General features: G+C 46.7%; 2 protein-coding genes and 1 long non-coding RNA gene across 8 annotated transcripts in view; 1 reads left to right on the top strand and 2 right to left on the bottom strand.

Moving 5' to 3' along the window:
- The window catches only part of KCNJ5 (potassium inwardly rectifying channel subfamily J member 5), a 22,022-nt gene extending 15,636 nt beyond the window's left edge, over nucleotides 1–6,386 (top strand). The window contains exon 3 of the mRNA XM_014891145.2: nucleotides 4,925–6,386. Coding sequence (XP_014746631.1) covers nucleotides 4,925–5,274 — 350 coding nt within the window. The 3' untranslated portion in view covers nucleotides 5,275–6,386. The remainder of the gene's footprint in view (nucleotides 1–4,924) is intronic.
- A 42,930-nt stretch (nucleotides 6,387–49,316) lies between these two features.
- ARHGAP32 (Rho GTPase activating protein 32) lies at nucleotides 49,317–228,267 on the bottom strand. 6 transcript variants are annotated; one of them, XM_088177983.1, is made up of 25 exons: nucleotides 228,191–228,267; nucleotides 198,938–199,046; nucleotides 183,125–183,216; nucleotides 182,013–182,054; nucleotides 181,512–181,596; nucleotides 146,844–146,930; nucleotides 129,146–129,283; nucleotides 127,247–127,339; nucleotides 125,675–125,797; nucleotides 123,568–123,645; nucleotides 116,248–116,329; nucleotides 109,174–109,224; nucleotides 106,538–106,612; nucleotides 86,746–86,895; nucleotides 72,540–72,642; nucleotides 69,582–69,726; nucleotides 68,240–68,322; nucleotides 65,919–66,026; nucleotides 64,501–64,646; nucleotides 61,604–61,805; nucleotides 60,700–60,845; nucleotides 59,712–59,786; nucleotides 58,291–59,142; nucleotides 56,780–57,651; nucleotides 49,317–55,696 (listed from the first exon to the last, which is right to left on the bottom strand). In XM_088177983.1, exons 2-25 carry the CDS (start codon nucleotides 199,043–199,045, stop codon nucleotides 53,456–53,458), a joined length of 6,177 nt encoding a protein of 2,058 aa, XP_088034109.1. In that variant the 5' UTR covers nucleotide 199,046; nucleotides 228,191–228,267; the 3' UTR covers nucleotides 49,317–53,455. The 6 variants fall into 6 exon arrangements, with proteins under 6 accessions (XP_088034109.1, XP_088034111.1, XP_014746603.1 ...); XM_088177985.1 differs by lacking the exon at nucleotides 109,174–109,224; XM_014891117.2 differs by lacking the exons at nucleotides 106,538–106,612; nucleotides 109,174–109,224.
- On the bottom strand, nucleotides 61,814–64,114 carry LOC148221335 (uncharacterized). Its single transcript, XR_015808210.1, has 3 exons — nucleotides 64,087–64,114; nucleotides 63,907–64,054; nucleotides 61,814–63,874 (listed from the first exon to the last, which is right to left on the bottom strand). It is a non-coding gene; the product is annotated as an uncharacterized LOC148221335 (long non-coding RNA).
- Nucleotides 228,268–288,358: the final 60,091 nt, after the last annotated feature.

The raw sequence follows: 288,358 nt of genomic DNA, 5'->3' as shown, positions 1-288,358 counted from the left end.
GCATTTCAATGAGCACAGTTAATTTTAGCCTGATGAAAAATGTTGTCTTGACAGCCCACTGAGGCAGTTCAGGCCATGGAGCAGCACTGGAGGATTCACCTCTGCTCAGGATGGGATCCCATCGAAGCCTGGGGCGATTCTGGGGTTGGCAGAGCACCCTCTGTGACCCCCTGTGCTCTCCCGTTAACCCTCCAGTGAGGTCACCTGCCCGGGATGGGATGTGTGCCAAAAATCAGCATCCTCCAGCAGCTGGAGAGAGCCTTCGGTAACAACCAAAGAGCTGCAGAAGCAGATGTGGGGCAGTGAGGTCTGGTTTTATCTGGCACCAGGAGCACTGTCCCTCTGCTCCAGGGCAGGATCAGCCCCTGCAGCCCCCGAGCCGCCCCAGCCCCTCCTGCTCCTTGTCAGCACGCTCAGACATCCCAGCTCTTTGATACCTGATCTGATGACAGCAGAGAGCCTTACTGGAGAGTTCCTGGCACTTGTTTTACACTCGGGCGTTTCCTCGGCTCTCAGATGTGATGAGACACCTGCTTTCATACACATCACAATCTAGTCTGGATTTTCATCTGCTGGGAAGTGAACAGAGCTGTTCAGGGAGGATCCCTGGCTGCCTTAAGCAGGAACAGGCACAGCTCAGTGATTGATCTGTGGCTCCAACCCACAGACAAAAAATCCACTTCTTAGGATTCTGCTGTAATGAAATTATCATCAAAACTCTGTGAAATGTTTATTGCACAACTTGAAACCAGGACACAGTGCCTTGCTCTCCAGCATCTATAAGTCCTGGAACTGGTTCCAGCTTTATTGAAAATTTGATACATCTGATTCTAACTTTGAACAAGTTTTATCTCTGGTTTCTATTATAGTTGAGTTTTGCTTGCAACATGAAGCTGAGCTGCTGCAATAAGAGATGAGAAAGCTGCAACTAATAGTTGACTTCTGAAGATTTCTCATATCGTTCCATGTTTTCCACAACAGACAGATTGCACACATTTATATTAAACATACTTTTTCGTTTTTCAGCCAGATTGTTTAGAAGAAAATGAAACTTCTAATGGTCTTACAACCCAGAAAATATGATAGAGTTGAAAAATATGACTTCAAGTATATCTACTTGGACTGAAAGAAGGAAAATGAGGATACAGGGTCATGAAGATGATGGGATGGAGCAGCTCTCCTATGAGGCAAGGCTGAGACAACTGGCATTGTTCAGAAGAGAAGGCTCCAGGGAGAGCTCAGAGCCCCTTCCAGGGCCTAAAGAGGCTCCAGGAGAGCTGGAGAGGGACTGGGGACAAGGGATGGAGGGACAGGACACAGGGAATGGCTTCCACTGCCAGAGGGCAGGGCTGGATGGGATATTGGGCAGGAATTGTTCCCTGGGAGGGTGGGCAGGCCCTGGCACAGGGTGCCCAGAGCAGCTGTGGCTGCCCCTGGATCCCTGGCAGTGCCCAAGGCCAGGCTGGACAGGGCTTGGAGCAGCCTAGGACAGTGGGAGGTGTCAATGTTTAATGTCTCTTCCAACCCAAACCATTCTGGGATTCTGTATTCTTTTGGCATGAAATTTATTTAAATTGAACTCCCAAATATCACTTCTCTATACCTGCACTGTTTAAACCTAAAATGTGTGGTCATATATTCTTCAAGGAAAGGATTAACAGCCTTTATTTGGGCCATACATATTGTGGTTAATTCTGCAAGAAATTCAGAGAGTCTGGAATCTCTCTTGAGTTCTTGTGCTCCCTGAAGTGTCAGTGTTTCAGGGCTGCATGAGTGATGCAGAAGAGCAGTAATGTCACAGCTGGTGTGGAACCCAGGTCTGGGTCTGTTTGCAGCCAGGAGTTGCACTCGGTGATCCTTGTGGCTTCCTTCCAATTCAGGATATCCTGAATTCTGATACCAGTTGATGGATGGGAGCATATGGCAAATGATTCCCTATCCCCAAGACATCCCACACACTCAGATAAACCAGAAACCTGCTATTAAACAGGTGATTTTTTGAGGGTCTGGGGATTGCTGTGCCCCACTGCAAGGTGGCACTGGGATATTCTGAGCACGGAGGGCACACGCTGTGTTCCAGTGGCAAGTGGCTGCATCCATGTGCTCTTAATAAAAACAAGGTTTATTGTTTCCACACCTTTTCTGTCATCCTTTCACAGTCACAGAGGCAATAATTAGCTAGGGACATTACAGATGCATTAATTAACCAGGCTGGAGAGCACAGGGCAGCCTGCAAAGCAGGCACTTAATGGAATTTGAAGCAGAGACAATGGTGTTGTTTACTGGGTGATGTGGGAGTTGCCAAGCAGTGTGTCCCCACGCAATTAAACACCACTGCACATGTGCTAAAAAGGAATATTTGAATGGGATTATGGAGCAATTACAAGTTGTCTTATTGTGCTGGCTCAGTGTCCCCCTGGGGTTACAGAAAGCAGCTCCTGCAGGAAGCTGGCAGCAGCAGTGTTTGGTTGCTGAAAGCTTTCCATTGTTCCTGTCCTAATTGAATGCTTGGAATGGGACTGAGACAGTGTCCCAGCAGCTCAGGTTCACTCAGGTGCTCCCTCAGGGAGGGAACTATTCCAGGCCCACATTATAAAGCAGGAGTTCCCTTAGAGAGCCCCTGGCCCCCACATTTCACAAGGACACCCCATCTTTGCCCTGGGGACTCCTTCATGTACCTGCAGCACTTGGAGAACTGAGATAAGAATGAGCTGGTTCATCCACAGGACTGATCCTGGAGCCTGCAGGGTCTCCTCTCCTGCTCTCCTTGCTGGCTCTGGAGGAGGCACCTGGAGGTCTTTGGGATTCCTGGTGCCAAACCAGCCCTGTGCAAAGGGAAGAGGACTGGTTTATTTTAGCCAGCTGCTCGTTTCCAACCTCCTGCCATGAGGCAGCATCAGGAAATGGGATTAGCCCTGCAGCCCTGACCCCCCAAACAACAGGAATAAAAGCCTCTGCCCAGGGAAGTCGGTGAAGGATCAGTGACAAAGCTCCCCTGGGAAAACCTGCACCAGGACTGGGAAATCAGCAGGATTCCTCGGGATACCAGGGAGTGTGGAGCTGGCCCAGGGCAGGAGGGCTGACCCCCTTCACCCTGAGGGCTGGGGATGCTGCACATTGTAGAGCCACCAAAGCCAGGACTGGCCTCACCCTGTTCTTCAGCACTAAAGCAAAAGCTGAGAGTTTCCTGGAAAGATGCTGAACATCCACAAAAACTTCTCCTTCAGGCAGCAACACTTGGGGTGGTTTTTAATTCCCTGGCTGTTTTTCATGGCAGCCTCTGCACTTCCAGCCCAGGAAGCAGGCACGTTGAACACTGTGACTAAGGCTGTACTTGTTGTTCCTGCCCAGAAGCAAACACTCCTGCAGATCTTAAGAGGAAAGACTGGGTTTTCAGTCTGAGCTACAGAACTGCAGATGTCTCAGCATTGCATGTGTCACCTTCTCTTCCCCCTTTCAAGGAACAAAATACTCCTGGCCTGGTAGCTTTAAACCATGGAAAGCAGTAAGAGACTTTCAGCTTTGCAGAGCACTTGCCTGTGTGGGTGTCTTTTAATGGTCTGTAGCAATTATAAGAACAAAACATTCCTCTTTTCACAAAGGTGGGGGGTTTCTTAAAGGAAAGGGGTTATCTGATTGCTCTGAGATTTGAGTCACTTATGAGCTCAGAGAGTGAGAATATGTGATCTGCTCTTCCCTGAAGCATCTGACACTGAGATTTTTCCCCCTATGCATTACTTTAGATTTCTGTCCCTGTGCTCTGGGCTGCAGGAGTTTGACTTGAAAGCATTGGCCAGAAACTGGATCAAGTGCATGTTTTGAATGTATTCCAGTCAGGCCAGCCCTTCACCCTCCGTGAGAGAACAGTGGGAGAACTTTGTGAGGTTACCTATTCTCTGCAAATTAATTCCAAAATGAAAACATAATTAGGACAAAGAGAAGACAAATGTTTGAAAGAGAAGACAACCTTGACACTGCAAGGTGATTCCAAGAGGATTTGCTCACAGGTGTGCTTATCCCTGCTCAGCAAAGATTCTTTTGAAACTTTTTTCAAGTAAATAAACTCTGATCCATGGTGCTGAGAAGCAGCTTGACAAGTATCAGTTCCCAGAGAGCCACGGTTCATTCAATCCACAATGCCTCAGAACAAAGAAGTGGAAACCTCCAGGAAATTTAACAGGCAGCAAGATTGGGAGCATCTCGTGTTTTGGGTGGAGCATCCAGATGTGTGCAGCTGTTTGCAGTGGGAACAGTGGCACTGCTATACAGGAATTGTGGCACTGCTGCACAGGAATTGTGGCACTGCTGTACAGGGATTGTGCCATGCTGCAGGGGATTGTGGCACTAATGCAGAGGAGCAGGGATGGGACCAGCCCCGGAGGAGGCAGGGCAGTGGCTCCCTGTGCTCTGGGGGTGACACACCAGTGGCTCCCTGTGCTCTGGGGGTGACACACCAGTGGCTCCCTGTGCTCTGGGAGTGACACACCAGTGGCTCCCTGTGCTCTGGGGGTGACACACCAGTGGCTCCCTGTGCTCTGGGCTGTGTGGGTCGTGGCTGGGGCAGCAGTTGCAGGGCTGGGTGTTATTCCTGCAGGATCCATGGGGAGCTGTTGGTGTCAGCCACACAAAGAGCAGCTCAGCAGAGCAGGGGCAAGCAGACAGAAGCTGCTTAGAGCTCCCAGCCTGCAAAGCCCTAAGCGCGAGGTTCAGGAGGTAGAAGATGTGGAGTTGAATGCATCCTTTTCCCTTTGGGTGCTCAGCTTGGTCATGGTAGAGGCTTTTGTGAGGCTTATTAAGCCAGGACTTTGCTGTGTCCCAGAGCAATCAGGTAGAGAAATGACACGAAAGTGCTTTTAAGTGCCAGGCGTGGTTGGGTGAGCACATAAGGAAGCTTTGCCTCTAACATCCCTCTCTTTCCACCCAGGGATGACTTGCCAGGCTCGCAGCTCCTACATGGACACCGAGGTGCTGTGGGGACACCGCTTCACCCCCGTGCTCACCCTGGAGAAGGATTTTTACGAGGTGGACTATAACAGCTTCCACAGCACCTATGAGACCCACACGCCCGTGTGCTGTGCCAAGGAGCTGGCCCAGTCCCGCCGGGAAGGGCAGCTCCTGGGCCACCTGCCCAGCCTGGGCCAGGACACAGGGACAGCCAGGGAGGACGAGGACGAGGAGGATGAGGAGGAGGAGGAGGAGGAAGGCAGGGATCCGGCGGGACTGAGCGGAGCCAACGGGACAGCGGGAGAGGGGAAGGAAGAGGTGCCTGTATAACCCTGGAGCCCTGGAGCAGAGCCCACACACCCTGCTGGGACCCTGCACTGGCCAGCCAGGACCTGACTGGGACCAGAGCTGGGATTCAGGTCCAGCTCTGCTCATCCTGGCAGTCACTGCACTGCACCGTGCCTCAGTTTCCCTCCCTCTTCCTGAGGCTCTGAGCTTTGCCCTGCTCTGCAAAGCATCTCCATGGACAAGGCCCACTCTCCTCATCACTGTTAGAACCCAAATTCCCACCACTGGCTGTTTCATTGGACGTGCAGAACTCTGCCCCTCTTGGGAGGGTGTTGAACCACTCCAGGATGTCCCATCTCAGTATGAAGAATGTGATTTCATACCTTCACTTAATTTGTGAGTCCATGTATTGTAGACATTGTTCCAGCTAAATTAAAACAAAAGGAAAAAAACCTCTCTGCTATGTAGTGAAGTGTTTTGCCTTCATGAATTTTGCAAACAAATTTTAGTGTTTTCTTCCAGGATCACCAAAGCCATTGGGATTTATTTCCTGCCAAATGTTTTGATAGGGGCAGGGCACATTTCACTGCAGACCTTTAAAATATTTAACCAGTGTTTTGTCTTCTCCAGCTGAAGTGTTTCGTGTGCTATTTTCATGGAATCTGATGCATTTCATAGGCTACCCATGGTCAGAGAAAGTTTAGATTTTGCCCCAGTGAAGGTTTTTTTCTGGCCTGAACTGCAGTTCCAATTGATGATTTAAAGCAAAAGAGATAGTCCCCTGGGGGGTGGAATGTTCTAGAATTTCAGAGGCTCTGGAGTAGGAAGACTGGGTAAGTGGCAGTTTGCAAAATTCGCTGCTCTTCTGCAAAGCACATATTTAAAATAAAAGGTTGAGGTGCTGATGTTCCTGCAGCTAATGGGAACACACTGACATAACCGAAGACAACAATTTTGATCTTTAGAAAGAGGCAGAAAACCAGATTTCCCAAAAAGGATTGTCTCATCCAGAAAAGAAATGAAGAAAATCAGTCTGTGAGATAAAAGATTTCCAAAAATTTCAACAGCACAGGGGAAAAAAAATGGCCTTGTTGGGGAAAACCTCTTCCTTTGCTCCTCAAACTTTGGTGGAAAAAACAGGCTACCTGCTGAACTACTTCTTTAATAAAATAAAATGAAGAATACATAATATGCAAGAGTTATTTTCCATAGAGAAAGGACTGTATCTTTATCTGGGGAATAAATGTGCATTGTCTGCACTCAGCTGCACGCTCGGGATCTGAAATACAGTTTTGCCTCTTGATTTTAATACAAAGACAAGATAAACTGGAAATAGAAAGCAGTGGTCTTATTGACATGGAAACAAGGAAGAGAATACAATCTGTAGGGATCAGAGATACCATTTACTTAGAGATGTAATCTTATAATGCAGGTAGAAGAGAAATTTGTGGGGGTTTTTCTGAGGGGCTGGAAAAATGACCACGACATGGCTGTGTTGTGCTTAAACCGTGTTAGGAGCCAGCAGGCAGCTCAGCCTCCAGGGCAGAGGAATCAGTGCAGTTACACAGCACACTTCAAGGAAAGGAACTTCACTGGAAATGCTCATCAATTCTAGAAAGCATCTTGCAGCCTCAGAGTGGGCAGAGCTTTTCCAGAGGTTTTTGTTTTTCTGCTCAGGTTCTTCTTTTTCTATCCTGAGTCTCAGAGGAACAGAGAGAAGAAAACAAAGAGAAAAATGAGATCCTTAGAATGACTTGTCCATTTTCTGAGACCTTCTCACCCAACCTCTGAGAGATAATTACGTGTAAAAAATCAAAACTGGGTTTCAGATTTTCTCCCCTTGTAGCAGAAGTGATCTCCTAATGCAGGAGATGGAAATGGAAAGTAAAACTGCAATGGGCCTGTGAAGTCAGAGGCAGTTTGACCCTCAGGGATGTTGTGTAAGCTCTGCCCAAGAGCTGCCTTGTCCAGCTCAGCTGAACATTACAGAGGTTTGATAGGCCCCTGTGAGGCCAGAGACAGAGCTGGGACTTGGCACTGGATTCTCTCTGCACCTTTCTGCTTCCTGGCTCTTGCCTTCCAGACAGAAGGTGGCCACCTGCAAATATCCCAAAAGTTCTTTAGGCTGCTCATTGCCCTCCAGATTTGATCCCACAAATCTGCTCCTTCCTGGGCCAGTCGAGTCTGGGGACTCACATGTCCTCGTGTAGGGAATCTGGGCTGCTGCTGGCTGGGTATCTGCTGAAGGGTGGCTTGCACAAACCCATCCCAGGGCTTGTTCTGTGCTTGGAATGTGCAAATATGCCCCAGTGACTGCCTGAACTGAGGCTTCAAACTGTGTGTGCATGAGCTGAGCCCAGGAACTTCCCTGTTTCTGGAGGATGGGAGAAGCCCCCTCCTGCACTGGCCACTGAGCTGAGCAGATCCAGGGCAGAGGATCCCCCAGGGCTGGGGACATCTGTGTTTCCTGTATTTTCAAACCATATTTTCAAGCTGTGCAGCCTGGCCACCATGTCTGGAGGTTCAGGGACCCTTTCCAAAGCCTGTGAGGCAGAGCCCAGGGTTGTCCTTTTCCTGAAAGAGCTTTAATTTCGTGAGTGTATTGAACTTTCCTGGAAGTGAGGGAGAGCACCTCTTCCCCAGTTGTCATCTCTGACAATTGGATCTGGTTCCCTGCTGTTCACCAGTACGTGCAGGACAATAAACCGTGGTAATAAAAGCATAAAAGATCCACTCTGCTGTAATGAACATTTAAATACAAAGCTGCATCTCTTATGGGAGTTGAAATAACTCACACAGATATATCCACCCACGTAAATATCCCATATAAACTCTACACTCATCAGTGTAGTTTAAAAAATGTTAACTAATACTCCACAAGAAACATTTATAACCTGTAAGCATGCTATTCACCCATGAATAACCATTTCTATAATGGACCCAGTAAACAAGCTAAAAATACATATTCAAAACATGGAAAACATCTGCTTTATGAATGTATCACTGATAAGCCACATTCACAGCAGAATCCATCCACAGCTCATGCAGGAGCCACTTATGCATAACAGGGGCTCTCAGAAGCTGCCAGTGTAATGTGTGCAAACATTTCCACCTGAATCCTGCATTTTAACACAGCACCTGAGGGCTGGCTTATTAAACATGAGCCCAGGTGCTTCTCTGCACACACAAATGTGCACATTGTGTCCCCAGCAGGCAAAGCTGCACCTTCAGAGGATTTCCCAACAGCACAGAGCCAGACCCCACATGGCACAGCACAAACAGCCTCAGTGCAGAGCAGGGCAGGAGGTGGATTCCAGAGAGTGCTCCTGCCCTGCAATCTTCCATGAGAACTTTGGAGCAGCCAAAAGTTTCATTTCCTGGGCTTTATTTTCCTCCCTGTGCAGGGAGGCTGGGGAGCTGAGGGCAGATGGTGCAGGCAGGGGTAGCACAGCAGGTGCTCAGCTGGATTTTATGGGAAGGTTTGGAGCCCTGCACACCCCACAGTTTTATTTATTTTATTTTATTTTATTTTATTTTATTTTATTTTATTTTATTTTATTTTATTTTATTTTATTTTATTTTATTTTATTTTATTTTATTTTATCTGTTCTTTCCCAGACCCAGACTTTGAGCTGTTCTGTCCTTGGGCAGTGCCACTGGTGCTCATGGAGGGCCAAGCTGGCCTGTGTGCCTTGGGTGCTTCTTTCTCCTGTATGAATTCCCATATTTATGCATATTAAGACTTTTCATTTTGACTGGAGTTAATTTCTTAGACTGATCTGAAGATATAGTGGAAAAACCCAGCCCTTGCCTTGGCAGATGGTTCTGGGCCGGGGTTAATCAATATCCCTCTTAGAAATGTACCTTTATTTTTCATTCAAATTATCCCGGCTTTAATTTTCACTCATTGCAAGACTCATCACTCATTTTAGGCTTAAATTTACTGCCTCATTGTTTTCCCTCTCTTGTTACTATGAATGTATTTCCATCAGAAAGGGTGGATCATGGACCCGAGAGAAGAGGGAATGTTATTTATGCTCAAATAATTAATACCCAGTGATAAGCTGTGTTTGCTGCCAGCCATATCTCCTGCAATAAATGAGGGGCAGGTTGCCAGGACGTGTTAAGCAGCAGGGTGGTGGATGATGGAGAAGATGCTTAATTAAGGTACAGGGAAAGCAGGCAAGCTTTCAGTAAAGAGGTTCCATTCAAAGGCCAGGGAAGCAGTGAAGAACTCCTGAGTCTGTTGGAGTGACAGCATCCAGGGTCCATTGCCGGAGGTGCCTGTGAGGAGCAGCAGAATCCAGATGCTGGCAGTTTATTCCATGAGGAAGTCGGGGCTGAGTTCTGATTTCATTTTGGGTGATCATTCTCTCTCAGGGAAATGGAGAAAGGTTCCAGGGGAGCCCAGTGAGTTCCCTCAGCTTTGCCAACAACTACCAGACCAGAACTTAGTTCTTAAGTCCTGCTTTAGGGATGGAGGTGAAAGTTGCACTTTCAGACACTGTTGTGCATAAGAAAACACATCCAGGGGTGTCTGTGCTGAGCAGCTGCTGCTGCTGGGTAATTTCTGCTGAAAAGTAAAACCTAATGCTGCAGCTTTGCTGAAGGAAGTTTGTTATTCTCCTTGCAGGACTAAGCTTAGTTCCTGCTCAGCTGGAACAGGCAGCACAAACATGCAAACTGCTTTCCCAAGAATGTGAAATCCAAAGCTGCACTAAAATCTGTGCTTCACGTGTTGGGGTGAATGCAGCCCTAGAGCTGCTCCAGTTTAGCAAGAGCTGAGGGGGTGGACAAATACATTGGGTTCAGTGGGGTGATGTGAAAGAATGAATGGAGAAAAAACAAAAAAAATCCTGGTTTCATTAACTCCAGTAAACCGGGAGCAGCTCCTCAAAATCAGAGCTGTGTTTTGGTTGGATTAGTGATATCAGAAGCAGGACATGAGGTGGTTGTAAAGCTGTGCTTTAACTCACAAGTATTTGCATCATGGTCCATCTCTGAGTAGGACAGAGGAGGAAATCAGGGACCTTTCTGTACGTGGGAAATAAAACAAGCTGCTCAGTGCAGCACAGTGGGATTTGCTGCTCTCTGCGTGTGTCACAAATCCCAAAAGGACAGGATTTCCTCCTGATGCAGAGAGGGGCAGGTGCAGCACTGCACAGCAAAGAGCTGAGCTTTAATTTACAAATACTGGAAAAAAGAATGGGCCAGGAGGAGGGCAGGCCTCGGGCCATCAGACAGGGTTTGTTTGCCCCGGGGGTGACAAGAGCCCGGGGGCTGCTCGGTGAAGCCAGGGTTGCTCTGTTCCAAACAGCACAGGGGGTTCCAGCTCAGGGAGCTCCATCCTCACCCAGCTTGTGTCAGATTGAACAGACTCTCGTTTCCTACCAAATAGGGCAAGTTATTTAAGGAAGGGTGATTCAAAATTGAAACAACTCTATCCTTTCAAGCCTCATCTTGTAATTGAAATATTCATAAAGCTCGTCATTCAGCACAAGACCATTGCAGGAATATTTTGAGGATTTCATGCCTTTTGCAGTTACAATGTGCAAATTCAGCAAGACTAGCCTGCATTTTAGGAGTGCAAATGCATCATATTTTTGACCCATCTTTCTTTCACTATATTTTCCTTCATGGGATTTTCATCAGATTGAAAGAAATTGTGTTTTATTGTGTGTACAAACAGCTGCTATGGGTTAGGCTGAGAACCACTGAATTCACTGTCCTGGTTGATGAATGTTTTGGGGATGGATGTCAAAAAATACTAATCTTAAAATCTGTTCTTTCTTAATTTTACTCAGGTCCTCATATCCTGTGTGATTTAGAGATGAAAACTAAATGCTGATAAAGCCCAGGGTTAATAAAAAACATATTTCCATGCCAAAGAGGAGCAAGTGCTTTCACAATTCCACTTTTGTCACCCCAGTATTCACAAGTGCCTCCTGTTCTGGTGTGCAGCTCACTGAGCAGGGACACAGCAGCTCCCACCACCCCAAAGTGCAAGAAATGCACTGTAGGAAATTGTAGCCGTGAGGTTTAGGGTATTAACCCTTTAGATGCAGTGGAAATAAGACACAGCTACATGGTCTTCTTTCATGATAAGAAAGAGACAAGTTTTATTCAGAAATACACTTGTTTAACAACTCCAAGGGCAGAATAAAGATGATTGGTGCAGAGAGAAGACACCTCTTTCCCAGGCCTGGTCACACACCACCACAGGTGTTCTATCTTTGTTATTAATTCCTCTCTATTTTAACCAGATTCCATTCTGTTTTGACCAGATTATCATCCTGGGAGAATTTCTCCCTGGCTGCAGCTGAACCAGCTTATCAACCTGAGAACAGAGCCGAGAAGCTCCTGCCTGGAAGATCTTGCAGGCTGTAATTTTCCTAGCTCTCTTAAGTGAGTGTCCACAGGAAATCAGAGCAGCAGACCTCAAAGCACCTGAGGAGAACCAGGCTGACAACTCCAACTCTGCATTGCTGCAGATTTATCACTGAATGAGGAGAAAAAGAGGCAGTAATAGGAAAATTAATGATGCTGAAAGCTGCTGGGTGCTCACCCCTGCGTGTTCTGGGCTGTTCCATCGCGTGTCCGTCGTTTTTGTGCCAAACAAATGAGCAGCACAACCACACTGAATGTGTGCCCCATCTGCCTCCCGTTCAGAGCAGGGCTCAGCTGCTTCTCTGCTCCCAGAATAGAAGAATGGGAGGCAGTGCCAGGTGCAGGCAGAGACAGCCTTGGCCTGTTGGAGCCTTGCAGGGAGCCCAGGAGGGGTTTGTCCTTCCTTGGCAAAGCCTCTCCTGCTGCCAAGGTGGATGAAGGGACAGGAACAGCATTTGGGAACAGGGAGGGCACAGGGCTGCGAACTCCATCCCAGGGGGCTGCTGGGACAGGGCAATAGTGGAGAGGAGAGTGAATTTTGGGATGTCAGGTCTCATTGCATCAGGGCAGTTCAGTGCCCTGTGCTTCACCCACCCAGCTCCTCTCCCCATCTGCTGCCAGGAGAGCTCAGCTCCCAGGGTTGTGTCTGCAGAGCCTGAGCTGGGCAGCTCCTCCTGCATCCCACACCCCAAATTCAGCACCTCTGCAGCTCCTCCTGCATCACACCCCCCAAATTCAGAACTTCTGCAGCTCCTCCTGCATCACACACCCCAAATTCAGCACCCCTGCAGCTCCTCCTGCATCACACACCCAAGTTCATCCCCGTGAGCCCAGTGAGGAGCTGGTCCTGGCTGGTGGCCCTGATCAGTCCCTTGTTCCACACAGTGTGGGGTTTAGGTGCCCTAACCAGGGCTGGCTCCAAGCCCTGGGTTTGTCCCTGGCTCCCCCTGACCCCACACAATTCACTGCTCACACATGGCTTTGTGGGATCTGTTTAGGCTCCAGCTCAAGAAGGGCCATGAGCATGTCCTGAATTTTAAATGGGTTGGTTTCTAGAGCTGGGGCTTTATGGCTGCAATTTAATTGAGGCTGGGTCTGTGTCTTAATGCAGGTTTGTACAGCAGTGGAGGGGGGCACTGGCACAGGACATGGTGCAGCCCCTGAGTGCAGGCTGGGACATCTCTGCCTGTGCTTCACCAGCGTGGGCATGGATGCTGGGTGTAAGAACCAGGACAAACTCTGTCCATCTAGAGGGGATTGAACTGGAGACTCAGACAGGGAGGAGGAAAGCCCTGGGAATATCAGATCATGGAAGCATGCAAAATTGGGACATTTCCTGCCTGTGCAATCTGCAGGCTCTCAGGATTTTCCATTCAGAAGGTGGGGTCTGCAAACAAAATCCTCAGTGGGATTTGGGACATCCCTGCACAAGGTAGCCTGGCAAAGGTGGGAATGGCTCCTGATCCCCAGGGCTGAGCTGTCCCTGCACAGTGCAGTCCCTACAGGGACTGTGTTCAGCCCTTGCTGTGTTTTGGTGGTGGGCAGGGGGGGTCTGCAGCGTCCTGAGAAAGAGCAGGTTCCATACCTGGAGCAGTAATTGCTCCATTTACATTAAACATATCCATTAATTACCTGTGTTTCTGTACACTCTGACGAGCCCCCTGCCTCCCCAGGCCTCACATGCCTCAGGCTTTATTTATAGGCTCCCCTGACCTTTTCATTACTCAGAGTCTCTCATGGATCCTGTCCTCTGTGTGTTACCACATCACTTTTTCTTGTCCCGTCTGACATTTAATTTTTATTAACTGTGGTGTGAGGTAAAGCTGGTTTTCTTTGTTTTCCACACTGTGTTCTTCTCCTGCTCTCCAGGCCATAGAAAGTCATTCTAGAATCACTTGGGAGAATTTTTTCCTTGACATTCTGAGATTTTCCAGCAGGACATGGAAGATTAAACCTGGCTTTAAGGTTAATAATGTCTCCCTGAGCCCATGAGAACTGTGAAGTGAACACAAGCCTCACTGCTGACCTGCAAGGGTCCAAGTGTGGGTCAGTCTCTAGTACACACCAGAAGGGGAGCAGTGGTCACTGGAAAGCCCCTCTGCACCTCCTGGATTTTGAGTGATTGGCTCTCATTCCAGTTTGTGCAAAAAGCATCTGGTGGGAATTGGGGTGGTGGAGATGTGTTGTAGTTTTCCAGCCGTGCTTAACATGTTTGCCACACCCTTTGCTGAGGAAGCTCTTGTTACTCGTTTAACTGAACAATCACATTAACTGGAACAGTTTAAGCAGAAAACATCCAAACCAGGAGTGTTTGTGAGAGACAGATAAAAAAAATACTTCCATTAGCTGCTCTTCATTTGGGAGGTTCCTACCAATTAACAGCAGCCTTCCTTCACTCTTGGATGATGTGTTGCCTCCTGAACTTTGCTGGCTAATTAAAAAATCCTTCCCTCAAAAAAGATGAAATCCTCCCTATCTTTTTGGTGAGTCATGGTGTGTGTTTCAGTGAGAAGTGCCTCAAACTGAATTTATAGCCTTCATGAATCTGTATACAAAAATGTTTATACAAACATTTATTGGAATGGATCCATAGCTCAGTTCTGACACTAATGGACAGTAGAGAAGCACAAACTAATGCCAAATCTCACTAAATTAAATCCTTTAATTCTGTTCAATAGAGCAGCTAAATTCCCAGATGCCGAGAGGGAGAATCTCAGATGCAGGCACTGGGATGAGTGGCTCTAAAGCAGAGTTCTCCAGGGGTACAAGGGGGGCTCCAGCCCAGGGACCCTCAGGGGAGCAGAGGGAGCTGCCAGGAGTCCCCAGCTGGTGCCAGAGGCAGGAGCAGTGGTGGCCAAGCCCCCATAGCCATGGAGAAGCCCTAAGGAGACCCAGCACACACTGCTGGGTGAGGGACAGGCCAGGTCCTCACAGCTGGGCTTTGGTAAAACTTCTGTGTCTTGGTTTGAAAGACAGGTGTCTGCTAAGAAAGCAGGAGGCTCTCCTTGAAATGGAGAATGTCCCTACAAATTATTATAATTTTGAAATTAAGGGGTTCTCAGGCAAAGATATGGGAATAGGAATAACAGTTCTTTACTAGGAAAAAATAAAATAGAAATCCATTATTGCAGAGAACAAACCCAGAACATTGACAGAGTGAGAATCCAAGGTGCCCCCATCAGTCAGTCAGGGTTGGTGCAGTCCCATTCCATGGTGGCTGCATCCTCCTGCAGTGACAGATGTGGTTCTGCTGGAGCAGGGCTCCTGCACAAGGTGCAGTTTTCCTCCAAAGCTCCAGGGATGATGTGGAAGGCTCTGGTTTTCCTCTGGGATCCAGTGGGAAAAGGCTGCTCTGCTGTTCCAAATCTCACCTTTGATCTGGGTAGGAAATGCTCGGCTCCTGCCCTGGCTGGAGCATCTCCCAATGGGATGATGGAATTTGATCAGCCCTGCCCTGGGACTGCATGGCCATGAACAGGAGAGATCTCCTGGAGGGAGGATGGGCTGTGGGCAAGATAAAGAACACTGCAACAGCTGGGTTAACAGATGGGGATAGAATACACAGCCCTGGGCACATCCTGTATTGCAACCTAAGACACTCTGCCAGCACTTCCCAGAGGATTCTCCTGAGAAACCCTCTGCTCGTGGCTTGGCCGTGTGTGCTCAGGTAAAACCCAGCAGAGGGGGGGAATGGGTTAAACTCAGCTGGCAGCTGGCAGTGGTGCTGTTCCCCAGGGCTCAGTCCTGGCACCAGGCCTGCTCAGTGTCCTCTAGGGGGTGGTGAGGGGACGGAGGCACCCCCTGTCAGTACAGGGTGACACCTGGGTGGGTGTGGGCTCTGCACAGGGACCAGCACGGGCTGCACCCATGGCATCCACAGGTTGAGCACAGGCTGGATCCATGGCATCTGTCACTGCTGAGGCATCTGTCACTGTGACATTCCATGGACACACCACATTTCAGAAGGCTAATGTCTCCTGTATTACAACAGCCAGCTGTCTTTTATACCCTCTACAAAGTTTACACTTTGTTCATTGGTTACAATAGCTCAACATAACGTTCATTGGTGTAAAAGCATCTCCACCTCTGTTTTTCACAAAACTTTTCTAAAAAGACTTTTCCCAGCTGCAGGTTTTCTTTCCCGCTTATCTCCTTCTTCTCTTCTCAGTCTCCAGGCCAACAGCTTTGATAGAATACCTTTCAGTACTTTATTCATTAACCCTCTCTGGCCCACAGACCAGCTGTTAGCCTCTCCACAGGCCGAGGCCACAGGGTCAGCAGGGCCAGGTGCCGGGTCCTGCACTGGGGTCACAAGAACCCCATGGAGCTCCAGGCTGGGGCCCAGGGGCTGCAAAGCTGGGGAAGCCCTGGGGGTGCTGTGCCAGCAGCTGGACATGAACCCAGGTGGGCAAGAGGCCGAGGGCACCTGGGCTGTGCCAGCCGTGGGGTGGCCACAACCCAGAGCGGGGATTGCCCCCCGTGCTGGGGCACCTCCAGTGCTGGGTCCAGCTCTGACAAGGAGGGTGTGCAGGGGCTGGAGCGTGTCCAGGGCAGGGAACGGAGCTGGGGAAGGGGCTGGAGCCCCAGGAGAGGCTGAGGGAGCTGGAAAGGGTCTCAGCCTGGAGAAAAGGAGGCTCAGGGGGGACCTTGTGGCTCTGCACAACTCCCTGACAGGAGGGGACAACCGGGGGGGTCGGGCTCTGCTCCAGGGAACAGGGACAGGAGGAGAGGGAACGGCCCCAGGCTGGGCCAGGGGAAGTTTCATTGGATATTGGGGACAATTTCTTCAATGAAAGGATTGTCCAGCCCTTCCACAGCTGCCCAGGGCAGGGCTGGAGGGTGGAGTTTCCATTCTGTGGCACCTGGGCACATTATTTAGTGGTGACCTTGGCAGTGCTGTGCTGTTGCTGCTGTTGGACTTGATGGTCTTTTCCAGCTCTGTGGCTCTAAATACAAAGTTTTCTATGTGAAAAACTATTGATATAGTCTATATTCCAAAATGATAGAACATTTCACATTGCTTTTAGATTGAAAGTTGAAACTAGGTCTCCGAATTTCTCATGGGACTCTGGTATTATTTACTGAGCAATAGTATTGTGCTACTGTGTGTACAGGGGAATATCAGATGTCTGGAAGAATTAATGAATATTCAAGGAGTTCTGCTTTGCAATGAGCTTCAGCTGAGAGCTGTGTTCATTCATATACATTTAAGTAAAGCGTAGATTTGCTCATTTTTCATAGATCTTCTTTTGAAGGGAAGAAAACAATCGGGCCGTGCTTTTATAGAGTGAATTTAAAATTAAAATTAGACATTTAGGTGTCATTTCAGTTGTAAAGTAGCCCTTAGTCTGATGGCTGGAACAGGGTTTCCAATTATGTTTAATTTGTATGCGCAGGGCTTGGTTAGACAAAGTATTAAGGATTTTTACTTGTTCATAATATTTCAATCGTGTGCAGGGCTTCTCAACACCGTCACTAAATTAGTTCTTGGAAGCCCTTGTTCACTTTATTAACGTAATCTATCCCACACGTAGTAAAACAAACTGTTTGGCCTTTCAAATGAGAGGACCCCAATCTTAATAAATATTGAATTATAAAACCCCTGCGTGGGGAATACAAGCTAATTCTTTTCTCTTTGCACCAGCTGTGAGCTGCTCCGTGTGATGTATGGCACAAACTCTCCAGGAAAGAGGAGCAAATTGAAAACACCACCCCTGTGGGTTCCCTTATTAGACTGGAAGTGACTGTGAAATTTGCAGGACACAGCTCATTAAAACAAGGCTGGCAATCTGTGACCCCTAGAGTGGGAAGAGGAGATCCATGCTGGAAAAATAGGCTGCTGCTTTGATTGGGGGGAACTCAGCCAGGGAGGAGGAAAATGTGTGTGCTGCTTGTTAACCCCTTCCTCACCAGAGCTTCTTACAAGGTGCATCCTCAGGAGGCCCAGGTAGAAATGAAGGGATTTGTTCCTGGAGAGCTGCTGCTGTTCCCCATCCCAGCTCCAGGGCTGTTTGTGCTGCTCAGGCACTGGATGGGGCAAAGGAAATATCCCTGCTTAGGTGCTTCATCAGAGGGAAACTCAGCACAGCACAGGACCAAGGGCTACAGAGCTGCTTGTTCATTACTGAGGTATTTAATTGCTCTTAATTCAGTGGTAATTGCAGTGGGCCCCCTGACCCAGGTGAGTGTATCAAGAGGAGCAGATTTTCACAGAATCCCAGGCTAGTCAGGCTGGAAGGGAGCTCAGAGAGTCACCAGGTCCTGGCTCCCTGATCCAGCAGGGCCATCCCAGAGCACAGGCACAGGATTGTGTCGCAATGGTTTTGGAATGTCCCCAGTGAGGAGACTCCACACCTTCCCTGGACAACCTGTACTGGGCTGGGCACTGCCCAGGGCAGAAGCTGTGCCCCCTGTGCAGGGGAATTGCTGGGCTCTGTCCCTGCCCATTCCTCTGGTGCCATTGCTGGGCCTGGAGCAGAGCCTGGGACTGCTCTGAGCCTCCCTGCACACAGGGACACCCAGGGACACAGGGGACACACGGGGGCAGATAGGGACATAGAGAGACACCCAGGGACAGAGAGGGACACATGGGGACAGACAGGGACACCCAGGGACAGACAGGGCCAGACTGGGACACCCGTGGACACCCAGAGACACCCAGGGACAGACAGGGACAGACAGGGACACCCAGGGACAGACAGGGCCAGACTGGGACACCCAGGGACACACAAGGACACCCAGGGCTAAGGCCCCTCTCAGCTGGGGCTCCTCTCCAGGCTGAGCAGCCCCAGCTCCCTCAGCCTTTCCTGGGCACAGGGATGCTCCAGCCCTTGCTCAGCTCCAGGAGCTCCTGTCCCTGCTGCTCTGAGGATCCAGAGCTGGGCACAGCACTGCAGAGGTGCCCCCAGGGCTGGGCACAGGGGCAGGATCACCCCTGACCTGCTGACAATGCTCTTCCTAAAGCATCCCTGGATATACCATTGGCCTCCTTGGGCCCCAGGACAAAGTGCTGGCTCATGGACAACTCCATTCCATCCTGGGCTGTCCCATGAAATGATCTCTTGGAGCCCCTGATGCTGAATTCCACCCTTCTGGCAGCTCAGAGTGGTGTGCTCGGTGTTTGGAAAGCCTCAGCTGCAGAGGAGCTGTCCTGGCTCTGTAAATCAGCTCCCAGCACTGTCAGAAGCCAGACCAGACCCAGGCTGCACAGCCAGTCTCACTTGTCCTCAGGCACAAATCCTTAAAATTCCTCTGTGTGAGTGTGCACTACCCAGGGTGCTCCCAGACCCAGCACAGCATGGTTTAGTGCTGAATATTCAGCTAGTGGTTGTTTGCATTGAAGAAAAGATCAGGATAATTTATCCCAAACTTACTCCAGGTTCTAATAAATCCCATTTTCATGCTGCTAGAACCAAGGGAAAAAACAAGGCAAGAATATGAACATTTTCTGCTTGAAAAAGCAGCTCTCATAGTAGTTAAATTCAATCCCTTAAGTGATCATCTAATTCTAGTCTGACATTTTCTGTAAGTGAATAAACCTGTATCTTAATTCTCCCCCTGTCAAAGATTAAATAATGCTACATCAGCTTTTAACGTGATTGATCCAAATGAAAACCATGAAAAATGTAGCCTGGCTGGAAACATTCAATGAAATAATACATTTGGGGAGGGCTCCCCCAATCCCTGCTGATGAGGAAGAGCTGGATTGTGGGAAGAGAAAAGCTGGGATGACAACACTTAAACTGATGTTGCTCTGCATGAGGGAGAGGAGAGGCTGAGTACAAAATGAGCTCAATAATTGTGAGATCCATGCTCTGATGGCTTGGGAAAAGCAGCTTCTCTTGAGGCAGATCCAGCTGGATTTCCAAAATGACCACTCAGTCACAGATGAAGATTTTGGCCCTGCTCACCATGACAGAGGAAAGAACCAAACCCCCTTATTTGTGACACCTGGGGGATTGGTGGCTTTCCCTTGGACTTGGAACTTCCCTTTAGGAAGAGTGGGACTTGGACGTGCAAAAAACGAAAGTCTTACAAATTTCTCATTTCTTTTGTGCCAATATTGCTGTTTTTTTAGGGGGACCTGTTTTTTTAGGGAGAGCTGACTTGAAGTGACAAGGAAAAGGCTTTGTGATGTTGAACTTCGTGCTACTGTGGTAGTTGTCCATCTCCTGCCTGTGAGTATCCTGTAGTCTCTGAACCATTTCATTTGTTTTTCAGTTGAAAATAAGTTCTAAATTCTTCCTGCTGTAATTCTGACATGGCAAAGCTGCCTTTTCCTCATCCAAATCAATTCAGTGACTCACTCCTTACACAATCTGCTGATGGTTATGAGGATGGAATTACAGGCTTTGTAAATGATTGTAAAACACAGGCCTGGCTGCAAAGTGGTTTATTTTCATATTGGTGACTTTAGAAAGTGAACTTAAAAGTGCTGTAGTTTTCCTTGTGCGCTGGGAGGCTGGAGAGAGGATTTTTGGAATATTTGATCCACACAAAGTACAGATGAGAAGATTGCTGGATAGGTGGGCAGGAGGAAAGAGAGAAAGAAAACAAACAGAGAAAGAAAACAAAGGAAAAAAGAAAGCCAGGAGAGCACAGATTTATTTTTAGAAAGTGTTTATTCTTAGACTGGGAACTCACAGCCAGGCTGCATTCAGCAGGGCATCTGCACACAATGTTCTGACCTGCAGGTGCCCAGATACCCTTCCAGAGCCCCACACAACCCCAGCAGCTTTGGATCATCCCAAGAGAAGTTGCTGATTGCTTTTGTACCTATGCTATTAATAACTGAGGTAGAGGGCAACACTGATAGTTTTTAAATACTGTGATCATTCCTTAAAGTCAAATAATGTTGGGCTTATGCACTTGTTCCCATCCCAATTAAATTTGTGGTCCTCTCTCTTTGAACAGTGCACGTTCCAAAGATTAAGTAGAAAGTTACTGGAAAACCTGTGAACTGATAACAAGGGATTCGTATTTCTTACCTAATTGTCACTGAGATGGATGTTTTGGGAATATTTCCAAGACTACACTTGGTTTAGTAGTCACACTTGGAGCACATCTTGCTGAAGCCTTAGGAAGTGGTGGAGGGCAGGGTTGTGTTTCCTGCATGGCAACCCTAGAGACTCTGGGATGAGCTGACTCAGCCTGGATGGCAGGGATTACACTGGGAATCTTTAGCACATCTGGAAGGTTTGTTCAATAATTAAATTACTCGTCTGGTAGTCTGAGTCTTAAACTTCCTCAGTTGCTGGCCATTTGTCAGTGGATATGTTGGACCCCTTGCTGGAAGGTTGTGCTCCCACATGGAGAACTGCAGGAAAGTTCTAGCTTGGATGCAGTAATTCAGGTCCTGGCTGAGAGGATGCTCTTCTTGATGGCTCCCACTCCAAATTGGCTGCAAGGAGAGAAGGGATTGTCACCACAGCAGCTGAAGGAGTAGAGATACCCTCCCTTGCCCTTTTCCCTGCTGTCCCCCCAGAACCACAGGTGATGACAGCAACCCTGGTTCCCATTTGTTTTCCCGTTCCTGCTGGAGCACAGGGCTGTCCAGAGAAGGGATTCTTTCACGCCAGGTCCTTGAGGGGTGTGAAGAGTAAACGAGGTGTGAACAACACATCAAGTGGGCAGCACTGGGGAGCCGTGAGAGCATTGCTCCGTAAAAATAGAACGGGGCTGTTGGCAGCAAGAGGTGTCTGGGACAGATAAAGGCGGCAGTGAGTGATGGGAGCTGGGTTTGTTCTGTGGACGCAGCACTCTGAGCCTCCTGAGCTCATGGGAGAGGAGGGAGCTGGGCAGGAATATTGTCATTTATTCCTTAGCGCTGCAAGGATTGCACCTCCCTTGGCTGTGTACGGAGCAGCCAAGGGCAGTTTATAAACCCCGAGCATCACCTCACCTCTCAGCCAGAACGAGGAGCACAGGGTACATTAACACCCAGCACTGATCCCATGGAACAGCGTGAGCTGCACTCCCGTTTGTTTTAATGGGCTTTATTGCAGAGGAGCTGCAGCTCTGGAGTCCCTCTGGAGCCCCCAGCATCCATCCAGCTCCTCTTTGATCACCCCCGGGCACTGGGAAGCTTGTCTGTATGCTTGGATTTAGCGTGGATGCTCTTCTCAGGTGACATATTTATAAATCAAGGGGAAATTTTCTGACTAAACAATAAATTGCAGCGTGGGTTTGCTATGAACATCCCTCATGTATAACTGTCATAGCACAGCACTGCCTCCAATGCAGGGATCTCATCCATCCCCATCCCACAGAGATCAGCATATTACAAGCAGAAAGTGATTTACCAGACAAGTCCCAGTTCCTGCCTGTATTATTCCATGATTTATGGCCCATCTGATGTGGCTGTAGCTGGAGTGCAAGACAGCACCTGTTTTGCAACACAAACAAAGGGTATTAGACTAACAGATCTGATATTGAAAGATGCCTATCTCTTTGCATGGCAGCTCTTTGGCCTGCTGTTTATTTGCTGTCTCACTCAGCTCCAGCTCTAGCCTTGCTGCTCTGCTGCCAGAAAGGCTAAAGCATAAAATGGAATTACAGGTATTAACAACTGTGGGTTGTGTCACTTAGGAACACACAGCAACTGCTGGAAGGGCCACCAAGGATGGGCAGGGACAGCAAGAGGGAGCTCAGCACTCAAATCCATCTGGTTTTCCCCACTGGCTCCAGGATTTCAGGTTTGGCCTGATGGGAGCAACGACTTTGAGTGAGATTTCAGCCACCCCGTGGCTTTTAAAGGCATGAATAGAACATCTAAATTTAGAGCACTGCACTTTTGTTTCATTAAGAATTCCACTTTAGATGCAGACAGAGTCCATGAATCTGCCCCCGGAGCAGCCCTACACACCACTCTGCTGCTGCAGGGATTAACAGCAGCTCTCCCTCCTCAAAGTGCTCCTCTCACCCTCAGCTGCTCACAACTTGGGGTCTTCTTCACATTCCTCCTCGTTCTTGTACCTTGAGCCTCACTGGCCCCTGTTCTTTGGATGTCATGGGGCAAATGCTGCTCAGCTGAAGCCAAGAGTGATTTTAGCCTAGAGCTGAATGAAGGGACCTGGGGTGATGGTGGTGCCTGCAGAGAAAAGGAATATATGGTGGTTTGCCAACATCACTGGTGTTTGAAATGCCCTTCTGTGTCGCCTTATAGATAAATTCAGGGGTTTCTTATAGCTCTCATGGCAGCTGAGACTCAAAGGTGCTGAAATCAGGCTTCAAACAGCTCTGCAAAGAGCTGAAATCAGGCACCCCTCTCCTAGACACCTCACCCCAGCTTTGGGCACTGAGCCTCCCACTTAGAGGGCTCTGGATGCTGCCAGGTGTCCTGTTGGTAGATCACGTTATCCAGGAGCCAGCAGAAGCCCTGGAGCAATGAGCTGGAACTTCAGGAAAGACAGCTACTGGTGTGACAGATGGAACCTTGGCCCAAAGCTTAGAAATAATGAGAATTAGAAGTGTGTCACCGGGGAAAATCAAGATCAAATGCTTTAAATCACAATATATTACACTTCCCCCCAGCACTTCAGCATTATACAGGCTTAATGCCTCTTTTTTGCCCTTTTTAGGGGAAGGAATGCCTCAGTGAGGACTTACCTAAACAACTTGGGAATTTTTTAGCACTTGATTATTCTAAAATTCTTAGGGTTTGTGGCACTTGAGCAGATGGACTTGAAATCCTTAGTTTGCATCTTGATGGTTTTTCTCTTTGTCCTCATTTGTTAAAGGCGGAGGGATTGTTAGGCCAGAGGCATTTCTGTCATCTCTTGGGAGATGGTGCATGTGACTTTCTGTTTTCCATGGAAACAGGAGCAGGAAATAGTTAACAAAAGGCTCCCAGCTCTGCAGTGTGAGAGAGTAGGTTAAGAGGTTTGGGGGGAAAAAAGCAGAAAACAAGAGCATCACTCTCAGCAGCTGCCAAGGGCAGAGCTCTCCAAGTCTCCCATCAGAGCCTGTTCCTGGGGCAGTCAGGCTCACTCTGTTCTGCAGAGCCTCGTGTGGTTTGAAGGCTCCACAGACCTTTCTCACCCTCCCCTTCAGCCTGAAAATCTTCACCAAGGAGCTCTGACAGGCTTGGAGAGAGAATTTGGTCTAAAGCTTGCAAAAGCACCTGTCTGGCCTCCTCAAAGCAAGAAACCTCCCTGGTTTAGGAGTGATGGTTCCAGGGCTGTTTGGAGCCCTGGCCACCCCCATTTCACTGGGAAAAAAAGCTTTCCTTGCTCTGGGCATCACCTTTGGAGCCTGACCCAGCAGGCAGCTGGGCCATGGGGCTGGAGAGCAGCAGAGGGGCCACAGGGCAGTGCTGCAGCCAGGAAAATGCCACTCACAAACTAACCCAGCTTGGCTTCCTGGCAGGAAAGTGTCCATGGGGATGTTTGTGGGGACCTTCCCCCCCGGTACCTCTGGTGCCTGGTGTGGAATGGGAAATCTCCCTCAGCTCTTCTGTGACTTCACTGATGCTGATGAAATGTTAATGCTCAGGAAGGGTCATTGCTGGAGGTCTGTTCTTGGTTAATTTTCTTTCATTTTCTCCTCGTGCTGTGGAGGAACATTTCCCTGCTGCTCTCCTGTGGTATTTTGTCATAGCTCCTCACGTCCCCTCTGCTCAGCAGCTTTTCCCTGGGGAACTCCCAGCCTCTGCTTTTCCCTGGCAGGCCAGGCAGGAAAGAAGTGCTGGGATTTAAGACCAAAGAGCAAAGCACACAGAGCCACAAAAGCGCCCGGAGATTCAAAGCCTCCCCCACCTGTGCTCCCAGGGAACTTGCTGAGTCTCAGCAGTCTGTTCCTGAACACAATTGTGCCTGCAAAGAGCATTGTACAGCACAGGGCAGACTTTTAAGTCCTTTTCTCTTCCTTTTGTTCCTGTATCCAAGGTCTTTCTCTCTTTGATTTATGGATTTAGAGCCCATCTTTAATTATTTGCCTTGAAAAGCTGCCTGAAGCAGGGCTCAGCAGGAGTCAGGCAGAGGCAGCCCAGCCCTCCTGGCTTTGCACAGCAGTGTTCCATGGGAATGACCATTCCCACATGGGGGGCACAGCTGCCTGGCTCCTGCCCTTTGGGCTGTGCAGGCACTTGGATGTGCTGGGCAAGCTCACAGGCTCCAGCACCTCACATGCTTGTCCACCCTATCCCCTTGCTCCACAGGGCACACAGGGACTGTCACAAAGCCCACAATTGACACAGAACATTCCAGCAAGGCAAATCACCCTGGATGTGATGCCTGAAGGCATTTTCAGTGCTGGGAAATAAGGGTTCATTTATTCCCTTTAAGATTTCTGCTCCAGGATGAATAGCAGTGATGAAAATCTGCCACAGAGCAGGAAGGTCTGCACGGTCACCCTTGTACTGCTCAGCCAGACCTGTTTGAGTCTGGGAGCTCAGCTTTCCCTGTCTCAAGATGCTTTGAAAAGCTCTGCCTTGATTGCACTTCCATCCACTCGAGATAAATAATTGTGTTATCAGTCCACAGCAGAGCCTGAGCCTCTGTGGCTTCACAGCAGCAGCACTGGGGCTGCCAGTGCTCACACAGGATGAGGGACCCAGAGCAGCTGTGGCTGCCCCTGGATCCCTGGGAGTGTCCAAGGCCAGGCTGGATGGGGCTTGGAGCAGCCTGGGACAGTGTAAGGTGTCTCTTCCACATGGGACTGGATGGGCTTTAAGGGCCCTTCCAACCCCAACAGCTCTGGGATTCTGAGATTCTCTTCCCCAGTGGCTCTAGGGGTCATCCTGCACTGTGCATGCAAAACTGGAGCTTCTTCCTCTATGGGTAAATCCTATTTCAGCTGCCTTAAATAATTTCTTCCCCAAAAAAGCTTACAGAAGCTTTCTGCTGGAAGCAGGGGGATGCTTGTGAAAGCCTCAGGAAACCCCTTTGATGTGGTACAGGCAACTGGGAGACGTGGTAATGAGGTGCTGGGAGAACTTCAATCACCAGGGAGGGAGACCAGCACAGGAAGGGCCATGTGCTGACACACCAGGGTAAGGGGATGGCTCATTAAAGCTTACAGGCCTCCAATGCTTTAGGGACACACTAATTCTGTGCCTCTGAACAGAATTTCTGGACTTGCAAATTTATGGAAACACTTTTTTGGTCAGCAATGGAGGGAGCAAACAGATAGTTATCAGACCATATGTGTGTGTCCAACTCACTCCAAAGTGAGGTCCCTGCCTGCAGGCTGCTTAAACTGAGAATTCTCTGGGGCAGGACCTCTGCCCTTCTCCTCGTGCAGGGCTCAGAATAGAAAGGGATTTCAGCCAGGGTGGAGTGCCCTGATACCATGGTTATAAATACAGTGCTGGTGGCAGCTCTCATGCTGGGGAGCTCTGTGCCAGCCATGGCAGGTGAGGGCCTGACTGCAGCTCCAGAGCAGAGCTGTGACTGCAGACAGTCCTGCTGGCTGCCATCAATCTCCCCTCCCTCCTGCTGCCATCACAGCACCTCTGGGGCCATCACTGCAGGGACACGGTGGCACTGCTGGGTTAGGGACCTGCTCCAAGCTGTTTGCCAGCTGGGGATGTGCAGGGACAGCCAGCACTGTCCCCAGGATGTGTCACCAGTGCAGCTCCACAGCTGAGGCAGCAGCACCTCCTGACATTCACCCTGACCCTTCCCACCTTTGCTTTCCCCAGAAATGCTCCTGCTGCTCTTTGTTCCCAGGGCTGTGGGGCTGGGCTGGATTGTGTGTCCTGCTGCTGCCAGCCCTGTGCTCCAGGGACACTGACAACTGCCTGTGACAGCTAAGCCTTCCTGGGAACCCTGTGAGTTATGGGATGGTGAGTGCTGTACCCACAACATCCATCTGGGCACAAGCCCTGCCTCCTGAGAGCTCTGTGAGACACAAACACTCTGAATGCATTCCCCACCCAGATTCCTCCCTCCACAGCCCTGCTGCAACCACAGGGCAGGAGCACAGCTCATGTCCTCTGCTGAATAAGGCAGAGCTGGGTTTGGCCTGGTGTACTGGTTTGAGAGACTCCAAGTCAGAAATACAATTTAATAGGAAAAAAGAGAAAAAATAAAATACATGCAATAGTACAAAAGAAAACCACTGATAGAGTGAGAATCCAAGGTGCCCCCATCAGTCAATCAGGGCTTGGTGCAGTCCCATTCCATGGTGGCTGCATCCTCCTGCAGTGACAGATGTGGTTCTGCTGGAGCAGGGCTCCTGCACAAGGTGCAGTTTTCCTCCAAAGCTCCAGGGATGATGTGCAAGGCTCTGGTTTTCCTCTGGGATCCAGTGGGAAAAGGCTGCTCTGCTGTTCCAAATCTCACCTTTGATCTGGGTAGGAAATGCTCGGCTCCTGCCCTGGGTGGAGCATCTCCCAATGGGATGATGGAATTTGATCAGTCCTGCCCTGGGACTGCATGGCCATGAACAGGAGAGATCTCCTGGAGGGAGGATGGGCTGTGGGCAAGATAAAGAACACTGCCCCAGCTGGGTTAACACATGGGGATAGAATCCAGACTTTTGGGCACATCTTTACATTGTAACCTAGAACACCTGGGAGAAGCCTCCAAAGCCTGACTGTAAATCACAAATACAGATTGTGTGCCAGACAGATTTTTATCTTTTCCTGACTAAAGTACTGCTGGTAACTCCAAGGTACTGGCAGGAAATTTCCCTGCTGCAAGCATGTACACTGGGGAGGATAACAAAGTGTGTTTGTGTGGCTTGGGCTGCTACTTAACTCGAGAAGAGACTCCAGCTTCTCATTAGAAAATACCATTTTACCTTTTTATTGTTTTTTAATGAAACCATTTCTTCCCGAAAGAGAATAGAATTGCCTTTTTTCCTAAGTGGACATTTTCATGAAAAAATAATCCCAGAGCTTTTGTTACAGTCTTGAACAAGGACTTGAAAATAAAATCTGCTTGTTTCTTCTCCTGGCACTCTGCAAAAGGGAAAAATAGAAGAAAAAGAGAGCAAATGTGAATTCTCAACACATACTTTTGTGGACAGAGTGGAAACATGTAAAAGCTTGCTTGGTTTTGAGATGCTATGAATTGAGTTGACATTTTCCAAAGTCCTCATAAACCCCTCTGGATTATTTTGGGTGGATTTCAGCTGTAAGCCCCAAACACCAGAGTTACCAAGTGGGAGCAGTGTGGTTTTGCTCCCAGGTACCTCCCCAGGCCTCAGGAGAACTCCCTGCAGGTGCTGAGAGGTTACTGGGGTCCCTCTTCTGTGTTTTGCTGGGATGAAAAGTGTGAACTTGGTTTTGTTCTGGGAGGAAAATAGCTTTTGTTAGGCTGGAGGGGCTGAAATCTCCTGATGGACACTGGGGGCTCTTCCTTGACTTCTCTGCTGCTTTGGGCTTGGGAGGGACAAGCTCAGGTGTGGTCACTGCGTTGAGAAGAGAGAGAAAGGACAGCAACACACACGGAGCTCTTTGGGGAAAAAAGGCCAATTTATTGTACAGACAGCCCGGATTTAAAGTGTGTTAGTGCAGCCAGGACAGGACAGGAGCTCATTGGACAATTGGGAAAAACATCCTTGGGACAGCACCTCAGGATGTGTCCCACGGGAAAGACACCAGGGGTTAATGTTGGTGATGAATTCCACTCTGTTTGTCACCGTGTTCTCACCCTGGGAGACTCCTCCCTAACTGAAGCTGCAGTCAGCTTGTCAGCCTGGGAATGGAGCTGAGAGTCAGGAGAAATCCAGGCCTGAAAAGAATTTCCAAGCTGTGATTCCCCAGCTCTCTAAATGTGTGTGTCCACACTCAGGCTCCGTGCTGCCTCCTGGCCCTGCTTCCCTGAGGAAGAGGAGCAGCCACAGAGGGGCAGGGGAGGAAGCTGGAAGGAGTTTGCATGCTGCCCTCATTGTGTATGTGGAAAAAACCAAGCTGGCTTCTTTCTGATTACTTTCCTTAGGGTGCCCAGTGCTGGTGCCCTTCTTGAGCTGCTATTTGTGCACTTGGAGTGGCTGTTTGGGTGGTTTTGTTTCAGGGTCTGGCTGTGCTGCCTGGTGTGAAGGACGAGTGCACCAGGCAATGACCAAGCTGTGTCTGTCAGGAAGTGCTTTTTGCTTTGCTGAGCACTGAAATGTGGACAGGGTAACTCAGTTCCATCCTGCCCTGTCCCTGGGGCTCTGGCCAAAGCCCCTTTGCCCCTGCCCCCTTAAAGGCTGAATTCCTTGGTCACAGCAGTAGCACAACCTGTAGCTGGTGTTACAAACCAGGGGTTTGTGTTCCAAAGTATTCCATGGGTGCCTGCTGCCACTTTCCACTCGTACAGAGGGAGAAACTGAAGCCCAGAGTGGGCAGGTAATGGGATAAGTGTTAAAAACCGGGTTTGTATGGAAACTTTTTGAGTCTGAGAACTTTTTATGAGCCCTCTGTTGAGCTCTCTGACCTCTTCAGCTGCTGACAGGGCTGTGGTAGCATAAAAAGCAGGAATTCCTCATTGGCCACGAGAAGAGTCCAGCCCAAAGGGTCAGTGGGGTATTGCCCACCCTGCCCTTAGACCTGCTTAGGGCCCACTGACCCTCCCTGACCCATCTGTGAGGGGGAAATTGAGGCACAGAGCTCCCAGGCCTTGCAAATCCCCTGTTTGTGCAGGCAGGAAAACTTGGCTGGAAACTGCAGCACTTGTGCAGAAAGATGCTGGTGGCAGAGTGGATTCTTGTCCTGTTTGCCATAACTGGCACTGAAGTGGCTTGTGGGGCATCTCCTCCCCTTTGGCACCACAAGGGCATCACCTTTCCATGACTTTGCCTCCTGCTTGTCTCACTGCATTCTCTGGAACATGGAAACATTGTCTCTTCTCTCCTCCTCCAAATTCAATAGAAAGCTGCTTTTTATGCAGCTTTTTATGAAACATTTATTTATTTATTTATTTTGAAATCCCTGACACAGGAGAATTTCCACCCTGCTGGGATCATTAACTTTCCTGCCTTTCCAGTATTTGTATCTAACAGATAATTTCTTTGCTGTTTTGGTGATTTTCTTTTTTCAACTATTATTTATTTAGGGAGTGCCACCTGTCTTGGTCTATGGGCAGAGCCTTCCCTGGACCTCAGCAGGGCTCTGAGTGCATCAGGTCAGGCCAGCACAGGCATCACAGCAGTGGCACTGGGTGCTCCTTGTTAGGGACTTGCAGCTGTTAAACCTCAGCTCACCCCAGCTTGGGGCAGGGAGCAAAGAGGTATGGAAGGACTCACCTGGTCTGTGGGCCAGAGAGGGTTAATGAATAAGGGTTATTTCTGAAAGATATTCTATCAAGGCCTGGAGACTGAGAAGAGAAGAAGGAGAAGGAGATAAGCAGGAAAGAAAACCTGCAGCTGGGAAAAGTCTTTTTAGAAAAGTTTTGTGAAAAATAGAAGTGGAGATGCTTTTACACCAATGAACGTCATGTTGAGCTATTGTAACCAATGAACAAAGTGTAAACTTTGTAGAGGGTATAAAAGACAGCTGGCTGTTGTAATACAGGAGACATTAGCCTTCTGAAATGTGGTGTGCCCATGGAATGTCACACCCACCTCTGCAGTGACACAAAGGATCCCCCGTCCCTTCCAGGGAGGGGCACGGGGAGCTGGCCCTGTGCTGGCACAGCACCAGGATTCTCCTGCCCAGGGAGCTCGGGGGTTTGGGACTGAGCTGGGCACAGTGATCCCTACGAAGGTCAAGCACAGGTGTTGGGACAGATGGGGGCTTGACAGGAAGGGCTCACAGATGTGTGTGCTTGGCAGAGGGATCTTTGAATGTGGAATCTGAAAAAGGAATAGAAATGAAAGCAAGTTTTGATACAGAAGAAAATAATTGCTGAGCCAGTCTTACTGGATAACTAAGAAGGCAAAGAGCAAGTGAGTTGGAAGGGGCTTTTATGGCTCAGAGCAAAGGAAAAATCCACCTCAAACAAAAGATGTTTTCACCAAGCAAAAAGATTCTACAGGCAAACAAGAATGCCAATTTTGCAAGTGGAAAAAAGGTCTCAGAATTTTCCACTGCAAGAAAACTGAAAAATAACTTCTAACTTAAACTGTAACAAACTAACTTTTTGTGACTGGAGAATAGTAACACGAATATGGTAATGTTAGTAGTTAGGATAGGCTATAGTAAAGGTATTGATTGGTTGTTATGTATTAAAAGAAAATTATCTAATGCATTGTAACCAGAACTAGAGCTGGCTTCAGACGAACCCACAGCTGATGCTGAAAGCTGTGGGCTGGGCTCTTGTCACCCACAACCCCTGAATTGCTGTGTCCTCTGGATACAATAAACAGCATTTTAAGAGCCACCTGGAGCCCCCATCCCTCATTTCAGCTCTGACACACAGGCGTCCTGGAAGTGCCAGGAATTCACCCGTGCAAGGCAAGGAGCGAGCTGCTGAGCTGGGCTGAGCTCCCTCCCCACCTCTCAGCAGGGCTCAGGTGCCTCTGGGGGCTTATTCCAGCTCCAAAGGGAGATCACTGTGTGTTCAGGAGGCACCAAACTCCTCTCCTGACCACAGGAACACTCAGAGGCACCAGGAACAGGCAATCCACCCTGCCCTGGCATCTGGGGCAGAGGTAGTAGCAGGGCTGCTGTGCCACGAGGTTGTGCTGTGGGAAATCCTTTCAGAGTGCCCACAGTGCAGCAGGGAGGTTTCCAGCCATGAGGGGGAACTGAATTCCTGCTGTGTGGAGATTAATTTGCTGCTTCAGCCACCAACTGGATGAAAAAGCAGCTGAGGATGCAGCAGTCCAACTGTTAATGTGTTTATTGGGATGAATAGTGTGCTGGGAGCATTCTTGGAGTGGGGGCTTCTATTTCTTTGCAGAAGGCACAAAACACAGCAGCAGGATTTAGGAATATGGAGCCCCTGGTTAAACCGAGGCCAAGGCTGTGTTTCTGTAAAGCTGTGTTTAATTGCAGGACACAGAGGAGATGTCTGTCACATAAACACCCAGCGTTAAAGGCTTGCTTAAAGCTGCCCCATGATGCTCCTCGTGTTCTTCCATGCTCAGCCTTCCCACTTCCTTATCCATTCCCATTCTGCAACCTTCTCATTGCTGACCAGGTTTCTCCTTACAGATTTATTTTCTGCATTTCTTGTTCCATAAAACTGGGCCACTCTGTTCCCTGGCTTCCCTTACCTGAAGTCCCCAATCCCTGCTCTGACTCTGCTGTAGTTGTGCTCTGTGTCCCATTTCCTTCTCCTGGACTCTCCTCCCAGGTGTTTCCAGTTCCATCCCTTTCTCTTCCTCATGTTCTGCATCTTCTCATCCAATCCTGTCCCACCCCCAAAGGCCTGTCCTGCTCTCCCTTTGGGGTGTCCCCTTTCCCCCTGTTCCCATCAGGTGAGGGGGGCCCAGAGGGAACATTGCAGGAGTGGGGGATGCTCTTTGCTACCTCTCCAAGGGTTTTGCTCCCTAGGGAAGGGGGGTATTGGCACTGCAGTAGGAAAGGGAGAAATTTGGTGCTATTTTAAACCTTAAAGGCAAATCCTGCTTCAGGTGCATTGCTTGGATGGCAAGGCAGACAAGGATGTGCCTGGATGCAAACTGGAATGTAGTGGATGTTTTCCATCTCCCAAGAGATGTGATGGATTTTCAGCTGAGGCTTTGCTGGAGAACCCTGTTGTACTGCTGTGTTGATGTGCTGGGCAATATTTCCTGTGGCTCCAGAGTTAAGTTTTGATGGAATCCTCATTCTGCTTAATGTAGCTGTAGTTGGGTTATAAATTAATAATCTCTGCTGCTGGGACTGCTGTGTAGCAAGATGGCTTTGCCGAATGTGTGTGTAAATAATTCATGCCATTAAAATCATTGTGTTCCCTGTCCACAGCTCATTTACCTGCTGTGACTACAAATATTCCTCTGCACGTTGGAGAAGGTGCTGGGAGATGCCAGGTGTGAGAGGTCTGTCAGAAAGAGGCTCTTCCCCTGCTTAAATGGATCAGAAACTGCTGGGACAGGGAGTGCCAGGAAAGTCTGGCTTGTAACCATGTCAGGGTGAAGATTTCACCTTGGCTTTGGGGTCCAGGCTGTGGGAGATGGGCTTCCCTGGCACACCCAGCCTGGCTACCAGGAGGAATTTCTTCATGGCAGGGGCTGCCCAGGGAGGTGTGGAGTGCCCATCCCTGGAGGTGGCACTCAGGGCTCTGGGCTGGGGACAAGGTGAGCACTGGGCACAGGTTGGACTCGATGATCCTGGAGGGCTTTTTCAACCTCAGTGATCACAGCTCTGCCTCCTTTCCAAGCTCTCATCTTTGTTTATAACTAGCATTATTTCAGTGGTTGTCCCTACCAGTAAACCAGAATTCCACAACTGGAATTCTTCCTTGCTTCACATGCAAATTCCATGGAGTCTCCAATGTATTTTTTTAATTGAAATTCCCCCATGTTTCCTTGGAAAGCAGCTCCCACAGAAGCAGTAAAGAGTCCTTTCCAGCCTCAGGCATCACCCTTCTGTGCTGCACTGAGCAGAGTAAGGTAATGACATAAATCTTGCACAGGTAAAAAGAGTACAAAATAAAATTATATAAATATAATATAATATAATATATAAAAATAAATATTAATATTATATATTATATAATGTTAATATTATAAAAATATAAAAATATAAAAATATAATATATAATATATAATATATAATATATAATATATAATATATAATATATAATATATAATATATAATATATAATATTAATATATTACTGAGTTGAAAAGCTGTTTTCCAGAGTACTAATGCACACTCACTAAAATGTTTGCTTATTTGTAGAAATTTGTGAACACCTGATGTTTCCAAGAGCTTTGATGCTATTTCATTACTCCTGTATTAGCAGATTATTTCAGACCACACTGGTAATGCTTTTGCTGTTGTGATGTGCTCAGTTCTGGTTTGTTTTCCCTCAGCCTTGCTGCTGCTGCTCTCATCTGCATGTGATGATCCAGGGCAAGACTTGAGGGAATCCAGGGAATAACTGTGCTGGAATAACTTCCATCTTCTCACACACCAGAAACATGATCCTCTGACAGTAAGTTATATTTATGTGCTTTTATGCATCATACATAACCTGTAAAATTGTGTTGTTGTCAAGTTACCATCATATATTATCTAGAAGCAACTTTAAAAGGTTGGTTTAGCTTTATGTATAAATATTAATGAGAAATCTGAAGCGTGTTTTTCTGCAGAAAATACTTATATCAGACTCAAATTTATCTGGAAAAGATGTTATCCCTCATGTTCCTGCTGAAGTCTACTTAGAAGGTAGCCTGAGCAAGGCTGTGTCTGTATAAATAACAAGGACTATTAATTTGAGTCCAATTTGTTCACTGAAAAGGCTTCTGAAGAAATGCATCAGTATATTGCAAATTACTGCAAAGGGTTTGGGTGATGTTTACTGGGGCTGAAGACAAATGTTTGGGATGGAAGGAAACAAGAAAGAAGTCCTGTAGTTACAGGAGCTGAACAAAATGAGGCAGGTACTTGTTAACTTTGAAACAACTGCGAGTTCCTGAAGTTTCTTATGAGGGAAGTTTCACTGCTGCTTGTTTTGGTTTAAAAAACAGGTTTGTGTTTGTCTGGGAAAAAGCTTTTTAAATAGTGAAGGAAGGAGTGACATTGTGAATCAAAGTTTGGCACTTGGCAATTAATCTGTTAGTTGTTGTTAAGCTTTGTGCTGGCATTGACACATGTCCAGCACAGCTGGCCAGTGCTCCCAGGCAAACTGGGAAAGTGGCCACTGCAAGTGGCACCTCTTGTCCCACTGGCTCAGGCTGGAGCTGAGCTGGGAGGAGGTAAAGGAGCTACTCCTGATCAGGAAAATGGGCTTAAATATCTCCTTTTAAAGCTGCTGCCAACAGGCTGGGAATGTTTTATTGCAGCCCTGCAGCCAGACTGGGGTGGCCTCACAGCCAGCCCTGCTCTGAGGAGCTTTGCTGCCCTGGCTGGGTTTGCTGTGGGGTTTGGAGGCTCCCCCAGCCCAGCCCAGCACTCTGGGTGATGCTATTTGCACAGCCAGGGGCCATAATGGAACATGAAGTATTGTGCTCTTCCCTAACCTATTTACATTACTTCATTACCATTGAATTTTACTGAGCATGTCAGGCAGGATTGGAGAGGGAAATATAATCTAATAGGAAGGAATGTACCTCTCTGGAGCAGTGAAGCTGTGAGATAAAAAATGGGGTTTAGGCAGGCAAATTAACTGATGCACTGGGGAGAGAAATGATCACACTCTTATTCTTCCCCCAAAAACAAGTTAAAATTCTTCCCACAACTTAATGTTGTGGCAATATTCAAATGGCCCAACCAGTACCTGCTGTAAGGTTTGGAAGGAATAACAAAGCCAAAGGTGATGGAAATAACTGGATGATGCAGTGGATGGGGGGCAGCTGGGACTGGGATGTCCATAACCCTAAAATGCATTGATCAAATGCATGAATGTGTCTCACTATCCCAGATTGTTTGCCTTGAAATGGAAGCAATTTAATCTTAAAAAAAAATAAAAATGAAAGAGCAAACTGTAAATGAGACCTTCTGGCAGCAGGACAGGCTGTGGTCCCAGAGGCAGCAGCACAGGCCAGGATGACAAATGAGGTCATTAAAGTAAATAGTGTAAATTGAGTTTTGGCAGTGGGAAGAAATCCTTATTATGATGAAGGGCATTAATATGGGAAGAAGAAAAGGGGGAGGAGGAACTCACTGGTGACAGGCTTATCTGGGACAGGGAGCAGGGTAATCCTTTGGCTGCTCCAGCTGCCTCCCTCAATGCAAGGCAAGGAGTCCATTTAATTTCACAGGGATTCCAGCAGGGCATGGTTTTGAAGTGCATTAAAGATTATAAAGTGTCACCTCTTCAAACAGCATCCAGGAGGCTGCTGAACCAAAGCCTGGGATTTTTTACTCTTTTGGTCTTGTCTTTGACATCACATTTACAGCAGTTATGCTTTGCCTGCTGATTTTTCATTTTTAAAGAGTTTCTTAATGTGAGTGTTCAAAACCTGAACACTTTGTTTCCTCTGGATAGGCTTTGATTATGGGAAGTGCAAAACATGGTGTTAAAGGGCTGTGGGAGGCTGTTCCCACTGACTGACCTGACAGGGAATTCTGGCCTTGAAATCTGGGCTTCCTTAGGTGCTGGTGACAGCCAAGTCGATTATCCTGCTCAGATTAACAGGGAGTTGTGACAGTCCCTAAGGTCATAGGGACTTTTAAAAGTTGCTGGGGTTTCTGAAAGCTGCTGTGAGAATCAGTGGGTAACTCAGAATCCTCTGTGCAAAGCCTTGGGATTGTTTTTTCCTGTTCAGTGATACTGAAATAAATCATTGTTCTTGTAAGAGCAGATGTAACTGGCAAATTTGGGCATTGCCCTGGGAATCTTGAGCCCTGGGTGTTACTGTCCTCTGGCCTTTTTGTGGCCATTCTAATGGCACTAGTGACACTTACACTGTGTAAAGGCACCTCACAGGATGTTACTAATTAGATAAGAGTTCATATGGTCCCATAAGTACACTAAAGTTCTGTGGTTTTCATTCTCTGAGGTTCAGTTCCTGTGCTCATCCTATTGTGAAGATAAATCACTTGTGAAAAGCAGTTTGAATTAATGAAAAACAGATTTTGGCTTCAGCGAGATTGTCTTTGAGGTCTCTTCCAACCCAAAGTCTGTGCCTAGGGCCAGGTTTACCTGCACCCTTCTGAGCTATCAAAAAAGGCTCTGAGGCATGCAAAGGCATGGAAATGCACTTTTCTTGTTTAGCTTGCAAAGGCAGATTTATCTCTAACAGTAGCTCTTATTCTTTCACAACATGCCTTAAAAAAATGAAAGCCCGACCAAGACCAAACAGAAATTTCTTCCCTTTGCCTTGAAAATGCTGGTTTTTGTTGAGCCCATCAAGGTGTGGAAATAGAGATTTGCATGGGCTGTTGAAAGGAATGAGCTCCAAAGCTCTGGGAATGGCTGTGGAAGGAGGGAAGGAGAAAGCTCAGGGACAGTTCAGGGTATTTGCCTTAAACACAGCTGAGGCTGGAACTGAGAATTTGCAAAGTACATTTCACAGCAGCATCTCTGTGAGTGCAGGACGGAGGAACACTTCCACAGGGTGCTGTGTCACACAATTGGAAGAATTGCTGCAGAATGGATGGGGGATGAGCAGGGAAATGGGATGTGAAGAAGCTCAAGAAGCACTTGAAATCATGACAGTCCAGACAGAGAGGAGAGAGCTGCACCAGGGAGTTCTGCAAGACCTCTAAAATCAGTGTTCACATAAAGGCATGGAAGGACTGTTGTGTTAGGCTGGAGATGAGGGAAAGGTTCTGCTTCCCCCAGAGGGTGCTGGGCACTGCAAGGAGAGTTTGGACACCAGGGCTGCTCAGGGTGGGATTTGGGGGTGTCTGTGCAGGGCCAGGAGCTGCACTGGATGATCCTTGGGGTCAAACTCTCCTGTGTGATGGGATCTTTCCAGACCCCTCTGGCATTTGGGGTCATGTCAGTCCCAGCTGCTTTCCTTGGCTTCTGCCTTGCAGCCACAGCCTGGGTGAGCACTGGGGGACTCAAGGTGTCACTCAGATTTGGGGAACACTCCACCAAGCTGCTTCATCCCCCTGCTCTTGGGTGTTCCCTGAAAAACTCTAATATCAGGCACAGGCAGCCTGTTCTGCCAGAGCCCAGGGAAGCATGGAACAGGGAGTTGAAGGCTGAGGGTTAATTTGCTCGGGTTTTGCCTCTAATTGCTGCGGGGTGAAAATCTGCTCTGCTTTTTCTGGGGGTGGTTGAATCCCACCAGAACTCAGACCAGAGAGCAATAAATGCTTCTTGAAGATGGGAGTAGGAGAATAGTGCTGATTCCCCCAGCTCTGGAAAAGGGACCTTAAAAAGTTCATGGTGAGGGCTCAGCACTTCCTGAGTGAAACCCCTGCCCTTGAGAAGATCAGACGGGTTTTTGTTACACTGGCTGGAGGAATCCCAGCCACTGCCAGGTCCTGACACTGGGAAAAGATTGTGTGGCATGTTTTGTGTGAAATGTGTGTTGTTCTGTAACAAAAAGTGTGTTTGGTGGTGTTTTGATGATCAGAGCTTTTCTGTCATGAGGAGAAGCAGGAAGCTGAGCAGAAATGAAAACTCTGTCCTCAGTTGTGTGCCCTGCAGGGTGAGGAGAAATTCAAGGACTCACTTAATGATGTTTTTATGAGTTAGAGCATTTATATCCTGGGAAAATGCTCCTAAAGTATTAACAAAATAACTATAATTTTTTGCCAGGAAATATTCAAAACCTTTTAAGCAAATACTGGAGAAAAGCATTTATTGGAAGAAGAAGGGGGAAAAAAAGGATTAACTCTGAAAAATGGGATTGCAAACACCTCCCTCACTCATGGAGAAACCTGGAGTTGTGCTTCATCAGTAGGAAACCAAAAATGTGGCTCCAGTGCCACGAATCCCTAAACAAATGTGGCTTGAATAATAGATTGACTTGCTTAGGAGAGCTTTTCCCTAAGCAAACTTAGGGATCAATAACTAATTATTTGCAGGAATAGCCTTGTGAATTTCCCATCATAAATAGATCCAGGAAAACTCTCAGTTGCTCCAATCCATTTGTGAACAGAAAGAGGTAAAAGTAATTATTCTCTTAGCTCACATACTGATTTATCCTTGTTTTTTTCTCTGCTTGTTTTTGATGGAACAGTTGCACTTAACCCATGGCCTTGTTTATGCTGGGAAAAAAGGATCTTTTAACTGCAAACACATCACTTCAAAAGCTGAGCCACTTCCTCAGCTGCAGGTTTCCAGGGTAGGTTCAAACTTCATTGCTCTTTAGAACCTGAGTGGCCCTGGGTGAGGATTTGGAGGAATGAGCACCTGTCAGGTGGGGTCTCGGGGTCTCTGCTCTGAGCAGCTTTGCCTCCTGTGAAAGCCTTTCCTGCTGCTGTGGCTTCTGCCTGGCTGCTATTCCCATAAAACCTGTCAGAGCTTCGTTATCCTTGGGGCTCCTCTCCCCCACAATGATGCCCTGCCATGAACTCCTGGGTCTGCTCAAGGTGTGGCCTTGGTACAGGGCAATGCACTGAAGCTAAAAGCTTGTGACCACCAGTGTTTGTAGGTGTGTTTTTCCTTGCACACGACAGAATCTGTCTCAGAAATTTATGTGTGTTTGTATTTGTTCTTCCCCCAAATATAAATCAGCTCAAAGGGGCCAAGCAGATCCCATATCCTGATGGGTCTCTGTCTCTGCAGCTGAGCTGCTGCTTATATTATCTTGATAAAACCCCTCCAGAAGTCACTCTCCGGCTCAATGAGTTGCTGTGCAATATCCTCAGTATTTGCTGTTGCTGCTGCACTGGGAGCAGGCCTGTGGGAATCAGCTTGTCTGTGGAAAATGGGGATGTAGGAGCATGAGTGGGACAAACCATCCCCCTCCTTGTCTGGAGCTGCTGTTCCTGCCTCGTGTCCAGAGCCTTTCCTGGGCACTCTGCTCTTCATTCACTGCTGTGCAGGGTCTGTTCAGCCTTTTCATTGCTCTAGCACCAGCCCCTGACTCCATCCCAGTAACAATTCCTGGGGCTCAGTCCCACCAGACACTTTCTCTCCCTGTATTTTATTTTGCTCATTGACAGAAGCAGTTTTCTGTGGAGAAATGAAATCCTTCCTTCCCCCTCCCCTTCTCCCCTGGGCTCCTGTTAAAAAACCTTGTGCACAGCCAAGCCAGGAATGGCTCTGGGAGAAAAACAGGCTGAGAGCCCCAGTGTTGGCTGGGCACTAAACCCAGGAGCAAATCCAGCAGGAATGCAGAGCTGTGAGGATGATGAGGGGACTGGAGCCTGTGTGGTGTGAGGACAGCCTTGGAGGGTGGCAGAGCTGCCCACAGCTGTGGGGTCTCTCCTCTGCAGATGTCCAAGCCCCACCTGGGCTCCTCCCTGTGCCCTGGGGTGATGCTGCAGCACAGGGCTGGGGGTGATCTCCAGAGATCTCTGGGGGATCTCCAGAGGCTCCAGCCTGTGCTCCTGGGATTGTTCCACCAGCTGGGCTCAGTTCAGCCCAAAGGATTGAGGCAGTTCAGTGTCATTGCAGAAGGAGCTGAAATTGTTCCCAACTTGCCTGAACCCATTGCTGGTTGGTGTTGGATCTGTTTTGGCTGCTCCAAAGCACTGCTTGGAGTCAGCTCAGGAGGAGTCTCTGTCTTGCTCCAGGTTTGTTTGATCAGGGATACTTGGGTGAAAATTACTCCAGATTAATTAGTGGCAAGGTGGATCACTTAACCTACACTGGCATGGCTGCTCTTGGTCAGAACAAAAGTGGCCTTTAATTATTTACTTCAGAGCTAAAATAAATGAAATCTGCTTCTATCTGGGGTTTAATCCAGTTTATCTATGCAAATCTCACTCAGATGAACTGCCTTGATCATCTACCTGAAAGAAGGGCATTCCAAAGAACGGGAGAACTTGGTCTGTGGATCCTCAGTGTGTGTCATACTGTGCTCATGCCCCCATTTCCCTGGGGGAGCCTCTGGGGTGTGACAGCTTTGCCATCCACGGCAGGAGTCAAAGTGGACTTTTTAAAACATCCCTGTATCCCCTTAAGTCCTGGATCCCCCATCCCTGTCTCCTGTCTTGGTTTCTTTGTCCAAGACCTGCCAGTGGTGGATAAGCACCAATTTCCTTGTCTAGAAAAGCTGGAGAAGGGAAAAAACCAACCCCAATTTGTATAAGTATAGGGAAAAGCGAACACTGCTAATATTAGTGTTGCTTTTGTATTAATAATTCTCTGATAAATGCCTGGGTTTTTTTCTTTCCCAGTCTAAAAATACTCCCCCAGCTTGGCAGGGTGTTGTGACAGTGATAATGAAAGTGCAGCAGCATGTGCCTGCCACAGCTCCTGCCCTTTCCTCCTGGGCTGGCACAGCTCTGGGGTTGTCTGAGGGAAGAGAGGGCACACATACTGAGATGAAGGAAAGCTGGTCCTGACTCCTGCCTTCCAAAAGGCCACAGCCCAGGAATTATCTCAATTTCAGTGGAACCCAGTGTATTATGGAAATGTCACGTCCCTGAGCCAGGGAGAGAGGTAGAGTACAAAACCAAAACAAGAATGCCCCAAAATTTAAACAGAAATAGCTCATTTTGAACTGATTGAAGTTAAATATCGATTTTTTAATTTTTTTTTTTTATCTCCAAGACTGTAGAACTCCCTGCTAGAAGTACTTGTGGAGCCAAAGGGTGTTTGTGTGGTTTGAAGTGCCTTTGGATGGGAGAGGACCCAGTTGTTATTGTCACAGTTTAACTGTAGATATTGGTGCTGTACCTGTACCATGACAACTTTCACTCTGAAATGACATGAAAAGCAGAAGCTGCAGCACAAGGCTGACTGAGTGCCCCAGAGGCTGGAGATCATCCTGTGCTCATGGCAAGTCCTGTGCCTGCACAGCATTTTTGGGGTGTAGCTCTGCCAGCTGAGCCCTGGTGCCTGGGTGGGTTTGGGGTGAGCTCCTTGCTGGGAACAGGACTCTGCTCTGCACTTGGGTGTCGTTCCCTCCCTCACGCTCGATGCTTTGAGTTCCCCATGGTGACAGAACCTTTATACTCCTGTGCCAGGCTGGACCAGAGTCATGTCCTGTGCTGCCAAAAGGGAATCTGGGCTGTAAGTATTGAGCCATCCTCAGGTGTGGGAGTTTTAGGAAGCCCCTCTGTCATTTTTGTGCAAAGGGACAAAGGAGGGGACGAGGGAGGTGCTCTGTGGGATGCAGGGAGCTGCAGAGGGGTCAGTGCTGGTCCCCACCCTGTCCCCTCAGCTCTGAGCTCAGCTCTGAGCTTCTCCTTCCCCAGCTGAGCTGCAGTTGCCCCTGCCTGCACCCTGCTGCATTCCCAGTCCAGGCTGAGCCAGCTCTGGTTCCTGGGGCAGCCCCTGGCACTGGAACAGGAGCCGGGGAAGGGGAAGGGTGGATCTCAGTGGTGTCAGCTCCAGGCCCTGCAGATGTGGCTGTGAGGAACTGTGTCCTGTCCCTGGAGGTGCCTGAGCTCCTCTCCCTTAGCTGGGGCTGTTGTGGTGCTGAGCTGGACTGGGGTGGGGATTGGGGTGCATTGGGGTGCATCCAGCAGCTCCCCTGCTCTCCCTCTCCTGTTTCCAGAAATGAGGCTGTTCTGTTTTTATAGAGCCACTGTCTGATGGCAGCCAGGTGCTGATGATCCTGTTGGCACCAGAAAGCCCAGCCTGGGGTATTTGTGTCCCCAGCAGCCTCCTGGTGGGAAACAGGAGTGGAAATGCCCAGCCAGAAACGAGCCACAGCTCTTGAACCCACTCTGTGGCCTCAGAGGCTGTGGAGAATCAGTTTGGGAGGCAGCTGCAGGATTTATTGCTGCTTGCAGAGGCCTTGGGAGAAATGTCCTTATCTTGGATGTTTTCCTTGAGCTTTCAGTCTTGGATTGATCACTGAAAGGAAGGGATTGCATTTATTTCCCCAGGACTCAGCCTCAGGAGGCTGCTCAGGACAGGAGGAGCCCAGAGAGGAGCTGAGGGACTGGGAGGGTTTGCTGTGACCACAGCAGCCTTGAAAGGAAGCTTGAAAGGCCACAGGGAGATGAGGTTGGCTGTTCTCTGTCTGGCTCCTGCCTCTCTCCACAAGGATACAGAGCTGCCTTCCAGGGTTTGGATCCTGGCAATGTCCACAGAGGGTTTTGCCCTGCAGGAATCATCAGCACTGACCTTGTCCTTACAGAGCAGGGCAGCAGGAGGAGTGGGACCAGCCAGGCACTCACAGCTTTTTCTCACAGGTAGAGCAGAAACACTCAGGAATTGGACCCTGGGGGTGGTCCCAGCATGGTCAGGGCTGCTTGGTGACTCTTTGGTGGCCTTGGGCCTCTGAGCTCCTGTTCAGAGCTTTGGGGCTCAGTAATCCAGCTTTTCCCTGCTGTTTGAGGGATGTCCAGTGGCACTGGGTGCTTTCCAGGCACATCCCAGGAGTTCCTCTGCAGAAAGGGGAATGTTGCCTCATCCCCTGACTGTGGTTCAGGGAAAACCCTTGGATGAGTGTTAAAATGGGAGATGTTTTGTGAACACTGGAGGGAATTCACAGAATTAAAATGGATGGAGAGAAAAAGAATCTCTTCAGACTTAATTGCTTTGACATTTCAATTCCTCAAGTGCAGAATGCCCTCCCGAGCTCAGGATGCTTCAGTGGGAGTCCTGAGAGTGTCCAAAAGCAAACCTGCAGGGTGGGAAAGGCTGAGCAGGGGTCTGTCCCAGCTCCATCCTACTCTTCTTCCTGCTGAAATAAAGGGGATAAATCTGATTTGTATGTTCTGCTAGTGAGTAGAGGCCCAAAATTGATTAGGTGCTTAATTACCTCTGAAGGCACTGACTCGGTTGCTGGTGTCATCTGAACCTGGGAATTGGGCTTTGAGAGATGAGGAGCCTGGGAAGGCTCTGCAGTGTGACCTGTTCCTCATCACTGTGCAAAGATAAACCAGGAGAGAATAAATCTGGAGTCTGAAGGCAGGAAAATGAGCTCAGTCACTTGTGGCAGGGTCTCCTGGAGACACTGATGTCTGTGGAGTCCCATTGTCACATCCCAGGTGCTGTTTGACTCCCTAAATTCACTGAACTCAGCCTCCGGTTTTCCTTCAGTAAAATGGGGATGAAATCTGCTTCCCAAGGCCTGGGAATTAGAAACCGGACTTTGAAATCTATTTTCATGGAGTCCCGGAGTGGTTTGGATTGGAAAGGGACCTTAAAGCTCATCCAGTTCCACCCCCTGCCATGGGCAGGGACATCTTCCACCGTCCCACATTGCTCCAAGCCCTGTCCAGCCTGCAATCATCCATTCCCTAATCCTTTACAGAATTGTGTGTTCCACAGACAAATTTGTGTCCCTGTCATGAGCTGGGAATTTCTATGAAAGTGCTGCTGGCCCAGGTTCACATTGCAGGACCCCTTCTCCTCATAAACAATTGATTCAGTGAGCAGGGTTTTACTGTTAGTGATTAATTATCATGTGCTAATGAGGTCCTGATGGGGGAAAGGCCTCCCAGAGGTGAGGCTGGACCATGTCTAAGGCACTGCCCAGCTCAGGGATGCTCCAGCCCATGGCACCTGGATGATCTGGCTCTGAGTTTCTGTGTTACACCCAGGAAGCTCCAGTATCTGTACGGGAGAAAAGGAATGTAAACCAAATTCCTTGTTCTATTTCTTCCCTTTCATGATGAGGGGCTTTGCCAGAGCCTCCTTTCCACTGGTGCTTTTGTAATGAGACCCAAACCTTCAGGGCCTCCTGCTAATTCAGGTGTTGAGCTCCTCCCTGCTTGTTCTGCCTGCACACAGGCATTTCTGCTCCTCCCTGTCCTCACTGCTCCATCGTGGGGCTGAAAGGGAGCAAGAACAGGGAACCTCAGCTGCTGGAGCTGAGCTGGGGCAGGATGTGATGGGACTGTGCAGGAGCAGGGAGCAGAGGTGACATCTACAACACAAACCCACGAAAGGACAATTCCCAAGGTGCAAAGTGAGGGACTCAAAGCAAGGAATTGCCAGCAGAGGGGTGGCTTGGGAGTCCCAATCTGCACCTTTGTGTCTAAGCATTGATGGCTTTTATCTGTGCAGCTCCACTGTCCTTTCCCAAGGCTCCCAACCCACCTCTTGTGGGGTGCAGGATGGATCATGTTTACCTGCTCAGCCCCCATTAAATATTCTTTATTTTCTGTGGTCTCATGTCTGTCCCTTTTTTTACTCAAATCCTGCTCTGGAAGAGAGATTTGTTAACTTAGAGCCTTGTGGGTTTCTATCCCATCAATTGCTGCTTCACCAACAGCAAACAACCCCTCTGGCTCTTGGGAAGGAGCTTCTCCTTATTTTCCTGATGGCCCACCTGTGCCTCAAACCTAATGTGAAAATCACTCAGTTAAGTTGGACTGGAGGAGCTTGAAGGGTTCCTTCCCACCTAAACCATTCCATGATTTCCTCTTGTCCTGCAGATTCCAGATTCTAAAAGCCCTGAGGGAAACCTCCACTCCCTTCCATGAGAAGAGGACACTGAGCCTCCCTCATCCTTCACCTTAAAATCATCCCTGAGGTACAAGGGAAAAGGTTGTGGACTGGGGGTGTTGTTACAGTGGGTTTGTTTGTCTTTTAAACTTATTTTGTTGATTGAGGAGAGTATTTTATAAAGTGGTGGCACTTTAACATCGGCTCCTTTTGCAAGAGTCTTTCACATAAGGAAGAAGTGAGGACGTTTAAGGCAGCCTCTCTTGCTCCCCTGCAGCAGCTGGTGGCTGCTCTGTGGTGTGCAATGTGCCTTTTGTATTTGACATGAGTTGGGATGTTGCTGCATTAGCAGTGAAATTCCACTTTCTCCACATCAGTGGGGTTTCTGGCCAGCACAGTGTGGGGCACGGGTGGGATCCATCCCCCTGCTTTTTGTGCAGCCATCCCTCCCCAGCTGGCTTTGGCCACAGAAGATGAGGCAGATCCAGCTCCAGTTCCCACCCTTGTGGAGCTGGATCAAGGGACAAAGGCTGGCAAAGCTTGAGCTGGATTCAGAGAAAAGAAACTAAAGGCTTGAAACAAAAACCCCGTGGGTGAAGTGATGCAGGTCCCCCTCAGAAAGCAACCAGAGGAAATGTGAAGAAAAAAGAAAAGATGGGAATAAACAAAAAGCAGGGATGGGAAGGAGGAAGGGGCAAGGCAGATGTCTGCCCGTGCTCAGTGTGTTTGTGCTGCTGGCTGCCTGCCTGCCTGTCTGAAAACCTGGCCCCGTCTGCCACCTCTTTTTTTATTCTGATGTTTGAATTTATGGCTTGAAGTGCAGCAGAATGAGGTTCTCTGGAATATTGCTGTGGGTGGGATTGGCTGCCTGGGAGGGCAAGGGAGGATTTGGAGGAGGGGGGACTTGGTTTTCCCTTGCAAATTTAATGTGGGTTGCTGTGTTCTCCTTCATCCCCCTGCTTCTGCCTTGCTGCTGCATTTCCGTGTGTGTTTGCATCACTTATGTTTGACCCTGCTGGGTCAGGAGCAGCTTCTCCCTGGGTGTATCCCGAGTGCATCCCTCTGGGGTTTTGGGTGTAGTCTGGGGGTGGGGTGGAGGGGAAGCAGAGCTGCTGTGAAGTGCTGAGGTGCAGAGCAGAGCCAGAATCCATGGAAAGCCCTGCAGCCGCCTGCTCTGCCGGGATGACACGGATCAGCCACACTTCCTCCCTGGGAACGTGCCAGGAGACTTGTTCTCACTCAAGGTTTCCAGGTCTCCAGGCTTCAAACGTTCACACCGTTTGAATAATGCATAAAGTTCCAGCACTTGCTGGAGTCAAATACTCTTCTCCAGCATCTTTAAAAAAAGGATGAACGCATTTTTACTTGGAAACCTCCTCCTTGGTGTAACCTGTTTCTTTTTTCTCACCTGTCACACCTACAATCATTGCATCCTTTTAAATGCACAACCCCACCAGGGTCAGATCTGTACGGGGATCTCATTCTTCCCTGCTGCCTTTGGTATTTAGAAGGGCAACTTTCCTTGTTCAGAAAGGTAGGAGTCTCCTGACTGCATCTGCCTGTCATTAATGAATTCAGACACTCTGTACAGAATGTTTCTGGGGGGATCCATCTTCCTCTTCCCCTTGTGAGGGAATCAGAGCAGTGAAGCTCCCCTGTGATGCTGGGCAGGCCCTGAGTGGCACGCCAGGGTCTGTGTCACGACAGGTTGGCCAGCAGCTCCGGGCAGGGCCTGGAGGAGGTTTTGTGGGGCAGGGAGACCTTTCCAGGCAGATCCTGGAGGAGCCTGTCCTGCAGTTTGACCATAGAACACAGACACAGTCTGCACTCAAGGTGTCTGTCTGAGGCTGCTGACTTTCCTCGGTCCCTTGGGAAGGATCTGGAGCTGGAAGGATTAAGATGCCTGGGATGGAGTTGAGGCAGCTTTCATTTCCCTGTGAAATGCACCAAGCCCCCCCTTTTCCCAGGACAGCCCATTCCCTATTCCAGAGATGCTTTCTTCAGGTCACACCTTTGGTTTGGGCTCTGCTGCCACTTGAATTAATGACTTTAGGTGTGGGGGTGTGGTTTGGTCACCCACAGGACACTGCAGTGACTCTGCTGGAGCCTGCTGCCCCCAGGTTCAATCAAGCAGTGAATGATCCCTTTGTCAGGACCCCCAGCCCTTCCCAACACCCCTCACTTCTCCCACTGCCTCCAAGCTCCCCAATGACACAGGATGAACAAGAATCCTTCAGGAAAGGTTGATGAAGTGATGGCAGAGGGGCAGGGGAGTGGTGCTGTGACAGTTCCTGATGCAGAGCTGCCACAAAGCTTTTGCAGAGGCAAAGCAAAGGGCAGGACCCTGCGCTCTCAGCTCTTCCCGAGGGAGGAGTGGGAGGAGGCTGCAGAGCCCTGGAGCAGGGAGCTTGCTCCTGCTGTCCTCGGGAAGGATGAGAGGAGCAGGAAGGATTTCTTTTCCATCCATTTTGGCTGCTGCTGCTGGCCCCACATCACGAATTCTCTCTCAGAAGTGGCCGGTCTGGCTCTCCTGGGCTGTGCCTGGGCAGGATCCTTGCCCTCCGTGCCTCTCTGGAGGGGTGGGCAGGCAGTTCCTGCACCAGGAATGTCAATCCAGGGGATTTGTGTGACCTTCTGCATCCCTCCCTGCTCCTGTGACGCTGCCAAACTTCTGTCAAACCCTGCCGGAGAGGGGCACCAGCAGCTCCCAGTTTGGAGGGATCTGGGGCAGTCACTTCTGTCCCCCCCTGCCCTGCCTGGCCCCTCAACCCCTGGGGATGGGAAGGTGAGAATACAAATGCAGGGTTTGGGAAAGGACGAAGGGTTTGTGGTTTGAAGGAGGGTTTGAGAAGGAAGGCTCAGCCGTGCCATGGCTGGGGATGTATTTGCCCAAGCCTTGCTCTGGCAGGTGCTGGGCTCAGAGCTTGTGCTGGGGGCTCTTCTGGCTCTGTGAACTCATAATGAATCTTAGCAGGGCATGTGTGCACCAGCTGGAGGGAGGAAGGATGCACTGAGCATCTTCCTGGCTTTTCCAGCATCAGTTGCTGGTTTTGGATGACTTTTAGTGTAGAAGTGAACATATTGTTGTGTCTCTTAGGGATGGGGCCCTGGAACAGCCAGAGGCTGTCCTGGAGAGCAGCAGTGCCCCGTGAGGTCTGCAGGTCACATCCCAGCAGGGATGCTCAGGATTTGGGGTGAGGCTGCTCATGGGGGCTGCTCCTCAGGATGCTGCCGGCATTGGCCACTCTGCAGATCTCTTCTAATATGAAAAAAATCAAAGGAAACCCAGCCTTAGAGGCAAGGAGTTGAAAAGCCGAGCAGAAACTGCTAGAAAGGAATATTATCATCCTTTTCAGTGGCCGGCCAGGTCGGGTTTGAGAGGCAAAGGCGGTCTAACAGCGCTGCCTGCTGGAAACTCCTCGGGAGGAAAAGCGATTCTGCGCCCCGGCTTCAACCAGTCCTGTGGCACAATTTAAACTCGTCCATCTCCCTTTCCCTCAACCTGCTCTGCTGACAAACCTCAGCTGCTCGGGACAGGCTGTCAGCGAGGATGGAATTCCCATCTTGTTTATCCTCATAGCAATTCTTGGAGAACAGGGTGGCACCCCAAGCTCTCTCTTGATGTGCAGAACCCCGAGCCCGCAGCTCTTGGCTCACTGGGATCTCGGTGGCATTAAAGGAAATGCCCGTGGTGCTGCTTTTGGAGCACTTGGGGCCAAGCCCAGCTGGGGTGGTGGGATGTCACTTCTGGGGCTGCTCCCTGGGGTTCACCCTCCTTTACCCACCCAGCCCGAGTGTCCTGTGATAGATTTACCCACCCTTCTTGGCAGTGTGCTGTGCAGAAAATGGGCTGACCAGCTACCAACACTTTAGTTAAGATATGAATTTGCCAACTGAAAAAGTCAGGACTTTTATTTGCCAAGTCAGCCTGGTCATGTCCTGCCCCCCGAGGCCAGCCCTGGTGCCCTCCCAGGACAGGGTGGCACTGGGCACTGAAGGTCCCCATGGTGAAACCTCTGCTCCAGGCTCTGGAAGAGCAGGAATTCCTGCCTCAGGCAGGAGGGGTGGGTGCCTGGGTTTCCTGGTGGGACCTTACAAGGATGGCAGCACAGTTTGGATATGCATTAATAAACAGATCTGGACTGAAAAGTGAGGATTTGGGAGCAGATGAGACACAAAGGCTCTGGGCAGAGCTGGACTGCACTGGAGTCACCCCTGCCCCACAGGCCCATGAGCAGTGGGGTCACCTGTCCTGCAAGGACAAAAGGATTAGGCTTTTATTCCTAGCAGCAGTTCTAAACTCCGTAACATTAACTAGATGAGAAGACTCTGAGAGCTCCTTCTTAGAGTGTTAAAAATGTTTGAAATTCGCTTCCTTTAATCATCTTTTTGCTATTAATTAACTATGAGCAGTATTACTGCAGTGCCCAGAATCCCTCCTGGCCAACTCGGAGGTGGCCTGTGCCATCTGTTTGTCCTCACTTCATCTGCCCTGTGCCTTCCCTGCCAGGGCCAGGCTGTTTCTGCTCGTGCTGTCGTGCTAGGTGAGAGGAAAGGGACACTCAAACAGCCCAGGCAGGTTTATTTATTGCTAGGAAGCAGCGATGGGCACAGGTGGAATGGCACAGATAAGCCCAAGCCTTGGCATGGGAATTCAAAGTCACCTCTCTCATCCTTAGCTCCTGCCAGTATCCCTCCCTCCAAGGCATGGCCCCAAGCTGGCTCTTCCCGTTCTGTTTTTTAAGTACATTGTTAATTAACGAGACAGAGGAAAAAATACACACAGGCACACCTGAGTAGTTTTTAACCTGGCTTGATTAATGCTGTCAAGTTGCACATCTGAGTGTGAGCTCAGTGGGACTGTTGCTTTTGTTTAATACCACAAGACACCTCAGTCTGGATTGTTGCATTACAGTACAAATAAAAAACAGAAACAAAACCACATCTGCATCATACAAGGTGAGAAGAATATGAGAATTCTAAATATTTACAGAGAAGGGCAAGTGGGGAAATCACAAAAAATATTTACATAAAAATACATGAGCTTGTCGGCATATACATTTTACACCAGTTCACAAAAAAAGACACTATAAATTAAAGTGAAGGGAACTCCAAAGGTAACCCAAGACTTTCTGGGAAGTTTCTCTCATGCGGCTCAGGGAAAGAAAAATCAAGTCTTCTACAGCAGGAAAATGAACGGCAAAACAACCCTTTTCTCCTCCCCTCCCTCCCCCCAGCTGGACAGGCAGGACTCTGCACACGAGGAACTGTGGTGTCTGCTCACACCACACCATGCCCTTCACATGGCACTGGGGCTCTGGGAAACAGGAACATGCCTAAGCCGCTGCAACGAAAGGAAGGAAAACAACTTCTCACCCAGATTTCCTGACATTTAACACACCACTGGAGTCAATGCCCTGTCACCAGCCCGGGGGATGGCAGAGCACACTTGAGGTTCTGTCCCTTATGGGCTCAAAGAGGAACAGGACGTCTTCAAGTCGGTTTTGGTTTTGTGTAGCAACTTACTACCACTGTGCAATCCTTACTGATCCCCCCAGTGGTGAGCAGGGGAGGGGATCGCTGCAAAGACATAGGCACAAAGTTGGGGGGTGTTCTCAGAGATGCATATAGATATCACCTGATAAGACTCTGCAAAAATCAGAAATTAATGCTTTACCTAAGACTTCATAGGGGCCAAGTCCTCATTACTCACCTAGGACTGCGCTCCCCTTCCCAGGGAAGGTCTCCTCATGTCCTGCTCCAAAGCAGAGGTGAAAATCCAGAGCTGGAGCACACTCCTGGAGCCCCATTGCTGCATGCAGTGGGACACTCGTCTGGAAGCAGAGGGGGTGGCAGCTGAAGATGCAGACAGTGCCCGTGTGAGGGAACTGCAGGGGAACAGAGCTGCTGTCACCTCGTGGGGATGTGGTTAGGCAAGGAATGACTGAGCCCGAGCACAACTGCTCTTGGATTAGAGGATTATTTGCGTTGCTGTGCCCCTGCTCACTCCACTCTGCGACACAGGACTGGGCTGTCACCGTCCTCAGCTCACCCACCTGAGACTCCTGGTGTCACTCCCTGCCTCACTCTGATGTATGACACCCTTTCCAATCTCACCTATGAATGCTGGGGTTCATGAGGATGTAGAACTCTCTGTAGGAGCAGCAGACTGAGCCCAGAGCAGGAGCAGGACTGCATAGTTCACTGTATGGCTTGGTGGGACGGGATCATGCAGGATGCTGCTGAAGCCGTGGGCAGGAACAACGATCAAAGAAAGGTGTTGGTCTGCGTTACCTGGGAAAAGCTGGTGCCTTCACCTTTTTTAATTCTGTACTGTGGCTCAGCAGTGCTGGACATGAGTTTGGGTTCTTCGAGAGCTTAGAGAGGGAGATGGCTGGGAGCCACTGCTCTGCTCTCTTCTTCCTCTCATGCCACAAAGGCTGTTTGCAGCAGCCTCTGGGTCAGGGGCCAGGTGGGCACTTCCAGGAGCTCTTTGGGAGAGGTGCTGAAGGGTGAGTTTCCATTGGGATGAGCGGGTGCTTCACCACCTGGCACTTCACACAATGCAGGGAGAGCCCGGCTCAGCTCAGCGGGAGCAGCACAGCACTCAGGAGCAGAGGCTGTCCAGGGATGGCACTTGGGCTCTACGGGGACAAAGTGGCTTCGAGCAGGAAAATCCAGAGGCGTTTACAATTCGTAGGAGCTGGGAGCAGCCCCTCGTAGTGGCAGGATAGTCCTGGCTGGCATAAGGCCCAGGCAGAGGGAGGGGGAGGCTGCGGGGCAGGGGGGGAGTTAAGGCTTTCACGGAGAGAGAGGTTGGACCTGCAGCTCTCATTACCTGAATCCCAAATAGCCTGAACCAAACACTTGTCCCTGCTTCAACTGGAGAGCTGGCAGATAACCAGGGGCTGAGGCTGGTCCTAGCCCTGGCACAACACAGCTCTGCTGGGAGCACAGATAATCCAGCCTGGCTCCCGAGGAACCGTGGCAGCTCAGCCTTTCCTGGGAGTTGCTGCTAGTGCAGACAGGGTGGCTCACCAGTGGCCTCTTTCTGTGCAGTTCTGTCAGTTTTCCTTAAAAGAAAATATTAGGAAAAGCATTCCCTCACCAAAAACCCCAACCCCTCTACCTGGGAATTCCTCACAAGGAGATTGTGGTAACCTGGATCACAGTGCTGCTTTTTTCTCTTTTTTTTTTTCTTTCTTTTTTTTCTTACTGCCAGATTTCATTCTGTAACATGTGAGAACTCTTCTAAACAAAATGCTTAAAACACCAGCATTGCACAATAAAATAGAACCAGAAGGTAGTTACTGAAACAGCCCCAGACAAGGCTCCAAGGTTAAAAGAAGCAAACAGCTACAGAGTAGTCAGCAACTAGAAGCAGGTTTTCCTTAGGATTTAGAAGTCCCAAAAATAGCCATGAAACCTTTTGTTCAAAAAAACCCCACCTAAGCAGCTGTGTGCTAACTGCAGGACTTCCAGGTTTTTCATAAAACATTAGAGATTCGAAACAGGTAGAGAAGTTCTTCAACCACACGGAACAGAAATGGCCTTAGAATTTATCAGTGAACATTTAAAAACTGCTAAATCTCAAGTATTGCTTGCAAGCCCTACCTAATGGAATGGATGTGCTTTATTTGTACAGGGGGTGTGAGTCCTGGGGAGTCCGAGAGGCAGCTGTTGTAAATACTGAAGCTTTTCAACAGCTTGGACACCATTTTTGGTGTATTTTAGAGGGCACTGGCCTTCTGTCCCTACTCACTGGATACTAGAGAAGCAGCACCTGGGCACAGCACTGCTCCCTGTGTGCCACAGCTCCTCAGGGATCTCTGCCCAGCATGGAACTCAGAGGCTGCAGAGAGTCTGGAGACCTCCAGCTTAAGCTCAGCAGGAGCTTTCCCTGATGGAATTGCTGCAGGGCCTGGCCCAGGGCAGCTGCTCATGCAGACAACTTGTCACACACAGCTGGCAAGGTGGACTCTGATTTACATAATGCTATAGACTTTTCTTTTAAGCTATTTTTCTAGTATTTTTTGCAGTGAGATGACACAGTCTTGCCAGCCATAGGATGGAATGAGCTCATCTGGGCCATGGATAGCCTTGCAGCAAAGAGGAAGGACTAGCATAGAATTGGTGTGCTGTTCCCAGCTCTGGGGGTAGGGTTTGGTGTAGTTTTGTGTTTTATTTCTTTTGGTGTGAGAAATGCAAACCTGCCCTACATGGCTCCCGCAGCTGGCCTCTGCTTACAACAGAGAAATGTGAAGGAAATGAACTTCTTGTAGGCAGAAGCAGCTTGTTAATAAGCAAGAAATGTAATGAGCATGTCATGTTCTGAGCTGGCTTCGGAGCCTATTCCACAGGCTCAAAGTCAAACCAGGCCCCCACCCAGCTCAGAGCAGCTGCAGTGGGAGCACCACGCCCACGGCAGAGGCAGGGCCTCAGCAAGGAGAGGATCCCTGGGGAGCCTTGCCCCAGCCCCATTCTTGCTGGGGCTGAATTCCGAGGTTCCTCCACGGCCCTTTCCTGAGAGCCAGCCTGGGATGGGCAGTTTGCAGCAGGATGGAGCTGCAGGCACAGTCCATCGTGCACAGCCCATCATACATGGGACCGTGGGCGTGGGGAGGAGCAGCCAGTGTCATGTCTGGGAAGGGAAAACTCCTTCCCTCCCTGCCCCAACAGCATCTGTGTCAGCCCTGCCCAGCCTCTGGCAACCCGTGTGCCAACAGCCTGCCCTGTCCTCCCAGGTGGCTTAAAACTACATGAAAATCTATAGCTCTACTACATAAAAACAGTGAGTGGGGGCCGGGGGAGGGCTGAGGGGGGTTTGCTTTGCTCACTGGGGCAGGGTAGGGGAGTTTTTCTCCATCACTGAAAAAATAAAACAGTCCACTGTCCAGCAGAGGCTGCTTAGACTCTATCCCTCGTCCCCCCCCAGCTCACTCGACGTGCACCTCAGTTTCGGGCCTCTGCAGACACAGCTCTGCGGGGAGGAAGGCTCCCTGCCCCAGCGCCGTGGCGTAAGTTCTGCTGTGCACGTGGGGGAAGCCGGGGGGCACGAAGCCCCCCGCTCCAGCATAGCCCCCTCTTTGGTGCTGAGGCAGGGTATGATAATCCTCCAGGTTATCGTACTGGGACACCACAGTCATCGTGCTTTGGCGCTTGCCCAGGGTCTGGTAGGGGTACAGCAGGGCAGAGTCCCTCTCCATGGGCTCGGGGTGCTCCCGCATCCGGAGGCTGTGGCTCCGCTCGGGCTTGGGCGGTGGTGCCACGGGAGGGGCAGCATGTTCCTCCTCCTTGTAGCAGTCTCTGGAGTGCTTCTCCATGGGCGCTCTGCCTCGGGGCCTCTCCAGATCCGGCCTGTCCTCTGCCAACCTCCCGTCCTTGTGGTTCAGCCTCAGGGTCTCCTGGCTGCCTGGGATGTATTTGCTGCCCGAGTGCTGGTAGCCCATGGGCTCGGAGGGCTCCAGGCCGCCCTTGGGCCTGTACTCGGGGTAAGGGGGTCCGTTTTTGGGTTCGGAAGGCTGCCTATGGTTCGCTTCCTGCTGCAAATGTGTCCTGTGCTCGCTGCTGCTGCCGCCTGGCTCGTGCATCTTCCTGTTCCGGATGCTGCTCTGCTTCTGGGGCAGGGACGGCTTCTCAGGCTGCCCGTTCCCGTAGCCCCCGCCATGATAGTGGGCTCTGTCCAGCTCAGGCTCTGTGTGCTGCCCGTAGTATCGCTCATCCCCTTCGGGCGTGGCCGCCTTGGCCGGGTACCTGCCCTCCTTCCCTTCGGCCACCGTGAGCAGGCCGCTCTTGCCAGGATCCGATTTGCTGCGCAGGTGGACGGCGTCCAGGCCGCCCAGCTCGTCCTGCAGCAGCGGGGCCACGTTGTCATACTGGGACATGAGGGGCCCCTTGACCTTCTGGCGTGTGCGGCTCTCGCGGCGGATGGACTGCATGCGGTACTTGTCCATGTCCTCCAGGTCCCACGACATGTACATGTGCTTGATGTCCGGGGCGGGGGGCACGTCCCTGCTCACGAAGCTGTGCTCTTTGCCCAGGTGGTTGATGAGCCCTGCCCGGGGGTAGGCGGCCAGGCTGGGGTAGCGGTACAGCCCCTTGCCCTGCAGCCGGGACGCGTAGGGGCCGAAGTCGCGGCCGGGCAGGCCGTGGAAGGGCCGGACCCGCACGGTGCTGTAGGGATCCAGGTCGTAGAAGCTCCCGTCGGCCGCGGTGTAGTAGGGGGAGCCAGAGGAGCTGGAGTAGGGACTGTAGCGATAATGGACCCGCCCGTTCTCGAAGTAAGGCTGGAGCTGCGTGACGTGGTAGTCGGAGTGGGGCTGATAGGGCTTGTACTGGTAGAGGGGCCGCGGGCAGTACAGGGGCTCGTCGTCCGGGGGCACCTCCGTGCGGGAGATGGGCACGGAGCGGATGGCGGCAGCGGCAGCGGCGCTGGGCACGTGCAGCGATTGCACCCTGCGGATGGTGGGGTACGGGGGGGCCTCCTCGGCGTAGCCAGCGCCCCGCAGCCCCGTGGGGCTCACGGAGGACACGAAGTCGGTGCGGCCGCGGGGCTTGGGGTGCAGGCCCGCGGCAGAGCCCTTGCCCTGCGTGCCGTAGGAGCCGTAGCGCGCGCCCGCGGCGACGGGCGGCTCCGGGCGGGGCGGGTAGGGCTGGTGCTGCTCGGCCTTGCCGTGGTAGCCGTGGGCAGGGACGCCGTCGGGCCGGTACTGGTGCTTGGTGTGCAGGTAGCCGTCAGGCCCCAGGGGCTCGGGGAGGCTCTCCGGCTTGGGGTGCGGCACGTACACCGGCTGCAGCGACGAGTGCTTGGGAGGTGGCGGCGGCGGTGGCGGCAGCAGCGCCTCCTCCACGGAGGAGGCCAGCATGGAGGAGGCCAGGAAGGAGTGGTAGTTGGAGTTGTTGATGGTGTCTGCGTTGTTGGAGTGCATGGCTGCGGCGATCTTGCTCTCCAGTGTCCTCACGGGCGGCACGGGAGGCGTGAAGCTGTAGGAGGAGGGCGCAGGGACTGACTCAGAGCGCAGGTGCAGCGGGGGTGCCCTCGTGCTCTCCCGAGGCTTTTCCAAGTGGCCCTGGTGGCCCGTGGGCACGGAAGAGGAGCCACGGGCACTGGAACTGCTCTCAGAGACAAAGCCAGGCGTGGGCTCCAGAGGCTTTTCAGGTGCAGCGGTGCTCCACATCTGCAGGGAAGAAAGCAGACAAAGTTAGGGACAAGCAGCTTTTCCCTGCTATTCTGTAGTTAGAACATACTATACACTTGTATGGATTAGCTCAATTCCAGCATGTCTGCCTGATTTCTATTTGCTGGGGAAGGACAGATGTGTAGGTTCCCTCTGTCAACATGGGCAGGCACGATGCTACAGATTTTGGGACCCATCACAACTGGTGTGTTCTGCAAATGCCAAACCAGAGGAAAGGGAGGGGTATCTGTCTCTTCACATGGTGCCCTCAGTGTTTCGTTAGGTGGTCTGCTTTTAAATGTCTGATGTTAATGAAAATGTTCCTGATATAACCTCCTCAGGCCCTGATGAGCTGATCTAGAAGTGCAGTAGGGCAGAAATTCCTGCCTTAAACGTGGCTGCAGGGCTTAGGATGGGCTGCAGCCGGGCACGTTTCATGGGCTGAGGGGCTTGGATTTCTGACAGAACATTTCCAATCCTGCACAAGGAATCTGACCTGATTTGTTTAAAAGAATCTCAGAACCACTGAGGTTAGAAAAGACCTCTGAGACCACCGAGTCCAACCTGAGACTGATCCCCACCTTGTCACCAGCCCAGAGCACTGAGTACCACGTCCAGTTGCTCCCTGGACACCTCCAGGGATGGGGACCCACCCCACCAGCTCCCTGAGCAGCTCCTTCCAGCACCTAATAACCCTTTCTGTGAAGAAATTCTTCCTGTTGTCCAACCTAAACCTCCCCTGGTGCAGGTTTAGACTGAGCCTTCTCATCCTGTCTTGTCTGGACAAGAGCCTAACCAGCATGCTGGAAGAGGACCTTGTCAGAGGATGCAAAAGTTCTTCTCAGCACTCTGAACTAGCAATCCCTGTCAGCTGTCTATGCAGATACTTCCTTAAAACCAAGGAGAGTGGGTATTCTGGGATGCTGCCTTAGGAAAGCAGCACAGGATTTCCTGCAAGGCTGTGTCTGTGTTGCACTCATGTCATTCCCGGTGTCCTGCAATGCCCACCCCCGCCACGTGGATTTGGACCGATGCTCCCAGTGCTCGGCAGTTCAGAGGAGCTGTGCAGGGAGCAGCACGTACCTGCCCGGAGCCGCTGGGTGCTTTGGCCGCTGGCACCTGTCCCACGGCTGCCTGGTGCTCCTGTCTCTGTGCCGGGGCCGGGGCCGTGCGCGGCGCGGGGGGAACGGTGCCGTCTGCCTGGGGGGCGGCCCCGGGCGGGGCGCGGGGCTCAGCCGTGCTGGGGAGGGTGCTCAGGTAGGGCACCGCACCCGGGGCGCCCCTGTCCCCGGCGGAAGCCACGGAGGGAGGTGGCAGCTTGTCCTCGGGCGTGCAGGGAGCGTGCAGCTTGTCCCCAGGCAGGCCGGCGCGCAGGTGGGGCTGCTCCACGGGCGGCTCCGTGCCGGGCGGCTCCCGCTCCGGCAGCGCCCCGGGGCCGTGCACGGCCGAGTGCTCCCAGTCCCCCACCTGGGCCGGGAAGGGCTCCTTGTCCCCCGCTCTGCTGGGGTGGAAGCTGCACGGCTCCTGCTCCGCATCCCTGCTGCCAGGCGTGTCCCCGGGCACGCCCGTGTGGAGAGGCGGGGGCTCCTGGCCTCCAGGTGCGCCGGGCGGGTGGTTCTGCTCCCCGGCCGTGCCTTGGCAGTCCTGCTCTAAAGGTGCCCCGGGCTGGAAGTGCAGGTGGTTCTCGGGCACAGCAGTGAACAGGTGGAGCTTGTCGGGAGCGCCCGCAGAGAGATGGAGTTTTTCTAGAGCTGTGCCAGCTTCAGCCTCTCCATAATTTGTGCTTTCAGCATGAGCATCTCCTGGCCTTTTGTGGGACTGGGCCGATGCTTGCTGCGCGGACTCGGCTAACGCTAGGGCCAGCATGCGCGCTGCATTTTTCGGAGGAGGAGGAGGGATAAGAGACACAGAACTGACGGGAACAGGATCCTGGGGGGAGTCGAGGGCAACTGCTCCTAATGGGGGGAAAATTGAGAGAGAGAGTGATTTTATGTTACCCAATAAGGAGAGTGACCTTAACGACTATTATAAAAAAATAGATGCTCTCCACATTTTCACAGTGGCAGTTCCTTCTGATGTGAAACGCTTGTGTCTCACAGGCAAACGCTGCTCGACAGCACAGCAGTTCATCACAAAGAGGAAAAAACCCAAGAGATTGTCTAAAGGCTCCTCTTGCATTTCTAGAGAGGTAGGAAGGAGGTAGCAGAGAATGAGATACCCTTACACAATTTTGATCATAAGGTTTTAGGCGGAAAGGTCCCTTCTTCGAGTGTTGCCAGATTTTTAATTTAAAAAAGGAAGTCTTATATGGTCTATTGGCTGAAATGATTGAGAAGGATATGCTAGAGATTTTCACGTATGACAGGATGGGGAAAAAAAAAGCAGAATATAAAGCATTATGGAAATTATCCGAGATTTGTGTGATGTAGGGAGAAGGCAGAGGTTAAGACTTTACTGATCTGCACAGCCCTGCAAGACACTCGTGACCAGAACTGACGGGCAATCCCCTCTCCTAAAGGCACGCAGAGGAGGATGGTTCTGAGAGCAGCTCCCCTTTGGAACTTACAGAAAGAATGGAGGAAAATGCACTGTACCTGGCTGGGTGTGTCCACTGGGTACAGTCTTATTCTGACTGCTTGGCATGGCTCTCTCCCCTTCTTCTGGCAAATCTGCTTTGCAAGCAGCCACTAGCTGGGGATGCTGCAGCTCTTGGTGGGCTCCTTCCCCTGTTCCTGTTTCACTGTTTTTCAGGGGCAAGGACATCTGGGTTGGGGACCTGTTTGTGATCTCAGTGATGCCAATCTCTTTGCTCCAGCTGGAAGCAGAGGAGTTCCTGGATGTGGTGGGCACTCCTCCCATGGTCTCTGGCACACGGCTAGGCAGCACAAAGGAGGTGGGTTCTGTGCTCAGTGGTGGAGATTTGATTGGCTTTCGGGCTGTCTTGGGCGAGAAGCTGAGGGGTTTGCAGGCCTGCTCTTCCGTGGGGCTCAGGTCCAGCGTAAAGAAGGGACTCATCTTCTCCTGGAAAGGGGACACTGGCTCAGAGCTCGTGGCACTGCCTGGGGTCTGGGACTGGCTGCCTGATTCTAAATCCTTCTTGAGCAGGCTGGGCTTCTCCTTATTGATATCGACAGACTCCAGAAGGGAGGTGCTGCTGTCCAGGCACTCGGACTCTGCCTGGGGGGGGCTGCACTGGAAGGACATGGGGTCGAAGTCCAGGCTGGCGACGCCGATGTCTGGCGGGCTGAGGTCCACGTCCTCCGAGGAGCGGGGGGAGATGAGGGCAGGGACGTGGATAAGCCCCTCGTCCCCGTCGCTGTCGTCGTGGGGGAGGTTGTCATAGGAGTTGCAGCGGTTCATGTTCCCCAGGAGCTCCCCGTTGAAGGAGGCAGACAGGGCATCGCTGCTGGACCTGGGCCTCCTGGGCCGGAACAGCTTGGATTCACCTGGAGGTGAGGACACACCGTGGGTTAGTGACAAAACCTCCTGTCCAGGAGGCCAGGCCCGGGGGGCACAGGGGTGTCAGAGCAGTCTAAGGCAGCGAGAGGCTCCCCTGATGATCTCTGCACACAAAGTAACATGGTTGGCAGTGACTGCTTATTCCATTTGCTTAAACTCTTCTACAGCACTTGCCAGGCATGATTTGGTCTGAAACTAAGCTGTGTGCACAAGCAAAGACACTTTAAATGTGCTTAAGGCCTGTCTCAGAGAGCACTTTCCTTCACAATGTCAATCTTGAAATAGCAAGGGGAGGAGCCAAGGAATGAACATCAGCAGTGCCAGCTACACCAAAGCAAGAGGTTGGCTTTTTTTAACCTTAAAAGCAGGAAAAGCCATGAAGAGCATTTCTGTGAGACCCATCTGTGCTAGGAGCAGAAATCTGCTTCATCAGTTAGCAAGTACAGCTTCCCTGGAGAAACAGAAAACCTGCCCTGTTGAGTATCTACAGCCAGAGATGTCAAAGTGCCTCCCTGAATGCCCATTTATTGGCAGTGCAGGTAGGATTGTGCCTTACCATCCACAGCATGCAGGGAGGTGAGGGACTCCTCGCTCTTGGCCGAGCGGAGCGTCCCGCTGTCTCCTCGTCCTCCTGAGGGAACAGGGAAAGGATCAGTTAGGAAAGGGGTTTACATTTAGCTGGACAATGGTGGCAGGAGAAACACAAATGCGTTTCTAGCACCACCATCAGTGTCCTGAGAGTCATTTTGTTTTTGAAGGTGGGTTTCTGACTCTCATTTTATCTGGAAACAGTTAACTGATGCACGTGGTGACTGCTGCAGGTGACAGGCTGGGAAACAACTCCCCACAAGCAAAACCCCTCAAAAAGGGAGAAGGAAGGAACAATTACACACCCTGTTTTATGGACACTAAACTAGTATCATTTCAGTCTCTGAGGAGACAGCCCTGAAGAGCATCACAGAGCATGTGAGGACTGTGAGGGTAAGAATTTAAAGACTGACCTGGGAGATAGGGGGATAAAAGTTCTCCCAGGCCCATGTTTTGGGATTTGTGGTGTGTTTTACTGCAAAAACAAGTTGTTGCTATTTTTAAGTTTGGAAAGAGACAGAAAATTACATATGGAAAAGGCTGAGAATTCCACCTACATATCCTGGCTGTGGCTATAAAGGGTTGTTGACTGCCTTCTCTGGGCACTCTGGTAAAGCTTTTGGAGGGAACGTGTTTGTGGGAAGGTGCCTTTCCCTCATTTCGTCTTCTGAGAGCAATAAGGGGAACCAGAAGTGTATTCTCATTTCATAATGGGAGTGTCAGAAGGAATTATCCTGTGACTTATTATAGCAGCAGCCGCATCTTGTCTTTCCAAAGCTGTTCCAAGCAAAGCACAGAGGTGTGAACCCCGGCAGGCTCCAGGGCTGCCAGAGATCCATTGGGAAAGAACAGCTCCTGGAGGTGTCATGCACGGCTTGGACGCTAGAAGGAGATAAAAGCCCATGGAAATATGACTCTGCACTGCTGAAAACCTCGGGTTTGGAAGAGGGCCTCACCTGCCAGGGCTATGGCTTTCATTTCCGAGGGCTCGCTGGGGTTGCGCTGCAGTTTGCGCTTGGACACGGAGGAGGATTTTCCCAGGTTAAAGAAGGAACGCCAGCTCCCCACTGGAGACTTCTTTATCTTGCTGGGAGGCCTTTTCCTGGGGAGAGAAAGTGGAACACATGGAGGAGGGGCTGCAGCTCAATTCTGGCTGCTTGTCATCAGGACTCTCTGCTTTCTGCTCAGGAACTCCTTGTTTCTGCTTGGAAACTCTCTCTTTTCCACAACTGAGGATGTTTGCATTCTTCCAGCTCAGCCCTAAAGTCCTGCTGTGTAAATTCCCCCAACCTCTGCAAAGCAGCTGCAGTGCAGGTGAGGAAAGGCTCTTCCTTGCCCGGTCCAGCAGCCAAGGGATTTTGCGGAAGAAGCCCCAGCTCTCTGGGAAGCTGGGCAGCCATAAAGGTGCCCAAAAGCATCTCTCACTCCTGCTATAAAACCACCTCAGTCTCCTACACTGCCATGTTTAATTTCCAATGTCCTCAAGGCTGTCCAACTGCTCCACTTCAAGGGAACCTGGATTTGTGACAGGCAGTTAGTCCTGGAAAACCCCAACGTCTGCAGGTGTTCACCCTGTTTACATCTCTGTGTGTGACTCATCCAGACATCCCTGCATCACAGACAACATGGATTTATACATTAAATGATATCCCTGCTGAAAACAAGAGGGAGTGGAGCACAAATTATTTGGCTGAACCAAGACCACAGATGTGAGCTGAATCCTCCCAGAGTCCAAAGCAGGTGGAAAACTGGCTACAATACTTTACATATTTAACAAGTCTCAAGTCAATATAAGCAAATTCTTGCTGTATGCAAAATAACACAGTTATGACACATGGTGGAAAGGAAACCTGTCTCTACCTTTCAGATGGGAAGTCAATGACTGTGTGGAATTTCCCCTGCAAAGCTGCTGGGCCTTCTCCCACTTCGATGTACTTGCTGTCTGCCACGATGGGAGAGTTGATCTGGGCCTGTGTCCGTGCCTGAGCCTCCTCCAGGGTGAGCAGCTTCGTGGAGGGGGAGGACACCAGCAGAGACTTGGGCCGGGATAAAGAGCTGTGCCCTGCAAGGGGAAACCACAGGCAACAGGGAGAGTCAGCAAACAGCAGTGCAGAGATCAAAGCTCAGCTCTGTGTGTCTAGGGAGGTGCTGTGTTTTTCTGAACCTTTGTTATTCCAACCATTGAAAGATGTGGACAAAATGTGGACACAATGTCACAGATACACTGATGACTAAAAGAATAATAGCTTAGTGTATTAAAAATAAAACGCAGAGGGAAGCAGGTAGGATGGAAACCTTTGTGACATACTTTCCTTTATCTGTATGCAAGAACCTGTAAAAAAAATTTATTCCTTTGTATAAAGCCTGTCTGGGTCATTCCCAGATTTCACCTCTTGGTGCAGCAGGAAATTCCATGTGTGACTGAAGCAGCTACAAACCAAAGTGTATCTACATGGACACAGCAAACAGAATCTGCTGTGTGCCATGCCCGTGGCCTTTAGAGCTTGTGCCTGGATTTGGAGATGGATGTGCAAAATCTGGAAGTAGCTGCTGCTGCCTCCTGCTGCTGCCAGCTTCAGTGGAGAGATTACAGGGAGCATTGCAGGAGCAGCTCTCCTGTGTCTGCCACTGCCTCTTGTACAGGTGTTTGTGGGGTTATTCCCAGGACAGCTCAGGGCTGTGGGGGGAACGTGCCAGTGCAGAACATCCTGTTTGGTCCAGTTCCATGGCTGTCCCTGGAGCAGCACAGCTCTGAGTGAAGGATGCACAGTCTGGGGGGTGTGGGAGCTGGAAATGCTGTCCTGGGTGAAGTTTAGGTTAGAACAGGTTTGGCAGCACCACTTCCCCCTCTCACAGGCGGGTGCAGGAGCTGTGCTCACACCCAGAGGCTCCCAGGAAGCCATTCTGGAATGCAGAATTCCTGCACTTAGCCAAGCCTGACCCTCCTCCCTGCCAGGTCTGTGTCAAAGCCACTGAATGCAAATGACCAAGTCATTAAACAATTAGCCGAATTTACAAGGGCCATTCTAAGCCTGGATAATCATCTGGCTGGGATTCTGAGCATGCTTATCTTCCTTCCCCTGGCAGAGTCAGCCTGCTGGGGCTGGCACTGCTCAGCCAAGCTAACCTCTGGCTTCCATGGACTTAGAATTTCCCTACAGCAGGAGAAAAAACTGAACTTGGATCAACTCACCCTGCCTAAGCAGAGGTAGGGTTTGTTTAAAAGAAGGGAGCAGCAAATACAATGGAAACCCAGCTCTCTGCAGTCCCCAGGTGGTGGTAACTGCAGTGGCTGTGCATGTTCCAGGCAAGGGGAGGTTATCAAGGCAGATGGTGCAGCCTTAATGCTGCTTAGGAGCAGGAACAGCTTGTGGCAGCCACACCAACACAGAGAGTAAACTTTCCTCCTGGTGCTACTCTGCTCCTTCTGCATGGAACACACATATGGTCTTGGCTACTCAAGGGAATTCGTAGGCTCCAAGGCTGGATGACATTCCAGGTGCTCCAGGTTCATTCCTCATCCTAAAGCAACAGCAGTCTGAGCTGTGTGGCTGCTCAGCCCTGCTCATGAGCCCACACAGGCTGTGCAAAGGGAATAACCAGCACAGGAGCTGTCAAAATAGCCCTTTAAGAGCAAGATTTAAGTTTCTTAGCTTCAACATTACTGAATGCAGAGATATTGCTTTACACCAGTTTGTTTCTATTTGTGTTCTAAGATATGGATGAGGGCAGACAGATGGGAATACTTACCCATAGCTCCAATAGGAAAGTATGCAGGAGCATCAGTAAGGATGGCTTTAAAAAGGAGAGGGAGCGTGGGATACAAAGATTTAAGTGATTCCTTGCAATTTCTCAGTGGTAGGACATAAAAGTAGAAGCCAAACATTCATCTCTGCATTCCTGAGGGGCATCCTTGGCTTCTAAGAAAGGTACTGACAGCAATTTCTAAAACCAGGCCATTTCTCTCTGTGTTCTGACATGCCAACCCAGAAATGTGTCCTCTAGGTAAAAATAAAACCATTTCCATATCCTGGAGGAGGCTCACAGCCATGAAGTGCTGCTGTTCATGTCCCAGTGAAACCAGCACACACACACACCTGCCCCATGCACCCCAGTGAAGCACACACACACCTGCCCCATCCACGCCAGTGAAGCACACACACACACCTGCCCCATGCACCCCAGTGAAGCACACACACACACACCTGCCCCATGCACCCCAGTGAAGCACACACACACACCTGCCCCATGCACCCCAGTGAAGCACACACACACACCTGCCCCATGCACCCCAGTGAAGCACACACACACCTGCCCCATCCACGCCAGTGAAGCACACACACACACCTGCCCCATCCACGCCAGTGAAGCACACACACACCTGCCCCATCCACGCCAGTGAAGCACACACACACACCTGCCCCATCCACGCCAGTGAAGCACACACACACACACCTGCCCCATCCACGCCAGTGAAGCACACACACACACACCTGCCCCATCCACGCCAGTGAAGCACACACACACACCTGCCCCATGCACCCCAGTGAAGCACACACACACACACCTGCCCCATGCACCCCAGTGAAGCACACACACACACACCTGCCCCATGCACCCCAGTGAAGCACACACACACACACCTGCCCCATGCACCCCAGTGAAGCACACACACACACACCTGCCCCATGCACCCCAGTGAAGCACACACACACACACCTGCCCCATGCACCCCAGTGAAGCACACACACACATACCTGCCCCATCCCTGATGACAGAGCTGAGCTTGGAGCTGAAGAGCACATCCACGTGGTTCAGGATGAACTCCACCACCACCGACTGGATCCGCACCTCCATGAAGGCGGCCGTGCCACTGAAGCAGGCAGACTCGATCTGCTTGGACCTGCAAAGGGACATCAGGTGAGGAACAGCTCCTGAGGTGAGGCCTGGCCTCCTGGGGGGCTGCAGGGCCTGGGACTCAGGCAGATGAGGCTGCAGGGCAGTTCTGGGCTTAAATCTCAGCAATGCTCACAAATGATCACTGACTGGGGGGATTTATGGCCACACTTCAGATCCAGGTTCAAGCCTTACTGACAGGGCAAGAGGAACACTGGGCTGGGAGGAAAAGGGAGTGGGACAGGTCTGAATTGAGGTTAATACACTGAACACCCAAAGTGAAGAGCTTTTTGTTAACTCATTTCCATGACTGCCACAGTTTAAGGCAATGCTGTTGTACAAACCTTCTGTGGCCTCTAAGAGGATTTTCCCTGGAGAAGGGAGTGTCTCCAACTGATCCTGCTGAATGAATGCCCCAGGACTCTCCAAAGAAAACTCAAACACGAGGTCACTCCACTGCTCGTGGGACAACTGCCAGTTAGAAGAGCCCACCTGTATGAACTGGGAGTGCCAAGGCCAGGCTGGACAGGGGTTGGAGCAACCAGGGATAGTGGAAGGTGTTCCTGCCCATGGCAGGGGGTGACACTGGATGAGCTTTAATATCTCTCTCAACGCAAAAACCCTTCTGGGATTCCCTGATGTACTGCACACTCAAGATTTCTCAGGTTGCTAACAAGAGCAGTTCGGAAAATAACAAGACCAGTTAGGAAATCAGTACAATAAAGGGCAGGGTGATATTATTTTTTTCTTTTAAAGCTAAATTTTTAAGTTACACCATTAATTTTAAAGTGCCCTATCATGCACATTCAAAACAGATTTATCCAAGATCATTTCTCTAAGTTTCAATTCCTGCAGCCAAAAGCTGTCAAATTACATTCTAGAGACTTAGCAGTAGGAGATCAGTGATGGTACTGTAGAAATTTTCTTCGATGATCAAGGACACATCAGTCTCATCTAACCAGAAGAGGAGAAATTATCCTCTAAAAGAGGGTTGAGGGAATTCTTCCTTGTCACTACTAACAGAACTTCAGCCAGTGGAACTGTTTTGTGTGAGACAGGATAATACAGGGGCTGTTTTACATCACTAGGTCAGGAACTTGCCAGCAGATCTTAAATCCTGCTTAGAATAATTTCCCATGTTTTACAGGAGGAGAAGAGTACACTGGGTGAAGAAAGGAAGAGTTCTTTCCAGCTGCTGAAAGCTGGGATTTTCTGGAGTATCTGTTGTTTATGAATGTAAACATATATCTTGTATTGAAATGGGAAAATCCCAGAGTACCTGAGGAGGTTTGGAGCCCAGACGATGGCCAAGTTCTTGGTGTGCATATTTGTGATGGAGCAATAATCAGCCAGACGAGCCAAATGTCTCATTAGGAACTCCAGTGTCCTGGAAAACAGGAGAGAGGCAAATGTTCAGCACCACTGAGCAAAGCCAGGCTGTGATCCACAGCACAAACCCAGCTCATTATTTCCTTTTGGTTTGACAGCTCCCAGAAAGGAACACTGAACTCCTTCCCCTCACCCCATAGTGGACCTGGCTTGGGCAATGCTGACACAGCCTGGGGTGACTGAGTCTTGTCTCCTGACTTGTCCAGGCTCTAGGAAAGGACAGTTCCAGAACAAACCCCTTTGCAGGTGTGTGACAGCTGTGAGGTCTGCTCAGGGATGTGTGGGGAAGGATGTGGAATGCTGATCCTGGGATGGGGGTGCATTGATTTAGACACCCCAGGATACTGAAATCCAGCCAAGTGCACTTGAGTTCTACTTGGGAAGGTTCTGGCTGCAGTTTCTTAGAGTAAGGCAGACAGAAGGTTAAACTTCAGAGGCTTCTGTTCACATGAAAAAATTGTGAGTTCTGTATATTTGAGCATTGTTTTGTTTCATGTGTGCTGGGGAGGAGGGAGCAGGAGGTGAAAGTGAAAATGCTGCTGTACCCTCCTGGTGCCCCCCCTGGCTTGTGTCTGTCTCAGTCTATCCTTTTGGGATAGGGGAAGTGAGATGGAGCAGAGAGGGCTTTGAGCTTTGGGGCTCAAAATTCCACAAATAAACAAGACTGGAAGTGAAGAAAATGGCTCTGGCTGGAAACCAAACAAACCTCCTGCGTGCAACTCCTCATCACTGAGTAGCAGAAATATAAGGTGTTTGTTCCTTTTTCCAAGCAAACCCCAGGAGAGAAGAGCAGCACCCTGTGACCTTCAGCATTCTGTAGCCAGCTGCTGGCTGTGCCCCCTCTCTGAGACTGATGTGCTGCTGGTACCAGCACCCCAGTTTAACCAACCCCAGAAAGTAAAAATCATTTCAGGGAAAAGGTGAATGGAAAAGAAGATCAGTTCCTTTTGGAAAGGGCCACACCCCTTCAATGAACATCAATATTGCCATTAGTTACTACAAGTAGCAGCTGTTGCACCAACTAGCCAACCTTATTTAAAGAGCAAGTAACATAATTGTAGTTTATAACACATCAGTTAAATCCCAGTTACCTTTCATAATTTATACCACTCATTGCAGCACTGCAATAATTGTCCAGCTAATCACCACACATCACAGTAATTGAAATTTAAACACTTATTGGCAGAAATTCCTATAAATATCAATATCAATATTATCAATAGCTGTCCTCATGTGTTACACCTGACCCCTAGACCAGAATTCTAAGTTCACCTGCAGATTAACATACATTGCAGTAATCAACTGATGACTGTAATGAAGTATTTTCATTAAGTATTAACAGCCAAATCCTACCTGCATTCCCCCAAATGGTCACTGGACACTCTGGGGAGCTGGCCCAGCCATTGACAATAGTTACCCATCTGTAATGGGTAACTAAATAAATAAACAACTTCCACCATATGCTGTCATCAGCTGTTTCTGCCAATTACAATTCACAATTAGTGAATGCTACTTATCATGCATCACTCATTATTAATATTAAAGTCTCATTAACATACAGTATCAATATAGTTATTAAAGCCAATCACTAATACCAATTTGTCTGATGCCTTTTCACCATGCCCTGCCATAATTTTTAATATTAAAGACTATTAAAATGTTGTTGTTCTTAGTCAAGAATCATTACCATATAGCACAAGTTCTTATTACAACTAATTAGCTTGAATGTAGTATTTTAATTGGTGATTTTTAAACACCATATTATGCTACTCTAACATATAACACTAATATAATTAATTACATCAGTTATTCTCAGAGCACTGTTGTCATTTGCTCGTTACTATTCCTGAAGGGAGAGGTAAACTGGAGACAAAATACAGTTGACCAAGTTTGACTGAAGGCGAGCAGTTTTTTGGCTATGTTTCAATTTTTCAAGTGCACTTAGCACTGGTATTGTGCCCCCCACAAGAAAACTGTTTCCTTACTCTGACATAACAAGCTCCTATTTCCCTCCCAGACAGAGCTTCCAAGGAAGCAAGACCATGTTTAGTGTACAGTGTTTAGTGAGGAGCTAATTAAAATATAAATCAACTTTCTACAGCCATAATAATTTTGATATGCAGAGGCACAGTGTGGCTGTCTTGAGAGTGAAACTGGAATTACAGAATTCCTCTCACAAAATGCCCACAGCACCCCTAAGGCTGCACTCACCTGTAGTGGGGAGGGGGCAGCTGCTGTATCACATCGTGGATTTTAACCAGCCTCTCCTCATCTGTAGCAGCAGAAACAGCATCCTGGAATGAGGCAGGAAAGGATTTAGCTGCAAAGAAACCCCCAGCACTGCCAGTCTTGGCAGCCAGGTGGGTTTTGTTGCTCTTCTCCCCCTTGGGTGAGGGTCTGTCTGGGGGACAGAGCAGCCTAAGGATCACGTAAGGGAGGCCAAGTAAGTCATGACCTGGGGCATGTTAATGGCACAGAGAATTCCTGCAGAAGACATTCAGCTCAGAGCAGCATCTGCTTTCAGTCTCATTCCTGGGAAATGGCAAATGAGAGGGGAAATCCTGCAAAGCATGGGAAGGGTGCCAGGGACCTTCTGCTGGGGCCCCACAAGTGGAACCAACAAAGTGTGGCACAGGAGACAAAGGCACCTCTGAGTAACCTGAGGGGGACACACAAAAGGCCCCTCAGACCCCAGGGCACTGCCAGCCCTTTCTGGAATGGCAGGATGGAATCAGGAATGTGGGCAGCACGGTGTCAGTGTGGGAATTTCGGTGACACATCCTTCTGATGGCTCTAAAAACCCCAACTGAGGCAGAGCAGAGAGGGGAGTGTGTGGAAGGCAGGCCCAGCTTCCAGGATTTCTCTGCTCTAGCAGCTGAAGCCCCACTGAAGAGGGAAGTGCCCTGTTGGATCCCAGAAACCTGGGGGTTTTGAGCTTTCTGTGCTGTCAGGCACTGACCCCTGGAGAACACTGCTTTGGACCTGAGGCCTTGGATAAGGCTTCCAAATTTGAGTGATGGAGTTAAAATCACAGGTGTGTAGTGAAATAGAAGTGTGTGATTTCACATGGTGAAGGGTTTTAAATTTGAGGTTTTACAGTACAGTAATAGGTATGGGACAAGGTGGAGGATTTTGGGAGGATTTTCTCTTTCTTTGTTCATCTTCCTTCTGCTTCATGATTTCAGGCAGTGGTTTCTGGTTGGTCAGTCAGTGTCACACTGAGGGTCATGAGAATTTAGTTATTGGGTTAAAAGTATAAATAATATAGGTGTTAATTCTCTATTGGACTGTTTAGCTTCAAGAGACCTTGTAGCAGCTGCCTCTTTCTCCATTTTGCTCACTTCTAGCAGGTGGCCAGAAATGTTGCTGAACTTTCTGTATTTTAGATAAGATTTAATAAACAACCAAGCCTGAACATGAGAAAATCTGTTTCCTTCGTGTATTTTTTAATCCTGGCTCTGAGTGACGGCAAAAGAGACTGAGACAAACCACTCATTAAGTGGTGCAAAACCCCCACCACTGTTACAGTGCCCCACAATGGCCTTGCACTCACTGAGAACTTCTCGTAGAGCTGGTAGGTGAGCAGGGGGTTGGGGAGCTCACGGAAGTACAGCTTGCACAGGGAGCCCACACAGTGGATATCCTGGATGTAAATGTCCTTGGTCAGGTCGGGAATCTGCTCCGAGTCAAACTCGTGGCTGGCAATGAGAACAGAGAAATGAGTAAAGGGGTTTGAGAACAATGAAATCAAACCCAGCACAAATTACAGCAAGGCTTTCATGATTTACAGGAAAAAAGAAAAAAAAGTCACCAAAGCCACATGACCCACGGCTGTGGGGCAGCCAGTGGAGATATTTTCCAAAAAAGAGACTTTCTTTTTTTCTAGTACAGCATTTTTAGTTAGTTTTACAACCAACTGGCTGCAATCCTTTTTGCTGCATCAGGGCTTTTCACAAAGTCTCCAGAGAACATTCTCCAAGACCACAAGAACAAGTTTAACTCCCAAGAGCTGTGACTGGGATTGCCCATAGGAATGATGAAAGCTGCTGTCCACTCTGCATTTCCAATGCCTGGAAATGGCAATGATAAAAGCCCTGCCAGCAGCACTTCCATTGGCAGCACATGGTAACCAGCGAGTGCAGGAATTCCTGGGGGATGAGCTGGTGAGCTGAGCCTGCCTTTGCTATAGGGAGAAGACAGCCAGGAGCCACATAAAGAAAACCTCACAGCACTCCCTTGGTTTTCAGAGAGAGAAAAAACCCTAATCACTGATGTTTATGAAATAAAAGCTGAGCTCAGAAGGCCAAGGGCTGGCTTGCTGCTGCAGTATGTGCTGGCAAGTGCTGTTTCCAATTAGCAGCACACTCCAGGGGAATGAGAGTGGTGAGCCAGGCCCTGGGAGCTGCAGAACCTCGGGGTCCCTGCCAGAGTTTTTAGGCTGCTCACAGCCATGGGGACTCATCCCGTCAGCACTGCAACCACAGCTGGGGCTGGGTGTGGTGGCCTGTCCCTGTCCTGTCCTGCCCCCCACCCAAAGCTGGCAGGTTGTGCCCAGAGGGTCACACAACCCCTGAGCTCTGCCTGAGGAGCAGGATGTGCCCAGGGACCAGGTGTGTTTGTAACTGAGCCCTCCTGGGATCAGGACGAGCTCCTTCCATCCCTGCACACGGACACTGCTTGTGGAAACCTTTCCCTGCCCCTAGACAAGGGGCAGGAGAGGTCCCCACCTGCTCAGGGTGAACAGCCCATCCCTTCCTCACCCTGAAGACAGCACAGGAGGCAGGAAGGATTCAGCTTTCCACATCCAGCACACACCACTTTCCTCAGGCACCTTCTGACTCACCCCTTGCTCACGTCTGGGACAGAAACTCAGATCCTGCACTTGGCTCTACAGAAAAGCTCAGCAAGGCACCAGCCCACCCACACAAACACACTCAGCCCTGGCTCAAACTCCCTGCCCATATCCTGCCCTACTCCAGTGGTTTTTCCTAGGAATAAAGGAAATTTATTCACATTTATTGTCAGAGGTTCCCCTGCAGAGTGAATATGCAGGAAAGAGAGGGATATCCCACTGCATTCAACCCTCCTTCTCTCTCTGCACTGGCTGTTTCCAGAGCTACATGTTATTCCTTCTGACCCAAAGGAAGATTTTGTTAGGTGAAGAACAACTCCACAGTCATCAGAAAGAGCAAGGATAAACACCCCAAATCAACAGTGGCTGTTTGCCCACCTGCCAAATTAAGGCAGCTACCACCCAGCTGAAGAGGCAACCTCTGTCCTATGGAAATCTCCCATGTGGAATAAATTCTCCAACCTTCTCTCCAACCAAAAAGCCCTTTAAATTCAGGAGATCCAGTTCTTCTACGGGAAACCTAAGCACAGTGACTCATTTGTAAGAATACTGCAGCCCCAGCTTTGGAATGAACCGAACGCCCTGTTTATACAGCTGGGAACTGCAGCAACACATGTCCTATGTTCATCAAAACACTCCAAATCTGTAGTGATTTACATGAACAGGACAGTGTCAACAAGTTATGCCATGTACTCCCTTCCTTTTGTCTTTGGAACATCTCAGAAACCTGGAAAACAGGCTGTCATTTCATTCTCTGCACTGGAACAGGGAATGATGTCATTACAATTTTAGAAAAGCATTTTTAAAGCACCTTTGATACACAATGAAGGAGAAAATGGTCTTGGCAACATAAATGGGAAAAATGGACTGGGACAGAGATTAGAAGGATGGTCCAGCACAAGTCAAAATGGGGAATAAAGGGATATAACTGAAAAAATGGCAAATGTTTTATTCAGTCACAGCTCCAGTCAGAGCCTTTGGATCCTGTATATAAAAACCTTGGGACCAGATTTTTAAAACAGGACTTGCTGAGATAAGAAACAGGATTAATCTGAACCAGAACAAACCCATCCATCCAATGGTTTGAACAGTCACAGTACCAGCTCAAACCTGCCCACTGAGCTAGGGGACAGCTGGTACAAAGAAGGTAAAAAAAGGTATTCTGCCCATGGCAAATAGCTCTGTGCTGCCCCTGCCAGGCCACGGGCCCAGGAGCAGGGCTGGAATGAGCCACATCCACTTGGCACACAGAGCTCCACAACAGAACATTCCACACCAAACAACAGCAGGAAAACAGCCTCATGAAAGAGTAAAGGAAGTTTGCTGTGGTGGGAACAACTCCTAACCAGAACACACTCCTGGCCCTTCCCACCAGACTCAGGCATGCATCCTTTGCACATTCCCAATGAGCTGCTGGTAAAGGCAGGAGCCCAAGGCAGCAGGGACAAACATCAGCTGCTCCACAGGGCTCCCGGAGCAAGGAGGAACGGAAAGGAAACGTGACAGCACCATGAGTGACACCAGGAGCCTGCCACTGCACCCTGCAGGATGAACGTGCCAGAGGAAGGCCGGGATGTGCCCTGCCCATGCCAGGGCTGTAAGGGCAGGTGTGCCAGGGCTCCAGGGCAGGTGTGCCAGGGCTCCAGGGCTGGCCCTTACCGCAGTTTCTGGATGTTGGAGGCGATCCCCGACAGCCGGTATATCCCGTCCACAATGCCGTGCTTCTCGATGAACTCCGTGCAGCTCTTGAGGACCTGGGGCACTGAACAACAACACCCGGGGTTAGTAAAGTCCTGCTTCAGGCTGTGCTCTTGGCAGGTGCCATAAACTATTCCTACCTGGGCCATGGCTTCAGCTCCTCCTTAGGGGAGAAAGCCTGTAGGAAATGTAACTTCAGGAGTGGATGTGGAAACTGGTCAGAGGCATTCCTGCTTTAACAGGGGAATGCCAAGATATGAATCAGGAAAAAAAAAAGCCAGTTCTGGTCAGAGACAGTGCAGGTCCCATGACAACTCCCATGGGAACTGTGGTGTGAAATCCCATTCCAGAAGAGCTGTAAAATGGAATAAATACAATCTTTCAAATCTATACAGGATTAATGTATCCTGCTTGGTTTAAGGAAATATAAACATCAGGGAGATGCTACTTTTGGCAGCACAGACAGGAGAGCTTTTGCAACTGATAATTTCATCCCAAATGTCTGCTGGAGCACGGCTGGATATGGAGAGCTCCAGAGAATGCCACACTCACAGAAAGTGCAGACAGAGCAGGGCATGACAGAATGGAAAAATCAGCCCAGGGGATATAATTAGGTGTCAAGTTAATATTGCAGCCGCTTCACCACCCCATTCCTTCCAGCTGGCTTCCCAGGCTCATGCACAACCAGTGCTGGAACTGTGTGTCCACCCGACTGAGCCTGAGGAGGAGCAAATCACTGCATTTACAAAAGGCAGCAAAACTGCCCCAAACACAGAGAGAAAATCAGGCTGGAGCTCCTATGAGCATCAGCAAACCTCCATGGAAAAAGCTGAGATCCCTGTGGATCCCTCTGGCAGGCACCTTTTTGCAGCAGCTGATCCCAGTGTGTTGTTTAGATGCCAGGTGTGATCACTGTGCCATGTGACACAGATTAGAGCAGGTCATGTGGCAAATCCCCTTACAGCACGCAGCCAATGCCATCTGCCAGGCAGTGCTCCCAAGTGCTGCTGCACTTGAATCTGTGCTTCCCCCAGCCTCCACAGGGCTGCTTTCCCAGCCTGCAGCACACCCTCACAGCTGGAGGAATGGCATATTTCAGACGGTTCCCTGGAAATCAGCAGGTGTATCCCAGGATAAGGGTATGTCTGCTGTACACTGGAGCACAGGACAGGTGAAAGCTGTAAATCCTGCAGCATGTCAGCCACAGGCTCAGCTGGAGCAGATCAGAGCCTGCACCTGGGATGCTCCAAGAGCCAGCCAGGCTCCAGTGTTATATTCCCAGGGATGTACAGCAGCTCTCACCATTTTCCAGCCAGGGCAGACTTTGAAGTGAGCAGAGCCCTTGTACATTAAGCCAAGAGCCTTGGGAACCAAGTGCTGCTTTTTTGAGGAACAAAAACCAGTGGAGGTGAAGCCTCGTGCTACCTCAGCATCTGTGAGCTCCAAGGAGGACCAGAGCTGATGGCTTCAGGAACCAACAGACACAGCCTGAACCATCTGAGCTGGGACAGGCACCAAACACACACCCAGAGCACGCTGGGGACACGGCCATCAGTTACCTACAAAGACAGATCCCAACAGAGCAGGTGCAACACGAGGCCTGGAATTCTCCTAGTGTCTCAAAAACATTTCTGGAGGACAACACTTAAGCCTTTATTCAAAAAGATTCAACATCTCTTGAAGGAGAAAGTTTTTAAGGCTGGAAGTGGACAGGGAAGGAGTTCTATCCTACTCAAGCAGTGGCCAGAAAGGGCTGAAGTGTGCATTGTACTGCACTCACTACAGCACTGGGAGATGAGTGGGGCCCAGGTATGAGCTGTGCAGGGCAGCAGGGGTGGAACAGCTCCATCCCATGCAGCCAAGGACAAGGACAAGGCTCTGTGTGCTGACACAGCCAGTGGTGCTTGATCCCTGTGGGAGAAGAGCACCCCAGACTGCCAGACACACCTGAACCAAGACCTTTGGGATGTCCCTGTGTGTCTGTCCCACTACAATGGGCCAGAGATCACACATCTCACAGTGACCTGCACAGGTCCTGAGCCCCCATCAGCAGCATTTCCTACATGCAGGAGTCCCAGAGGATCGGGCAAAGGAGTTTTCCCAAGCTCTGAAGTGCTGTGGCAAGATCTGCTAAAGCTGGAAATCCCAATGACCTTAATGATCCATACTGCAGCCACAGGAGGGGTCCCCTGGAATCTGTAGAGCTCGATGAAATAAGTACATCAAAATGCGAATAAACTAAGAAGCAAACACACCAAGAGGCAGATAAATAAACAGCAGTCTCCCTGCCTGCCCCACTCCCAGCAGGAAGCCTGCAGTGACTGGGAGCCAAAGGGAAGGCAAGGGCTGCAGCATCAGTGCTCTGCCTCAAGTTCTCTTTTGTCATTGGAGAGCCTGGGCACAGTGAGAGCAATTAATACACCCTGAAAAGATCCCAGTAGGCTTGTTCCAAGCATTTCCTCATCTGGTTACCAAGACAATCTGTTCTTTAAGCTAAATATACCATACCAGCACCAAGGATATTTTGGGGGAATTCTGCACAGTTGGAGAAGGGACTGAAATTCAAGTAGGGCTAAAATTGTACCTGAGGGGCCTTTTCTGGAATGGTGACTTCATTTTTCAGATTTCTGGACAAAGATGACACCTGGCCATTGGGTGTGTGTTTAACCTCCCTCTGCCCTTTAATGCCTATTTTAGAGATGTACATCCACACATGGAGGGAACAGTGACTGCTCCCTCAGAAGGAAAAGGCAGGATGACAGCACAAGCCAAGACTTAATTTTGCAAATGTCAAATGTGCCCAGACCATCACCTACAGCAGCCTCTGACATCACACTGTGACTTTTCCAGGTACTTGTGTCCATCTGCTGCAGAAATCCCTCCCCTGCAGGTGAACTTCTCAGTTCAGGAACTGATTTTGGCTTCTAGATCCCAAACTACAACCCAGGTTTGAATCAGACAGGTACCTCAGCCTCATCCCAGCAGGGAACCAAAGGAGATTTCCACACCACAGGCTGCAGTAGCAGCAACACTAAAGTTCTACTACTGGCAGTTAATTCCTGTGGTTTCCTGCAATTACAACAACCAGACTGGATGGCACACATGGTTTGCATTAAGAGCCATAAAGGCCCCCCGGGTCAGCACCTGGCTCCTGGCAATGCCCAGCAGCTTGGGGAAAGGCAGGAGCAGTGAGTGGGTACAGGGTGACACTCAGGATATTCCTGCAGCCTCATCCAGGGAACCTCTGAGCACAGAACTGGTCCCTGGGTTATCCAGCTGAGCACACAGCCCTTTCCAGTGCCATGTTCCCAGGCAGGTGACAAAAATCACTGATCCTCAGTGTGATTTTAGTCCTTCTGAGCCATGGGGTCTTCAGCCAGTGACTCCAGAAAACGTCCCTGCAGTGCAGTCACTGCCTCAGCTGCAGGCAGCTAAAATCCACTGCCAGGTGCTGCCTGGGACCTCCCACCTCTGCACTGGACACTGCACATGCCTCCCATTCCAAAAGCAATCACCTCTCCCTCCCTCCACTATCTCCAGCACCAGGTGGTTCCAGGAGACAAAGTGCAAAGGTTGGAAATGTGGATGCCTCACCAAAGGGGACCCCAGCACATTTCATCATCACAGCAGCCAAAGGAATTAATTCAAGTTCTTCCAGAGCATCCCTCAGCTGGTTTGAAAGGTTTATTGCATCTCCCAGGGCTCGTTAACTGCTTCATTCTCTGCCATTACGAGGAAGCAGAAGTTCTATGGTTTTCAAAACATTTTGATTCATCCTCACATGAGGTATATTTCCTTTCCTATCATCGTGTTGGGTGTTTTTGGTTTTTTGGTTTTTTTTTTTTTGTTGTTGTTTCTTTTGTTTGGGTTTTTTTTTAATATTTTGTCATGTTCCCTCCCTGGGTTTTGTAAGACTTGCTTGTGCTGTGTTTTATTTTATTATATTTTCTTAGCACATTACTGGAACCAGAAGTGTTTGTTCAGCCTGGGGCACAAGGCCTCCCACCAAGCCCCCCTCTGGCTCTGGCATTTTCCCAAAACAGAGCAGTAGGGTGCAGGTCCCACAGGCCAGGCCTTGGGGCTGGACAATGGCCCAGAGCACCTGAAATGCTGCTCCTCACTGAATTCCACACATAGCAAAGCCACAAGGGAGCTCCAGGAGCACGGAAAACTGACTGCCCCAGCTCTGCCTCAGCATGCAGTGCCAGCAGCTTTGGGACACTCATGGAAAATGCAGACCTGAGTGACAGAAGGGTAAAGGCTGCTTTGAGGCATCAGATAAAGTGCAGGTGGAGGAGCTCACCCCTGGCTGTCCAGGCTGCCTTTGGGAACAGCTGGGAAGGACAGGCAGGGGAGAAGGCAGCAGAGGAGGACACACAGGCAGCACAGAACAAACCGTGCCACTGCAGCAGGATGAGCCCCCTTCTTGGAATTCTGAGCCTGGCCAAGACTGACAACTTCCAGACATCCAGAACCAGCCACATAAATCCCAGCTCCCTAGCCATTAATGCAGGATTATGCAAAAACCTAACAGGGAATATCCCCTCTTGAAGAAATACAGTTGCTTTTACTCCAATAATTTTCTATTTTAACTCCATTTTAGAACTGTTAGGGTTGAAAAGGACCTCTAGGATCATCAAGGCCATTTTCCAAAAAAACTGTCCAAGTATTTCCTTAAAAAAAAACAACAGTAAAAACCCAATAATATTTCAGGCTGTGACTTTTAAATTTCTCATTTCTCCCTCCACCTTAGTTAGACAAAGGTGTGAAGCAGCAGAGAAGAGAGGTTAAGGATTTTATTGCTGCATGAGGAGCTCCCTGTGACACAATATTGTACCTTCACATGTCATTCCACAGGCACACCGACCCCTGCATGTTCAGAAAAACATCACACTTTAAAAGACTCTCTTCTCAGGACTTTTGTCTCATTCCTAAACCCCTATTCTCATGTTTGAACCACCAAGAGAAATACAAGTCCAACCAAGCAGACACTTCCTTTCCAAGATGCCCAAGGCCACGTTGGATGGGGCTTGGAGCAAACTGGTCCAGTGGAGTGTCCCTGCCCATGGCAGCAGGTGGGGTTGGGTGGGATTTGAGGTCCCTTCCAACCCAGACCAGTCTGGGATTCTGTGATTCTGCAATTCCCTGTTCCTCATTTCCAAGTCGTGAGGCATATTCAACTATCCACACTGGTGATGAGTTGTAAAAAGTCCAAGCTGCCCCAGGTCCTGGTCACACACACACACACACACACACACACACACACACACACACACACACAGAGCTTTATCTGGAGTGTGACTTTTGGCCACTGCAGAGTGGAACCACAGCCCAAGAGCTGGATCCCTGCTCCATGCAGGGCTCACAGTGGGATCAGCACTGGACTCTGCTTCCTCAGCCTGGAATTGGCTTTTATGGCAGCTCAGGCAGGACTGTGCAAAGCAAAGTGCAAAGTTCAGGCCTGAGGAACATAAATTAGGCAGGGCAGGTCGCTAGCCACGTCTGTCAGACCCTGGGAGATCAGCACCATTCCCTGCTGTGCCAGGACAGCTGGAATCAGGGCCCACTAGCCATGATGGAAATGTGCAGCCAATCCCCAGCCCAGGCTGCACCCACACAGCTCCCAGGGCTCAGATTTAATTGTCTTTAATCCAGAGTATCACAGAGTCATTAAGGCTGGAAAAACCTCTGAGTTCAACTGCTCTCCCAGCACTGACAGCTGAACCACATCCCCAAGTGCCACAGCCCCACAGCTTTTAAATCCCTGGGCAGCCTGAGCAGTTCCAATGCTTGGCAACTCCTTCAGTGAAGGAATTTTTCCTAATATCCAATGAGACACTACTAATACTCAGATTTGGCCAATGTGCTGGAGTTTTTTTTGTTTAGACCAATTACACTCCCCCAATAAACTGAGAGGGGGGAAAAGTTCTCCCCATGCTAAGAGCAGTAGGATAAGAGCACAAGCAATTCCTGTACTGACTGGGACATTTTTCCTCATGTTTGTTCCTCCCACAGCTGTAGTGTTTCGAAATGCAAATTAATTTTCAACTCCCAGCTGTCCTCAGGGTCACTCAGGCACAAAGAATCCTTTCCTCACAGCTGCAGGCAGGGCAAGGGATAAGAGGAGAGACAAACTGGGTCTTTTTTAACAGCAAAGGCTTGTGTTCCCTGCCTAGCCACCCCAAAGATGTCCCCCCAAACAAGAGATTCTCCACAGGGATCCCATGTACCCCTTTGTAATGCTGACCCCACACCCAATAATCTTGAGTTACAGCAACTCAGAGGGCAGATGGTGAAGCAATAACAGTGCCTGTTGTGGTTGGAAATTTGCCCAAAATAGCTCAAAACTATTTGCCTTTGAAAGTATCAACTTGTGTCTAGTTAGTTTGTGCAGCAGAGAAGGCATCTGCAGCAAAGGGAGTTCTCTGCTCATCTCCAATTTGGGTCAACTGTTCCCTCCTTTTCCAGGCTGCTGGATCTGCCTTTGATGTCAATACCAGGCTGGGTGTGCAGAGACACTCATCACCACATCCACAGGGACTTCAGGCACCTAAAATACTCTGTTCAGTATCAGAAATGTTCAGATTTGGGATGCAAACCCATCTCAAGGAAAAAAATAAACAGGGGAACACACAGGTAAATTTACTTAATTCCTACAGACATCCACAACTGGATGTCAGGTGCCAACCTGTGCTGGCACTTGGATAAACACTACTTGATATTTATATCCTACTCCTAATCTCCCAAGTACCTCCTGGGTATTAGGAGTTTACTTTGTGGCACCCTGGGGGCAGATACAGGTTATTAGTTTGATTGTACAAGCCTGGAGATGGAATGGGAGATAACAAACAAGTTCCCCAAGGCCAAAAATTTGTGGCAGGGACAGGTTTGAGCTCCCAGCTCAGGGCCGGAACTCTGAGTGCAGCTGTGACCATTGACTGCCCTGATTTTGAATTTAAAAGTTACTGTAAATCAGGAAATACCAAAAGGAAACTGGTTTTGGCATGTTTGAGGCTGCCTGGTTTCAATATACTGCCAATTCAATTAAAAAAAGGGACAGTGAGGACAGCAGGATGGAGGGAAGGGGATGCCTAAGATTCCCTGGGAGCTCAGAGGTTGTCAGCCACAGCAGTCCCACAGAATTCCTGCCCCAGAATTCAGCTTTAAAACCTTTTCCCCCTCATTTACACCATGTATAAATGTAAATTCACAGGGCTGTGCACAACAGGGACTCACCCAGGTGCAAGTGAAAATGCTGAGACAGGCCAGAGTTCCTTCAGTGTGTAACAGAAAACTGTTTATGGATACACAAATACTACTGAGGCAGAGCAGGAGCATTTCCAGTGTCCCCAGTTAGGTGGCCGTGTCAGGAAACAACAAGATCCACCCCTGATTTGTGAGCTGCAGCTCTGTATGCAAACAACCAAGCCCAGATACTCAGGAGAGCATTACAGAATTATTGGATGAGTAAGAGTGCATTGTTTTTCCTGCTGTGCCGATGGAGAAGTTAGTGATCCCCCTTTAAAAAGACACCTGGAACAGGGTAGGCAAGGTGAATCACCTCCAGATATCCCCACTGCTTGGCTAACAAGCATAAAGGAGACAGGGACTTTAAGGGACTTGCCAAAGACACACAGGAAATGTCTGAGCAGAAAAGAGAATTGCTAACAAAAACTTCAGAACTTAGATTTGTGTCCTAATCACTAACTGCTTTAGGCACACAAATACTTAAAAACAGAGACAGAAGGAAAACTGGGATAGCAGGATGCTAGAGCTCAACCTTTTCAACTTTTCAGTTCACATCCAAACTTGTCAGCTTGGATACTCTGAAAATACCTACTGAAAGCACAAAAATGCCTCAGGAGTTCATTCCCAGAGTGAGCACATCTAACACAACCCCAGCCTGATCCAGAACCAACATTCCCTCCCCCTGCTGGCATGGCTGTGGCCCATGTCACCATTCTGAGGAAAATGTCACATGCACCTCACATACACCAACACTTCAATAAACCTTTGTACAGGAACAAGTTGTTATTGCCTGAACAAACCCATTGATGTGGCTGCCAGCATTCAAGGCACAACAATTCCAAACATACCTGGGAATCACAGGCCAGGCTGCTGAGCTGCCACAAAACTCCATGGCAGCTGCAGGTAAAAACTGAGAGTCTATTTCATGTGGAAGCTCTGCAAGTATTCCTAAGTCTTTCTGAAGAGAAAATATTGGAGCAAAGCCATGTGGAGCAGTGGTTTCACCTGGGCCATCAGATCATTGAATCCCAGACATGTTTGGAAGGGATCTTAAAGCTCCCTCAGTCCCGTCCCTGCCATGCACAGGGACATGGCAATAAACAGGGAATGGGAACTGGTTACATTCACTCTCTTGGGAGTTAAAATGACAAGAAAAACTGAAATTACTTAATCTGTAAAACTTAGCTGTCCTGAATTCCCAATCAAGGCTTCCTTCAGGATGGCAAAGATTCCAATCCAGCCAGGCACCCTTTTATTATAGTGACAATTCTGAGCTGCTAAAGGGGCTCCTCACATCAAAGCCAGGAGCCCAAGGGGTGACACAGATTGCCAAACCTGTGCTTGAGCTAAGGGAAAGCAGGCTTTCAGAGATCCCAGCCAAGAGGCTGCCAAGATCTCATTCCTTGTGTTTCTCTGTTCTGGTAACACTTCCCTCGATACCTAACTCTGCCATAAATTACTATCAGAGGCCAATACATCAGCCAGCTGCAGGGACAGGAGGGCTCCAAGGAATTGGTATCTCTAGAGGACCCCAAACAAGCCATGATGTCACCAGGAGTCCCAAGGTGCTGCTATGGACCTTTCTGAAGAGCATCAGAACCAGCGCAGGAGAATAAAACCATCCCTGGCAAACCCTTGCTGCTCCCCTATAAAGGGATGCAGATCCCCTATCTGCTATTTTCTGCTATTCTTTTCCATTTTATTTTTTTATTTAATTCTACCCATCTGTCCAAATTAATTCTGAATAAGTATGGAGAACTGGAAGAACAGGAAGGACACAGAGCAAGATCAGGTGAGCTAGTGAACTTTGTCTTTTGCAGGTATTTACATCTTCAGCAGAAGTCAATGTCTTTTGCTAACCACACAGCACGGGTATTTTATAAAAATTTAAAAATCATGCATAGATCCTTCACTATAGGAAACTTATCAATTAAAAATTTCATTTGTGAGTATATCTTTTCCAGTGATGGAAGCTGATGATGTATGACCAGGACAAAGGCACAGAGGTACGAAAAATGACATGTGCCATTAACCTACAAAACCCTCTGTGGATACAGCTGGCTGCATGATGGATGATCTCTGGAGGTGAATCTGTGACACCACCTCACTGGGAGACCCCAGGGTTGCCTTGTGCTTCAGTGCAGTACTAAGGGAAGAAAGGTCATTCCCAGAAAGTGATGGGCAACAGGAACACCTCTGGCTTCAAAGAGTATGTCCCCATGCTCTGCAGTCAGTCCAAGCAATCCCAGCACACGATGCCCAGCAGTATTTAAATAAAAAGTACATTGTTAATGTACTCACGTGCTGCAGCTCAGGAGTCCCTCACTCACAGAATGGGAAAGTGGCTTTTCCCTGCTCTGTGCTGACCCATCCCACCCCCTGCAGCAGCCCCAGCCCGGCCTGGGTTCCCTGTGGGCACTGTGGCTTCATCTGACCCCTTGTCCCTCCATCAGCTCACCAAGAACATGCCCAGCTCCCCGAGCTTCTCCTGCAGGCCAGCACCATGTTCCCCCTCACTCCCATCCAGCCCCAGGAGCTGTGGGGAGCTCCCAAACATTCCAAGGCAGGAAGCAGGGCATGGTGCAGCTGCTGCAATGCAGCACTCCACCAGCTCCCACACTCCACAAACATCCTCTGCCAGCACAATCCTGTAACTGGGGTCGGGCTAAATTCAACTTCTATTTAGTTTCCTTCAAGAGAGAAAAACTTGGGAAAAAAAAGAATCTCTGCCTACAAAGGGAGTAAGAACAAGGTCTCTTCAGGAGTCAGGGACTGGGGTGGATTTGCTGTATCTACAGTTCCATAAAGTTGCGACAGGACACAGGGGAATGGCTGGACCTGTGTCAGGGGAGGGTCAGGCCGGAGATGAGGGAAAGGTTCTTCCCCCAGAGGGTTCAGGCACTGCCCAGGCTCCCCAGGGAACGGGCACAGCCCCGAGGCTGCCAGAGCTCCAGGAGAGTTTGGACACCACTCCCAGGGATGCTCAGGATGGGATTGTCTGTGCAGGGACAGGGACTGGGCCAGACAATCCTTGTGGTGCCTCCCAACTCAGAATACCCCGTGAATTTGTAAAACAAACCAGCAAGGCAGGTGGCAACTGTACCAACCCAACTGGGAGCACTTCTGAGGGCAATGGAGAAACAGCAACTCCCTGCTGAGCCTGGTGTGCTGCCAAGGGACGCTTCCCTGGCAGGGAGGCAAGCCCAGCAGGAGCCAAGAGATGAGTAAGGCACTGCATGGGATGCAGACAGGACTCTTCAGGCAGGCTCCACAGGGTGTCTGGAGAAATATTGTGCAAACCAACATACTTGAAGGGAGCATTAGCACAGGCTCTGCCAACAGAGAAGTCCAAAATCCCTCACATCAAAACTGGTTTTACTCCTGCAGGTCCCAGCCCATCATTCAGCGCTGACATGTGACAACAGAGAAGAAAAGGACACCCTGCTGAGACTTTCACTGGAAGCAACACACCTATGCATACCAGCCCCATGCCCAGGAGCCTTGTAACTCCCAATTCCCTCTTTCCCAAGCAGCTTGGAGCACAGATGATTTTGAAAAATAATCCTGTGATCTGGCCATGACTCAGAACCTCACCAAAGAGACCGGATAGCAATGCTTCCTTCCCTCCATCCCCTCACCTCCAAGGGCCTTTGGGGAAGGACAGCTTGGCACCTCATGGAGGTGTAACTCCTACCCCAGAAGGGCTCCAGGGTTTGGACAGCTCAGAGTGTCAGCACAAACCAAACTGGAACTGAAAAGCAAACACACCAAACCCAACCTCCAGGACACTGCCCAGCACTCCCCACAATCCCCACCATGAATCACCAGAAACACAGGAGAGTTCAGGTGCACTGCACATCCCTCACATGGTTATTGTAAACACTTGGTAAATCCTCACCTCCCTCCCTGTACCTGCTCAGTGTTCCTGCTCAGACCCACACAGGAACTCAGGGAAATAAGGCACATCTTCCCAGGGCAGCAGAACCACCAGCCTGTTCCTGCACTCCTGCCACCTTCCCCAGACCTTTCCCTAGGGAGAAACCTGGGCACAGACATATCATATCTTGATCTCTGGAGCTGTAGGTTCTTGTCCCACCAGCCTGGGTGAGCACAGCCTCGGCCCATCCCCATCCCAAAATCTCAGATCACAAATGCTCTGCTAGGTCAGGCCTTGGCAAGTGCAGCACGTGCAGCTCTGCAGGATGGCAACCCAGGGCCACTGCTCCCTACCAGCAAACCAGGGCACATTCCTGCATCACTTTCCTCCTGTGCATCCCATGCCAAATTTATCCTCCTCCCCAGAGTGGCTCAGAGGATGCAGAACGAGAGATTATTTGCTGAGCCCATAGAAAGACAAGGTACTGCAGCAAGTGAAACATCTCCTCTGTGTTTGTAAATCCCCTCTGGGTACACAGTAAACACATTCTTCTCCTGGCTATGCAATCTGGGCCAGCTGCCTCAGTGCAGGGTTTATTAAAAAATGTTACACTTATTGCAGTTTTTGTCCTTATCCCTTTTATTCTCTCGTTCCTCTTCCTGCTCACTAAAAATGAGCACAGTTTGAGATTCATGACTACAGAATTTGGGCTGCTCAAGCTGTTTCTCAGCAACTTCTTGAAGATTTGTCATCTCCACAAAGCTGGTAACTAAGGAAATCCTTAGCATAACTCCAGTTTGTTTCAATATTGCATTTTTGAGGTGCACATGATGCCTTGTCACTCACTGCAATCACTAGTGGCATTTGCCCCTTCAGCCCCGATGAATATTTTTGGGGATTGGGCATTGACACAACAAAATTAAAACGAGCTTAAACAAACCAATGAATGTATTGGGTTCCTTTTGTTCTTCTGAACTCCCACATTCTAAGTTGTGTTTCCAAAATATCACCAGCAGGTACCACACACAGACTTCAGCCAGAGTGTGCTCTGAGCTTCTGGAAAAAGATTTTGATGTTCTGATTATGAGAAGCAGCTTCTTTAATTCACCTCAGGCCTCTTTCAGCAGGTCAGCACCGCCAGAGGCTCCATAACTGAGCTACAGTAATGCTACAGGAGGAAGGGATCTTAAAATTCTGTGCACGCACAGAGCTCAATTCGCAGGGAGCCAGAAACGTCTCCAGGAGCCCCATCCTGGGGATGATGGCACTTGGAATACAGGTCAGGGAGCTGAATCACACAGAAAACAACAACCCTGCTGTGGGAAACGGAGCCATGCCCCTGCTGGCAACACTCAAATTGGATCTGCTGCACTCCAGGGAGTTAGGAAAGGGTTATTAAAGCAAGGGTGAAAGCAGCTGGTGACTCCTGAGCTGAGGGACCTCATTAGCACAGCCCAGTCAATGTCACCCTGATGTGTGGGATGGTGGGGAGAGACCAGGACAAGGACACAGCTCCCAGAGACCATCAAACAAGAACCTCCAGTGGAGTTAAAGCAGTTTAGTTCAGCTCAGGATGGATGTTTGAGTGCTAAATAAACCACCCCTTGAAGCTAGGAGAAGATGTCAGTGCAGAGGGCAGGGAAAAGCTTTGCCCACTGCTGACTTGTGCCTAAGGAAAGCAGACAGGAGGGCTGGGGATGGAAGGGAATTCCCTCCTTCCCATCAATGAATGAGCTCACTCTGCTGGCATGGCTCCTGCCCTCCAAGAGTGCTCCCACTGCACACACATAAAAGCAGCTCCAGAGCCACACAGTGCTGTGAGTTACCTACTCCTGATGCAGTTCCACACGGGTCACTGCCTGTTCCTGACTCCAAACCATCTCCACTGCTTTTCAAGCCTCAATAAGGATCTATGGTGGTTCCAATTGAGCCAACGAGCCTTGCCACAGCTCTGACTCCATAAGGACAAGCACATACTCTGCACCAGCTGGTACTGAAACACCTACATCAGGTGAGGGAGTGCACATCGCTGTTACCAACCCAATCAGCTGGAAAAAGAGCAGAAATGACTCCCTGGACTTCACCAGCCCCTTTTCAAACAAGGGGTCTGAAGACTCACTGAAAACAACTTTAACAGAGAAACTCCTTCTTTGCCCCACACATCCTGTCACTTCTCCCTCTGCCCTGCACACAAAACCTGGGGGACGCCAGATGGACAACTCTGGCACAAGGGATCTGCTGCAAAGCCACCCAGCAGATCCCATCACTGTCTTCCTGACTCCTGGACAAACCACCTAGAGCCCACAGCTGCTCCAGGCTGCGTTCCCAAATATCCCTGGGTGTGGGCTCCTGATGGGAATGACTGAGCCTGGGGACCTGGGACAGCATCCCAGTGCTCTGGCTGCTCCTCAGCACTGCAGGAACCTGCACTGGAGGTGGCACAGGGAAAGGGCAGGAAAGAGCCCGTGAAATCAAAGTTCATCCCAGGAAGAGCGGTAACAACTGTGTAATTTTTTTCTTGGAATGGAGAGGTTTTCTCCTCTGCCTCCCTGAACTGCTGATGGGGAGGGAAAAGGGACCCTGAACAGAGAGGAAAAGTCAGCTGTGAGGAAACACTATATCCAGTTAATTCCTGTAAATCCTGTGAAATCCAAGGAAAAGGCAGATGAAGGATTTACACTGCAAATTGTGCTAGAATCATACAAAGGTACCGAGTTAAGAGAAGTGTAGGGGTTTAACACGCCTGTCAATTAACCACTGACACTGACATACAAATAAAGCTTATATTCCTGGAAAAAAAATTATTTGAAAGCTTGAAGAGGTTGCAAACCCATCTGCAGGAGCTGCAGCCACCTTCAGTGCTCCCACATCAAACCACGACGCTTCCCACACCAAAGCACAATGTTTGCTTCTCACCAGCCTCAGTTTCCCTTTCAAGCACGGATTTGTGTCACTCATTTGTCCCCCAGCACGACCCTGGACAGCTATGATCACCCTGACAGATTCCCAGCAGAGGAAAGCTCAGGAGCAGGCTGTTCTTACCGTCATGGCCAGAGTTGAGCAGGTGCTCGCCCAGGTCACAGCCAAACACCCTTTCCTTGAGGATCCCCCGCTGTTTCAGTTTCTGTTTCGTTGGGCGCGACTTCATGAATGTCCTCAGGAAGGTGATGAGCTTCCCGTGCTTCTTTGACACTGCACAAGACAAGGAATAAGCACTTCATTCCAGACCTGGCAACCACTGAGCACAGCTCCTTCTGCAGAGCAACAAGAGCTGTAGTGACACTAATATCAATTATTTACAGGAACAGATTTTCCAAAGTTCCACGCTAAACAGAGACCTGGCTTTTGTCCCAACCCTTGGCTAGTGCAGAGTTACCAGGAGGGAGCTGGAATGGAAGGACCAACACAAAGACACCTTTATCTGTAGAGGAGCTTCAGGCAGGAGCCACCTGAAGGGCTGATGGTGGGCAGCACCTGGGAGGGGCAATTCCATCTCTGGGAAAGGGAATGAGGCTCAACTGAGAAATCTGGTAATCTCCTTGTGCAAGCCAGTGTGTAATCTACATACAGAAATAAAGCTTTGTGACTGGCCCTTGCTCTGGTGTGGGGCCCCTTCAGAACAAAGAGCTGACTATACTCTCTGAGGCTGAGCAGGTGGAGCTCCCTGAAGCCCAACCTGCCCTCCCAGCACATCAGGGCCTCCCTGCCCCTCACTGCACCTGCACAGGCACCACCCTGATCCTCAGCAACTCCCTTCTCAAGCCAGCACAAAATTAAGAACACAGAATCACAGAGTCATTGAGGCTGGAAAAGCCCTCCAAGGCTATTAAATCCAACCTGTGCCAAATCCCTACCCTGTCACCCTGTCCAGATCACTGAGCACCACATCCAGGTGTCCCTTGGACACCTCCAGGGATGGGGATTCCACCATCCAGCCCACTGAACAGGTCACTAAGGCAGCTGATTGAAGAGATGCAGTTTATCCTCTCCACAATGAACACAAGCAGCCTCCAAAGAGAGGAGGATGTGGCTCAGGAGCCACCTTCCAACCTCCTGCTCTGTCTCCCTGGGCTGTGCTGGGGAAGCTGGTCCCTCTGCTAAAACCCCCTGTCAGGAGCTGAATCCCAGTGCAAAGCAGAGGAGACCAGTGGGTGACAGCAGTGACCTGGCCCTGGGAGGAGAGGCAGGGCTCAGGTTGAATGGGAGAACAATGCCCTGGAATGTCAATGCTCCTCCAGAGGCCCTGGGAGCCTCCCCAACAAAAGTGCCACTGTGAACACGATTTAAAAGCAGTTTAATTCAACAGAAGAGCCCTGCTGAAGGGAACAAACCCCCGGGTACAAAGGGCCGTGCTTTGTGAGGAAGCCTTTGCAGCTCGGGAAGTTGTAAAGGCTCCTGCAGCAGCAATCACCCTCCCCTGCTCCTCCCTTTCATCCCAGGCAGAAAAGACAAGAACCATATATTCCACTTGCATTAAACCCACAAATACCGCAGTCAAATATCAGCACAGTAACACCTTCCAAAGCAGCAAAGACTCCTGGGGACAAAGGTTCATCCCTTTAGGGTCACCTCTGCTGCCTAAGGAAATGTGAAATACAGAGAGCAGCTCTGAAGCTGGGACTCAGCAAAGCAGAGATGGATGGGCACTGCTTCCTTCAGGGGGCTTCTTCAACCGGGGAACATGGAAAACCTTGTCCCAAGATCGTGCTTATACCACACAATGCTTCAGGATTCTTTAATCCCTTCACACAGCTGAACAATTCTCCTTCCATTTTACCAGACACTGACACAGTTCCTCTACTGATACCTGTAATAAACCTAATAAATTTCTATTTCTATATGTAATAAACCTGATTCCACTGACCTTAACAAATTTGTACTGATGTGAGGAAAGCAAACTTCTCCTTCTGCATAAAGTCCCCTGTAGCAGTACAACACCAAACTGATCCTCAGCACCACCTGAATACCTGAAATCCCAAAATCCCCACCAATCCCCACATCTGCATCCTCAGCAATCAAACCCAATTCATTTAACAACCACAGGAGCCTTGAGCATGACAAACTGTGGCTGTGGGGGCTTTAATTAAAGGAGTGTTTGCAGTTTCACGGGTTTTTTTAATTGCATGCAATAAAGGAACAGATTGTGCTGACATGCCAAACAAAGTTAGGATAGGGTTTGGTTGTATCCATCACAGGAAAATATAGGCTCATTTATCACCTCCTATCAGCACAGCTCAAGGATAAATGGAGACAGTCTCATCCTGCCTAGTGTGGAATTTCCAAGGTTAGCACCCTCGGGCTGCTGTGGTAACACCAGTGGAGGTGAGAGACCTGAGACAGATGCTTTTACAACAGGCAAATAGAGCACCTACTAATCCAAATAAAGCTATCATTAATATGTGTGTATTCACTTGAATAATTTCACACTCTGCATACTCTGTACCTTGCTTGACTTAATGAAAAACGAGCCCATCAGCGAATGGATTTTAAATGGAGAAAAATGCATCCAATTGCAGTACTGAAGAAATTCTCCTACTAATGCAGATCAACAAGTGACTTCTGGGTGTCACCTCAGTTCTAAAACCAGAAAAAAAACCTGTAATGGATGCACTTCCATGGTCCAAAGATGTACTTGGCTTGGTACTGGCATCACTGACCAGAAAAGTGACCTGAGTTTTTAAAACACAGTAAATCTGCTCTGCCTTTAAGCTACTGAGAGCAAGTTAAAATAATTGTCCTGTTTTCTGCACCATTAAGCAGACTCCCACAAAGTCCCTGCCACAGACAAGTGGTGCAGCAGCCAAGGACTCTGTGGGGGCAGGTTCAGCCACCAGAAATTGCCTTGCCCAGCCTGTGGAAGTGTATGCAGGGCTCCTTGGTCACACAGAGCCTGCTCTGCTCACCCCAGCTCTGCAGAGACTCTCTGAGGCTGAGCCCAGCTCCCAGGGCTGTACCCACGCAGCAATGATTCACTCGGGCTTCAGCTGGGTGGGGGAGAACAAGAGCAAGAAAATCCAACAGTCATCTCCCTGCTGACAGGTTATTAAGGAGAACAAAAGCAGGTAGGTGTCTGAGAGGGATGAGCTCTGCTCCTGAGCTGTGGGAGCTGCCTCCTGCAGCAGCAGCAGAGGTGGGATCCCCCCTTCAGCATTACTGACCCTGGAACCACCAGAGCATGCTGAGGGATTATTCATCCCTGCTGCACTCTGCTTCAGGTGAATGCAGCACAGCACACCCGGGCTCTGGATAAGCAGCAATGCCACAAGCTGCCAGGAATGCTCCAGAGTCCAGAACGTCTTCTGCTCCAAAACACCCATCCCAAAGCTTTGCTGCCCCACAGGTGACAGTGACAGCAGCAAGCAGCAGTGCTCTCCTGCTCTCCAACAACTGTTCTGCACACAGAACTGGTGACTGCAGGAAAACCAGGGAATCAAGGCGCAGACCTGAAACAAACCTACAAGTGTTACAAACCAAGCAGATGTGGATAAAACAATTAACCCTTTCCTACCATTACTGTCCCACCTAATAAAACAGGGACATGACACAGCTGATCCACTCAAAGCTTGTATCTCCACACGAGGTGCTCATGGAAATAAGTTCAGGAAACAGCATTACTAACAGACAATTTCAAATGGTTGCTGTGCTTAAAGTTACCAACTGAAAGCCAAACCAAACTAAACAAAAATTCCAACATTTATCCATATTATTTTCCACCTCAGTCTTAACCACTGTCAAACATATTGTTTACCAAGAAACTGAGACTTTCCTAGAAAGAGTAAGGGCTGCTTTTCCTCAGAAAGACAGATTTGGCTTAATATCCTGGCCTAAAGAAGCAAAGAGAAATTCTCCATCCAGTGGACAGAGCCTGGCTGCAAAAAAAACCAAATGAAACCCAACTGAAAAACTCCACCTGAGTCTGGATGACTTTTGAAGTTTTGCTGGCATAAATGTGTCAATTAGGAGCATGCAGAAATCTCCCCTCTTTGCTGTAGTAACTGTGCTGGCCAAAGCCTTTACATGGTGAGAAGGGGGGGAAGGAATTCTTGTGCCAGGTAGTTCATTGTGGCTTTGGGAAGCTGCCCAGTACCTCTCCCAGGAACATTCATGGATCAGGCAGTGCTGTTGTTGTTACTCCACCAGCACTGGTGGTGCAAGTGAGGCCCCAAATCCCCGTGACACTGCTAAAAGCTATTAAAAACAATCACTTCACTAAAAGCAGGGCTCCTTCACCCTCAGGACGTCCTTTCTGCAGCTTTACTGGAGAGCTGTGATCAGCTCTTCATCACCTTCACGCTCTTGGTTAGCCCAGCTCGACCTCCTGGAAGTCCACAGGGATCCCTTGGGATTTGCTGAGGACTCCTGAGCCTCTGAGCTCAGCACAGGGTGGCATTGCTGGGTGTCCCCACACCAGGAGCTCAGCCCAGGGTGGCATTGCTGGGTGTCCCCACACCAGGAGCTCAGCCCAGGGTGGCATTGCTGGGTGTCCCCACACCAGGAGCTCAGGCCAGGGTGGCATTGCTGGGTGTCCCCACATCACCAGCTCAGCTCAGGGTGGCATTGCTGGGTGTCCCCACACCAGGAGCTCAGCACAGGGTGGCACTGCTGGGTGTCCCCACACCAGGAGCTCAGCCCAGGGTGGCATTGCTGGGTGTCCCCACACCGTTCCCTGAGGCTGAGCTGAGCCACTGCCATGACCTGGATTAGGAATTATCTGCTGCCCTTGATGCTCTTAGGGCAGAGCTGGGCCAGCCCAGGTGAGAGAGCCCAGAATTGACCTGCTCCCCCTGGTCCTGATCCCTCCTGTGCCCCCTGGACTCCTTAGGGATGCAGTTATTCGGGATTCAGAGCACAGTCCAGTAACACCACCACCAAGGTGGCTCAGTCCAACTCCACAAGTGATGTCTGGCCACCAAATCCTTCCCAAGACCACTGCAATATTTAATTACAATTGCCCAAAGTGCTGCCCACAAAAGGAAAGGTAGGATGGCAAAGAGCACTGGCTCCTTCTCATTCCTTGGCTTTGGATCAGAAACCAAACAGGAAAAATCCTTTGAACAAACAAACACAGCCTTACTGTGTCCCCAGATTTCTGCTCAGCAAGAAAAGCCCAGTGAGGCGAAGGCTGGAGAACAAAACACAACCCAGCCAACCCTGCAGCAGACCAGCATCTCCCAGCTGACTCATCCTGCCTCTTCCCAAAGGCCAGGGGACATCCAGGCAAATGGTGACCTGGCAACAGATTCTAAACACAGAATCCCAGAGTGGTTCGGGTTGGAAGGGACCTTAAAGCTCATCTTGTTCTAAACTCCTGCCATGGGCAGGGACACCTTCCACTAGACCAGACTGCTCCAAGCCCCATTCCAGGGCAATGGCAACTTCCTGCAGGACACCCTCCCAAACTCCCTGCCTGTTTGCCAAGCCCTCTGCCTGTTCCCTGCAGCCTCATTAGCCTTTGCCAAGGGAGAACAAGCCCCTGCTTCACCAATAAAAGGCACCGGTCCCATACCCTGTTGGTAGCATTCACATTTGGGGTTTGACAAAATCCCCTTCCCAGAGTAAAAGCACCATGTTTTCTGATGCACGGTTAGCAAACTTGGACCCCAAGAGAATAATCTTGGAGGGTGTTTGCTGACCCACATTCTCAGCACATGGGCAGCCTGTTTGTTTCTGTTATTTCCAGTGATTTTACAGGTCACAGCACCCAGCTGGCCCCCACTGCGAGGGGAGCCTGGTGCTCAGACCAAAGCAACAACAACACGTGTGGCTGCAGAGCTGCACAGCAATCAGCAAACTGCACTGGCAGGCACAAAATCAAAGATGGAAAAAGGTGTGGGAATGTCATAAAGAAAAGCATTACAAAACAAAAGTGAAATCCATCCTCTCTGAAGGGAGATCTACAGCAAACGAGGCAAAATTTTTCCAGGCTATTAGTCCCTCCAGAGCCATTCTCTTCTAAAATTAAACTGCTGCAGGGAGAGGAGAAGCAACAGACTCTTGTGAAAAAAAAAGCAGCACCAGGAATCAGGAGATGAGGAGCTGGGGTTGTTTTTGCCACCATTTCCTGCACTCCTGATTGTGCACACCCAGGATCACACTGAAGGGTGGGAGCAGAGCAAGGCCAGCTGGGTCCTCACACAGCATCAGTGACCCTGACCCCTCCTGAAACATCAGCCAGTACACTCCATATCCACCCCTCACACTCGGAAAAACCCTCTCTGCAGACCCACATCTCACCAAGAAGTGATGCCAAGCCAAGAACTGAGTCACATCTCCCAGTTCTCTGTCAGGTTCCTTAGCAACAAGACATTTTCCTCCTTCCCTCCTGCCACAGCACATTCTATTTTGGAAGCTCATTTACACAGCCCTAAAAACCCCAAGCAGAATGTGGAACCATGCATCACCAAGCACCATCCCTTAGTCCTTGAACAGGATGCTGGGTTTGAAGAAGGACCAACCAACACAGCAATAATCTCACTAATCTCTATACTGGGCTCCCTCAGCAGGCATAAAGATTTTCAAGAGATAATTTAAAATTCCATAGATATGAGAGTCTAAAAATATCTTTCTATCTCCAATAACTTTCATAAATGTGTACTGTCTGGTTTGCCATAAACAAGAGCAAAATAATTGTGTGTTTTCTGATGCTGCAGCATTTCTCTTGTGCCAGGCTGCCACCAGTTAAGGCTGGGCTCTGAACTGAAGAAATACATTAAAGGTGATTAATTTCAGTGTCATTTGATAAAAATCATTCCAATTAACTAAGGCAAGAACCAGCCATGAATAAGGACAGATTTCCACCTACCACAAGAGCCCCACACATATGGAGAGTAAGTAGGTCATTGATAAGAGCTGGTGCTGTTTATTCACAAAGCCTGGTAATAAGGAAGCTGCAACTCTTGCATCTGCCCAGGCTGCTGCAGCCACCCTCTGGGCAGTGTCTGTGCAATGACCTCAGCACAACTCCAGCTATTCCCCATCCCTGGACACAGCAGCCCTCAGCTCAGGTTGGCTCCCCTTGGCCAGCACAGGAACATCTGGCACCAGAGATGCACCAGCCCGGCAACTCTCAGTTCCACAATTCCTTCAGCTTCTGCTGCACCTGGGTCTGGGCACTCCTCTGCCAGAGACAGGACACTGCAAATCCAGAAGCTACTTAGCATGGTGGCTACTTTCATTTAACTAAAATCACATGTCTGTAGTGACATGCTCGAGGATGAATGAACTGTGAATGAACTGCCTAGAGAAGTTTCTTTATGGCCATGAGATATGAACCAGGAGCTAATGTACAACTGCAAAACTTCTTTCCATGTTTTTCTGCCAAATTTTTTGAGTGTTTGTAATGGCTTAAGAATGATAACCACCAGGTTAGTCTGATGCAAAAGTCTATCACCTATGTCTGATACCAAGAAATCTGTGCTATTTTCCAGCCTTAAGGCATGACTGATCTTTGCACAGAATCTATGACCACAAGGGAGCACTAAGATGATACAACCTGACCTCCTGAACAAACAGACCCCAGGACATCTTTGAATTGATCCCCGAAGAACAGCACACCTGCCCCAGGGCAGTGGTACATGGCCAGGAGATAGAAATCAGTTATTTATGTAGCTGAAGGCTAATGGAGACACGAGAGAGGTTTCAAAGGTTCAAGGGCCAGCAAGGTCAATCTATGAATTCTATTAACAAGTTTAAATTGTATTTTAGAAAAAAACAACAGTGCTGACTAACAGAGTCCCAGTAATGATGCAGCAGGGACAGGCTGGGACAGGTAACTGGGGGAGGAAATAATGATGAATAGGGCTGTGGTGCAAAGGAAACCAGTTATTAGAGGCCCAGTCTGGAAAAGGACTGGGAGCTGAAAACAAAGCGACAGAGATTTAGCACACGTGGCACTGGGGGCAGCAGCTCAGGTGACACAAAGAGGTCACAGGGCCAGCAGCAAAACTGGGAGACAAGAGGAGCAAATTGGGAAACTGGAGCTAGGAGAAAAATACCCAGAGAGACACTTGAAAGATCTTTTTTCTCTTTCATTCTAGCTAAATCTCTGCGTTCTAGCAGAGCTTAATGCAATCCTTTTGCTTATCTCACCTACCCTGGAGACTGAGGATCCTTCAGGCTGCTCTGACTCAGGTAACCATCACAGGCAGAACTGAATATAGATCTGCCATTAGGGAGATGGTGTCAGCCTCCCACCCACATTCACTTCGGCATGTCAGGATTGTTTGACCTCACATGGCCAAGCTCACACCACACCCAAAGATGTGAGATCTGACACCAAAATGTGCCTGTGTGCAACCCTAGGCTCCCACTGAAGAGAATGTGACACTGTGACCTGAGGGTATCTCCGATACACAATTTGCAAGGTTTGAGAAGAAATCCAATTTCAGAAGGACCCTAAAGGTTGTAGTGATGTGGCCATGAAGGGTGCTTCTGGTTAAAGGAATTTCTGGAACCTCAGCTGGGGCAGCAGCATTAAGGGGAAGCATGAACACCAACAACCAGCACCCTGTGCTGGATAACTCTGCAGACACTTCCAACCCAGAGAGAAATGGAAGAACGCTCAAGAGGCAAGATGTCACCTTGGCATTAGGTGACAGCAGAGCAGGGCCATCTCTGCCAGAAGCTTCTCCAGCTCACCAGTCATCAGGAACAGGAACGAGATCCACAGAGAGTCAGTGATGGCAATGCCACACATTCCCTTGCTGGAGCTGACTGGAGCTGCTAAATCCACACAGATGGAATTGCTAATGGACAACCTCAACCTCCCTTTAGGACAGTGTAAACCAAACATTTTTTGTCCTGATTCCAGCGGCCATGGCCTCAGAGAAGCCAACAGCTGACAGTTCCCAAACTCACACTCCCTGGAAGGCGAAGGGCCTTTGCTGTGCCTGGTTCACAGCCCAGCCGTGCTCCCAGCAGCTCCTTCCCTGACTAAAACCCTTCCCAACAGTCCCGTGGAGCTGCAGCTCGGCCGAGCCTCGCCCACGCCATTCCTGCAAGGGGCAGCAGCACTGCAGGAGATCTTTCAAAAACCTGACAGTAACCCAAGCTGACTCTGCCTCACGTCAAGTGCTCTGGACACAGGCAGGCAGCCCGGAGCCCTCCCAGGGCAGCACGAGTGGGGATCAGCCCGGGCAGCACTGCCGGAGTGACGGCGGCACCGAGCTCCTGTAGCCCGGCCGCTGGGAGGAGGAGAGCCATGGAAAAGGATGGGACAGCAACCAACAAACACCACCAGGGCAACAGCGAGGAGTTTGGCAGATGGAGCCCCATCCCACAGAGAGAGGGTCTACTCTTATGTAAGGCCTTGGGAAGGAAGGAAGGCATGGGGAAGGAATGAAGGCATGGGGAAAGCAGGAAGGAAGGAACAAAGCCTTTTGATCCCATGGGGAAGGGGCAGAGGATCCATCCCTCTGCAAACAGGAGCAGGCTCAAGGCACACTGCCTCGCTGCTCCTGATGCCCATGGCACAGCCTCTGCCTCAGTCCTTGGGCACATGTGCTGAGGTACGAGGTACCCCCAGTATGACAGGGAACATCCCTGCTGCTCTCCCAGTCCCTTCCCAAAGGCTGCCTCTCTCATTTTCACTGGCCCGAGGGCAAATGTCTGCGGCCCAGAGCAGGTACTGCCACTCTGCAGTGACATACCCTTCCCAGATTGATATGCTATGGTTCTTCTCCTATTCATAGCCCTGACTTCCTAAACTGTTCATGCTTTAGTTATTAACCCCTGCATTAAGCCCTGAGATGACTCTTCCCATGGAAGTCACGACAAAAATACTGAAGACCATGACCACAGTTTTCATTCACATTACAGTCACTTTATATACACCAGAAAGATACAATAGCTAAAAGAGGATAAAAATTATATTTTCATACACATCCTCCTTACACAGCTAAAGAAGTGTAAAAAACTTCACTGAAAGTGAAAATTGAGCCTAAAAGTTTGGGGATTTGAGGTGAATTAAATCTGCTTTTTAAGACTTAGGAATGCAGATAATGTATTGTTTTGCCTGCTTTATATTCTTTTCCTTTCACTTCCCAGTGCAGGGCTTTGATTTCAAATGAGCTTCTTTTATCAAGCCTGTGTGGTGCCCAGAACAAAGGAAGAGTGGAAAGGGAAGGCCTCCTGTCTTCTCTGTCACAAATAATCAGATCCTGCAGGGCATTTAGTCCTTAAAATGGGCTCTGGCTTTTAGGAGGTTTTCTGAACAAATATGAACAGACGAGCCATGGCTACTTGCAAAGTGTCTACTGTGATCACAGTAACGTCTCTCCCTGAGAATTTTATTTTCCAGAGTGCGCATTCCCTGCCCCAGGGCTCCAGCAAACAACGGGCTGGCTGTTTTAAATAGGAAGCCCCTTTCTCCTGACCAACAGCATCAATAATATTAATGCTTAGGGATGTGCTAGTCTGGGGAGGGAGGGAAGACAAAAGGATGAAGTGATATGCAAAAATCTATTGAAATTTAAATTGTAGACATTCCCTTCGGTCAGCTGTCTCTTGGGGAGGGAGGTACACATCTGAGAGGGAGGCTCTGAACTCCAGCCCTGCAGCCCCAGCATCACGACTGTGGTAGAGGGGATCTGCACGCTGGAATTCCTTCTCTGCTGGGATCTGCATAGAATTCTCACACAAATCATCCTGGACATGAAAGAGGCTCCCTTTAACAGCTCTGGTTTGCTACACCCTCATGACCCGAGAATAAATCCAATAAAACAGTTTACAACTACGGACCCAGTGTGGAGCAAGGAATAGAAACCTCAAGGCAAAGATTACTTAGAGGGAAACAGAAGTAAAACAATTAACAAGAAGGGGGAGAGGGGTAAGTATGGAAATTTAATCGGTACTTGGTGACCAATTCAAGGAACCCCCAAGGGCGTGAATCGCCGAGGATCTTCTCCCACTGCAGAAACACAGGTCTGTAACCAGCAGCCAGGGACGAGAGAGAAATCACTGACACCAGGCATATTTTACCTGGCTGAAACTGTGATCCCAGGCAGGGAGACATCTGAGCACCCCGACAGCATCACCCCCATGCAGGATCAGCTCCGCTCTGGCACTGTCCTGGGCAGGGCACCCAGCACAGCCCAGCACCCCCGGGCCCAACCGGGGATGTTAAGAACCATCAAATCATGGAATAGTTTGGCTTGGAAGGGGTTTTAAAGCCCATTCAGTCCCATCCCCTGCCGTGGCAGGGACATCTTCCCCTGTTCCAGGCTGCTCTAAGCCCCTTCCAACCTGGCCTTGAACACTTCCAAGGAACCAGGGGCAGCCACAGCTGCTCTGGGCACCCTGTGCCAGGGCCTGCCCACCCTCCCAGGGAGGAATTCCTTCCCAATATCCAATGTAATGTACCAAGAGCCTTTTTCCCGACGCACCATCACCACCGGGAAAGAAGAATCCTCACCCAAAGCCACTCATTCCCCACACAGACATGAAGTACCTGGCAAGTTACTAAGCAACAAGTGGCGCAGACACCTCTGCCCCCTGTCCGAGTCCCAGGCCAGGTGACCCGGGCCATCACTGCCTCACCTGGCCCTGCTCCGGCCCGGTCCCGCTCACCTGGTCCCGCTCCCGGCCCGGTCCCGCTCACCTGGCCCCGCTCCCGACCGGGTCCCCGCTCACCTGGCCCCGCTCCCGGCCCGGTCCTGCTCACTGACCCTGCTCCCGGCCCGGTCCCGCTCACCTGTCCCCGCTCCCGGCCCAGTCCCCGCTCACCTGGCCCCGCTCCCGGCCCGATCCCGCTCACCTGTCCCCGCTCCCGGCCCAGTCCCCGCTCACCTGGCCCTGCTCCCGGCCTGGTCCCGCTCGGCTCCGCCGGGATCCGCGGGATGCGCCGGCCGCTCGCAGCCTCTGCGGCTCTGCCAAGCCCCTCCCCGGCTCCTCCTCCGCAGGTGCCTCCTTCCCTCCTCCCCCCTTCCCTCCCTCCCTCCCGGCTCCCGCAGCCGCCCCAGCGCTGCCCCCGCGCCGGGACCCTCCTGTCCCTCCGGTTCCCCCTCCCGGGCCGGGCAAAGGGCGCAGGTGGGCAGGAGGGCAGCACACAGCTAGCTGCTCGTCTGGGGTAGGTCTAAAATAGAAATATAAAAAAATACCAGATACAAAAATCTAAAAAGGGGATGCTGAGAAGATGAATCAGGCTGTGCTCGGTGGTGCCCAGCAATAAGACAGAAAGAACGGGCAGTTCCAGCTAAATGTGAGGGGAAACTTCGCTGTGCAGTGATCAAGCACTGAACAGATTGTCCAGAGAGGCTGTGGAGTGTCCCTGACTGGAGATATTCCAGAACCCACTGGACACAATCCTGTGCCAGGACCTGGTGACCCTCTCAGGTCCCTAACCCTGACCATCCTGGGATTCTGTGAGGTCTGACCGCTGCCTTTGCCCCATGTAAGCCCCACCATGGGGACAGCCCCAGGGCCATCCCCTCAGCACCTGCAGGAAAACACACCGGCCAGGAAAGCTGCACTCACCTTTATCCACCTTCTCCTTCCTTGCTCCTTCAAGCCACAAAAACTAGAGAGGACACTGTGGTGAGTGCCACAGCCCAGTCCCACCAGGACAGAGCTCGGGGCATATCTGTGCCCCCATCCCGATCCTCCAGCCACTGCAAATCCCCCAGGCCACACTGGAGATGTGTCTCAGCGTGTCCAGAAGGAAGGCAGGGACACCGGGCATGCCTGAGTGCTCTGGGGGAAGCACGTCCCAGCCTGCAGATGGGACAGGGCTGGCCCCGAGCCCTGGGGACCGCACCTCGCACCCACCGTGTGTGTCCCTGCCCATGTCACCGCAGAACAATGCCCCCTCCCTCTGTCAGCATTGAACTGAATCAATGATCAGATCACTGAAAACAAACCCAATTAAAAACTCTCCGGGAGTTCTGCTGTTTGAAAGCAAAGCCAAATGACAGGATCATTTCCCAGTGACCCAGTTCCAGGCAGGCTCCAGCCCAGGGCAGAGCACAGAGACCCTGGGACTTGACCTGACTCCAGCACTGCTATCCCTGCCTAGTCTCGGCCAGCACCTGGAGCAGGAACAAGAGCCAGGAGGGCAGGAAGCCTCAGCCAAACCTTTTCCTAGTGCCAGTGAAGCTGAGACCTTATGCATTTACTGCAGGTTTGTGGGATAAGTTCTGCCATTGTGCTGTTTGACCTCGAGCTCCCCGATTAACACCAGTACATCAATCCCAGTAATTGCTGTCACTCACTTTAAAATGTGGGCTTGCCAGCTAAAGGTGGGCAACCTCAGGGTCAGAAGGATTAAGGAAGAATTTGCCTCTCTATCTGCAGACATCTTGATGAGCAGGAGGGGAAAACTCCTTTCTTTGAGTGCTCATGTTTTCTCCTCTGAGCTATTTTCAAAACCGTTTGCTGACTCACATCTCCCCATAATCCTGTTCTCCAGCTACTCCGTGCACTTGGTGTTCACTGCTGGACTTGCTTGGCCTGGACAAGGAGCACACCATCACACCAGGGTTTACCTCAGCAGCCAAGCACGATCCCTAAATCCATTTCTCTCTGAATAATTACAAGTACAAACCCTTCTCCCTGGTACCAGCTCACCATTCTGGGAACGTTCTTCCTATCAAACCCAATAATCAAAGCTGGGAAAATCCCAACACAGATGAATACAGCAGAAGCAATGCTATTCCAAATTAACACGCAAAATGCACATACAATTCCAAACAGCATCCAGGAGCAGTGACACTGAGCTACCCAAAGCTGTCAGGATGTGTTGTATGCTCCCCATGTAATTTTTTTTCCTTTTACTCTAGGCCAGGCTTTGCTAGGAAGGCTCCTTCAAGGCTGGTGACCCCCCATTCACACACTGCTGGTGCTCAGTTTCAGACTCTGGCCAGGAGTTCCCAATTCTACTTTTGCTAATCAGAGTAGGAATGTAACAGCTGCATCTTCAATAACACAGAGCTGCCTCAGCTTCAGGGTTGGGTTTTACCTTTACAATTACTGCTCTGAGGAGGTTATTTTACTATCTGGTGTACAATGGCACACCTTTCTCCCATCTGCACTTTGTTTCCTGTAAAGGAAAATCTTTAATCCTTCTTAGAAACTGCCTTTCTTTCAGGAGTGAAATCTGAGCAACCAAGATGTGACTCCTCTGCACCTGGGACCTTCTGTGCCTGCACAGGGGTCTCTGCTCTCCACTGCACTGAACACTACTGTGATGTAGTGAATATTTGATTGGAAATAAAAAAATAATCATGAGTCTCACTTTCTGTTCTAATTTCCTTTGCCTGACAATTGTAAATATTTTTTTTAATTAAGCAAGTGAAAGAGATTCATTCCCCACTCCTGAGGAGTTGGTCTGCTTGCCATGGAGCAGAAGTGGCAGATAATGAATATCTTTTAAACCCAGCTAAGAAGCCCAAGCACTTGAAACCACAGAAAAAAGGGTCCATCCATGTGCCTGTCAATATTCAATTCTCAAGTTCGCCCTGTCCTCCAAAAGTTGTTTCAGACAGAAGAACTGGAAAGGCAAAGCAACCCAGAGAATGTTATTAGCGCAGCACGTAGCTTCTTCCACTTTCTGGTTTTGCAAATGCAACCACTGAAGGAGGTTCAAGTAATCATTAGGAGTTGGACAGTCAGGATTTTCCAATGCTGCTTCTTACTCAGCTGGATTTATCCTGCAGTCAGCTGCTCCCAAAACACACACAACACAAATAAACAAAAAACCCTTTAAAAATAAGGGGTGTTGCTGAGAAACTATAGATGAAAGCAGAGTGGGGCATTAAAATAAAAAAAAACAACAGAGGCTGCACATCATGGCATGGAATGCCTTAAAGTGATTGGATTTGATTCAAAGCTGAAAGCAACCAGATTTGACATCCAGGTATTTAATGTCACAGAGTATGGAATCATCAAATCCCAGAATGGGTTGGAAGGGACCCTAAAGCTCATCCAGTCCCAGCCCTGCCATGGGCAGGGACACCTTCCACTCTCCCAGGGTGCTCCAAGCCCTGTCCAAGCTGGCCTTGGACACTTCCAGTATAAGGCAGTCACAGCTGCTCTGGGCTCAGTGGTACCATGTGGTGACTGAGCTTTTGGTGGATGGAGCCATGGTCTGTAATGGCTTGCAAGAAAAATATTCCAAGTATTCCATTTATGCAGTCTCTGTGCACAGAGGGATGGTGGTGTAGCTGCTCAACCTTTGTGAACTTCCCAGGACCAGGTTTTAATGGGAGTTGAGCTATGTGCTGGCATGACCTTTGATAAATCCAAAGGCCAAGGAAGAGATCAGAGCTTTGTGCCATCATTTATGGTTAAAGCTGCTCGAAGTACTTCCAAGCCACAGTCTGGCTCCCACACTAATTTACAGAATTATTCAGGAGAAAAGAAGAGGGAAAGCAGAGCAGAACAAACTCCCTCTTGCCACTATTTCAGAGCTTTTAGCATAACTGCAGAGTTTTGCTAAGCCAACTATTATTACAGTTAAGTCCCATTTTGACAGAGCTTGTGAGAAAGGAAAAAACCATCTTGTTTAAAAATAACAGCCCCCCCAACCTGAGTAAGTGGAGAGCAGGCAGAGTGAGAAAGCAGCATAGAACAAGGGAAAAGGAAAATGGCACACTGGTACCTCCAACACCTTGCACTCAGCCAAGTTTCACTGCCTTACTTCACACTATTCAGCCTATTTTGGGGGATGCAGCCTCTCAAACACCAAAAATGTTTCCAGAACAAACATTAACACAGCTCTTTCTTACCTGCACAGAACACAGATCTGTGTAATTATTCATGAACTGATGTGTACAGACTATGCACAGATCCACATACCACACTTGTTCCTTTTCTTTTTTCCAATTAGAATTCCCCAGGAAACACGGCCAAGGCTCACCACAAAATTACCTGTCAAAGTGTGAGATGCCTGAAGCTGCTGTTTATGGGCTCAGCTTCTTTCCAAAGCCTTGGTGACCACACACAAGGAGAAACTGCACTATAGGGAGCACAGGAATTAATCTGGCTCTTCCCCCTACCTGTGTTGCAGGCATTTCCCTGTGCCTGGAGGCTGATTTCCAGTGCTGTAATTACAACAGTAGTGCCTCCCAGTGGGGATGTAGGATATGCTGGGACGGAGCAGAGGATGCTCCTCAACTGGCTCTGCTGCTCCCCTTGCTCCCCAAAGCTGCTAAAGGGCTCCTAGGCCAGGAGCCTGGATCCTGACAGGGGGTTGGGGTGGGCAGGGATGGGTTTGTTTAGTGCCAGCTATGTGTGGGATCTTTTCTGTACTTCCAGGAGACTCAGCTATGCCAACTGAATGCAAACTTGGGGGCTGGGCACAGCAGCTCATTCACTGACACTCCACCTGTGCTCACTGGGATTGTTCAGAGAAGGGAGAAGGTCCCTGGAGCATCCCCAGGCTCAGCCTGCACCTCATGGTCCCACAGGACAATGCTGGTTCCACCAGCTGTTCTGGGACCACGGGCTTTGCACTCAAGGCACTTCCTGAGGGGACATAGGATCCATTCCCTCGGGGCTGGGAGGGCTCCAGCAGGGCTTTCATAGATCAGAAAACTCCCTTTGAGTTCAGCTAAAAAAGAAAAGAGGATATGACTGAAACATCAAAGGGTACCAAAAGGGACCAAAGGGCACCTTCCTCCTGCTGCTGGGTCCCTGAACCTGCGGGTCCCTTTTGTTTCCCTCCAAAGGATGGATCTCCTGCCCTGCCCCAGCTTCCCCTGTGCCCTCCAGACACAGCACTGAGCCCCAAATCCTCCTCTTCCACTCCAGGCTTTCAAAACCAAGCCTCTTGAAGAAAATGTCAACCAGCTCACTCACAACTTCCTGAGAACCACCCAGACAGTTTCCATAGCACCCAGGAAATGTCACAGAAACATGGATTTGTTCTCACTGCAAATACTGCATCAACATCACCTAAAACTCCTCAGTGTGGGTAAGGAACAGCCAAGGGTGCTCCTGAAGCACTGCCAAAGTGCACTCCTGACTCTCACTGCCATTGTCAGAAACATCTGCACTGTTAAAGGATTAAAGGATTACAGAGGAAGAAGAAATACACTGACTCCCTAATGCTCTGCATCCTTAGGAACTTGGTGAAATACAATTCCTGCTTGTCTCTTACTTAGGAGTTAGCCAAGGCTTGGAGATTTTGTTTAGGTGGACAGGGAAAGTGTTTCAGATTTGCCACTGAAGGCAAAAGGCAAAAGTAAGTTACTAATAAAAACATGTCCCCACAGACAGAAGGTGCAGAAAGAATATTTGACACTTTCTAACTCCAAAACTGGCTCCTTCTAAATCCACTACTTGTCCCAGTTTGGTGAAGAGCTCCCAAAATTCCCTGCCACCCTGTGTGTCTTCAACTCCTACCATGGTACACTAGGCAGAATCCTCAAGGGGATTTTCATGCAGGTCTAGATGAACATCCAAGCCCTGCCCCCTTGCAAAAGGGAAATGGGATATTTAGAAGATCATTCACAGCTTCAGCTGCATAACTGGTCCTGGGAATGCTGTGCTTCCATGGAATGCCAAGAGCATCCTGTTCCCTGTGGGGAAAGGGAGTGGAGCAGATCCAGGGCCCTGCTGGTTCCTTCTCCCAAACTACTGCTGGAAAAGCAGAACAACACACACGGTGCTGCCTGGCTGGCTGCAGCACAGCAGGACTTGCTCCAAATCCAGTCCCACAGAGAGGGCTGCAAGCACCTTCATCCCAGGCAGGACAGATGCTGCTGCTGCTTTTGGGATGCTCCTACATCCCATTCCTGATTGCCCAGGGAACAGAATTTTTGCCATGTCTGTTCCCAGCACACAGGCTCAGGAAGCTGTTCTCTTCAACTCCTACTTTTTCAGCAGAATCACAGATTTCATGGTGGAAATTTCATAGAGGACCAGATGAATCCTGTATTTAGCAGCACTTCCACAGATCAGCCCACAACTCTCATCCCTTTCTGCCAAAAAAAAAGGAAGGAACAAAAGACGAATTGCTTAAAACAAGGGAGGGGTGGCAAAGAGAAAAAGACTCCAAGGAAATGAAAAACTCAGGAAAATGCTGCTGCAGTTCTGATCTGCAGTACACAACATTTGAAGACCTAAAAAGACCAAACAGTCCAATAGTCCCGGGCAGTCCCTGCAATAAATCCCCTTCTCCTAAAACCAGGTAAAACTGGAGCAATTCAGGGTAAATAAGCACTTTCCAGAACTCACTGCACTGAAATCCAGCAAAACAACACAATTATTGAAGGTGAAGTTTGGCATTCCTAATGTATCCAAGATCCACACTACCAGCAAAATACTATTTTTTTTTAAAAGCAAGCTTTCAGCACTTCTGACGGGAGTGAAATAAAGCCCTAAAGACTAGCTTAAGAATAAATCCTCCTTTGATGACTGGAGAAGGTACAATAGGAACCCAGACAAGGACTGCAGCAGATGGAGAGCTCTACACCTAAACTACAAGAAGATTTGCAATCAGTTCAAATATAATTAGAAGAGATGCCTGGCACTTCCCAAGCATTTCAGTCACCAAATTGCACCAGCACTGGTTCCTTCATAAACTGAAATGTTCTACCAGTGCTGTTGGGTATCACAAAAAGGTTCTTCCTCTGCCTGGAATGGTCACAGCCCCAAAGCTGTCAGAGCTCCAGGAGCATTTGGACAATGCTCTCAGGCACAAGGTGGGATTTTGAGGTGTCTGTGCAGGGCCACGAGGGGAACTGGATGATCCTTGTAGGTCCAGCTCAGGGGATTCCATGGTTTTGTGGATAGCAGGATTCAAATGAGCTCTGACTGGCTGCATTGCTTTCATATCAAATATCCAATAATAACCTGTTCATTTAACCCAAAGAACAGCTTGGGATGATGTCTAGGAAGGTGCAGTTCAACCCAAATCCCTGGGTGAAACCCAGGGACACAGGGGACAATGTTGTCTGAAGCTTGTGCAAGAACTCTCCATTTGCCTTGATGCCAAGCTGTGCCTAAATAAAGCTCCCACACACTGCTGCTCTGCCTCTCCTAAAATCCCACCTACAGTCTCTTTCCAAGCACTTATGAGATCCAGGGAAACAGAAGTCCAGGTATGATTCAACACAACAAGCAAATAAAGGGAAATGTCTGTTGTCAAATACCTCTCAATAACTGAGAATCAAATACTTAATCACATAAAATGTACCAGGGACACATCTCAGCTCCTCAGTTCCACTGGAACACTTTAATTTCACCTAGTGCCAGTTCTGACAAGCAACAGCCACGTTGTCATGGCAATGACAACACACCACAGTTGTTTTCTGCTCTCCCAGTGCACTGGGCACACAGGAGGGTCATTTCCATTGCCATAAAACTATATATTTAACCACATTTCTTCACTCTCTTATTCAAGCAAGCTCTTCCCTCCAGAGCGTGGTCACAGACAGTTTGGCAAACTCTTTGGATAGTGAGGCACGAATTGAAAGCCTGGGAAAAGAAGAATGCTTTCTATTTAGAAATGCAGCAGCTGGGGGGAGAAGAAGCTGATTTCTGCTACACAGATGAACACCCACATGGCTCCTGATACTGCAGAGTGTGCACAAGGCAAGGCCCAGGTGTGCTGAGCATCACCTGAAGATTTGGATTCACTCACTGGGTCTGGAAATCACTTGCAGAAAATCTGCCCCTGAGAAGATGGGCCCTCAGAACCAGGCACTGGCTTTTCTACCCAACAGGTTTTAATATAAAAAGAAATTAATCATTCTCTATTTCACTATTTATGACACTACAGCTAGTTAGGCATATAAATAAATGACTGCAAGCCCAGGGGTTAGTGAGTGGTTATTGCTACCACATACAGGGTTAGACATGGTTAGGACAGAGAGTGATGGCACAGAACAGGCTCTACCTGAGCTCAGCAGGGACTGGTTCAGAGCCTCGGTAACAAATGCAGAGCCTGGTTTTACATTATCCATCTCCAAATCTGATAATCAGGGTCAGGGCAGGGGGCACAGGGACAGACAGAAGGCAAGAGAGGACAAAGTTAAAAATCTCCTGGAGGGACTGCAGGAGACCAACAATTCAATGTGGAGAGACAGCAATTAGAGAGACAGAGCTGGAGAAATCCAGAGTTCAGTGCTGGGCATGCAGAGCTGGGGCTTCTCTGGGCTGTTCTAGGCCTGAATTGTTCTTGCCCATCAATGTCTGTGTGGAACAGGAGCAGGAGGGAGGTGACTCACTGAGCTCACAGCATGAACAGCAAAGAGCAATGAGGTGAGCTGAACTGAGCTGAACACCCAAATCCCTGGAAAACTGAGCTGCTGGAGATGAAGTGGTGCTGCTGGGGCCTGAATAACTGGGCTTGGAGCTGGCTCAGGAGAGAGCTCAGTGTGTGCAGGCCAATCCCCAATTCCAGTCCCTGCCCATGGAGTGGGTGGCACCAGATGATCTTTAGGCTCCCTTCCAACCCAAACCAGTCTGGGATTCTGGGATGCTGGCACAGACCACCCTAAGCAGAGTTTTCACTGTAAAAAGAGTAATAAAAATTATATAAAATAGATGTCAGCTTATGTTGGCAAATGCTGGAGGACAAATCAGTGATTTTTAACACAGCACAGCTCATGCAGGAACAGCCTCTGCTGTGCCTGGAGACCAAAGATTTTGGGCTTGTGCTCAGGGGCACTTTGTTCCAGTTACAAAACCCTCTTCCAGCCCCTGCCTCTCTGTCCAGAGCTCAGCCTGTTTATCTGAGCCCAAAAAAGAACTTCAGTGCATACATGAGCCCAGAAATGAACTTCCCCCTTGCACCAGCAAAACCTGAGCAAGACCTCAAATCCTTCTTACTTAAAAAACCCAAATATTTCTAAATTCCTGGTAGCAGAAGTCATGGAGCCCTGATCTGTGGGACACAGGAATAATAAAAACCAGCCCCAGAGCCCAGGAGTGCTCAGCCAGGGCAGGATGTGGTTCCCCAGATCTCCAATGGTGCTCTGGGAGCAGCCACAGCCAAGTTTGTCATCTCTGTGGCAATTCTGTGACTCACAAAGGGACAGGGCTGGCACAAGGAATTAATTTCACAGGAAAAGCAAGCAGTACCACTGATAAGCCTCATAGCTTTGAGTAGAAATATTAGAGCTGCTCTCTTGTCAGGATCTTCCTTCTCACAGCTGACAGAGGAGGGGGACTCAGCACTGACCACGTGCATTAAATAACCAGAAATGTGGCCATTCCTTGGGGTTTTTTTGTTAAAAAACATAATTAAAAAGCCCGCCTGAAAAATTAGACAGGCTAAAGCTTCCCTGTGTTATCTGAATTTAACTGTTGCTGATCTTTGGCAGGAATTGCATCTCTGAAGGGCTCAGGGATCCAAGGAACTTGACTACACAAATGGAAAAACATTAAGAAAAATCTTTTCTCCATATTTGTGTGCCCAAAGGGAACTCCCTGCATCTTACAAGATACACTATTCTGATTCCTGCCAAATTATTTATCAGTGGACATGGCCAGTCACAGCAATAAATTCTGCCCTCATTCTTAAAACCTCTATCCCAGTTTTAGTACTCCCTGGCTCCTGTGGGTTTGGATATGTGCAGTGGATATATCCATGATATATCCCAAATACAAATCTACAAATGATATATCCCTGTTCTCCCACTCTGCACTCCCCTTCTGCCTGGAGGGGTCTGAAACCAAATGTTCACACCAGGAACAGGTTTTCCTGTCCTGGGGGGAGCACCAGGAATGGAAAGCACTGCCTGTTCCCCACTCCACAGGGACACCAGTGGGTGTGTGAGTAAAGGATGTATCTGTGTATATTTACATGAATATTATATATTTTATAATTATCTCTTTACAGTATTTGCATATCAAATTTTCAGACTGACTTAGGGAATCCAAACAACATCCCAGGGGGAGCTGATTTGTTCCAGTGAGGCATTTGCTGTAAAAATGATAAATCAACATGACCAATCCCAGGTTATTGTTGTGATATTTAGACCAGCACTAGCAGGATCTAAAACAGACCATGGCAAGGTGAAGCAGGACTCTGAATAAACAAGCCATGTACTAGTTCATTTTGGGCATTGCCAGGTATTAGGCACAAACACCATTCCCTCATTAAAAAAAAATTAAAAAAAAAAAAAAGGAATTGTGGCTTCTGAAGGCTGTCATGTTCTAACAAACTTCAAGAACTATGTTTAATTCCTCCCCATCACCCGTTTTTATCTTCTCTTTCTTTCACACTGACATTCATACTTGGTCGTCTGGCACTTAATTTCTTTCTTTTCAATCTTTTTATGGATTCAAAATGATTCTATCAACCCCAGAAAAGAGCTATAACCAGCTTTGTTCTTTCCATGCTGTATTATTTTATATCCAAATATCTTTTTAAAAAGCACCTTAGAACAAAGATTTGTTTTGGTTTCCCCTAAATATCCTTCAGGGCATCAGTGCTACTGCCCTGCATGTACAGAAGAAGGAAAGAAAAAGGAAACAGAGAAACAAGGCAAGAATGAAAGAAGGACAAAGGAATAAATGAAGACATACAAGGGGGGAAGTAGCTCCAGGACGCTGGACGGGCTCCATGGGCAGGGGACACTGGGAAGGGAGAAATAAATAAAAAGGAAAAAGCAAAACAAAAACAAAAAGCAGCTGGTTAAAATATGCTCCCACTGAAAATGGGCTCATTTCACACAAAGCTCAGCTGGGCTATGAACAGCACAATACAACACACCCAATCCTTCAAGTTATTTGGTGCTAAACACTTGGGAAATTCAGTAGGATCCAGGAATTCCCACCCTGTGTCCCAGCTCAGAAAAACCCCAACACTTTGCATGTTTGACCTTTCAGCACAAGGCACATCCCTGTCCTGCCAAACAGCACAGGGCTTGCTATATATGGAATTTTGTTATATATTGAATTTTCCTTCATTTCCATTGGTACTAAAGTAGAAGTTGCTCTTAGTCTTCACCCTGTGCAAAAAGCAGAGTCATTGTCTCAGAGCTGTGCTCTGCTGCTCTGCCTCAGCCCCAGCTTGTGTTCTGCTCTGAGAAATGTGTGTGGATGTGGCACCTGGGGACATGGTCTGGAGGTGAATGTGGCAGTGCTGGGGAGTGCTGGGACTTTTCCAGCCTAACAATTCCATGAGCAGGCTGGCATGGAGCTGCTGCAGTCTCTGCTGGCTGGGCCCTGCTGGCTTTCAGAGCCTGGGGAGATTCCTGCAGCACTTCCATGGACATGGACAGGGACATGGACATGGACAGGGACATGGACAGGGATATGGACAGGGACAGGGACAGGGGCAGGGACATGGACAAGGACATGGACAGAGACATGGACAGGGATATGGACAGGGACAGGGACATGGACAGGGACAAGGACAGGGACAGGGACAGGGACATGGACAGGGACAGGGACATGGACATGGACATGGACAGGGACAAGGCCATGGACAGAGACATGGACAGGGATATGGACAGGGACAGGGACAGGGACAGGGACATGGACAGGGACAAGGACAGGGACATGGACAGGGACATGGACAGGGATATGGACAGGGACAGGGACATGGACAGGGACAGGGACATGGACATGGACAAGGACATGGACAGGGATATGGACAGGGATGTGGACAGGGACATGGACATGGACAGGGATGGGACAGGAACAGGGACAGGGACATGGACAGGGATATGGACAGGGACATGGACATGGACATGGACAGGGACATGGACAGGGACAGGGACATGGACATGGACAGGGACAGGGACAGGGACATGGACATGGACAGGGACATGGACAGGGATATGGACAGGGATGTGGACAGGGACATGGACATGGACAGGGATGGGACAGGAACAGGGACAGGGACATGGACAGGGATATGGACAGGGACATGGACATGGACATGGACAGGGACAAGGCCATGGACAGAGACATGGACAGGGATATGGACAGGGACAGGGACAGGGACAGGGACAGGGACATGGACAGGGACAAGGACAGGGACATGGACAGGGACATGGACAGGGATATGGACAGGGACAGGGACATGGACAGGGACAGGGACATGGACATGGACAAGGACATGGACAGGGATATGGACAGGGATGTGGACAGGGACATGGACATGGACAGGGATGGGACAGGAACAGGGACAGGGACATGGACAGGGATATGGACAGGGACATGGACATGGACAGGGACAGGGACATGGACAGGGACATGGACAAGGACACGGACATGGACAGAGACATGGACAGGGATATGGACAGGGACATGGAGATGGACAGGGATGGGACAGGAACAGGGACAGGGACATGGACAGGAATATGGACAGGGACATGGACAGGGATATGGACATGGACAGGGACATGGACAGGGACTGTCCTGCAGTGAGGCTCCACACTCCCACTGCTGGATTTTCCCCCATGTCCCAGGGATCAGACTCCCTACAGGATTTTGGTCCTGGGGCTGGCAGGGCTGAAGCAGCTCTGGGTGCTCATCCCCTCTCTGCTTCCCCCTGGAAATGGAAACCTGCCTTGGCTCAGCATGTTTCCATTTAATTCAGCTTTTATGAGACACTGCCATGAACACCAAACTGCTTTGTTTACTTCAGATTAACAAGACTGCTACTAATTATGTACACTTTCACTTCCCCTGTTTTCTTTATAAAAGCCTAATTAAGACATGATGCTCTTATCAGTGTCAAATGGCTGCTCAGCCTGGGCATCTGCAGAATTTAAGCTCTATTTGTACTTTCTCCTTTCTGATTTTTATTAAAATTAAAAATTGACCACAATCTTTTTTATCCAGGGATTAGAAATTAGAGCCTGTTTCAAACCAGGCATGGCCTTGTTGTGATTACAACAGGTCAGTGAATGTGTCTCAAATTGCATTTTTGCAGTTAAAATTAATTTCTCCAGCACTGACCAGAGCCTGCAGGAGGTCAGGGCAGTGGCCTGGGGTCTGATCCAGAGCTAAATTTTCAATCCTCCTGAAATTCAGTGGATTATTTGTATTGGGTGTGCTGACCCAGATCAATCTGTTACTGATGTTTTAAAAAGAAAATTAGTCATTCACAACAGCTTGTAATACTGACAGGGGACCTTTTAATGCTATGTCTCAAACAAGCACCTTCACCTCTCAAAATAAATGGATGAGACAGGAAGCTGAAAACTCCTCCATAAAGTTAGGCAGAGCTGCTGGGTTATACATTCTTTGTGAGAATGACCCCTGAGGCTTTAAAAGTGCTTATTTTGGGGGGAGGAAAAAAAAAAGTGAAACATTACCTTCTACTCCCCCATTTCTTCTCTTCAGCTCTAACTGCCCCTGCAAAATGCAGCTTAATTCTGTGTTTCCCCACTGAAAGCAGCTGCTCCCCAGCAAAGCCCAAGCCTAAAATGTTGCCCAAAATGACCCTGCCAAGGCCACTGCAGTGAAGCTGGGTCACAGGAAGATGCTGCTTGTTAGGAAAAGACAAAAACAAACTGCAGGTATGAGTTAGGTGTGATATGTGGGTTAGAATACTGCTAAATTACAAATATCCCGAATTCTGAGGAAGAAAGGGACTGAAAGAAGAGCTGAGACACTGCCTGTGACTGAGGAGTGGGGACAACATGAACACTCATGGACATAAAAAAAAAAAGAGATGGACAGAGAGGGATGAGAGGAGTCAGCACAGCCACAAAGTTCAGGCTATTCACAAATGTTCACTTAGAAGGAAAATCCAGAGCAGCTATTCACACTTCTCCTTCTGAGCAGCACTGAATATTGAAAAGGTTCACTTCTCTCTGAATATCTGAAATTCAAATGCAGCCTTTATCCTGGATCTCTAAAAATCCTCATGAATATGAGCTGATTCCCTCTATTCTGGCACTGAAGTTCAGCTAAATTGAAAATATTAACTATGAAATAGCAGATATTAATCTGATACAATATTTTAGTCTAAGTATTTTAGGCCAAAAATTATAGAGTATTGTATCCCACTAAGAATTTAGAAAGAAGGAAGATGCTCAAGAAATGTGGGATTTGATGAGCCCACAGAACCTTCCTAGATCTTCACGGGGTTTTTTACATAAATAGAAACAGTCAGGAAAGCATTTGCATCCCAGCTGGAAAACAAAAAAGCATTTTTTTAAAGGACTGAACATGAAAAAAATAGGGCACAGGTTTAGTCCAACACAGGATGGAAAATCGACAGGCACCTTTCCTCTCCTGACTCCAAATTTTATTGTCAAATATATCTGAGAGGTGACTTGGGGCAAAACTGATATTCTTTCATATGACTGACAGTTCAGAAGTGAAAAAAAGGCCAGTTTTTCTGTATGGCCATTTTCCATCACTTATCCCAGGCCCTGGCTCCACCACTGCTGGTACAGAGCACGTCCTGCCACAGTCCATGAAAATATTGTTTCCAAAAGCAGAGTTTGCCCTCAATCCCAACTCTGCCCTTCCCTATATTTCATCTCCATGGAACTGCAGTCACTGCCCTGCATCCGAGACCACTGCAATATTTTATGGCTTCATTAAAATGCTCTCCCCATCCCTTGTGCACATCAAACCCTCTAATTATAAATAATAATAGAAACTCAGGGCAGGAAGTTCCCTGCTTTCCATCTGCTTTTCATTAAGTTCCTCAGCCCAGCCAGATCCAGGGACAATTAAGCAGCACGAGGAGTTCTGTGTTTGGAAATTCCTTCGTGGCAAAGAGCTTTACTCTGCACATACACAATGTCCTGGATGCTCCACACATCATATTTTGATTAAAGAAATCAAAGTTGGTCTGTTGATAAGTGCAGCTTGTCAAGGCCAAGTCTAAAACTTCACATTAATTCAAGATGAAATACCCTGCTAATGTCAAGTGAGGACAACAGCTCCAAGTGAGACTTTTAGGAAAGTCTCTGTTCTTTGGGGACAGCCAAACTGATGTTTTAAATACAGGTACACAGAGAAAAGTAATTAGTGTGGGTATTGAAGTGCTTGAGAAATACCCTGTGTGCATAAGGCATGGATTGGAAAGCACAAAATGCAGGAATATGGGCAAGGGAAGTGCATTATCCCAGCAATGCCATTCCCAGCTGGCTCTGCAGGGTGCCCTTGGGAACATCCAGTTGCCCATTTGGCAGCACCTCAGTCCTGCCCTGTGCCACCTCCCTGGGCTGTGCTGGCACACCTGGAACTGAACTCCTTCCTGCCTTCCTCATCTCACCCATCTCACCCAGCACTTTTATCCAGCCATGGCTCCTGGAGTCCTCCAGCACCACATCCAGCATTCCCTAACTACAGGAACCTCCTCCCTGACTCCTCTCCCACCAGCTTTTGCAGCATCCAAGGAAGGAATTCCAGACTCCTGCCAACATCACAGGAGTGCTGTCACTTCCCAAGGTGCACAAAGAATGCACCCAAGGAGTGGCATCAGGAATTCTGTATGCAGAGGAAGGGCAGGATGACAGAATCAGCTGCACCATCCCTTACACCTCAAAGCTTCTAGAGGAGCCTTTAATGTACCCACAGAACAGGGAAGGCCAGGGGACACCCTTGTGCCTTGGCAATATCTTCCAACTTACTGCTTTTCATGGGACATGGGCTTGTGGTGCCAACTTCATACCAAACATTTCCCAGGGCTGAAAGGGGAAATCCACCCCCAGCATGTTGTTGAAGCCAGAGAGAATCTGTTCATCCATTCTGCTCCATTCTGCATCAACTCTCCCCCTAACACACAGACACTGCTCCCAGCAGCTCAGTACACTGCCTTGGCTTGCAATGCAGGATATACCCAGCAGTCTGGATTCTATCCCCATCTGTTAACCCAGCTGGGGCAGTGTTCTTTATCTTTCCCACAGCCCATCCTCCCTCCAGGAGATCTCTCCTGTTCATGGCCATGCAGTCCCAGGGCAGGGCTGATCAAATTCCATCATCCCATTGGGAGATGCTCCACCCAGGGGAGGAGCCGAGCATTTCCTACCCAGATCAAAGGGGAGATTTGGAACAGCAGAGCAGCCTTTTCCCACTGGATCCCAGAGGAAAACCAGAGCCTTGCACATCATCCCTGGAGCTCTGGAGGAAAACTGCACCTTGTGCAGGAGCCCTGCTCCAGCAGAACCACATCTGTCACTGCAGGAGGATGCAGCCACCATGGAATGGGACTGCACCAACCCTGACTGACTGATGGGGGCACCTTGGATTCTCACTCTGGCAGTGTTCTGGGTTTGGGGATTTTTTGTATTACTATATTTTTATTTTAATTTTTTTCTACTAAAGAACTGTTATTCCTATTCCTATATCATTGTCTAAGAGCCCCTTAATTTCAAAATTATAATAATTTGGAGGGAGGGGGTTTCCATTGTCCATTTCAAGAGAGGCTCCTGCCTTTCTTAACTAACACCTGTCTTTCAAATCAAGACAGACACCAAACTGCCTGAGTCATGTTTAACAATAAACATTTGCTTGTGTTTAGGCTGGAAGTTGCCTTTCCTGCTTTAGCTGACAGAGCAGTGGCTGGGCACAGGCAGGTCCTGGATCCAGGGAATGCCCATCTCTGTGCCTCTGATTCTAAATGCATACTCTCAGGAATGCCAGAGGGTGGCAATGCCAATGGCTGAGGACACCCCTGCCCTGACCTGCCAGCTCTCCAGAGTACACAGATCACTGCAGAGCACTCACAGCTTGGGCTATCCATGACTTTCCACCAAACTCCAGAGCTCTGAGCTGATAAAATGCTGTTATTTCCCTTGGTAAAAGTCAAGCTTTTGAATCACATCTATTTGTTTTAAAGTACTAAGTCAGCAATCTGCCAAGTTAAGGAACATCATTAAAACAGAGAAGATGGATGAGAAGCACACCCGTTCAACACCAGCTCCACTTTCCAGCTGCGTAACATTGAAAGAAAGAACAGCACATTCAAACTTCTCAATGCTAAAGATATATTACAGAGATCTCAGTTATGCCAGCACACCTAATGCCAATCACTTCCAGAACACACTGAAAGGATGGGAAGGTTGACAGTAGAGTCAGATCCAAAATCCCATTCTCTGTTTATTTTTCCTTTCTTCAGCAGAACTTTGGGTTAATTTGCTTGTTTCTCCTACAATATAGAACTGTCCAGAAGGCAGGAGGAAGCAGATGGAGCCATGTACCCAGAGCACAAGCAACCAGCATTCCAATCCTGTTACATCCAACTTCCTCCATTTATCCTCTAGCAGAAAGGACCTTCCAGTACCAAGGTGATCTATTCCATGTGATCAGCACAAACATTCCTGCTCGTCTCTGTTCTATATAAAAAATCCTGACATGCAACACTCCCTTGATCACCCAGAACTGGCATCATGGTTTCTCTCATTACAGACTGCTCAAAGTATCTTGAAATTCTGACAGGCTTAAATCTTTCAAGTCAAGAGGAGGTGGACATTAACACAAGCCTGTACAGCAAGTGAAAGACATTCAACAGTGGGAACTCCCCAGAGAGGGGCAATGTGTGGGTGACTGACACACAGAGAGGGGCATGAGGATGTGCAGGGGATGATCAACACTCATGACACGTGTGAAGGAGGTATTAAACATGGAACACACAAAGAGAACTCCAGCCCAGTTCACTGCATCAAAAAAAGCTGATTGACACACCTGGTTTTGGCACCGAATTGGTCACGGACTGAGGGACTTTGTCGTTGATGAGTTCAACACATTCACTGGGAAAGAATCCAACCTGGAGTAAAACAGAAAGAGGAAATGGAGTGTTATGATCTGAACTGTCCAACCACATCTCCCCTCACCTCCCCCTGCCCAATGCTCCCTGACATTATCCAGCATCAAGTGACCAGCAGCCATTGACAACTGCAGGTTCTGCTCTGCTGCCAGCACCCTGAGACAGAACAATCGGAGAGTACAAGGCACTGCAAGATCCTGGAGATTCACTTTAAAGGTTAAAGATTTGCAGTGTCCCTGCACTGACCTTTAACTCAGCATTTCTCCCTGCAGCCCCTCAAAGGCAGAAAGGCTGGAGAGTCCCTCTAAAGCAGCATTAGGGTTAAAGGCTATGGGAAGGATCCTAATGTTTTCTTGGAGTAGGATGTGCCTGCAGACATTCCCATGTCACTCAGGAGGGGCTGCTGTACCTGGGGAGAAGCGAAATTATTTCCCTTTCCCTGCTGGACGATTCAGGCTAAGCTGAGAGAAATTGGCACTTCCTTGCATCCCCACCTTCTCTCTCATTTCCCAGCATCTTTCTTCTTACTCTCCTCCCCGTGAAAGCCAGACCAGAGCAGACCCTTGGTAACTTTAATCCTTGGTCCATCTTTCCCCACCTTTTCTCTGTTTCTCACCCAGCATAGCTCCTGTATTGTGAGATGTAACTCAGGCACCACCACCTCCCCTGACTCCTCATCTGAGGCAGGGCAGGATTCCCTGTCCCATGTCAGGCCTGTGACTGGGACAGCTGGAAGCACCAAGTTTGCTCAAACACCACAGGAACATGAGGGAAAGAGCCAGAGCTCATGAGAGCAGAACTGAGCCAGGACTGTGCCACTCATGTCAGCACATCCATGAGATCCTCTGGAGGCACAGGACAGTCAGCACCAAGCCTGGCAGACAGTCCCTCCTCTCTTCATTAATCTCACACATTTTGTCTCCATGGAAGAAGATTGATCTCCTTCCTACTCCCAAGATGATTTTTGCTCACCAACCTCCCAGCAGTTTGGTGGCAGTGTCATGTGTGGAGTGTCCAGACTGAAGTTATTCCAAATTCCCCAAAGGAAGCAACAGTTATCAGAGCACATCCTTTCCTCTTCCCACACCCCCAACACACAGCAGGGCAATGTTCTGCCCAACCACAGGGACAAGTTGTCACCCATTACACAGTGTCACAGATTTGAAATCCCATTGTTGTAAGGACTGAGAGCTCAGGGCAGAACCTGCAGGAGCAGCACTCTGGGCCAGCAGCACTCGGGCTCTGAGCTGGGCTGCCCTGTAACTGGGCATCACAAGTGACCACAGGACCCACCCAAAACCCAACATGAAGTTGACCTTCACCCTCACCTCACCCACCCTCAGCTGGGTGTTCCAGCTCTGCAAGGACATGGTATCAGTTATGGAACACAGTGGGGACTTTTGTGCAGTTTATAGACAGAAATGTGCCAATTAACAGGAGAAAATGAGCATGAACAGCAGCATCACAGAGGGGGGCCCTTCCTCTGGCAGATCATAGCTCAGGGATCTGCTCTGCTGGGAGATGCCAAGGAACAGGCTGAGTGGCACAGACACTGAAGTGCTGCTGTTTAAACAAAATACACTTCATGGCTTTAAATCATGGAATCCCAGGATGGTTTGGGTTGGAAGGGACCTTAAGGCTCATCCAGTTCCACCCCTGTCATGGTAGGGACACCTTCCACTGTCCCAGGCTGCTCCAAGCCCTGTCCAGCCTGGCCTTGGGCACTGTCAGGGATCCAGGGGCAGCCACAGCTACTCTGGGCACCCTGTGCCAGGGCCTCATCACTCTCAAAGGGAGGAATTTTCTCCTTATATCCAGCCTAAATTTCCCTTTTTTCACTTTGAACCATTCCCCCTTGTTCAGACACATCAGTGCCTGATGCAAAGTCCCTCTCCACCTTACTTTGCAGCCCCTCCAGACACTGGAAGGTGATCTGAGGTCTCCACACAACTTTCTTTTCTTTTCTTTTCTTTTCTTTTCTTTTCTTTTCTTTTCTTTTCTTTTCTTTTCTTTTTTCTTTTCTTTTCTTTTCTTTTCTTTTCTTTTCTTTTCTTTTCTTTTCTTTTCTTTTCTTTTCTTTTCTTTTCTTTTCTTTTCTTTTCTTTTCTTTTCTTTTTTCTTTTCTTTCTGTCTCTTCTCTTCTCTTCTCTTCTCTTCTCTTCTCTTCTCTTCTCTTCTCTTCTCTTCTCTTCTCTTCTCTTCTCTTCTCTTCTCTTCTCTTCTCTTCTCTTCTCTTCTCTCCTCTCTTCCCCAGGCTGAACAGCCCCAGTTTTAACCCTTCACTGTAGCTGAGAGTCTCTGCTGGACATTTCCCATGTGAGACATACAGGAGGCAATTTTTAAATTGGGAAAGATGCAGAGATTCAGGGAAAGTCTCAGCCCACCACACAGACATCATCTGGGAAACTCCACAGCTGGAGTGATAAAGTTTCTATAATTTTCAGTAATTGCCCACATTGTCCATGTAAAGAAACTCAAAGTCCTGGGACCCCAACCTTTCATTAATCATCTGAATCTGGATCTAAACCCAACCCCAGATCCCACACTGCTGAACATTTAATCAAATGCTGGACATGAAATCGAAACTCATTTGTCTTTGACTGCTAACACAATATTTCTCCTGTTTCTGGATGCATATTAACCAGGAATTCAGAAATGAAAGACCCTGTATGTGATGTCACTGCTTCCAGATATCCCAGAACTTTCCCAAATGAAATATTCTACCTGCTGTCCATGTATCACTTTTGCCATGTTCATACCAATAATTACAATGGATTTTTTTAGGGAAAAGAATTGTGCTGGCTCCCTAATGTTAACTTACCTAGAAATTAATTACATTTTCAGACTTACTTATTCTAACTTTTCCTGCAAGATCCTCAGGAGATTCTTGTTGGGACTATAACCCACAACTTGTGCCTCATTCCCACCCACTTAAAAGATGCTACTTCTCCTCCCATGGGAAGTTTTCCATGATTTTGTATAAATAAATGAGTTTGGTCCAAGAGTTAATCTCAACAGATGTAGCAAAGCACTATTAGAGCTTGAGCCAGGATTAAAGGATTTGGCAATGTAGGAAAATTAATAGCCAGGGTAGTATATATTTAGATAAATGCAAGGTCATCTAAAGGTTAAATATATCACTTGAGACCTTCAGCAGAGGAGGAAGGGGCATGAGAACTGTTCTACAACACCTACTCCAGCTTTATCTTTGCACTTCTATGCCAGTGGCTGCTACAACTGATGAACACAAGAGGCTTTTAGGGGAGAAGTCAGAGTAACAATGATAATTTTCAGTTTATGGGGAGGGAACTCAAACAAATTAGGAAGTACCAGCAACATCAATGGCAAATGAAACATTGTTTGAGACACTTGGATTGGTTTTTTGGGTTTGACATAATCTAATGTGTGGATTCAATTTTAGTCAAAAAGTTTTGTCTTTTCCTTTTAAATCTGATGACAGTCTAGCAAAACCTGACAGGGAACCTGAAACTTTTTATGGCCTGTTTGACCTTCCTGAGCAGAATTTTCACGGATTCTTTGCCAAGTGACTGCACAGAGAGCAGGACACTCTCACCTCGTTCCCAAAGGAGCCCCTGCTGAAATGCTCTTCCACTTTAGAGCACTACTAACAGGAGGAACAGAACTGTTACTCCTCTTACCCTGAGCTCCTGTTAAAGAGAGCTGAACACCTGGGCCACAAAACTATTTTGATTTCTTTTATTCACAAAACAGTGTCTGTGTGGGATGGTACCTGTTGATTATCCATTCCTGACTGTGTGCCAGCAGCACTTTGGGAAACCAGAGAGCTGGAAAGGGACTTAGGACAAGGGATGGAGGGACAGGACACAGGGAATGGCTTCCACTGCCAGAGGGCAGGGCTGGATGGGATATTGGGCAGGAATTATTCCCTGGCAGGGTGGGCAGGCCCTGGCACAGGGTGCCCAGAGCAGCTGTGGCTGCCCCTGGATCCCTGGCAGTGCCCAAGGCCAGGCTGGACACTGGGGCTTGGAGCAGCCTGGGACAGGGGAAGGTGTCCCTGCCCATGGCAGAGGGTGGGTCTGGATGATCCCTAAGGTTCCTCCCAACCCAAACCATCCTGGGATTCTGTGGAACTGGGACCTGCAGTCTCACAAGCAGTTGAAGCTGCTGCAATCACAGCCTGATTAAAACAGCCCAGTCCCCCCTGGCTGCACACCCTGGTTTTGTTACCTCTCCAGCAGTGCAGGTTGTGGGGCAGCTCTGCACCTCAGGAAACTATTCCCAAAAATCAGAATAATTCAGGACAACCAAAGGCAGTTGTGTATCCAACAAGGGCCTGTCCCCAATGACTCAGCTCCCTGACACAGAGCTACTGATTGAAAAGACAAAGCATGAAGTAAAAGCAGAGCAGAACAAAGAGGGCTGAAGGCTGTTAGTGTGGAGGTGGCTGTAATTTAGGTAACAATCTTACAGAGAAAGCTCTGACTCACACTGAGGGCATTGCAAGAGAAAAAATCATTTTACTTCAAGCAGAGCAAATGCTAAGAAGCCTCGTGGGTTGTTTTGTTCACACAGGATTAGCTGTGTTGCAATGCAGTCCTGAGCTCAGGTATGCAGAGAGCACAGGAGACAAAGGCAGAGAGTCATTCCTGAAGGACAGCTCTGCCTGGCAGGAACACTCTGACTGCCACCTGAATCCAAGCTGCAGGTGCTTGCAGCCTGTCACATCTGGGTTTTGGCTCACAGCTGCAGAACTGCCTCCAGTTCCTCACCACCGCCCTCCCATTATCCCCAGGGATGCAGGACAGGCAGGGGTGAAGGCACTGCTGCCTGGGCACACACAGCTCACAGCTGCTTCAAATGCACAAAAACACGAGAGTCCCTTCAAGTCAACAAGACATTTTTTCCCTTTTCAGTGAAACAAGAAATTTTTTCCCCTGTTCCTGCTCTCCTCCTATCAAGACATGATTTATAATGGAAGCTGTGGTTGGTTGATAAAACCCTGCTCCTTCCCTAACATGAAGCAAAAACCCGAGAAATAACAGGACAAGCTGTCCAAACATTTGGTGGCAGGACCTCCTCCTTTTATCTGCTCTCAGAATCACAACTATCTGGCAAGAGGGGCTCTGTTGATTTATTTTATTAATTCAAATGACTGGATCAACAGATTGCTATCACTGTAATGTTCCTAAACAGGAACAGAACTGTTTGCCTCTAACAAATGCTTCAGAGGCTGCATAGCTTTATCTGTCCCTACACCTCTACAACAACATTCTTCACCTCCACACTCTTTTTGAGCATCCATCAAGGACACTTCTGCCTGCAACTCATCTCTAGGTCTGGTGTAGCAACAGCAGAGATAAATTCCCTTTCTTGGAATTCTCACTGTTCATGTCATCAGAAGCCTTTGTTCCATCAGGAAATGAAGATTTTCTGCACATTTAGAGCTCGTGAGCCTTAAACTCGACACACAGGTTAAGAGTTTGAGCAAACAGAGCTCCTGGAGCTGTGGGAACACAGAGCTGCATTTCCTTGGTGTCACCTGATCACACTGTGACCACTCCTGCTTGTCATTAAGGACACAAGATTATGGCACTCCCAACTTTCTGTTAAGCCAGAATATGGTGCTGTATTTCTGCAGCTGCTCATATCTGTTGTGTCAGGAGCCTGAGCGTGCAGGGACACACAGAACTCCCTTCTCAGGCACTTTGCTCATCACCATATTTTTATGCTGGGAAAGCACAACAGGATCACTGTGATCTGAGAGGCACACAGCTGTGACAAACTGCACAAGGGCTGCCTTGCTTCTGAGCCTTTAATCAGCAGTGCTGTTCTCCACACCCGGCCCTAGTGTCAGCCAGCCTGATGGCAAGCATGGTGCCCAAACTGAATAATGGGATCTACATCCCACACAGGGATTCCAAACCCTGTGCAAAGTGTCCACACTCGGGCACAGGCTGAGTAGCTTTTTTTTGCTTTATTGATTCACTTGGAAGGTAATCATGGCATAGGCTGATCATCCAAGCAGTATTACATCATTTAACTAATTGAGGGTTGGAACTGATGTCTGAGGTCCCTTCCACCCCAAGCCATTCTGTGATTCTGTGACTACAACATATTCAGCTCTAAGGCTTCGAAGGTTAGAACACAAGTCCAACAAAGCCACAAGACAGTTCAGAAGCAGAAGTTTGTTCAAGTAGTACCAGTGTGTATTGACTCCAGAAACAAATGAGATTTCAGAGCAGGTACTCTATGTCCATGCTGCTCTGATTCTACAAATGAGGTGTCACCTGAACTCCCACACCTGACACAAATCCAGCAAGAGCTGTGTCTCACATGGCCTGGCTGAGCAGGCAGCACTGGGATGCTCTAACTACCCTGCTGGGATCCAGCTGGGATTGGGAGATCCAACCACTGGGCACTGACAACAGCCAGCCCACAGGCTGGCTCTGGCATGGAAAGGGAAAACCTGAGGAGCCCTGAGAAGACTTTCCATGCTGAATTACACAAGTGTCTGGTCAATCCTGAGCCTCTCCACATCAACTCCTCATCCCACCCACTCACAGACAGCAGCTGCAGATGGAAATCCCTGTGGCTGAAAGCAGCTGAAATGTGAGATGGCACAAGTGAGTCCCTCAACCCCAGTGGCTCTGGGGTTTGCTTGGTTAAGAGACTTTTAAAGCTTTTATATTTCCTAACAGCAAACTCCAAAGGATTAAAAACTCCTTGGAAGGACAGTGCCATTTTAACACATACGGTTTGGTACTTAACCCCCAGGTATGCTTAGGACCTTTTGAACATTCAGTCTCCATCTCTGTGCTGTGACACTTACAGGGACCAGAAACACTGACACCACACAATAAACAGACACGGATGGGTGGTTTGTCCAAGTCAGCAGCACTGTTTCATCAGCTGGAATTCTCCAAATCCTCTATGTTCTGCCTGATCTGGTTTTAGCTACTGGAAGGAAGGGGATGATGTGAATAACAGTGGCAGCTGCCTTGGAGGAGTGCAGCACAAGCTTCCACTGCCATCAGGCCAGCTGTCCCTCACAGGCCATGGCCAGCTCTCCTTTCCATAGGGAGGGAGGAAGGAAGCTTCCAGTGGAGAGCCTGTGTCTGCTCCAGCCCCAGCCCAGAGAGAAGCAATGCAGGGACACCCTGCTCATCCCCTGAGCCACCCTGAGCAGCTCCAGGAACACAGCACTGAGGTTCCTGCTTTTACTGCAGTCCCACTGCCATGGCTGTGCTGGTGCCTACCTGGAACCCGTGTTTTCCTCTCCACCACGAGGTCAGCTCCTTTGGTGGCATGTCGATGACAGACACGATGTCCCCCACCTGCAAAAGGTTGACAGCATCAGTCACAGCCAGGAGGAGAGCACAGTTCCAGCCTCAGGACTGCAAAAAACGGCAAAACTCTGGAGTGGCTGCACACGTGCCTTTGCAAAGCCAAGCTTGAGGTGGAAGAGCTCCTGGATGATCCAGCACACAGGATCCAGCTGCTCCTAAGGAAAAGGAGCTGAAGAGCAGCAGCTCCCTGGCAAGGGCTACAGAAGGGTTCTGGTTAAACTGCAGTGATGGTGTCAAACACTTGGGAGAATCTGCTCAAGTGGCTGAACTGATTTTTGCTCCCTGCCCTCCCATGTGTCTGTAGGCACTGATGTGTCTCCTTGCTCCCTCTCACAGCAAAGAGGGAAGAGCTGTCTCTGCAGCTCCCAAAGTGCCCCAGATGAGCTCCCCGGGGTGAGGAAGTGAACAGAGGAGAGCTGGTGCTACAGCAACGGGATGGAAAATGGCCAAGGACACCAGACAGGTTTTCTGAAACTTTGTTCATTCCCATAGAAATGCAATACTGTCATAGTTCAAAAGGAAATCAGTATAATAATACTAAATTTGGCTTGGTTTGAATCAAGCTCTGTGTGCCTCTATTACAGAAAATGAGAAGGGGCAGAACCTAAATAAACACTGCAGGTAGTTAGGGCAAAAATTAATTCCAGTAATGCCCAACTTTCACCAGATAATTTACACTGATGGATCTCAAAGTGTTTTACAGAAAAGACAACACATGCCCAGTTTGCAGACAGGGCTGACTGAGATGTGAGGAAATTATTTCCTCCAGGGAATAGTGAACCACAAGCAAAGCAAATGTCCATGAAGGAAACTGCTGCCACCACAGGAGCAGAGACACTGAGGATGCTCCTCAGAACTGGGGAGCAAACCCCAGTCAGCTGTAGCACAACTGCACTGCCCACTGGAAATTGAGAACAGTAAACACAGAGATAATTTGGGTTAGGGAACAGGACTCAGCATCATGAAACACCTGATCCTGTTCTGTGTCAGTCCTGCTGAGGTGTCTCACTGCACACCCTTACAAACCACACGTGCCTCAGTTTCCCCCCTGCACAGAGCAAGATTTACAGGCAGGAAGTGTCACTGCAGTGCTCTCAGAAGCTGACAACCATTCTGGATCCTGTGCTGCCTGGACTGCAGCTCAGAGCTGCCATGCCACACGTCCCTCTGATCACACAGCTCTTTGGAGTATTCTAGGACTTGATTTGAACATGAACAAACCCCTGGCAGCACCAGACTATCACTGTTATTTTTCCTTCCTGTGCTGCACAACAAGGATGTGATCACAAAGCTCCTCAGGGCTGTTTTGTAGAAACAGCACCATTGCACAGGACAATCAGAGCATAACTGGTTTTTGGGTAAAACAGACAACTGCCAGACAACCAAAAGGTTCCAGGGTCTGATCTGGAAATCCTGGATGGGATATGGAGCAACCTAGAGCTACTATGGGGCTACTAGAAGGTGACCCTGCCCATGGCAAGGGGTGGAATGGGATGGGTTTTCAGCTCCCTCCCAAACCAAACCAGCCTGAGATTCAGGGATTTGCTCCACAGCAGCTCCTGTGCTGGATTTTCAGAGCAGTTTTAGCTCATCACCTGCCCTTTAAGTAGGAATCCTTTGCCAGTCTGGTTCTTTACTTCTCATGGGAGCAGAAGTTCTTAAAAATGGTTATTGACAGGGACTTGCTCAGAGGAACCCAGGTGGTGGAACCTGGGCAAGGAGAAATGAAACTTGTGTCCACAAGAAGAGAAAACACATGGGCTGTGCTCAGAGCCAGCCCAGAGGAGCTGGGTAATCAGAAGATCCTAATGCCAAGTAAAGCTGGATTTTAAAGATGACTAAACAGCTGCCTGTATGCAACTCTGTGCAGATCGAATATTTAACTCAATCTTCCAAGCTTCACTTCACAGAACATTGTGGAAGTGTCTGCACATATTCCTGATGGGCACACAGGCCCAGAAAAACAGATTACACTCATCTGTAGCTGACAACAAGGAATGCAAGTGCTTTTATTTACCTCAAAGGACAGTTCATCTGCTGCTTGAGCAATGTATCTCTTAATGACATGGGCAGCAGCAATAGCAGGGACGTTAATGGATGATTCCTCATGGACCAGCAGGTGATTCCCCTTGTTATCAATCTGAAACAGAGAGCACAGGGGACTGTGAGGCAGCTGAGGACAAGTGAGGAGGCATTTTAGTGGTGCAGAGCTGATTGAGAGAGACAGCCCAGCCCTGTGCCCCAGGAGAGAGGGCACAGCACAGACAGAACAACTCATGGGGGTTCCATGAGTCAGGTGTGCCCATCCACCAAGGAGAAAAATGCTGGGCTGGTGCAGCTCTGTGTGCAAACAGTAACACACAGTGAGGGTCTGCACCTCCCTGTAACACCAAATCAAGGTGGTTTCCCATGGCAATACAAAAATCCTCTACAAGGTGCAATTGATCCTCGAGGCACTGAGGGAAGGGGGAAATGCTGTCAAACCAAAAACTGGTGTTGCTTTCCATTTTCTCCCACCCTTTAATTTTTTTTTTTAAGAAAACATGCACCCCCGCTTGCAATCATCAGCTACTTCCAAAACTCCCAGATTTCTGTGTGAAATTCTGCAGGATTCTCAGTGAGTCACAAAGGTTATTCTGCACTGATGTGCACTGGGTTTGCTGTGATCTGTAGGCCTGCTGTGTTGCTGTGAATCCTACATCTTATTTCTCTCTACAACTTCCTCCCTCCTTTTACCACTTTCCAAGATTTTTCTCATCCCAAAGGATTTCAGGGTGAGAAGGATGTCAGTGGGGAAAATTGCAGGAAAACACACTGATAAATCCTTATCAGAATTTAAAAGGAGCTGCAACAGTCTATTAATAGCTGTTGCTATTCCTGGTGTGCAGTGATGGAGAGGCACACGTCTGAGCAGGGACAGCTGGACACTCACTCAGCCTTCCCTGCCCTCCTCCCACTAAGGGCTATTGTTTAAAGGCTCCAAGACCATTGAAGCTGAAAGCAGAGCTGCAGCTGCAGCTCACGATACACAAACTGTGCCACTGCAAGCACAAGGCTGCCTCTGTCTGCAGGGCTGCCAACAGGAGCACAGAGTATTTACTGGGTTTGGAGCTGCCACAGGGAAAAATGATTAAAAAAAACCCCAGGAGAGCAGGGAAACACCATAACAAGACAGCTGAGATTTAGAAATGTGCCACACTTGCAGCATGGCCTTGGCAAAATGGAGAGCAGGAATAAGTGAGCTTTGAAATAAGTGAGCCTTCTGCAAGCCATCACTGGGAGGTTCAGCCCTGAACCCAGCATTCCCAGGCAGCCCACTGGGACTGCCACCTCCTCCACCTGGTATTTGTGAATATCAGCAGGAACAATGCGTTTCTGAGAGACAAAATCCAGGTAGCAAAGCAAAAAACTCTATACTCTTAATACTGGTTCTGATTCTGTGTGTTCTACACCTTCTATGTGCTGGTAACAATGGAATAAAGCTTTCAGGATAGAATTTCAGTGACATCAACAGGTCTGGAAAGAGCAGGTGAGTGCCTGCTGCCTTTCCAAGGTGAGGAAACAAGAAGAGCCCGGGTTTGTGCTGTACCTCCATCCATGTGAGGGCAGGGCCACAGTTGATCTTATTGCCTGCGATGGTGGAGAGCCGAGCCAGGTAAGCCATCAGCATCTGGGTGACCAGCTGGGACACAAACACACACAGGGCTTCTGTTAATCCTTCCTCTGAGAGCCCTCTGCAGGCTCTGGGGACACCAGAAATCACCCACTGCCCCAGGAGTTACAAGAGTTACAGAGATACCTTCCCTTCTGAAATAAATGCATTTCTGTCCTTCACACAGCAAGCTACACACAGGGTTACAATGAGTACACCAAAAGAAAGGGTGAAGCAGCATTATCATTTTGTAACTTCCCTTGTCAAGATACCTTAAATCTACTTCATAAACAAACAACTCGTGTCTTAGGGCCACCAAACACACCTGAGAACCCCTCAGTGAACAAACTCCTGGCTGCCACTTGCAAAGCCTTAAGAATGTGGCAACTCAAACTGATCCCCTGGCCAAAGACTCGTATTTCAAGCAGCAGAAGAGGGGTTTAAAAATACACTTTGCCATGTCCCTTCTGTAACAGTAAACTGGTTTTTATTACAGAGAAGCCACTGAGATCTTTCCAAAGTCTCACAGTGACAGTAGTATAAAGCAGCATTGTAGCCCAGAATCTGTAGGACTGTTTCAAACATTGTTTTCCTCAAACACCTGTTCCAATGTGGCCAATTGAAAATAAAAAATATATGATGAGACACCCCACAGCTGCAGAGTTACACTTCACAGAGCAGCAGAGCTGTTCAGCATCCTCTGTGCTTGTAAACAGAATGCAAATTTTCATGCTCACGCTCTAAAGTCCAATCAAATCAGTGGTACAAGTAAAAAAGCAAGAGATAGGAATGCTTAAAATATAATTAAAAATAAACTAAGAATTCATTGTTCTGAATATTGCTGCTCCTGCTGAATTTAAACTTTAAATCCTCCTCATAAATACCCTGTGTGAAGCCAAATCAAGTGATAAATCAATCTCTCTGCTGAGTGATGGGGCTGCATGATCAGCTCCTTATATTCCATGGCAAATACCCTGTAAAATTCCAGGGAGTATTAATTTCAGTGTCCACGTCCTCCAAAACCATGCAGCCAAGATTCACCTGCTGCTTTCCAGGAGATTTTTCTGGACATGAATAAATCTTTCAATTATCAGCAGTGAGAAGCTGAGGTAATTTCAGCTCATCATACTCTGGGTGAAGACAGCAAGCCAAGAAGTGAAAAGTATCTCTTTGAGGAAAAAAAACCTCATTGAGGAAAAAGAGCTTTTTAAAGACCATTTAAATAACACACTAATGCAAATGTTCTTAAAAACAGTTCAGGAATATGCAGTTTAAAATGGAAGCTTAGCACTCTAAATGGGTGTTGTAGTGCTCTTGTAGTGCTGCAGAAATCCCAGCATGATTTCCTGGCAATGTTGAGCTGGTACCACTAAGCCACGAAATACCCACATCATTGACAAAGTTTCCAAAGGACAAACAAAATTCAAATCTATGGACACCTGCTTTTTGACACTGAATTACCATTCCAGTTTCAGGAGCTTAATTAATTCGTCTGAACTTGCAGGACATTTCCCTTTAGATCACTGACATGAGGGGTGGAAAACACTGACTTTATTCAAATGTAACCCAGGCTGCATTAAAACTACTCTGTACTAGAAATACACGGAATTGCTGAGGCTGGAAAAGACCTCTAAGCCCACCACTAAACCATGTCCCCAAGTGCCACATCCACACATTTTTGAACACTTCCAGGGATGCTAACTCCCCCACTCCCTTTCTAATGTTTGACAGCCCTGTCCCTGACACCCAACCACAGCTCCCAAAGGTGACCCCTTGAGCACTCCCCAGGGTGTGGGTGCTGCCTGTGCCCTGGCTGCCCCCGGGGCTGTCCTTTACCTCGGGGCTGTCCTTCAGGGCATCGGAGCGGGGCAGCTCTGCCAGCTGCGAGAAGCGGCGGTCGTAGATGCACAGGTGGAGGTGTTTGTCCAGCACCCGGAAATCCTCATAGCTCCTCTTCACAATCCAGCTCCTGCCCTGCACACACAAACACAGCCACAGTCAGCAGCTCCTCAGCATGGGGGCAACAAAGGGAAAGCTGAGCAGAAAGAGCAGTTTCTGCTGAAAACATCTGAAAGCGATCACAGTGCCTGATAACATTTTCATGTTTTAATTTGCAGGTAGCATTTTCATGCTTTAATTTTCTCTTCGGTTGCAATACAGGATGTGACCAAAAGTCTGGATTCTATCCCCATGTGTTAACCCAGCTGGGGCAGTGTTCTTTATCTTGCCCACAGCCCATCCTCCCTCCAGGAGATCTCTCCTGTTCATGGCCATGCAGTCCCAGGGCAGGGCTGATCAAATTCCATCATCCCATTGGGAGATGCTCCACCCAGGGCAGGAGCCGAGCATTTCCTACCCAGATCAAAGGTGAGATTTGGAACAGCAGAGCAGCCTTTTCCCACTGGATCCCAGAGGAAAACCAGAGCCTTCCACATCATCCCTGGAGCTTTGGAGGAAAACTGCACCTTGTGCAGGAGCCCTGCTCCAGCAGAACCACATCTGTCACTGCAGGAGGATGCAGCCACCATGGAATGGGACTGCACCAACCCTGACTGACTGACGGGGGCACCTTGGATTCTCACTCTGGCAGTGTTCTAGGTTTGGGGATTTTTTGTATTACTATATTTTTATTTTAATTTTTTTCTACTAAAGAACTGTTATTCCTATTCCTATATCATTGTCTAAGAGCCCCTTAATTTCAAAATTATAATAATTTGGAGGGAGAGGGTTTACATTGTCCATTTCAAGAGAGGCTCCTGCCTTTCTTAACTAACACCTGTCTTTCAAACCAAGACAAATTTGCAGCAGCCATTCATGCTCAAAGCAGCTGTTAGTGGTCCTGTTTGAATTATTTAACCATGGGTTTGGATGTGGCCCAGCATCATGAGACCCATCCAGAGCTTTAACTTCCACCTGTCTTACAAGAATTTTGTAGCATTTTTCTACACAAGGTGGCCTTGCACAAATGTAAATCACCAAGAGGTTGTATAAACAGTGTGAAATTAGATTCCAAACAGATAGGAGCATAGAAACCCAGAGATCTGAAGGCAGGATTGAAGCTTGCAAAATTTCTGCCACGTGCCCCAGGCAAATCTTCAGCTGAATTAAGAAAACAATCCATGATGAACAGTTCTAGCTGCAGATTTATTCCTAAGTGCATATCATTTCCCTAATTAAAATATAGACAAGATACAGACTGCTCCAGGGGACAAGGAAGGGACTGTGGCAGCACAGAACAGTTTGCTTTGTGAAGCTTTTAATATCTAACGATGACTTTTAAATGCTCCATGGCCTATTATGATCAATAAAAAATGCTGTAATAATGCAGCAGTTTACAGGTCAAAGCACTTTATGAAGAGTCGTTAATCACAGAATCCTAGAATAGTTTGAGATAGAAAGGAATTAAAGCCCATCCAATCCCACCCCTGTCCTGGGCAGGGACACCTTCCCCTGTCCCAATTTGCTCCAAGCCCTTTCCAGCCTGGCCTTGGACACTGCCAGGGATGTGGAAAGAATCAAGGAATTAGATTGCTCCGGGGCACTCAGAGGCAGTGCCAGGGACTGGAAGTGACACAGGGATGCCTGAAAGTAGAGCAGAAAGCAGGGGATGTGTGCTGCCAGGGGCACACAGAGGGGACAGAGCTGGAAATGCTGACTGCTGTGTGTGGCTGGCAGGGCTCTGCCAGGTGTCCTGCCCCCTGGGACACAAAAGGCAAGGCCTATTCTGAATTCCCAATCATAATTCCTCTGCACTGATTTCTTTGCCAGCAAAGTTTTAAGCATCAGTTTTACATTAATATCCAAAGCCTGCGAGGCAATTGCAGATCCAAACTCTCTAACCCAGCTACATTCCCAATGATTTAAGACAACTCCACACTGTGACTGTGTCCATAAACTCTGCTTTCAGTTCGTGAGAAACCACCGTATTTCACAATCCTGCAAAGAGGCACCTACACAGGATAAATGATTTGGGATTTCCACATTATATAATTTCACTTTTTGTCTAGAGGAGAAAAATAAGACCAGGAGTGCAAGGCTAATTCTGTTCAGGGAGCTGTCAGCCTTCCCCATTTCTCCATCTTTTGCAATTCAGGGATTTTTGCTCTCTCACTGAGCTGCCAGCGTGACCTTCAAGGTTCAGTCTCAAAGGAGGGAACATCAGCCTGAGAAATCCCTGCAATCCTGGATCTGTCTCTGCCACCAAATCGGGCATTTCATTCCTCCATGAGCACCCAAACAACAAAATGATCCTGACCCTGTCACTATTTCCATTCTGCTCCATTCAGTCTGGCTGCCATGGATGGGGGCAGTAAGGGTTAAATGCAAGCGGGAGCAGAGCTGGGTCAGCCCCTGCTGTGCCAGGGGGAGCAGGATCAGCCTCTCTCAGCCCACCCCATCACGAGGCTGACAGCAGCAGCAGAAGGTGATGGATGAGCAGGGACAGCTTACCCCACAGCAGCAGCAGCAGTGTCTCTGGCCCCACGGGAGGCTCCTGGAGCAAGGGCAGGCAGCAGAGCGAGGGAAGGGAAGAGGGATCCTCGGCTCCTGCACCTCCAAACTGCAGCTCGCAGCTGCTAAGCAACCAGCAGAGCTCTCCCTCAGCTCTCCCATCCCTGAGCTATCCCTGAGCTATCTCTGAGCTATCCCTGAGCTATCCCTGAGCTATCTCTGAGCTATCCCTGAGCTATCCCTGAGCTATCCCTGAGCTATCTCTGAGCTATCTCTGAGCTATCCCTGAGATATCCCTGAGCTATCTCTGAGCTAGCCCTGCCAGCAGCCCAGGCTCCAGGGATGCTGGAGGTGCTGGAGGCCAGAACCTCATCACCATTCCCAGGTCACTCAGCCCAGGGTCGTGGATGTCAGGCTCTTGTACAAAAAGATCATGGGATACTTCATGGAATCATGGAATATCCTGAGCTGGACCCACAAGGATCATCAGTCCAACCCCTGGCTCTGCACAGACCCCCCAACAATCCCACCCTGAGCATCCCTGGTGTCCAAACTCTCCTGGAGCTCTGGCAGCCTCAGGGCTGTGCCCATTCCCTCGGCAGCCTGGGCAGTGCCTGAACCCTCTGGGGGAAGAACCATTCCCCAAAATCCAACTTAAACCTCCCCTGGCCCAGCTCCAGCTGTTCCTCAGGTCCTGTCACTTCTCTCAGAAGAGCTCAGCACCTGCCCCTCCACTTTCTGAGAATGGGGCTGCCAATTCCTGTCTCACTCAGAGTGACCATGCACAGGCTGTGCTGGCACAGAGCAGTACTTCAGGAGCAATAACACACATTTCCAGACAGTAAAATGTTATTCCAACACCCTAAAAAGGAGTATTTACCAATATTCTACAATTTTAAGCATGCCATAACTCATTTCAAAAAGCTCTCATGCTTTAGGTTGGACTTCAAGCTGTATTAAGCAGTTTTTTGCAGATTTGGAGTCTGAGTGACAAATTTTATGCCACATTTCCATGGGATACAATTAACTTTTCAGGAAGGAATCACTGCAGCAATCAAGGAAGGAATTGCACAGTATTTAGTGCTTCCCCTTAGATCTGCAGCACAAATCACAGGAAAGCAAAGTCTGGATTCTCACAGCCAGACTCCCAGAGAGGCACAGCCAAAGCAGCAGCTCCTCATCCCAGATCCAAAGCACTACAAAGGTTTCCCCATATCAATACAAAAATTGTACATCTTGCTCCCCCTTCCTGCAAATTCTCAAGTGCCAGAAGGGTTTGGCAAAAGGATTATTTTCTTAATTTAGAGAGTTAATAAAATATTAGACACAATTAAGTGCCTGTTAAGTTGATCTTGTGTCGTCAACTGTGTTTTATAGCAAAGCTCAACATTTCTGGAGCTTCAGGCACTCAGCATCCATATGGCAAAAATGTCTTCACGTTTTTAATGATTTCCATAAACTGTTGCTCAAATGAATTTTTGATCAGCCTCTAATTTTCTAATTCAATAATTACTTTTCATTTCCTTAATTATTACTGGTTCTGAATTACAGAAGCACAAGCTTAAATCCCATTCATTTCAGTGGGACACAAGAGGTGAAGATAAGCACAAAGTCATTTCCCAGATTCAGACCTTCAACTAGAAACCTGTCTGTGACAAAGTTCTTTAAAATAAAAGAAATCAAATATCAAGTGAAGATTTCAACAATGCCACTAAATACTTTCAGGATCTTTAAAAGGGAAAATCGTCCACTGACTTAAAAAACATGTTCCTCCTGGAAAAAAAAGTCAATGTATTTTTTGAAATTTCTTTTTACAGATACATTCACAATGAAAAGCATCATGACAAACCTGGAATTTCTCACAGAATGGAAAATCTGGTCTCATGCCTGCTCTGTTTCCATCCTGATCTTCTCTCCCTTACTGTGCTGGGTAGGATTAAATGTACAGAGAGAGCCTGGTGAGATTTCAGCCTCTGCACAGAGCTGCTGATTTTTTTCCGATTATCCAAGCAAGGAGAACTGTCACGCTAAAGAAGTGATTGTGGATTACTGAACTGATATTTAATTTCCAGTGAGGCAGAGATTCCATCAGTGGCACCACCGCTGCCAGATCACAGCTCAGAGACGCTCCCGGGCTTCACTGGGCACGGGAGGAGCCTGGGAGGGACAGGGAGCCAGAGCCCAGCTCCACAAGGAATATTTTCAGCTCTGCTGATCAAATGGCCTGCAGAGCACTGAGCAGCCACAGCCTGGAGTAGTTTCCTACTCCCTTAAGCTCAGCCCAGTGCCGTGGCACATGAGAAGAGCAGCAGTGTCACTCCCATTCCCACTCTTGCCAAGCACATCCTGGCTCCTGCAGCTCAGTGATGGCTTCATTACCAACAGACAGACATTACCCACTGAAATCTGAGGAAGCAACTTTAAACCATTCCCTGCATTTTCATTCCCACAGTCAAAGCCTGCCTGTGCTCCATCATCCCTTAAACACCACAATTATCAGCACAAGAACTGTGCTCGTTTCTAAGCGGGGCTCCCCTAAGTCCAGGCCAGTTCCATATTGGAATATTTGTACGTGGGTTTAACTGGTTCCATTCAGCATCCAGCAGGAGTAACTCTTCCTGCTGTGCCCTGAACAACTCCCAGAGACACCCAGCCTGCAAGAGCTCCAGCTGCTGCCAGGATCTGTGGTACCATCCATTCACAAAACTTACATGCTAGAATTTTGTATTCAAGATTTATAGATCTTCCTGCTATGTAAGAAAAACTCTTGTTTCCAGCTGGATCTGTCTCCATGTCAGTAGACAGGACCCCATCCTGTCCATCAATCCCCCTCCAAGCCAGCCAGGCTGCCACTGAGCTCCAGCAAACACAACCTTCCTGTCCCACAGTCTCACTGGGTTTGCTCTACAGCACTTAGGATTTATTTATTTTAAGACAGGGATAGACCTTTCTCTTCTGGTTCAAATGCTTATTTCCTCAGAGAGAACACATGGATGCTCTCCTGAACCCACATGGAGAGCAAGAGCAGAAAATGAGATGAAAGTATATGGCAAAAGTCACTTCAGAGTGACCCCTCAGTAAGAAAACACCACAGATTAAATAGCTGGAAAGGCAGCAGGAGAGGTTAACTCTGCCGTGGTGACTCTTACAGCTGTCTGGGGCTCAGGCTCTGTGTGTTATTCCAGCCTGACCCTCCAGCCCTTTCGTGTTTCAAGCCACAGTGGAAAATGGTTCAGAGATTTAGTCAAAACAGAAAGCAAGATGGATAAAATCAATCCTGGGGAGTTCACCCAGGAAGTGTTTTTAGCTGGTGCCTTAGGTCGCTTTATCTACACTTACATTTGTTTACCAAAGTGATTCCACGACTTCTGGTGTGTTATTCTAACTTAAAGGAAATTCTAAATCTTTAAAACTTAAAAGGAGTTTGCACTAAGGCAACATAAAAGTACTTTATTTCTGAATTAAGCACTAAAACGTCAGCACTCCACCTGGAATCACAGCACATGGACACAAGGGAGGAACAAGCACAGGATGGAGGGAATATACAAATGGACAGAGCACAAGACAGAGGAGAAAATTTGGTATATTTATGTGGTGAACCCTTATTAGCCTTATTCCACAGCATAAATTAATCTCTCAGCATTAATTATCATTTTATTATCAATTAATTGCAGTCACTAGGAAAAAAAAGGATTTTAATGGAAACCACTGCAGCTTTTCTCCCCTAAAAATTAGACTTTGTTGTGCTGCTGGATTCCAATTACAGACAGGAGCCCCCACAGCACACGTGGGGACACAGGGCTGGGGCTGGGTGACAGCACGGTCACCCTGTCTGTCCTCACTGTTTGGGAAATCCCCCCTCAGGTGTGTGTGGCTCTCTGGGGGACAGAGCCATGAGCTCCAGTGGTTCCTGTGTGACAGAGGAACAGCTTTGACAGGAGTAAATAAATAAACACTTGGCTCAGGCTTTGGGGGTGAGTGGTTTTGTACAGGTACAGAGGAGTAGGAGCCCAGCAAGACAACCCAGCACAAACAGAGTGCCTGAAACCTTAAGAGCCATTTTCCCCCCAGAACCAGCCCATTTCTGAATGGCGGCCTGACAGCCCTTGAACTCGACCCAGGATTTACATGTGAGTGAAATCCCTGCTCTCCTGACACATTCTAATTTAAACAGTTCTATATCCATCATCTCTTTAGCAAAATTCCACCATGGAGCAGCAGGTCAGGGGTGAGGGGAGGGCAGACAGTGTGGGGGGCTGCTTTTCTGCACTTCAGATAATTATAGTTGTGACATGAGAGCTTGGAGCTCCCAAACAAAACCCTTCAGAGCCACAAAGCAGAGCTCAGGGAAGGGAACTGAAATTTGCCCATTCTCCAGGTAGCAGGGCAGTGAGGGGTGAATGTACAGCTACAAATGACTGTATGGACACTGCATGCATTGAATGCAGCTCCCTCCTCACTCTGCAGCCCAAATGTGCCATGAACTACTCTGAACCCAACCACACAGCAGAGTTCCAGCAGCCACCACCAGCCTTTAGAGAAAAAGAAGAAAAACCTTTGAAAATTACTTGCCTGAGCTCATTAAAACAATAGAAAGGAACATCACAGAATCCAGGATGGCTTGTGTTGGGAGGAACCTTAAATCCCATCCAGTGCCACTCCCCCATGGGCAGGGACACCTCCCACTGTCCCAGGTGCTCCCAGCCCCAATGTCCAACCCGGCCCGGGACACTGCCAGGGATGCAGGGGCAGCCACAGCTGCTCTGGGCACCCTGTGCCAGGAGGAATTCCTTCCCAATATCCCACCTAACCCTGTCCCCTATTAGTGGGAAGCCATTCACCCTTTTTCCTATTTCCAAAAACTTCCCCAATCCCTTGCTGAGGTCACCTACAGCATCAACAGCTTTGGTAGACAGAGATCTTAATTTTCTTAAATCTCATTTCTCAGGCAGATCATGGAAGCAAACAGCAGCTGACTTATATGTATGTATAATGTATGTGTGTGTATATATAAAAATAATTGATCAGAGCACAGAAGCACATTTTTGTAAAAACAAACTACCAGGGAGAAAAAAAGAGGGTTTTTGTAGGTTCAAATCCAAAAAGCTTCATTTGAAACCTTCCCCCATGAGCCTGTTAGGACTGCTATGCCACAGAGCAGAGATGCACCACATAATTTACAAACAACAGCCACTCAAGAGCATGGAAATAACAAAACCCTGCTGTATCTGACACTGCTCCCTTCCAGCCCTGTTCATCCTGACACCCCAGAATGAAGCAACACTGCCAGTGTTTGGAAAATATCACTAACAGGGTAAGAAATGCCTCTGGGCAAGGTTAGAGATAAAAACCATGAGTATTTCCAGGGAAAAGATCTGCAAGCAGGGGTGTTAAAGATGCAGCTGATCAAGCCTCAAGGACAGAGGTTGGAAGGGTGAAATATTATTTAGAAAACACAAGAAACAGAAGCAGCTATGGGGAGGTTTTGTGAACAAAGCTGGAGCCAAAATGGAAAATCAGCTGCTTTTCTGGCAGCTGCAGCCATCAGCTTTATGAAGAGTGAAAAGTGGTGCCAAGACCTAGGAGATGAAATATTTAAGACAGACCAATTTCAATATCTAATGTCCCTGATGGGGGCTTTTAAAACATAAACCACAACGTTTGAAATAAAGGCGTGGTTTTAAACCCACAGATGAGTTTAAAGTGCACCATTTGGAAAACAGAACATCCTTCCTGATCTGTCAAAACCTGAGCCCTTGGTGGCAAACCTGCTCTACGGTCTTGGAAAATCCAACCTGTGTTTATTTGTGACGCCTCCATCCCCCAGCCTGTAGCACATCCTCAGTGACAACAAACACCTGCTCCGTGCATTTTAACAAACCTGGGGCCCAAACCTGCTCTGTAACTCTGGGACAGCCCAAACAATTTAAGGAACAAGCTCAAATCAGGTTCCCCCTGAGAATTCTGGGACTGACTCCACTAAACAAAACTTATTTTAATGTAACATGCAGTCAGGCAAAGCACCTCTATCTACTGAGTGCAACAGTGGCACTTTCAGCCTTCTTATTACCCAGAGAGCTCAATTCCAAAATCTCCAGAGTATCAGTTTAATAATCCATGTGCACTCAGTATAACTGGTAGGAGAGAACTTTGGAAAACTGTTGGGATTGTGGATTTTGCCACCTGGCTCTGTGCCAGTAAATATTTGCTACAAACAGTGAAAATTCTGCATCTTTGATCTACCACTGAAGTATATTTAGGACAAGATGCCCCAAGGAGGGTTAGGCTGGATATTAGGTTGACTTATTTTAATGGAAAAGGTTGTCAAGCCCTGGCAGAGGCTGCCCAGAGCAGTGGTGGTAGAGTCACAGTCCCTGAAGGGTTAAAAAAGCATGTTGATGTGGCACTTGGGGACATGGATTGGTGGTGGATGGGCAGTGCTGTGGCAAAGGTTAAACTCCATGAATTTGGAGCTCTATTCCACCCTAAATGACCCCATGAGTCAGTGACTGTGCCTTGACACACACTGCTTATTTTGATGTGGTTTCTGAGCCTTGGCAGAGCCTTTGAAACCATCCTTGCCCAACCTGCCTGCTGTGCATTTCATGTGCAGTGAATCTGTTATTGGGAAGTGCAGACACTGTTCCAAGGTCCCTGAACTTCACCTACCCTGAGGCTGAGCATCACAACTGCTCACCTGGGCTGTCTCCTGCTGCTTCCCCAGCCTCCCACAGCCAGCATCACCTGGGGATCAGAGCAGCTTTGCAGCCTTGCAGAGGACGGGATGGATGAAACTGTTTTAGATGATTTGTCCCAACAGTCTGTCACCTTTCCCAGGTAAACAAGCATTGAAAATGTGTGCATGGCAAACTTCCCCATAAGGAATAAACATCAAGGCAGGAAAAACTATCCACCACAATCCTGCTCTCATTCTGCACTTGAAGCAAGCCCTGCTCCTGGAAAAGCTGTAAAACAAGGAAATTGTAGGCAAAGGGCTCCTCTGCAGAGCATCAGTTGTGGGGAGGACTCAGTGTCTCATCAGATCTACCCAAGTGTCCCCTTCAATTTGTGGCCAGGCCCAGCCTTGTCTCCAAAGCACCACCAGGGTCAGGAGCCCTGCCAAGACCCTTCACAGTCCTCCTGTCCCCATGGATTTTTGCAGCCACCCTCACTGCCAGAGCCCAGAGCAGTCTGGGGACAAGCACAGATCTCTAATTTTTGCCTTGTTTTCTGTCTGAAGGCAAAACACCCAAAGGACACAACATTAACAAACTATTATCGAATTGTGAGAGCCTTTGCTGCTCACAAAAACCCTTTCAGGGCAGCCTTTGATGTGATACTGCACTTCATCCTGAAAAATTATTTTCCCTCTCCCTCATTGTCCTTCCCTAGAGCCCTTCCCTTCAGCTGGGGGTTTCCACCAGGGAAAACACCTTAAGTTGTGATTATCACTCACATTCCCTTTGACCAAGAACTGCCCAGCAGCTCAGCCCCATGCAGGTCTGATGAACTGGGAAGCTCTTGATTTGAGGAGGTTATTTCCAGATTATTTTCTCTTTCCCCAGAAAAACCCAGCCTCAAATAAATTCCCCAGAGCATTTCTCCAGTGGAGTTTGAGCAGAGAAAGCCTCTGTCCCTGGCATGCTGAGGGGACAGCTTGAAGTGCACCTACATTTGCACCTGCTGAAAAAACGTGCTTTAGCACCAACAGCTCCACAACAGTTTTTATTTCTGCAATCTCACTCTATAAACAAATTATTCCATTCAAAATCCACACACAGCTACAACCCTGGTTTTGCATCTCATGCATCCAGAGTTAAGAAAAGAAAGAGCTGACCCCATTTCTGTCACAACACACATATAAATAATTAAACAGAGAAAATAAAAATCCAAAGAGAGCCACGAATGGAGCAATTAAAGACCAAAGTTTAAGGGTGACAGTAATTTTTCCGGGAAGGGAAGGGAAGCCCAGAGCCCCAGGACACAGGGATGTAGCTGGGACAGTGCAGTGCTGCTCCTGGATGGGACAAAAATCCCTTTTGCTTTAAAACTGACACTTCCATGGTGACACTTCCAAACAGGACAAGAGGAAATGGCCTCGAGCTGTGCCAGGGGAGGAACAGGTTGGACACCAGGAGGATTCTCCTGGCAAGGATGGTGAGGCATAGGAAGGGGCTGCCCAGGGAGGCTCCTGCAGTGTCCAAGGAAGGCTGGAGGTGGCACTCAGTGCTCTGGGCTGGGGACAAGGTGGGGATCAGTCACAGGGTGGACTCAATGGTCTGGGAGGGCTTTTCCAACCTCAAGCATTCCATGTGAGAATTAAGGATCTCAGGGCAAAACCCCAGGCTGAGCAAAGGGTAAGGTGAATCTGCTTTTAGAACAGGATACAGCACACCCCAATGCTCATCCTGCTGCATGGGAGTGCTGCCCTACCCAGTTCTGCAGGGAAACTCTGAACACCAGCCAGTCAAACCCCTGTCCTCAACAACTACTATCCCAATTACTAAATGACTTTATCCTTCAGTGTTACCATGCCAGCTACAGAGTAATAGATGTTAATTATGCAGTTTAGATGTAATTCAACCCTACAGATGGCAGTTTACTTCCCCAAAGCCTGGAACAGAGCCAGGTGTTTCAAAGCCCCTCTACCTTGGCTTTGGGAACTCCTGAGGTCTGAGCACAGCCCAGCAGCACCCTGCAGGCTGCCTGCCAGCTTCAGGCATTCTTGATTAATTCTCACTGCCACTGTCACTTCGTTTTTATTTACTGCTGCTGGGAGCAGGAGGCACAGAATGTGTGACCTCAGATCCACCGGAGCACAGCACGTGGAGTGATGGATTAGCAGGGGGGAAACAAGGAATTCTTCTGCTTTCTTTTGCCTAATGTGAAACAGCCCTCAATGCCTGAGAAAAGCTTAGGACAGAGGTTTCAACATGTGTGAACATCTGGAAGGATGGGGTAGAAATACCCAAGCCAGAAAGGCCTGTGGGCAGGTTTTAAAAAGGTTTTGTGGATTTCCAAAATACCCAGGATTTGTTACCCAGGGAAGCTGTGGCTGCCCCATCCCAGGATGGGGCTTGGAACAACCTGGTCTAGTGGAAGGTGTCCCTGCACATGGCAGGGGGTGGAACTGGATGGGCCTCAAGTTCTTTTCCAACTTAAATATTCCACGATTCCATTTCCAAACACCTGCACACATGAGGACTGAACTCATGGACAACCTGTCAGTGGAAATTTCATTGTCCTGGTCATCTTCAGGCAAGTGGTGCCAAGAGGCAGAAAAGAACAGAAAACAAGGCAGGGGAAAGGTCATGAAAGGTCATCTGGTGACCAGAATTTGAATGGATCTGAAAGCAGAGCAGCTTTTATGAGCCCTGAGCACACACAGCCTGGCCCTGCCCAAGGGGTGAGGACAGGAGGCTGCATCATGTGAAAATTTACTGTTTAATAAAAGCACCCACTAACTGCCTTTGTTTTGTTTTGTAAAATCCTACATCAAGGCAGAAAATACTATATAGACATGAAGAAGGAGATTATTAACATACAGTCTGAAAACAGATTTTGCACTGGGTAGGATCCAATGGATGCTCCACATAGATATATCCCTTTAACAAAGACCTGAAAGCTTTGCCCTCTCTCTATTTCTGTATGTATATAAAGCACACAGAAGAATATCTGAATGAGAATCTGTCCTTCAGTCATCTGTTAAAGAGCCTTTCACAGGAGTAAAGCAGCACTTACTCAGTTCCTGTTCTCCAGGTGTTTGAGCTTCAATCAGAAACTATTAATAAAAAAGACAAAGAACCCAACCATATTTTGACTGTTTCACTCAAAAATGCTCCTGCAAGCAATTTGTGGTTCCAGCCTGGACTATCCCAGGCAGCCAGAACCAGCAAACCACCCTTGAGATGTTGCTCCTCTGACTAAGCCACCATCCCTGTGGGAAGGATCTTCCACTCTCTCCTCCCCACAAATCACCCAGGATGGGGAGTCCTGCCTGCTCTCCCTCCTTGGAGCCTGTTTTTTTTCCTGGCCTTCCCTCCTTGTGCCCTTGAACAGGCATTAGCGCTCAGGAAATGTGGGATGGGGATGCCCTGAGAGCTTGGCAAACCCTGCTCTTCAAACAGGACGTGCCCAGCTCCAATCTCCTGCAGGGCAGAGCTGGGACAAGTGGCTGAGGTTTGGGGCAATGCCTTCCTCTGCTCAGCATCCATCAAAGCAAACACAGCCCCTGCTGGAACAAAGAACAGGAACAGGGCACAGCACTGGGCACCCCGTGCCACAGGAATGGCCCAGCTCCTGCCAGCCTGAAAATGGGAGCAGGAAAATGGAGAAAACCCTGCTTGGACCACGAGAATTCCTGCTCTGGGAACAGCCTTAGAAATGTGGCAGTGCTGGAGCAGAAAAGGCTTCCTTTGCTGGCATTATCCCCTGGAGAGCAGGAGCAGGAAAGGGGCTGGGGCTGGGCTGGCACCACAGGCTGTGTTTAATCCCTGGGACTGTGTCAGCCCTGGCTCTGCCTGTGCAGTCTGACATCCCTGCTGAGCAGTGCCTGTCACTCCTGTCCCAACCATCCACCTGTGACATGGGCATGAGCAGCCAAAGCCTCGGGAAAGGCTGGAGGTTACAGCATCCCTCAGAACATCAACATCACAGCCAGTCCTTGTTCTCTCCCTGACACTCAAAATGTCACCAAAAAATGATGCTTGAGGTGTTCAAACACCACAAATTCCACACTGGAAACAGCATTTACAAGTTTCTTTCATTTTTCACAACAAAAGCAGAGACTGGGCATTGCTCTGTTGTAATATTTAAATAAGTACACAGGGAGTTGCTGTAATGTCACACAAAAACCCCAAAACATCCAAAAGGCACATTTCCAGCCTTCCTTATAAATGGACTGGATCAGCCCATTCCAGCCTTTTTGCAGGTTCTGATTTGTGCTGATTTATTCTCCACACACAAAGTAACCCCTTCTAAATGTGGTTCAGACCATGTAAATTCTTTGTTTATCCCTGTGGAAATCCCAAGGATTGCAAACATTGTCCAAGGACTTCCACAGCAGCAGGTACAGCATGAATTCCTCAGGGGTCTCAGGTATCCCCTGTGCTCCTCAGGAACCAGGGATTACCAGTTACTGTCTCCAGGTTCAGAGGGTTCACAGGTACAGTCCTCACACCACCCTTCCAGGACTCAACCCTTCTATTTTTATAATATCACTCTTTTCACAGAAGTCCTGAAATCCATCTTCTAGAAATGCAAGTTCAGTACAATCCTACCTAGAAAAAAAGGAAAATCCACCTGCATTGCTGAAAAACACCCAAACCAAACCCTCCCATCATTGGCTCTTCCCAATAGGATTTAATTCCCTCCCTTTGTCATTTCTAATTTTCATGTTTAAATTTGTCTAAAGGAATCAAAAGAAGAATCTTATCTCTCCTCTTCTCTGAAACAGCTCTCTATATATTCCCACTTCTTCTTAAGAGCTAATAAACTGGATTAATTTTTTTAGGTTTTTAAGTAGAAGCAAAGCTGAGCAGAGACTTAAACCCCCCCACACAAACCTTGCACAAAGCCTGGATTTCACAATCTGACTTGCAGCACAAATACACCTCCCAAATAATGCTTTCTCAAACCTTATCTGGGAAGGTTTTGCAAAATAGGCATCAAGCACTAATTCTCTTTACACCACTAAAATGATACTTACAGCTGGCAAGGAGTGGGATAGAATTCCTTCAGTGTAAGGAGCTGTGTGCTGCCAAAGCCAGCTAGGGCTGAGCTGCATGTTTGAAATATCTGCTGCTCAAAAGCTTTGCTTTGCTGCCTGCTCCAGTGGCAGTGGCACAGCAAATGTCATTTGATGGGCCACAGCACCCAGGGTGGGTCTGCACAGCCCCATCTGAACCCCAAAGCCATGGGTTGAGCTGAGTCCTCTTAAGTCTGCAATCAAAAGCTGCCAGGATGGCAACACCCTCACTCTTTGCTATCTGCCTCTGTAGAAAATCACAGCTGCTATAACTTTTCCATTTCTGTGGATCCAGCCTCCCTGCCAGAATTCTCTGTGTCCAACTGAGCAACCCAGGGTACAGCTCAGGCTGCTGCAGTGGCCCAACACCAGCACTGGAAGCACATCCAAGGGGTGAGGAAAGCCAAATTTGGTTTTCAGGCCTTTTCCCTCCCTCCTTCAATATCTTTGGCCTGATCCAGATGCACCCTGCCAAAATCTGTCCCCACTGCACCATCATTCCATGAGCTATTTCACACCTCCCATTCCATTCTCCTATGGGGCCAAATCTGCAGCCACTGCTGGTGTGCAATGTGTGATGGAATGGAATCTTTCCCTGGACCCTGGGAGAGGCCATGGGATGGCAGGGGTGAAGGATCTCCATGGCAGAAATGATGCTCAGCTGTGCAGTTCCTCCCATACCTTCCTGGTCATTGGATCCAAATGTCACAAATTTCTCAGCTTTCTATGGATCTGAGAGACAGGGACATGCAGTAAATATGGGTGAGGGTGATTACAGGCTTGGGGAAGGGGGAAGCTCCAGCTAGCCAGGGGGAGTACTTTAAAACAGAAGAAAGATAGAAAGGAAAAAAAGAAAAAAGAATGAAAAAATACAGGAAAAGTAAGGACCAAAGGAAAAAGAGAAAAGGGAAAGAGGGGAAAGGGGGAAAGAAGAAAAGGGAAAAGGGGAAAAAGGGGAAGAGAAAAAAGAGAAAGGCAGAAAGGGAAAGGGGGAAAGAGAAAGAAAAGAAAGTAAAAATAAAATGGAAAAAGGAATAAAGGGAGACAAAGGTGGCAGGTTCTATGTTCATCCTTTAACTGGGCCAACTCCCAGGGCTTCCATTTGAGTTCAGTCAAACACTGGGGAAGGGAAGGGAAGGGAAAGGAAAGGAAAGGAAAGGAAAGGAAAGGAAAGGAAAGGAAAGGAAAGGAAAGGAAAGGAAAGGAAAGGAAAGGAAAGGAAAGGAAAGGAAAGGAAAGGAAAGGAAAGGAAAGGAAAGGAAAGGAAAGGAAAGGAAAGGAAAGGAAAGGAAAGGAAAGGAAAGGAAAGGAAAGGAAAGGAAAGGAAAGGAAAGGAAAGGAAAGGAAAGGAAAGGAAAGGAAAGGAAAGGAAAGGGAGGAAAAGGGGAAGGAAAAAGGAAAAGGAAAAGGAAAAAAGGAAGGGAATTTCTCAGGCCCTGGGCCTGCTGCACAGTAGCTGCAAAGGAGCAATGCCCTTTGCGAAGGCTCAGAATTCTCCCCATTGTCTTGTCCCCACACAGATGAAATCCATGCCTGTACCCTCAGACACATCCCTGCAAAGCACTGGAGAGTGGGAGCAAGGTGCCAGAGGAGTGGGGACAGGCCTCACCTCCATCCTGCCCCAACCCAGCTCTCTGCTGCTCCTGAGCCTCCCTCCAGCATGGGGATATTCCCAGGGTTTGGGACACAATTACACCTGAGGCCACCCTGTGAATCTCTGGAGGTCTCAGCTGGGTGGGGGAAGATCAGAAGTGATGTGTTCTGGAGCTAGAGAAAAACTGCCATGTTCTCCAGGCTCATCTGCAATAGCCAGGGAATAATCCAGGGTTCATCCCTCCACTAAGCACTGCAAATGTACCCCAAATGTGAGGGCTCAAAACACACTGTAATTCCAACTTCCTACAGTCCCCTGAAACTGCCTTTCCCAGGCACTGCCCACCCTCAGGGTTTGCTGTGCTGCCTGCCAGCCTGGGCAGCTTGGCTGGGAAGTGCTGCTTTTGTGCCAGACTGGCTCCAGGGGGTTACAACAGTCCTGAAAAATGCCAAAGCACTGGCAAATCTGAGAGATCCACTTGGAGCTCTCCTCCCTCTCCCAAGAGCACATTCACAAACATGTACAGAAACATGTGAAAGCTGCCCACAGAGAGGAATTCCTGCTGGAATTAACACTGCTGGAGCTCAGCTCTATCTCCAGAACAGGGCAAAAGGCTCTGCTCCTCAGGATGTGGGATGCCCTGTTCCTCAGGATGCTCTGCTCCTCAGGATGTGGGATGCCTTGTTCCTCGGGATGCTCTGTTCCTCGGGATACTCTGTTCCTCAGGATGCTCTTTTCCTCAGGATGCTCTGTTCCTCGGGATCCTCTGTTCCTCAGGATGCTCTGTCCCTCAGGATGCTCTGTTCCTCGGGATGCTCTGTCCCTCAGGATGCTCTTTTCCTCAGGATGCTCTGTTCCTCAGGATGCTCTGTCCCTCAGGATGCTCTGCTCCTCAGGATCCTCTGTTCCTCGGGATGCTCTGTTCCTCAGGATGCTCTGCTCCTCAGGATGCTCTGCTCCTCAGGATGCTCTGTTCCTCGGGATGCTCTGTTCCTCGGGATGCTCTGTTCCTCGGGATGCTCTGGTTCTCAGCTCTCACAACACCCCACTCTGAGCACAGAGCTGAGACAGCTGAGCAAGGACCCTGCAAATTCACCACCTGTCTGTGTGTACTCACTGATGAGACGGATGCTCAGGGGGTGCTGAGGTGAATCATGGAAAGAGCTGTCCTAAAGCCAGGGAAACAACCCCACACAGGCACTAACCTGCACTGAAGCTGCCAGTGCCCTGCATCTCCCACAAAGGGTGACTCACTGAGCATATTAAAACAGACCCATTAGGTAGCATTGTACAAAGTCACACCTATGAGCAGATGAAGAATTCATGGGACGTAGCAGCAGATTCCTCTGCCCAAAGCCTCCTGAGATAAGAATTCCATGCCAGGTGTCTGGGAGCAGATCCAGACTCCTGGCAGCACACTGTGGTAACAAACCTCTGGCTGGGATTCTCCCTGCTGGGATCACTGCTGTGTCCAGGTGTCTGTGTTCCCCTTGAAGTGACCTCAGCCTGGGCACACCCACTCCTGTCTCTGGGCTCCTCCCTGGGCATCAGTGAGGATTATTTGCTTCACACTCTCAGCACTTCTCCTTTCCTGTGACAGCACAGCATCCCTGGAGGACTGAGCCAGGGAGGAGGTGGAAAACCCCAGACACGCCACAGGGAAGGAAGCATCATATCCCAGCATTCCAGGGCTGTGTTGGAAATAGAAGGAAAGCCAGGCTGGGGAGAGAAAACAGGACACTTACCTGACAGGAGATCTGCACCAGGTACACCAGCTCCTTGGACTCACAGCCATTCCTTGTCACTTCGTTCTGCTCCTCTGGGAGCGAGAGCTGCAGGGAGAGGAGAGAGAAGAGAGGTCAGAGATGGGGAGAAAGCAGGAACAGCCCATGGAGCACAACATCCACACCAGCCTGCTCCAGACCGAACCTCAGGCAATCAGGGAATGTCTGGCTGGAGCTGCCACAGGGGACACACAGACCCTGGAATGCCCCTGGATTCTGGCACCTCACCTGACAGGTTAAAAATAAAAATATGGTTCAAAAATAAAACAATTATGGGGAGGCAAACAGTTCGAGGCAGGAATTAAACCTGAATTAGAAGTCTGCAAAATTAATTATTCACTGAAAACATCTCTATAAATATTCATGGATAATGAATACAGAACAGTGCTTTTCCCTATCCCCTTCCCACATTTTATTCATTTTTTTATTTTATACATTCGGGCAGACATTAGATAATAAAACATATTCCTTAATTTCAGTGCTGTCAAGCAATTCCCCCCAGCAGAGAGTTTTATGGCACCATTCATCACACCCAGAGTCATTAACTGCATCATCAGGATGTGTTGGTGTGAGAGCAGTGAGGAGACATTTCTGCACATGGACGGAGCCCAGCATCCCACTCCTGGCCCTGTTATCCCACAAAAATGCCTCATGTTTAATGGTCTTCTCTGAGAACAGAAATTACAAATCACTGCAAGCAAGTTAAGACTGTTTGCAAAGCAAATAAATAAAGGAAATGTGTAAATAAAACTTAAAAAGCTGTAAAAAAATCCTAATTAGCCAAGAGCAAAAAAATCCTGAAACAAATGAAAGCAGAAATGAACAAAAGGCTGAGGAGAAGAATCCCAAGTTGCTGCATTTAATGAATGTAAGCAAGTAAAAATCAGAAGTGGGTAGTGAGAGACACCTCATGAAAGAGGGACAAAAAGGCAAAGTTCTCTTCCTACAAATGACCCTGACACCTGGAATTTATTTAACTTTATTCTGCCAGAACCTCCCTTCTCTCTGTAGAGAAATCCCACCACACATGGGTTCAACCCTCTCCCTTCACCAGCCCAACTCCTGGAATACTACCTTCTTTTCTGATGGCTGTAAACAGGTAATGAACAACATTCCTGGACCAAAGAAGGTCTTTTAGTACAATTTCTAATCAGCGTAGGCTGCTGCCATTAATGTGATTAAACAACCATTGCTTCTGGACTGCACCTTCCCTCCACCTTTATCACCATTCTTTGCTATCAAAGGTCACATCTGAAGGGCTATTGAGATTTGAAAGTTCAGCCCAAGGAAACCCAAAGCATTCAGTAAAGGAAGGCTCACACACATTTATCCACACACACTGCAGATATTTTCCATGTTTGTCAGGTAAGAGGAGCTCTGCTTCAAAGAGGCCACAAAGATGATCCAAAGGCTGGAGCAGCCCTTCTGTAAGGAAAGGCTGAGGGAACCGAAGTGTTCACCTGGAGAGGAGAAGGATCCAGGGAGAGCTCAGAGCCCCTGGCAGGACATAAAGGAGAGCTGGAGAGGGACTGGGGACAAGGGATGGAGGGACAGGACACAGGGAATGGCTTCCACTGCCAGAGGGCAGGGCTGGATGGGATATTGGGCAGGAATTGTTCCCTGGCAGGGTGGGCAGGCCCTGGCACAGGGTGCCCAGAGCAGCTGTGGCTGTCCCTGGATCCCTGGCAGTGCCCAAGGCCAGGTTGGACACTGGGGCTTGGAGCAGCCTGGGACAGTGGGAGGTGTCCCTGCCATGGCAGGGGGTGGAGCAAGATGAGCTTTAAGTGCTCTTCCAACCCAATCCAATTCTGAAATTCTATGAATCAAATGTGGGTTTCCTACTCCTGGAGAAAGGTTCTCATCCTCTAATCACCCTGTGCTCATTGAGGGCACACAGACCCCCGAGCCCCCCGGGAATTTCACGTGTCCCTTCACTGAGTGTATCAGTGGCAAAGCTCATCACCACAGGCCCCAAAAGAACAGCAGGCAGTAACAAAATCACCAACAGGCAACTGCAGAACTCCCTGAAACGAATCCAGGGCCTGACTGCAGCAGAACATGGGACAGAGGAAAGCAAGGGGTGAATTCATCACCTCCCTCTCACACTGACACCAGGCTGGGCTCCAGCCACACCAGGGCTGTGCACAGAGCTCAGGATCAGCTGGAGCTGTGAGCAGGACAGCCAGGTACAGCAATCTGCCTGCCCCAGGCACACCTGCCTGAGGACCATGCTGCTGGTCACATTCAGGAAGGTTACACTTATTACACTGCAAGTTTACACTTATTACACTGGAAATGATTGCACTGACCCTCCCAGTGAGCCCCACTGCAGCCACTGCTCACACAAACTCACTGTGGGGACAAGTGACATTTCAGCCCTGCTCCTCTCCCACAGGCAGCCTCGTGCTGACTGAGACAGAGACAGAAACTGTTTACACAGGAAAATCTGTGGGGTTTATCCTGCAGCCCAACTGTCCTCACAGCAAAATGCTCCCAAAGATGAATATTCACTCGTGTTCCCTGTCCCCACGTGGTTCAGTTTGTATTTTGCTTTGTTAACAGACATGCACCAAAGCTCTCCCAAAAATCATGGATGTCCTGATGTTTAAAGCCTTTCCTGCTGCTGCATTCCTTGTGAAGAGAACATCCTGGAAAGCACAGCTGCCCCCAGGCTTGATGTGAAATCCAAGCACAAAGCAGAGATCTCTCCTGACCTTACTGGACTCAGAACATGACTCACAGGCAGAATCTGCTTGGCTCCAAAGAGGGACATTGATTTTTTGTGTTCTTAAAGAACAAAGCAGCCAGTGGGGCCTGGTGGATATCCCTGTAACTGTGCCAGTGTGTTTTCCTGAGCTAAATGATCTGTAAATAGCATTAATTGCACCTGATCAGAGTTAAACAGCATATCTTTTATAATACATAATCTGCAATGTTCCTTCTTCACATTGAAATTGGCTGATGAACAATTACTGGGCATTAGATCCCATTAGGTTCATTTATTGCTGGAATATATATATGCTTAGCTAGGATGAGTGGATATGACCAATTTTATAAATGACCTTTAGAGTATCCTAAACTTTTCATTGGTAGCATTTCATGATACACAAAGAAAGCCTTAGAAACAGTCACATCACACTTCATGTGTATGGATAATGCAGAGTCCTGTAAACATTACAGGATTAGGGAATTCCAGAATGGTTTGGGTTGGAAGGGACCTTAAAGCTCATCTGGTTCTTTGGGCAGGGACACCTTCCACTGTCCCAGGCTGCTCCAACCTGGCCTTGGACACTTGCAGGGACAGGGCAGCCACAGCTCCTCTGGGCAACAATGCCAAGGCATTGCTCAAAATTGTCTTCACACAGTTGGGGACAAGTCTGGGAGTCTCCACCCTTCACACACCCACTGAGAACTGATGATGAGTTCAACACAGATCATTTTTCCTCTACCAGCAAACTCGTACCTCAAGCTTTGGGCTCTTTTTGCCCAAAAGAGCAGTGCTTGCTTGCTAAGACTCAGCTGATCACATATACAAGGAGGTTAAAATTCAAAATGTTTCTAGTTCATGAGACACAGGCTTATCTCTGGCAAACTGGGTGATAAGGGGACTCATTACAGGGATCTCCTGCAGAGGAAAATTTATTGGTCATTCTTCTTGTAGGGAAGAACAGCAACAAAGCAGGAGGCTGAGTTATGATATGGCACGTTCAGAATTAAAAAAATTAAAACAGAACTCTTGAGATCTGCACAATCACTTTTTTACTTCCAACTACTGCAGTCTTGTGTGCTCCTCTAACAAACTGCAAAAGCTGTGAAAAATCATCTCAGGAAAAGCACTACATAAATCTGCTGACAGGATGGGGACTGCTGGCTAAAGTGCCAAATCCTCACCAGGTAAGAGCTGGTGCCCCTGAACCCCAGCTGTCAAAGGAAGCTCATTCAGCCAGCTTTAACTTTCACCTCCTTGTTTCCTGAGTGATGTCAACTCCATCATGCAGCTCTCCTGGTGAAAGAGTAATTTGTGAGAAGCCTGGGAAGCATAGATTTGATTTGTCTGTGGAACTTAATTCAACTTCTGCTTCATAAAGCCATGAATGCACTGATCTCACTCATGCACATCACAGCAAGTGACCAATACAGAGCTGTGGCAGAGAGCTCACAGTAAAATTAAAATATGTAAGAAAGAGAAAACAAAACATAAAAGAAGAGAAGAAAGCCTGAACAAATCGCCCTCTCCAAAAGAATCAGGTTAGAATTTAATCAGGGAGGCATTTAGTAATTAGATGACAATTAATTAAAGAGAACTGTAAGCTATAAAAATAATCTTGATTCCAAATAGAAGAAGCAGATCATCCTTCCCAAACTCCAAACCTGTCTGTGTATGGTGTAAGCTTTTAGCAAACTTTAATTAAACTAATCCAATTGAGAGCCCATCTCATGTCAGATGTGTGGAGCAGACAGGGAATAACACTCCAGAGAGAAGTAAAACCCTGTGAAATAACTCCTGCAATTCTTGGAGTTGAATTCAGTCTCCCAGCAGCTCCCAGGTTCCATGTGAATTCCTTGGATAACGCTGTCCTGGCTGGGAGCCAGCAGAAAGCCAAGACCTCGACAGGTGACGCTGTGTGTGCACACCAGGACTGGCTCCTGCAAGAGGCTTTAGGGACACTGACAGTGCACAACTGACACAGGATCGAGCCACAGGGAGCAAACAGAGCTTCTCCAGGAAAATATTGGGACAATCCCAAATAGCCATCACCAACCTGAGCTGGCAGAGGCGTTTCTGGCATCTCTCACAGATGGTGACAGAAACCTGCCTGTCCTTGGCCCTGACCTGAGGGCTCCTCGTGGAAAACACACATTTCATGGCCAGTCAAGGGAATTATGGACAATCATGGGACTGCTAAGGCTGGAAAAGCCTCTGAGATGATGGAGTCCAACTGTTCCTCCAGCACTGCCAAGGTCACTGCTGAGCCACCCCACAAGTGTCACATCCACATGGATTTGAAATCCCTCTGGGGACAGTGACTCCACCCCTGCCCTGGGCAGCTGTGTCAGGGCTGGGCTGCCCTTTCCAGGCAGAAATTGTCCCCAATATCCAATCTAAACCTCCCCTGCCCAGCCTGAGGCCATTCCCTCTCCTCCTGTCCCTGTTCCCTGGGGCAGAGCCCAACCTGGGGCTGTCCCCTCCTGTCAGGGAGTTGTGCAGAGCCACCAGGCCCCCCCGAGCCTCCTTTTCTCCAGCCTGAGCCCCTTCCCAGCTCCCTGGACAAAAAAACATAGTTGCTCTCTACAGGTCTTTCTCTATGCTTCAAAATATTAATTATTTAATATTAATTATTGCTATTCACAACAATATTATTCGAATAGATATAATTATATTGTGGTATGTATCTAAAATATGCATATGAGTGCATTACTTGTATTAAAATATTATTCTATTTTTATAATAAATTATACCTATAATATAAAATACAATAAATGTATAATTGTATTTATGCACTGAATATAACTTAGTTATTATAGGGTAATGTACAAGCCTCATTAGCAGACCCTCTCCCTGTGATCCAACACAACCAAGTGGCAGCTCTGGCCCAGTGATCCAGGTGGGATGGGGAGCTCACATCTGTAGGAATCTCCAGGAGACAAGGGAGGGCAGGAATGCTCACCAAGACTTGAGGCAGGAGTTTTAAGCCAGTGGAAAGGCTGCTGCTTTTCCTGGCAGAGTTTGTGTCACTGTTCCAAGGAAAGCTGGTGATCTTGTCACCTTTTCCCAGGATGGAATTTCAGGTTCAGTCCCTGGGGAAGGCAGCCAGACACAGGCAATGGGAATTGCTGCTGCTCACACTTGGCCATGGAAAAACCCATTAAGCCTCCAAAGCACTGTTACATCTGATAACTTTCTTCTGACAGTATTAGGAATTACTTTTTTTTCCTTTCCTAAACCACTACACTTTAATATTAATTTATGCTGTTTGTGCAATTTAGCAAATCAAACGAGACCAAAGCCCCAGGACCAGCAGCACCTTCATGGAATGTGTGCAGTGGCTCTGTCTGGGCCAAGGGCAAGGAGAGGAGCTCATTGCTCTGTGAAACATGGCTATACTTGATTAAAAAACAATAATTCTAAGACCCAAATATCCTTGGGACAAATCCTGAAGAAATTAAAAGCTGATTAAACTCCAAGATGCTGCCTCATTATATTGACCACATCTCTCAGCTCCAGTCACCACCAGCCAGTTCCTGCACCAGTTCCTAAATTATCCTGCTGATCCAAGCCCCACTCCACTCTCATTACCCAGGCCATTACTCACAGCAGCTTGTCTGGTAATGGGGTATCTTCCAGACCTTCCTTTTGATACATGTGAAGATTTTATTTCATTATATTTGAAATTTTAGGTTGGCAAATCTTCTCAAACAGGGAAACGTTTTCTACCTAATTACTCAGACAGCATAAATGTATTTATATGGCCTATTTTGCCTCACTCCAGCTTTATCTTGTTAAATGTACTAATTATCCTCCCACACACTTCCCATCTTCTCCTGTTTTCTCATTTCATCCTCAACTGTGGCTTCAGAGCAGAAAAAGAACATTTTCCATGGAGGGGTTTCTTTACCCAAGCATAAATATCCTAAAGTAATGATCAAAGTAAAGACAAGAAAGCCCTGTTTAAAGAGTATTTTTCTACCTAACTCTCCTTTTTCCCCCTGCTATTCTAAATCACTCCTTTGACAACTCCAACAGAGTGCTCAAAAAGCAGCAAAAAATACACAGAAAATCAAATAGGGCCTGATAAGAGAAAAAAGGGAAATGTACCCCCTGTAATGTCATGTAATCACTACTCCAGGCTCCCCAGGGTGTGAGTAAATCCCTTGCTGCATCTCATCTGAACCATGTGGAGGGTTGGACATGATCCCTGGACAATCCATGGAGCACCAGGGGCCTGCCCATCCCCACTCAGCCACCAGCAGCACCAGGGTGAGCAGAGATCCAAGCACAGCTCTCCCAGGATGGCTGGACTTGGATCTTTAAGGACCCTTCCAAGCCCAAGCATTCTGTGTTTCTCTGGTTCCCTGTTTTGTACAGAGTGTGAGATGTTGTGTGGAAGGGTTTGGGTGCTGCAATGAAACTCCAAGGCATCTCTCCAGGAAAGAGGCAGAACACCTCCATGAAGAGATCTCCTCTGTGCTGCCCAGTGACACACGAGGAAAAGGCAGGAGCTGGGCCAGGGGAGGTTTAAGTTGGATTTTGGGGAATGGTTCTTCCCCCAGAGGGTTCAGGCACTGCCCAGGCTGCCGAGGGAATGGGCACAGCCCTGAGGCTGCCAGAGCTCCAGGAGAGTTTGGACACCAGGGATGCTCAGGGTGGGATTGTTGGGGGGTCTGTGCAGGGCTGGGGCATGGACTTGATGATCCCAATGGGTCTCTGCCAGCTCAGGATATTTTGTGATCTGTGATACTCCCCATGGTTTGACCACAGTACAACACAAAACATCCCTGGAACGTGTGGGGATATGAGGGATAGATGTGAAACGGTCTCATGGAATCCCAGAATGGTTTGGCTTGGAAGGAACCTTACAGCCCATCCAGTGCCAGCCCTGCCATGGCAGGGACACCTCCCACTGTCCCAGGCTGCTCCAAGCCCCAGTGTCCAACCTGGCCTTGGGCACTGCCAGGGATCCAGGGACAGCCACAGCTGCTCTGGGCACCCTGTGCCAGGGCCTGCCCACCCTGCCAGGGAACAATTCCTGCCCAATATCCCATCCAGCCCTGCCCTCTGGCAGTGGGAGCCATTCCCTGTGTCCTGTCCCTCCATCCCTTGTCCCCAGTCCCTCTCCAGCTCTCCTTTATGCCCTGCCAGGGGCTCTGAGCTCTCCCTGGATCCTTCTCCTCTCCAGGTGAGCACCCCCAGCTCTCCCAGCCTGGCTCCAGAGCAGAGGGGCTCCAGCCCTGCAGCAGCTCCGTGGTGTCCTCTGGACTCACTCCAGCAGCTCCACATCCTTCTTCCATGGGGAGCCCCAGAGCTGGGCACAGTAAATCCCTTTCCCAGCATACACAATTTCCCATCCAATCACAGGTGTACTCAGAGGCTGGGTTTTATGCAAGAGCTCACACTGAGTAGACGTAAGATGTGGGATGTGTGTTTTGCCTGTAGTTACTTCCAGAACTATTTTAAGCTTGCAAATCAAACAAGACAATTTTTTCCTATGGCAGGATGATTATTCAGCAGTCAGCATCCCTTCATCTGAGTTTCACCTTCAAGACTAATAAATCCTTCAAGACTAATAAATCCATGGTTTATAAATATGAAGAGCTAGAGAAAAGGGCAAAACCCAACCCCAGTAGGATCCTCAGGGTGCTTTACTGGTACTGGATGCAGCAATGGCTCCATATGTGCCTTACAAGCACAGGAACAGGTCTCCTTTGGGCTATTTGTTAGTGTGTTTTTAGTATAAGCTTTCAGTGAGGTCATGTACAAGTGCTACACATCTTGGTGCTTCTGAGAGAGGTAAGAACAGCTGGGACACTCCTTGAAGTCCTTCAAAATCTAAACTCCTGCAGAGAGTAACTTTAAAATCATAGAATCCCAGAATGCTGTGGGTTGGAAGAGAACTTAAAGCCCATCTCATTCCACCCCCTCCCATGGGCCTTAGACTATCCCAGGTTGCTCAGTTTTATCCAACCTGGCCTTGGACACTTCCAGGGATGTGGCATCCACAGATGGAATGTATGGACACTGAGAAGAGCCTGCTGGGCTCCCATGGAAAAAGAGCTCCTGGTGTGGGACACACTGCTGCAACTTTTTAAATACACATCCCCTGAGCTCTTCCCAGAGGGATGGGAAATGGCATCACTTGGAGGTGGCAGTGAAGACTGAGATCTGACCTGCTGGGTTTTCAGTTCTCCAGGTACAGGGGCAGGACAGGTCCACTCTGGCCCATCAGACACAGGGTAAAAGGTAAGGCATGTTAAGAGATATTAATCAGCTAAGAGAAAAATCTAGAATAAATATGAAACCAGGCAAAACACTTGCCCAGTGCCACACTTCTCTTGTACACAGCAAGAGGAAAGGAATGGCAATTCCTTGTGAATTTTACCCTTTCCAATCTCACATGCTGTTCTGGACAGGAGGGTCGTCCCCATGCTGCTGCTGTAGAGCTCTCTGAGACACAAATCACAGAGGATCCAGCTGGTGCCTCTCTGGAGGTGAAATCAGGAGTAACCTTGGCCTAAGTGCAGTCAGAAATGCACAGCCTGGAAAGATCCCCTTCCAATCCCTGATCCCAGGTGGAGCTGCCAATGCAGGCACTGCTGTATAACTGCTGGATTCTGTTTAACTCCTAGGACAAGTCTATTTGATGCCTAGGCTTGTTGAGACACAAAATCTCAGAGATTTTCCTCAGATTTTCCCGTTGCAAAGCTGCAAATGTTTTCTCAAGTGGTCTCACCCTTTTATCTCCTCTAAATGTGTAAGAAGGTCAATCTTCATAAGTGATGAAATATTTATAAAAACTTCTTAGATGCAGTCACTGGAGACCCCATTAGGCAAAAACAACTTCTGAGTGTCTGCAAACAGAATGTTTTCATGGAATTAAAATATCTGAGATGATTAAAAACAAAGCAGGAACACCCCTGTGTGCTGCAGGCAGAGCAGGGCCTCAGGCACTGGGGACTGGCACAGAGCACAGAACATCCTGGATTGCTCCATGGGCTCCATTTGCCACCTGTGGGGTTTCTGCTTGGAATTCCCTGGGTTTGTCTTTTGTCTCTAAAGCACTCTATGTTGAGAAACTTCCACGCTCTATCTATTTCAGGATTTGGAGATTTCAGGATTCCATCCTACAGAAATCACGGCCTTCATATAAAGAGTGTTGAACTATATGGACTGAAGCCACTGGGCTGAGAACTGCTTCTTACCCTAGCTGGGTGAAGCCTGGATTTCATTTTTTTTTATGACACCGAATCAAGGTCACTTGGAATTATTTGGGAAGGCCTGTGAGCAACACAGAGGTACTGCCAGATTTGCTTCAGGGATTTCTTTCCTGCAGGTTCTTTTCCTTCTCCTTTGGGGGGACACAACTTCCAGTCCCTGGGGTTTCAGGAGTCAACATGGAACACAACACTAAGCAGAGGCTCTCAAACCAACATCACAGGAAGCTGTTCCCTCATCAGACTTACCAGGGGTAGGAAGTTACAAAGAGTGAGAGCCTGGAAGGTGCCTGAGCTCAGTAACTGTGCCCACAGCTGGGCAGTCAGAGCCCAAGCCTGGCTGGGAGCCTGGACTGCTTCAGGCAATCCCATTCCTCCTGCAAGCTTGTCCCAAGGGAGGTGATCAGGCCATTCCCAACACCACAGGACACAGGAGTGACCTCCCTGTGTTCCCTGCATGGACACATGCTCCAGGGACTGAGAACTAGAAAATAAATGAGCAGAATCTGTTACAGACTCCCATCTACGACTTCTGGCCACCAAGAGACATCCCATGGGATCAAACACAAAGCCCAGAGCTCTGCCAGCACACCTCTGGTGGAAATCCAAACCACAGCTCCTACAGGGAGAGCTGGCAGGGTCAGCCCAGCCTGGCTGGGTCTGGCTCAGCACACACAGAGCCTCCCTCCATCGTGCCACGTTGCTGATGGAATGGCTGTGTTGTTGTTTGGGGAAAAGAGCCCAATCCAGGAGCGTGTGGGATGTCCTGTTCCCAGAGCTCCATCCCTGGCCAACCTCACCTCAAGCTCTGCATCCCCTGGGGCTTTGCTTCTCCCAGGGAAAGGAAATGGTGGTGCAGCCACAAGGAAATGAAAACAATCTTGGAGTGCATAACTTATCCCTTCTAAATTCAATTTCCATTAAAAAATACAGCATAAATGAAATATTTCCTTAATAAAAGCAATTGCAAGGCTGGGTTAAATGACTGTGGGCAGAGGCTCCTGTTAACACTACACTGCTGACAAAATCTAATTACAAACAACGGCAATTCCTGGCATAGACACCTCCAGTACCATAAACAGGCCTCAAGCAGAGAGGTTTGATGTAAAAAGAGTTTGAAGACATATTTGAGTGACTTTACAAAAAGTAACTTTTGGAACAATTCAGGGCTAGGCAGAGGATCTTGAACTTCTTGTTTTGTTTCAAACTTCTGAGAGTTGGCTCTCATTGAGCTGCACAGTGCTTAGAGGGATGTACCTAGAAGTACCTCCAGAGCAACTGAATTGTTCCCCATGAAATCCTAACTTTTAAAAATAGGGATGGGATGGGGATGGGGATGGGGATGGGGATGGGGATTCACAGAAGTGTGCTGTAAGAAATCAGTGTAAGGAAAAAGCCACAAGTCAATCAGATCCCAAACAATTAATTTCAATCTCAGAGTGGCTGAATGTCGTGTGTGAAAAGCAGTGCCACACACACCGTGCAGGAATTTGAAAGCTTCTAGTCCAAATAATCCAGATTACTCTGCTCAGTCTGCTCAGCCACTCACACACAGAGAAATAAAACACAAAACCCCCTCAGTTTCTTTACCTCATGGCAAACATTAAGCTCAGAGTTCTGAGTGACATGGGTGCTCTATCAGCAGCAGCACCAACCAAATGAAAGCTGTCACTCAGCATGACCAATTTATGGAGGGGGGAAAGGTCTGAGACATTCCCTCTCTTCACACATGCAAATCAGGGTACTAGGGATGAAAGGCTCAGTGCCCTTAGGAAAAGCAAGGAGCAAAGACAGGCAGGAAATAGGAAGTGGTTTAAGTCCAACTCTCCAAAAATGCCAAGGAGCTGAGCCAGCACAAAGGGAGCCTTGGGACACATCCTGGCAGCTACAGAGCCTTACCCTGCCAGGGCAAGGAGCAGGGGAATTCTCACAAGGGTTTTGCACGAGTCCTGGAACTGTTGAGGACCCTCTTGTGCTGCTGATTGAGAGCCTGGAGTCACACCGAGCTTCCAGGGCACGGACCAGAGGTGGCACATGGACTAAGTCATTCCTAGAAAGTCCAAATGCTGATTTTGTCTGGTTAATAATTTACTGGCTATGACTGAAGAAATGCATGTAACTTCCTAAAACTTCTCAGTCGACCTCAGATTGCTCTGTGGCTCCTGTCAGCACATCCAAGTGAGCATTATGGATCCCTGCACCTGATGAAAGATTTATCCAAGTCTGCTTCACATACCCACAGATCTGCCTCAGAAACACGGAATAACAGTCTACTAAATTATCCAGGTACAAGTTCAGAGTCAATATGCACTCACTTTGACAACAGATATTCCTTTATATTCCAAAGATTCTTTTTAAAGGTGTATGAAAGAACAAAGAAAAATAAATAAATGGTAAAATCCCCTTTGCTAAACCTACCCTCATAATAAAGGGTATGTCATAGGAATTATTAGCAACAGTTTGGAACACATTTAGCACCAGAAAATGCAAGACATTCCTTTTATTGCTGGCCTCTCATTTCTCTGCTTAGTAGGAGATGCACTAGAGGTTTAAAAACGTTTATCTCAAAAGCCAATCCCTTCTCCTGAGGCAGGAAGCTCTGCTGGGATGTTCCCCACCCCACTCCCAGCTATTTCCCTATACCTCATTAACATGGCTTTCAGACTGACTGCACTTCCTCACTGCAAAAAGATCTTCCCAAAGGCCACAGGTTAATCTCTGGGAGGAGAACTACAGTTTGAATTATCTTGAGCTTTAAAATCTGTCATGGAAGACAGTCAGGACAAAAATACAACCACCTCCCCCTCCTTTGAACTACCTCTGAAGATCCTGCAAAGAACCCTTGTTAAACTGGAATCTGAATCGTTCTTTATTGCCACAGCAGCACTTGTACCACGCTGCAGGCACCCTTCCAGCTGCTTTATTTTATCCTGATGGCTGTAGCAAACAAAAAGGATCTCAGAGCAAGCCCAGAGGGTCTCTGGGGCTGTGCACTACTTACCCCTGCTACAATGCTCTGTTCTTCCCATGGATGGGCTCCCTATCCAAGGCCCAACAGCTCCAGGTCTCTCCAGACCTTCCCAGCAGCCAGTTGAGAAATCCTTGCCAGCATCAGCTCGGCTGGGGGATCACAGGGAGCTGTGCCCACGGCAGGGATCACAGGGAGCTGTGCCCAAGGCAGGGATCACAGGGAGCTGTGCCCACGGCAGGGATCACAGGGAGCTGCGCCCACGGCAGGGATCACAGGGAGCTGTGCCCAAGGCAGGGATCACAGGGAGATGCCCACGGTGGGGATCACAGGGAGCTGTGCCCACAGTGGGGATCACAGGGAGATGCCCAAGGCAGGGATCACAGGGAAATGCCCACGGTGGGGTCGCTGGTTCCGCTCCTGTCCCGGAGCTGCTGCAGCCCGGCGCTCCCAGGGACCGCCCCCGCCGCTGCCACGCTGCCCATTCCATGCTCCATCGGCACCGCGGAGAATCCCGCGGTGTTCCCGGTGTTTGTTCCTGCTGCTTCTGCCGTTCCCGGTGTCCCTGCCGTTCCCGATGTTCTCACTGTTCCCGGTGTTCTCACTGTTCCCGGTGTCCCTGCCGTTCCCGGTTGTCCCTGCCGTTCCCGATGTTCTCACTGTTCCCGGTGTCCCTGCCGTTCCCGGTGTTCTCACTGTTCCCGGTTGTCCCTGCCGTTCCCGATGTTCTCACTGTTCCCGGTGTCCCTGCCGTTCCCGGTGTTTTCACTGTTCCCGGTGTCCCTGCCGTTCCCGGTGTTCTCACTGTTCCCGGTGTCCCTGCCGTTCCCGGTGTTCTCACTGTTCCCGGTGTCCCGGGCGTTCCCGGTGTCCCCGCCGTTCCCGCCCGCTCTCACTCGGGGAAGGCCCGGCGGGACGCTCCGTGCAGGTTAACGGGAGCCGAGAGAAGCAGGGAACGCAGGCAGGGATTGTGCTCGCAGCGGCACCCGAGCTCTGCCCAGCCCGGGAGAGGAGAGCAGAGACGGCGCTGCCAGCACATGTCAGAGCCGGCACAGGGCGGGCGAGCCCGGCCCTCCCCCGGCCGCTCCCGCACTGCTCCGGGCTGAAGCTCCAGGGAATCCCCCAGCGCTGCAGGATGTGCGTCCAGCACAGCACGGCGGGGCTCTGCTCACTGCACAGCCCCCACGGAAAAGAAGCGTTTAATGATGAAAAGTTTGCTGTCAAAGCCTTCCCTGGCCAGTGAACAGCCTGAACACGTCTGTGTGTGAGAGGGGTCCGTGTGTGACACTGAATGGGGCTCATCTGCAACATCCAATACCGCAGATCATTATTGACTGGCTGCACTTCAGCATTCAGCACTGAGACCTGATCAACACTGACAGGGACATCAGCCCTTCCTTCCCCACAGACACAAAAACTCTGGTTCAATGTGCGTTTCAACTTTGAAATCTGAACGGTAATTTAACAGAGTGATTATTTTCATAGTAAGGTTAATATTCTTATAACACCACACCACATGCTACTGCTACTGCGATTCCACACCACTACTGCCAGTCCAGAATATCCAAGTTTATTCTAGATTTTGGAAATCACTAGCCATAGAAGAGGTTCTATCCCAGCCATCCCACCCCCGCCTGGTGATGATTTCACCACCAAAGGGAAGAAATGCCATCAGCTCTCTCTTCTCTATGGTAATATTACCATATTTACGGTAATAAATATTTCCATAATTACGGTAATATAGAAATATTAAGATTTGACACTTCCTCAGCACAACCTCGTGCTTTTATTACATTTCATTTGGCCACAGAGGTCCCTTGTCAAATTCAGGTGTGATTTTGCAGCCCAAGTCAAGGAAGTTGTAGAACAAAGTCAGTTCTCAGAAGCTGCAGGTCCCTATCAGAGCCTTCATCTTCCACAAGCCATGAAGAGCTTTTACTCTGAATATGTCAGAAGTCAGTCCTGTATTTCACTTATTATTTTACTGTAGATGAGGCTCTGTTTGAAGGCCACCCTCCTTTAGGCCGCCAGTGTCAGAGATGGGCTGGGCAGCCCAGAAATGCCAGGGAATGATCACCTCAGCAGGGTCAGCAGAGGGGGCTGGTTCAGTAACATACACAGCAGAACTCCCCTAAGTTCTCATTTTCAATCTGCAGAGAACACATTTTCCAAGTCTCTTGCCCACTTTTCAGACTTATTTCTCTAACAACACAGGGAGGGGACAGAGTTCTGCCCATTCCTGCCCTGATACCTCTGCTCCTGCCCATGGGCAGTTCTCCAAATTTTCCCCATTTGTTGCCTACACTGACAATAAACTTCAAGCTACTTTATGTATCCCCACATAACGGTGCAGGTCTAAAAAGCATCTTCACGTGGCTCTGAAGACAATTAATCAGCTTTTCTTCCTTACAAATGACGAGTGTAGCACAGCACATACAGGAACATATACTTTTAGAGCAGGAATACAGATTTTTATGATAGGAACATAAACTTTTCAAGCCTTCTTCATCAGCTGATAGCAATTTCCCACTCTTCAAAGTTTCTCTTTGTTCTTTCAGCTCTGAAAATACCCTTGAGAATTTTTAATGTTCAATGCAAGCTGTTTAAATAACTGAAAATTAGCATTGTTAGAAAGAAACTCTATTTCTTTCCTACTCAATGCCCTATTTCTCCCAAACCTTGGAAATTTCCTGTGCAATAAACTGTCAAGAAGGCCTTTAACTGTTACACTGGAAAACTTATCAAAAAGTGGCACTGGTTGCTGTATTTTCAGGTATGACGTGTTAGGAAAATTTATGAGATGGCTTCTCATATCCCCAAATAAATGAGACTGTGAGGTGCTGCAGCACGAAGAAATAAACATTTAGGGAATGTTTATGAAGGAAATCAGTGCCTATAGATTACACAGCCTGGGCCACCCCTGGAGCAGTCTTATTTAATGCAAACAGGGTCTAATCAGCAAGAATGAGCCTTCCATGTGCTGCTAACCCCTCAGGGTCCTCAGCCCATCTGATTCCCAATCCCCTCCTGCACCTGGTTGGTTCTGATAAAATTAGAAAGCAATTCCTGACACAGAGGTGGTGTCACTACACATCACTGTGTGCAGCCTGGCCTGTCACAGACAAAGGGATTAGAGAGAGTGACAATGAAGAAAATCTGTTCTGAGGATGGACACATATTTGCTGAGGTCAAAAGCATCCTGAAATGACCTCTAAGAGGCAAGAGAGGAATGTCTAAATGGTCTCTACCACACATTATCATTGAATTATTAAGGTTAGAATATACCTCCAAGACATCAAGTCCAACCTTTGAGTGAAGAATCAGCATTTACGGTTCATAAACACATGGAGCTGAAAAGGATTTAACCAGTGTAAGACTACCCTCATCACAAATTTTGCTCCTTCTGGTATTTTATCACATAATTCTTACCAGAGAGCTGATTTCCTTCTAAGTAGGAAAAATCCCACCAGCAAATAAGCAAAATATTCTCATTCCCTCTACTGAGAAATCACATTTTAACCAGCCAATAAACTGAGTTCATTAAATGAAATCATCCCTCTCATCCTCACAAATAACAACATCCAGCTCTCACTGGCACAGGCAGATCACAAGCCTGGTTTAATTTCCAACTCTGAAATAATTTCTCTTTGATCTCCTTGGTACTGTGGGTGTTTATGGAGTTGGGGATGAGCTGGGCCAGTTTGGGAGAGCATACAACATGCTTTAAACCCCACCAGGTTCATGTCTCCATTGTGAAGTTCTCTAGAGGAACAAAGCAAAATTTCCTTAAATTTGCCTTGACTCTTTCCCAGAGAAATCACCACCAAATCCACAAGTTTCCCAGGAAGCCAAGTCCAGTGGTTCCATCGGACCAGGGAGCATCATCCAGAAGTAACACTGTGTTTCCTGTCAGATCCAAACCCTCACAAGCACCTCCAGCGCCCCCCAGGAAGCTGAACTGAACAGGTAACCAAAAATTCCTTCTGCAAAGCAACCTCCGCTTCCAACATCCACTGCCATCCAGGTGAGATCTCCCTGCACACAGCACGCCCAGGCTGTGTCTGAAGGACACACCTGCAGCCCTGGCTGATGGAGCTGCACGCAATGCCAGGTATGGAGAAGGGTCCCTGGATTCTCCTGGCACACCTGGGCACCCTCCTGTGCCACCTTCCAGCACAGCCCTGCCCAAAGGCACAGCCCCAAAGGCACAGCCAAGCCTTCCCCAGCACTGCTCAAAGCACAGCTAGCCCAGCTAAAGATGGGCTACAGCAACCTCAGGGCTCTGCTTGGCTCTGCCATAGTTGGTCATTTAAAAAAGAATAAAAATTCCCCTGATCTTCCAGCTCTCCACAAAACACACGTGTTTCAAAGTCCTCAGCCAAATCTGGAGCGTTTCAAACCCTCTGAATGGCTCGAGTTTAATTTGTTGTTGTTTGGGTCTGTGTTGATTAACACATGTAAATAAAGGCAGCTGGTGTTACCTCTCTCTATTTCTATTTCACACCCTATTAAAGCCTGGTTTCACTATTAATTGAAAGCAAAAGGAGATTATTCAGAAATGAATCCTTTCTGGCAGGTCTAGTCAAAACCTGGGGAGAGCCAGCCCCCCTCCTGGCAGCATCCAGCATCTTGGATACCACACAACACCACCAAAACAGTGCTGGGAAAGGAAATCCAACCCCTCATACTGCACATTCCTCAGCACCGGAGAGGGGAAGGCTCCTCTCTCCTCCTGGCAGGAAAACTGGATTCTTTCACGTGCAGAATTTAAGAGATCAAAGTACCAACAAAGACAGACAATGAAGAAATGCTTCTCCTGCACCCAAATACCCAAAAACAAGCCCCAAGGAACAGCCCAGCCATGTTCAAACACCCCCAGTCTGGGGCAGGAGGAATTTCTCTCAGTGTGGAGGCAGGACTGTATCTTATGAGCCATGAAAGCACAGCAGTAACAGCTGGATACAAACACCTGGACCTGCTCTGAACCCCAAAAACTCAATTAGGACACATACATAAATTGTACAAAGTCAGCCCATGAGCACAGAAATCTCCTTGGACTGTGTCACTGTTTCTCCTGCCCTCTTCTACACCCCAGCCCATCCTCACTCCCAAGAAACCCCAAGTAAGCATCAAGATGAGAATTTTGAAAACCGGAAGTTCACAATGCTAAAATTTTATTAGAAACATCTCCACCAGATCATAAAACCATCAAATCCCAGAGTGGTTTGGGCTGGAAGGGACATGAAATCCCGTGTCATTCCATGGGCAGGGACACCTGCCACTATTTCAGGTTGCTCCAAGCACTGTCCAACCACTTGAACACTTCCAGGGATGGGGCAGCCACAGCTCCTCTGGGCAGAAATGCATCTGTTTGGAGCTGCCTGGAATGAGATGCAGGTAGGAGAGCGCTGCTGTGCTGGATTTCCAGAGCACAGCAATCCTGAGAGCCCTCTGCACACTAGATGGCATTGCACTCTAAACCATAGCAGAGATCAGCACAGGATCCTGGAGCCTGGAACAGCAGCAGAATCATCCTCCTGCTCCTGCAGCCCCTGCTTTTCATGAGAGTCAAGCCCAGCCCAAGTGTGTGAATATTTACAGGGCCAAGACAATGGAGATGGCTCTGGAAGAGGAACCAGCACTTGGTGGCTTCGGACTAAAACAAAGAGGCAGTTAAATTAAAGGACCTGCCTGATTTATTAATTTATTTAAAAGAGAAGTGGCCTTGCCACAAAACAAAGCATCCTTTCTGTCACTGTCTCCCCCTGGACCAAGCAGGATTCCTCCCTTGGCTGTTGCCAATCAATGAGCACAGACACAGCATTCCCCATCAGCCTACCAGGGGACCATAATTTATATTCATTTGGCTCATTCAAGAACCACTTACACAGAAAAGCAACGTGAATGCACAGGGAATGAGGTTTTCTACAGTGTTTGTCCATCATTTTTTCACAGGTTCAGTTTATGTGCTGGTGACATAGGTAAAGATATAAACCACTCGAATCCATAACACATTTAAGCTTATTGAGAAGTGCATTCATCCACAGTCAAAAACATAAGACTAAGGCAGTGAATATCATTTTTTATACAGCTCTATAAGATGTATACAGTTTTTATCTTCCAGCATATGGCATTTCATAAAACTGCTGACTTTCAAGGAAAGTGCATTAAAATCACAGTTAGTTATGACTGTATTTTTCCTCTGAGCTCCAAAATCCATTTCATTCTGTGGGAGGCCAGTGATGGTTTTATTCACAGTCTACCTTTCCATTTGCTGGAAACAAGCACATTATTCCTCTGAGGGAACTGAAAATTGATACAGCCCTGTCATTCCAAGCTATTAGTCTCTTACTCACTTCTTCTGTTTTCTCCCCCACTAAATCAATATTAACTTTTTTTCCATGCTGATAAGAATCAAAGTCACTGGAAAAAATGCCTTATATACCTGAGATATCAGCAGGAGTGCCAAGAGAGGAGAAAAAAAACAACACAGAACCCCCAGCAACATTAATTTTGATGGAGGGAAGAGGGCTGTGGCAATGAGCAGCTTAATTGGCTTAAGGGAGTCACTGATCCTGTCTCACTGTTATATTTTCTAAGCACATTTTCTACTCAGAGTGCAGATACATTTATGCTGTGATTTCTCAGCCCCCTGTCATCCAAAGATAGGTATTTGTGTGATCTGAACTGTGCTGTGCTGAGTGAGATTTAGGATTTTTCACTTACAAAGAAGCAGGACCAAGAACTGAACTCCTGCAGCAAAGGAAACACAGCTTACCCAAGCACACAAGAGAAAAGCAAACAGGGACTGAGCAGCCTTGGAGCAGGATTGTAGCACATGTCGAGGCACAGGATGGGAATAAAGCTGAATTCCCAGCAGGAAGGTCACTCCTGGCTCTCCTGGGAGCAGTTCTGCTGGAGCACAGCCCCACCTGACCCTGCCCACATGCAGCACTGGGTGCTGGGTGAGGAAGGAAGGCTGGAGGAAGCAACACCAACATTCCTGGCACTCCAAAGGTGGAACACTGTCCCCTCCCAGCACCAAACACCGCCAGTCTGGGGCAGGAGGAATTTCTCTCAGTGTGAAGGCAGGACTGTATCTCATGAGCCATGAAAGCACAGCAGAAACACCTGAAAACCTCTGGACCTGCTCTGAACCCCAAAAACTCACTTAGGACATGTACATAAATTATACAAAGTCAGCCCATGAGCACAGAAATCTCCTTGGACTGTGTCACTGTTTCTCCTGCCCTCTTCTACACCCCAGCCCATCCTCACTCCCAAGAAACCCCAAGTAAGCATCAAGATGAGAATTTTGAAAACCGGAAGTTTACGATGCTAAAATTTTATTAGAACCATCTCCACCAAATCATAAAATCATCAAATTCTGGAGTGGTTTGGGCTGGAAGGGAATGAAATCCCATTTCATTCCACATCTTCCACTATCCCAGGTTGCTCCAAGCCTCATTTCCAGGGATGTGCAGTTCAGAACCACTCTGGGAAATGACAACAAAATGTACTTTTTCAAATGATGAAGTAAGGTTTGTAAATAAGAAGAAATAATGCTGGCCCAACTTGCACAGCTTTATCTTTGCAGGGTGTGCATGGTCTCCAAAAGCCTTGTCCATCAAAAATGCCCATCCCTGTGAGCCTGCAGTGACTGACACCAAGAGCTGGCACATTCCACCCACAGCTGTGTGAGCAGGACCTTGCAGGACAAGGCCAAGGCAGAAGGCAGCAAGGGGAGAGCAGTGACAGCACAGCCACATCTGGGAACTCCTTCCCCACAGCAAACACCATTTATCATCTGGCTCACCAGCAACTTCTCTTGCTGACAAGAGCAGCAGCAAATGAAGGACAATAATCTCCCCTTACCTGGCAGGAGGAAGTGATAAAAGCTGAGGGGAAACTTATTCCATTTCCTCCCATGACCCACAACTGGGAAAGATCAACAAGCACTCGTGCCCAAACCAGGCTGTGTGCAAGCCAGCACTGCTGGCATTGAGGCTGTGCCTGCATCCCTGATAGGAAGCAGAGGTCAGGCTGTGACCAAACTGACTGCTGCATGCACTCTAAGAGAACACAGCCACAGCAAGGGCTCTCCCCAAGAAAGTCCTTTAGCTTCCCACTCTGCCAGACCTGAGCTGGGGGAAGGTGCAAGCAGGATTCTGTGTGTCCATGCATGAGAAATACTTCAAATCCTCACATCTCCAATCTGCCCCCACCCTGCCTTTTTAACCAAAGAAACAGTAAGTCCTTGTCCCACAGTGGGGACAAATCTGACAGATGTTTTATAACCCACTTTCATTTTTGTATAACTCGAGCAAGTGCTAAACATGGAACAGACTCGATGGAAGCACTTCTCTCAGCTTAGGGGGCAAGAGGGGCTGGAAAATGAGCAGCAGAGCTACATGGTCAAACTGATTTTCTAAAACAAAAGCTTTTCTAGGAGGAGAACCCAAAACCTCCCCCCTTAGCTGAATGTTGCATAAAAACTTCAGCCAGACTAAAAGTATCTGGCATTAACAGGAAACTCAGAGCTCTGGGCTTTATTGCATCTGCCCATCTCTGCATGTGCACAAACACATCCATGCATGTGCTCTCCTCTCTCCTGCTGCTCACAAATCCCCATGCTCACAGCTCCAGCACTTCTGCCATGTCACACCTCACCAGCAACAAGGACAGGCTGTGCCCTGCACAACTTCTCCAGCTGCTGTTCCCTTGAAGAAAGGGGTGTCCCATGGAACCTGCAGGCTTTGGGCAATATTCAACTCACACAAGCATATAAAATCCAGAACACAGCTGACACTTTATTCAGGTGTAGTGGGTCTAAGAACTAAATATTTTCTACGTATTGAAAAATAATGACCACACACTGCAGGTGTTTACTTGCTTTGCACAGTAAATATTGCTCAGATTGAAGAGAATTTATACAAGGGGAAGAACAAGCATAAGTCAGTTAAGACAAGGCACCATAACCTCCCTCACACACACACACACACACACACACACACGATGTTTTAATACAAGATTTTATATTGATCAGAAAATCCCAGAGTTGTTTGGGTTGGAAGAGACATTAAAGCTCACCTCATTCCACCTTCCACTAACTCAGGCTGCCCCATCTAATCTGTAATCAATCCTACAGCTACAGGACACAGGGAAATTAGGGTGGGAAGGAACTGAGTGTGTTTGTGATGAAAACATCCAGCGACACTTAGAGGAGTTCAATGATTGAAGGCAGCTAGCCTGGAGCCATGAAGGAAGTTCTGCAGAGCGCACCCAGGTGATTGTTGGCACTCCTGCTGTGTGTTCAGCAGTGATGGAGATGGGAGAGAAGAGGATGAAGAGAAAGGACAGAGAAAATTCGGATTCTGCCACATCCTGGGAAACTCTCAGGATTCTGACAGAGGAAACAGGATTCATGTCTTTATCATCAGTATTACTCTTCCTACCAAAACAGAGATGCCCAAACCAAAGGCGAACAGGCACCAATACAAGCCCTAAAATGAGTGGTTTGGTTTAGTTTTATCTCAACCCAACTAAGGAGGAAAATCTCTAAGAAGACACTGAAACTTAGATGTTTCTTCTGAGGCTCCATAAGACTCAGAAACTCCATAATGGTTGATATACAAGGCTCCAGCCGCCCTAATTCCAGCAAAAGGCACTTCCCAGCAAACACAGAGCTGCTCTAACTCAGCCATTAGGAATAAAACAATTGACACCACGGTCACTGACTTTCAGTTCTGAAAAGAAATGAGTTTGGGAAAGAGACTGAAATGATCATATTGAAATCTTCACTCCTAAGCAGTTATGAGTGAAACTGAAGTTTCCTTAAACAAGCAAGTTTCTTCACTCTGGTTGAGAACTCCTTGAAGATACCTGTACACTTAAGGGATTGCACAGAAAAATCCCTAAGGAAAAGTGAAACTTATTTTAAAAATTTTAATCCCCACAATTTTTTATCTCATTCTATAACTCAGTGATATTATTTCTTAAACACAATATGGTGGAAAAACTGGATTCTATTATCTGTGGTTGCTCTGGGAGGTCTTTCCAACCTCAGTGACTATGTGTCAGTCTAGGGACTCATGACACTGCACTGAAAAGCATCCCGTGCTCTGAAATATTAATTGTAACCTTCTGACTACCAAAAGGTGAAGGCAGTGGGGATTTTAGAGCTCTTCTGGTCAGTCACAAGATACCAAAGTTGGATTCCTGCTGAATTTTGCCCAGAAGTGAAGCTCTTAGCTCACTAAATAAGCACAAGTAAGAGCTCCCAGCCAGTCAGTGGGGAACACACAATCCTCTGGAGTAAGGAGAGAAAGGCCAGCAAATGAGACTGTGCTGAAGGCAGGAACACTGTGCCATCCCCTGACACTGCACACCAGGAGCACTTCAGCAGCACTGGCTTTTTTCTAAGAGTTACATATAAATGTACAGCAAGCTCACAGACAGCCCAGCTGGAAAACATGAAGCTGCATTTTCCAGAACACAAGTACACACAGAATTACCCTGTTACTTGCCTGTCACAGGTTATTTATGTCCTGTGCAAGGGCACTATATCCTGTATGGATCCAAAATCCCAGGGAAAGAAGAAAAATGCTTTCGCAGATAAAAAAAATGTGGCTTCTGTATGCTGACTCAGTGAAGGGCAGCAAGAACAGCACAAAAAAATGCCTAAAATTCATGGTATTAAAGAAATAATCTTGGAAACCCTTAATCAATAGGATTAGCTTTAATATTGTGAAGTAGCTCATAAACAGTGTCTTGGTATTTTGACCCATGTGTCAAATACTTAATTGGTTGTGTCCAGAGGATGGACTTGAGGAGTTACAACATTAACTGCATAAAGGGTCACAGACAGGTCTCTAACTCTGTTTTCATTATGAATATAGAAAATTCTGACAAAATGCCAGAGGCAGGAGATAAAATAGCAGAGATATGAAAAGAATATTTTAACCTTTCAACTTCCCAGATGACAGTTCAGGGAAGGTGGTTACACTGGAAACAGGTTCATGTCCTGGACCAATGTCCTGTCCTATCCAAAAGCTTCTCAGTGGAATTGAGGTTCTGGTTTTTAAACATTTCCCTCACTCTCCAAAGGCCTCGGTGTAACCCCACCCAGTGCAATGCACGCCTTGGAAGCTCCTGCTCTCCACAGAGGCACCACCCTGCAGCCCTGCCCTGCTCCCAATTTCTGCACATTCCAAGGGGAAAGGGGGTAGGATTCAATTCTGCCAGTGGTGAAACACACAGGCACGAGGACAGGAGTAATGGCACAAGCCAAGCTGGGACAGCACCTGGAGTCACCTGGGCTGGCACTGCTGCCACACTGAGTGTGACTCATTAACTCAACCATGCTCATTAATCCAAGGTAAATGGCCAAGCCCTTAAATCACCAGGCAGGGGAATTAGTGGTCACAATGACAAATCCGGGACCTCACAGAGGACAGCTCTGCTTCACACACCAGGACAGACACAGAAATTGGACCCCTGATCCCAGGGGGTCCCTTTCAACTCAGAATATTCTGTGATTCTATGGAAAAATAGAACCTTTCCAGAACAAGTTCCCAAGCTGCTCCATACTGTGGACAAATGAGACATTTAAACCTTTATTTTGCTTTCTAATATTGGTATTTCAATTAAGATTTGTACTAATAGCAGAGTAGTTTCCAAGAGAAAATAATGAAATCACTTACCAACAGTTCTGTGTAAAATAAGCATTCCTCTACAGCAAACACTGATACAATAACACGTTTAAATGGGCACACAAAGGAGGTAAAAGGGTCCAGCCCTTCCCAGAGCTCAAACCATTTTGAGCCATGGGGCCAAGCACATTTAAATGTGAACAAACTGCCGTGGAACACTGGAGCACACACACAGAGCCTACAAACCCCACAGCAAGGGCCTGTGTGGAAGTGCTGTCATCCAGACTTGTTATTAATTCAACTCAGGGTTACTGCTGCAGACACAGTCTGCTTTACAGGATCTGTTCTATCCTTACTCTGGTCATCACAAATTGCAAGACACAGACACCTATAATCCTAACACAAAATACATCATCCACATCTTAATTGTTTTTATAATAGGAAAAGAAACCATTCATCCATATGGTGCACTACCAAGAATTATAAGAGCACCTGGATATTTTATTGCTAAAAATCCAAGTCTTCCCTCTCCCCTGGGTTATCTTAAAATCACAAATGGTAAATTTGGAACACTATTTTCCAGAATCTCTGGGTGAATTGATTAACGGCCAAAGTTGTGCATCCTTGTGACTCTGGACAGGCCTGAGAAGTTCCAGTCAGCTGGGAGAGGAAAGCAGGACCAAACCCTCCCTGTGGCCCTGGCCAGCATCGACCCAGCAGCTCTGCAGAATCCTCTGCTGTCTTTGAACTGCACTCAGTGGAACCTAGCTGGAAACTGAGGGATACAGGGAGGCTAAAAAGAGTTCAAAGGGATGAGGGGCCAGGGGAAATAAAGCCCAACACACTTGTCCAGGGTGTATTCAAAGTGCCCATCAGAGCTCAGTGTTCCTGCTAAAACCCATCAATAATTCAAAGTGCACCAGCCTAAGAACTCACTCCTCCACAAAGAGCTCCCAAACACAACCCAGCTTTTCTTTAATCTGAAAGCAAATGGCAAAGCACAACATTAAATCAAACCTTGAGCCAGGGGACTCTGAACCAGCTCTGATGTTCTCAAGTCTCACACCTTTAATTAAGCCTCAGTAACCCTGAGCTCCCCTCACCTCAGCACCTCACCCCTGTCCTGATATGACATTCCCCTCCTTCCATGTAAATCCTTTCTGCCCCAAGGCTCCAGCTCCCAGTGGGGTCCCTGCCCATTCCAGAACTGCTGCACCTACAATTACTGCAGGACTTAGCAGATAAAGAATTATTAAATAATTTAGCAACATTGCAAAGTGAATTCCTGGGCTCAAGCTGTAAAAATAACAGAAGAGATTTTGATTTTTTAACTACTTCAAGCTGCTAAATGGGAACTTGGTCCAAAATCAGTTATTTTAAAGGCTGAATGTTTTGACATGTTGTATTTGCAATAAATAAACTTAAACTTAACTTAATAAACTTAAACACTACACAGAAGAATTACACAGCTCCACTGCAAAGTAAATCAGAAAAATTTCAGTTGGGATCTAAACATAAACTGGTAGGATAAGGCAATGTCACTTCCCCAAGAGTGCATTTTTCTAGTCAGTTTGGTTTATAACCATATTTATAAGTTTCATCAGCTTTCCAATTGAACAGAATGGATTTTAAGGCCTGTTCAAGGATTCTGAACATATATAATGTATATTGCACTATGTATTTTTATTTCCAACTCCTATAATACCGGATTTGGGGGTGTCTATTACAGAACCATCTTCCCTTTAAATTATTACTTACATAATTCTGAGTGTGATGTTGCCAAAAGCTCTCTCTGTAGTCAGAGCTGTCAATTCTGACTACACCTCCCAAACCATGCCTTGAGCCTCCAAAAAGCATCTGATGGAGCTTGAAAAAACTCTGTGCACAGCTAAACAAGCTTCTCATAAAAGCCCCTTCTGGGAAATGAACTATTTGAAAGGAAGAAATTCAGGATGGTGATAGGGAATGCCCTGTACCTTAAAAATATGTCGTCCCAGAGTAGGTTTTCATTAATATTTCTTTCACTCATCTGGTCGGGTGGAAACAAGAACTAGTGAGTAGAATCAAAGTTTGTTCACTTCGTTTTAAGAGATAAAAGAAGTTAAATTTCAGGGGAGGGTGTCTGAAAGAGGCAGTGAGATAATCTCATGCCTCTCCATGTAAGTATTTGATTTTCAAAGCCCATAGCCACACATCCACGTGGAATGGAAGCATTCCCTTTCCTTTCGGTGCTTCTTTGCCAGGAAAATAGCAGCCTGAGTTTGCAGGTTCTCCTGAGAAAATGGCCAGAAATGAGAAACCAGAGGAGGTAATTGATACCTTTGGAATCCTGAGTCAAGATCAAGGAGCTCTGTGCTCTGGATGCTCAGGAGAGCTGAGGGTCAGTGCCTGCAGGACAGGGAAGCAGGAGCCTCCACCTTCTGCTCACACTCCACAACAAGGGATAAAATCACAAAAAAACCCATCAAAGCCCACAGACTTCTCCAAATGCCTTCCAGACATCCAACAGTCTGTATGCAGGGAGTGTGTGCCTGCTCCTCCTTTGAAAAAGAGAAATCTTCCTGGTTCCAGCCCCTTGGGAATGTTTATGTTCACAGGAAATCTTCTGCCCAAATCTCTCTTTTGCAAGTAAGGCAAACAGAAGGTGGTGTCAGCTCAGCAGATGCAGAAACACCCTCTGTGATCTCCGTGCAGCTGCACATCCAGAGCCCATCCAGGCACAGGACAGCAAACACTTCCACATGCAGCATCCAAACACCAGGAGCCCAAGTTCTTCCCCCTCCCCACAGTACAGGCCAGTGACAGGCTCATCCTGAGCACTCCAACAGCTCTTCCCTGATTTTACACTGAGAACAACCTTGAGCTCATCACCCCACAGTGCAACACTGCAGTCCTGAATGAAGCAGTGCTCATGTCCCAAGAGTGGAAATTACCTGGAAACCAGATCATGGAACCACCCTGAGGAAATGGTCACAGGGCTCAGGACACAGAGCACACCTGCAGAAAGAGGTTAAGCAGGTGTCTGCTCAAACCTTAAGCAGAAATTGTCAAAACCAAGACAGGCAACAAATGTTGCAGGATCAGGTTATATTCTAGACACAGAATTACAGAATCCCAGAATGCTTTGGCTTGAGAGGGACATCCAACCCAAAAGCCCATCCAGTCCAATCCCCTGCCATGGGCTGGGACACCTTCCCCTACCCCAGGCTGCTCCAAGCCCTGTCCAACCCAGATTTCAACACTTCCAGGGATGTGGCACCCACAGCTTCTCTGGGCTGGGCCAGGGCCTGCTCACCCTCCCAGGGAGGAATTTCTCCAAACATCCCACCCATCCCTCCCTGTGTCAGCTATTCCAGCCTGCTCCTGCAGCAGGGATGAACGAGCCCATCCCCAGGGCAGGGCACACCCCAGGAAGGCTGAGCTCATGGATGAACATTTAACACCCCAGGCTGACCTGCTGCCCCCGGGCTGCCAATTCTGCCATCAACCCTCCCGACTCTGGCACCTGAGCAGGCCTGAACAAAGTGTCCTTTCTGCAGGCAGGTACACTTTAAACACACACAGCAATGTTCCCACACAAGTTCGGTTTCACAGCTCATCCATCCCAGGCTTGACAAACCTCCACGAGAGGGGAAACACAGAGCCCTGCTCCTGGAAATCTCAGGGATCATATCCACAAGGCAGTTATTAAATCACTCCAGCCTGGCATGCTGGCAGATCCATGAGCCCAGTATTACACTGCATTTTAACACCATTCCTGGGAACAGGCTGCCTGGCTACACACAGAAACAGACGGGATTTCATCTCCCTTCAAGCAAAACAGGCATCATTTTCCTGGAGGCCACGGAATCTTTTCAAGTTTATAACATATTTTAATTATATGTATAATACAGCTTTCCGTTTTTTCCAGGTCGTTAAACTGTAGGAAAGAAAAATTTTCAAATACAACTGTGTTCCTGTCACTAATTAAAACAATTTTAACACTTTTCTACAACATGTTGGTAAAGATGATTTACAGGGCTGGCAAACAGCAGGAGGTCAATGTCAAAATAACAGCTGGGCTTATTACAGCCACTTGAAGATTTACTCATGCCATCAAATAGCCTCAATGAACAAAAAACTCTACAATTACACAGACCAGCTTGCTGTATTTCCAGTGGTAAATGCTGGAGAAGGGAAAATAACCTGGATTCCTGCAGGAGGTCTCTGTTTCTTGTCCCAAATGGGTCTGTTCTCCTGTGGAGATATGGCTTATGCCCTATAAACTCCTAAAAAACATCCAAAAGAAAAAGGAGAAGGTAAAAAAGCCCCAAAAATATCTGTTGTAATCAACCAACAACGTTAAAAATCTCATTTGCTTGCAATACTTCTTTGTGGGTTCTAGCCCACCCTTCCATGGGTACAGCTTCAGGAGCATCTTTTTAAAATAAAGGACAAACATGGAAATCAGACAGAGCTGATTAAGATAAATAAATCCAGTCACTGTGAGAGGCCATTCCATGAGCTGAGCAATGCCAGCCCAATTGCATTTTCCTTTATAAAAAAGGATGAAGTATTGATTTCAGAACAGTCCATCAGAGGGAGCAAAGGGTGTAAAACACCTTCAGAATGATTTAGCAGTAAATCCTCACGGGAACACCAGCCTCATTCTCCTCTCTGCCCTGTGGATCAGTCACAGCTCCATACTTGAAGTTATCCTTCCATGACAGAACCCACGCTGGATTTCTTCCCATTTCACCAGAGGAAAAAAACAGGGAACTTGGAATTTCACAGGTGTGATCTTGTTCCAGGGAAGAATTTTTCTGAGGAGCTTGTGGCACACTGGAAGCAAGACCAGGAAACAGCAGAATCCAAAAACTGAGGTGAACTTACTCGAATATTTTCCTAACTCCTTTGGCAGCAAAAACCTTGGCCCAGAGACTCCAAATTTTTAAAATTTGTTGATCTTGGCAAGAGACTGTGCCAATTTTCAGGGAGCTGTGATTGGAATTATTAAGTTAATAGAAGCAATTTCCACCTACACTCTGAACAGTTGTTTTTACATACCCATGTCCTTAAAACAGCATTTGCAATATCCCCACCACCACTTTGGCAGGCAAGAGGAAAGAAATCACATGGAGAAGACAGGGAATGGGAGGGGAAGTCCTCAGTTTAAAGGAGGGGAACATACCAGAATCCAGCCAGGTAAGTCTGGGAGGAGATTAACAGCATGCAAAGATGAAGGACTGAAAAGGGGCCCCTCTTCACACATAATCTGGGTCTGCACCTCACTCAAAACTCATAAAGACAAAGCAGAACACAGCAAAACTGTCTCTCAAAGCCCCAACACCAAAATTCAGGCCAATTTCTATACTTCTTACTGAGAACTTGCATCTTTCGAGGGACTGGGATGGGGAACTGTTGTTTTACGCTTTGCTTTAACAATCAATACTTTTTCCTTCTTAAACACTTCACAAAATGAATGGGATAAGTGATATTGCAGCCTGGAGCCACTCAGGCTGCTCCTGACTGCCATGCACTGAAAGCACCATACACAGACAAGAGCTGGGGACAGACAAACCCTCCTGCACTGCAGGTACTGAGCAGGCTTGGGATCAAATCCCTGATGGAGAGATCCAAGCTGGGCTGTCTCACCTCACATGGAGCAGGGAGCATCCCTATCCCTGCTGCTCCCAGCTCATCCACAAGACTCCTTTTAGCTGTGCCATCTGAAACTATCTCAGTTAACCCCAGCCAAGGGCATCTGGCCAGGCTTTACCAGTTTTGTTTCCTTTGCAATCCATCTTAGGAAAAAAAAATTAGAGACTCCTTCACAAGCACATTCCCCCCATGTCCCCCTTCCCTGAAATATCATTAAATAAAAGGAAAAAAGGCAAACCAAAAGGAGATGACCCCGGAAAGATCTTCTTAGCAGGCTCTGCTGCCAACAGGCACAGGAGGACTGAGCTGCTCTTTGCAATGTTTCCAATCACGAGGCACAACAGGAACATCCCAGTCCAGGGGCAAAGCCCAGGTGCTGCTGGAGCAGCCCCTCAGCTTGGCCAGAGCCCTGCAGAGGCATTCCCAGAGCCACAATTGCTGCCAGGAACTGCTGGCAGCTGATGCCTGTGCAGGCGGAAGTGATCGTGCCTCAAATACTTCCTTTACCACTGATAACACAATTCCTGCCACGGCCCTGCCAAGGCTCTGCTGATAAGGAGAGGATCTGAAAGTCACTGCTGCTCCCACGGGGATTTATTTTTAGACATCAGATACAGCAAGGCAAACACAGAGACTGTGCTGAAGGGATAATTCTGTGTCAAATGCAAGATGCTGAAGTGATATAAATGTGCATTACAGCACTTGCCTTCTGCAAATGGCTTTTGAGGGAGAAAAGAATATTATCTGGGAAGCATGGAACTGATCAGCTCTCCATATTCCATTACCAAAAGCTACTCAGCTGGAGATAATGTCTTAATCCTTTCAAGTGAAGAACAGAGTATTTATTTCTGGCAGGAAGTAGGTATTTAAGGAATTCCCAATCACTGTTTCTCGTGTTTATATTAGTGGCATCTAGCAGTAAGTAAACTAAAACCATATTTCATATTCCATCCTGGGCTGGGAGACACCACAGGGATCATCCAGTCCAACTCCTGGCCCTGCACAGACACCCCAACAATCCCACCCTGAGCATCCCTGGGAGTGGTGTCCAAATGCTCCTGGGGACCTAGCAGACTGTTTTTAGCATATAGTTATTGAATTACATTAATATCTTCTTAAATTATAAAGGAACTTTAACTGTGTCTCAGTCTAGAGTCAGTCCTTAATGCAAGCAAAAGGATATGGGACTCCATATTCATTTTTCTATATCACATTTTTAAACTTGGTGAATTTGAAGTTGTCTCAATAGATCCCACAGAGTTTTGATGAGTTCTTTTATTCATAAATCAGATAGAAAACCAACAGATATTAAAAAAAGCTGGCACTTGCTAGATGCAAAGTGCTGATGTTGAACAGTGTGCATTTTTATAATTTCACAGGTGAAATTATAGATTCTTCTGCACAAATGAAATTTAACCCCTTGGAAATGACTTTCTATTTGTACAGAGATTTTTATGTAAACTTACCACCAATGTGTTCAATGAGTGAGAACCAGGTCAAAAACAGTTAAAGGGGAGACTTTGTATCTTATGTATCTTATGTAAACTGAGAAGAAGCTAAATTAGGAAAAAGGTAAATTGAGAAGAAACATTGCATTTCCTTGGGAGACAGACCATGAAGAAGTTGAACCACAGCTGAATATTTATCCCATGTCAGACTAAAACACATCTATGAAGCAGAACCTGGCTTTTCATTAGAAATTAAAAATTAATGACACAGTCCTTACACTAAACACAGTAATGAACAGAAGGTACTTCAGCAAAATTCCAGTGAATTTTGGGGACTGATGCAATCTGTGAGGCTTTACCTGTCATCAGTACAGCTTTGACATCACTGCCCTTGCCTGGCAACCAGCAATTTCCTGGGATGCCACACGTGCCTGGCTGGCCAGCCACAGGTATGGGTAAGACAGTGCTGCTGGAAGCAGTGTGGAAGGAGATTTCTGAAGAGAAAAAGGCCCCCAAGATGCACCCAGCCTCACTAGCACAGTGCAAGGATAAGAGGAGAACAAATCCCTTTTCATACCTCTCAGCAATTTAATTTAAAACGATCTCATGAGGTGAAATGCCAGGCTATTAATACCTCCTGCACCATGAGACCATATTATAAGTGACATAAACGTTACAAAACAACCTGAAATTTGGCCAGGCTGTTAATAGACAGCATTACACAATTCCTGACACGGACAGATAATACTGCATTTCTACTATGCAAATTTCTAACAGTGAATAGATTTTGAAAGCAGTTTACACCCACCACCCCTCAGATGCAACTCAGTAATTCTCTATTAGGTGCCAAGCTGTCACTTCCCATCACTCCAGCCCACTGCTATTCTCTGCTCTACCTTGGGAACACAAAGGAGCCTCCAACTTGATTAAAATGCATGAGCCCTGTGTGAACCTATTTTTAAATCTCCCAACTAATACTGCTGTTGTATTAACAGCTTTCATTTATTTTACCACTAATACTGGTATTCTAAGAAAGTGCTGCAATGCTTTGTATTTTCACATTTCAGCAGCAAAGCTCTTGTTCTCAGAGATTTTTCACCATATAAAAAAGTCCTGACACTGTGGGGATTTATCAGAAACCTTGCTTAGAAAGAGGAAGCAATTAGAGGCACAGAGGGCCTGAGTCATCTTATTTAGGCACTGATTTTGCTTTAAGTACACAAATAGCTAAACACACAGGGTTTTTCAGAGGCAGGTATGGTGGAAACAGAGAAGTGACCCCTCAACACACACAGAGTCTCAATTTTATGACAGTTCTTCTCATGCTGCCACCAGCCCCGGTTTTCTTCCTGGTTTCACAGCACAGACACAGAAAACAGCTCAGGGCTGAGATAACCAGCAACAGCTCAATAACCAACACATTCTTATTTCCTGTGCTACATCCTCCCGCAATTTCTGTTTTTCAGGCAGACCTCCTCTGGTTACAGCCTCTGGTCTGGTTGTGCCAGGGGACACTGAGCAACAGCAGGGGAAGCTGCAGGAGTAGCAGTGACAAAATGCAGTGCTAAACCACTCCTGCTTGTGGGAACTTCCCAGCAGAACGTGCTTCAGGAAAACCTGGAAAGGATGTATTACCTGATTTTACTTCTGCCTCTCACAAAGATGAACCCTGCAGGTCTGCTCTGCCATCCTGAAAACATCCCAGGAAATGCTTAAACCCACAAAATAATTGATCATTGGTCATAAAAAGTGTATGTGCCACGCACAGCTTGTGCTCCCTCTCCAGCTGCTCATTGTGCTGAACATCCCTGGATGATGGGAGGGAGAACTCAGAGGACCACAGGATGTAAAAACCACACCTGTGTGGACAGAGACCTGCTCCAACATAAAACTTGTCTCCAGAATGACTGGAAAATTAGTTGTGTCAAATCAGCAAATTACCAGGAGACAGAAAGTAGGGACATTGGTCAGCCATACTGTTCCTACACTCAGAAAATGAAAATAAAAGTTCTCAGCAGAGTGAGGGCTGCTCCTGCTTGCCCATTTCCCAGGGACCTCCATGGGAACTGAGCTCTCTGCACTCCATTTAGTGCCCAGTGCTTTGTGTCTCTGGCTGTGTCAGTGTGTGCCCACACAGCTGAACCAACCCTCCCACACCACCAGGTGTGAGCAACAGCACATCGCAGACCTGAATAGGACCCAAGCTCCTTCCCAGCTGGGATTTTACACACACAGAGGAAAAAACACAGCTGCATAATTCTACTTGCAAAAGTGTCAAGAAGCACCAAAGGCTGTAAATAATTCACTCAGTATTACAGGAAATGTTTTACAAATGAAAAGGTTGTAACCTCCTTTTGGCTGCAAGGCTGGCAGATGCCAGAGGCATTCCTGCTCCTCTAAGTGCAGAACAAAATGTGTCCTGTTTGTGAGAAACTCCTGGGTCTCAGCCCTCCCTGGAAAACACTTCTGCCTCTGTTCCTGAGGGAGGGATCACAGAGGAGCAAAGCCTGCACATTTCCAGAAATGCAGCTCGGGCTGACAAGCAGTTTCTGGTATTTTGATGACACAACTGCTGCAATGCACAATGCAGAGCTAAGAGAAGGGGTAAATTTGATTTATTTATATTTACATAAATACATTCACACAATTGTTTAATCACACACACACAAACCAAAAATACACACGCAGTGATTACTGATGACTCAAGACTGAATGTTTGATACAATCTTAAAACACTGACATCAGCCAAATCCAGTGGAAATAAAACCATCTCCAAGCTCAAAGGAAAGCTCCACATGACTGAGTGCAGATTCTACCCCAGCACACAGAAGCAACTGCAAATGAAGTTTCTACAGCTTTGACTTCTTATCACTTAACATTTAGCAACAAACCAAATAAATAAGCCTCTGTGGAGGTCCCTCCATGCCTCCCCAGCAGGTCAGCTAGCAGGAAGCACAAGGGGTTTCGTGTATAAAAGAAATCCAGGACTCACCTGTATGTTGCCAAAGTCCACGTTTTCATAGTGGAAATGTGCACACTCAGCCATCTTCGGGAAGTGCCCCTTTGTAAAGGATAACCTGGAGCACAGCAAGAGCACACCATGAGATGGATGCAGATCATTCAACAGAGATAAACAGGTACTGATACAAAACAACAACTTTCTCATCCTAAAGCCAAGGGAACACAGGGATTGCATTAAAACAGTGGGGAAGGGAACCGAGTGAGAAAGGAAAGCTGAAATGCCAAGTGGCTTTTCCACTGCATCCCTCCAGAGCTGTGTGACATTCCAGCAGCACCACATCCCATTGCATCCCTACAGAACTGAGTGACATTCCAGCAGCACCACATCCCATTGCATCCCTACAGAACTGAGTGACATTCCAGCAGCACCACATCCCACAGGCTTCCTGGACACGGAGCAGGGACAAGCAGCTGCAGCTCACAAATGCACATCCACAGCCTTACACGAGACACAAGGAAAGCACAACTTTACCTGTGAAAGGCATCACAGCCCATCAGTCCCGGGGGGATGTATCTGAGGGTGCAGAACAAACTCTATTTATCCTTTGCCTTTTGCAAATTCAAAAGTCAGGCATAATTATTCCCAAGTGTCTGCAGTCACACTGGTGGCTGCTGGGGAGCTCCTGTGGCTCTGCAACATGCTCCTGCTTCTGCCGAGGCTGTTATAGACTCCTAGAGATATTCCTGGTGCTGAGCCAATGAGATTGGCATTATCTAGCTCCCTCTTCCCACGGGAATACAAGTGGGAAGTGAGATGCAGCATCTGGCTGCTCAGCACTGGAACAAAGAGCCATTTCCCTCTCAGCAGAGCACTAGAGGGGTGAGCTGAAGGCTCAGATCCATCAATCTCGGGGAGTTCTGCTCCTCAAGTCAGCATTTTTAGCAAAGTAATATTGATTATTTCTGATCCCCGTTGCTGCAAGCATAATGACTTGGTTTACAGTCTCTGGGAGACAAGCAGAGACAGAAATACAGCATGAGCCCACAGGGGAAAAAAAAAACAAAAAAAAACCAAAAAAACCCAAAAAAACAGGAGATCAGGGAAGAAAAAATACCCCTTAGAAGGGAAAACTGTGTAAAATCCATTCAAATGAAGGTACAGGTGGCAGAATGCAAAAAGAAAAGAGAAAAAAATCAGGTAAAAAAATACATATAGGCCACCCACTTGTCCTGGTTTAGCTTCCCAGAGCATAAAGAGACAGGGAAAATTATCTAATTTATACATTGCCTGGGCTTCTTTTGAGATTTTTCTCTATATGTTCTGTTGTGGTGGGTTTTTTTTTTAATTAATCACTTTCAGGAAGAATCGCTAAAGAAAATTTTAAAAACTCCAACAGTGAAGTTCAAAACTCTACCTAGCTTTGTTCCTATGGCCAGAAAGAGTAGAGTGAGCCAGCAAAGCCTCTCATGGCCAGTTTTAGGTTCCAATAGCTCCAACTGCCTTAGTTCCACGGGATTTTGGTTGCTCTGCTGAAGATACCCATCACTAATTGGTGCTGAATGCCCTGCACTGCAGCACAACAGCAAACTCAGCACAGCAAACTCAGGAAGGCCAGGAGAGAGGGGGAATCCCAGAGCTCTTACTTTCTCACGTTCTTCACCTTCATGCTGGCGGTGCTGCCGCAGGAGCGCAGGGGCAGCTCCCCCGGCATGTCCGGAATGTCGGCACCTCTGGCCTGCAGGGGACACACGAAAAGCAAGAAGTTAAAACACGGCTGCAAGCTCGGGGCTCTGCTCCTGAGCAGGAACTCCTCTGTTCTGCACGGTGGCACAAACCTCCAATATGCTGAAGTTGAATTCTGCGTTTTAACCAGGGAAAACTGACCCTTGGGATGGGGATCAGAGAGGTGACAATCTCTTCCTGCCCCCAGCCTTGCTAACCCTTGGTGTACCTGTGAAATCCAGTATTTAATTCGTTGCTACTTCTCGTTTCTAAAGTTGTGATTTTCAGAGGTGGGAGTGAAATAGATATTCCCAAACTCCATACTTGGACTTCTCATAAAGTACCTGATTTTCCAGACATCTGTGTATTTAGACTCAGGCAGAGGCACTGCAAAAAGCTGGATTGCTCACACAGTGGAAAACAAGTTAATGACAGAGCTGCTTATATGTGGGAGGTGAACTTTTAAAATAGATGTTTGAAGCTATTGGTTTAAGTGCTTGAGGATATTAAAATTCCTTAATCACTAAAATTCATTTACTTCAGTGAGGCCAGAACTCCGAACTCCCTCCTTTCTGTTCTGTCATACTTTCCCATCCCCTCCTTCCTCCAGCTGCCTTTGCCTAAGCCACGAGCTCTGCTGGGGTTGAATTGTCCATCACAAGGGGCACAAACACTCAGTTCCATGGGTTTCTCCCACTGTGATCCAGAGGAATGAGGGGGTTCAGTGAGGCTTTCATGGAGAGAGCAGTGATCAAACAGCAAGACCAGCACAGACTTCACAGAGAAGGAGAAAAACAACTGATGCTGCCCAGAGATTGCCCATCAGTGACACCAGCTGAATGAGCTTTCTCTGCTTTATACAATGCACTAAAAACATGAACAATGTTCCAAAGAGGGAATGCTGAACCAAGAGGAAGAAAGGCACTTCAGTGTTACTTCTCTCACAGGCCTGGAACCAGAAAGTATTCCATCAATTACTGACAGAAGTGAACAATGCTTGCCCTGATGTTACATCAGTCCCAATGGTCCTAAGCTGGTCCAGCAGAAGATCTCTGAACAGAGCTGCATCTGCCCCAAAGCTGTGACTGATAACAGAGCACAGCTGCATTCTGCAGTGTGGAATAGGCAGAAACTGGTCTCCACTCCCAAAACTTTACAGTTGGAGCACCACAATCCATGCTAGCAGCCCATGTGTGGGATGAACACCAGGACAATCTTTGTCAGCCCTCCCTGAAGCTCCCATTTCCCCCTGACACAGGTCACCTGTACCTTACATAGGTCACCTGTACCTGAGCTCCATCCCATCACTGACAGCTGCAGGAAGTCAGTGTCATTCTCCTTCTTGTTTGCATCAACCAGACCAGTGCCAGAGAGAGAGGGATCCATCCCACTGAACCCCAGACAGGCACAGGGGCGAGGCTACAACCCCCTTATCCATGGGAGGATCCTGCTACAGGCACCAGGGACACTCTGGTACTTCAGGTCCATTCCCCTGCTTCAGACAACAGGAGCAGAGTCCTGGAAGAGTTTAGGTTGGAAGGGACCTCAGGGATCATCCAGTCCCACCCCTTCCCTGGGCAGGGACACCTCCCACTGTCCCAGGCTGCTCCAAGTCCCCATGTCCAACCTGGCCTTGGGCACTGCCAGGGATCCAGGGGCAGCCACAGCTGCTCTGGGCACCCTGTGCCAGGGCCTGCCCACCCTCACAGGGAACAATTTCTAATTTCTTCCTAACATCCCATCTATCTACTGTCTGTCAGTTTGAACCCATTCCCCTTGTCCTGTCACTCCAGGTCCTTGTCCACAGTCTCTTCTCCATCTTCCTTTTCAGCCCCTTCAGGCTCTGGAAGGCCACATTTAGGTCACCCTGAAGATTCTCTTCTCCAGGCTGAACAACCCCAATTCTCTCAGCCTCTCCTCACAGCAGAGCTGCTCCATCCCTCTGATCATCCTGGTGCCTGCTCTGGACAAAGCCAAGCAGGCTGCAGGAGCCCCACTCCCCTGGACACGGGGTCCAGGCTGAGCCTGGCTCTGAGGAGATGAACCCCAAGAGCTGCAGTCACACAGCAGCAGCTGCACCCATCCAGCTCCTGCTGCTTCCAGCACTGCCCCTGCTAAATCTATTGTGGGTGAGCTCTCCTCTTTGAGCTCTACTGAATAAATCTGAGTCCAGGTCCCTCTCTCTCCCAGCTGCACCTTGCACAGCCCTGACCACAGCCAGGGCTCTGACCCCACTGTCCCACAGCTCTGCACAACAGGCACAGCCAGAGGAAAACAGGAACAATATTTATACCCTTCAATAAACCTACTCTGGGCTGATTGACTTACTGAGCACACAACCACTTCAGGATGTAATGGGACACTTGAGAGTCTCATTGTGAACTTTAGCATTAAGAGGATCATCAATTTAATAAGCCTCACAGGTCTTTTACATAAGAAAATAACTAGTTAGAAGAATAAATGTGCCATTCCAATAAGCTGCTTTTAGGCCAAGCTGGATGTGCTTGCTTAATTTTCTAAGCAACAGAATTTCTGTAGGAAGAAAAGTAATTTTTCTTCTCCATCAGCAGTAGGAGCTGGTGGGATATAAAAATGGATAAACAATCTGACAGAAGATGTGGGCTTCAAGCCAGTTTGCAGCAGTGGGCAGAGACCTCCCTAGATCTGACTCATAGCATAGGCATAGGCAAAACTCACATCTCCAGGAGCCTGAAATGCCAGCACCTCTCTTGGAAAAGCTGTATTATCCTCTCCTTCCCAGTAAAGTCCAAACTGAGCTGCATTTCTGCCTCTCCCATTTCCTGCATCCAGTTAACTGGATGGCAATGAGATGCAAGGCAGTAATTAACTCTGGAGGCTTTTCCAATTAGATATGAGCTCCATGGACTGCTGCAGAACAACAACCTCTCCAAGGCTCACAGTTGAGGCAAAAGCACAGAACTTGTGCTCAAATCCTTATTAAGAGGTACCAACACGAGAAAAAAACCTGGTGAAAAGACAGCAAAAAAGGAATTTACTGCAATCTTAGAAATTGTATTAATAACCACAACTGCTTAATAACCACAACTCCTTTCCATTCAAACCAAAGATACACAACTACATAAAACAGATTTTATACACTATTTTGCACCTGTTTTGATGCAAAACTTGGCATGTAGCATGCAGGTCACTCTCACCTCAAAACACAAACAAAACCCTCCAAATGAGATTTGTTTTCTTTTGTGCTTTGTGTCACAGTAATTTAATTTTAAAAATGATTTTGAAACACGTGGATTATTTACATCCGAAAATTAGCTACCTGGCATCATCAGTGGCTTCTCACTTCCCTATTCTCTATGCATCACTGTGCTGTGGAAACCTGGTAATTGCAGAGCAAATCTGTTTATGCAAATTGTTTAGTCCCATTTTCACAGCTGAATGTCACTGCTGTATCAATCTGCTCTGGTCCAAAACTTGGTAAACAAATTAGAGCTCTACCCAGAACTCAGAGAATTGATTTATCAGAAATCTCAGTCTCTTACCTGTGCTTTGGAGAGACACCACCAGCTTGCCCTGAACCAAGAAAATTCCCCTTCCAAAAGCTGCACTTTTATCAGTAGTAGAAGAGACAATATTGCAGAAAGTCAGTATTTTGTCACAGGGATTGCCAGGCAGGAAGATCTCACTAAACCCTTCCACTAAGGAAGAAGAAAGCCTGTCTGCCTGTCCAAGCCTCCTGTGGCTCCCAGGATCACAGAATTGTTAAGGGTGGGAAAGGCCTTTAAGATCAAGACCATCACTCACTCACCACTGAACTGTGTCCTGAGGTTCTACATCCACACTTTTTGTTTTTTGAACACTTCCAGGGACAGTGACTCCACCCCTGCCCTGGGCAGCTGTGTTAGGGCTGGACTGCCCTTTCCAGGAAGAAATTTTCCCCAATATCCAACCTGAGCCTCCTCAGGCACAACTTGAGGTCATTCCCTCTCCTCCTGTCCCTGTTCCCTGGAGCAGATCCCAAATCCCCCCGGCTGTCCCCTCCTGTAAGGGAGTTGTGCAGAGCCACCAGGGCCCCCCTGAGCCTCCTCTTCTCCAGGCTGAGACCCTTTCCAGCTCCCTCAGGGATTCTCCAGCCCCTTCCCCAGCTCCGTTCCTTTCTCTGGACATGTTCAAGTGTTGCTCCTAATCTCCCTGGGAATCCAAGAGCAGAATCTGAGAGCTCTCACAAATCAGGCTGTTTAGCTTTAAGCATTTGAAATTTCTAGTCTTTTTATTTATAGACATGATTTAGAAAACTTCAGCTTTGTGCTCTCTAGCACACAAAACCTTAGTCATAAATAATTTATATCTAACAATTTCACGGCATAATATGAAAGGATTTTCTCCCCAAAAAGTCTCCCTGCATTTACCAGAAAATATGTCAACCTGTCTCCCCCACATGCAGAGACGTAACACAATCTGAAAATACAAGTAAAGCTCAACACAACAGTGCAGTGAACACGATGTGATGAAGTTTCCACCTTGGTATCCTCGACAGGGGAGAATACTGAACCAGTGCAGAACCCACAGCTCTCCTCCTGCTGCTTCTGGAATCCCACCAGTAAACCCATGGTTGCTTTTCCACAGGACTACAGAAAGAGCCCTGAGAAAGCACCTCAGACACTCCTCAGCAGAAGGCTGAATCCAGGAGAGATTTCTGAAGGCAGGAATTTAATCCAAGGTTATCACAAAGCAAGAATAACTATTAGACAGGCACTAATATTTATTCATTTTCCACTGTCAGTCTCTCACCAAAACCACTTTGGAGGGACCAGATTGCTCTGGATTCTGTCAGCACATGGCCTTGTTTCTAAAAACAGCAGAGCTGATTCCAAATGCTGCTTGGTTTCCATGACAGTCTTTCCTTTACATCATCTTCATTTCCCCTCAATTTTCTAGGAGGGAAAAAATACAAAGAGAGGAAAAAAACCTAAACCCCTTTAGAGCTCTCAAAAACCCTAAAGTTTTGCTTCATTGGAGAACAGCAGGGAACAGAAATGTTGTTTTAGAAGTCATCACTCTGTAGGGAGCAGTAATTTCTTCACTTGGCACGAGGAGGAATGAAGAGCTCTGAAGTGGCTGCTCATGTACATCAATAGCTACCCCAAATTCTGGGTACCAACTCACTACACAGAGCTGGCTCAGCATCCACTCCATCAGAGAGTTTGCTCTGCAGCAGTAAAAAGAAAGTGTCCCACAAAAATCCTAGGGAAGGTGATGGCTCCATCAGCATCTGCTCTCAGGAATTACTGCCCAGGAGCTCTCCTGGATGGAGCACAATGAAGAAGAAATTTGGTTCATCTCAGCTTTGACCCTGCAGCCTTTAACACACCCCAGGGAGACAAAGGTCTCTCTGCTCTTGCTTCAGATGCTGTGACAACTAACCTAGTTCTCCACAATAAATAAATCAATAGGAAAGGGAGAATGCTCCACTAAACTGAAAGTCATCATGTCCAAGCTGCTCCAAATAATTCCAAAGGAAAGGTCCCAATTCTGCAGCATTTATCTCTAAAAGGATTAAGATGTACAGAGCACAGCAAGGCTACAACAGCAGAAACATATGGGAATGGATGAAGAGAAACATTCACCCAAAAAGTCAGAGGTACAGGGGCAATATGATGGAAATGCAAATATTTGCCAAGTTCATGTTATCATTTTCCATGGATTCATTTAGTGGAACCAAATGAATTTCTAAAGTATTTTCTTACAGCATGGCTCTGTCACATTAGTACATTGCAGCTACATTTTTCAGAGGTGCTCAAGATATTTGTAGATATTTAAAATAAAGAAGCAACACCTGGTTTAGGTACCCAGGTCTGACAATGCCATCTTAAACAAATATATGTGCTTTTACATACATATAAGCAGCTTTACCAAAGAAGTTAAAAATTGCATTAAATACCCCCTTCCAATTCTGCATTTCTTCATTGAGATGAGAGGTTGTGGTCTCCCCATCCCTGCCAGTGTCCAAGTCCAGGCTGGACACTGGGGCTTGGAGCAGCCTGGGACAGGGGAAGGTGTCCCTGCCCATGGCAGGGGGTGGCACTTGGTGGGCTTTAAGATCCATTCCAGCACCCTGTGATTGTGGAATTTTAAGGATTAATCCTGTGCTGTTCATGTTCTCATCAGCAGAGTGCAGCACAGCCACATTCAATAACACCCAACACAAGGATGTTTTCCAGAGTGAGAAACACTGTAATCTTTTAATTTTTTAATTTTTTTTTTAATTGAAGTCATCACTTAGTTCCTTCCAAATATCCTTTCTGGCACGAGAGGTGCTTTAGGTGCAGAGCTCAAGGCCAGGATGGCCTAAGTAATTAGAGGTAGTACTGACCTTTTAATTTAGCTCTCAGTTTGGGGACTGTAGAATGTGGAGAAACACTCACCCAGTCATAGATGCCTTTAAAATCTCATGGCAACTGAGATAATGGGATAGAGAAAAGGAGTGAAAATATGACAAGTTCTTACAGTAAGGAAACTTTGAACATTGGCAATGCACATTCTTAATCCCATGTCTAAGAAATCTGCATTCAATAAAGACACTTGAATGTGTATCATTTTCAGAGTTTAGAACTTCTAATTCCATTTTCCACGTTCCCAGTTCTGAATTGCTCCAACCAGTACTTACTTCATGGCATATATAAAAGGGAATTCTTCTCTTTTTTTTAAAAGGACCACACAGAACGTGTTTTTTCTACTCTCAGCATCTCTCCACTAAAGGGGGGGGGGGGGGGGGGGAATAAGAAAAAGCAAAACAAAAAAACCCCAACACTTTAAAGCATTGCCATGAGCTGGCAAATTCAGGGAAACCTGAATCTCATTCCAGAGACTTAGCATCACAGAGGAGTTGGTCCAGGGCATCCATTTACCAGAGTTTAAAGGATCAGCCTGGAATGAGCAAAGAAAAAGTTCTTAACTATTTGTCTACTATGTTTTCAAATAAAGATCTGCAGCTCAGGGATATGTGGATAAAACCCTCTCCAGCTCCCATGTAAAACCACTGAAGTGGAATCCCAGACATGGAACAAGCAGCTTGGCAGCTCTGAGCACCTCCTTTGGCACTGCCACTGTCACTGCCACCAAAATTCACCTCAGCACAGCAGAGGGATTCTGTGCCATGGCAACACCTCCCAAGGGAGCCTTAAAAAGACACACAGATTTTCAGTGATTCTCTGCAAGTGAGTCCAATGCACTCAAGGGGTGCTGGTGATTTCCAGAACAGTCTCACACTTGTTTTCCTTCACAGAACCCATAGTTTTAGGGCTAAAAGAGATGCAACCAAGCACAAGTGAATGGTCAGCTACTGAGGGCAGCATTAGCATGATAACTCCCTGAGTGCCCTAAGTTTGGACCTGACACTCCTATTGTGAAGCCTGATTACCATTCCCAAAGGCCCGGGCCCAGGAGCTGCAGGGTACAGTACACAGCCTCACACAATGGCAGAGTGGCTCAGGAATGCACTTTCTTTAAGAACAAAAATCCCACATACAATATGCGTGGGAAAGGCAGCCAGGGTTAGAGTCCTGCTTCTGTGCAGTCTACAAAATAAATTATAGAGAAAAGCCACAGAAAATAGAACATCCAACAAGAACAATACATTTGATTCCAGTTTCTTGTTGGTAAAAAAAAAAGACTCCAAAGATCCCAGCTACTGTTTGATGCACAGAGGGAGGAGGGGATCCTAATCATGGCTTGGACATAAAAGGACAATTGGAGCTTTGGGTTGTTATTGTAGAAAGCAAATTCTCATCACAAAAAACCCAACAGAGATGGACTCAGACTCAAATAAGCAAATCCCACTCTGGTAAGTCTCCTAGCCAAGCCAGTGATTATGCAAATAACAATGTGATGTTATGTTATAGGTATAAATTGGATTAGCAACTCAGGAGTTGTCCCAGTGCAGCAGCAGCAAGATGGGGAAGGTGGAAAAAACAGCAGCCTGATGTTCAACCCCAGCATCTGAGTCAGTACAATTAACAGGAATTTATATTTCTGTGTGTTAAGCCAGCCTGGGCTCAGCTTTTGTTTATAGAAAAGAGCTGTTTCCAATGGCATGAGCACAGAACTGGGATCCACTGCACCCCCTGCCCAAAGCCCTGTGACAACACAGCAATGTGAGGAATGTGTCTGCCTGCAGCACACACTTTATACCATACACTGTCCATAAACTTCTGACCAACACAACAAAAGAGTCACTTCATTAACTCTGTCCAAGGGCAAAGCTTGGCCTGGGATCACACAGCAGGCTCCCCAAACTGGGCAGGACTCCTCACTGCTGCCTGCCCTGTCACCAGGAAAGGTGGCACATGCTGGAAACGGGACACTGCTCTCCAGAAATGACCTGGTGTCACTCAAGAACTGAGAAAGTGAATAATGACCATGGAGCTGCTGCAGGGCTGGAGCCCCTCTGCTCTGGAGCCAGGCTGGGAGAGCTGGGGGTGCTCACCTGGAGAGGAGAAGGATCCAGGGAGAGCTCAGAGCCCCTGGCAGGGCATAAAGGAGAGCTGGGGAGGGACTGGGGACAAGGGATGGAGGGACAGGACACAGGGAATGGCTCCCACTGCCAGAGGGCAGGGCTGGATGGGATATTGGGAAGGAATTGTTCCCTGGCAGGGTGGGCAGGCCCTGGCACAGGGTGCCCAGAGCAGCTGTGGCTGCCCCTGGATCCCTGGCAGTGCCCAAGGCCAGGCTGGACAGGGCTTGGAGCAGCCTGGGACAGTGGGAGGTGTCCCTGCCATGGCAGGGGTGGCACTGTACGGCTCCTTCCAACCCAAACCATGCCACGAATAATCCTTGCCACCATGGCATTTGATCAAATCCCAAAAACATCGTGCAGCCTTCCACCAACACAGCAGTGACCAATACTGTGCAGCAAGGTAGAAATGTAGGGAATGATTTAAATTAAAAAGTCAGGCTAATGATTACCAACATCTTCAGGGAATAATTCTTCATTTTATAATTAAGAAAGCTGAATCATGGCTAAAAGAAACCATTAATGCCTACAACCTTCAGAAAGACAAACTGACATGATTTGTTTGTCTCTTGGGCTTAAATTGGGGTGGGGAATGGAAGGGGATGGATGAGCAGATGGTTGATACCCTTCAAAAACTGTTCCATCTTTTCTTGCATTATGGTAACTAAGAGGACATGGACACTGATTTAAAAAAAAAAAAAAAAGCCAGTTAAAATTAAACACTTATAAATAAGAGACTTCTTTCCCTTCCTAAACGTTCCACCTTATTTTTAAGCAGCTGGGACTAGGGAAAAGTGATTGACAGTAAATAAATTATAAGTTTTATCTCCCAAATAAGTACATTTCAAACAATTGTGGCATTTCCTGTAATCTGATAACAAAACAGGAACAAAAAGGGGTCAGCTTTGGAACAGGGTGGGAGGGAAAGAGGTGGAGGGTCGTGCCAGTGTAATCCTGACTCCTGACTCAGGGCAGGGAATAACCTGGAGTAGCCACAACAGCATCCCCAGGACCACAGCTACAGCAGCCCGGCTGAGCCAGAATTAGGAAAGAAATGACAAACAGGGTGCATTAAAATTGGGGATCATAGTGCACAGCAAACTGCATTGATCCAGCCTTAGCAAATTCCAAATCATTCCTTCATTTTGTTGTATAGAAACAGACTTTCAAACAGATATTTACAAAACATAATTTGGATCTTCCGGCTCACCACTGCAGTGCCAGAGTGCACACACTGGAAAGGCTGCAAATGTAACCAGAAACTATTGCTGCTCTTGCCTGTGAAACTAAATGACTGCTATGAATTAATACTTCCTGCCAAAAACATAGTATCCATTCTGGATTAATTGAACTTATTTAATTGGCAAACCCAAATGGAAGCCAGTGTGCCAATTAAGTGATTGCCCCAATTTCTGAAGATTCTCGGGGACAAGCTCTGTGCTGGGAGCCAGCCTGTGAAATGAAAAGGCCCTGGAAGCAAGAGGCAGAGAAAGAACCTCACACAGCAACAGAAACCCTTGCCAAAAGCTTAACGAGGGAAAATAATGCTAGATTCATGCAGCAATAACAAGGAAAAGCAAGTTCTGTGGGTTGAAAAGGAAACAGAGGTTTACTGGTGCAATGCCAGACCAGAACTGCTTTCACCAAAATATTATTGCTCCTGATGCCTGCCTGGTGTGCTGGCCTGTCCCAAAACATTTGTGTCAGATCAGTGCCTGAGCTTTCCACACTTCCTGGACTCCCACTTCCATCCCACCCTTAGCTCTGGTATCCCCATTCCCCAGCCTGAGCTGCAGCAATTCCCATGGAAATGGTGCCCAGGGCTGGGCACAGAGGACACCCTGCAGCTCCTGCAGGATTAACCCAGCTCTCCCTCACTAATCCAGGCAAGGCAAGAGCTCGAGGACCTTCAGCAGCACAAAACCAACCTCCAAACCTACAGGTAACATTGGCACAGCATCTAAGGCAGTGATCTCTCACACTTCGAGCCAGAAGCCAAATGCTGGAGTGTTTAGTTGAGAAAATCATTAGGTCAGGCTCTGGTGCTGTCAGAGCTCATGGAGAATTTGAATTGTTGGGCTCCTCAGCCCTCCTGTTCAGGAGTTGGACTCAATGACTTGTGGGTCCCTTCCAGCTCAGGAGATTCCACAATTCTCAAGTCCATTTCTACTGAATTGTCCAAGCCCTTTAAAAAACAGCAGAAAAACCCCACAATTTCAGTTTCTTATCTCCTAAAATTTCCTCTTGCACTTGAGAGCTTAAAACTTTAGACTTTAAAAAGAAAACTTGCAGCTGGGCAGCTGGAGTTCAAAAACACATTTTTCCCTAAGAAATTTTTTCCATGATGTGGAACCCATCTGAGAACAGGATCAGCCTGACAAAACTCTGTCAGTGACTTCAGAGCTCCAAGCCACATCCCCAGATGTAAAATTCCGGGGTTGGTTCACACACATACAAAGCATGAAGACACACAGGGAAAAAATCCAAAATATCAATTCTAATATGTTTAAGGGTATTATATCTACATAGCTCAGAAGCTAAAATTAGATCATTTCAGTAAATCACTATTTGGAAATCACTACAGCTTACAGGGCCAAGCAAATGGATTCATCACATTCCCTTTTTATTCAAATTTTTCCACAACTCCTGGAAGTATTCAGGTTACCCTGCATCAGAAACAGGCCTGATGTTTTGTGAATTAAAAACCAACCAACGAACCAACACTAATTAAAAAAGAATTCCCTTGTATTCTACTTTTGCTATCTATTCTTGCAGAAGCCCCACTCAAGACCTGGGGCAGCACTGGCCAAGTGCTGTACAAAGAATGAGAAACAAACACTAAGGACATTAAAATCTTTCTTTAAACCCTTACAATGCACTAATCTCTGCACACATTCATAATTGCATTTAAAAATAGTTTTCTCCTCACTCATGTCCCAGATTTAACAGTGATATATTGAGGTCTCATTAAAAAGCTTTTATTACCTTCGTACCTTCACAAGCCACAGTAGCTTCCCTATCTGGTATTAAATGCTGAAAAAGTACAGATCTCAGAATCCCTCTGACCTAAGAACTAAGATTATTCCAGGGACTCCACAGGACAGGCTCTAACCCTGTGCCTTTCAAAAGCATTTATAGGCCTGCATTTCTCCCAAGAAAATTCCATCAGCATAAGCCTAAAATGATGATGGGCACCAACTGCAGCTGCTGCCTTCTCGTGCACTTGTCAAATTCCCAGATTCATGAGAGTCTTCTATCTGCAATTCAGACATTCCCCTTTTCTACACGAGTGACACCCAACTCCAACTGTCTCCTGTTATGGACAACAGAACTCCCAGATCCCGTGAGATCCCAGCCAGAGGTGCATGGGGGAAAATAAACCTTCCATGGGATTAGAGACACATATTCTGAAGGCTTGCAAAGCTGAAGGAATTGGAAAAGTGCAGGGAAAATGAATTTTCAGAAGCACACGGTAAATCACAGAAAGGCTTGAGTTGGAAAAGACCTTAATGCTCATCTCCTGTCACCCCTGCCATGGCAGGGACACCTCCCCCTGTCCCAGGCTGCTCCAAGCCCTGTCCAGCCTGGCCTTGGGCACTGCCAGGGATCCAGGGGCAGCCACAGCTGCTCTGGGCACCCTGTGCCAGGGCCTGCCCACCCTGCCAGGGAACAATTCCTTCCCAATATCCCATCCAGCCCTGCCCTCTGGCAGTGGGAGCCATTCCCTGTGTCCTGTCCCTCCATCCCTTGTCCCCAGTCCCTCCCCAGCTCTCCTTTATGCCCTGCCAGGGGCTCTGAGCTCTCCCTGGATCCTTCTCCTCTCCAGGTGAGCACCCCCAGCTCTCCCAGCCTGGCTCCAGAGCAGAGGGGCTCCAGCCCTGCAGCAGCTCCATGTTCTCTGGACTCACTCCAGCAGCTCCAGGTCCTTTTTTGGGTGCATTCCCCTGATCTCCAGTGTCAGGTGAATGCAGCTTCACATGGCACCACTGTGTGTCAGCACATTTGCAATGGGTGCATAAATGAAGATTTTTGTATTTATCTCAGCAGTTTAATCCTGCTTTCCCACAAAATTTAGACAAGTGGAAGAGAAAAGGCAGAAGGAACAGAGGGTCTGTAAGCATAGCAGCCTGATGGGGGAGAGCCATTGGCTCAGTGCTTTTGAACAGTGCAACTCCCTGAACTCATGAACAGGTGAAGGAGTAACTCAGGAGGTCAGCAACATGTCCTAAATGTAATATTAAGCATAAATATCAATTTAAGCTAAAGTTAATGAAGGCTGAGGACAGCTGTTTGTAGGCTCATGTGAGAAATATTATATAAAAGCTCTTTCACAACTTCATTTCTTGTAACTCAGAAATAGAACACTCAGAAGGGCCTGACAAGGAGAAGATACCCCCTTTCCTTTAAAATAACATTACTGTCTTGGGGAAATGTTAGAAAATCCATAAACCGCAATTTTGCTTGGCTCACACTGGGCTTTGCAGCCCCAGAACTCAGAAGTGTTCTATGAAGAAAGTCAATATGATAACTGCATTTTCTGAAGCAGAGCAGAGGCAAAAATGCTGGGATGTGTGAAGGTTACCCAGCAGGTGCAGCACAGTGGGAACTAGGGGCTGAGACAGCCAGAAAAAATGTGTCTGATACACCCACATTCTAAAAATACAGAGCATGAGTCGGGGGGGAATACAAAATATAGCAATGCCTGAGGAGCACACAGGCAGCTGCCTCATCAGCCAGCCCCTGGGAACTCTGTCCAGCCAGGGCTGCCTCTCCTTCAGCCTGCACCTCACCTACAGCACAGAGCTGCTCCACAAATACTGAGCAAGACATGTCCCATCCCTGCAAGTGTCCATGGCCAGGGCTTGGAGCCTGGGAGAGTGGAAGGTGTCCCTGCCCATGGCAAGGGGGTGGAACTGGATGAGCTTTAAAGTCTCTTCCAACCCAAACCATTTCACAATTCTGGGATTCCCCCCAAACAAACCAGGCCTCCAATACAGAATCACTTGGCCTCCTGCTAAACCACAAACACAAAACAAGCAGTGTTAAAAAGGAGATGAAAATATAAATAATAAGCTAAAAAAGACAAAAGAAGTTGCATCAAACAAAGGACTGAAGCTACTCAGGTGCCCAGAATAAACTGGAAATGACAGAAACATTAAAAATACAGAGTTTCTGTCACCTCATATTTACAGTGTAGGAGGACATTCAACCTCCACACATTTAGAAAGACCTTCAGTTTATTTCTTGTTAAGAAAGAGCTCTGGAAACAAAGCACTTATATAAATTAATAATAAGTCCTTTGAAAAATATTATGGATAAAAATGGGGAGGAACAGAAGGGACGACTTGTTCATGGAACTGTGAATGCATAAATGGACTTTTCTTAATAAAGGCACATACAAAGGCAAAGTTCAGGAGACAAGTGCCAGGACTCCCCCAGCTCTCTGCACTGTCCCTTGTCTCAGCCTTTGCTCATCTGGCAGAAGGTGAAATTCATGTGAGGTGACAAAGCCTGGTGCCCATCAGGGCTCCAGCAGCAGCCAGGGGAACCAATGGAGGGAACAACTTCTCCAACCCTGCATCCTCCATTCTCTGCGGGCTGAGGCTTCCAGCAGCAACAAAACCTAAAATCTGCATCTTCAATGACCACTAACCAAAAATCAGATGTACTGTGGCACTCTGAGACAGCCACATACCATGGAAAGCACAATCTCTGGGACAAGGCTGAAGCACAGGCTGCTAAAAAAGCAAAGTGAATGGATAGAGTGAGGGAAGAAATCTGAGACTTCAAATGATCAGGGAAAAGGCAGAATATTGAACATATGCTGGTTAAACAGAGAACAGTGTCAGTGCTGCACAAGGTCCTGCAAATATTTACATGTAAAACCAACACTGTGAGCACAAATCCAGCCACCCTAAATGCAGGTTCAGTAGCTTTATTGTCCTTTATCACACCAAGTCACCGTGCAGCAATCCCAGCTGGGAATTTCCCTGTTTATCATCCTCTAAATCTCTTCTACACTGGACCAGTCAGTTTTGGCATTGAGCCATGCAAGAGGGCACGTTCCAAAATGTGATTTAATTAGACGAGGATGATGCAGGATAAAATAAACTGAGCAGTGTCCATGGGCACAACAGCCTCAAGCAGGTGAACATTCCCTTCACTGCAAATCAACCAGGAGAAAAAAACACCACCAAATGAGATATGCCAGGAAACCTGTGTCACAGGTGAGGACACTGAATTACAGCCTGACGGCTCTGAGACACACCTGGAGGTCACAGACAGCAGCAAGGTGTCACACAGTGACTCCCACCACACTGCAGGCTGTGGGAAGCTCCGAGCTGGGAGCAGGTGCTGCTGCCTGAGCAACACTGATGGGAACAGACAGTGCTCTCAAGGTGGAGAGAACACAAAGACAGCCACACACGAGGAAGGAAAAACATTTACAAAGGGAAAAGTCAAAAAGTTGACAGGCTGGGACAGCTGGGGGTGTTTACCTGGAGAAGAGAAGGCTCCAGGGAGAGCTCAGAGCCCCTGTCAGGGCCTAAAAGAGCTCATAAATAGGGAGGTGAGAGACTATACAGGACAAGGGGGAATGGCTTCCCACTGCTGAGGGCAGGGTCACGTGGACATTGGGAAGGAATTGTTCTCTGTGAGGGTGCTGAGGGCCTGGCACAGGGTGCCCAGAGAAACTGTGGCTGTAAAAACCCCATGGATATGAAGGTAATCCAGGTGTCTGTGGCCCACTGCCCACCTGAGTGCCTTCTCTGACATGAGAACAGCACCTTCGTGTGTGCTGTTCTGCAGCTCTGGTCCCTCTGATGGCAGGTTTGCTCTCAGGCTGAGGTTTTATTTATGCAGACTTAGCCAGTATTTTGCTAAAATCTCATTCCTTCACAATGCTGCATGCTTCAAAGAGCATGTTTTTACAAGAAGTTCCCCTCACGCTCAGAACTCTTGCTGAAAAAGAGGTTAATGCAGACTGAAAATCGTTGTGACATTCTGGACCTTTTAATTGGTTATGAGACCTGCTTTGGGGCACACATTAATAGGGCAGAAGCGTTGTGAAAGCTCCTTCCCTCTCCTTGACAAACTGCCAGAGGAAGGAAAGCAGTTTGGCCTTGTTCAAAGTATTGTGCAACCCATTTAAAAGCTGAAACCCAGGGAGTATAAATGGAATAGAGGAGCAGAGTGCCCAGAATGGAAAGTAATGGGAAGAGAAGATGCAGCCCAGGTGTTTTACCATGGCACTGAGCGTCTCCTCCCAGTCCGGCCTCTCCCTGGGATGGATGCTCCTCTGCAGCTCTGGAACAAAGTCATCCTCTTCTGTGTGGACAGAGGACTTCATCATTCTAGAAAGGAGGACAGAGGTTGGATATTCAGTGACAATTCAGGTAATCTCATATCCAGTCTCTTACAGTGCTCAGTTATGTGACAACATAAAATGATTTTACACATCCCAAAATCCCACAGACTCCTCAGTTTCTCCCACTTCCTCATTATACAAGTAGGACAAGAGTTTAAATCTGGTGGAGAGAAATCTGCACTTCCTAACCAATCAGTGGATAATTTTGTTTAATCACTGCACAATTTGCAAGTCTCACAACACAGAAAAATGCAGAGGAGTGATTTTCAGTCCAGTTCAGAAAAATGGCTCCTATTGCCCAGGCAAACAGCAAGAGAAATACACATTTGTAAAGAGAAATACACACATTTGCTTCCTCCTCCTTTCAGAAGGTTTTGCCTGAAATGGGGATAAGAGTTTCCAAACCTTAGTCTGACTCCACATCCCAAGGCCTGATCCACCAGCTCTCATCCCTTCCTGATCCTATCTGAAGAGCAAGCACCTCAAATGACCCTGATGTGACCAAGTGAAACTTTTCTTCAGAAAAGGAGCCACCTTCAAATACCCTGTGAAGGTTATTCCAAACCTGCACAGAGACCAGAGGCCCAAAATGAAAACTGAGAAAGAATTCATAAAAGCTTCTCAGCCCCTCCACATGGCAGAACTCGGTAGATACGTATTTTTTTCACTTTCTGTTTGTATAAATGTCCCATTGCAGATATTATGATGTAGACTTGAAGTACGAAAGGCCTGTTCAAAGTCTGCTGTCACCCATTCCAGTTTCATTAAACATGATACTCAGGCAGGCTTTTATTCCCTTAATAGATCACCACTTCTGTATTTATGATAAGCATTTTGATAATCAGCAGTGCAAAGGCATGGGTAAAAAGGGCTGGCTTCTAACCCTCCTGATTCATGCACCACTTGACTGAAACATGCCTGGTGAAAGCCAGTTAATAAAACTCCTTTGCTTCAGATCCAAGATGTGAAGTTCTAAAACCCCAGCATGCTGCTGACACTGGGCCAAATCATTTCACTCAGCTTTGTTCTCTCCAAGAGGGTTAAGGATGAAGTAATTAACACTGCAGTTAATGGCACGGCTGGGTTAGGAATTACAGCCCATATAATTTCATCCCCAGCTTTGTGATCATATTTCTGCTCCAATAAAAAACATCCCAGAGAAACTGAGCCTCAAAATCAAGTCACAATGCCCCAGGGAAATGCTGCTCACTGGGTCTGTGTGTCATTCCCACCCTAAACATCACCCACTGTCCTCAGGAAGGAAAAATGCACCTACCTGAGCTGAAAAAAGTCTGTATGAAAATGCCATGATTTAGAATAGAGAGGTGCAATGTCAGCTCAGAAAGGAGACCCTCACCTTTGCAATAGATGTTTAAAAGAATCTGGGAGTTGAAAGACTAAAAATTTGCTGCTTCAATTCTCCTTTGCACATTGAGAGGAGGAGCTGGCCTCACAGCCCCATCCTCACCACAGGAGAGGTTTCCCACTTAATTGAAAGCAGAGGAAAACAAGCTGTGCAACTGAGAAACAAGACATAAACCAAAAAAAACCCCAAAAAACCACACACACAAAAAACCAAAACAAAACAAAAAAAACCTCCACTTTTTAAATCAATATAATGATTTTGCAAAAGGCTCAATATAGTTTTCCTGAGGATTTCTAGATGTTGGGGTTTGATCATACTGCAGCTGAATAGAAAGATTCTAGACAAATTATCCCACAGCAGCTCAATCTAATTCCTGAGGTGATGGAATGGAAGGAAGGGTGATGTGATCAAGACCCACCTTCTCCAGCAGTTAAAGTAATCAGCTTATCAAAGTGCTCCCTCACTTTAAAGACTTGAAAATAATGGGACAGCATTTAGATCTTTCTCAGCACTTGGGAGTCCAAATGGATTCAGTGCACAGATCCTCAGCTTCTGGCAATGCCTGCCGGATTTCTCCTCTGAAATGTGCTGGCTGCAGTGGCCAGAGTAGGTGCAGAGGGCAGTATGTCCTATTTCAAATAATCCTGGGAATCAGGGTCTGTACCCTCACACTGGATCAACACGGATGTCACAGCACCCAGCTCTTTTTACCACACTCCAATCTAACTACTCACATTATTTCTTTAATCTGTGCCTATAAAACTCCCACAATAAACTCTTCACAAACCCTTCCCACTGAGATCCCAAAATGCAGTCCCATTATTCTTCTTCTGAAGGTGTTCTGGACTTTTACTGCAAATTGGAAAAGCTCCACATGCAAAATTGAGCCTTTAAAACAGCGAATTCTTTGAGCTTTTGCCAGACTTGGAATATTCTACTGCTGAGGGAAATTCAAACTTGGTCCCAACATCACAGAAATATTGGAAATGATACTGAAGATTTTCTCTCTGACACAATTATCAGCACTTGATAACCATCTGTGCACCCTTATTAATATTTAATAGCCACTATTTAATTCCATGCCATCTGAGACAGAGAGCAAGGAAGGCTGAAGATGCTGCAGGTAATATTAGTCCTTTATGGATTAAGGCTGGTGGCTTTTTCCTGCCATCAGTGACCTGGATGGAGGAAAATAACTTTGTGAACTTGCAGCAATGAAACAGGGAGAGGAGTAGGGGCAGAAAAGGGGGAGAGTAGGAGGAAAAGCAGCTTCTGAACACACTCTCCTTTTACAGTGTTTCCTCCAGGCATGTAAAACCTCAGAGCAGCTGGGGAAGGAGTTCTCCTGTCAGCCAGGCATAGGGAAACCCTGGACTCACCCAAGACAAGCCTGGAGTGTTATCTCGAGGTATAATCACATTCACACGTTTTTATATACATGTGCATTAAGTATATTTGACATTATTTTAATTTATATAATAAATAAATAGCACAACATACATATATCTGATTCACCACACATGTCAAGCTGCAGCAAGACAAATTATCTTGTTTCTTTTGCACAGGAGAGGAGAATGCCTCAAATCCCAGGAGCACTTGCACAAAACACTGTCACACGGATCTTGTACACAGTAAAGGGCAAACCGACTAAAGGAGCTGCTCTATAATGGCTCCATTTGGGTATATATATTTGGGGCAGATGTAAATGAGTGAGAAGTCACTACAAAATTTAATCCTGGCCATTAGAATATAATTTTTTTTAAATGCCACTTCCTCAACCTCTCAGCAACCCTCTGCCCTTGCAATGAAATGTGACACTGTTATATTAATAAAAGTTCTGGTGTACAGAGGCCATTAAGCAATTCCTCTGCAGATGAATGAATCCTTCTTCATTGTAAATTGAGAATCAAATGTACTGGAACAAATGTTTACAGGACATTTCACAAAAGGCCCAGCCCACTTTCACACCCACCCTTTGAAGTTCTCTGGTAGGTCAAGTTGATTAATTTAGTTAGAACTTGTATATTTGTACATGCCACAACTGTATCGAGAAAACACCTCATGTCCTTCTCCACCTTCTCAAATCCAATTAGCTGTGCTCATCATTTATGGTATTTCTGTGCCATATCAGGAATTAAAACCTCTGGCACCTTATCAAGCATCAAGTCCTGGCTGCTCACACTAAGTTGTGTCACAGGCCAGGAAACACCTACAGGAGTTTCACTGCAGGGTGATTTGCATTAAGTAAACTTTATCTCAAGTAAATGTAAACTTTGTATTAAATAGATGAATATTCAGCTTGATGTCACTAAACTCCACAGTTACTGCTTGTTATAACATTGTCAATTTTAAATACACCTTTCACTAGACAAGAACCTCCCCTATGGCTTTGAAGGAGTCCCACATCCACAAATCCAACATATTTTCACATTTCGGTTTGCGTAAGAGAGAAAGAATCACAAAAAAGGGGTTTGTGGAAGGAGCTCCTGAAGTGAAAGAAGAACAGAACTCTTAAAACGTTGTGTGTTCCCATTTCCCAGGTTCTTTGGTACACCCCCAGTGCCAGAGCAGAGGAGGAACACAAGTGTCATGGCTCTGGTGCCATGTGACACCCCAGTTCATGGCAGGACACAGGACGGTGACAAAGAGAGCCCTGGCAGGCTCCTGTCAGAGTTAATTGTCCATGCCACTTGTCCAGCAATGGACTCCTTACATGATCTGGAGTTGTTCTCCTCCTTGGGGACATCAGGCACTGCAACTTCTCCAGGCTGCTCCCTCCACCAGGGACTTCCTGACCTCCGGCCGAGAGGTGAGAGCCAATAAGAACGGATTTATTCGTTTATTTTTTATCTCTATCACATTGTTGTTGTGCCTGGAGATTGCTCCCCCGATGGAAAAGCACAGCTCTGCCCTACAGAACCAACATTCAAGAGGATTTAGAGCTCCACAGAAAGCCCTGTTTTCCAAGATAGAAATTTTACCCCAAAGGCTACAGTTTAATTAAGGCCTGTGCTGACACCAACCTAGACTGAAAACCAACGAGCTTCAAACACTATCTGATAAAATCTCGTGCTTGTTTTGCTCAAATAATTTGCAAAAGGCAAAAATAACACATCCTAGCCTGGGTGGAGCATCCCTGTCCTTCCCAATGTAGAGTTTGAATCCCATTATCTCAATCACAGTTTGGAAACTTGTAACCCAGCAGTGAATCAACAGAGAAATGCCTTGAAAACTCTGCTTCAGAGGCTTTCCAGTAAGTCAATCAAGATGTAAAGCACTGTGGGTGTCACACTACAAGATATGACAGGGGAATTAATCCAACTTTTCACATCTCATCAGCTGCCCATTGCCACCAGGAAAGGAAGAAAACATATTAAACAAGAACTGAGATGTGACTCAAAGTTTATACATACCTGGGCACGAAGTTGGAATCGTGAGAAACCCTGATACATCTTTATTTCTGACCTTAGACTTCTACCACAAACACACAAAAATTAGGAAATTACATCAGGGAGATGGGGAAAACACAAAAATGCACATAGCCTTCTCAGCCCAATTTTCTAAGTAAATTCTGTGTCCATGAAATTAGAACTAATAGAGTGGAAAGGAATAAAATAATCACACAATATGGAAAGCAGAGATAGCTCATGAGCCCCAGGAAAAATGAAAGAAGAGATGGGACTTGCAAGCTGACAGTGCTGACCTGATGAGGATTTAATTTCCCATGTTTCAAATCAGCTTTGTCAACACCTCCCTGATTACATTATGTCCATCTGTATTATATAAAACAAGATTTCTGAAGTCTGACTCCAGGATCACACAACACAAAGCTGGAAAAGCCTGGCAAGGGCATCTCCAAACCTACCTCATAAATAAACAAATGCTAAATGGATTGTGTTTAATCCTTGGCCACAGAGTGAGAACCTGGCACAACTAAAGGGTTGCTGTGATTGATTGGACAACATTGAAAGCTGTAATTGCTACTTTTGATGGAAGTTCATCATCGGAGAGCCAAAATTCAATTATTTGGGAAGGCACTACACAAGAAAAGTCAGAAGAGTAACAGTAGATTACAATAAGAGAACATCTAAAAATCACTGGAATGAAATGTCATTCAAGTATCAACACAGAGCAAACTGGATTTCTCTGCACTCTGGGTGCTCCAGGGCTACTCGTGATGCTTTTATTTATTGCCTGGTTCTGAGCTGAGCTCAGTGGGTTTCAGCCTGGAGGATGTGGACATGTGAGGGTCCCACAGTGCAACTGTGGGTGGCAGAAGTCAAAGAATTAAAACAAGCTCACTGTGCTGTGCAGCTCTTTAGTTCATGAGCCCTTCCCATAGAATGCAGGCTTTCCTGGCAGATCTATCCATGGGCCCAAATAAAGGAGACTGGGAATCTCTCAGCCATGGAAACAGAGGTCTGAGCAGGATCAGCACTGTTACAATGAAACATTATTCCCATTTTACTGGTTGTGATGGCTTTCAAAAATTAACCATGTTAGTTACAGCCACAAAGGTAGTTTTAAAATACGTTAAATACCCAATGTTCTGTTTTTCCCAATGTTCAAATTCCAAATGTATGGCAGACCTATGCCCAGGGAGCCTGAGATCACCAATAGAAGGTGGCAGGTCTCACAGGATCCCCAATACCAATTATTGTCATTCAGCTACAGAAGGCAATTGGTCACCACAAACGACCTCACACAGACTTTTACTTCTGGGGGTTCTATTCCTACAAAGTTGTCAGGGGTTAAGCTTCTTTTTATTTGTTCCTTCTTATACCTATAGAATTTTTCCCATGAGTTGCTGGGAGATGCCGACTGCTGGTACTTATGGGTCTGTGAGAAAACAAAGGTTTGGCTGGGCACAGGTAAAAGGAGGGCAGGGGAAGCTGCTGGCTCTGGCTCTGCAGTTTCAGAGAAGGACTCAAAGCTGTTATTGCTTAGGAAAAGGAATTCACAATAACCCAGCCCGGAGCTGCTGCTTCCTCTTCTTCTGTGGGGTGAGCTCTGCTCGTGAGAGCAGCCACTGACCTGGGCCTCATTAACCCCTACCTCACTGAGAGAGGGACCTGTTCCCATGTGCTCAGGCTCCCGGTGTGAAAAACGAGGTTTACTTTCTTGGTAGATTTTAAAAGGTTTAATAAAACATAATAAGAGACAAACAATAAAGCAAAAGGTTATAATGGCAGGTGCTTGGCATTCAGCCAAGAGCACACCTGCTGCTTTGGAGACACCTCTTAAATTCATCAGTCCATTGCATATTCATAGATTTATTATGCATTTTCTAACTTTTCTATAAACTATTTTCCATATTCCAGGAGCTGTTTTACATGGCCACTCCTTAAGTCTGCCTTTTTAGAGCATGTGTGTTTCCTGGCTGTGATTTTAATTTATTTTTCTTCTTAGTCTTAATTTGGGCTGGGGTCTTCAATTTCTACACAGTCAGTTTGTCTGAGTTTGTTTCTGTGACCCAGCCCCATAGCCCTGCCCTGCTCTGGGTTGGTTTCTGTGCCCCAGTCCCTGCCTTGCCCTGCCACGACATCCCCCAGCTGAGGCTCTGTCCCGAGTTTCTGATCCATCTCCTGCCCATTCCTGCCCTCCAGGTGCTCCTCAGAGTCCTGCAGAGCAGTGGGACCGAGTGCCCCAAGCCTCTCCTCCATCCTTCCCATCTCGGCTGTCCCTGTTCCTGTCTGTTATTAATTCCATAGGTGCTGTTTTGTTTGCCTTGTTGTACATACTAGTAAAGAACTTGTTAGGAAAATTAAGCCACAAACACCAGAGGTTTATGTCCAAAAAGGAGACAGAGGAGTCCTTTTACTTCTTTCAAATAAAGGGAGAGTCCATGGGACATTCCCCTTGGATCTCTCAAATTTTTCGAGGACCCAGCCTCCTTTTTAATCCTGATTTCCTGGCCACATTTCCCTCTCTCTTTCCCCGTTGGCTGAGGTACTTGAGAGGCACAGACTTCCCGGAACGCCTGATACCTGAAATTCCCCTCTAATGTATAACCCTCCCTTTTAATTTTTAATTCTTATAGAATTCATGGTTTTCCCCCATTGCTTCTTTCATCTTTCGATATCCAATTTCATTTATCAGCAAACCTACAGGTTTTAAAGGCAAATGTCTTTTTCCATTCATCAATCAGTGGAATCCATCCCATTGCTTCTTTTCTCTCTCAGTGCTAGTCTTAACTACCAGTAGACCCATAGCTTGTTTGTAAAGACAAATCTGTCATTCCTCTAAAACTGTTATTCCTGTTCCCATATTTTTACCTGAAAGTTCCTTAATTTCAAAATTATAATAATTCAGAGAGAGGGGGTTTACATTCTCAATCCAAGGGAGGCCTCCTGCCTTCTCCAGCAGATACCTGTCTTTCAAACCAAAAGAAAAGTATTTTTTTAAAGAAAATAATCACTTTACATTTGATGTGCATCTTCACCTGCAAAATGAGATTCTCAGCTGCCTGAAATCTCTTTCTCTGAGGAAGGAACAAAAAAACAAAACGTGGGGTTTTCTTTTTGGTTTGGGTGGGGGTTTTGGTTTTTTGGGGTTTTTTGTTTGTTTTTGGTTTGTTTTTTTTTAATTAGCTTCTCTTCTTAGATTAAAAATTAAAAGATTTAAAAATTAAATATAGGAAGTTTTAAATAAAGATCTTTTTGCAATCAGCACTATCACTTGATTAATTTTTAAGATGCCAGGGTGGACATGACAACCCTTCCACTGTGTATGTTCCTCTGCAGAGGGAGGCAGACAAGGCCAGTGGCACTGCAGAGATTAATTAACATATTGGTTTCCTGCCCTGCTCCAGCTCTCTGGACATGCTTAACTATAAGTTCCAATACAGTAAGACAATTATGTTTGCTCAAGGGCTTTACTCTGGTTTCAGACTTCCAAAATCACGTTTAATAATTTACAAGAACATTTAAACCACCTTTTCTGAGCATTCAAAGAAAAGTTGCACTGAAGACCAGATCACCTGGAATTTAAAAGCTATGGACAGAAGGGTAAGTCTGGGTAAGTTCCCATTTCAGCAAAAATGGCATCTTCAGGTACCACAGACACCTCTCTCACCTTGGGCATCAGCTTTTTATTCCCAATTGACTTCTTGGTGTCCCCCAACATTCTGAGCATCTCCCAACCCCTCCTAACCCTCACTGCATAAACAGAGCCCCCAAGCCCAAGGGTAACATGGCTTTAAACTGAAAAAGGATAAATTTAGATTCGATATTTGGAAGTAGTTCCTTTCTTTGAGGTTTACACTGGCACAGGGTACCCAGAGCAGCTGTGGCTGCCCCTGGATCCCTGGCAGTGCGCAAGGCCAGGCTGGATGGGGTTTGGAGCAGCCTGGGACAGGTGAAGGTGTCCCTGCCCATGGCAGGGGTGGCACTGGATGAGCCTTAAGGTCCCTTCCCACCCACACCAGTGGAGGATTTTGTGATTGCAGAGCTTGAGGGCACTGCCTATGCTCTCACACAGCCACAGGGCTGTCCCAGCAGGACCTTGGCAGCACTGGGCAGGTTCCAAGGTACCAAACAACTGAACATTTCTCCCACCCACTGAGGAAAGGAGGGAGGATGGAAGAGGAGAAGCCAACACTGTACTATTAAACAAACTCTCTGGTTGTCCCCTTTCCTCCAAGCACAGTTCCCCAGGTAAACAGTAAAATCAACCCCAAACCACCATCAGTCAATCTCAAAATCTGAGAGCAGTAAAAAGCAATAGACTCACCTTCTTTTCTCCCACCCTGGTTTTGGCATCCTTTTGTCTCACCTGGTTGTGTTTTATGTCTCAGCTCAGTAACATCCATCTCCAAGTACATAAGTGAGTACAGAGAGATGCACTCCATGTTCTGGGAGGGGCTGGAACATGGAACTAAGAGCTTTGTGCAACAGGGCTCTAAGAACCTGCTTTCAGGTTTTGCATAACTGGCATTTCTTTAAGCACTTTATGAAAATAATAAGTTCTTGGAATATTCAGCTTTTACAAGCTCAGAAACATGTTCTTAGTTAAAAACCTTTATAAAAATAATCACAGAATCCTCATGCTTTTGCATACGTATTACTGAACAAATCCACTCTTTCTTTTGGCAACACATAAAAGATGTTATTTTAGTAGGTGCTCAGCACTTTCTTTCAGAAGAACACAGTGACAGTCAATAAAAAAATTCCTCTGGAATAAGTTTCTCTCATCACTTTACCCAGGATGAGAAAAAGAATTAGGAAATCACTGAACAATCAGAATCACTGAGACCTGGCTTGGATTTCTTTTGTTTGACTCAGAAACACGTTTAAAGTATTTTAAAAAATACCTCTAGGGAAAAGGGCACGAACCTCTTATTTACCATTAATAAACTGCTACAAGCAGCTCTGAAGTTGGAACAAAGAAGGGAGATGGGAGAAGATGCTGCTGCTGCCTTCCTGCTCTGCCAAGGAGTTTAAACAGACACATCAGCAAAGGTTCCTGGTGGGGCAGTGGGATCTGGCTGTGGTGGCAATGCTCTACACTCCACTGCAGGGCTCACCCTCAGTGCCTGTCCTTGCCCAAGTGACACCAACAGCACCTCTCACCAAGCTCTCAGTCACAAGCTGTTCCCTACACTTCCTCTGCAATCTCCTCTTTTTGTTTGTCTTAGTAGAACCAAGCTTTCTCCCAGCCAGCCCTTCTCAATGCCCAGCAAGTGCTGCTCTGCCTCTTGCTGGACCCTCAAACCTCACCAGCACACACAGCAGAACAAACCCCACGTGCTCCCAGCTGCTCCAAATGTCACACACACCAAAGGACAGCAAATTGTACAGAATGACCTAAACCTAACCCAAGGACATGCATCTGGGGTTTGTAGTTCAATGCCAATGCAAAGCCATAGAGAATTTAATTTTCCCTCATAGAAGCACATCCTGGAAAAACGATGTTTTCAGCACGTGGAATGATCAAGTGCAATCACCTCATCAGCTACAATCAGCTTCACATGCTGCTAAATGACAACTGCTCATAACATGAAACAATGCTCAGAACTTGCCCAGTGAGACAGCTGCTGAGCAGAGAAACCTTTCTTCAACTAAAACATTTATATGGAGCCAGACTCCCACCCAGAGCTACACTTTCTATCCACTCCTTCTATCCATCTAATACATCCAAACTGCCTATGTATGTGGTTATGGGGCACTCTGTGGTTGAAACCAGGGGGAAAAACCCACCCCAAGCAGACTTGCTAGTGAATTCTTACAAGGAAATGAATGGAAATGAACTCTGCGACACCAGAACCGGAATAGCTGAATGAATAATAGAAGATAAGAAAAGCAAGTAAATAAAGAGTAACTCCAGATACTGTGACTTAAATAAATAGTCTTAAATGATGCAATCATTTGCATCATATTTATAACAGCCCTCCTCCTACCCTCCTATTATCACTGCACTTGAGTGCTATCAAAAGCAAACAGGAGCCTGCTCAGTCCTTTCTCCATCCAGAAATCACTACTTATATATTTCACTATCATTATTCCTATTGAATAGCTCCTGACCGGCTAAATGGAATTAAATGGAGGCCTCCAACTGCAGCAAGTCATCATCAGGGACAGATTTAAGCAGGTGGGGGTCACACGGGCAGGGAATGTGCAAAGCCACACTGTCGTTAATTCTCGACAGCAGAGCCTGAATCCAAACGATTCATGATTGCCTGGGCTCACAGAGCACCGGGACAGACCTGCCCTGCCATCCCCGATGCAGGTAATGGGAAGAGGGAATTGGGAGGGGTGCAGAAGACACAGGGGGGACAAGGAGAAGCAGTGCCTGAGAGCTGCAGACCTTCAGGGGCACAGTGCTCAAACCCTCCTGCAGTGTTTTCAGAGCACATTTCCCTGCAGTGACAACACACCCAGCACTGATGAAGTCTTTAACAATCAGAAACACATTTACTTTGGCTTTTGGAATAATTTACAATTGTTAATTAGCATTTTCAGTGAATAATAAAACCCCCAATAAGCAGGAAAGAGCTCCTCACTCTCCCCTGCGTGGCTCTCAAAGCTCCAGCTGCAGCCACTGCTGTCCCCTTTCCCCTGGACACCCACAGGCAGTGTGGGACAAAGGCAGCCAAGCTGGCACACAGGGCTGCTCTCAATGGAAACCCTGCTGCCTGGTTTCCTGATGCCTCACAGATGAGTACAGAAAGAAAAATTAGCCAAGCTTTCAGTCTGATTTAGATGTATTTTTCTATTTGGAGGGGAGACTGAGAGATGGTACATCATAAATCCAAATCTTAACCCTAATGCTGCTCAGAGGAGCACAGCACTGGAACACCAGGTGTAACCAGTATTATATGGATTTCTGATAAAAAACAGTGACTCCAGTTATGCTAAAAGCTGTACTTGGATATGCCAGGAGACCACAAAACATTAATTCAAGGACTGTCTACATCAAAGAAGACAAGAGGTGAGTAAAGAGAGTATCTCCACCCATTTTCCAAAAACCAAAGTAACTGACAGCTCACTAAGTTGTCCAGTGTTTTAGTGGAAGACTGGCCGTAAAGTAGGAAATAACTTCAGTTTCCCAACACCATCAGATGAAGAAATATCAAACACAGGGCCTGGAGGAAGAAGAATGGAGGCTGAGGGAGAACAGTACCCTCCTGGTGCAGGGCATCACAGGCTGCTCTCACTCACTCCTTGCCATGAGATGCTGTACCCTGCTGGAGCAGAGACACGAGGCAGCCCAGCTCCCAGCAGGGCACTCTGCTGACAAACAGGAGAAGCCTGTCCCAGAGAGGGCCCAGCACTGGAGCTCTACCCTGTCCCAACCTGTGCCTCTGAGCATGGACAGTGCATGCAACACCTTCTGTTCACTCTTCACTTTATGAATTCCTGTCAAAGAAGAGACAATGACAAGTAACACACTATGCACAGAAAGACTGAGCAGGATCAGCGAGCAGGGAGGCTCTGGGCTACAGAGAGCAGCATCACCAAGAGCTCAGAGGCAGCAGCTCCAGCAGGCAGCAGGTGCAGGGACACAGCCCTGCCAGGCTGTTCCCGGGGGAGCAGTGCCCACCTGCACCTGGTGCCCAGCACAGGGGCCTGCCCATCTCTACAGACACTGCCCGGGAGGAAAATAAACCCATCCAGGCAGGACTGGCTCTGCCAGGCAATCAGAGCTCCAGGGTGGGGACACTTGGTGCAGCCACAGCAACACCTCGGTCACCTGCACAGAGCTGATGAGGGACAGCATCAGCTCAGAGACCCCCTCCTGACTGTGAGCCCAGGGGGCTTTGCCCTCCCAACAATCCCTGAAGGGCTGGGCTGGGGGGAACCTTAGGCACCATGCAATCCCAGGCAGAGTGCCACTCACTAGATCTGACTGCTAAACCAGACTGAGGATCCTGCCCTGTGTTCAGCCGTGTCCCTTCCTATTAACTGAGAATCTGGACATTTATCTTGGATTTGCAAATGCTGGAGTCCCTGGGCATTCAATGCCTCATCATGCAATATCACCCTAATCCCCTGGGAATGCCAGATATCAGGAAAAAGGAATAGTTTTGTTAGTTATTTCTAATTAACTGAGAGGGGAAGCATCTGAAACAAACACTTTAGGGAAAAAATTATAGGTCGTACTTTTGTTTTAATTTTAAAAGCAAACAGTGAACAACAAAATGTAAGAATTACAGAAACAACCTGTGACTGGAACAAGGATATTTTAAAACTGGGGGATAAAATACAACCTTTTAAAACAAAACATTTTAATTGAACTGCTTCAAAGTTTTGTGGGCTTATGAAACCTCTTGAATTTTATGTCAGGCCAGACAAGAAAGTCTCTGAAATATCAATCCAATTTTAAAGGCAGAAGGAAGGAGGAATAAAGAATAAAGAAAGAGGAAAACAGTGAACTGTATATTCACAGTCAAGATTGAAAAGATATTCAAAGAACAGAGTAATACATTATGGGGGATGAAAAATATGAAAGGTGTTGAATTGCCTAAGCAGATGCCAGCAAGGCAATGCATGGAAAATCAAAAGCAAATAAGGTTTCCTGTGCCCTCGACTCCAGGAGAACGTGTCTGCATCCAGCTGCCCCTGTGCAAGGAAAATGAACAATTTCAAAATCCCAGGAACAACAGGTCCCTGAACACAGGACAATTCCTGCCATTAGAACGTGCCTCACTCCCCCTGAGCACACAGGGACACCACGGGAGCAGCACAGCACGAGTGTCTGGATGGAGTGCTGCTACACCGGGTGCAGGAAGAAAGCACAAAGTGACCTGACAACCAAGCCAGGACTCCAGAAAGCAAAGCTCACAAAGGACTGGTAAGCTGTGCAATGACTCAGCAGGAAGGAAAAAGAAGGAAAAAAAATACAGCAGCTGCTAGGCAAGTCTTTTCAGTAAGGACAGGTACCATAAAAAAGTAAGTAAAATAATAGAGACAGAAGCAGAGTTGCCAGGCTGAAATTCTGTCTGTGTGCATGGAGCTGTCTCTGCTGCTGGTCCATTCTGACCCCTCCCAGCACACCTGAGGAGGCAGAGCCTGGCATTAACCTCTGCCTGCCTGGCTTTAACCCCTTCCTCCCAGCACCTGCCAGGCTCATTGCTTTTCTTGGTGAGCAATGTGAGAGGAAGCTACAGCCCAGCCTGGAGTCAGGAAAGGACACAGCAGACACAATGCCAGCCTGGGGAAGCCAAGGAAAGGAGCAGGAGTGTGGCAAGGCAGAGAGTCAGCCTGCTGCCCTGCCAGGCCCAGGAATATGGTCAGAGCATCCAGGAAGGTGACAGAGCATCCCTGCACCTCCTTAGTTGTCCTCCTGAGCATGAAATTCCACCTCCTGTTTCTCCTGCATAACTTTCCAGGAGGGCTCTGCCATGACTGTTGAGGCTCAACAGTTCCTCCCGGAATGGTAAGATTAAATGTAATTTGTTAAATAGAGATAACATGCTCCAACCAGATGGATGAGCAAGACAAGCTGTGCAGATTGCACTGCTCAGTTTCAACATATTCTCACTCACACTCTCCTTTGCAAACCTTTATGCATATATCTTTTCAAGAACATTTAATCCTCCACCCTCCCAAATGACCACAGCAGCATTGCTGTCCCTTCAGGCTGGAGCCCAGAGAGACCCCAAGGCACTGGGTGTCTGCCTGGCCCGAGCCAGGTGACATTCAGTGACATTTGAGCAGATGCTCATGTGCTCTGCAAGGCAGGAGGAGAAAGGAGATGTGTATCAGGTAACTGCAATTCCTTTCCATCATTCCTCCCTGGCAAACCCAATCCCTTGAAAAGCACTGTGTCTTATCTCTGCCTTTTGAATCTCACCTGGCCTGGTTCCACTGGTATCAATTCTGCATCTCTGCCACCATTCTGCTTCTGCACCAGGGTAATAAAAGAGGAGAGGACGCCAACAGCTCCTCAGTGCAGCAGAATAACTCAGTGTAACTGTGTTGGCTGGAGCAGGGAATATAAAATCAGAGGGGAGAAAAGGCCAGCTGAAAGGTAAGGGCACTAGGAATGATACTCTAAACATTCTCCTTTGCCACCACACCACCCCTGGTAGCCAACACAAGCTGTGAAAACTACTGAGAAGATTAACCCCTGCAAGGCAAGGAGAGCTGGGGCTTCATGACTGGCACACAGAATTACAGAATGTGTTAGAAGAGCTGGCAGTGAGGGATAAAGGGGGACCCAGGCCTGGTGTAGCACAACCAGTTACAGCTCAAAACAGGAAGCCACGGTGAGGACAATCACAACATCTGCAACATCCTCCTGACATCTCTGTCAACATCCAGCCCCCCCAGCACCTTGGGCAAAGCTCAAGGGACTTGAAGGGTTGGGATAAACAAGAACAATCCTGCTGAAAATACAATCCACCTTTCAACAGACCAGCAGTAATAGAAAAAAATTTTCTCTGAAGTAATTTTTCTACTTGAGCCATGCAGCTCTTCACAATTAAGTCAAAGTGTTCCTATAAAACAGCTATTTTTGCTACTCCTTCTTTAAAAATGGTGTAAATAATGCACAAGAAGACTCAGCATTGCCTTAGTCAGAGAAGCCTGGAATAAAACCCAAGAGTGCTGGCTGCTGTCTGTCCTCCATAAAAGCCTTCTCTCCATAAAACATCATCATGGATACTTTTTTAACCCATGCTGACAACCTGTTTGCACACAAACGCTGAGGAACAACATTCCCCCCCTCAGGAGCTCCCAAAACACTGTGCTTTGGGGGAAAGAGGTGCTGGGAAGGGTAAGGAAGCATAAGGAACATGAATTGTTCATTTTCAGGATGACTAAGGTAATACCTCATTCCACTTGCTTGACAGTAAAGGCTGGAATATTTCACTGCAACCTTCAATCGTCCTGACCCATGCTGTCAGTAATAAACTACCCTCTTGGGAAAACAAATAAATAGACAAATAAAGCCTTGATGATTTGGTTAAGTACCTAGCAGTCAAAGTACATTGTCCATTATTTTGAAGGCATTCAAAAAGGTGGCAGGTGTGATATGCCAGAGCAAGTGACAAGGGATTTACAGCTTTGTCACTTTGACAAGAGAAAAAAAAAAACCAACCAAAAAAAGAAAGTGTGGAGCAGCTTTTGAAAGCATTTGTCTCAAGCAGCCAAAGGTTTGTCTGGAAAATGAAAGCATTTCTATTCCACTGTGCAGAGCAGCAGGATAATGAAGTGACTGGGCTATTGCCCTTCCCAAAGCAATGAGATCTTGCTGGAAGCAGCACACATTAATCTCAGTGCCCAGGGAAAGGGCACTAAACAGTGCTCTGCCAGCCTCTTCCCCCCTCTCTCAGTAACCAGGATCATTTTAGAACTGACACCTGCAACAGAGACTTTTTAGTACATAATGAATAACTCGGCAAAAAGAGAAAGCTGTGAGAGAATGGGTAAAAATAAAGTGAACAAAGGAGTAAAATTACAAGATATAATGCAGCCTCAGTGAATTGGGCAGCCTGACAGCAGCACTTCCAAAGACTCCTGGTGAGGATGTGGCTTACAGAGCCATGGAACAGGTAATGATCTGTCCCGGGAAAGCAGCTGCTCCTTGCTCCCACATCACCCCCTCGCTGCCAGAACGCTCAAAAGACAGTTCCTCTGGTCATCAGGGCAGGCAAAATTCAGTGCAACAAAAATGAGTCTGTAACCATCCCTAAACGTCCCTGCCAGAGAAGACTGGGATTTCCTACAGCCACGATGCAGGTGTAGAAATGGGACTGACCCAGGGCTGAGTCCCTCTCGGTTCCTGCCAAGGCTCATTCCGTGCCAGGCTCCTCTCCCTGCTCTGCCCAGAACGGGGCTGGTGCCCTCCCCCAGGGATGGGACTCACTGATCGGTGTCTCCCTCTCTGCTCACAGAGCGACACTCTATTCCATGTGACAGCCCAAGCCACAGCTCCTTCCCTCCTCGGAGGTTTTTCATTCCCAGAGACAAATGAGCTCACTGAAATGCTCTCTGTAAACTCTGTGCAGTAATTTGAGTGGGTATTTTGAAAGTATTTTTTCCTTATTTGGGAAAACATTTAATAAATCACGGTTTACACATAGTAAACACAAAACAGGTTGGGTTGGGAGGGAGCTGAAAGACCACTCAGTGCCAACTCCTGCCACAGACAGGGACACCTTCCACGAGCCCAGGTTGCTCCAACCCCTGGCCCTGGACACTCCCAGGGATCCAGGGGCAGGCACAGCTTCTCCGGGCACCCTGTGCCAGGGCCTGCCCATCCTCAGAGGACAGAATTTCCCCCCAATAGCCCATCCAGCCCTGACCTCTGGCAGTGGGAAGGCATTCCCCTTTCTCCAGGCAGTCCATGATCTTCAACTTAACTATGGAAGTCCTTCAATCAAAACCTAAGTGATCTCTAAACTATGTAAGTGACCTCTTCAAGCTTGCTCTGCTTTATTTTTCATGCAGTAACTGAATAGACAACACAAGCGAGACCTGATGTCTCCCATTATGTCATAGAAAACCCACAGGAGAGAGCATGGTTAGTGAAAAAGACAAATCTTTCTGTTCCTGAATGGAGATTGGTATCTTTTTGTATTCCTATTATATAAAGCTTTCAACACACTTGTTTTATTGTAAATGCAGCAGCAATTAAATATGTTATCTAAAAATAACATGACTTTCCCTTGCAAACAGATCCAGTGCACAGCTAGAACAGAAGATTTCCTGCCACATAAAATGTGTCTGCACGTGAGCTCCCTACTAGACCACACTCACACCATGCCAACACTTCCCACTTCCCCAGCTCCCACCAACCCTTTGCACACAAAGCAGCACAGCCAGGAATGGTGACACAATGTTTTCACAAGGAACCAGTCCCTTTCTCAGATCTCATGTCTGTTTTCCCCTGACATGCTGCCACACACTCATTACTGCACAGAGAGTCAATCAGGGTCAATTCACTTCTGTTAGCACACCCAAGTAGCAAAAAGTATCATTTTTATGAAGTTCTGAGGTTCATGACAGTGGCTAAATATATCCCTTGGTTTGCTTGGTTTTCCTTCCTGGCGGCACAAAAAGTGCCAAATATCAGTGGGTGCTGTTTCTCTGATTTCCTTACTTAGGGAGTGTTTTAGGACAGCTGGGAAAGGGGGAATGTTTGGGAAAGGATATTTAAGAGACAAGGCATCAGCAGCCTTATAAATACTTTATTTATGGCACCGGCAAAAGCAAGAATATTTCACCCCATCAGAGTACACACCTGGACATATTCTACTGTACTCACTGGCTTCCTTTGAATTCCTTATTTCTCCAAAGAGAGCTGTATCTCAGTTTTTAAGAAATACATGTGCAAAGGTAAAATCAAGAGTGGGCAAACAGCACGCATCCAGAAGGACCTGCAGTTTCTGTTTCAATATTCCCCCTCTCTAACAGTGCTGAACACACAAAAGCTTCTTCCCAGACCAGTATTTCCTGTTTGTTCCCTGTGCTGCACAGGTGACTGAGCTCCTGCTGCTCAGCACTTCCAGAACCTGATGGGTGATGATAAAACACATTTAAAGCCCCAGCTACTGCAGGAATCTCAACACCCTGGCCAGTGCTTCCCACACATGACTTGGCAGCCAAAGGGGCTGGAGTACGGAGAGCTCAGCAGGTGACACCTCCAAACTCCATCCAACACCACAGCATCCATTTCATCCCTAATTGCACAACTCCTTTTTCCCAGGGAGCAGCAGTCTGAGGTTATTTCCTATGAGCCTTCCTGTTTCTGCACACCCAGACTTCGCTTTGTCCTTAGCAGCACCGAGGAAATTCTGTGTCTGCACAAGAGAGAATGGGCCAAAACCCTCACCTTCTGTTCTTTTATGAGCCACTGGGGATTTGTCAAAAATGTTCCCTAAGCAGAGGCACATCCTGTGTGTGCAGCAGCAAGGGTTTTACAGCTCTGTGGTGTCTGTTTCCAATGCCATACCCAATGGCTATTCCTTGTTATCTGGAATCAGATCCCAAACCTCATTTCCAAAGTCTGCATCAGGCAGAGCAGCACCTTTCCTCCTGCTGTCACTGTGGAGTTCATGAAACATGTTACACACTCCTAAGTCAAGGTGGCATTTTAGTTATTTCAACAGGATACATAGAAATAATCAAAAAATACAGATCCAAGTTGCTGTCATTTCCCATTTGATGGGAGGCACCAAATAACTCCACAAGGGAACACTATCCCAGTGCCTCTCCCAGAAGCTGAAACTCTCCCTTGACCCAGGCAGAAGGGAAGATAAAGTTACCTGCTGGTCCTCTGCAAATATTTATAAAGCCCTACACAGAGCAGGAGATTCTGCCACAGGACCTCATAATCCTGTGTGAAGCTGTACTTAAAATCCCCTCCAAAGAGAACAAGAAGTGTGTGCACATTTAACAATACACACACAGAAAAAATGTCCTGCTGCTGGTTTTCAAGCAGCTGAAGAGAAATGGGGAAGTATTTTTACTGCCAGACCAACTCCCAGGACTTACAAGACCTCTACAAACATCCTTGGGACTGGCCATGACTTTGAATTATAAACATACTAAAACAATGTCAGGATTTCTCATGATTTCTTTGCAGGTCTCTCAGCATTTCATATTTTAAAGCTCCAGTCATGGAGTCAAACAGTGATGAAATACTCTCAGTTTTCAGTATAATTATTAAATCAGCTTGTGGAGGAAAGGTGAACAACATGCACAACATCTTGCACTAAAAAACTCAAACTGAAGGGCACATAAAATCATAAAGCACACCTTGAAAGGCATCATTTTTAAAGCCAGACTTATGATTTTCAGTAACTTGACCGCTGTTTTTTAAATCCTGGATGAGTCCTACCACAGATGAAAAGTCACTGCAAAAGGTGAGCACTTCTTTAAAATGAGTCCTTGGGTGCAGAAATGTTTTGCTCCCTCGGCTCAGGCTCAGGGCCAGGAGTCAGTGCTGGAACACAGGGACCCTTCACTCTACTCCCCCTGAGGTGGCCACGGGTCCTGGGCAGAGGAAATTCAACATCAATGGACAGAGGAAAAGCCAAAAGCCTCCCTGAGAGATGACAGGAACGTGTTTTAATCAAACAAATTTCAGGCACAAGTGCAAACTTATAAAAGGTCAGCTCACTGCACTAGAAAAACCAAACAAGTACATGAAGGAGAAATCCATAGTGCTTCCACTCATGGACTTCTTTTCTGTAGCTGTAGAAGAAGAGATTACAGGTGACCTTGCCCCTGGTAAGTCACAGTTGTACGAATTACCAAAGAAGAAGAACAGCCTTGCCCTTAGCTGTGACTAATAAAGGTAAGTGTGATAAACGAGGTGGGGCTGCTGGTCCAGAGGATCTTGGAGGCAGAGGGCCTGGAGAAAGAGGATCTTGACGAGGCAGAGGAGACCTGAGGAAGAAGGAATGATCCAGAGATACACAAAGAATGTGTGTAAAGAAACAAGGAAGAGTTGCTCTGTAAATGATCTGCTGTGAGGTCAGTCTGGCTCTGATGGAGTCAGAGCCTGCAGGTGAACCCTACAGCAAGAGCTTGCTGTAGTCAGGGTCAGGATGGCTGATCTGTAAAGAAGAATAACCCAGGACACTTTCCATGCTGTTGAATGACAGTCTGTGTCTTAGCTCATTTCTGCCCCTCCTGACAAGTCTGCTGCAACAGTTTTCCATTTTGGAAGGGAAGGAGGAAGGGAGAAGGGGAAAGGAAGGGGAGGAGGTACAATATATGCAACTGCATCTTTTTCACTCTACTCCTGTGTATACACATGATATTAGTAATTTTCAGTCTGTCCCAAAGGTCATTCTCCTAACAGCACTGCATGGCAGCTCTGAGACAGGTCCTCTCTGTCACCCAGCTTTATCTCATTCCTTGATCAAACAGCTGCTCCAAAAGCCAGTCAGATCTGCCAGTGCAGCACTTGTGAAGGAAAAACAGAAAATACACCATTACCTCATATCACTCCAGATAGTTTTTCCCAACTGATGCTTGGTTGTGCTATTTGCTAGGAGAATTAACCCCACTGTACACAGATCTGAGGACTGAACAAAACTTAAACACAAAACACGTAACTGAAAATATACTGGAATTTTCTGTTGTTAATTTCTGCCATGATGGTTTATTAAAGTGGGATGAGCAGAGTTTACAGGGTGTGAGGACGTGAATCTATAAGGCATGAAGAGAGTCAAATAAAAATCTGAAAAATAGTTTACTAAGTCAGCTTGAACTTTTCCCCTTTCAGTAATGTTTTCCAGCAATTTGCCATCACAGTTAGGTGGTGTTAGCACCCAAGTACATCATTTTTAACACCCTTCCTACTGCTCAAAGGAGCAGAAAGTGCTGCAAAGGCCCAGGAGGAGGTTCCCACCCCATGAACCAGCAGGGTGTGCTTTCACCATTGTTCTAAAGCAATGGAAATCTGCAATTATAGAGCATTCCTCATGTGTTATTCAACCTGTCTCCACAAAACCCAGAGGAATAGTACACAGTAAAATCCCTAAGTGGTACCACACTCTCCCAAAGGGTTGTGCTCCAGGAGGTAGGAGTTGTTCTGAAGCACATAGGTGCTAGAGTACAGGGAGCAGAGCCCCCCATGGAACCATTCGTTCTGCACAAATACACTCCTCTTCGGGTCTCCTTTGGCTGCAAATTAAAGTTCAAAGCCCTTCCCTGCAGCCCCTCAAGCAGAGCCCTTGGTGCTGCAGCTGATGTGACTGCCCAGGCTCTGTGCTGGCAGGGCTCAGCACCAGAGGCAGAGGCACAGCAGCTGCACTGCAGCTGGCACTGCTGCTCCTGCTGCTGCTGCTGTCACAGGCCCCAGCAGGGCTGGAGCACTGCCAGCCCTGCCTGTGTGGGGCTCTCCTGGCTGCTCTTGTGGCAGTGCACTCAAGCACAAATTCCACTGCTCGCTGTCTGCACGTTGGCTCAGCTGAAACTAATTCACAGTTTGTAACCATTCTTGCTCTGACGTTCCCCCGCCAAACAAGACATGAGAAATGAGGAAAATCAGAATCAAGGAGCTGAATTCAATAGTCCTGGAAGGGAAATCTTTATCTTCACAGAGTCCTGTGGCCGAGTGGCTCAGATTTTCCTTTGCCAATGGTTCCAACCTGAGCACCAAACTGAGTAACAAATTCTCAGGGGAATAAAGTTCTCTCCTGAAATTCATAAGCAGCAAAGCCAAGAGCAGGATTGATGTTGTCTGCACACCCAACAGCTGTGCAGACCCTGCAAATCCCACAATTCCTGCTAAAGGGACAGTGACAGCAGCAGCCAAGCACCTTCTGTCTACCAGCCCCAAATGGAGTGAAGAACAGAACAAAAAATAAAAGCAGTTCTGCCTTTTGTCTGTAAATTTTGAGACTTAAAAGTGTCTTGAATATGTATTTTAAATGAGCAAAGAGGTGACCCTGAGCCTAAAAAGAAAGAAGAGATTGGAAAAGGTCAGCACAAACAGGGTCCATACAAAACAGAACATTGTATTCAGGGTCTGTCAGCATCTGCAATTATTTGTGAGCAGCTGCTCCTGAGAAGTTCCATGTGTGGTCAAAGCACTGAAAAGGGAGAATGTGCTCAAACCCAGGGATATTTGCTGGAGAAAAGGTTTTTGTGTGATTTGTGTATCTCCAATGTTTGTTAACACTGAAGAGTGGAGAAAAGCTGTATTATTTCTGCAAGTCATCAGTCCTGCACACAAGGAAAGAAGCAACATCTCCGCCAAGGTTCTACCACTCCAGAGCTGAGGAAAAGCCTTTTTTGTCAACTGCAGAGACACCGCTGGGAAACTGGGGGAAATTAATTAAAAATGAGGCATGGACCTTGCATAGAAAGGGCTGTAAGCTGGGTAGATGACCAGGGAGATCTAACAGAGAGATTCAGGCAGGTTTCCATGAAGTATGTGACAAAACTGTTATCATCTCAACAGGCTAAAAACACTGCATAAACAAAGCCCAGGAGCACAACACAGCTTCAGAATCAATACTCAGTTGGAGTTCTGGTTTATTCTGTGCTGCTTATACATATATATATATGCACACAGAAACTGTGAGAGTTCTCCTTCATTTTGGTTCTGTTTTAAAGAAAAAGCTTCCCATTTTGCACTCAGAAGCAATCAATCATGGATGCTTTCATAAGCAGGGGAAAACATAATTCAGGTGTCCAAGTGCATTCCTAAACCAGACCACAAAGTGTGTCATTTTAAAACAACAAACTTCATTAGAAACAGCAAACTTTTTTGGGTGAAGCTGGTAAGGAAAGCCAAGGCGAGGAGGTAAGGAAGTTCCAAGTGCTCCAGGAGAACACTGTGCCTGCACACCACATTAACTGGGAGAAAATGAAAGGAATTGGTATGTCTAACATTGCTTTTTCCCCACAAGAGCTCCACTTGAGATGCTGGGAGCTGTCACAGCAGTTTTTCCAGAAGTGTAATTATCTCCCTATGAAACTTGCTTCCCTCTCCAGAGTCCAGCGGGGGGAAGGAGGGGGTGTTTGGCTTTTCTTTCCAATAATGAACCCCTGGCTGGCAGCCTCAGCAGCCCTGCTCTGTTTCCCAAACTCACACTGGCTCCAAGGCTGCAGATGGAAGCTCAGCTCCTCCATCATCCCAGCAACCACATCCCAACATGTCCCATAAAAAACAACTCTGGGCTTTGCCAGAGCAGCCCCCACACACGACCAGCAGAGCTGTGACACTTTCACAGCTTCCCAGGGGGATGTGAGGATCAGATATGGAAGCAATCAGAGGCTTGTTAATCTCATTATATTGCTCCTGCAAAAAGCTATGAGCAACCGTGGCAGTATTAAATAAATTAGTTTGTACATGAAAAAAGTCAACACAGCTTTGGTTAACCTTCTGAATTTAACAAATTTAATGGCTCTTTGCAACCACAAATAGCAGGATTTAAGAACGACCATCCTGTGAAATTGCTATCTGGTGTGTGCTGGCCTTGTTTTCCCCACTGTTAACAGGGAACGGAGATCCCCAGGTCCATGAAAGTCTAAGTGTTCTCATATGTGCCCAGAAGCAGCTCCCCTGGTACCACACCGAGCTGGGAAAGTCCCTTTAAAGGAAGCTGTCAACACTGAGCAGCACATGAGACCCTGCAAGATGAAGACATCAGCACAGAACTCTTGTTGTTCTATTTTTCACAAGCCATGCCTTGTTTGTGGCTAGGCAAGTCCTCCAGCTCCCCTCTCAGTCCTCCAAATGAGACCAATTTAACTGCAGAAAAGGCTCAGATGTGCTCCTACACTCTGGCTGTTCCCTGGGCTGACACCACCAAGAGTTGGTTTTGCAGTAGATTTTGCTTATGCTAAGTTGTGTCAAGAGGAGTCACTGCCTTTATCCTCAGGAGAGTGCCTGAGCATCCAACACCTGGTATCAAATTTGGTAGGACACATGCCTAAGGTCAAAACCCACTCTTATTTCACCTGTAGCAAGGGGTTTGCTGGGTGTTTGATTCCATTCAAAGTTCTACTAAAGGAAAACAGGAAAATCTGGTCCTGGTCCCTCTTCCCATCACTCCAAATTATGAGATTTGCTCAGAAAGCATGAAAAAAAAAGTAGCAAGTAGTTAAGAGCTCTTTTCATTTACCTTTTGACTCTCAATTGCATGGACTATGGGTTGTCTAAAGCTTTCTCCTAGCACATCTCAAACAGATTTTCACAAAACCACTGTACGGCCTATGCACTTAAAATAGTTGGATGTTTTATGTTAATAATTTTTTTTAAAAAGCACGGCATGCACTGGCCCAGCACATTTACTCCCAAAACAGAAGCCAGCACAGTGACACTGCAAAGAGATACAATGCACATTTACAAATGACATTTATCTCATACAGCAAGCAAAGCTATTCCACTAAAGCATCAATAAGAACAAATGCACAGAGAACAGCAGACTGAAAAGGCTTGGAAATATTGTATTTATTATTTCTGAAAAAGGTTTGTGTGATATCTTGTTATGTTTCACTTTTAAAAGGACAAAGCCTTCTGAAATACACAAATGAAAACAAGTGGCCAGAGTCAAGCCTGTTTGCACGGTTAAAATACTCCTTAAGGGCTGAAATCTCATCTGCCACATTCCAGTCCTGAAAAAGGTTTGGAGCACTAACTTATAAACCCTGGGGGGAAAAATGTTGAGAAATCCTTGACTATTCAATAGCCCTGTGACTAGGAAAATCTCAGTATAATGCATAATGAAAGGGAGAAACCCCAGCCCACTGGTTCATTAGTGTCACACTCGGAACAGGGACATGCACCCGGTGATCCAGCCCTGGTGGAGAGTCACAGCTACAGAACTGCCCCTTCCAAGGGGGTTAAATCCCAGCAGGGCTGCACACTTCACTAAACCCATCCGCCAGGAGAAAGCAGCCACCAGCACTGCCTGTGTAGCAGCTCTGCATCCAGGAAAACATCATCTCTTACTGCAGAAAAGCCACAGGATCCCCCAGCTAAAACTGGCCCCAGCCTGAACTGTCTGAAGCAAGAAACAAAGAACTGAGTTCAACTCTTGTCAATGCTAATGAACAAGGGCTTTTAGGTTTTTAACATTATGGGAAGTATCAGGTTAGAAGTCCTTTCCCAAGCTGGACTAACTGGAGAATTCAGATCTTCAAGGAGCCTCAGATTGAACCTGGAGTAAGTGTGTAGCCCAAGGAGCAGCAATGCTGTGTCACCTCTGGAAGCTTCAGGAGTTTAGTCAGGCGTGGCACCTGCTGACAGGAGAGGCAAGGCCCAACCCTTTAAAAATGCAATAATCTGACACAGATGATCCAACACATCCAGCCTGTTCCTGGGCATGCCTGGCTCTGCCCAACACAGCCACTGCAACCAAGGGTGGCCTCTGCCACCACAAAGCTCCTGGGACCAGACTGAAGGAAAACTGGAACAGTTTTAGCAAGTACTGCACTTTTACTGCTGTTTTACCCAGAGGAGGAAGCAAACTAGATGAGATGTGGACTACATAAGGAAAGGCAACGGAGAGAAAAGCAGGTGTTACATCACCTCCAAGGTGTCTCCAGAGGTGCTGGGATAACTAATTCCACAGTCACAATTTCAGAAGTACTGAACATGGGGTGAAAGAGAAGCTGGAATACAAATGGCACTTTAAAGCAAGGAACCAAGTTCAAATTCCTGCCCTCCTTCTGTCATCCTCACTCTAAATCACGCTGGACCTTCCCATCAGCCAAAGGAGCAGCTAGGAGGGTGAAATGCACCCAGGTGCTGAAGGTTATACTTCAGCTTCTTTCTGGATCCCCAATTCAGGCGTGTTTGCAAGCTCTAGAAACAGTACACACAAGTTCCTTCAACAAGCACACAAGAGTGAGCAGCTGAGTAGATGCACCACCCCATCCTAAGGAGTTGGATGGACTTCTAGAAATACCCATTCCTTCTCAGCCCCTGCCACTGCATCCCGTCACTATTGCCAATATTCCAAAAACCACATGAAAGGTGTACATCTGCCCGTTTTTTCCTTTTACATGAAAAGATACTGGAGCCTACCCTGCTCTGACTCAAAAGCTAACAAGCTGCCTGTCTTCATCCTCAGGACTGGGAAGCTTAGATCCCATCCCAGTTTTCCTGCTTTGTGTCCCTCACATCCACCGTTTCTAACTCACCTTATTTCTCCTTTTCATCAGGGATTCTGTGGATTTTTTTCTTCTTTTCTTCAGGCTGATAACTGAATGGAAGCTGGGAATAACATTCCTTTTTTTCAACATAGGTGAAAACTAAAGGATTTAATTCCCTTTAATGACAGCTATCAGGAGCAGAATATCAAAAGTTTAAACTGTGGTCCCTGAGCACAGTCTGATGTGGTCATCAGAGCATGAAGTTTTCATAAAATACAAATAACAAGGAGAAACATGATTCAATGCAAAGAAAGATTAAAACAAAAAGCTTGACAAAGTGGGATTAAATTATTATGTCTGTATTTTTGACATAAATACCGAGGATATGTCACACAGGACATTGTTACACTGGTTGTTGCAAAAAGACCCGGGGGAGCCAAGGACATGCTCACTAATGGTCCGATAAAATTGCCCCCTCCTTGCATAAGACAAAATGCAGGGCTTTTTTTCCCCAGAAAGCATCGCAGGGGGCCAGAGCCTGGGAAAGCTGTGTGCCAGACCTGGAGGGCACACAGGGCAGGAGGAGAGGCAGCTCAACCTGAGCAGGGGACACGCTGTGACACTCAAGTCACCCCGAGCTGCCCGTGCCCAGCAGCAGCTCTGAACATCAATGCCCCAGGCTGGCTCAGACACCATCCCCATGCCAGGAGCGCACACAGCTCTGCCCCCTCCTCCCAGCCACTGCCCCGGCACAAACTCAGCCCTGCTGCTTTCTGTGCCTCTTCCCTCCAGCCCCAAAGCCATTGTCATGGCTAGGGCGAGGACTCTGCAGCCTCCAATGTGCCACTCGGAAAAGCACGCTTTTCCTCGAGAAAATCTGCGTCACCGCAGCACATTCACTTTGACATCAACAACCAGCAAGCTCCCTGCACTCCAAGCATCCATCAGGAGCACTGGAGTGAGAGCAGGAAGTTAAAAATACTCCTATAATCCTGTTAAATGGAAGCTTTACTCCTAAAGAACAATTCCAATTTTCTCTCTGTGCTGAAAGGCAGGACATGAGCAAGAGATCTGCCTTCAGAGAGCCAACCATAGTAAGCTCATCCTGAGTTCTCTCTTACTCTGGACACTGCACAAGTGACAAAAAAAGGGGATGTCACTGCCAGAACTAAAACTTATTTAATCTGCAGACTTCATGGATGAGAAGATCCATTCGGAGGAAAACTGCATAGATTTTATCAAACTTCTAAAACTGCTAAACTTCGTCTGTCTTCAGCCAGAAACCTCATACTGCACATACTGACATTGCCAGCTTTTCACAAATACCAGAGCTTTCGTTCCAAGGAATTCACACCAAACAAATCCTGTAGTTCCAATTTACAAAATCCCCTCTGGCAAGCATGTGGCTCTATCCTTGGGTAACAATGTATTGCCAATATATTTCATTTTGTGCTTTTTCCATGACAAAGGAAGCTGGGGAGTGTAAAACCTTCAGCATTAGCACACTAGACACAGTTAATTTTTAAATACAGTTTTGTTACCAAGTAAGTGGAACCAAAATTTTCCAACTACCTTTCTCACAGTGCTCAAGTCAAACAATGAGCAGATATCCAGCTGCAGCTTTCCTAAGGAGAAATACTGCAAGGAAGGAAAAAAACACAGACAAATTCAAAGAAATTTTGCAGTGCTGATGTGAGCTACTCTCCTTCGGTTTCTGGCAGTGTAAGTGAAGTAGGAGGAGTCAGCATAAATTACCAAGACTTTGTTGGTAAGGTGTTAAACAGTGAAATAAGAACCTGCGTCTCCAGCTTCTGGCACCTTGGTTCATAAATAACTTCTGCTGTGGTAAAACCGCCTTGATCTGTAACCTAGGTAGGTGGTAACAGCAAATTCTAAATGATATTGGGTCCACAGCTCGCTCCTTTTCTCCTCACCAGTAAATATTTATTCACTCTCAGCCCTGAAATAGAAAATCCCCATTGAACTGCAGCAGCACTAGGCATTATTTCCTATCAGGCACAGCACAAACTGGAGCCCAGGGTGAAGGAGATTATTTGCCCTGAAGATAATCAGCACTGCCTCATTCCACAAGAATTTTAACAACACACATATGATAATCTGGCCCTCCAGAACTATCACACCTAAACCGGTATCCCATCAACAGCTCTTAGAAATCCATTAGAAAGGAAAAAAATACGATCAGCACAGAGCCCTTGTGACTATTGCTGCTTTCACACAGAGTACACACTGTGTGCTCCTCTCTGCTATGCACAGGATACAGTACATTTTCTAACAGAAAAAAAATGCATTTTCTGTCATGCTCATAACCGCATTCTATACCCTTTACCCAAAAATCCCTCAAGGACTACTGTCACAAAAAGGACTAGATGCAAAATTAGACTTTGTCTGCTTTCTCCATGCTGGTGGGAGCTGTACAGCATAATGTGGCTGAAGCAGGCAATTAACCTTTCTCCATTCAAATGCACAACCAACCACTTAAGACATGCAGTTATTTACATAGGTTTAAAAATACAGCAAATATGAAAATGAACTTGCATTTGCTGGGTGGAAATGCCACGCTCGCCTTCCTTAATCCCGCTCTACATTTTTATTAGGCATCGCCGGCTCTGACCAAGTGTGAAACAATTACATCCCTCGGAGATCCGGTCTCAGCACGCCATTGATGAGGGTGAAAAGAAAGGAGGGGAAGGGAGGCTCGTCCCGGAGGAGCGTCCGGAGGGTACGGCTGGCACTGACCTGTGCGATCCATGGAGGCCGCTCCCGGCTCCGGCTCCGGCGGTGCCCGCGGGGAGCGCGGCTGAGCGGCTGCCGGGGAAGGCGGCGGCGGCGCCGGTCCCTCCCTCCATGTTACGTGTACGGCACACAGAGAGCACACAGCGAGCATAGAGCACAGAGCACAGGGCAGAGCACACAGCGAGCATAGAGCACAGAGCACACAGCACAGAGCACAGGGCAGAGCACACAGCGAGCATAGAGCACAGAGAACATAGCACAGAGCACAGGGCAGAGCACACAGCGAGCACAGAGCACAGAGAACATAGCACAGGGCACACGGCACACCTGGCACACGGTACACAGCACAGGGCACACAGGGCACACGGCACATAGCTCACAGGGCACACAGCTCACAGGGCACACGGTACACAGGGCACACGGCTCACAGGGCACAGGACACACAGGGCACACGGCACACAGGGCACAGGGCACACAGGGCACACGGCACACGGTACACAGGGCACACGGTACACAGGGCACACGGCTCACAGGGCACACGGCACACCTGGAACACGGCTCACAGGGCACAGGGCACACAGGGCACACGGCACAGGGCACAGAGGGCACACGGCACATAGCTCACAGGGCACACAGCTCACAGGGCACACAGCTCACAGGGCACACAGCACAGGGCACACAGGGCACAGGGCACACAGGGCACACGGCACAGGGCACAGAGGGCACACGGCACATAGCTCACAGGGCACACAGCTCACAGGGCACACGGTACACAGGGCACACGGTACACAGGGCACACGGCTCACAGGGCACACGGCACACCTGGAACACGGCTCACAGGGCACAGGGCACACAGGGCACACGGCACATAGCTCACAGGGCACACAGCTCACAGGGCACACGGCTCACAGGGCACACGGCACACCTGGAACACGGCTCACAGGGCACAGGGCACACGGCACATAGCTCACAGGGCACACAGCTCACAGGGCACACAGCACAGGGCACACAGGGCACACGGCACACAGCTCACAGGGCACACAGCTCACATGGCACACAGCTCAGGGCACACGGCACACAGGGCACACGGCACACAGGGCACACGGCACACAGGGCACACAGCTCAGGGCACACGGCACACAGGGCACACAGCTCAGGGCACACGGCTCACAGGGCACACAGCACAGCCGCACGACAGCGGGATGGAGCTGCCGGGGCAGGGAAGGGGCAGGGGCTGCTCCCACGCCAGCCCCGCCGCGATGCTCCTTAGCCCCGGGTTTAACCCCCTCAAAAGGGGGTATTCATAAGGTAAAAGTACAAGGCAGCTCGCTGGTCTGGGCTCCCATCCTGCCCTCCCTCAACAGCACCGATTCACATTTTCCTGAGGCTGCTACAGACATTTCAGCTGTAACCCTTTCCCGACTGCAGGAGCAAGAGGCATCTCTTGTCGTGAGCACCTCCATCCCCGTCCCTCGGATCCATGCAGGGATGTTTTCACCTGCCCTTCGTGGTCCGACCCCTAAATAACACTTAAACAAGTGACCAATAAGGACCATACGAGCAGGAGTTACTCCCAGCTCTACCAACTGGTTAACCTTGGATATATCACATTGATGTGTATGCTGTTCTGCTTCCTCCTTTTGGAAAACAGGGTAATATTTACTGCGTTCCCAGAGGAGACTTGTAAGCCTTAATTTATTTCTCTGTTTATGCAGCCAGTTTGAAAAAGAGCTGCATAAAAACTGCTATTACAATTTCTAGTTCATACACCAAACCAGAAATGAGAAATAATTATTACAACCTAACTTTCAGATCCCACTAGAAGACTGAAATCCTTCATCAGACCACCAGTGCAGCAGTGAGGATGATGAGCTCTCCATCCAAGGTACCGAGGCCTAGCAAATAAGAGGAAAGCCTGGATGATGGATGGCCTTCAGTCCTGGCTTGGCAATCAGCGTGTTGTGTGACCTTCATCAAGTCATTTTAATCTTTCTGTATCAGTACAGAATGCAGAGCTGTGAAACGGCCCAAGATTTTCTGTGGTGTTATCACTGCTACTCCTGCCTGAAGCTCAAAGGTACAAGCCAGAATTTGTAGCAATACTGGATATTGTCTGGCTGCAGCCCATGGCAACTCCACGTGGAATCTAAAGGTTTTGCACATAGCTCCTCTCAACTCAGCAGGATGCTGAGGGTTATCAGTATAAATGAAGATTTTGGGGAGGTGAAATTCTGTATGCTTTTTAGACTCAGCAAGACACCAAGTTAAGAAAGACAAAAATATTTCCAAAACACCACCTTGTTTAAAATTCAATAGAAGAGGCTGCACAACACCAAATTATACAGAACAGTCCGTACAACTGTTCTTTTTTAGTCTGTAATGGTTGGATCAGTGCTGTATATCAAATACTGTATAACTGAGTGACAATAACCCTGTTCATCAGCCCAGATGCCTAAGGACACAGCCAGGCCCAGCATGAGCTCAGCACTTAGAGGAGACAGGGAAGATTCCAGCTTGGCAAAGCTGAGCAAAGTCAAACAGGTTATACCAGTTCTGTGCCTAGAAAGCTTAATGATCCTTTCCAAATCCCTCTTTCCCAATGCTAATTTTGATTTGTTTCACCAAAACAGACATGCAGGAATGGGACAACCTAAAGATAGAAGAACTTAATAGGAAACAACATGTCCATTTAGGAAAAAATAACTGTTCTCATTTTGCAGCAGTGGCTGCTGGGCTGCAGGAGCTGTTTAAACACATTTCCTGTCCCTGGACCCCTCACCTGCAGCTCCCAGTGACAGAGACCAAGGGATACTGGGTGGATTCATCCCAGGGATTATAAACCTCAACTGGTGAACTTGACCTCTCTGACTTGAGTGGGGAAGTTAATTCAAATTCCAAGACAGGAGAAAACAGAAGCACACTGAGAAGTGAAGGATTCGCATGAAGTGATGGGGACAGAGTCAGGGCAGAGGTCCCCCATGGTCCAAGACCCCAAAGCACCAACAGAATGGGAACACAAGGTGAGATATCCTGTGGGAATTCTCTACCCAGGTGCAGTACAGTAAAATACTGCACCCTAAGGTGACCACAGATGGAAGATAAACTTCTGCTTAAAGAAATGAGACTAAAAACCAGTTTCATAGTTCCTGGCGAACAGTGTTCAATCCAAGCTGAATGAAACAGAACAAAAGCAAAACCAAAGCTGTCACTTCAGAAAGTGATAAAGCATAAAAGCACAACAGACACTGTCCACACAGCATCTGCTACAGCTTAAGGTCTACTACCCTGCTTAGAGGAGTAGAAATAGCTGTGGGAAAAATTAGAGACATGTATTCACTACAGCTCCAGGAGACTCTTCCAACTACCTGGAAAGCTGTGAGAAGCAGAGAGAAGGTGCAGAGAGACTGAGCACATGCACTCCCTAGACAGGCAGGTGTTGGGGGCACAGCACAGGACAGTGCCCTGCTGCTGCTTCCCATGTTTCCATGCTGAGATCCCACCTCCAGCTCCTCTCCCCTCGCCCAGGGCTACCTGTTCTCTGCACTTGAGCTGCAAAGCCACCAAGGCCAGAGCCTCTCTTGCTTTTTATCTGTACATTTTTCAGTACAGCACAGCCTTTCTCCAAGGCCAGGGCTCAGGACTGTACAGCTAAACAACTAATAAGGATTTTGTTTCACAGCTAACTAGAATTCACCAGTTATTCGGAATACCACTGTGCATGTTCAAGTGCCACATTTAAATAAGGTCTTTAAGAGATCTCTTAGAAAACCAGGCTCAAAACTGTTATGGTTTGATATAACCTCACAGGTTTCCTGCACATGGGCTGGGTTCTTTCTGCTGGAGGTAAGTTCTGACAGTAATAGATCATTTTTCTAATGCAGACAAGATCTCTCTCTAGTCAGATTCGCTTTCCCTCTATTTAGGTCCTGAATTATCACAATAACAAAATTAAAAGCCTGACTCAAATTGGGGGTTTGTTGCTGTTTTTTCAATTAGGAGAGCAGAGCAGAGAGGTATCACTAACTGCAAGCTCTAATTTGCTGTTAAAATAGCAAATGGCTTGGAAATATTTACCTCTTAATCCTTGGAGTAACAGGGGATGGCTGAGAATCAAACTCAAAACAAATCTCCAACCTGGAAAGCTGCTTTATGATATGGTTGCACCCATGACCAATTAATTTAACTTCAGGTTGATAGAGTTAACACAGATAATTTGATTACAGAACGATTCAGCTTTCTACCACCTAAATAAATTTTGGGAAGCTGCAACAGCAACTCCTGTTCCAGACAATTCTCTTCTAACAGAAATTTCTGTCAACTACTTAAGGAACAGGATTATGCAATTCTTTACCACTTCTCACCTCTGTCAGTAATTTCCCTCCACCTTTGATAGCTTCTCTGACTTTAAACACTATTCCATTTAAGAAGATAAAAGTGCCAGGCAAGAGAGGATTTCAAATATAACCTCTTCGATTGCTTGAGGTTATCTAGGCAGAGAAGGACCAAGGATGCTGCAAGCCTTCCTCCCTTGCTCTTTACATAATTTTTCATTAAATTAAAAATGGATTATAATTAATAATGTATGCATGGTAAGACACTGCAGGATCGCTTTTGTTTCCAAAAGTAAATTAATTTAATGCGAAAACAGTTCAATGCTAAGCTATACAAATTTTTGAGTAAATTATTTGAAGCACCACCATTCTTGTAGGGTATTCTACAGCCACAATTTTAGCTCAAGTGCTCCTCAATACACACTGAAGCAAGTTTAGGAAACAAAGACCAACTGGACAGTTGGAACCAAGGAACTAAAATATTTAAAAGAAAGTCTTGCTGCTAGCCCAAGTTGAGAACTATTTCATTGCTAATTAATGATATAGGTCACAAACTGCTCTCTCCTGAGAATTATGACAGGACATTTGCCTCCCCCAGCCACAGAGCACAGGTGCTCAGGGCCTGTTTAATGTAATTTTATATGAAAAATGGTGGTTTTACACCAGAAGGACTCAGTGAATCACAGCACAAGAAAGAGAAAACCAGGCTGCACTTTGTGACTGACGAAACATATGTAAAAGCCTTCCAAGCTGTGCCCACATCAGAGGCTCCTCGGGCATGGCTAGGGCTGGGTGAGCCTCTGACGGGCTGTTTGCACCCTGCTCCCACACGAAGGCAGAAGTGCTGACAGGCACCTCCCAATCCCTGTCCAGAGGGACATTCCTGCACATTGTCCCGTGCAAAGCTATGCCCAAGGCTCCACTTTAAATACAAGTGTACTGCCACTGCTGCACACCTCCCAGTTAATCATCTGAAGGGCCATTCAGCCAGCTATGTGTTATTGCACCTCCAGGATAGCTCCTGCACCTCCAGGCCTCTGTCCTGCTGAATTCCTTGGTACACACCTTGGGTTTGTGATGCCCAACCCATCTGCTGCAGGTGTGTTACTGATTTCACAAACTGCAGAGTGTAGGTGTTTATCAGGGGAAGGAGAGGAGAAACAATTCAGGATGTCAGTGAAAACCCAGCCCTGCAAACACCTCAGAGCAGGAGGGTGATTGGGATGTGGAGGCTAAGCTCTGCTCACACTGTGTACATGCTGCAACGCCTGACACTCCACAGTCAAACCCACACTGAAAACTCGGATCTTTTCGAGGGTGCATTATAAAATGCACAAGTGTCAAGCTCCAATAGGATACTCAGACTTCAGACCAGACACAGCACATGAAGAGGAAGCTAAGCAACCTCTACCTGGCTCCAAGTCCTGCATGGCACACACAGTATGTGTTTTTAAGTCATGAACCACCATCTTCACTGGTGGAATCTCTGCCAGAAGATACAGGTACTCCCTGTAACTTAATGTTAGCAAAACCCTATTCCAGGGTAAAGGGAAACTAGCCTTGTGGAGCAGACACTCAACTAGATGAGTAATTCCAGCATTCCCACACTGCCTTTCTTCCTCCCCCAAAAAGTCTGAGCAAGCTGCTGCTCAGGACAAGTTTGTGCTTGTCCTGTAGTGCTGTGTCTAAGATGTGTTTCTGTGTGTGATCCACCTGCTCTGCTCAGCACCTGCCCTCAGGGAACGAGCAGGCACTCAGAGGTATTCCCCTCAAAAGCGTCTTAGACACGGGAAAAGAGAACTCTGCAGTGCAAAGGAAACAGAACCTTTGTTAAAAATTTACATTTTCACAAGCTCACTATGGAGAAACAGATCATCAGCATCACAACTGCTCGGGAGCAGCTCACTGAGCCTTGAGAAAGTGCAAGATAAGCTACAAGGACAAGAAAAACTCCTGAGGGATGCAGAGCAGAGACATGAGAGAGAAGCATACACAGTAATTATCACACACAAGGTCTGGGTTTCTCCAGCCTTGGAGAAAACAGGAGCAGGTTCAGCCGCAGGGAGAAGCAGGGGCAGCTCAGGGAAAAGAGGTGTTTGAGCTCCTGACACTGTTCAGAAGAGCTCTGCCACCCTTAAAACTGGCAGCCGAGAGAGAAACTCTGGTCATTAAAGCTGGATGATGGAAGCGGCCCATGAGGGAGAGCCACAGTTTGAGACAATGTGGTACAAAGTGACCAAGTCTGAGCACTGGGGAACAGATCAAATGGCAGCAGCACAGACACACTGCACTGGCCCCAGGTCACAGCTCCCCCAGGTCACAGCATCGGGCCCCCAAAACACAGCAATTCACAGAGCAGCTTCTTCTCCACAGCAAGAGCTCTGCACTAGCAAGGACACACAAAGAACATCTTGCAACTGATTTGAGCATCCATGTATCCATAACCAGAGGAGACTGCACAGGTGTTGAAAAATTTCAAATGCTTCCCCCATCTGTCCATTCCTCTTCTTTCTGAGCATCATTCCACATTTCCCCAAGACCTTTTTCAGCCCAGCCACTCTTTTAAGTACAAGCTGATCCTCTCTTTTGCCACCTGAACTGAAAAATGTGTGTTGGTTGTGAGCACTGTGGGCAGTCCAGACCACCAGAGCAGTGCACCTTTAGGCTGCAGGAGGGTATCCCATGGGATTGCACATTCCATCCTCTGCAATAGGAGTGATCCAACTCCACACCTGCACAGCAGGGAGCTTCCCACGTGGAAGAGCTGGGAATTGCATTAAGCATCTCTGGTGCAGCTGTCAGGCACTCAGTGTCTAAATACACAGTCCTACAAAGGACTCCAGTTTGCTTTTTCCCCCAGTGTAAAGCTGGCAATGAGCTGCTCTGGTTTTATATTAGGCAACCATAATTTGACTCACAGGACTATACTGTAATTGCTCTAGCAATAATTCTGCCTCTATCTCACCTCAGTCCCCCCCGAATGAAAGTTTTTATTTAAAATATTCCCCAAGACAATTACAAGGAGAGAAAGGAAGGAGAATTTCTGTCTTCTGTGTCCTCGTCTTATCACAGCCATCATTCTCTTTTCACTCTGACTGACCCTCTCTGAAACAGGGCTATGGTTTTGCCTGTTCAGACATTAAAGTTTGCAGATACTGTGGTTTAAGTACCTCCATCTGTACAGTCTCTCTGTTCTATTCTTTCTAACCATGTGCAGGCAGTTCAACCTCCCTTCTCCACACTCAGCATCCAAGTAAAGGATATTGCTGATGTCCTCCCTGTGAAAAGCAGCGAGTTGAAAGTCAGTAGAGCAATGATTACTCAAACATTCCCAAAGCTGCCTGTGTAACCTCTCAGAGCTTGCACTCAGTGTCATGCCAAGTTCTCCACATTAACCCATGAAAGAATGTGCACTATTTCCTCAGAGATCAGTGATTTGGGGCTGATGAGGAAGTCAGGGCACACATTCCAGGAGCTTGAGCCTGTGAATCCTGCAGGAAGCTTCATTTGACTGAAGCTGGATTCTGCACAGACAAAACTGCACAGGAAGGTATCTTTAAATGACCCCTCATTACCTCTGCCCTGCTCTCATATTATTAGAAAACATTTTCAGAATTGCTCCTCGTCTACTTAAGTGTGTTTTAAGCCATATCAAATGTCCCAAAACCTGACACCCAGCTTTCACCTCACCCTGCTCTTCACATCTCTCTTCATTGCTTTACTTCATCAGGTTCCTACTCAACTGCTTTCTCTTTTTCAAGTTCTCATTGTTACCTGCTCTCCACCTTATCACTTTCCCACCCACATCCTTCATTGCCCTCCTGTTACTTCAGTCTTTCCACAACCTCTTATCCGTATACTTCCTTCTATGCTTTCACTCCTTCATTATCACAAAATGTCCTCTATCTCCTTTCCCAAGTGTTGCTTTCTAAGAAACTACTTTATCCTCCTACAATTAAAAAAATCAAGTCTCTTCAATCAAGTCTTGCAATTTTTAAACCTATGGAGAGAGGCTGGAAAAAGCTGAGGAACACCAATTGGTTTTAGTTTTTAACACTGTCCTTCTGCTGCCCCTAAATCAACATTTTATGCTCACAGCTTTGATGGCCAAATGAAATGCTGACAAAATCCAGCCAAAGTTAAATCAATTATCCAGAGGTCTTGCCACAAGCATTGACACCTTGACACCAAGAACACTTGACAAACTACAGGATTTGCTCTCCCAGGTCATTTATCCAGACATGGGACACATTGTTATGCTAATAGAGATTTATTTTCTTGGCTCTGGAAAAACGACTCTGCAAAGCATTCCCTCTCCAAGCACAACACAGGTGACAGTCTCTCCCCTGCTCTGCAGCAAGTCTGAGAGCTGAGAAGGGAAAGAAATCCAGTTATATCAGCTGGGACTGCTGAAGGGAGACAATACACAGTACTGTCGAAGTGGGAGACACAGCAGAAGCAGCAGGAAGGATCAGCTCAGTGTCTCACACAAAATCCAGACAGTTCTGCACCGCAGGGTAGGACTGGGAGAGGAAATTCTTGGTATAAACCTGGATTTAAAGCTTGTGTGTCAAGCAGCATCACACAGGTCACCTCAGACTGGGAACTCACCTTTATCCAAGGCTTTTTCCAGCTGTGTAAAAGTATCGGGGCTTTGGGGAGGTAAATAAATGAAAGCCATGAGCTTCACTGAGCTACACTGGAAGCTCAGGAGTGACTTGGAACACTCTGCTGATACCTGGACGTGACTCTCACAGCCTTGGGGAGGGCTGGAGCTACACACAAGGTCAGGGAGCTCAGAAAAGCGCAGGGAAAACCCAGCAGCATGGATAGGAGGGTTCAGAACCCTCTGGAAGAGCCTGTGATCTGATCACTGGAGCACCAATTACTTCCAAACACAAATAGCTGGAACACCTCAAATAAATGAGGTGTGGAGTTTGTCCTTCACAGAAGATGCTGCCTCAACACAGAGAAACAGCCAACAGGACAGAAACATAACATGCAGGAAGTTCCAAAATACAGCAGAAATTTCTCATTTTCCAGGGATAGTCTTATCTTCACCTGCAGGGCATTTATTTGGTCAGTCACAGCTCTGTATCTGCAAATCCTCCTCCATTCCAGTGCTATAAACACACAAATATTCTGTTTTATGAAGCTTGAATAATATTCATGGAAACTGTCACTCGATCTCATTCTGACATTCACTCTGCGTTCAGAGGGACGAGATCATTGAGATCCCCAGGATTGTTACTGGGGGGTTTATTTCTATGTTTAAACATTGGAGAAGGAGATGATACATGGAAATGTAGAGTTTTATGTTGCGTAACACAAATGTTGCAAAGCAAGAAATGCTGCTCCTGCTCCTACCCCCAAGGAAAACCAGTGCACCTCCAAGCTTTAGCTCATCCTCTGATGTTCCAAGGTAAGGATCAATTCTGGCTACCACTCAGAAAAATACACAAACGAAGCACAGAATGCATTTTTATCCTGATCTTTTCATGAAAATATCACTGTTTTTCTTAAAAAACTGGACATAAATGCTTTTTGTTAAAAGATAAGTTCTGTGTTTTCTCAAAGTACAGCTTCTGGGATTTTTTTTCAAAATCACGGAAAGCTTTTTAACATAGCACACAGTTAAATGACAATAAAATGGCTGTTTTGAACATGAAGGAGATTACACTTTTTCTGAAACAGAAAGAAAAGAAGATGAAAGACAAATCTAATTTTCTCTCATTATAATCCATTGATGCACAGATTTTTGTTAATTGCTTTCCTTATGGGTGTAATCTAAACATTTTAAGCTATAATAAACCTACGAAGCACCATAGGAAAATAGTAGAGAAAGAGCCTGGGGAATCTTTTAGCAAATTTTTCATTAGTTTTGCATGGAGAACACCAAGTGAGAAGCCTGTGTGTGTATTATAGCCAGAAAACATCAAAGTGTAATGGCCAGGGAAAAGGGACAGACAGAAAAGGATATTCCAGCCCTGCTCCCCAGGCCCAACATCCAGAATTCCTAACACTCCCATTCCTGCAAGTCCCCAAGGCCAGCCTGGATGGGGCTCGGAGCAACTTGGTCTTGTGGAAGGTGTCCCTGCCCACGGAGGAGGTAGGACTGGATGGGCTTTAAGATCCCTCCCAACCCAAACCATTTATTGGTTTGGTGGGAAAGGGAATAACAGAAGCTGTTGAACACATGTACTAGAAAAACCAGAAAACAAAATATGTCTGGGTAATAAAAACCAAAGTGTGTCCAGTGCAATTTCCCCCAGAGTCAGGAGAGCTCAGCCAGGCCGGTTTGCACTGCAAGGCTGGGGCACCCCTGGTCCCCAAACCAGCCCTGCCGGACATGCAAGGAAACTAGGAACTGCCCACACGGGGCTAAAAAGCTGCTTCCTCATTAAGTTTCCAAAGTGTAATGAGCACACAAGGTGTAAAAACAGCAGTTTAAAACCCAGTCTCTCCTGTCTCCACATCAACAGGTAACTAAAATTAAACACAAACTGGAAAACAGATTTAAAGCATTTTCTCAGTAACTAGAATGAACTGAGGATTTCATGTGCTTTTTGTCTTGATGCTCACAGTTCTGCAACAAGGCTGGGTTTTACTCCTTTTCACTCAATATTTACACAATGTAGCAGTTGATCATTTAGTTAGGGGTAAAACTCAGTGCTTCACACCTGTGCAATACTCTTTTCAACATAGACTGAACATATTTCATTCAGCAAAAAGCTGGTATGTTTACAATTATTACCATTCCTTTCCCCGTTGTGGTTTGACATTGCCAAATGCCAGGGACCTAGAAAGTCATTCACTTACCTTCTTCTGCTACAGCTGAGCAGAGGAGAGGGAAAAAAAATCATCAAAGGGCTCATGAGTTTAGATAAGGACTGGGGGAAAACATTCCAAGGGCAAAACAGGTTCAAATTTAAAAGCATAATGTCAATTTATTATTAACAGAGGAGGATAATGACAAGCAAAATAAGCCTTTAAAATACATTCTTATTCCCCCAGCCCTGCCCTTTTTCCCACCAACAGTACAGGGACACAGGGACAGGGGTTTTGGTCAGTTCATCACTCGAGATCTTCTGCTCACTCAGGGTGGGGAGTCTTTCCTCTGCTATGCCATGGGGTTCCTCCCATGGGCAAACAGTCTTCCCAAAACTATTGTGGCCTGGGTCACTCGTCCACGGGGTGCAGTCTTTTAAAGGCTAGGCTGCTCTGGTTTGGAGGTAAGGGCCTTTTCTGTCGATTTCTGGAAGCAGGGGCCCTCTCTCTTCATTTGGGTCTCCCACTGGATCACAGCTCTCTCTAGCATCCACCTGCTCTGGTGGGAGCACTTTTCCCATGGGCTGCATCTCTGCATCCCCCGTGGGCTCCATGCATTCCAAGGGACAGATGGTTTCACCATGTCCCCACCATGGTCCCCAGCATGGCCTGCAGAGGAATCTCAGCTCTGGCACCTGGAGCACCTCCTGTCCCTTCTCTCACTGACCTTGGTGCTGCCTGCTGCCTCCCTCACATGTCCTCACTTCCTCCTCCTCTCTGACTAGAAGAAAAACTGCTGCTCATGGGTACCATTGCCCACAAGTTCCACTAATTCAAAGATTCTTGCAGATCCAAGGAGTTGATTTCACCCAGGTTCCGCATAAGGGAGTGGCCCAGCACCTTTCTGCTGTGCGGGCAGAGTTTAAGGCCCCTCCTCAAGGGGGGCATCAGGAAGGAGAAGCTGCTGCCACCACCCCCACCCCAGACTTTTCTTCTGAAGTATGGCATCACAGAGGTGTTACCAACCTCTCTAACTGGGCCAGCAACATGTCCATCTCCAGAGCCATCAGAGACTGCCTCTGTCAGGCATGGTGAGAGCTTCTAGCAGCTTCTCACAGAAGCCACCCCTGTGCCCCCCGTGGTTTCCTCCCCCATTGCTACCAAAAAAACAGGCTGTGCCAAATCAACAGACCCCCAAGGGGTTATCACAGATTTAATGGCAACAGCTTAAATCACCAGAGCTCAGGTCAACAGCCTGAAGCTCCCAAGTCATGATTCAAGACTGTCCTACAGGTACAAGATGAAGGATCCATAAGGACACTCCACTGTTGCCTGCGTTGCTGCAGTTGGCCATGCACAGACTTTTAAACACACATCTCAGTGACTGCTTGGAATTACAGGCTTGAGAACAGTGTTCGAGACAATGCTGCTCCTGGGGGAAAAAAGAGACTGCAGACAAACCCAGCTTGAAGAGCAAAAGAGAACACTTGTTTGCATCCTTTGTAACATCCTAAATATGAGAAAGTAACATTCCCCTACAGCCACCTCACTAGTCAGGCCACCCTCTCTTCTGGTTCACAAACTCACTTTGATTATTTCATAAAGAACTGCTGCTGGCATAAATCAAATTCTTCACAGATTAAAGAGAAAGAATCCAACATAATCTGCTAAATACAAGCTTTTCCTGAAAAGCACTACCTGATCCTTGGCTCAAGGTTTACCCCCCAGTCTTTCAGGGGGACAGGATTTCTTAGACATCTACTGCCAGTTATTTTAAACAGATCTCCAGCATCTATTCCATGGATGTGAGGAACAACAGCATCAAAACCTCAGGACAAATGATGTCATTAAATCAGAAGAGAATATAGGATAATATATCAGCACCTGAGTGATTACTATCATTAAAGAAAGCAAGTAAACCCACTTCTCCCTTCAATGAGTTAGTTTCAGTTGTGTCTGGGAGTCCCAGCATTGATTGAACCCCACAGTTCCAGCAGAAACATTCACCAGATGGAAGAGTCTGCACAGAAAAGCTGGAGAAGAAACAAAGGAATGGGGCATTAAAAGACGTATCTGAGCACACAGTTAATTACTGTGGGGTACCAGTCAGGTCTCCAAAGTCCCAGCTCTGTCTCTCCATCCCTCACAGGCCATGCTGGATCACCAACAGATTCTTCCTCAAGAAAGCAGGAGGAAAAAAACCATCATGTGGGGCCAGCAAGGAAGGCAGACAATCTCCTGCACATTTTGTTGAGCCAAAATGAGCTCTTTGAGCTCACCCCTGAGCACTCACAGAAACCAAACAAGTAACAAATTTTTCCATAGACTTTGAAAGCAAATGAGTATTTTATTCAAACCAATGTAAGATAATTGTAAATAGTGTAGTAGAGCAACACGTTATGCACCAGCAGAGAAGCCTGCAGTAAATCATGGGCAGCTGAAGATCAGACCTGCAGCAGGGCAGAGCTCCTACATCAGCCACCAGCACTTACTACTGTGAGCAAGACACAACTCCCCACAGTACCTCCACAGTGTGCAGGGTAAGGCCATTGCTCCCAGGGGAACACACGTGCATCGTGTGGAATCACTTGTCTAGTCCCACCAGAGACCCCTCAAACCAAACACCTCTCATTTCTCTCCAGGAAGAACAGAGAGACTTTTTAAAGTCTCAACAATCCACACATGAATTTTAAGACGTCTTGAGACTCAATTTCTGTCAGAGGAATGGAGGGAAATGAGTAAGTCACTATGTTTAAGTCAAACCTATAAAAAGAAACACGAGTGTCAGACTCCTGGGTGACAACTCTGGGGTGGCAGGTGACTCATGCCCTGGCACAGGCACACTGTAATTTGGTGCAAAGAAGTCATCATAATCAATATTTACAGGTGGGTATTTTTATTAAAAAGTACACATTCACCACAACAGATTTAGAGACTGCTCTTTGAATACAAATAAAAGCATCAGACGAAAAATTCTGCACCTCCCTCAAAATAAATGTCTTCAAACCTGACCATACAGATGAACATTTACCATAGAACATCCCCACTGGCACCAACACCCAAAAGCACAGGGTGAGAGAATTTCCTCACAGAAAGGGTTGTTAAACCCTGGAAGGGGCTGCCCAGAGAGGTGGTGGAGTCCCCATCCCTGGAGGTGTCCAGGGAAGGCCTGGACGTGGCACTGTCAAACCAGGACAGGCACTCAGTGCTCTGGGCTGGTGACAGGGTGGGGATCAGGCACAGGTGGGACTCAGTGGCCTGGGAGGGATTTTCCAGCCTAGATCCAACCTGATCCTGCAATTCTGTGATCACTCCATGGGGAACTTATGAAACTTGTTTAAAAGGATCAGTGCTATTATGCAACTGTTAAATATGTTCATATTTCCATCATGAAAACAAACACTGCCAACTCCTCAGGGATTAATCTTGGGAAGCACCAGATAGATTTCAAGCACACGAGGTGATTACTTGGACGTTTCTGACAACTTCATGCCTAAGGGCTGCAATTGTGAACCAGAACTGGTGGCAGAGCTGGTGCCTCTGCTAAGGGCCTCTGATCTGAAGTGGCAGTAATAATCTTTTTTATGTGTCCTATTATCTGGGAAACACAGAATAATGTTACAAATGAAATTAGGAAAAAACCCTAAACACGTGCAATAAGCTTAAGAAAATCAAGATCTTAGAAAAGAAAGAAAATTTAAACTCTACGCATTGCACCACAGTTACATATAGCACACATTTATTTCCCAGGCTTCTCATGCTCACTGCAGGCTCTCCATATGATCAGCTTATGCTTATAGATTTGCTTTCAATATATAACATTATAAATAGGTTATATACAGAGCTTACCTGCAAGAAGGCCCAATATTTGCAAATTAAAAACAAGACCATCCCCATTTTAAATGACTACAGAAAAGCCCAGACACATCTTTCCCAGATCAAATAGGAAGACTCACAGTTGATTTCATTCCAATTCTGTTAGTGCCAAACATCCAGCATTCCAGACCTAGTAAATTGTGTGTCCAATTATCACTCGTACAGGGGCTGCATTTAAATGAAGATTATGAAAATGAAAGGGACTCAAAATGCCTTTCTGGCTAGAGAAGTGAGCATTGAAAGTGATAGTTGTTCAGGGAAAGCATTTCTAAAAATGTTAATTCTTACCAAGTGTGGTTTTAATAAAGATCTAAAGATTGCCACATTTTTTCCTTGCTGTCCCTCACTCCCACCCCATGACAAAGTAATCTACGAGACACAAAAAAGGCAAACAAAGATTTTCAGTAAGAGAGGCTGTTCATGAATGAGAACAGAGGAAAAATTGACTGAGGGGGAGAAAAGAAAAACATTTTTTAAAAAGAAGGAGATTAAAAGAAACAAGCAACCCAAACAATAGTGTAAGTTAAAAGCGTTAGAAAAAGTTTGCCTCTAAATGGAGAGCAGACAGTGCAGAAAGAAAAGTTTGGGCATGCTGAAGCACCATCATTAATGGAAAAATGCAACTAGGCAGGTTCCCTAAGTGCAACCCCACACCCTTGTGAACCAGCACATCCAGATGCCTTTTCCTTCCTCGACACTTCTGGGGCAAGTTCCCTCTCCCAGAGTACACAGTGACCAACACATCAGCCTTGGGTTACAGCTATTTTATGTTTCTATCCCACCCACAGAAGCTGTGGCCACCCCATCCCTGGCAGTGCCCAAGGCCAGGCTGGACAGGGCTTGGAGCAGCCTGGGACAGTGGAAGGTGTCCCTGCCCACGGCAGGGGTGCAATGAGATGGGCTTTAAGGGCCCTCCCAATCCAAAACATTCCTGATCAGTTCTAGGGATGGAGACCCACAGCTCCCTATTACAATGCTAGTTCTAAACAAACAATGTGCCACAATCCTTCCATTCCACACAGGAACAGAATGGGTATTTCATGCCTAGAATAGGATTTTGAAAGGGTAGATGGGTTAAAAGTGACCCACTGGGCGAACCACTAACTAAAATAATATTTCCAAATACATCTTTAGGCAAAAGCTTGACACCAGGATGTCATGTTCCTCAGAAATCTCAATCCCGGTGCCTGATGCCCAAATGATTTCCCAACATTGCTTCCAAAGCAGAAAAAACACAAATATTTTTTAAAAAGAAGATAAAATAAAAATCACTTGGCATAATTTTACTATCACAGGCAGGAAAAGGATAGGTGAAGAAGGAAAGTGCTATAAATATTCCTGATTTAGGTTCCTACAGCAGACAAACTGATGGATTCGATGCACTCAGCAATATAACCTGTATTTAACAGAATCTACTCCAAGAACATTCCTGGGGTAGCAGAAGTCATGTCTGAGCCCCTCTGGAGATTGAGAAGAGGTTTTCTCAGTTGGAAGGCAGTAGCAGAGCTGAGCTCAGACTCTGATCTCTGGTGCAGCTGAGGACTCCGTGCCTGCCAGGCCAAAGCACGGGAGCCCAGCCCAGCTGCAGGGCCAGGGCTGGCACGGAGCCCTGGCTCACCTGAGCTGTGCCAGGCAGTGCTATCGCTCGGGAAGGCACAGGGGAGTGCACCGAGTGCTGGGTACACGAGCCAGCGTGGTGCATCAGCCTGGCCTGCCTTCAGCCCTGTCACACAGCCCCACCCCAGGCACGGGACTGCCCTTTTATCTCAACTAAAGCTTTTAAAGCAGACTAGTGCAAATGTTATCCTTGCTGTGACTGGATTCCTGGGCATGGGACATAATAAGCACTGATTTTAGCCACAGATCTCAAATTAAAACCTTTATGGACTTCCTGTCAAGTGATGCAGTATTTAATTTAAATCTTTTAGGTGGGCTATATAGGAGTACTACCAGTAATCACATTCTGAAGAATTATTTTGAATCGCATTCCTAGTCACAATTAGATGGAATTCCTGCTCTTCTCCTCCAGAACTATTGCTACCATATAAATTCAGCCTCTGTTTTCATGCCAAACTTACAGTTATCAACAATGAAAGCACAACCCACATTTAGTGCTGGACAGAGCTTCTGCTCTTTCTTGTGACTTGATCTAGATGCCAGGGGTTTAGAAATACGAGTAGTAATAATAATAATAAAAGTAGCAATATTTATTAATAATCATCAAATAAATAATCCTATTGAATATTTAAGCCAGTAATCATCTCGTTAAAAATTTCTCCTGGGTGTCTCAGAGTGCATGTAATTAAGAATCTTCTAAAAAATGATCCAATTTTTCAAATTACATTTCTATAAGATTCAATATGGCTTTATCATGAATATCATGACACTCCTACAGGAAAAAGAAAACAGAGGAAGAGGGAGAGAAAAAAAATTAACTAGATCTTGCAAAAAGAAGGAAACATTGCTCTTCTCCTAGTGCTTCATTACAGAAGAGCTGATGAAATTAAGCAATATATACAGCCCATGCATTGCAACAGAGGCTTGAAATGCCACTTTAACATAAGCCAAAAAAAAAAAAAAAAAAAAGAAAAATCCAATAAAGTAATTTTTAAAAGCCCATATTACTGAGAGACTAATTTTGTTTTCATATTTGGAGTCACGAGCTCCTGCTTTATGTGGCATCTGAGGACGCAAATATATTATTTCACTGTTTTCCAACATCCTCAGTAGCCTGTGTTCCTCCACCTTCTTCACTGCACATCATTCTTCAAACTTGCAGCTAATCAAAGGAAATTTCTGGGATCTTCATTTCCATTTTTAGTGCTGGCCTAGTTAAAAAAACAAAGGGAGCCCAGCAATAAATAGTGAGACAGGCTGCCCTTTTTTTGTTGTTGAAAGAGTAAAGGGAAAGAATCTCTCTGTTCCTCCTTGATCAGATTACTGAGGCAAACAGGCTCTTCAAGAGCTGTTAGCAATGGTGTGAAGTCTGGAGGGAAAGGAGATGGGGAAGAAAGCCATCCTGGAGCTGAAATGCATTCCATGCAGCACCAAGGCAGACACCCCCATGGCAGTCCTGGGAAGTGCTGGTGGGACACCTTGGCTGTGACTGAACTTTTGGACTCCTGCCCAATTCACTTTGGGTGGGTTCAGTTAAATTCTCTGTGTGTGACTTTGTGAACAAGCAGGCAGGCACTTGCCAGACTGTCCCAGCTTGTTTTTAAAGTCTGTAGTTCCGTGCAGCAGGGAGATTTTTGCAACTCTCAGTTATTCACAACACCCTGATCAATTTTCCCAATGATCAATGGCTGATAACAAACCTTGCCAGGTCACATGGAGGCAGCTGGCCTGGAGCAAGTGAAGCTTTGGAGAAAATGAACTGCACAGGCATCACCAGGTCCTCCCCATGGAAATAAGTGAAGACCCAACTCTGCCTTGATTTGTACTGTCCTGAATCTTCCTTTTCCTTAAGAACCAGCTTGCTTTATGCCAGTGTACATCCAAGATGACTGAAATAAAGACTGAGTGACAAATTAAATGAGAACACAAAAACTTGGAATTGCACCAAGAACAGATTCCATCAGCACAGGATTTCACCTGCTCAACACCACAGTGGGATCAGGCGCAGAGAGCAGACCCTGCATGTGAAACAGTCTGCATCTGATTTCTTGGGCAAACTCAGTTTCACAGTGACAACTTGAGGCTTTCAGTGTTCTGGAAGAGACCAAACTGAGGCTTCTGAAGATGGATTTGCTGAGCTGTTCCCAGTACCCTGAACTGCAGAGGAGAGGCTGTGTGTGCTCAAATAACCCTGAGTGAAGGGGCCCAAACACTGCCAGGTGTCTCTTCTGCAGACAGCACTGCCAAGAAAGTCAAGGACTGTCCTACTCTACCCTGTAAATCATTGGAAACTGGAGAAATAACATCATGGACTTCCAAACCCATCCTAAGTGAAGGCACAGGTGTAAATGAGGTGACAATCCCTGCATCAGTTCTGAGAGGCCAGGACACCCCTTCCCTCCTGTCACAGCACAGTCCCTGTGCACCAGCCCCAGCTCTGCTGCAGCCATCCCCACCCCTTGTGCTCTCTGCTCAAACTTCAGGAGTCTAAAATGCACTAACTACAACGTACAATGAGCCTGCACTTGAAGGAGGATTGGGGGAAGGAAAAATTCATGTGCAAGTGCCCATGGCAGCTGCCTGAAAGGACAGGCTTCACAATTCTGTGATCGTTTCACCAAGGCAGCTCTCCTACCTCTGAAGCATTTCTGCTGCAGCTTATCCGATGTGCTCAGCACTTCTATTTATACAGACGTGACTCACCTTACAACTGCCTCACACAAGGTTCCTCTTCCACCTTCCCTTCAAAAAACAACAGGAGAATACTGTGAAAGTAAGATCTCTTCCTAGAGTTCATCCCGAGTTGGTGACAGGGCTGTAAAGACAAGGTGATACACGAGGTTTGGAACGCTCAGAACTGCCATGGGGATCTGCGGTGAGCACAAAGGGGAACTGCTGGACCAGAAACTGTCACCCTGATCCCACCTGACACTGCCATATGCCCAGCCCTCCAAAAGCAGCAGGAATGGGAAGATCCAAAGCTCATCTGCATTCAGAACATCATTTCAAGGGTGTCTTCAATGGGCAGACATGTCACACTCATTTTTTTACTGCTGTCCCTGAAGTGAAATGTTATGTTGCTTTTATTATTATATTGAGGACATTCATTTAAAATAAGTAAAATAAGGAAGAAAGCTGTGAAGCTTGCCTGGAAACTTGGGTAGATGCGTCCCTGGAGAGCTCCCATCTAAAGTCTGGGAAAAAACAGCTCTAATCTCCTCTGGTACTCCTTAGGCTGGAAAAGAGAAACACTTGCAGATGCTGTTCCTCAGGGGGTGTGGGAGGCACAGAAAAATAGTTTCTCTAGACTCAGCCTTCCTATAATGCATAAAGGTAAAGGGAATTGGATTTCTCTCACTTCTTCAAATTCTGTGTTATGGGGATTTTTTAAATTCAGCCCTGGTTGCTTCCTTCTCCCAGTTCCCTGATTCCTTCCCACATGCTCCTCTCCACTACACCTCATCCTCCTCCTCAAGGCAACACCATTCCAGGGCTGCAGCAGCTCGTCACCAAAATCTCACAGTCCCCACTTCCCAACAGCTCTTTCCTCCCAAGATCTCCTTAGCACTTGTACCAGGAGGGAACTTTGCCTCTTTTCTTATCTGTGTAACATGGTCAGAAGAGCCAGACTGACTCACAGGCACCAAAATGGACATTCCAATGAATCAGGGAGTCTTGCATACACGTCCTTCCTCCCACACAGGGAGCTGAGCTTGTGGGTTCAGCTAAACTGAAACTGAGTCACAAAAAGTCACAATGGTACAATTTACAGGTTCATAATTGTGATAATTGATAAAAGATTCGTGTTAATCACAAAAGCATTGAGGTTTGCATAAACCAGAATACTAAGCTCTGAAGTGAAACATGGACACTAGATAAAGGAAATTATATGATTAAATAATTCTGTTTAAAATCACCTTGTTATGTTATATTATGTTGTATTATGTTACATTATAATATGTTATGTTTTTCAAATAAGTTGTATCGGCTACCAGCTTGCGAAATCGAACTTCCCAAAAAGCCCTTCCTGCCTTTGTCTGATCAGTACTGCCTATCCCAAAAACCAGACTCCCAGAACTTCCCTGGTGGTTGTCTACAAAGACCAGACCTCCAGAACTTCCCTGGGGGTCATCTACAAGGACCGGATGGTAACCTGTGACTGATTATCACCCAAAGGCTTTGTGAATTTGTGAACAACGAGAACCCGCAGTATAAGAAGAGGCTGCAAACCAAGGTTTGGTGGAGCGTGGAGTGGGCAGTGACCCCTCACGTTCCCCAGCGCTGCTTGCTCTTTCTATATCAAATAAAGCAATCTAAAATTTTGCTGAATATCGAGACTTTTGTCTCTCATTTATAACAATAATCAATATTAACTATCAGCAATAAGGCTGATTTGATCAACAACTTCACACCAAAACAGCAGTTTGGACAGAAATAAGCAGAACACTTTCCCACCCTGTCCTCTCTCATGTCCCAGATGATCCTCATCTATAGAAATGTTTTTTGCTTATAATTATTTCATGTCAACTGCATTGCTGGTAAAACTCCCACGTTCTAATAAGAAAAGTGTTTTGCTTGTTTATTTTAAAAGCCTAATACAAAAATATCAATTTCTTCTTTTATGCTGATCTAATGCTTCAGTGGGCAAAGCTTAATAGTAATAACTTTTCACTGGGAAGAGGCTGAGTTGTTCTTCCCCAGCTCCCCAGCTGTAAATAATCCTATGTCAACCACTGAGAAAGAAGTGAAATCCAGCTTGTGCTCCAAGTGAGCTGAGGTGTCAGCATTCCTCAGCAAGGGCCAGGGTCACTGGGAGCCCTTCAGTGCAGCTAACTGTGCTCAAGTGCTGCTGTGAAGTGAACAGCCAAGACAACTCTCTCTGAACAAACCATTCCTCCTGCTCCCTGTGTGTTATAGTGTAAAATACAGTTTTCTTGGACACTGAGACTCCACCATCACCCCACCCTGGAAGAATTCAAGGTGAGCTCTGCTACTGCAGCCCTGCCAGGCACTGTTGCTAAGCACATTTTAAAGGAATTCAGCCACAGATACATCACAAGACAATCCAATATGGACACCAAAGCAGCACAGACCTATAGGAATAGGAAGGAAATGCTGTCCAGCAACACTCACTCCTGTCTTTTCCAGCAGGATGGAGCAGAATTAAAGCTCTGACATCACCAGAGCTATTAAGGAACCAGGAGGTGCTGCAGTTACCTGCAGACTCACTCAGACCACAGGATGATTCTGGTTCTGGTATAGAAACTGCAGAGGATGACCTTGGATTTCCTCCTGAGGTGAAATCCTATTTGAGCATGCCTCACCTCACAGATGCTCTGACATTTCCAGTGCCATCACTCAGATGTCCTTGGCTTCCATGGGCAAGTCCTATGAATGGAAACGGAACCAGAGCATTCTGTGGCTGTTGAACACCATTTTTGCTTTGCTGCTGCCTAATTAGATGATGCTGACTAATCCTCTGCATTACTTCACAGTGAAAGGAACCCAGCAGGAGTGCTAGCATGGATTTGAAAGAGCTAAAAGCCATTAATTATTTCCTTTTACAGAGAGCATTTCACTTGTACAAGTTGCTTCCATCAAGTGTTCCTTTCTGAGATTATATTCCCCACAAAAAATGTCTCTGTGGCATCCAGTGCTGCAAGTTCAAAGAAGAGCAGACAGAAACAGAGAAACGAAGAGAAAAATGCTGGATGCATTCCCCTGAAATATTTTCCATATTGAAACAACTACAATGAGAAATGATTTGCAGGACTGGCCTCTTGACCTGCCATTAAGTAAGCAGGAGCTATACATTTTTTTGTTCTCCTCTTGCAAAACTGTAGATCTGTGGCTAATCCATAATGCAGCCCCTGAACAAACTCCGGAGAGCAGCTCCTGGGTTTAGACTGGGACATGCACAAGCATTCCTTGCAAAGCTCAGCCCCACACTTGAGAGTCCTGTTGGCCTCAGAGAACCTCAACAGACTTAGCACTGTCAGAAATGTAAACCTAAAATGTTCTGATTGCCTTTGTTTCCTCAGAGATTCTGCTAAACCACAGCTGCAAAAGACACAAGGTGAAAAGAAAGGCCACAGACTGAAATATTCAAGGACAGGAAATCTTTTATAATCAATATTTTTGAAGCTTTAGCAGGATGACATCATCAGCTACCTCATTACCTGAGCTGGTTCATATGGCAAGCCTTTTTTTCTCCAGGCTTAGCCTGCTAAGTGACAATCCATAGGAAAGACATAGGAAACAATGGCAGCTCAGTCAGCCAGGGGTAGGGCAGCTCTGGTTAGGATCTAATAGTGCTCTGCAGCCTTGGTGAGTGTGGAAAGCATTTCCACAGAATCTCCTAGTTGGAAGGGACTCACAAGGACCCCCGAGTTCAACTCCTGGTCCTGCCCAGATGTCCCAACAATCCCACCCTGTCCCTGAGAGCATTGTCCAAACACTCCTGGAGCTCTGGCAGTCACAGAGTACAACATGATGTCAGCAAAGGAAAACAAATGCACTTTGTTGGTGAGTTTTCAACAAAACTTAAAGTATAATGAATGATCTCAATGCTCCAATGTTTTACTTTTTGTGATGCCGAGTTCCCCAAATCATTCAAGGGTAAACAGAACTTTAACTTGAGGCCAAACTTCCTCTGTGACTTGAGATACATCAAAACCAGCCCCCACTGCCCTGGATGAACATGTCTGAAGAACATTCATAATGCACTTCTGGTGCTGGTGACTGGGAGAAATTTTACCCTCTCCAGTCAGGAGCTCAAGGCCTCCCACACTGTATCAGCCACAAGTGAAAGGCCGAGGCATGTGGTGTGCTCCTCAGCTTCCTCCATGTGCATCCCACCCTCTATTAGAAAGTACCTCTTAGGACAGAGTTTGAACCAGTTTTATCCTCCAAAATAACTCCACACAAACAGCTTCTTGCCCAACAACACAGCTCCTGAAAGCTGCCCAAGGTCAAACGTGCTCCTTCCTTTAGTGACAAAACCAGGCCAGCACAACTGTGACTGTACCTCCTCACCCACGGCAGATCCCCCACGATGTGCCAGGGCTGAGGACAAGATTTTAGTCTCAGCCTTACCTGACTACAGAAGTTGGCTGAATATTCTGTTACCAATTACACAGAAATTTGGGTCAATGATGGAGGAGAGAACAGGAGAGAAAAAAACAACTGGGTTTACACAGAGCACCCAAGTTTGTGCAAGGTAAAGAATAAAATCTCTTCTACTTACACTGCAGTCACATTTGATCAGGAAGCAGAATGACTAAGCTCAGGTCCGCTGTTATTTTCAAAGTAATTTGCTTTCCAAAAAGCTTCCCAAGTGTACCTGCAGGTCAGCCCCTACTGCATCTGCCCTTTTAGATCTCGTGTTTTTATTGGCAGATGATTTTATAAGTACCTGGTGCAATAGTACTAAAAAAATGTAATGCATATATATTCCTGCATACAATTAAACTAACAATTAGTTTCCATCAAGGACATGCTTGCAGGAATGTGGAACAATAGCTGAACAGTGGAAAGTGTGCAGGCATTCATTAAGTCACTACATAAATGCAGCAGGATGCGCCGCTGGAAGTAACTTTTGCTCAAGGTCACCGGTGGAGTTGTTTTAATGTAATTAATTCAGTAGCATTTAGAATAATAAAAACTGGCATAAAGCACTAATTCAACTGAAGGACAACAAGCAGCCACAGACCGTGTATCATCCATAAGCAAAGCCATGGCAGGGCTGGCAGTGCTGTGCTGGGACAGGGTTAACCAGCCCCTGCTGACTCACCGGGCACCTCTGCTGCCACCATTTCCTCCACACAGCGGGGACAGCAAATGTCCCCTCAAAGCCAGGACCCAAAATGCAATAACAAGGGGGAAAAAGAAAGGAATTCAGTAATTCTAGTGCTAGCTATTTTCTATTTTAATAAATAGCATGTCTTTCCCCTCGGTATTTGGATAATATGACAACACTGAGGAAGAATTTTGGTTGGTCTTAAATGAATAGGAATGAGAAACCATTTCAGCATCTGCAGTTAAAGACAGAAGGCTAAACCTTCCTTCTTTCCTTCCAAGGAATCTTGTCCTTTTTTTGCCCAGCCAGCAGACCTGCCATGGCAGAAGGAGGAAGACGGGAGAGCAGCAGCCAGGGCAGGATCAAACACCTCGGAATGGACTTCAAGCCCAACCAAACAGATTTAATCATTTTTAGCACATTTTATTCCAAACAGCATGTGACCTATTTTAGGTCTCACTCTGAGCTGACTATAATTAACCATAATTTGTACAGATTTCAATTTAATACATGAGCTGGCTTGCTGAAAAAAAAAAAAAGGAAAAAAAAAAAGAAAAAAAACCAGGATAATTTCCAAAGTTAAAGAAAGTCAGAAACCCGTTTTTAAGTTCAAACGTCAGACAAAAACACATCGTATATTGGCTCTATATAATAATCTTTCCAACACAATTCCAAGGTAAATATTTTAGAGGTTTTTATGGTGTCTCAAACTTAGCACAAGGACAGAATGCGATTTTATACATTGAAAAAACTCAACTTCCCTTTAATAAAAATGCAGTTAATATTTGCTTTCTTAGCAGCAGTGAAGGCTTGTATTTCAGAATTTGGCTGGGTTTGGGTTTTTTTGCTGTGACATAAAGCACAATTATGTTTAGGTTCAAATGAGATCTCCAGCTCTGGTGAGACCTGTCCTTATTTCCCATCTCCAATTCTCTTCTCTCCTATTTCATTACTCAAGAAAACACCACCATTTCCAGCCCCCTTCCACTGCCACCCCCTGTGTCACACAAAATCCCAACAGTGAAAATTAAGAGAAGAAAGCTCCAGTTCAGAACCTCATGGGGACATTCCCCAAGGGAAAAAACCCACAAGAATAAACACTTATTCATTCATTTACATCCAGTCCTCTCCTTTTTCCTCCCCCCCCAGGCACTCTTATCTATGCTACAGAATTTTCTCTGCTGTAGGTGAGTTATCACAAAATTCCTTTTACAAACAATACAGCAAAGAAAACCTGAAGAGCCCCACAAGGTTTTTAATCAGAACTTAACATCCTGTACAGTTCCAAATGGGTCAATCTGCCTGCCCTGCACCTTCCTTTTCAGTTCTTCAGTTGCATTTCTGTGCTCCTTTCTTGGAAACTTTTATTTCTCTGGTAACTTCTGAGACAAGACAGCAGTTTGTGGAGCAAAGATGAATAAGCCTGTGAATTTTTTTGTAAGGGAGGAAAACAAGAAAAACTCCCAGTGCCCTTATCTGTATCAGCACCTGCACAAAAACACCCTTGGATTTCTGTCCAGCACATCCCTCCAATGGAGGCAGCCACGTCTGCCTTGGAATTCAGCATCATGCTCTTGCCAAAGTTTTCCTGACTAATGCTGCAAAGCCTGGCTGCGAGCTAAGCTGCAGTGACTTCAATTGGAAAGCAAGTCTGATAGTTTTGCAGTGCTGTCTGGCAAGCCAGGAAAGAGATGAGGGATGGAAAGAGTGACGGAAATGGAATTCAGAAGTAGAAGATGAGGTGACATTCAAGAAGAGAGAGACTATAAAAGCAGTGACACCATTTTGACTTGACACACTTCAGATAATGTAATTTCAAGCTGACAGAGCATAAATAGCCACTGATGATGTAAAAACAGAGTTAGGAGTCCTTGGAAGTATTAACTTTCCCTGGGCAACTGTCATTCCTACAGCCCATACAGAACTTTTTTGCTTATCTGCAAGTTAAGCGGCACCATTTTGCTTTTAGCTACCAAGAAAACTTTCTTCTAATTCAAAACAGTCCCCTGAAGAGCAGAGTGAGTTCCCAGCACCACAGTAAATGAATAAATGAATAAATGCAAAGGCAGGTGCAACTTCCACCTTGCAAGGCTGTTCACACAGTTCTGAATTCTTTCAAACAAGAGAAGGCAACATCCAGCCAAAATCATCATGCAGCCGAGGAGAAACACAAGCACAGCCCAAATTCAGCAGTGGACTATAAAGCATGAGCAGAAGAGCATTGCAGAAGTGTAAGAGGGTTGGGCACCAAGGCATCCACACCTCTGTGGCTCTGAGCTGAGCTCCCTATCAGCACCACAGAAACACTGAGGTGGGAAAACACCACTGGGATGTGCCTGAAAGTGCCAGAGGATGTGCACAAAAAGGCACCAAGCTCTGGTACTCCACAGAATAAGTGAACTTCCAGCACACTGCACGTGCAGTGAGGATGAAAGGAATGATTCAATGAGAGCCAGGGCAGGAACAGCTGCATGACCCCAGATGTGCCTTAATACCCAGTCCTTCCTTGTCTCTTGCAGCAACTGCAAACCATGAGAGAGGATCTCCCCAAAGCTCCAGAGCTGTCCCAGCAGTTCACCTTCTGCATCCAGATCAGCCCTCTTAGACAGGGGGTAACCACAGGCTGCCTGAAGTGTCCCCCAAACCTCCACTCACAGCAAAAATGTCACCCCAAACAAATCAGAGGGAGCAGAGAGCAATAACACAAAAACATCAGGAAAGAAATACAGCACTGGAGCAAGAAAAGAAATCCCAAAGAAAGCAAAAAAGGATCCAGAGATAGGAACCAAGGACTGTGCATCACAACATACTTGGTGTGGTTGCCTGTAGAGGGATAGAATGTGGGGCAGAATCATCCTTTTCTTGAAAATGCTATGATTGGGCTTTATCCAAAATGAATAGTGATAATTCACACCAGCAGTAATCGCTGTCATCACCATTTTCTGTTACTCTTCTTTGGCTTCCATTTTTTCCTGCTGTGGTGGCAGCTATTCCTTACCCTAAACAACAAAGAATATTCCTATTCCTGACTGTTTCTTATTTGTGCACTCAATCCACCACGCTCAAATACAGGGCTTGTCATAGTGGTGGTTAGTAAAGAACAGTGAGACTTCTAAAGGGCCCCCACTGAGGACAGCATGGGGATTTTGGCCTTCCAGGAGCAGTCACCGAGGAAAAAAGCTTCTTTTAAAGATAGCAGCTATTCAAAAAGCATCCTTGGCCTTCAGAGCTTGAATCATCAGAGTTTTGCCTTTTCGACAGTTGACCAAACTAGTGCTGCCTGTTCTGAACCTTTATTTCAACCAAGATAAGATGTTAATCTTGTCAGCCTTTAGACTGATACCCACATAAATGCCTTTTCATCCTAGTTAAATGAGTTTTCAGGTGTTTTTCTGGGCTGTAGAGATTTACATACCATGTAACTGATGGCATTGCAGAACTGGGACAACAGACAGGCAGAAGAGCAGTGCCATTAAACCTTTAACATACTATAGGTGTATTTAAGGAAGGCAGAGGGGCTTCCTTTTGGAACATCCCAGAAAAACAGCATGCTCTTCCAAGCTGATCACGTGGCTCTCAACAAGCTTTGTATTTCACCCAACTAAAACAAAAGCCACGCTGACCACATCACTGAAATGTGGCTAGAAAATGGAAAACATTCCCCTCCACAAATGTACTCCCAGGAAATAAATAATCACTCATTAAACACAGAAACAAAAACAACGACATTGCCCTGTTCAGAGCTGGTTTGACTTGTCTCAATTTAGAGTTTCTTTTTAAATGAAGTCTACCAGCTGAATTCTCAGTAACTACACGTGGCTCCCTGCCCGTTTTGAGTACCTAGAGCTGCCTGCTAACTCGAGTGCCTGAAGCTCTCTGATGTACTCACTCCTTTGAAGAAAAGAAGCTGTTTATAGGCAAGTGCAAAGGAAAATGTGCAGCTTCCTAATTCTAGAATAGACTTTGTAAAATCAATGGAGTCAACCACAACAGCAGTAAAGTATCTCTTCAGTCCTCCTGGAGAATTCTGCTATTTCAACTTAAAATGCTAACAAGATCCATCCTTTCTCCCAAAAGTCCAACTTTATCTTGAATTTTGAAGGGGAAAACCCCAGTCAACCAAACACTGATACTACAAGCATATTCCAACCCAGCATGGGAAATAAATACTAAGCAAGGTTCAATCCTGTGATTAATCTTTGTTTCACTTGCCCAGTACAAGCAAGGGAGCTATAAAGCCATCTTTGCTGAACTTTGGCCCCTCAGACACAATAATACACGTTAGAAATGATGAACACTCCTCATTCACCCACTGCCTTTCATCTTCAGCTCTGCCTAAGCTTTGCATTAAGTTTCAAGGCAAAACAAGTTCTCGTCCCAACAGGCCCAGCTCATCCTGAGACTCCTCCTCTGTATTTCCCTGTGCCGGCTTCCTCGGGACTATTTGGGATTCAGAGAAGCAAAAAGCACCAAGCACAGTCACTTTCAAAGCATTTCATGCATTTCAAGGAGCAAGGTGGCCAATCCATCAGTCTCTAGCAGGGAACAGCCTTCCTGCAGAGCTGCTCCTGTGGAAAGCATCCAAACATCTCTTGCTCTGCTCACTGCAGAAGATGCTCAGGAATCAGGATTAGAGGATTTCAGGACGGAAAGGGAGGGAAAAGAGGGAGAAATGGGAAAAAAGATGAGAGGGAAGGGGAGGGAAAAGGGGAGAGAAGAAGGGGGAATAAAAGGAGGGGGAGAAAAAGGGGGGGGAAAGGAGAGAAAGAGAAGGAAAAGGGGGAAGAGGGTCTGTTTGCTAGTTTGCAGGTTGTGTTTATCATCCAGCTTTGCAGCAGGTGAAGCACAGCAACAGTCTCAATGCACAGGAGAACAATTCCACCACCGAGTTCAATCACATCCCAGTCTGCAGCCTCCACAGTTCTTCTCAAGAGGGGCAAAAGGGACTTTCAGAGCTCAAGATGAGTTAAAGGTCTCCTCTGAGACACAGGAGAAAATTAAGTATCGATTATCACTGAATCCTGTAGCCTTACCAGAACTTTTTTTTTTTTGTGCATAGTGTTTAAAAGGTTCTATGTGATCTGCAGACCTTGTTCAGAGATACACGGATGCCAAACGCTTATTACTATTTGTGTACGAAATTCAGGTGCAAAGTACTCAATCCTAGATTACATTTAGAGTCAGTGGAAAAACCCTGACACGCTGCTCAGGAGGAATTAATCTTATCCTCAGGCAAGAATTAAAGACAGGTCAGCTTCATCACCCTGGGGAGGTGCTTGTTTGTCAGCATCAGCTACTGAGGAAGCCCAGAGACAGCCATCCAATATTTAAACTGTATGTCAGGAGAGACGTATCCTACCAGAAAAGGTGGTTTTCTAACCCCATTAATCTGGTCCAGTAACTGGGACATTTTTGTGAAAAATATCAGGACTCCACACAACATAAAAGGTCACTCAAGGTCCTGGTACAGACTTGGCTGAAGAGATAAAAAACCCCACACAAAACCAACTGAATAGTCCTAATTTTCATTATTCCATTAGGTCACATCCATCCCTAGCCTACATTTCAGGGTTTTTTTGTTATTGTTCTGGTTTTATAAAAGTTAAGTATAAAAAGTTTCATACATAAGGTATGAACAGCTGAATCAGGTGGATTCAGTGGCCTCAAGCATAAAGAAAACCAAAGCTCTGCCAAAAAACTTCTTCACATGTAGTTTCTTCCAGCACTGCTGCTACACTGTCAAACGTGGTTATCAAGGGACACACGACTCCTTCTTTAGCTCCAAATCCTGCCCTTTGTCCTCACTGCAAAAGCTAAGTGCTCTCTTTTCCAAAAGAATGATGTGGTCTGCTGTCTGTCGGCATTTAACAAGATAATGCTAATCAAATATCACCCAAGTTTTCTAGAAAGAACCAAAAATTGCCATAATCTGTGTGTCTTTTTTATTTTGTATTCCAAATTTATTGTCATACTAAAAATACTGATTAGTTCTGCTGCCATGTGACTACAGAGACATGAATTTTAGTGCTGCTTGTGCTGCTGTTGTGTTTTCTCCCCAGTCAGAATAGAACACTGCTGTCCTCCAGACATCTCTTTCAGCTGCTGTCAGATACTCTATGAGATCTACTTCTACATGGGCTTCTTGAACATCCTAGTGAGTCTGAGTAAAACAAGAAAGGCACAGAATATTCAGTGTCGACTCTAAAATATTTAAAATTAAACCTTTCCCACGGGTGCCAGGTGACATTCACCTGGCAAGTATGAGCCAGCAGTTTCACCAGGTGAGGCAGAAGCACAGCACTCACTAATTCAGCAAGAGATGCCTTTGAGGAAGAATAACTTCATTCCCTTCCTCCACATTCATTCCCAATTGGAATGATGATGTAAAAGCTACAGTATTCATAAAAGACAACAGCCAAATGAAGTGCCAATACACAGCAGGAAAAACAGGGAGGCAGAGGGACATTTCCCTGTTTTTCCACAGCTTTGCCTCCTGACTACAGTAGAGCAAAATATGGAAAAAAACACAATCAAAATAAGCCAAACAAAAGCAGCCCCACTAATTTAATAGAAGATTAAGAAAACCCCCACAGAGCAGCTCATATTAGAAAAGAGGCATTTTAGGGCACCTCAGAAATCCAGAGATGGTTCTTAAAGCCCACAAGGGCCCTGGAGGTTTCTTTTCCCCTCTCCCCCACACCTAATCTTTCTCAGTTGCACATGCTGTAAACAGATGAGGCTCAGAATACAACAAAACAATTGTGTGAAAGAACAACTTTGTTCTTTTGCTTTATTAAAACTAACAGGCAGATGGGGAGAGCTTGAAGCAGATTCTGAGATGGGAAAGCAAACGAGAATTTGGTCCCAGCAAACTCTCCTGGATCACATTTTTGCAGCAATGCAAACCAGCTCCTTGTTCCTCCACAGCACAGACACCCAGGCTGGACCTTCTGCCCCACTGCACCTGGGATGGCAACAGGAATATTCCCATTAATGCACAGCTGGAGAAGGCACTGAAAACCTCAAGAGCAGTGATACACCACGTGTGTGGAACTCACAGCAGCACCCACAAACCTGCTAAACCTCCCCAGGAGAAATGATCTAAGCAGCAGCTAACCCAAAACCCCAGACATCAAAGCCTGTGCACTGACAAATAGCTGGTGAAAGAACTACTCCAAGAGCTCAGAGATGTGGATTTGTAACAGTCCTGACAGAAGGTAAAACCACAGCTCCAGCAACAAAATGAACTCTTTGATCGTAGGAAAAAGATACCCAGGGAACTGCACAGCCCACTGAAACAAAAATGATTAAAAGAAAAACTGATCACCTAAACCACAGAATTGATGGCAAAAGCATAAGTAGGAAGAAATGGAGGAAAAGGTCACCCTCTCTGTGACTTAAAGATTTAAACAGAAAAGCAATCAGTAACAATATATGGCACTCAAATTCATAAAACCTATTAAATCACCTCTCTGTAGTCTTAATTACTGACAGGAGTGATTCTTTATTAATTGATAGGCCACCCTCAACTCAAAGACACCAGTGAAAAATTTTGATACCTAAGGTTTTTCCCAAAGCTTAAGTAAATTTATATTGTACCCATCCACTCCCACAGATCCACATAGGTCAAAAACCAGAGCAGCACAGTTCTTTGGTCACTGCAGGAGCAACTTAAAACAAACCAATAAAAGGAATAAGCAAGAGATTCTCTTCCTAATGAACACAACATAAAATTTCTTCATAAATTGCTTTCATCTTAAAGAGAACCCTGAAGACGGGTATGCAACGTGAGGCTAAAATTCCACTCAATTTCTGTACTGTTAAATTCAACTGAAGGATTTGATCAGACTCTGAAAATGTATCATATAGAGCACTGAAGGGATCCAGCAGTTAAAGAGGAGGATCCAACCTCCTGGCACTTCTCAGAGATGAGCCACTCAATCATTCTCAGCACCAGCAGTGCCATAAACTGTTTGCCCACAGCAGAACCCTCTGATCACAGCTACACTTGTGTATGTGCCCTGCAATTACTTTATATTTATATGAATATAAACAAAACGTGGGATTCAGTGTGGGCACAAACACCATTTATAGAAATTGAGGTTACCTTTAGAAAGCCTGACCTGCAATTACCTCATTCTTATGTCCTACACTGAGACCACATTCACATGTACAGTGCACAAACCTGTTCCCAGCCTCATTCAGAATGAAATCTAATTGCTTCATTACTAAATTCCAGCTGACAGCTTTCGTATTTCTTGAATTTAAGGCTAAGCTAAAATGAAAGCAAGAGACAGGTGAGTATTCCCCACACAGAGATGTATTGACTGCTCAGATGCTGAGTATATACTTAGGGAACACCCTCCCTACCTTTTAAAATGGTAGAAATAAAACAGGATATGTGGAGATGTTCAGAACACCTCCTAGGGGAAAATAAAAACACAAACACAAATACTATTTCATTGATTCACCTGAGAATTGGAACTTATTTCATTTCCAGACACCCACATTGAAGCCATGAATCACCACATCTTCTGGCTGGAAGCCAGTGCTGCAGCTCCTGTTTCCATGGCAATCCTGATGCCTCCCTGCTCCAGAGTCTTCCTATCAAGGTATTCATTCAAAAATAAATACGGGGGGACTGCGAGCCAAGTGATGACTCAAGAAAATGCTTTAAAATGCTCATACAAGATTCAAAACTTGCTGAAAACAGAGTTAGAAGACAGCCAATCCATCACAGGAGCAATTTCTGCCACAGGACATGGCTGAATTTCCTGAGTACCTCTCTCTGGATCAAGACTTTCCCTGTGTAGGCTTCCCCTCTTCTCATGGCAGCTAATGCAGAGGAAAGGTAATTTTTAATCTTTATTATTATTATTATTATTTTTGCTTGGACATCTGTTTGCTTCTCTCTGAAAGGATACATTGTTATCTACATGCATCCTGACCCAGCTACTAATCTTCAATTCAGCTTACACTGTTCCCCGTTTGAAATCTTTGGCATTACAGGAAGAAATGGAACCAACTCCAACTCACTTATATAAAAGTTTTGATAAAACAACATGCCTGTTCTGGTCTTCTGACTGTTTCTTCCTGGATTTTACAGGAACAAAACAAGCTTAATGCACAGCTGAAATATATAGTGATGGTATGGCGTTGTGCAGAAAAATCATGGTGATTTTCAAGCTTCAGGCATGATATATGAACTCATTCCCATGAGGAAACACAAAATTCTGTCTTTTCAGAGAATTTCACCTGCTGTCAAAGAGCTCATCAGTTGAATGAGAGGTTTCTGTATAGTGCAACAATTTTAAATTAAACACAGGGTTACTCCAGATGAATCTCTTTCAAAACAAAACTTTCACTTCTTCCAACTGGTGAGGACATGAGGAAGTCAGCAGCACTCTCAAAAGGAGATGCATTTTGGAGGATTTACATTCTCATTCTTTACATACAGGAATAAAGTTATGCTGATCATGCACTAATGCAGAGATGCTCCCTTTAATCACAAGTCTTCAGTCTCATCCAGGCAACCTGGGCAAGTTTTCTAAAACAGCATCTCAAAAATCACCGTGGCAGAAGGAACTCCATATCTGCTGGGAGTACAGCATGGTGACAGGCACACAGCCCACGCACAAGCCTGTGCAAACAGTCAATGGGAACAATAAAAATGAAATAAAGCTCACAACTCCTGTTATAGTCTATCTCCACACTACTTGGGAGCATCACAGCCTTTTAAATGCACTTATCCCAGTCAGGCAGCTCTGTGTTATCATCCCTGCTGTACAGAAACAGTCAGAGAAGTGCAGCTTGTCTGAGTAACACAGAGAACTTGGGTAAGTGAATAAAGCAGGTTCAAAATTAAGGTTTCTCAACTGGAGGGCAGGGGTCACTCTCCCAGTCTGAGTCTCTCTGTGGCAGCACAGAGTGTGGCAATTAAAAATAAATTGAGTGTCCCCCAGCGTGTCTTTAACACACCACTGAGTAAATGGATCCCAATTACCTGGTGGTGTGTCAGCTGACAGGCAGGCACCGCACCCCCTCCCTCCATGGGAACTCAGGAGCCTGGCAGTGGCATGAGCAGCAACACGTCGCCTCAAGCCCTTGAAATTAATTCCCATTATGGAAATAAACACCACTTAGCTGACATAAGTTGTTTATTTGCAATGTAATTGTCTTCAGAGAGTTGCAGTGTCATTCCTCCTCATTATAAAGGGCCCTGCAGTTGTGTCTGTACAAATCAGTGTTGCCCATGGTTTCACACCAATCCCCATGGATTCCCCCCTCTAATTATTAATAGAAGTTAATATCTTCACCTCAAACGATCTGCTCTTCTCCCTGGGAAAGGCACTTCTGTTGCAAGTCCCTTTTTGCATTATGGCCTCGGTTTTGCAGCAGAAACACATCTGGCCCTCATTAGAAGCCTAATAAGGTACAGCTGAATGTGTTCTCACTAAAAAAATGCATAAAATTCACACTAAATAATGAAATTGCCCTTTCAAAAGGAGGCTAGGTCATTCAGTCACTCCAAAAACCTGCTCAAAACTATAAAAAAGCTTGCTGTAGCATTCTGGAGTGCAGAATTTCATCTGAAACCCCCGAGCCACTGCCCTTCAGGAAAGACTTGCGTGTAAGAAACCAACAATTAGCACAAGTCTCATTCTTTCTTTTCTTTCTTTTTTTTTTTAAAGCTTCAGAGTCTGAAAGCTGCTTTGGCTAGAAACTCTCTCCTACCAAAAATTAAGAGCTGATAACATTAGAGACAACTCTTAAGGTCCGATAACTGAGAGCACCAGATCCACATGGCTACGTGTGCTACCAGAAAAGCCTAATAATCCTCACAATTTCAGTAGATCTGCTAGATTTAAAGATTAATGCTTTATATAATTCAATATATGCTCTTTTAGAATTTCAGCAATGGCTTCTCACAGCTAAAATTACATGGGGGGAAAAGAGCAAAGCAGTTATCATAATCCAATAACTTCATGTCTTATGACTAGTAAGAAGTAGGAACACATTAGTTGGCTGGTTAAACCTTTTGGGATTTGCAGGGCTGGGGTGGAATTTTGCATATTAATCTTTGTATCGTTTTTTCTTTTAATGATATTCTCTAAGCATTCAGAAAGTAAGAGAAGCTTTGTCTCCTGTATCTTCATATTTGATGGCACTTGGAGATATTTAGTAACTGTAGAATCCTATATTTAACTGCCAAAAGGGATGTCAAAACTTGAGGGCATCACACCTCTAAGCTCACTTTAACCACACAAATATGTTTGATTAGTGAACACAAGGTTTAAGAAAAATACAGAAACCACATCCATTTGAGTGTCACAACCTGCAGACACTGAAAAACATATGGAATTAAAATAAAAAGCATTCTGGTAACAAAATATTCCTGAGAGTTTACAAAGCCCAGTGGAGCACTGGAAAGAGCAGGGAGAATGAGTTTCTGGAGAGCAACATATAGACACTTTCTCTTTAGCAGGGAATTTGAAACATGTTTAGACGAATGGGTTTTGCTGTGTTTCATCCTGCCTAGCTTTTAAAGGCCTTCCAGGTGTGCTGCTATACCTGCATATTAAGGAATTGCCAGGTAAAAAGGAAATTTTTTTTGCATTTGTGAGCAATGCTGACAGTACTCTGTTCAAAAAGGGGTTTCTGTAGTTTGCCCCTCATAGTATTAAAGGGCAAGGACGGCAACGAGCCAAAAATAGCTGTTTCCTTTCCACAGAAAACAAATATACTGAGCTGTCCACCCACACTTCAGGCAGCTGGGGAAGATTTAGAGTATGGAAAAACAGCTAAAGAGGGTAATCCTGCAACAGCCAAGCACAAGTACTACAGCACATCCAGGCACAAAAGAGTGTGGCTGAAGGTTTCTCTCAGTCAGAAGAGCTCTTAGTTGGCTATGAAAATGAACAAAATTCAGAACAACTTCTTCAGTGCAGCCACTTCAATCAGGAAAAAACACAACCCAAAACCAACAAACTCAGGCAAACACCCAAATCCGGAAGTGCTGTATGAAGGGTCAGAATCTGAATCTTCTAAATAGTCAGATTAAAAAGGAAAAAACAAAACACACAACCAATTAAAAAAAAGAAAATGCAAAAAAAACCCCACCCTTCGGTTTTGGGGGAATTTTTTTGGAGTAGTTAGTCGGAACTGAGGAAATTTTGTGCAGATACCTGTAAAGGAGGAAACATTTTCCAGTTTAATTTATGACCAACACTATAATGACACTAACAGGATTCTTGCTAGAAAATGAGAAGAACATCACAGAGAGCATTCTGCAAGTCAGGCATCCCTGCTCAGTATTTCAAGCTCTAGACTCATTTTTTGTTTGACATAGGAAAGGCTTCCCTGAGCAGCTTTATTTCCCAATTACTTCAAATGATTACAGTTTCTCTCCTCTATGCTTTTGCTTTTCCATGTCCAGACTAGAGACAGCTCCCTTATTATCTCACAGCATTGTTACCAGCTCAATAATTACAAAATTCTGACTTCACCAAATAAAATATGCTGTAAGTAACTGTGTGAACTTCCTGTAGCTCTTAATACATGTTTTCTGGCAGTCAAAGCTGTCCTCCACCAAGAGAGCAGCACAAATTCAGCACATCCCACATCCACACACACAGGGGCTGAGGAGTCAAAAGCTGTAACAGAAGTGCAGGCTGCAAAAATATTTCATTTTTAAATCCCTATCTGCAATTTGGTTTGGTTTAAATTATTTCCAAAGCCATAATTTCAAATCTTCAGAAATCATTTTGCTTTTCACTTATCTGGGAAGAAAGCTGGCCTTCGCAGGAATGGTATGATGATGCCAAGAGAAGGGACAACTTTGCTACAGGCAAAAAAATTTACCGGCAGTTTACCATCACCTCTAACAAGGTGCTTCTTGCTCAAATCAGATTCAGCACAGTGCTGGTTTATGGAGCAGAAAATATTTTTTTTTAAGTGTCTAGGGATGAAATACAGTTCTTACAAGTAGAGTTGAGAAAGGAAATGGGAGCCAGGAACAATCTGAGGTGTTACTACTAACCATTGGCACAGCAGCACTGTTTGAAATATGTTACTTAATAGGGCTTTCCTTCAAACAATGACAAAAATTATTTCCAAGACTAACAAAGCTGATGCAGGAAAGATGATGGGTCTCTATCCTCATCTGAGGCAGGATTTACAGTGAAGCCTTTCAGCCTCATCCTTCAGGGCACATCTCAAACCACAGAATCTCACAAAATAAGGCTGTTCCATGAGCAGAATTAGGCTGCAAAGGACCCTGGAGTACTTCCCTCCCACATCCTATTGCCAGGCCTGTCCTGAAATGGAAATCAGCAGTCCCTTACAGACTTGCTCCATCTCTCCCAGAGGGGTTGATAATCGAGCAGGGCAGCTCAGGCCCCACAATGCCTCTAACTTTGTCAAAGCAAACTTGTTTCCCAGAGGATGGCAAGGACACATTCCCTGCCCGGGAGGGACAGAGGACTCTTTAATAGCTCACAGCACAGAGCAGAGGCACAAATTTCATTTTCCAGTATTTACAACTCTACTCGGTTTTGGAGAATACATAAAAATTGTTTTTTCACTGCATTTAATTCTTCTCCCACCCTGTTCCAATCACCACCTATTTCAACAAAGCAACCTCTGGTATTTTTCTGCCTGAAGGTGGGAGCATCAGAAATACCAAAACACAAAGCAACCCAGAAAAGCCCTTAGCCAGCCCTGACAAGAGTCAAGGCACATTGTTCAACCCTCTTAAACAACGAAGTCGAAATCTGATAAGAGACAATACAGACTTTTAAAGTACCAACAGCATCTCCAAAAGAACCTTTTAGGGCACACAAAGATACTTTATTCTCTACAATCTGTGTCTGCAGTGAGCAAGGCATTTTTGTGCTTCCTGTAGCTTGTTACCTTCTCCCCCAGAACTTCAGTTTTCAAGAGGGAAGCATCACCCATAGCATCATTTCCCCAACAGTATTTTTTTTTAATCCTTTACTCTGGCCAAAACACTCTTCATATAAAATCCTTCATCAATCTCTACCTTTTCTTGCTAAAAATCCTTCAGAAGTGTTCTTGTTTCTCCACTAAAATAAAAAGAAAGCCTCTTGTCATTCCTCTACCCCTTTCTGAAAGCCTTCTAAACATTCTCACTGATTTTCCCTGGGAGCTTTCCCTTGCTCTGGGCAAAGCCCTCCCTCTACCTCTCCTCTCATGCTCAATATTCCTTCCCACCAGGCTTTTGAAAACCTTGTATTGCTAAAAACTTCACAGCTGCGCAATTTGCACTGTCTGGCACTATTTACTGACAGTAAATAATCCCATTACAACTTCTGGAACCATTTCCATTACATGCCATCCACAATGCTAAAGCTCAGGGTGAAGTTTATGCAGAGAAGATTCCATGCTCTGCAACTTTTTCCTTAGCACAAACACTCCCACTGGAGCAGCAATTATAATGCCCACTTGATGTTTCACCAGGAACTTGAGATGACAAGAGCTCAAAGTAATCCCTGTCTCAGGATAATAGAAGTCATGACAGAATAGATGTGGGGGGAAATATCTCACCACCCAAACAAAGTCTGTGAATTTAAAAAGCAGGGGTCATGAACCAGCCAGGAGCAGAACTGGGGTCATCACATTTATCAAGTTCAAAGTATCACCTAAAGCCAGGCATGGAACAAGATGACATTCTGCAGTCATTCCAATAAAACCTTCCCTTCCCAACGAAATCCTGATTTATGACTGAGACTGCTACTCCAGCCAAGCTTTGAAGCGTGGGAGAGATGCTCTCAACTACTGAAGATTCAAAGAAAAAAGCAGAGTTAAAACTATTTATCCTCTAAAGGAGGGCTAACCCCCTCTATTTGTAGCCTAGCAGGAGAAAACAGGAAAAGGCACCTCTTACAGCCCAAAATCTTCGAATGGCAGGGGACAGAAATCATTCACTGCCTTTCCTGGGCAATGTCCCGACACAGGAACGTGTGGTGGGGCAGTCATTGAGGACTCCACTTAAACTCCCAGCAAAGCAAATTCCACCTTTACGATTCGGCGGGGGAAGTCTGATACATCTGCAAACGACACAGTCTCATTTACTGCTTCCCAAAGCTCCAGACTGTCACTCTTCCCGATTCAAATACAATCGCCAAGATCTGATTTCAATAATTGTAAATACACGTGAAAGCCCTTCCCCATCTGCGGGTTCACTGGTGACTCATTTCACAGCACTGCTGAAGGATTTGTGCTCTTCCCTTATTCTTCCTCACTCCATTCTGCTGTGCCACTGAGCTTTTCCACGCCAGCACTGGCTCATCTGTTGCCATAGCAGCCACGAGAAACAGAATGCAACGTTAACAAAAGATTATTCGCTCCCTCCCCCCGTAATTTATTTATACGCAAGTAACCCACTGAGAGCTGACAATAGCAATGACTTGTCATTCACTCTACAGCAAAAGGGTTTTTTTTACTTTTTTTTTCCACACGTGTGATACCAAAAATAATTAAAATTCCTCTGAAGGGGAAAAAATCCTGAACTTCTTAGGATTAAGGAAATGCAGTAGCAGATCTGCATAGGATGCTGATTTGGAATTAGAGCATGGAAGCAAGAGGCTTAACACATACACTGCTTGAATATCCCTCTCCAAAAAGCTTTTCACTATTTTCAACAGCGCCATTAGAACCGTGGAAAAAACCTAATTCCAAGTATTTATATCTAACTAAAAACCTATGGGAAAAGGAAAGCAAGCTAACTAGAGAAAGACAAAGCCTTTTGAAAGGCACCTGCGCCTGATATGCTGGTTACCTGCGCAAGTTGAATTAGCTGTTCAGTTATTAATTCCTGTAAGAACTGCTTGGGTAAAAGGAGCTGTTTACAGATCATGAGAGACAAACAGCTAAAGTGAATTATATCCTCGTTCAGGTGCCTCTGGTGTCTCAGAAAACAGCCAGACCAGATGGCAGGATCCACCATTCCAGAGCAAAGCTGTCTGGCCACATCCGTGGCAAAATCCTGAGCTCAAGACAGAACTTGGAACAGAGTTCCGGTCAAAACATTCCAGGTAACCTCCAATTCGTTGCCTCCCAGCTCTTAGAAGATCTGGTATCTCACACACATCTCCAAAACACCTTAAGCCTACGCCAAAGCTTGGAATTTAATGCCAAAATGAGAAATCCCAGTCTTTTCAAGGCATAACGACCGCCACAGCTGAAAGATCTCATGCTGCCTTTTAAGTGGGTTTAGAACTTGATATATTAAACAAATTGTAACTTAACCACCACTATAAGAGTGGAACATTAAGAGAAATCAGAGCAGAACACTAAATAGTGCTTTAGGTAAATGTATTCACAGCGTGTGGTTTGTGGTTCTTAATGGATTACTATAAACAAATACACACAGTCCTACACTATTGTGATGCAGTTATTCCAAAGACAACACGGACTGGAGGCACATCTGGTTTCAGCTCCACTAAAAATCCATAAAGATGCATCAGTTTAAGCCAACTGTCCCATGAAACTCACTAGTTTGGTCTGGTTTTTAGGCTAGGAGTAGGAATGGCCCTGCAGACGCCTTCAGTTTGCATTCAGTAACTCAGATGTGCCTGGTGCCTCCTCAGGAGGGCACGGTGCCTCCAGGGCAGGGCTGGGAGGCACCAACTCACAATGGTATCACTGCAAAGCATCTGTTCCCTTGGGTGTCCTTCTGCTCTGCAGATACCCAGTGTATCTGCTCTGCAGATACCCAAGGAAAATGAGACAGCACCATGCTTAGCTAAATTCCATCTCATCCCCCATCCCTACTCTCCCTCAAAGACTTGACAACTTTAATGTAAGGGAAAAGTCAGCAATATTGGCTACCAACCTCTATACCCCAACATTCACCCCAAATTTCTCATTATTCTATTTATTCTTCCAGCCATCACATACAAGGTGGTCACTTATAGGAGTCTGATTCCAGGGAGGGCAATGGATTGAAACCTCGCTACAGAGAACTTCTGCATGAGAAATGGGAATATTCCACATCCTGCTCCACACTAAAGTCAGAACTGCAAAGTTTTATCGATTTTGTGTACGTGCTCTGCAAAAGAACAAAATAAGATGTAGCCAAACAGTCAGAATTTAAAATACTAGGAAATAAACAATTTAAAAATAAACTTGACAAATAGACTTTGGAAAAAAGATTAGTTGTATGTGACTTCTGCAGCTTCACCACCACAGATTGTTGTTGTTAAATCATCTTAAAACTGGAAGCTACAGCAGCCTGTTAAGCTGCATTCAAACAATTTTAAAGAGTTTTACAATTAAGTAGTTCTTTCTTGAGCTTCTTTATAGAGACAATACATGCACCTAATAGATAATCAAAGAGTAGTATTTAAACTAAAGAACAAGGAGCTGAGAAGTAGAACAACAACTGTCTTATGCTGGGGAGCATTCTCTAGAAACCTTTCTTTGGCAAAATCTCACAGAGCCGGTGTAGGTAATTGAGTGCTCGACTTCAGTTAAATATCTGTGGTTTAGATAAAAAATAATCCCAAAATGAAATAACACCTGGACAGCCCTTGGCACACAATGCCTCAAAACAAAGATGATGCTGCAAAGTTGAATACATTTTAAATAATCAGTCTGGGAATACAGACAACACTCATTTGCCAGCCCAGAAGTTTAATTTTTAGGCAGGAAAATTCCTATACTTTGCTTATAGCTCCCTTTGGAACATTCTGCAGTTATTAGTCTCCCCATTATTTGATTCTAAGTATCAAATATACACCATATGAATTAAAAATACTCCCCAAAGAAAATGGGTTTTATCATTACATATCTTCTGACTAACCAATTTCCTAAACAGCTCAATTAGAGAAAGCTTTTGAAATGCCAGATGAATTTGGGATGATTAGTTTGCCAATAATCAATGCTTTCCTATCTGCTGGAGCATTTAAAACCCAAAGTGTGCTGTGCAGAATCATAAAAGAAGAGCTGCTGGAGGTTTATGTTTGAAGTAATGCAGAGAAACATTTGATTCCAAGGCCTCCAGGCCCCATTTTCCAAGACACACTTGGTTTTATGAGCAGCTTGGAGCCTGGGCTAAGTATTTCTGACTCCATGGATCACAGGAACAGATTCCACACACAGGGTGGGAAGAAAGGCTGTGTGGGAACCCTCATTTGGAGCTGGAGATCAGGGAGGGAGGATGAACTTCATGCAATGAACAAAAACGATTGCAAGCCCCAGAATAAACAAGCATTCGCATCTGGAATAAGCATCTGATCCAAGCCACAATCCCACCTTTGCCCAAAAGTCAGAGTTTGTTTTTATGTCACCAACAGCAGCTGGAGGAAAGCCAGGAAAGAAAGGAAATGTACAGATTTTCTTTTTACAAGTAATAATTCAAAATTCTTTTATATGAGTGTACCCAGTGCTTCTCTGTGGTCTCTGAATATAAGTGCTCCTAAAACTTCCAGTGGAATGCTAAATTGAATGACAATAATGAGATTTCTTCCCTCAATATATATCCTTGTTCTATTTTTCCTGTAATTGAGGACATCCCTTTGCATCATAAACTGCCACCACTCTTTTGCTTTAACATCCATGGAAAACAAATCATAACTACAACATGCTAAACAGAGACAGGTCTCCAAAGTTATTAATTTAAAAAGTTCATCTTTCTAAAGTATTTGCTGCAAGGCATAAACTATTCTACTTTAAGAGAAGACTTTTAATGCCATGATTTATTCAGTGTGACTATAGGCTGAAAAATTCTGAGTCACCAAAAACACTGAAACAAAGTGGACTATTAAAAGCTCCTTCCAGTACACACAAACACATTTCACTAATTTAATACTCTATTAACCGCAGTAAAACCTAAAGACACATTCTAGGATGCAGCACTAGGGAAGAGTACAATATTCTAGCTCTATTACCCACTTCCATTAGTGCTTGCCAAATGCGCAGGGCCAATTCCAAACAGCAATACACATAAAGTAGGCTGTTCTCAAAGGAATTCAAAGAGACAAGTATGCTCTTTTGCAATTCAATAACCCACTTTTTCTCACGCTCAAGTGGTGACCTCCTCTTAAATACACAAGTCACCGAAGAGAAGGTGCAGCCAAAACCCAGTGTTTGTCAGATTGAATAATCTATACTTAAAGAGGCAAGACCAGCCAATATAAGCTGCAAATTTTGTTCTAATAAAAGGAAAAAGAAGGTGGAAAAATGGAACTAGTGTTGTGGCCTGAACTCAGATTTTCAACATCTCTTGATGAGTAGAGGAAAGTCAGCATGGTGGAGTCATTCAAACCTGGCAGGTTTTTGACCTAAACTCTTCCTAATCACTTGAGCTATGAATGTTCTGAAATGTCTTACTGCTCAGACTGAACCCAAACCACTTCTTTTCCTATGTATTATCTTGGTGAAGTCATTTCTATATAGTTCAACTACAGAAGTGGGGAAGACTATAAAGTTTCCTATTCAGAAAAAGAAACAAATATATCAATCTTAAAAGGTAAAAAAGAGGAATAACCAAACATGGAGAAAATGCCCTTTTACTCCTAAAAGTACAGAGCAATGGTAGAATTGACAAAATCCAATAATATCCTGGTTTGCATCTCATTTCAGCTCAGCATATGCTTCAAGTTAAATCCTCCTTACACACTCCCTTGAACCCGTGGGGCTGTGCAGTGTTGGGAGCACCATCCTAAATCGAGTGCATCTGCAACTTCAGTGACTAGTGGGAATGAAGCAAATTGTTGCTGAAATGTTTGGCTTTCTGCACCTCCAGAAGTGTGAAGGCTTGTAAAGGGAGCTGAGCAGAACACACTCACTTGAAAGCTTTCCCTTTCCCATGAAGTCACTGTAGCTCATCCCCAGAGCTGCAAAGGGCTGAGCCTGGAACACAGGCTGGGCTGGCCAGATTCTCTGCTACTGCAAATAAACCAGGCAAAGGATTTTTAAAACAGCAGTTTTAAAAACAAGATGGTCAAATTATTTAACTTGGACACCAGCTGGTTTATTAGCAAAGAAAAGAAACAGGAAAAACTATTAAAAAGTCTTAAAAATAAAACTATGTGAGGAAGATACAGCCCTAAAGTCCTGTTGGTCTTAAATGCAAAATTTCAATGACAGTGATTTCTTTTTTTCTGAAATGCTATGGAAAAATTGTTCCCCATCCCCTCCATGCATTTTAAAAGTTTCTGAGTGTATGAATTATTCAAAAGAACTCAATTAAAGGATTCAAAATGCTCATTAATGAAGGCTGCAATTAACGTGTCACAAAATGCAAGTGAATCACCAACAGCTCTACAATAGGAAAACAAGTTGGTTTCAGGTGTGGTTCATGTTGGCTCAAACATCCTCACAGCCACAAAATGACTCCTTCAGACAGTGAATTAAAAATTTCCTTCTTTGACTCAGGTTCATCATCCTAAATAACATTCTATAGCACATCCTCCTGGTACTTACACAGGAGCCATGAAAACAATGACTGAAGCTGTCCCTACTGACACCTGCCTGATCCTTCTCCCTTTGTTTAAAGCTCACGAGATCTTAGGAAATTTCAGCCATACATGAAGGCACTGTGCTTTCTAAGGCCACAAGTTACCTGTAGCTCCTTGAAGCTTTAAAGGGACTAACAAGAAGGGGAAAGACCACCAAAGCACCACAAAAAAATCGGTTAGAGGCACAGAAAATTAATTAATTTGTTTCTAAAACTACCTTGAGACAGGGATTTTTTTCCACTGTGTCATTTCAAGCTGTGTCATGATCATTCCACTAAGTTCTGCAAACCTCTCATCACAAGCCATATAACAAATGCTTTCTTCTCAAAGAAGAAAAAGACATTTAAAAGCAGTGTGCAAAACTAGTAATGCCAAGGTTGTGGCTTCAATCCGTGCATGAACCATTCACTTAAGAGCTGGACTTCATGATCCTAGTGAGTCCCTTCCAATTCAGAATATTCTGTGATTCTTTGAAAAGTGTTGCTTTAACAATTCTAAAAAGAAACAACCAATTATCATCAACACCCATGAAAAGTGAAAATATCCTTTTAAAAATTATCTCCAGAAAGCAGATAACTATAAAATCCCCTGGGGGGGAGATTAAATAGATAAATAAATTGATAAACAACACTATTTGCAGCATCTTGCTTGCCATACCAAAGATTTTTTGGTGCTAACAAATCTCCATTTACACTTGGAAGTGTTTCTTTCCAAGACTTCAGAGACTGGAATTCCCTCTAAAAGTTTTCCCACGCTGATTTTTACTCCAGTACTTGGGAGACCTTGGAACCACTACACTATTGAGTGTTGGTTTTACCAGATGCTGCTGCTTCTTCCTAAATGCTGAACAATTTCAAACCCATTTGAAGTCAGCAGGAGCACCACTGCAGAGAAGATACACAGAAATTAAAGTTAATACTGAACTCAATGCTGCTGGTGGCCCAACATGACAGGAGTAGCTGGGACTTATTTCCTGCACTTCTCAACATGGTCTGGGGGTACTGCTAACCCAGAGAGCACTGGCAGAATTGGGTTAAGGAGTGCCAACATGTGCCAGACTGGGGGGACAGCAAGAGGCAGTGAGAAGATGATAATTTCTCACTGCAGCTGAAATAACTTGATGGCTCATGGCTTAATACCATAACCAAACACTGGAGGAGTATCAAACCACTGGGGGAAAGAGTTAAAAATTATATTGTGTAATAAATTGCAATTTTTCTTTTTTTGTAAGAAGAAAACCTGCAACAAACCACAACTACTAATCACCTAATACAGATTCTAAAAACAAGCCTACCCAGAGTTAAAGAAAAAAACAAAAAATACCCACAGATGCAGAAGAAGTGAGACAGATGGTGACTCTTACAGAGGAGAATATTTGTGCTGAATAAACATAAATTTGTTTTTGGTCAATAACATTTAAACTGTCAGAAACAGCACAGTTAAAAATTACTTACCTCCTCTGCTGTCCCTACAATTCTGTAATTCAGAAATATTGTTGATAACATTCAAATGACAGATACCCACAACACGTAAATCATATTTAAAGGCCTAGACAGGTGTCTGCTCAGCAACAGCAATTCTTTACCATATTTAGTATTTAAAATAGTGATTTTACACCACTGAGGTGTCATGGTACAGACCAGGCTTTAACTCTGCAGGGCACGTGCAGTATTGCTGCACCCAAAACATACACTCTCATTTCATCACCTATGAAAACACACTGCTCAGTTCTTCAAAGGACAGCAGCACAAATCCACTCAAAGTTAACCAGAAGAGATTCAGAGATTTGCACAAGAAATTTTAAAAAAGCAAAACCCAAACAGTTGCCTCAACTGTACACTGTCTCTCAAAAGTTGGCAATATAAAGTAGCAGCCCTAATTTTTTAATTAGTGTAAAATAAAACTGCTTCAATAAAAGCTCTTCAGGAATCTGCATTTGTAACCTGATAGAAAACCAAACCAGCCACAGGTAAGTGATTTATTTGTTCAGAAGCTGGTTTTGGAGCATGTCATAGAAATGCTTAACATGGGTCTCTATTGGTCATTCTTGCTATAAATGAAAAATGTTAGATGAAAACCAGTTTATCTTTTGGCTAAATGGGAAGTTATTAAGGAAATTTGTCTCATCAGTCACTCGTCTTTCCTGCTCCTCTTGATTCAAAGTAATATTTGGGGCTATTTAAAGCAATGGTGAGTTTGAGATGTCAAACACACATCAAAGGACAAAAGAATGTTACTGCTCTGTCAAGATTTCCTCCAAAGAATGGACATCAAGGCCGAGGAAAAGTGTATTAATGTCACTTCAGAGATTTATCCCCACTTTCAAAACATGGCTATTTAATCTCCCCTTTCTACACTAGGAAGAGAAAAAAAAGCAACCTAAAAAGCTTCTATAACATGGCTAAATAAATAAATTATTTGAAATTAAAAATAACATTAAATAATTTTGACAACTCTTTTTTTTTAACCTTCAAAAAGTTTTCTTTTCAGAACCTTAGGAAAACCTTCACATTCAACCTTCAGGTTCTGCTGAAGCAAAGCAGCATATTCTGCAGACAAAGAAAATGATCTTGAGGGAAGTGAATGGAGACCTCTCTGTGACACTTTAGTAAAACACACAGAATCTGTAAAATCCTGAAAAATGTAAGAGCAATGAACAAAAGGCCGAGGTTCAGGGCTGCAGCATCCAGCTGGGTTACAGCTGTGCCCCTGAACCCTAGGGAATCAGAACTGAAACTCAGGGAAATCTGGCTTTGCAAGAAAGTAACAACTGCAACTGGGTGTGGTGGACCTCAAACACATTTCCTTCCTGCTGACACCTTAAATTGTCCTGTCCACGGGTTTGGAGGCAGCTGCAGCCTTGATGGACATACCTGCCCTACAGAAAGCCCAGGGGTTGAGGCACTGGCACACCTGGACCAGGTGTTTGAATAATGTCCTTGCTGTGGGGCAGAGCTCCCAGCTGAGGGTCAGCAGGGTCCCAGTGACATTTACATCACAACGAAGCTCCTCCAACACCAGCAGCACTGAGAGGGTGGCCCTTATGGCCACTGGCAGGTGGCTGTTCTGTGCAATCCCTCTTTTTGGAATGGTTGAGCTGTGAGCACAAGGTCTCTCCCACTTGGTGTGTCATTTTCCACCTCCACTGAATTCCAAGGTCCCGTAAAGAACATCTACAGACAGGAGAAGGAGGACACTACCACACTGATGACATTGCAATACTCCTTCAGGCAGGGAACCCTTTGATACCACAATAAGCTGATTTTACTATGGCACCAGGATTTTAATCACATAGCTTTCAGTATGCAGGGTAACACACAATCAAACATCTAAAAACGCTGACAATTTTCCTGATCACCAAAAAAAAGGTATCATTTGGCAAACTTAGGATACCACAAAGTGCCACTGGGAGAGAAGGGGAACGTGTAAGGTGTGTTGGTTTATGTCTCCATGAAGGCATGCAGTTGTGTTTACATTTTAAGCTTATTTAAATGCATGGCCTCTGTAAGCAAAACCAGCCCTCATTTAAACTCTTTCACAAGGATGTTTTATCTAGTTAAGAAAGCCTCCAAAAGTTGTCTTCTGTATTTTAAGCATCAGACTAAACTAGACACCTACATTGCCTCCTCCTTATTGTGGAGTTTTGACATCCTTAATCTCTTCTGCATGTTATAAACTCTGGTTTGAAGAAACAAATTTATAAATGACAAATCCACACAGATTTTTCTATTTAGAATCTCTTAATCTTCACAAAGCTTCCAACAAGTAAAGAATATTTTTCTCTATTGTGTGAAAGCTCCTCACACCAAAAGGACTTAATAACCTAAGTAAAACTCCTTTCCTTTACATGCTGGTTACCTTTTGCACTGAAAATATTGCAAATACCAACATTTAGCATCCTGGAATGAGATTCTCTATCCACATAGCTAGGATAGAGTGGAAATACAGGAAGCTGGTGGAGGCTGGCCCACTTCCAAATTTTCTACCACCTTAACATTTAAGCAGCATCTGTAGCAGTCTATACAGGTTTATTGCTTAGAGCTTTGACCACCATTTCCTTATGACTCAGGGAAAAAAGAAAAGAAAAAGGCAGAGTAGCATAGGTGAGGAATGGGGGAGGAGAAACATTTATTGCTTTCTCTCTACAGGAATGTTCCCAAGGTGACTGATTGCTCAGAGGGAAGTGGGACAGATCCTGACACTGCTTTATGGGGATGTAGACCCACACTTCAATCTGTTCCCAGGGAGACCGGAGGAGGCAAAAGTAGAACTGAAGCAGAGGAAACATTCTCAAAATGTTTGTATACATTCCTAATTTCTCTTTCTGTAAAATTGCAGCCTCTGCTAGGGAAATGACAGTAATATAAGCCAGAGAGATGGAAACAAGCTCAGAAAACACAAGCCATTCTGCATCTCCCTGTATATTTCAGGTCCTTTTTTCATGTCTTTTTTATGTAAATCTACACTTGAGCATTTGTTTCATTTCTGCTCATTTCCTTAAGATTTTTACTTCCGCATATAAAGGGGGAAAACTCAAAAGTATTTGTTGAAAAAGCAATAATATAAAAGCAAATAAACAGTATCTTCATTGCAATATCTACACAGGCCCAGGTGGAAGATAGCAAACTGACCAGCAACTGCCATGGTATCAAAGAGCTGTGCCTGGAAAAGCCCAGAGCATTTTTCTCCCTTTGAAGCCTTTTTATTTCAACATCTCCCACCAGGGCAAAAAGGATTGATATACTCTTCCAGAAACTCCATCATTTCAAAGCTCCATTTGCCCAAGTTTTAAGATAACAATTTGTCCCCTGTTATTTTTTTCTTCTTCCTCTATAAACCAGATTTTTAACAAAAAAAACGGCACTTCTTGCCATCATTTCTCCATCTTCACTAACACTGTTTCAAAAGTTTGCTATTCCAGAGGAGAACTAGGATGACTTGGAAAGAAGATGGTACACCAGGCTGCATTAGCATTTTTTCCAGTCCAGTAGTTGGCCTGGCTTCCATTTCCACATCATATGAGACAACCTTGGAGGCTGCAGGTAAAAAGCTAAGAGAGATTTGCAAGTGCTTGATGCTACTGAGACCCTCAGCCCTTGAAACTCTAAAATCTATTTATAGAATAAAAAAAAGAAGAAAACAAACAGTCACAGATGGGACAAGCAGAATAAAAGGAAAGTGTAAATTGGCTTGGTGAGGGCAATGTTGGAAGACGTCTACAAGTATTTAATAGAGTTAAATGTTTAAAAAAGAAAATCATTTCCCTGTAAGTTCAGACTCTGAGGTGGTAAATAGCACCGTATGCCACACCATATGCCAGTCAGCAAACAACCTTCACAAATCATCTCTCAAAATCCATTCTCTGATTGGTCTGGATTTCCCCACACAAGCAGGAACAAGCAGTGACACAAGAAAATCCACACACTGTCCATGCATTAATCCTTTCAAGCACCAGGCAAATACAGGGCAGGAGTTCAGTGTTCAGAAGGTGTCAATCTACTCCACAAACAAACAGTGCCACTGATACAAGCAGAGTTTAGACCACACTCACTGAACCCCCACACTACTCCCATTTGAAACAAAGATTATTTTTTGCCACTGTCTTAAGTGACAAGAACAATCCAAGTTCTTCAGTTACTGATTTGTTGGACTTGCTGAGCTCAAGAGCTGCTGAATCAACTGGAGAAAATCTATGCACTGCTTCCCTGAGTTTTACAGGGCCTGTTGTATGGATTTGACCACACAGATTAGTCTGATTTAGAATATGCAGCATTTGGGAAGAGAACAAGTTGCCTATGAATTTATTTAGGAAAATTATATATAACAGTAAGATCTTTCAAATCTCATCCATACACTTCTCTAGCCCCTCATACAGCACTCTGTCTAGCAATGTGCTAATAAAATTTCAGGCAAGAATTAGAAGGCTTAGAAGTGAATACTTTAACTCATCTATACATGCCCATGAATTAACACATCAAATACCTCCTTCATGTCTAAAAGTCCTTACTGGGTAAGTAAACGATCAGTAACTAACAAGGAATGAGATTTTTCCTCATTTTCAGAAGATATGAGTGTCACCACACTCCCAGAAGTGTGCTGGCCCTGGTGCAGCATGATGAATGCCTTGCAGGGAGGGAAGAAAAGCCCTTTCTCAGGAGATGCAGGAGCACTACACATGTATGCACAGAAATGAGTCCAAGGAGGCATGACAGCCCCACAACAAACAGCTCCTGGGTCTTACTGTCATCTCACTGAAACTACTATTTGCATAAATAGCTTTAAAAACTTGTGAAAGATAGGCAAGTTCAATAATTGCAGTCATTTTTAACCAGAAGCATTTCTGCAGTGTGTGCTTCAGAAAGGCAGCAGATCTCTGCCTGTCCCAAAGTAAATGTCATGGGATTTCACTTTTCAGTTTTCAGACACAGCTGGTCCAGAACCAGGTGTTTGTTCAGCAATTAAAACCTTTCCTTATTGTCACAGTACCTAGGAAATTAAAATACACAAATTATTTTCCAACTTGTTTGTTGATGTTTAATTTATCCCTCTGAACACCTCTGAGAGGCCTCCAGAAATGAAATAACAAAGTCAGAGAAGGAAGACCTAGAGAAGATTTTACACCTCATGGATTGTATGGGTTATGGGGCTGCAGTTCCCTAAGAAGGATATATTCTGCCCTTTGTTAATTTAAGATTTGCTGCTCTAACATATCAAAAATGTAGGAGAACAGAACGTTAAATATAGAGTTAAACATGTTATTTGCAAAATTTTGTTAATAAAAATCTCAACAGTATTTAGAATATAAGATTTGACTTGGTAGTTCAGAACTCTTGAAACTTCTCACAGCTTTTCCATTTGGACATTTTATTTGCACCTTGCATTCAAAACAAAGTGCAGTATCCATATGGACCCTTGAGTCAGCATAAGTCACTGCATTTCTAACAAATTTTAAAACTACATTTAAACACCTCATAGATTTCTCCTGGGAAGCCACGGGCCAAATAATTGGCTCAGTAGGGGATGTTGAGAAGACCCTCACCCCAGGAGTGCTGGGAGTATCGTCCTGCCAGGTTTCTCCAAGACGACAAGGTCACCAGGTTAAGTGCACCAGGCTTTTCTGGCACTTGGATCCAGGATTCTGCTGACTTTGCTCTTCATGCTGAGGAATCCTTCAGACCTGTTTAATGGGCTGTCAGCTTTCTGCTTTGCCAGTCAGTCCCACATTCATTCCTCATGCAAATTGGTGCAACTTCCAGCAGAAATTACAACGTCAAAGTATTCACAGAGCTCAGTACAAAAACACCAGTGGGGGGCTACTCATGATTTTGAAACATCCCAGTTTCTGAAAAGCTAGTTTGAGTTTACAGTGTTGAACAAAGCATTAAACATTCTGCCCTTAGGCCTTTAGGTCAGAAGCAAACACAGATGTGAATACTGTGATAAATCTCTGCATTTCTCCTGACAGCTCATGTTTTGGGTTCCTTATCAGCAGCAGTAACCAGCTCTCAATGAACTCCCTCCTGCTGTTGGTCAGAAAAATGCACGTTTAAAAACCTTCAATCCCACTGGTCACACGGAATTATTTCAAGAGTTTACATTATCATTCTTTCTGAACTGTTTCTCCAGGTGAGTTGCGCAGTCTCAGTTCATTTTGCCATTCTTATTTTATTCTCAAATGTAGGCAATGTACTGTCTAAATCTGTGCTGAAACACCAATCAGCAATTACCTTAGAAAAACCTTGAAAATCAACATTTACATTAATGCCTCCTCTTCTCCTTATTTTAAACACAAATAATTAGGAAGATTAGGGAAAGTAGACTGAGGGACACTTTCTATCTATTTATGATGTGTCCTACAGACTCTAATGCCTTACATACTTTTATTTTCCACTTTGTCACACCACAGTTGTGACCCAGACTTTCTGAAGTGCAGTTTCCATACCTGCTCCCACACAGCAGCACACACACAAACCTTCTGCACTTTCTGCCTACAGGAATATTCAACAGGGAAATTCCAACATGCATATGCATAAGTTAACACTCCATTGGAAATCGAAAATAATTTAGAGCTGCACTTCTTTGTGTATTCAAATTTTTCTGAAATTTTAACACATAAATGAGAAAAGCACAGCCTCCAGAAGCAGTCAAAACTCCCAGTGCCAGGAATCTCTGAGCAACTGTCCCAGCTGGCCCTGACAATGGGGCCCAGAGCAAACCCTCCAACATCTCCATGCTAAGGAGCTCCTTGCCCAAAGGGGTAGGGAGTATTTTTAAGTCTCTCACAGGACTATTATGAAGATTAATTAAGGTCTGAGCAGTGCTTTGAAGATCAAAACTGCTATGCTGTTATTTATTATTAAAGAACAACAAAGCACATTCTTGTTGTCTATAATTCAACTTCAGAGAAAACAGTGGACGAGCACATGTTCAAGTGCATAAATTAATTCTCCCTGCCCCAACAAGCTGTGATTTGCATAACTACATTTTTAGCCACCAAAAAGTCTATACTCATCCCTTTGAAATATTTTAAAGGCCTGAAGGAATATAACCAATACAGTTTCTCTTCTGATTCTTTTCCAGGATAAGCTTTTCCTATCAGATATTTCTGCCTCAGTTCAGCAAATGCCTTTTATCCTATCAGGAGCCCTTGGATTATTCACAGGATAACATTAGATATACACTAAAGTGCTCTGCTAAATCAGTTCAACACCTATTCTGGATGTCTGCATTCAGAAAGAGGAGTGAGAATGACAGTATGGCACGGTGGGTAATTTTTTTTTTTTTTTTGAGGGGGAGGAAATCACAAGTATTTTGGAGCTCTGCTTTCTTCACAGGTTTTCCCATCAGAAAATTACTAATCTCAATTATAGATTAGTATTTCACAATCACAGTATTTCACAAAAATATCCACTGCTGAAAAATACATAGAAATACTCCATTGCATGGTGTATGACTAACTTACACTTCCTTCAAATACATGCACAAATACAATTTGAAAACGTTTACTAGAAATGCTCCCATATTTCAACTACAGTTGTATTCTTAAAACATGAGATCACATGTATTTTGGCAGCATGGCCACACCAAAAAAAAAAAAAAAACCACAAAAGGTTACTGTTTCGAAAAATTTTAAAAACATAATTAAAAGTGGTGAATAACTACTCTCAACCCTTGCCACCACAGCCCTGTCTTCTTGATCTTACTCACACAGCTCCAGCAGATCGAGTTCTCCACCATCCCAGCTCTGGGCTGCAGCAGTGCAAATATTTAAAGCAAACAAGGATAGGAGCTGTTGGACCTCGGGGGTGGTGAGCAGAAAATTGGTGTAACTGGGCAGCTCCTGCCACCCTTCCACTCACAGACACTGCTGAGAAAGGGCCCACTGTCTGGAGGATGCTGAGCAGCTCCCCAGTGTGTCAGCCCCCATCACCTAGCACAGGAAATACTTACATTTTGTTGGATTACTTTTTGGCTCTCTTCCCATTACCTTAGTCTGCACTCCAAGCCTGCAGCACATTTTTATTAACAACACGGATACCAGATTGTGAACTTCTGTACTTTTTCAACTGCTTTCAGGAGCAAGTTGAGTTATATTTAGCAGCCATATGGCATCCCTCCTCCACACGTTTGCTAGAGATAAGAACTGACAAATTAAGTTTTCTAAAACACCGATCTATATGTTTTCATTTCCAGTTTCAATCTTAGATATTAACTGTGGTTTAATTGTTAACCCTGGCATTTGTCAAACAGGAAATGCAAAGGGTATCCCTAGCAAAGGATGCAATCACAGAACTAAGTTTTCTTGCAATCTAGGTGAAACTGTTAAGAAAGCTCCTAAGCTGTACTCCAGACAGCTGCATTCTTCTTAAATTAATACAATATGGCTACATAACTAAATAGCCACGGGTGTATTGGCTTCCTTATGAAATTGGCAATTGTTCTGTGTACGGATGACTGAACATAGGTTACTCAAGCTGCTGCATATCTTAACAGGGGAGAAAGTCAAGAGCACAGTGACAACCAATTCATATCCCATAAAGAACTTCAAAGACAAGGGCAGCCACCACACAGCCTTCCCATGCTCCTGGGAACCAGGTTACAAAGCTGAATTTCCCTACTACCCAGCCTAATCTCACAGAAACTGCGGCCAGAGCTTAGAAAGAGATTAACAGTTTTAAGAACCAAGACAAGACATTTGAGAGCTGCTGTCATTCAGGATAGCTGAAAAGGCAGGCTGAACACACAAGGACCAACAACAGCCTCACCCTGAGTGCCACCCCATGTGTGCATCCCTCAGGGAAAAGGATAAATGGGGAAAGAACGGAGGCCCTGATAATTTGAAAGAAATGGAGTTTTTTTCCTCTCTAGCAGTGAGAGGAATCACTCCTTAAAATACTCATCTGTCAGCTAAGTCATACCCGATGGCTAGCTCTTCTTTCTGGTATCTGGAGCTTTCCCAACTCCTTCTGTGCTTTTCTGGGAACCAGGTATGCAGGGAACACCCTGAGAAAAGCTCACTCAGGTGGCTGCAGCCACAAACATCACCTGGCTGCAAACTGGTGTGAGGCATCCTCTTCAAGGGTGACTGTACAAAGGCAACCAGATTCCAGGCCTCATGCCATGCCTCCGCTTCTTCTGCACCTAATTCAATTCTTAAGGGGCAAACTGAGCTTTTCCCCCTGTGTCCAAAGAAGTGCAGAGCAGCAGAATGTTTCTCCATCAGGGGAAAGAGGGACACACACACACACACATTACACACATGCCTGGGCACACTGATGAGCTGCATATCCAGGATGAGAAATACAAATGAACAACCGTGTTTCTTCCAGCCAGTCAGAAATGTTCACTACTCAAGGAAAAATAATAAACTCTCAAGACTGTGGTTTCTCTCCCTGTGCACGAAGCAATTTGGAGAATCTGTTCATCAAATGCAGCCCATCCTCTGCTTAAGCCTTGTAAAACTCATAAAGGTGAATGATAAAGCACAAATCGCTGCCTGCAGCAGAATCTTCACGCTGGACAACCCACTGAAGAACCAATGTCAACACATTTTGCAAAGAAGCAACAATTTCTTCAGAACACTGATAATTCCCTACCTTGTGGAGACAGCTACCAGTGAATGAAAATTAATTCTGAAGTCAGAACAACACCAGGAAGCAGGGGAAACAAATTGCTTCACACGCCAGAATCCCTAGCACAGAACATTTGGGAGAGAACAAAATGTTTAAGGATGCAATCAATCATTAAGATTTCTCCCAAAAAAGAGAGCACACACACTCATTTGTCCAAAGCTTGCCTTGGTGAAAAAAAAGTTAAGAATAACCATCCCTGCATGCTTGATTATCAAATCAGAGCTCAGTGGGAAGAACAAGTAAGAGAGTCTTCCAATTACCCAACTTTTTTTTTTTTTTTTTTTTTTTTTTTGCTTTAAATGCAGTCATTGAACACTGCTGGAGAAAGATGTCGGGAAAAGCAAATCCCTGGTTTTCTGGCAGTTTTTTCCATTCCTAAACAATTCCTCCTTCAGATGCACAGCCACAAGGGTTCAAAGGTCCCAGCAGCCTTTGTTCTCAGTTCCAGAGCAGTTACAAACAAACTTTTGTTCCTGTTTCTTCAATGAAATAAGCTGCAGCAGTTACCAATGACTGAACACTACATGTGAAGCTTGCACTGTGCATCATGCAACAGGAGGACTATGGAATCTCATTTACACTTCCAAAACTAAGTTATCAGAACTTTTGCTGAAATAAAAATCAAGTACTCCTTACTGATTCAACCTCCAGTGAACTTATTACACCTCTGCATATTTCTAGAAGGGAGGAAGGAACAACACATTCTGGTTTACAGATTATGCCAAAGGATTCTTTTTGGTTTATCTGAATATCTATAGCTATTGCTCATTCATTTCTGAGTTTTACAAAAAAACATTTTGTATTTTAGTACAAAAGTGGTATCATAATCAATACATATAAATACACACATATAAGCATTAACAACAAATCATGATACCCAAACAGCAATTTTCATTTCTATCCCAGACAGAGTGTGAGGGATAGGATGATAATCATAAGGGCAAGTTATGGAAAGCAGCCCCTGAAATATATTCATAGTCCATGAAAAAATCAATATGGAAATTGTTGATAACATTTGTAATGATTCCATCACATTGTATCAGCTGCTATGTAAATTTGGGGGGAACAAGCATTTCCATTAAGCAAGGTACAACCTTTTTTGAAGTCAAAATAAATTTTAAAAACTAATGAAATCACCCTGTTAAAAGAATGATTGTTCCCAGCAGGCAGGAGCTGACACTCTAGAGATGCTTCTTGTAAAACACAAACACAAAAAGCCTGGCACAAGACTGCTATTATGAAATCTAATGAAGACATTCATGAATCATAACAAGAAGGAAAAGGGTAAATATCAGCAAACACTCAAAGACTCTTGCAACAATTAAAATTGTGCACAAACAGGGTTGTCCATCTACATTTTTGTAACAGTCACACTTATGCCTTAGTGAACTATATAAGAATATGGCCAAATCATGACATGTAGAATTGGAAAACTTCTTGGCTTTACACTGGCACCAAAAAACCAAACTGTTTTCAAAACACCAGGCACTGTACCTTCTCTTTCTCCCTAGAGAATTCATAGGCATTCTGAGTATCAAGGCCAAAAAGTTAATCTCCCAAATGCCAGGAAACATTATTACTGAAATTAAAGGTGGGGGGAGGGGGAAAGCAACACCTTAATATTTAATAGAAACTTTTTATTCTGTAATAAATCTCTCAGATAACAAAATACACAGAGAATTAAATATGTCTTTCGGTAAGAAGCAAGAATTTTCAAAACACATTTATCAACCTGGCACCTTGTCAAAGTTATTTTTGGGAAATCTGATTTTCTCAATCTGCTAGTAAGTGATGACAAAGCTTTTAGCAAACCATCTTTCATCCACATATCTTAATAGCAATTCACCCATTGGAGGAGCTGCCACCAGAAGACCTAAGACCACAACTGTGGCTGACCAAGTGTTCCTTCATCTAACAAAAAACCTCAAGGGTATTTAAGCAGTTAATTTTACCCTGAAATCCAAAGGAAGTCAGGCTCCAAAGTGCTTGCAGTACTGGTTTAATGAATTTATGGTGGAAATCTGAAAAACTCCAATTCCCCTCAGATTCTTAATGAGTTATAATAGATACACTAAAAAAAAAAAAATAAAAATCAATGCTTTCTACCCACAAACATCATATTGAGATGAAGGCAGGCAAAAGCCCTGGGCACACCAGGGACGGGATGGAGGGGCAGCAATTGTAGCTTCTTCATCAGCAAAAGTAATTGAGATGACCAAGAGGGTGAATGATTCATTGATCAGTAACTGATGCACAGCTATTGCTTCAACCACTGACTTCATACTACATCAGGACACACTCAAAATGCTGCAACATAGCTACAGAAACAAAACTGAAAGACAATAAAGGTGCCTACAACGACTATTTTAAAAAGTGGAGATGTATTTTATTTTCTAAACTATGGGTTAAAAACTGCTGAGCCATATTCTCACAGAATATTAAGAGATGACACTATGAACTCCAGAACTACACGTGTAACCTAAGCAAAGAGCAAGAATTGGTAGCTTTAGTGTCAATCATCACCTGACAATACTAAATACATTCAAATCATGAGCGTGATGAGAGTTAACACTGGGTTTAATCATAAAGCAAGAAAATAGCATGAGGAAGCACATACGTGGCACATTTACCAACCTGATTACAGTAAACCTGGTAGCATTGGTTTATCAGCTTAACCAATCAGCAGGTAATTAACTGTGCATTTAACAACTAGGTAGTAAAGTTTCTTCCCAGGGAAAATCAGATTGGAAAAGTCAATATCAGCTTAAACACGATTAACTTCCTGTCCCACTGCTGGCAAAGCAAATCCAATTTACTAAATAGTTTAAAGGGTGGTTTTTAATTATTTTGCACATTTCCAAAGAATCCAACACTACACACAAATATGGATAAGCGGATCTACTGCAGTGAGCACAGATCTCAAAGCCACAAAACACCACTGGAATAAACACCCAGAGACTTCTACACGTGCTTAACAGCCCCAGCACTCTGCACTGCAGAAACCCCATACGAACAGCTGCTGTTTCCTGTTCTGTGCAACAAAATCCTAACTTGGAGCATCTCCTTCAGACTTCTCCAGTACCTTATATTTCTAAAATAATCTTAGAAAACCAATATACAAGTAAATCTTGTGAGATTTACGTCTTTTACCTGGTTTCTAGTGGTACACACACCTCCCTAGGAACATGCCCAGACTACTCAATAATCTATATATCTAAAATCTTTTGCACTGTAGGAATTGAGGGCTCGCACTGTAAAAGACAGTGTGGGAAAAACACAGCGAGGCACACACAGAAACAGAACAAGGATTCAAACGAGCAACTCAGTTTTGCTGCCTTCCTACCCAACACAATAATTAAAATTTGAAAACTGACGTTTTCCAACTTTAATTGTTCAGCAGCAAAGGTAATAATAACTTTTCAGCTACAACACAGATTTACAAAAATAAAACCTAAGCAAAGCAAAACCCCTCAAAATCAATATTGAAGAGGAACGTTTTCAGCCAGACCGGGTGAGAACTGCTAAATGACTCCTGACCCGAAGCATCACATCCTCGGGTTATTCGATTCTCCAAATTCTGGTTGGCTGGAGAACCTAATCTGCATAACAATAAGTACAAAAAATGGCTTCTCTTTAGTGTCCTCGATGTGCACACTCCTCCTCTCCAACAGTGCTCAGCCAGCCTGTTCAAAGGATTAGCATAAGAATAGAAATCACTGGTAAAATCCACATGTTCTGACTGCCCAGACTTGTTGACCTGCTTCACCCCAGATACCAAAATGACTTATTTTTTCAAGGAAAGCAGTTATGGACTTTAAAAGTTGATAAACACTGCAATCGGTAGCTCTTTTATTACAATAGCAGATATCCCAAGAGCAGCTACCAGAGCCGAACAGAGACAGAACAATCTCCACTGCTGGAAGCACAGATTCACAACGTGCTCAAGTTCAAATTCCTGCATAAGTCTGGTGGAGAAGAACGGCTCTGTCAGGATCCTTCTCAGCCTGGACCCACCTGGCCCATCATCAAACCCATACAAGCAGCAAGCTCATCAGCCTTGCTGGTACACAAGCTGCTGCTGCACAGGGAAGGCTGAAAGCAGATCCAGCAGCTGCAGGTGAGGAGCACACCTGGGAGAGAACCTGGCCCCGGCAGACACCACCCGT

This window comes from Sturnus vulgaris, chromosome 23 (assembly GCF_052056855.1).
Source record: "Sturnus vulgaris isolate bStuVul1 chromosome 23, bStuVul1.hap1, whole genome shotgun sequence".
NCBI lineage: Eukaryota > Metazoa > Chordata > Aves > Passeriformes > Sturnidae > Sturnus > Sturnus vulgaris.
Note: the sequence above shows the minus strand (reverse complement) of the source record. Positions and strands in the feature narration are given on the sequence as shown.

Coding starts and splice junctions, on each gene's coding strand:
- ARHGAP32 (XM_088177983.1), bottom strand. CDS start 199,045: ATGATGAAGTCCTCTGTCCACACAGAAGAGGATGACTTTGTTCCAGAG. Junction 86,896..106,537: donor CCAGTCCCTGCTGAGCTCAG/GTAGAGCCTGTT, acceptor TGTCTTGTGCAG/TGTCAAAGAAGCACGGGAAG. Junction 69,727..72,539: donor TCCAACATCCAGAAACTGCG/GTAAGGGCCAGC, acceptor TCTCATTGCCAG/CCACGAGTTTGACTCGGAGC.